This window comes from Rissa tridactyla, chromosome 5 (assembly GCF_028500815.1).
Source record: "Rissa tridactyla isolate bRisTri1 chromosome 5, bRisTri1.patW.cur.20221130, whole genome shotgun sequence".
In the NCBI taxonomy this organism is placed as follows: Eukaryota; Metazoa; Chordata; class Aves; order Charadriiformes; family Laridae; genus Rissa; species Rissa tridactyla.
The window spans coordinates 16,803,403-17,029,240 of NC_071470.1; the positions used below are offsets into that span (position 1 = coordinate 16,803,403).

Below are 225,838 nucleotides of genomic sequence, written 5' to 3' on the forward strand. Positions count from 1 at the left end.
AAGTGGTTCCTGCACATAATGTTTCTCTATCATTATACAAAGAACTTCATAATACCAAATTATAAAAAAACCTGGACTGGTTATGCAGGGATTTCACAACTGCAGGTAAGATAACTTGTGGCATCTCAGTTTGTCTGCACTTGGATGGGCCTTTTAGCTAGTTGCATTTTCTTATGACTTTAGTGCAAAAAGGTTTAATTTTTGAAAGTCCCTTCATTTACTAAACCCAAGTTAGGCCAAAAGACATCAATGAAGGCCAGAACAAGATTTGGATTACTTTATTTGTTTATACTCAAGAGGGAGAATGAATGCTGAGTTCCAGCAATCGCTGATTACGTGAATTTGAATCTAGCGAAATGAATGCTCGTCTGCCAGTTTAAAAATTCACCTCTCTTGAACCTTATAGGCCTAAAACTCTTTCATCATTAATCTCATTTCATATATTAACAAATGCTATAAAAGAAGAACCTTCATTCTTTCTGTTTCTGGAGCTGTTTGGATTTCAAGGCCTCACCACTTCCACACCTGAAACACGCACCCCTTGCCGGTATGTCGGACAACGTCCTCCCGCACATCCTGCCTTTCACACCCCTCTCCCCCGCTATTACTGTGCAACACCAATGTTGAAAGGAATCAGCTGTGCTTTGAATGAAGCAGAAACTCATACCAACTGCTGTGAAGAAACTTAACTCTATCCCAGCCAAAATCGGCACAGGTGTCATATGGTAAAGGAAGCCAGAGTTAATGGGCTTTATTTTATTTATTTATTTATATATATGGGTGGATGAGCACCATCCCTGGAGGTGTTCAAGGCCAGGCTGGATGAGGCTTTGAGCAACCCGGTCTAGTGGGAGTTGTCCCTGCCCATGGCAGGGGGGTAGGAAATAGATGATCTTTAAGGTCCCTTCTAACCCAAACCATTCTGTGATTCTGTAATTCTGTGATTTTCTAAATGAAATAAAATAAACCCTTCAAACATCCCAAAGCTAGCTATGTGAATAGCATTCTCAAAAACGGGTTCAACTGAATAGTCTTGATTTTAAAATAATTGATTTCAACTTTGTTAATCATCTTTCTCTAAGCAGTTTCATTGCACACTACACTACTGTAGTCTGAGTACTGCCAGAATCAGATAATATTGGTATGATATTATTTTAATTGAGCAAGATGGAGAAATAAGAGCCTGGGCAGGATATTGCTGGCATATCTTTCTGATTCAACTTCATCTGGCAAGACTGACGATCAATTAAGAGGCTATTTCTCCGATGACGCGTGGTGTGATTCTCCCTGCTATACGTACTCCTGATGCAGAGCAGTTCCTTGCTGACACTGGGGGCACTGGGGTCCCCGGAGGCTGGAGCATGTCTGCCTGGGTGAAGCATGAACCCCAGCAGCCTGGGGGAGACGAGCAAGGAAGAGGATGGGATACCAGCCCTTTGCTCTCTGGGGCCCTTGGGGAGCTGGGAAAAAACCTGCCAAGGCAAGATCCTGTGCATCCAGGATCACAGAGACCGGCTGTATTTATGTGCTTATCTTAGAAGTACGAGTTTAAAAGAAATTTACACGATGTGTCAATCTACTTAGATGAAAAAAAAAAATGGCAGGGGTGGTGGTGTTTTATTTAAACACTCTCCTTGGTTGCGTTTCACCAGGATTTACATCCTTAAATAAGTCATAGAGGGGTTATTTGAGTGAACCAGCCAGCGGCTGATGGCAGAGCTGAAAAAGAGCAGAGGCCTCCTGCAGCCCTGCATGTTGAGCTGCCACTAGGCCACTGTGACCTCCTGGCTGTCCCAAGGAGAGTACTCTGTATTTCAAAACAAAAGCGAGTTCAATATGGCAAAAGTTAGATAAAGTACAAAGGCTGTGAGCTGTGGTGGAGCAAACACAGGCTAGAAATTAACATCCAAGCAGTTACGGCAGTTAATCATGGAAGGGCTTTAGATGCTGTGAGCTCTCCTTCTCTCATTTCTAAATAAAATTCTCTCCTAAAAATATGTAGCCATTTGCAAAAAAACTCATTCAGGCAAGTGCTCTGACCCATCTTGTTTACAATGTAAAATTAAAACTTTCCTGATATACCATCTATAAATTGAGCTATACATTTCCAAACCCTCTAGTGACAAAGTGACATGGAAACTATTTGATCTCAATTTACTAATTAATCTGATCTTTTATTGACTTGTGGCAGATTTTCTTATAGCGTATTCCCATAATTGAAATTACCATGTTCTGGATTACTATTTGCAATATTCCAGGAAGTGAAATGACTCCATTTCTTGTTCCTTTTTTTTTTTTTAAAGTAAAATATCAGCCCTACCCACTTCTTGTCTCTAATGACCTTCTTAAATTTTCCTATTTTAGACTTCCTATAAGAAAAACAGTAATGAATAAATATGTCAGCTATCAGCACTATGAATCTCAGCCTAAATCAAGTAAGTGTGTAGATAAAGTCCTGACTGATTTGTGGCAATGCAGAAATTTTTCGTAATCCCAAATGAAACCTAGTCTTTCTTCTTAATGCAATTCTTTGTTGTCATATCCTTAAATGACCTGCAGGTAAATAATGATATGTTTGCCTGTATAAACAAGTTCATAGTAGGTAAGATATTAGCAGCAGACATTTATTTCTCCGCTTTGGTCCTTCTACAGGCACATACTGCCTTTAAGAATTTGTGATTTTTGTTGAAAATAATGTTGGTATTCTGATATTTTCCCCCAAAGCCCTAATATGCTAACATATATTTTCTGAAGCAAATAGGTACACTGATGCATCTTGGAAAAAAATTTTTCTCATTTTTGACTGGAGCAGAATACAAGTAAGTGAGAAATGTTGCTTACCACTGTACCACTGGATTGTACGGATATGGGCTGAACAAGTGTGGACTGAATTGAAGGGATGGAAGAGTTTGTGATGAGGTTCAGACCAGGAAGACCATGAGTTAGCTTGGCTGGGTTGAGACCAAGAGAGAAAGGGATGATGATGGATGTGGATGTTGATGGAGGGGAATTGTCTGGGTGGAGAAAGATTCAATTGGGCAATGTCAGCTCAATGGGTAAGAGCTATGGGCCTCCGCCCTCCCAGGCTTAGCTCCAAATTTGTAAAGACTGTTTTGTTTCATCCCCACCATTCTACACATATTTCTGAAAGCCTTTTCTTTGTCATTTGAAGTGGTGAGATATCACACATTTGACTTGCAAAGGAATCAGCCCCTTCTTTATGCCTGCCTTGCAGGGCTCCTCCAAGAACAAGCTCAGCCATATCTCCTGATGCTCCATCTGAGGAAAACCTTTCCCAGTCCCACCCTTCTGGGTATTGATAGCGCAGCAAATTAAAAACTCAAAGCCTCTGGCGTAGGGGTGGCTGTTTCAGATACATCAGAAACTGAAGATATCTCCTCCTCTCTTACTTTGATGTTAATCAGATATCAAGACATTGGCAGGCTCTTCAGCACTGCATCTAAATCAATGATGTAATTTCTACAGGTAGGCTGGAAGCCCCTGGCAAACTGGCCCTGTTTGTTTCCGCAGACCTTGTGAGCTCTGTTATTGCTATTCCTGATTGAAATTCAAGGTCTCCAAAAATTCAGTTGATGTTAGAGCCAAGCTCAGAACTCTGGAGCTCTCCATTCCTGGGCACCTCATGGGGCTCAGGAATACGCATACCTCCTGTGCTTGAGCTGGCATGCCTAAGCACTGCAGGCAGCAGATGGGTGATTGGGTACATTTTCCAAAGGGTCAGTTTGTCTTCAGCTACAGCCGTAACAACCTCTGTAGGAGATTACACAGTAGTCCCAAAGCCCCTTGAACCCACTCCCCATGCCAGCTCATGTATGCACATGAAGACCTTCTCACTTCATGCCCTGTCCAATGCCATATAACTTTTATCAGGTATATGATTTTCTAAATTAACATTTAACAATCAATTTGTCATCTCTATTACGCAGTACCTTATCGTGACTGGAGACACTAAGATGAAGAAAATCGCATCTAATTCATATCTGCTCAGAGACCCAGCCTGCTCTTCAGTGACTCCTTTTATGCAGCTTTTTTTTAATATGTGCTGTCAATTTACACTACGCTCCCTCATAGCTAAAATGGAAATGGATTTTCCATTTTCTTTACAGTCATTTCTTCAGAAGAAATGGCAATTTACTTACAGGCAGATTTGCTGTTGTTAGCTACACAATTCAACTCATTGATAATATAATAGTTTGCAAATAATCACAAACTGTAAACCATACATACTCCAGAAAACCATGATAGAGGCTCTGTAGGGATGCAGCAAGCAATTCAGACTTGTTGGATGAAAGGAAACCGAACAAGATAGCAATTTGTAACCTGTACATCTTTTAAATTCAACAGTAAACAAATGCATGGCTTGCCTCCTTGTCCACATCTGGACATATAGTCTCATTTAAGAGGGTACATGAGACACCCACATAGAATCATAGAATGGTTTGGGTTGGAAGAGAACTTAAGATCATCTAGTTCCAACCCCCCTGCTGTGGGCAGGGACACCTCCCACTAGACCAGGTTGCTCAAAGCCCCATCCAGCCTGGCCTTGAACACCTCCAGGGATGGGGCATCCACAGCTTCTCTGGGCAACCTGGGCCAGTGTCTCACCACTCTCATAGTGAAAAATTTCTTCCTGATATGTAATCTAAGTCTGCCCTCTTCCAGTTTGAAGCCATTGACATGCATCTCACAGATATGACACATGGGAAATCTGTCATGAGATATGGTTATATGAGAAATCTATAGCTGGGAAAGAGGTGGGTACTCTGTAGCATTCTCAGGTAGTACCAGACAACTGTACAGAAACAGTTGAACTGAGACCTCTATGTCTATAACAACGCACATTACCGAGGTTTTTTTCTAGTCGACATGTGTTAGCTCATGGCTTGCATCCCAATGGTCATCATTATATAAAGCAATTCGCATAAAGGTTTGCTAAATGTTAAGTCGGGATCAAAATAAACATTGCTGTTTAGCTGAAGAATTGTTTATTTTTTAATTTATCTTTTCTCTTCTTTATTCATAGTGGTATCATCAATTCTTTTTCTGTGCTCATACGAAACCTGGAAGGTAGCAGGAGAGGTGCTGGCGTTCTTCTCTCAGTGCAGTCACATGAATTCCCAGTGTGCTCATTGCTCAGAAATGGCAGGCACGGCAGAGGCTTACACATAACACCAAGATGGAAATAAATGGAAAACTTAACATAGCTATAAATAGGCAGAGCTATTATTTAAGCTTCCACATATAGGAATTAGTTGCCTTAAGGAGGATCTTCGGTATGAAAATTCTCTAAAGAGGATAACCGGAGAGGCCCCACATAATCTTATTTATGTTTGCCAAGCAACAACAGCCAGTAGTTTTCTGTTTGAAGGGTACTGGAAAGGACCCCAGAAAAGAACCGTAACATCCTTTTGAAGTCTGATAAACACGACAAGTTAAGTCAGTTGAGATTATCAAAGATAATACAAGGAGAGAATGTTTTTCACAGTAGTAGCTACTAAATCTAACAATTAGATCCAGTGATGCAAGACTGAAGCTAGAAAAACTGCTATTGGAAATGAGGTACAAAATTTTAATCGTGAAGTCGATTAACAACTGGAGGACCTCAGTGCAGACTGTGACGGATTGTCCACCACCTGAAGTCAGCTCATCAACACTGAATGTCTCTCTCAAACTATTTTGTTATTTCCTCTTGAGATTACTGGACTTCATACAGAAATCACTGGGAGAAATTCTGTGGTCTGTATTTTGCAGAAGGTGTCAACATGGTCCTTTTTGACCTTAAAACCTATGAAAAAAATCAGGCATTTTCCTGCCATTCCATGACAGGTCAGAGAGTATGAATGATGGAACATGATTAACTTAACCCAAGAAGAAACATATCACTTTACTTACTTACAAAAGGAAATATCAGACGGTCTTGCTCTTGCTGTCAGTCTGTCGCTGAACGGCAGAAGATCAAGCGCTGTGTTTAAAAAGGAGGCTAATCTCTAAAAAGGTGGGTACTCTGATGAATAAAGGAAAACATGCTCCTTGGGGTTACTGCTGGAGCACAGCCACAGAGGAGATTCCTGAGGCCTTCAGTCTCCAAATCGGCACAAAAGGGCAGGCTGGGTTGAGTTTCTCAAAACTATGGATATGCTCCACAAGAACACCAACTGCTGGCTTTTAACATCAAATTCTATATATTTGATATATATGTCACTGATACTTTCAGTACTTGCCATTTTGAAGACCACGGGCAAGTTTAGCCCTTGGTTTCTCTGGAAATAGGATTTGACTCTTCAATTATGTGTAGAAATGGAAAGCTAAGCTTGATCCTATTTTCTTTCCCACTCACTTAAGACCCGGGCTGTGACTTTATGTTCGGTAGAAAGGTTTCCTGGGTAAAACAAGTAAGAATCTGGTCCTGCGCTTTAAGTTCCATTTTGAAACGATCATAACATTAAACATAAAAGCTGTACTATTTTCTAGGAGAAGATTAAGAGAAATCTAGGACAAAGATTAAGAAAACAACCCCCTCCAAAACAAACCATATAATTACAAAGGCAGAAGAAGGCACGTGAATAAAGCAAACCGGATCCACCAAATGAAAACGCGATGACGCCGTAACGCTGCCTTCCTTTACCAAGCTCATCCGGTCCAACGCTCAAATAAACCAGGCAGGGGTGTGCTCCAGAAGGATTAGTTCACTGAAGGCGCCTGACCCCGGGTCAGAAGCCGAACGACAAACTGCATGGCTCCGGGCGCTCGCCTCGGGATTGAGCAGCAACCTGCACGGATTTGCCCCGCTGAAACGCATCCAGATGATCTCGTTCATCAGGTCACAACGATCCCGGCTTCCCACCCCACCCCACCCCACCCCACGTCCCACCTGGCTCGTCCCTGAGCGAGGCCCAGTGTTCCTCCGGGCTCCCGCCGGCCGGCCCTCTGACAGCCACACGCTCCATTTCACGCCAGGCAGCAAAGCAAACACAGACGTGGCATTTTCAGAAAAATCTGCTCTCTAAAGTCAACATGAGAAATCTCCGCTGACGTCAGCGGACGCGGGTTTAGGTCGGTGTGGGAGCGCTTTTAAAACTTGTTCAGCCATCCTGGGAGGTGGCGAAAAGCAGGACGCCCCGGCACGTACGCGTCCAGCAGGCGCTGACACGGGTGCGGAGACTGTGGCACAGAGATCAGCGTGGGGCCACGGGTTTAGCAGGTCTCGGTTCGCCTCCAAACCAAACACGAAGCTGAGGAACAAACCAGTCAGGGATCCGCAGGGCTTGGTACTGGGGGAAGGCGACCTCCTGCAAGGCCCTAACAGCCTGGCCATGCTGCCTCTGACTCTTCCTGGGAGATGCCTGAGGGAGAAAGGCCTCAGGAGAAGCTCAGGACCTGACCACTTAGAAAAATAAGGTGAAGATTCACCCGTCTCACTTCATATCAGGGAATTCCATTTTTACCAATAATTTAAATCCATTTTGATATATTTCCTCACTAAACATAAACAGTGAGCAGAGCCTTTTTCCTGCACAGCATCCCCATACATTTTCTCCGCAATGGGCCGATCCACCTCCATTACATAAAAATATTGATAGCTGGATCCAGCAGTGAGTTTCCATGTGTTTTCTCACAGTGCGCAGATGAAAAGCCAAGTATTATCTCTTCACCAGAGCTACCTCGGGCTGTTCAAGGATGGAAGTGCTTGTCGGGATAAAGATATACACCAGCTCCACCCTGCATTCGCCTCAGGGCAGGCCAGGCTCTCCTGTCCCTCCTTCCTTCACCTTTCTCATGCCCCAGAGAAGCCTCTCTGGCTGCCTCCTCTGCTCCCACACCTGGCCCCAATCCTTGCCCTCCTCCCTTGACGTTATGCCAGATCCCACACCCAGCTGTGGTCCAGCTGCAGCCATCCCAGGCTGGAAGCCTCTCTGCAAAGCAGGCTTAGCTTGAGCTGAACGCCGTAGCAATATCTCCCGTGAAATCTGATCTTCACATGCGATGCTCCTGTGTGGTCCCCTCTGCAAAGGTAGTCCCATGTGTCTGAGAAACGCCTGCCCAGGTGTTTGTGCGGAGGAGAGCCGTCTGCCCTTACCCACACTGAGACGTGGCGCAGGGAGGCAAATGTGGTGTCTCCCCCAGCAGAACTTTCTCATGTGGGTTCAGACCATGACCAGGTGTGAAAACAGGTCCTGAGAGAAGCACTTAATGGAAAAAAACCCATACGCTTAAACCTTTCAGGCTTCACACAAATAAGAGTAGTCACATAAGTTACTGGCATAGGTCAAGTCTGCTGATGGTCCCTGGAAATGCCACATGTCAGTGGAAAACACCCAAAGCAATTTCCCCTGAAATTGCCCCAAGAGCAAAGAGCAAAAATAAGGACAGCGGGGAGGTGTATTAGCGCGTGGATGGGATATAGGGAAGTTACCATAACTGTACGACACTGGAACATGAGGAGGCATCCTTTTACACAATATTACAAAGAAATTTCAACAAGGAATACAATCCGTGCCAACCGGCATTGCCCCAGAAGCTGTCATTACCGCAGCTGGTACTGGCTACCTGGCAAGGAGCTCTGTGAGACATTCAGTTTCTCTAATAATTAAGCACTTGCTCCTGCCAGCGGCTGAGCTTTCCCATCTTCTGTTCCCTTCAGCTGAAGACAAGGAAAGTCATATCTGCATGACAAGAAGCTTTGGCAGGATGAGAGGCTTTGAGGGCCAAAATGTTCCTCATAGATCATGTTAAACGTTTACAGGTTTAAAAAAAAATAAATATCCAGAACTAAAAGACTTTGAAAAATCAACAGCTCTGTGTACTAATATGTAAATCTCCTCATTTTCTTGCCTCTCTCCTGATCCGGGTTTTAAAAAACGTGCTGGATTGTGGAAAACCATTCCAACATTGTGTAATGAAAATGCAGCTTGTGGAAAGGATGTATCCTGGCTGAGCTGTTAAATACAGGACATCCAACCTCTACTGCTGCCACAAATTAACTTTTTGGCTTAAAACAGACAAAGCAAAAAACGTTACCCACAAGTGGAAAGAGGTATCTTGATTAAATGCCTGGAGGAGGAAGCTTATTTATATATCATACATGTTCTGGTCGAAAGTATTTCTGGAGAACCCAAGACAATCACTGGATTCCTAATTTTGAAATTATCATGTCAGACTCAGAATACAAAAATCGTAACAGGACGGTAAGAATGTGTTAGGGCCATCTACTGTACAGAGCATCCTGGGGCACTCAAATCAACACATTCATTTCATAAACCTTGAGAACACATTTTATCTGTGGAGAGGCGGGCCATTCAAAAATTTGTAATTAACCCAGAATTTTCTTACACTGCAATTGAGAAAGCAGCTTTTTCGCAGCCATTCAAAGCAAAGACTACCGTGAGATAAGCAGGTTTTTGAATCCTCTCTTGCTACTTCTTCCATTTATTGGCTGAGGAATACCATTGACAGGGCCATCGGTCGGAATCCTGGCAGACCTAGATTTCACAGATGATATCTGAATCGTTGACCAGACGTGGCAGCGCGTGACTGCGAAGACTGACAACGGGAGGAAACTGAAACAAGCAGCCTTACAGAGCAGGAAGCTGATAAAAGGGCTGAAGACAAAAAGGATACTGAATAATGTAGCAAAACACAGACTGCAAAAGCAGAGCCATTCAGGCTGGAAACTCTGTGAGTCAGTCCTATGGTATACAAGGAGATAATTGGACTGGGGCTGGAGGAAAACCGGTAGCTTTTACTGTTTCAAAGTGGTGTGGAAATTAAGATTAATGGGGAAAAAAATTCTGAACGCAAATGTAAAGGGAATGTTACTGAACAGGTCAGAGACACTGGGGACCACAAAGGAACTGATGAGAATACTTTTAACCGTTGCTATCCTTCCATATTTTAGACATTAATGGATGTTGGATGGATAACAAATGAGAGCACAGTACGGTATGAGAGAGATGCGTCCAAGCTACTGTTAAAGAAAGTGGAAATGGATTAGGCAGTGTCTGAGGAAATCAGATATCAGAGCTAGCAGGCAAGCCCTGGAGTGGAGCCTACAGGGAACACAGAAAAAAGGAAGACCATAAAGGTTTGTGCTAAAGAAGATACATCTGGCTTGGAAAGACATCAAACAGCACTCTAAGACAAAGATGAGTTAAGGATCATCCCAGAGGCCCTAAGTGTCTCCTAGATAAGCAATACTAGAAGGAGACTTGCTCCAGTATGTCTTTACATAGATAAGTCTCTGTGAATTACACCGGAAAATGGAGCTCTGTTAAGCAGGTTTACATGCGTTCTCACAAGGGTGACAACTGTGCATTAATGATACACTGGCTACTTCACCATTATCTGGTTGTAATGTGTGCCATTAAAAAAAGAGGACTTTTCTTTTTTGCTCTGTATGCTTACTCTACTGATGGCTGCTGAAGTCCAAAGGAATCACTGGGACAAAGACACGTTTCAGCTTTTTCTTACTCTGCCACGGCAGTGACCTCACTCTGTTCTCCTCCCTTCTCGCCTCTCCCTGCCTGCAGATCACTCCCATTCCTCCACACCGTCCAAAACAGTTCTTTTTCTCAGCCACTCGTTTTCCCTTCACCTTAGCCACCAGCTTCCCCCACTGCCTTTACATAAATTGTGTTGTGACAAAGACGCAGGGACCACAAGGTTGGCTTGAAGTTGTATGGAGAAGAGGAACAGACCCGAGATGGGAACAGATGCAAGGAGCTGGATCTTCACACAGGCTTTATGAAAAGGATGTGGAAAATAGAAGTCAGTGTCCTTTATGGAGGGATCAAGCTTCTCTCCTAGCAACCTACAGAAGAAATTGCTCTCAGAGGAGAAGCCAGAGAAATATTTTTGTATTCCACATTGGCGCAAAGTTAGCTAGTGATGTTGGGGTGAGTCAACCAAATTCTCAAAAGAAACTATATAGAGCACGCACACAGCTTTCATGTCAAGAACCCTGCACCGTGCCTAATGCTTATCAGTCCAGGAATAAATCATCCATCTAACCAAAACAGTCTTTTGTCATGCAGGCTACTGGAACTAGACAGATTTGGAATTATTGACATTTAGAAACTCATTTTCAGAGACAGGCATCAGCCAACAAATGGGGAGCATCTAAGCCAAAGAGATGACTGTAATGTACAAAATAAATAATGCACGTACTGAATTATTAATTAATTAATGGTGTCATAAACAAACTTTTATTGCCTACTGTTTCAAAAAGTGTAAGCTCATCTGAGTAAAAGTAAAAGTAACAGTCAACTCAACCTAAACTGAAGTGAAAATTATTCTGGATATTGAAAGCAGAGAAGTAAAAAAACCTTAAAGAACATTTTTGCTAAACTTCCCACCTCTGGGTTCACCTGAGACTGGAACTACCAAAACACCAACAAAAAAGATGGTACCTCCAGAGTAATGATGTATCAAAATACTTCACCAAGTTCTTAACATACATGGATAAGAACACAAATTCCTCAATGTTGTCTCCAAATACGGCTCCTAGTTATCCTCATATTCACTCATCTTTAATTGCCAGTGACTTCACTCATGACCTATTGACAGTTCCTGCCTCAAGAAGCTTTGCCAGCAAATTAGTTGCAACAGAGCAGCAGCAACATGAATATTTGTTCATGCAAACTGTTTTGCCTTTAAACACACCATCATTAAAACATGTTTCCATAAGATGTACAGTTATCTTACCTCAAACTCGCATACAGATAGTTAGGCTCTCTATCTCCTTCTGTTCCAAGTTCAAGGTCCCAATGATTCCCAACCCAGGCCAAAAGAGAAATATCCTTCAGCTCAATTTTTGGAATCTTTGTGGCTGAAAATGCTTCAGGGAACTCTCTCTCTATTATAAACTCACACCACAGTAAGGCAGGCATAGCATTAAAAGCCCTGAAGTGATGTAGACCCAACCATTCCTTGACCCTGCTAAAAGCAAGATTGACAGATGAAGACAGCTGTTCTCCCAGTTTCCTTGGCTGCTTCCTAACATATTTTCTGAGGAATAGTGTCCGGTGGAAAATAGTTCCTTCATCCCACAAAACTGCAAAATTTCAAAGTCTTTCCTGTCCTGAGTTGGAAGGAGCCCAAGACCTTAGAAGGACTTTGCAAAAAAAACAGGAGATGCCCCACCAGCCAAGAGCCTGGTTGGAGGCATCTCCAAGAGGTATGTCATGTCCTTCTCACTGGGCTAGCAAGCCAGCCACTTGTTCAACCTGCCCCAAGGTGAGGGGGACCATTAATAAAAAGAAAATAAAACAATTTTTTTATGTAAAATGACCAATTTTCTATAACCAGCGTAGCAGCTTTCACAGAAACCACTGAAAAACACATTCCTTATCACTCCCCAACAGAGAAAACACTCCGGAGGGAAAACAGCAAGTGTTGTTCCTGTGGCCTGGAGCTGGCAGGGGGTGTATCCAGACTCATCCCAGAGGAGGGCTCTAATCACCCCACTGCTGGCCACTTGCGGGAAAGGGACTTAACGGGAGGTTATGACCAAATAGCCTGTTTTGTCCTTACGAGCACTCCTCTTTTCTCTCTCTGTCTTAAACGAAAAAGGAAAGAAAAGGAAAACAAAAAAAAAAAGAAAAGAGAAAAAAATTTGTTCAATACACATCCTAGCAAAAAAGTCTCCAGCCTGATCAGAGCAGGCAATATCTGATGAAAAGCATTTGGTTGCAAAATTCATGACCAACTCCAGTTCGAAACTGCTATTCAGAGGTAGCTGTAACCACCACAGCTCTCGCTGGGCTCCTCCGTGTTTACTTTTCCATATCCCCTGGTAAATTTGCACAAGGGTTCAAGGTCTTCTGCTGCTGTGCTTGATTGCTCCCTTTGCCAGCCTGGTGTCTATGGCATATTCAGGAAGCTACACGGTGACCTTTACAGCCCCATTTCAGTACCTGCCCTCCCCTCGACGGCTGCCTCTCTCCCCTCGCCCTGGCCGTAGGAGAGGACCCGGGAAGGTGCCGCCGCCGCCGCCGTGGGGAGCGGGATGCGGGCTGTTGCCAAGTGACTGCCTATCTCGTGAAGCAATGCAGTGCTGCTGGGGCTGCCCGACCCGCCGGGACAATTTCTGACGCTTGGCCCACGGCGCGCAGCTCCGGGGCGGATGTGATTTCTTGGCTTTGCCCCCAGCACACCCTTCCTGCCAATTTTTCCGCATTTGCATTCTGCTGGTGATCCCAAATGGAAAAGGCGCCGGTCCCACAAACACCAGCCACACCTGCCGGTGGGTCACAGCGGCCCTATTCACCTCCCGAAACTTCAGCCTCCCCTTCTGCGCCTTCTACAGCTGGCTTGGGCTGTCCTGCCTGGTGTGCTCTCCCAGGAGGATAAGAATTGAGCCTTTTCTGCTTCAGCCCCCTCTTCCCTTTGCCCCTCTCCCCGTGGAACCTCACACAAGCCAGCATTTCTAGAGAAAAAAAAACTCCGGAAGAGTAATTTTAAAGGCTGTGTCGGTCACTGCTCAAAACCTAAAGGGGACAGCAGAGGAGGTGGGGGAAAAAAAAGACATTCTACTTAATTAGCAGATTCTTGATAACCAAAAACTTTGTAAAGCATACAACTGAAATATTAGAGAAAGGTCATCAGCAAATAAGATTTATCTGGTTGAGCAGGAAGCTCTGCAGAGAAAAAAAAAAAAGAAATTAGAGTGTGGTGAAATCAGGCAACCAGAGTGAGGTGAAACCCACAGTGGGATCAGGTGGTTGGCAGCGGCTAAAATAAGAAGTCATAGCTGAAGAGACACAATATTTTAGGCTTGATTTTCATTAGTAGGTACAAACAAGCCTGCACGGAAAGTAATCCAAACTCCATTGTGCACCAGCTGCTGTGAGGGAGTGCAGGGAGGACAGCTCAGGCGCTGGGACAAGCTGTACGCAGCCCTAAGACACCCTCTATCCACGAGCCACTTCTGCCTGCACTTTTTCACATGCCAAAGGCAACGCAATTGCATGTGCTCTTGCACTTCTTTCTCTCTTTTTTTTCTTTGTTTGGTTTGTTCTTTTTTTTATTTAATTTCTCCACGTGTAACTTAAAAAAAGGACGACATCACTCAGTAAAATGTAATTAAACTAAAAGAGGGAAACTGAACTTACTAGGAGGAAATCCTGCTTTTGCTCTAATGCTTCCTGCGCGTTTTGGATATTAGGTTCAAAAAGATCAGAGAGAGAGTACCTGTTCCATCACCAGCATATTTTTCCTTAAAATCTCCAGACATCAAATGTACACATTTATTTTCCTGATGAGCGTTGGTATTTACTCATAGCCTTACTGACTGGCAGCTGATGCCGTCAAAATGTCAACTTGCAGCACATCGCATACATGGTTTAGCCACTTCCAGATCTTCTGCAGGAGGTTTGCCCCAACCACCTGTACCAATTTCAGTAGTGCCGTCTTGCCTCGTTAGCCCACTTTTTACCTGTATGAGCTTCCTTCCCTCAGTCCTGCTCACTTTTCACAGCACACAGATGCTACAGGTGAGGTATTCAGCTCATCTTCATCTCTTACCGACCGCATAGGGGTCACCTTGCTGAAGAGGCTCCAATCAGGTGAAGCAAGGATGCACTGGGGACAGGAACTGAGGGAGCAGTTTTTCAGCATCTTTCATAGCAATGGGTTGCACTGGGGTGCAGCTCGCAGCTGGCCAGCTGTGCTGCTCCAGTGGCCCACGGAGGCTTGATATCTATCTATCTATCTGTCTCACACACCAACGATGGGAGCTCAAGTGGACGGCCCCATGCTGGTTTAGGTATGGATAGCAACGCAGAGCAAGAGCACAGAGCTCTGCTCCCGCTGCAAAGTCCTCCAGAAACAGGCAGTTAGCCTGTGGGAAACCAAGCCAGGAGGTTGTTAAGGTCCATGGTTCCTTTTCCAATCCTATGAATAGCCCAAGTGATTTTGTTCATGTCATCCCCTCCTTGGTCTCTGGGTGGTCCCTTGTACAGAAGCAGCCCAGGATCTCGCCACACTTGTTCTCAGCAGAGCAAGCTTAGTGGATTGCCTTTTCCAGGTGTGTTTTCTCCTGCACTCCACCATGGGCTTTGCTCTGCACAGAAAATTATGGACGGGGTGAATCCTGTCACCCATTCATAGAATGGTTTGGGTTGACAGGGACCTTAAAGATCATCTAGTTCTAACCCCCCTCCCAGGGGCAGGGACACCTCCCACTAGACCAGGTTGCTCAAAGCCTCATCCAGCCTGGCCTTGAACACTTCCAGGGAAGGGACATCCACAGCTTCTCTGGGCAACCTGTTCCAGTGTCTCACCACTCTCATAGCAAAAAATTTCTTCCTGATATCTAATCTAAATCCACTCTTTTCCCATTTGAAGCCATTACCCCTCGTCCTATCACTACACTCCCTGATAAAGAGTCCCTCCCCGTCTTTCCTGTAGGCCCCCTTCAGGTACTGGAAAGGGCTATAAGGTCCCTCCGAAGCTTTCTCTTCTCCAGGCTGAACAACCCCAACTGTCTCAGCCTGTATGTGCTGTGCTAGAAGGTGGTGTCCCTTCAGGAATCCTAGGCAGTGACGCAGAATAGTCTAGAAGACTGGACTGTTAAAATCAATTTAAGTCATGTCTCGATGGTACCAGCAGCTCTCACATCGATGGTTTTCCCAAGGCCCACCCCCCGGCATTAGTAGCGTCACTGTCCCCCAGGTCTGCCACCCCTGCGCACGCCAAAGGTGAGGCTGGAGGATTTTGCCGGGCACTGCTCGGCGATGCCGGACTCCTGCCACCCCTCGCCTCAGTCCTGCTTTTCTCACACGTCCCCGACAGGGCCGGTGGCCCCCGCACCAGGCGAGGGGAGTTTGCAGTCCGGGGGCGTCCTGCCCTGCCTCGCTGTACTCCCTGGTGCTGCGTGTATTTCTCTTGTTGCGTGGGAAAAAGCGCTAGCCTCTGGTCCTCAGGGTTGGGGTTTTTTTGTAGATATATATTAATTTGGACAAAGAAAGTTAATCACCTGTTGCTAAAAGTGAGCGATGACTGCAGTGCAGCTCTAGCAGCAATATAGAACTGGGGTCATTTAATTTTAGGGCTCACTCTTGGAAGAACAGTGAAATATTCTAGCTTTCTGAAGGTTAAGATACACGTTTAATTGTGCTCCATTTAGAGAATACAGTTTAGACATCTAATACATAGCCAAAAGCAAAAAGTACTTTTTAAAGACTTCGGTTGCATGCAGATTGCTGCTTATTGATATGTCCCAGTGCCACTCACCCCCCCCCCCCCAAACACAGTGACAACTTTCTGTGCTTTCTGCAGCTGCAGTTCAGCTTCTCGCTCCTGGCTTGTGTGCTGCACTGGGACTAGGGGTTTATACCCAGGACAGGCAGGGCTATTTAGGGGTTAGAGGGGCTGAGCGGGGCTAAGGGCTCTCCGATGACTGTCTCCCTTCTGTCTCTGCTTTTGCCGAGCAGGATGAGCCCAAACAGGAACGTTTAAACTCATTTTGTTTCCACTGCTGTGCTTATAAAGAGAGAGAAAACGGGATGTCCTCTCTAAAGCACTTGAAAATCTGCAGATTAAAAGCTCTATAGCAGAGCAGAGAAATGCAATATTGCTTCCTAACGAGCTCTTTTCTAAGAGAGAGCTGTAAAATTGCCGGGATTTTAATTTGGGATGATAAGTGGAAATTGTGAATTTTTTTCTAGAGAAGATTTTTTTGGATTTGCCAAATTACAACACACAGAATTGAATTAGATTTCATAATATTGAAAGACCACAAGAATAATGAGAGTGCAACACAACACGAACACCTGATAGATTTCAACTTAAACAAAACCAGCAGGATTTTCAGATCTTTTTCTCTGCGTGAGTCTATGAAATCACCGGTGACCAGCAGCAGCGCCATGCGTCAGCGACGTGAAAGAGGTTCTGCCCCTCAAACCTGGCTCAGAAGAAAATTGCAGTCAAGTATTGTCCTCACCTCTGGGATTCTGATGTCCAACACGTTCTGACACCTCAGAACAAGGTACAACAGCAGGTGCAAATTAGGAAAAAAGCAAGAAAGAAGACTTTTCCAGGTCTCCTGTATGTTTTCGCCAATAAAAGCACGTTGAGGTTGCTCTGCCAACAGGCTGGCAGACACTTGCATTGTGTAACGTTGAGTGGGCCTCACGAGGTACCAGGCTGTCACCGAATATGGACAGAAATTTGTTTTGTGTGTAGAAGATGGGCTGCCCAGAGATTTTCCTGAAGGTTTGTTCTGCAAAGAGTGTCAGAGAGGCTGCTGTCTTTCTGTGTTCAGATGATCTGCAACATCATGAAACTACTTCTCCATGTAGCTCATGATGGTCGCAGAGGTCATAATGAAATAATGCGAGTCTTAAATTATGTTGTTAAGTATCAGAGCGGCTGTTTGTGACAGAAGACTCCGGTAAAATCGAAATATATGCTGCGGTCTCCAAGTCTTAGCGTGGCAACAGAAGACTGGACAACCAGGGTGAACTCATCCTTCTTCTCAGGCAAAGCTGGTCTTTAACCTTCAGTCCTGCACTTACTCCTTTCTGAAACCACACTCCAGTGGAAACCAGTGGCAGTTTTGCCTAAGACAGCACCATTTAGCATCTTTAGAATTAACTACACCTTGGCCTTTTTTAACTAAGGTCCTTCTGGCTGGTGTGCCTGCTAGTCAGTTGGGGACTGAAATAGATACAGCCACGAGAAGGTGTCTTTGGTGGGCATTCAGGGTAGCCAGGGCGCTACCCGTGGGACGAGAGCAAGCGTGTCTGACCTTCCTTCAGTTCTGATTTTGCAGCTTCCTTTCTGGACAGTTGAATACAATCTGAGCGCGAAAGGTCATCAGGTGTGTTAGCTCCGATTAAAACTATTACCTCTCATTGTCAATTTTGCCTCTCTAGGTAAGGCAGGACTGCGGCAACTGGCAATGGGCAAGTGCCTGTAGAAGGGTCTGCAAAGATTTCCTTGAGTGTGAGATTCGCCTCACGTCTCTTGAGAGTGGGATAAACCTCAGTTCCTCTGTTTTGAAGCAAAAATGACAGTTATCCATGTTTCCATCAGGGTGAAGTGTGCAAGGATTACAGAAGAGGCAATACTAACCCAAACTTCAAGCAGAAATGTTACTTTTTCCTCTCTCAAAACAAATTGTGCCTTTCCATACCTGTATCTACAGCCATAACCATCCCCGTAGCCAAGGCCTGAATAATCCTTTGACAACAATTAATGGAATCACATTGCAGAACTATCAAAATCAGGAATCGTTACTTTAAATCAAACCTCTATTGAATTTTTCCCGGCGGTATCTTTCTTAGTCTCTTGTTCCAAGTGAAAGGTGAAAAGTCTTTTTTTAAACTTTGCTTTATTACTAAAAATAAAACTAGCACAGATGAACTTTAAAGTATATGTAATTGAGTCTCATGTGACCAGAGGATCCAGTGTTGGCAGGAACTCTCTTACTTGATGTAAGTTAAGTGATGATGTTCTCAGCCAGTGCTCGTGGAGAGCATGTTAGCTTGCAAATAGCATAATTCTGCTTTTAATTGGTAACACCACCTCTTATTAAAAAAAATTGAGCTAATTTTAGGTTAGTATTTGTAATACTGCTGTTTAGATTTGTCAGCACGCTAAGGTAAAATTTAGTATCCACCGAATTTCATGATAAATCCTAGTAGAGGAGCTGGAAACCTTAGGTCAAGATCTAAGCTGGAAACTGTATTTAGCTTTAATGCTAGGTGCTATTTAAAGACTTATTAAAACATTTTCCAGAGCTGCACTTGCCTGAGACCTTGCCCAGGAGCAAGCCTGCAGCTGTTTGCTGGTAGCACACACAGGAACTGTATTTCTCCTTGTGGGGCACGTTGGCATTTTGTCATTTCATAGTGGCTGTGTTTTGCTGAATGCCAATAAAGTAAATTATGTTCCTGTGATAAAGGGCACCCTTGGGTCCCAGCTGCAGCCCACAGTCACTGAGAACAGTAAGGTGCTCGTTCTCTGATCTAATTGTTACCCACCGTGGACTAACATCACTAGAAGCTCCGTGGCAGCGCGGCGCGGCGTGCTCTCCTCTCACCGCCCAGCACCACCAGTGCTGCGGGGAGCCAGCAGAGACCCGCGAGGATGGGCGTGAGTGGATGCAGGGGCTGCCCAGAGCCTCCACGGCAGGTATGTCGTGGTTCATGCTTTATCCGAAAGCCCCAGGAGGCAGGTGAAGAGGAGCACAGTTGCTATTTTACCCCAAGGATCTCACTGAGGCAGCTAGTGAGGCTTTCTAGTACCATGGCAGAAATGGTCTCTTGCTTCTCTGTCTCCATTGCCATAAAAGGAGGAGAAGAGTATTTTTCTACTTCCCAGCAAAACTGTGGCTAGAAACAACTGAAGGATTTTGAGTCACTCAGCAACAACGATGGGTATCAGATAAGAGCATAAAGCAGAGATCGTTCCGCTTGTCTTCTGCATTCTCTGACAATTAATTCATTGTTTTTGGACATTTTCAAAGTTGTTTCATGAACTAAGACTTCTATGATCCTAATAATCACAGTACATACAAAGTTTTAATCAAAACCTTTTCAAACCAAAAATGGTTTTCTAACAAATGGAAACTTTTTTCTTCCCCAAATTATCCAAAGATCATTTCTTGGACAAATCTCATGGCTTCCACTTCCTTTTGGAGTTGTTGGCAGAGAAACTCCTTTCAACACAAATCCTCCGAAACAATATTACCATCTAGTGGAGAATTTGATTCACCACTGGCGTGAATTCCTTAATGCAGAAACACATGCTTGGTGACTCTGCTGCACACATGCAGAATTAGGAAGTCAATTAAATATTCATTCTGAAAATCAATGCCTGAAGTTAGCTGACTTGCTTTAATTGAAGAGTAAGAGAGTCATACTGTAGATCAGTAATATTAAAAACTGAGCCAAACGCAGGAAATCAACACAAGAATCTCTAGACAAGTTTTAATTCCCTAAGATTTTCAGAAGGAAACACTGTTTGATGTTCATTCTGGCAAAGCAACTAAATCTCTCTCTGGAAAAGAGGTAACAAAACCACAATTACTCTCTATATAGAAACTATGTAAAAAATGAAGCCTGAATTTAACCAATACAAATCAAACCCAAACTGTCATCTTTCCAGTTGGTGTAAATGGAAATCTTGAGGCAGACTGGGCCACCTGGCTCCTTCTGGAAACGTCCTCGGGCCCCACCAGCTGTCTCTCACGTGCTCGTCCCCTTGCGTGCGGGAGGGCTGATGTCTCTGGCGCCGAGCGCTGGGCAGCACTTCCATGTGTGCGGGACAGATGCTGAGAAGGACTCGGCCGGCGGCGGCAGGACAGGGCTGCTGGTTACGGGGCTTTCACTTCCTGTGCTTTCTCCACCCTGCCCTTTTTACGGCTTCTCCCTGGCACTCGGGTTGTTTATGGGGTTTCTCTGACATGTCCCACCTGTCGCTTCCCCTGAGTGGCCCGTGGCACAACAGCCAGCGTTTCAGTGGGGCCTCCACGGTCAAGCCCAGCGCTAGGGGGGTGCAGGATGCATAGCAACCCTCTTAAAACTGTCTGGTCTCATGTCTGTCACCGTATTCCTTCCACGCTTCCCCCCCCCCTCCCCCGATTGCCACAGTTACTTCAGCATTGTAGCTGAAAACAGTTTGCAGTTCTGTACTTGGCTAGCTCATCAATCCCCTGTGGCCTAGAAAAAATGTGATTTAGGCAAAAGTCAACTGTTAGGAAAACACACCATCCTCTGGTGACGCTAAATTTATACAGCACTCAAATGCCAAAGCGGAAAGTTTGACAGAAAAATCAAGGTCTTTTAAACCCACTCGTGATTAGGGCCACGTTTTCACCTGTGGAAAGTGTCTGCCTAGGGCAACACGCACCCGTGTGGAAATCCACACCGAGAACTTAGTTGAGCTCCTCTACACTCCTGTTTTTTTTCTGTACAACACCTAGTATTGCTTAGAGGAACTACATATCTCGTGGAAGTTGCTGTCCAGAGGAGACGGAAGCGTTCTGCACAGCACAGCACTCCAGCAGCTTGCACAATACTGAACAGCAGCGTTACAGCACCTCCTTCGCTCAGGGTCACAATCCCTGCTTTGCTTTGGAGATTATAGGCTTAGGTCTTAAACTCTAAGGGTAATAAACACATTAAAAAAAATAACCCAGCAACAACAAAGGAACTCCTTCCCTGGAGGCAGTTTGTTATCTGGGGTAGGAATAATAAGGGTACCATCCTGTTCCTGTTGGAATCAATGATTAAATTCCCCCCCGGGGATAGATTTGAGTCCTTTAATATCAGGCACCAAAAGAAAAGTAAAATGAAACAACAGCAACAGAAGTAGTTTAAATCTCTGCCAAAAGTTTTGTGGGTTGTCTTTTTAAAATCAAATTTCTTCCCTTCCTGATAAGACGCAGCAGGGTAATACTTCACGATGTTGGTGTTTCTTCCCTTACGTAGGCAGAACATGCTAGATCCGAGAGACAGAAAGTCCTTAAAACTCGTAATTAAGAAGATAGTTACCATCTGCCCAGTGTAAGCCTATATTATAATCAGCCTGATTTTTGTGATGGGTCTGGCTATGACAGCTGTTTAATTTTTAAACCTCCTCCTCCAGTAACAGCAATAGCTACAGAACCAGGCTAATTGCCTGAAGCTTTACTGTCCTTTTGCAAAAGACGGCTGGAGATAGCAGGAAAAACCTCTCTCTTTCATTACAGTCAGAAAATAGGATAAATGGCCAAGTGAATTGAGGCAAGGGAATGAGAGTTGGGTTTTTTGTGTGGAATATGCAGCACATCTACTCACAGTTCCATCTGATCTCCAGTGCGACTCGTAACTGCTTTTGCCTCCAAATTAAGCCCGTTTGGTAGCCAGCTGGAACCTTAGCATATGCTGAATATTCAGGGCGTGGTAAACTAACACAGTTGACAACTCTTAGGTTGCTTACACTTCAAAGTTGCTCCTACCTTTAAAAAGTTCAATTAACGATCTGGTCTAAGCCCAGTGCTTTGCTCACCCACGTAGCAGCGGGGGCTGGAAACAGGGGAAGCTGGGTGGCCATGATGCACGTACTTCCAGACTAGAAACTTCAGTGAATCTTGCAAACTTCCATAGGGGAATAAGAAATGCAGTTACAGAAGATTTTCCCCACAGATGATTTAGAAGATACGCGCTTAGGGAGGCTTCTGAGCTGTCTTGATTGTTGTAGTGGTATGCAATCCTAAGGAAATTAAACGTTTTAATGCGGTGAAAAGTTACTCCATTGGGAATGAATAATCTGTGCCATAGGTACAGAATAAACATCTGGATGATGGAAAATGGCCACAACTGAAAAGGCCTTAGAAGCCACGGTCATTGCCAGCAAATTTAACATGAGTTCCCAGGGCATTCTGGGACAAGAAGATTTAATGTCATCTACAAACAGGGAAATGAAGGACTAACCAAGGGCATGCAGAAGACCACCAATGCAGCATCACATACAGTTTCTGTGCCTGTCTTCCAACAAGTATAAAAAATGGAAGGTGGTACAGAAGCCCATGACATAAATGGTCAAAGGCTGGGAAAACACTTCACAGCGCTTGCACACTCATTGTACTTTAGTCAAGAGGAAACCTTGAAGTTCACCTGATAATACTCAAAGTATGTCTCCATGGAATGGTGTAGGCCGACATGAGTGAGCTCCTTCTGTACTCCAAGCTTGTTGGGCACAGACTAAGGGAATCACATAACTGCCGTCAGGACCACACTGAGCCCAAACTAATAAACTTGGCTAGGAAGCAGAGCAATAAGGTGTGGGTTCTGGGTGAAATCAACTACTCCATTTGGCAGGTTCGGTATATCTCACATCACAGACAGCTTTTTTTAAAATCTACTACCACTAGAGAAGTGTGGAGACATGCCTCGAGAAAGCAGCCAAGGATCAGGAACTGAAGGGAGGAACTGGCTTTGAAACCATGTGGCGGGAATGGGACATGGCCTAACATACATCCTTCAGTCGTGGATTGAAAAAGCAAGATCCTGACATGCATAAAAGCTTTCAGACTGCCCACGCCCTTGGTTTCCTTAGTACAGGCGAGAGGGCTGGCAGTACCAACAACTGCTGGGCAGAAACCACACTTGATAACAAAGGCAATGTGGGAGAAAGCAAAATCTTTTAAGAATTTACTCCAATGGTTGATCTGCCTGACCAACAACAGACGTCTGTTGGCTCTGTGGAGTTTTCAGCCTTTCATTCTTGTTTGACCTTCTCTCTAGACCAAACTGTAATGGAAAGTGGAAGAGTCCTCACCTCTTGATGCCTGCTGGATCATATCCTGCTGGTTTTCCAGAAGGTATGCCTCACCAAAATACACAGGATTGGAGTCAGTAGAGAGCAGGTCTTGTGGACCCCACAGGCAAGTACCTTAGTCCCCAGTGACCTAAGTTTTTCCTCTTGGCTGGCTGGCTCATCGTAACATGGTGGTTATGTGACAGACAACAGAGCTTGCAGATGTTTTGCCTTGTATCTGTGTTACATGCAAGATAGAGTAGCTGTTGGGAGGGGAATACAGAAGGGGCTTTTCAAGGGAAAGCGTACTATCACCTTTTCTCTGAGATCATAATGCAGTGACTAAAAATTCCTGAAATTTGCAGGCCACAGCAGTGAGATGTTGCATGTTGTTTGCTGGGATCTCTCTGGAGGTCATACAAAGGTTTGGGTAAATCCCTGCTGTCAGCTCTTTGCTTCTGAAACTCTCATTTCCTCCTCTCACATACACTCATGTTCCTTTAATCATAGAACTTCCTACTTCTTTTTTAAGCAAAAGCTGACAATGGAATTTTTTATCCTTTGTTGAGCCAAGAAGTTTTTAAAAAGGGGAAGCAGGAATTTACTGTACTTGGGGCACACACTCAGCAAATAACGAATAGCACAGATCCACTCAAAAGTCCAAATATATATTTCTTAATTTGTCCACATTTTTAAGCAATTGTTGTCTTAATATGAGCCTATTTAGTAATGTCTTGTAAACATTTGCCCTGGTTAAAATAGTACTCCTTTTTGTAACTGAGATGCTTGCAACAAATTATGAGAGAATTGCTTTTTTTTTTTTTTAACAAATGCTAATAATTTTGGATCTCTAAAGATGCTCTGAGGATAGAACACGCTGTTTATGCATACTTGATTTAGGCTAACACAGACTTATTTTTCCTACCCCATAGAGAGCTTGGCAGCTACCAGCGTATGGCTAACGGCTTGCTATGGCACTTCTCATGCTAGCTGGCGTAATTAAACTAGCACACAGGAACACTGAAGTCAGTAGTTATATACGACTCTGTCACACAATCCCATTAAATCCTGCGGGAGCCAAGTGAGCCAGCTGCAGTTCCTGCAGATATAATTTCTGTGCAGGTAGGGTAAAACACCTCCATGCGTTCTGCCTCACCATCCTTTTTATTGTCCTCCTGCACTCAGTGCATTAAAGCAATCTTTCGACTCTGTTGGTGTAGTTTAGTAGCTTAATGCCAAACAATGAAGTTAAGGTCACAAATTTGACAGTCAAACAATAAAATCCAAATTTTGTGAATTAATCCCTTTTTCTTGTTGTTAAAGGTAAGGTAGGTGGCAGGTGTCACCAACAAAAGTTTCAAGCAGAGGCCTTATGCTGATAGACCAGCATCACGGACTGTTGTCATTTCAGGTCCAGCAAGGTTACCCATCATAAAAGTGTCCATGGCTGGAAGTTGCTATTTAAATTGTTATTTGATTGTTGTCGCTCGGTACTATTGAAACTGAAGATTGTGCTCATCACCATGAAGACATCAGTGCATACCAGAAATATGCCAGAGGCTGCTGGAGGATATTTTTGAATTAAAAAGTCTTCTTTTATTTTCCATTCTAGCAGGAAGCAACCTTTCCTGACCAGATGATCAGGTCTTGTTTAACTTTCTCCACTGTTTGAAAAAAACAGTACATTTTCTTCATCAGAGAAACCTTGCTTTCACTGAGGCCTGCCTCTATGAACTCCATCAGGAACTGCAAAAAACCCTGAAGGTTTTCTGAGACTTACTCACTATGCTCAGATTTGTACTGCCTCTCAGGTCATTGGATATTTGCATTCATACCTCTTCATTTATTCATACCTCGACATCTTGCTGCAGCTCTTGAAAACGTCATGGCTTTATCGTGTCTGGCCCTACATATTCCCATCTTGACAGTTCATCTCTTTCCATTTTTAATAAGCATCTTGGTTTTTCCTTCTCTCAAAATGAGCATAAAGTTTATCAACAACTTTCTTGAGAAGTTTACTGTATAGAATGCACTCCAAAGGCTCTATAATCATTCCTTACTTACATACTGTTAATTATATTGCTACTTTGCCAATTGCAAGGTTCACTGCTCCTCTGTATCCTCTTGCTACCTCAGTCTCTAACCACTGAAACCACCATTTGAGATTCCTTACCAAAAAATACTAGACACAATTGCTGTAGCAGGCCATTAAATGCTAAACAGGAACCACATTTCAGGCTTTGTTTAGTTTGTTTTGGGATCATTTTTTTTTGTGATATGCCCTAGGAGAAAAAGTGCAAATAACAAGTTACACGTACAAATAATCCCATCAAGAATCTATGGTTTCATGAGCTCAACGTCCCAATCGGTGGCCAACTAGTCAAGCTACTCAGCTCATCTTAACTAATACATGGAAGAAACATGCTCTTTGAGTCAACTGTTGCCTTGGCAATTCCAAATCTTTGACATTGCAAGACATTCCACTATCTACAGAGCCAACATCCTAAGCATCAGATGTCGGAAACATGGAAAAAGACTCTATAGAGAAGTGCTATAAGTATTCATCTTATAACATACGTCCATCCTGTAACAGCTTATGAAAAAAAATTCTGAGACAACAGAACTTTGAAACTTCTTAAATAGTAGTTAAACAGTCTAAAACGCCTCGCTTTCAAGAGAAGCTGGGTGAATCAAGCTGCAGCAGGAAGACTTTTTTGTCCTGAGGACCATCTTGATTAGACTGACTTGCAAATAACTAGCGAGAAATGGAAACTCGCCGTCACATTAGTAACAGAAGAACAGACAGATACAAAAGGTAATTATCATATTCCACTTTTAGCTGGAAAATGAAAAATGTATTTATATCTCCTTTGTAGACAAGCAGTCTAGTGTGAAATGTTAACAAAAGGAAAGGTGTACAGAAGAGTGCTAGAAACAGAAAGAAGTGGGCATCCAGTTGAGCTGACGACCAATATGACTGTTGTCAGAACATCTTTGTTGGTCATTTTTACTCCTCATCAAAGGCAGAATCCTGCTTTCATCTCTTTCTGTAGCAGAAACTTCTACTTGTGAAATATAACACTTTAGAAATGTCACAAAAATTTCCTAAAATCTCTTTGGGGTTCTGAAATGTTGCATGAGAAAAGTCGGGGACAGGACCTAGCACAAGCTTCTCCAGAACCCCTGTTTTAATCAACTCTGTTCTCTCTGTAAGAGAAGTTTCATCATCTTTTAGCATCTATCACCCCAAAGCTTTTCTAACACCATAGAAATACATGATACAATTAGAAAGAAGAAAAAAATCCATTTATACAAAGGAATAGGTAGAGTCTTCTACATAATGAAGTACTTACTGATTTGCTTTGGGTTATGCTGAAAAGGCCTACTTTGAGGCACTGAATTCTTGCAGCCTCAGGTCTGTTTAGATGAAAGGAATTCTTTCTGGCAGCTGCGTGAGCAAATGAGTACCTGGTGATCCACCCTAATTTAGGTTATGTAAAACTGAGTGGGTGTGAGCCACACATGTGCCTTCCGAAGGCAGTGCTAGGTTGCACTCCCGACGGTTAGCTCGGCTGTCAGCGTTCTTCTCCCTCCCACGTACCTGTTCTAGTAAAGCTCTGTTAAAGAAAAATCACTTCACCTCACGGGGCGTGACACAGTACAAATACTGTGCAATGATGTAAGGTGCCTCGAGCACCCATGGCATTCATCCAGCTGTAACTGAAATGCATTCATTTTAGGTGCTTTTTTGGTGTCACCAACACAGTAGGCAAATATGGTGCACTGTTTGATGTGGAAAAGAATGTGATCACAGTATTTTGAAACAGATGGGAGACTAGTAAGGGCCCTTTTACACAGTGAGACCATTGTGTTGGAGGTCCCTAAGCAAGCTCTAAGAGAACTGGCTTGCTTGCTCAATAAAGAGCAGTGGCATGTGGAGACACCTAAACAAGCTCTGACCAGCCCAGCGTTGGAATCAGAAGCAACGTAGTCATACAACTTGAGCTATGGGGCTGTGTGCTGGGGAACAGCAAGGGCAGGTGCTGCTCTGAAGGGGAAAGTGAGCCAGGAGCTGAGGGCGACAGGCAGGCCGGCGAGGGGGGCAACTTACTGACGAGGGCCCAAAAAGGACAAGCAAGGCAGGTCGGGAGTCCAGGTCACCAGACAAGGCTGTGGTGGTGGGGCAGGTCTGAGGTCAAGCCAGGAAGCCAAGTCTGTAGTCAGGATCAACACGGGTACACGGCCAGATGCAAGTGTGGCCGCAACACAGCTCAGGCAGGGACCAAGCTCAAGAGCCTCAGCTTAAATGCAGCTCCTAAGAGATGGTGGCAGGGTGGGAAGCACCTCACTTCTTCCAGCTTTTTGTTGAATGGCTGCAAGGCCAGCAGGCATTGAGGCCAGAAGCCGCTGCAGGCCCAAAGTGCCTCAAAGGTAGATGTCTGCATTATCTAAGTAAGCAGCCACACCCCTAGGGGAGAGGGGAACCGCGGGCACTGACACTATCCCAGCTGACTTGGCTAAGAAGTGGTGTTGCGCTCTGCCATGTTGACATACCAAGGCTCTTTTATTGTGGTGGAATTGCAGCAGCTATTGTGGTGGACTTGAAGTCAAAAAACCTGGATTCAGCTCCTTGCTCCATTGAATGGTGGAGGAAGATCCCAAAGGAGAAAAAGCACTAGCTCCGTTGTCCTTTTTGCTCTGTGTAGATTACTGTCCATCATTCAGAGTCCTACTAGCTGCAGTTTTATGACTTTGTCCTAAGTAATGGCAATTCTTACCAAAGATTACTATGTTTGAAAAAAATCCCAAGAATATTGGCTGACTGGTGATGCTATACTACAGTCCTTGCTACTCAGGACTGCTGGCAGCGGCCCTATTCCAGTGTATCAAGCAAGAGCTGGAGGGTGCTGCTAGGTACCTGCAGAGGAGGTACCAGCAGACGAGACAATATGTTTTAGTAGGACTGAGAGAGTTGTTGCTGGGAGGGAGGTATAGCTGTCAGGAAAAGACAAGGTTCCAGTAACTGTGCTTCCTGTTTTACAGTGTTTTGGCAGAGCACTGTATAGTGTACATGTTACAGACCTTCTGGAAGAATCTTTCAGACAACTAGCAAGACAGTTTGACCAGGACTTAGAAGATCTGGATTTCAGTGCCAGCAACCAGTGAGAAACTGAAATATTTGGTGCAACTCATTGAACTTCTTTGTGACTCAATTCTCACTCTGAACAAGGGAAGACCAGTAATACGTGCCTTTATGAAAGTGCTTTGACTTTCCCACATGATAGGCGCTGTATCATCATTCTCAGGTTCTGTATTAAGTAACGATCTCTGGAAATAGACAACAGGGCAAAATATAAAAGTACATCAAACAGCCAGAAGCACAGGGAGTCACAAGTACCTACCACAAACTACCACTTGCACTAGTTGGAAAAAAAACCACCCCAGAACTGGGTGACCGCAGCGCACCACAGCAGGTCCTGCAGCTATGCAGAGCTGTTCACTGCCATGGTTTTAGAGCAGCCGCCTTTTTCTTGTTGCACATGCCAACACTAGTTCTTTCCACGTTTCAGGCTAACCTCTCTCTGGATGACGGCATCAATGTTGTTCACTAGCACACTCACACTTTGCTGCCTAAGTCATGCACCTTTGGAAGCCTCTGCCTAGGTTGTGCATACAAGTGAACTCCTTCCGTCCTTCCTTCTTCACTGTTTTTTCTTTTTTTTCAAAAACTAAACATCACTCCTGGGGATTTGTATCTGCAGATGTGACATGAAGAAAATGTTGATTACTTCAACTTCACTTTTCCAGGGGTGGTTCCTTTGGGATTCCTGCTGAGGGCCAGCGTATGGATTTGCAGGGTTTTTTTTGGAATATTCTCTGAATCAGAAATTACTGTTCATATGGAAGACAATTGTTCATAGGATGACAATTGCTGGTACTCAGACAACAGGAGATCTGATTTCACACATTCTTAAGGATGCTCAGCTACAGAGTATAGCTGGAGAAACATGCAAGTATCTGGGACTAGCTCTGGGCTCTATTACTTCTGTCTCCTACTTCTGAAGAGAAAAGCCCAAATCTTTTCCAAAGTTGGGAACTGCGTAATTGATATTACCTTCTTCCACACTCCTCTACTTTGGCCTCTTGAACCAGAGAGGTCTGGTGACACAAACTAGCACAGGATGGGGAAAGAAATACTGAAGCAACACACCATATATCTGCTTCAGCGTAAGCAGCAGAAAGGCTTAAATCAGCTATTCCATTCATGTTCAGCCCCTCGACCAGTGGATGGCACGATCCCTCACTTTGCCAGGCATTTACATATTTAACAAAATCATACTAATTTGCATATGCACAAATAGAAAATGCATTTGTACCCACAGAAAATTCACCTCCCTTGTTCAGTGAAACAGTTACATCTATAAAGTCACAAAAGCAAAAAATTGCTTGTTATCTATTTACCACATTTGTGCATGTTGAGAACAGTGACTTTGGTTCTCATCTAAGTGCACTTCTGGAATTCTCAATAAAAGGCTTTGGACTGGCAGTCCTCCACTTACCCCAGCAGAGAAGCAAAACATCACAAAAAGGAATGCATCCTTGGAGCCGTGTGGAACATACTTCACCTTAGTCAACATATGCACATGCAGGTCCCAAGACCACAACTGGATCCTTAACACATTTAGAAGAGTCTGAGGACTAAGAGTTTTCATTAATAACCACTGTAGACGGTACTGTTCTTTGTTCTTTCAGGCAAAGTCTCATCTTACACAGTTCTGAACTGCCACCCCACCAACTATGTTTTTGTTTTTAGATGTCAATAAATGTACGAACATGGATGTAGGAATACATTATTATTATTTTTATTGCTCTTGTTAAAAAGTCAGTGTATGAATTATGGCACTATGCTGTAAAAATGCAACATTACTGAGTGCTCTAACAGCATAAGGTCCATTATGACAAAATTTTAAACATGAAGCATGAGCTTCAATATGGATTTCCAAATTAAAAAAAAAAAACAAGCCTAAGAGGTAAATGGATTAATAATAACTGATTTATCTGGCATTTCAATACTAAGTGAATACAGAGTGGATTTGCAAGAATCGGACATATTTAAGACACGACAGAGTCAAACAAAGCTTCTAGAAATTGAAGAGTAAATTCTCTTTTTCTTTTTGACCTACATAGAGGTATCTGTTCTGCACAGTAGATGAATGTTACAGATCTCCTCTTACACTACAACCACAATGTGTCAGGGTGATTTGCATGAGAAAAGGAAAAAGCAAAACAAAACCTTTTCTACATTGCCAGTCAGAGAAAAAACTGTGTGCTTTGAAGTTTTAAAAATAAAAACATCGATTTAAGAAAAAAAATAAAATAAAAATCACATCTCCTGCGTAAATCTCCACCATAACAAAACATCAATGCCTATTAACTCTGTGCTTGGGGACTGAACAAAACTATGGCACTACTGCTAATTCTGAAGCAAACCCAAACAACTGGATATCCATGGATATTATTGCACTTGTAGCAGTGGGGCTTTAACTGGCCTGATAACTATTTTCATTGTATTAAAGCAAGTGAGATTTTTTTTTTTTTTTTAAGGTGTAATCTTGCTCAAAAGATGCGTTGTAAAAAGAATGATGTCCTAATTTAAACTGCCATACCCTTTATAAAACAGTGTAAGCATATCTGGCACAACATGAAGCTGATGATATGCCTCCACGGCTCCAGAAAAAGTCTTAAAGAATAACATTTCCCAGAGGATGGGTGGGCACAAAGTACCAAGTAAGGGGAAAGAAATGACAGTGGGCGTTAGTTTCCCAGCAAAAGGATGTCTTACATCACACAACAGATCAGAAATAAATAAGATGAAACTTGAAGAGCCTGAATATAAATCCTTGGATAATGCTGCAAGAGTCACCAGGCTTCACCAAACCAATGTCAGTGTATTTTGTTAAGCGTAATGCAGTTACTATATACAGTATGTTTATCAGATAATGCCAACTAACAATACACTAAATTAATGATTGTTAAACAAAAGGTGTACTAAAACAACGTACTTATAAAAACAGACGGTATCCCCCCAATTATGCATAGTTACATATGATGAAGTCCAGCTCTCTGGAGTCCAATGGATTGACACCTTCAAGCATCAGGAAGCAGTTTTCTGAAGCGTAAACAACATAATTAACAGAACCCAGTCAAGCTGTAGGGGAATTAGACTGTCAAAAATATCTCAAGTCCAATCACAAAACTCTCCATAAATGTCACCACTGCATATCTGCAATGGGGCAGTCATCCATTCAAAGGTTTTACACTGACATATTTCTTCAAAGGACCTTCTAAAGGATGTGCTATTTAATATGGTGGTGATCTACACACAAACAAAATATGTGATAAGCACAAAGCACTTAGGTTAAGAAGCACTTATGGAAGAATCCATGACATCTTTACAGCGTACTGGGTATGACTGCACGCACTATAAAGTTTCTCCTGCTTAGTATTGTGTGGCATTAAAATGGTTCATAGTATTTCTACATACTAAGAAAGGGCCTTCTCCCCGAGAAACCAGCTTCTCTGATATGGGAAGCCATCATGCCTGTATCTTGCTTTGCTACAGTAAGGCATGTACAACGAAGGTGACAATGTCAAATCCCCATGGATCATGACAAAAAGACCCAGTTCTTCCCTTTGTTTCTTGCTCAGCTTCTCTGCTCCATTACAACTGTCAATGTCAGTCAGCATCCATGTGGTGTTGTCTAGTAAGTAGAGGCTTCCCATCTGTATCTCCAATCTTTTTCTGCATTTCTTCCACTGCTTTCAGCAAAGCTGCTCGCTCCTGCTCAAGAGTGAGAACGGACTGCTTCAATTTGCTTTCATTGGTCAACAAAAGCTCTACTGTGGCTTCAAGGTTCTGGATCTTTCCATTAGCCACCTTTCAAAGTAAGAAGAAAGGAGGAGGGGGAGGAAGAAGGGGAAGAAAAAAAAAAAAAGGAAATTCATTAATAACTGACACCAACTTTAAACTATTTTTGAGATACATTAATACATATAAAATACTTTCCAAATGATGAAAAATTGCAAAGGTAAATGCAAGCATGAATTTTGTTAGATCTGTGTACTTTAGACTACAGCTATGGTTTTGCCTACAACAAGAAACTTCCCTCTCTACTTGATTGCTTTGATTAGTTTACAATTAAACTCAGAATATAATGCAAAGTAATGAAATTAGAAAGTTACTAAGCCTGCAAATTACACACCAAAGAACTGCAGGTTAGGATAAGCTTCTGTATGGGTCAGTTGGGAATCAGTTGGCCAGGCATATTTGTTGAATTCCATGTGCTTTGCAAAGCAAAGACAACGCAGCCTGTTACTGGCATCCTCATTTCATCTCGACATTGGGTCCAACAAATGCCAGATTTGGAGGCAAAAGGGGAGGAGGGGATTTAGTGTAACATGCAAATGGACAACACATCTTGAAAAATTTCAGAATTCTCCTTTGAAAGGTTGCACATATGGGCATTCTACTTCATGGCGAAACAATGTATTATATCATTCAAACTCATCACATGAAGTCTGTTGCTGAGGTACTTTGACAAAAGCAGAGATCTGTTTGGAAGTTTCAGTGCTGGATAACATTTGGAGACAAGAGCACTGGATGGTGTTCGCTTTCAGGGAAGTGTCTGCCTTTCTGATGAGCTCACTGCCCTTAATGTAATTATGCTGGGTTAAAAAGTTCAGCCTTTGGGGGCGAAATATTGAGAAACCATGACCCACATTGTTTGGTGATGCATTTTCCTCCCATCAGCAAAGGGTGACCTTTCACCTTAGGGAACGAATGCTGTGAAGCCCACTTCCAAGACAGTGGGATTGCTCCAACACTACAGACAGTTAAGTTCCCCATTATGATGTTAGGTGCTGACTTGCCAGCACTCAGGTGGAGATAAGCTTTGTAAAAAACTGCTTACGGCTGCCAAGTCTGTAGGGGCAGGAAGAGGTGGAAGATCCCCTGATTTGGGTATCCATGGGACGTCATATCTTAAATCTCATCCCAGAAGCCCCTCTCCCCTATGCTACATTCAAGAATTTCCTTGCCCATGTGCCTGAAGCTTTATGAAAATACCTTGCAGAGGAGTATCTCTTCTTCTGACTTCCCTAAGGCTCATCTTAGAACCTTAAAAAGGTTCAGTTCTCACAGGATCAGAATTTACAGCTTAAGCAAATTTTTGTTAGGAGAGGCAACCTAAGTCTGCACAGTTGGCTAGCTTTCGTCACAATACAGGACCAACAGCTGAGAAACCTGAAATCCTTCCCTCACCTATTGTCTTACAAAATCTATGTCTTGAACAATAATCAAGAGGCTTGAAACATCTGCTTCTTACCCTTGAAGTCCCTTTCTTCATCAAACTAAATTCATGGTCAAAAGTTTTATAACAAGTGTCCTGTTATACAGCAGCCATAAGCTGACCTCTTGAACAGTTAAGCAAAGAATAACCCCTACAGACACCAGGTGTACTCCTTCTGAAAAAGCTGCAGACTGAACAGGCACTGAGCATATGTTAGAAATCATTATTTCACATATTGTCTAAACAGTCTGGATAACAGTTTAAAAAAAAACTTTGTAAGAAAGAATATGTCTTTATAGACAATGTATCCCATGTCTGAGGTATCTCTAAACTGTGACACTGGCATTAGCTTTCCCATTCATGATAGACTAGCATCCCTGCTGTAATAAAGCAGTGACTGAAAATGTAAAAATGAAGTTGAGAATGCACTTTGTGTATTTTTAGTCATCTTCTACAGCTATGATTTTAATTACAAGAGAGGAGACAGTGTGATGAATCAACCTTTCATTTCACTTCACATATGCTCTTATCCATGCCCCCCCTCAGAATTTCTTCTGCATTTAAACTCTAAATGCTAAACTAAACAAAATTGCAAGTAGCTACACTTTAAAGTCACTAGACCGAATGCCAGTGTCTCCTGAACCTTAGTGTGGGATGTTCTCTTCTGAAAAGGTGGATAAATTAGAATGTTAATTAAATATGAAAAATAAATTGTACCTGCAGTTCTTCCAGGAGTTCAAAGTTTTGTTTGCGTAAGCTAGTGTTTGCCTTTTCTAATTTATCCAGTCTCTGATTGTCATTTAAAGATGAATCTATAAGCTCATCCTGAAGCACATGGTATTCCACTTCATAAGCTTGCAACTGCTTGGCAATATCCATTTCAAACACCTGTTGTATATAAAAATATTATTAGGTGATGTGCAGATCAAAACCATAGTTCATTTAATTCTTTAAAATCTATGGAGCTAGACTTAGATATGTAATCACTGCATACAAAAAAGGGACTTAATTTTTGGCATTCACATTTCCTCCTTTGGAAATGGCAAGATTGAAGCAGTAGAGCACAACACATTGGCACTGGATCTACTTAAAACTTTGCTACTGGTTTGCTGCCTGACTTCAGCAAAACCACTTACACTAAAGTTTTCAAGAAGCGTAGACCTTGTAGGGTATTTTTAGATTTCAAATTTAATACATCTCAGTTTGGCATAAACCCTCCTAGACACACTCAGAATTAGATGTCACTTTCAAAAAGTGTGGTCCAAGCCCATGTGCCACATGTACAAGTGTAAGGCTAAGCAGAAGGAAAGCTTTAAAGGAAAAACAGTAAACATTGCTACATTTACTTATGATTCTACAGTATTCCTAGATACTGAAAGAAAATGAAATAATCTATCCTTACAGTAATACACTTAATGGAAACACTATGTAATGTCAAAGCTGATTTCTATTATTGTTAACTATGAATCACTGAAATGAGTGCTCAGTCTTAATCATGAATGTTAAGAAAACCTTTTATTTCAAAAGCAGATAAATAAATTGAGGTGCACAGAGTGACCCAAAGGAAAAAATGGATATTGTGTTTTCCTTTTTCTAGGTTTTGGCAAACAACTGCCTTCAAATTATTCAGGAAACATGACTCAAGTGTCCCTGAGCTAGTTATCTCCTCCAAAAGCAGTGAAGGTGGTAAAATGAAAGGACAAGCGTGCCAGCCACAGAACATAGTAGAAACAAAAGCTGTTTTTAAAATGCATCTGGAAAATAGCCCAAGAATAGAAGTTCAAGGGCTATTCTTTATTTTTAAACCTCTCGTACCTTAATCCTTTTGGAAATTAGTCAAATATCAAATCCTATCTTAAATACCTGTCAAAATAACAATAATTATTTCCTATTTTATTTATCTGCTTTGTCTACAAAAATTTAACTGTTGGTTAAAGAAAACATCAGTTTATGAAATGTTTCTGACAGCTGTTACATGTGCTATGAAAAATTCTCTTATAGTTGTATAGCAGCAGAAACACATACTGAGCATCTAAGTAGAGAAGGCTGAAATGCAATTTTAATTTGAGTTTGGTCACACATACGGAACTCCCATTTTCTGTGGATTTAAGCATCCCTGGAGAAAACACACTGTTGAAATTTCAAGAAAACAAACGCTGCAATTGAGCAGGGCAGAATGCTAGTTCCTCTCATGACCTCTGCCACTTCTAGCCCCTGTGCTCTGGAGAGGGGAGGGAAATCCCTGCTGTCATACCCAGAGTATCAAACCTGAAAGGCGGGAAACATGAGGCAAATCAAAAGCTTGACTTGAAAACTAGCTAACTGAAGGCACGTTAGGGCATGTAAACCAAAGGCCATGCTGCAGAAGGCATGAGGAGGATGGGGATTATCCCCAGAGCTGTGTATGGACTGAAGGGCTGGTCAAACAGCTGCAGTCTTCAAAGGCAGCCCTGATCAAAGCAGGGGAACTGCTCTCCCTTCAACTCACTTCTACCTGCCCTCTTTAAATTTAGAGCAGTCAGAGCTGCCTAAGACGAGTCTCTCTCCCTCCTTCTGCTCAAAGCCAATGGTTTTCTGCAGGTCACCTAAGCACTGTGAGTCTCCGCAGAGCCGTGCGCTCCAGGCTTTCAGCCTGGCAGGTAACATACGATACACTTCGCCCCCTAGAAATCGCTTGCTCTCCTTCCCCTCACACAGGCTTTCCAGCTCTCCCCTCCTTCCTTTGATAGTAAGCACTATATACAGTTTTTCTGGTCCTGATTCCAGCACGTCCCCTGGAAGCTTTGCTGACGGGGATCAGAAGGGAGCCCCTCGCCAGCACCCTGCAGCATCCTGTGCTGCTGCCCACTTTCCTTACCAAGCCACAGGTTTTGCAGATCTCCTGCAGCCCTTGCTGAGTGACAGGCATTTGCAGTTCTGCACAGTACACCCCCCATCTTTTGGGCCATAAAAGGCCTTCAGAAAAACAGGCTAAAACCCGTCTTCTCTTTGCCTGCTGCAAATGAGATGTCAAGTGTAACAGTTAGGGTTTCAAAACAGGCAAGCCTTAACTGAAACATTTTGCGATTTTCTCAGATTCCATAGTTATTGTGTGCAGCCTTCTGCTAGTTTAGCAATATTGCATCATTTTCCTTATCTACCATTTTAAAAAAAATGTATCAAGGGTTCCCATTTTTTGCTGTCTACTGCTGACTGCTCACTGCCAGAGACTGCACTGCCCCATGTTCTCCTGCCAGAAATACAAAGGTGCTGTTGGAACATACTGAACCAGCACCATAAAAGCCAGTATAGGCAAAGTCAACATAGGGAGGCTTCTAATTTCATTAAGTAAGGTCAATGTTTGTGAGGCTCTTGTAAGTCAAATTTTGCTTCTGAAATGAGACTTGGAGAGGAAGATTCTTTGGAGACAGGAAAATTGAGAAGGCTTTTAAGCCCACCTTGCTGCTTTTTTTTGTGGAATGCACCGTGTATGGGCTGCAATATTGCTGCCAGTAACAAAGTGTTGCACACTTCAGAAAAAAAAAAGTAAACTGATTTTCATTAAAGGCTTCATAAAGTGACCATAACAAACATGTAGATGTATGAACGCAGAGGTACCATACAAGTCATACGCTTCCAAAAGTTTTCAACACCTTCAGAAGTGCAATAGCAATTCTCATCTTGAAGTAACACAATACACCATTGTGGTTTTTCTGTCAAGAAGTTGTTAAAAAGAGCATTCCTTTGCATTCTACTCATATGTTCGGATTATTTCATACCTGACTAATGGTCTTTTCCATCTGTACCAAACCCAAGTTGGGGAGAGTGTTTTTAATAAAATCAACAATAGTTTCTAGGTTCTCATGCTGCAGAATCAAGGGTTTGTGGCTTCCCAAAAGACTTAAAGCCACTTTAAATATAGCCTCTGATCCTTGAAGGAAGAGCATGTCTGTGAAAACAAAGAAAAAGCAAAGTACATCAAGCAAGCGCCTCTTTTGACAAGAATATTAAAACAGTAAAATGTCCAAGAACAACAACTTCTCATGGGAGCAATTTGGAGGCTACATATACTGTGCCAGACACGTGCTTTTGTTACTATGGCTATGGCTTTAGAACTTATGTAGGATCAAGATTATTACTGTGAATAGCACACTTGGCTAACACAATCAATTATTAATTTGTTTAGTGAGTTTTCATCAAAAAAATCCAATTCAAATTTGAGCTAAGTACATAATAAACCAGGTAGCCAAGTTTGTCAGTGTTGCCAGGTTTTTGTGCATGTACTGGTTTTGTGGGGCTTTTTCTTTTGAGATGTTCATGTGCATGTGCTTATTTTAAGTATGTGTCTCAACCACTTATGTTAATATTCTAACAGCTACATTAATAAGTACCTTGAAATCTTAGTAATACAGCTTAAGCGTTAATATTGCAGGTGGCCTTGCAATGACAGCACCTGGCATACATTCAAGCACACTGAAACCGCAGTGTATAATGACCTTTCAATGCAACTTCCTTTCTTTTCTTTTCCTTTACAAATTGCCTTTGTCTTTATAGAGGAACGAAATAGAAGACTGCAATGAAAGCATCAGACAAGAAACCCATCTTCCCAAACCCATCTGTACACAGTATAAACAGCATTGCCCTGCATTTGACTTTCCTGCTACTATAAAACTCAGAATCTGCTCCTGCTTTTATTGAGGGACTCGCTACAGGCAAAAACATCTAACATATGAAACAATACTTATGGAGGTGGAAAAGGAAGAGAAGATACTGTGTGTTTATTCCATATTTCCTAAATTTATTTATTTTTAGGGGGCTTCTCTCTTGTTCTTTCCCTTCTTTGTATTCAAAGCTGTGAATGAAGTCATAATCACTTACAAAGAGAGAAAAAACCCACCACACAGTAAGGGAAGTAACTACTAGCAAAACCACAGGTATCTCTGATGTAGTAAAGAACACATGAAAGCACTGGCTAACTGCCTTTCTTAGTAAAAGCAATCTCTCTTTCCAAATTTGTATCAGAATAAAATTCCCCCTTGTGCTCTTTTGCCTGTAACGTTGAAGCCATAACTCATTTCACTTCTCTCTCTTTCTCTCTGAGAAAGAAAAGCACAAATAATAACTAACCATAAACCTTTGCTGTCATTTGTCCTAAAAGTGGTGTACAATTTTTCAGCTCTGATTCACTGTAAAATCCAAAGGCGGGAATGATTGAAAAGTGGTATCAGATCAGGTATCTGACTCAATTCTCTATTGAAACGGAAAACTATGGGAAAATGCTTTATAGGGAAAGGATTTATTAGGACAGGAAATGCTGAAGAACAGCTAGGAAACACAAAGTGAAAAAAACAGAGCTGAAAATAATGCAGATTTATGATTCAGCACCCACCTCATAAAGACACGTAGATTAACTCAAGTATCAACTCAAGTTGTTAACGAACGTCTGTATGAGCTGAGCTGGTAATATACAGCTGAAATCCCTCTCTCATTTAAAACAGCAAGTACTTAACAAAGACCTGTTTGTTATCCAGTCCCCACACTTCCCGTTAAGTGGGCTGCCAGCCAACGACAGTACAGTGAAGGTACCCAAATTAATGTCATCAAGACTGGCAGCCTACAGGATGAAAAAGACCCATCAAGTTATATCTACAATCTTGAACCAAAATAAACACTATTCTACCAAGTCTCCTCCATTCATAAGTAAATAAGAGGTATTAAAGAACACATGTTTATTAATGCTGTACTTTCGTTAAATCCTGCTCAGGAAAATTGTTGAAAGTTTGGGCAGATAATTAAAAAGTTAAAAGGAGTTTTGCTATTTGACCCATAAAACAGTCTTTGGGTTAACCTCTTTCTAGCCCACTTCTTTTACACATTGCTTGTAAGATGCTTGCAAAAAGTACACTCTATGGGAAACTAAAGGAAGTGGCCTGTAACAATTATATTATTAAATAGCAGTGGGCCTTCGAATATCAAGGGTTCAGAGATACCACGTTAGAAAATGTCAGTGCAATCTTATAGGCTTAGTAACCTATAGATGAGTTACTTCAGCATTAAAAGGCAACATTCTTTCATCCCAAGGGTTCTAATTAGCGAGCAATGAAAACATACGTATGTTCTGCAAAAGTGTGTGAACACATAGGTCAGAACTGATCGGATCCTAACCTGCCATGCTATCGACAGCCGCCAGCAAAGTGACAGCTCCAGCCTTTTTTTAGGTTTACAGTTGTGTTTCGGAGTCTTCAGTTTGGGTGAAGATGAGATTTTACTTTCTACTGTTAAAAGAACGTCCAATGTCCTCGACTTACATAGTTCCAGTAAACACTGTTTTAAGAAAATTACTAAATACTTTGAAACATAAAAAACTGCAAGTGTTGGTCATGCTGGACTTCCTCTAAAAAACATCAGAGATTTTTAAGAGGTGACGGTTTCAGTCACGCATGTTTTTCTGTTCTTGACCTAAAATCAGGCCTGTGAAGATCACGTATTTTTGCCTTCTATTCTAAGGTACAATAGTTGCTTTCTAAAGCCCTACAATCCTCCAATGACAGATAAAATACTAATCTGTGTATTAAGGCAGAAATCCAAATATACTGCAGTCAATTGTCCAATTCCAAGATTCTTCTTATCATGTACAATACTATGAATGATTAAGAATAATTGAAAGATGAACTGATTATAAACTCAGTATACGATACTAGCATATAGCACTTCATTTAATTCCTACAGATTATTACTGTCAGCTAGATATTTGTCGATGTACGTTAGCCTACTTTGAACTGTTCTAGGAAAAAAACCCAACATAAATAATGCTGATTTCCCTAGAGCTCAGATGATAGTCACAGGATATATAGTTCTACTTAGCTCTATACCATCCCTTTCACTGTGATTTCTTCTAGCACTACTTGTGGCATGTCCTTAAACAGAAACAGGACAGGATTCTTCTTGGTTCTTCTTGGAATCTCTATTCATTATTTGTTATTGTTGTAGATGAGAGTATAATTTTTTAAGTCAGGAAAGTGTCGATATTAATAGTCTAATACATAATTGCTTCATCACATCTCGTAAGTGAGACTGACTAAGGAAAATGAAAATAGCTTCATTTCCCTTCAAAGATAGGAATCGGGGGGGAAAGCTGCAACGTGCCCTGCCAATCACAGATGTTCCAGTACCACATAATGAAATTGAAAAACAAACAACTGAAAAGGAAATAAAGCATTTTCTTAAACACCAAACAATTAATCTACGAAATATTCATCCATAAATTGGCATCAAGGTAAATTCTTAATAGGAATTTAATTAAAAAAAAGAGAACTTCACTTATGTAGATTGTAAAAACAGGTAACAGAAGTGACTTTAGAGCCTAAACTCCATGCGCTTCCAAACATTTTCGGAAAGTGAGATTATCATTCAGGGTAAAATTGTAAGGATAAGAAACATTAGTTTAAAAGCCTTATGTTTCTGCAGAGCAAATCCATGATAATCCGTCCTAATAACAGGATTCCACGTGTAAGACTTCAAAAAGAACAGATAGAAGTTTTAGGAAGAATTACCAAACACTCTGGCTACAAATCCGAGGGGAAACTGGGAGGCAAACATGGTGAGAAACCAGGGAGCAGCATAGAGGCTGGGGCCAATCTCATGTTCCTCTAGATGGTTATAGAGATCTCGATGGTAGTCATGAAGTAGTCGAGACAGTTGATACATCTGGATCTGCATGAATAAGGATAAAGAGATGAAAGATGAACATGTTTTAACACTCATAGTAGCAAAGTCCATGCTTCACACTCTTACATGAAACAGAGAAAGATATTTATTAATTGATGTTTGGACGGAATTGTGCGAAGAAAAGAAATACTCAGAAGCCATCTAAAAGACAGATGACCAGCACAGATCCCCTGAGAGCCTATGACAGGCTTATTTCAAGGTCATTTGAATCTCATACAACACCCAACAGAATTCTTCCCATTTATGGTTTTCATTATTTCTCTGATGGTCTTTTTATTTGAAACTAGCGCATTTAAGATGATGTATTCTTTTCCCAGATTGTCCTTCCCCACTTTTGAGAACTGAATTTAAGTTCAAGTCCAGATTTTGACAACGCTATCTATATTGCATTATTATGATTTACCACCAGCATCCTTCTATTAGAAAAACTGAAATCATACCTGTAAAATTGTCATGTCCGGACGATATTGTTTTCTCAGGCCCACGTCAAACATGAGAAACTTTAGCATTTTAAAAGCATCTTCTTCACTCATATGAAGTAGTAAAACTCCTGCTACAAAACTAAGGCCCTGGCAATATCCTACTTCCTGGTCCAGAAGAGAATAGGCCTTCAAAATATTGTAGAGTGACAGTTGCCCAGCTCCCAGCTGTGCTGAGAAGTATGGATGTGTTGGAAACGTGCGCCCTGTGAAAACAGTTGAAGTTAGCAACTTAAACTAAAAAAAACCCAACCCTCGCCATGTTATCAAATTAAACAGTCTTTCAAAAAGGTAGATTCTTTTGGAAAGTAGATTCTGAGTCAACCCACAGAAAGACCATTAAAAAGTCAGTAAAAACCAATTGACTCTTATGCTCTGCTACTGTTTTGTTACAGTAGTTGCAAAATTAATTTAGAAATTGTCAGGGGGATGGGGACAAACTGTCAGAACAGCTGAATAACTGGTTCTTAAGTCTGGCCCTTGATCAGTTTGATAAAGGCATTATAGGTTGCCGATAACAACGGGAGACTGGATTCAGTGGATCAATGAGTCACACGGTCCTCTTTTCCTGAGTAAAAAGTGTTAGCTTTTAGACAAATATTAGGATCCAGGCACAGACTTAGAATATCTGAACTCTCTCGATGACAGGGTACCTGTAGCCTTTGTTCTAGCTGATGCCTCATCAGAGAGGGTCATTAATGACCTGGAAAATTGGGCAGAGAGCACCCTCAGCGAGTTTGCAGATGACACAAAGCTGGGAGGAGTGGCTGATAGAACAGAGGGTCATGCTACCCTTCTGAGGGACCTCAACAGGCTAGAGAAACGGGCTGACAAGAACCTCATCAAGTCAACAAAAGGAAGTGAAAAAATCCTGCACCAGGGGAGGAACAACCCCATGTGGTGGTACATGCTGGGGACCACCCATCTGGAAAGCAGCGTTGCAGAAAAGGACCTGGGGGTCCCGGTGTCACCAAGTTGAACATGAAGCAGCAATGTGCCCTTGCAGCAAAGAAGGCTAATAGTATCCTGGGCTGCAGTAGGCAGAGCATTGCCAGAAAGTCTAGGGAGGTGATCCTTCCCCTCTACTCAGCACTGAGAGGCCACACCTGGAGTGCTGTGCCCAGTTCTGGGCTCCCCAGTACAAGAGAGATAAGGACATACTGCATAGTCCAGCAAAGGGCCACTAAAATGATGAAGGGACTGCAGCATCTCCTATGAAGAAAGGCTTAGAGACCTGGGATGTTCAGCTTGGAGAAGAAAAGGCTCAGGGGGCTCTTATCACAACTAAGATTTGTTATGCAAATTTCTGATGCACAAATAGCCAGTGGAAGGGACCGAAGAGGAGGGAGCCAGGCTCTTCTAAGCAGTGCCCACTAACAGGGCAAAAGGCAATGGGCACAAATTGAAATACAGGAAATGGCACCTAACATAAAAAAAAAAATAAATCTTATTGTAAGGGTGGCCAGACATTGGCACTGGCTGCCCAGAGAAGTTGCAGAATCTCCATCTATGGACATATTCAAAATCTGAGCAAACATAGTCCTGGGCAGCCTGCTTTAAATGACCCTGTTTTGAGCAGGGGGGTTGGACTAGATGATCTCAAGATGTCCCTTCCAACCTCAACTACTTTGTGATTCTGTGAACAGAGACATTAAAGGGGTCACTTTTACAAAGTGTTTTTCAAAAACTTTTCCAAAAGGGAATATTTTAATTTCTAGGAAAAAAACCCTCCACCTATCAAGATTTACCCTGTGAAATACCTCAGCTGAGAAGAAATTTGAATACTTCTTTTGTTCTAGTATTAAGTGGAGCTTGTTTTTCAGTTGCCCACTTGTTAAATACCACCCCACCCTTTAGCCCCTGGAATGCCGCTGTGCTGCCAGATAATATCAGAGCTCCTCTTTCAAAAAGACAAAGCCCAGGGCAGAGTCCTTCTGCCATCTGGTAACTGCTCTGGCCTGTCACATGGGACACTGGCATTCAGTTCCTGAGCAGGTTTCCCCCTGCCCAGGATGTCACAGAGTCCAATGTTACAGGAGAAACACTTCCAGCTTCCAAATGAGAAGGAACTTGTGTTCCTTTGCAAAGGAATCCTCTGCCTGAATGGCAAGTTATTACAGCACAGTCCAAAGGCAGACCTGTACTGCCTCACTCACACAGCAAGGCTTCTTTCATGTAAGTCATGAAGAACAGTTACAAGCTGAACAAGAATAAGAACACAAAGAAGTTCTAAAATACAATAAATGGAAGAGGAGCTAAGAACAACTGCTAAACTCACAAGCCGATTTGTTTCTGAGTGCCCTGGTGATGACTTAACTAAGAATTTTAGCTTTTACCTAGAGCAAACAACTCCTGGCCCTGCTGAAAAGAGACTCTAAATGAACTGCGATACCTCAAGAGTGCCAGAATGAGAAACTAAGTACCTACTACTTTATTTTTGAAATGTCATAAAACAAAACATAATTTTCTAATGTGTTCAGCAAACACTCAGTGATGAGTACAGCAGTTTCCTACACTGATAGCATCTGGAAGTGTTTACCCTACCTTATGGAAAGAAGAACTCTTTTACTGAACGTGACTTTGGTGTTGAGGACCTGAAATCCCCAGTGACTGTAGTGGTTGTGCAGGTGGGGCCACAAAAGGAAATACACAGAAAAGCCTTCAGGGAATTGTGGCTTTGTTCTTGTCCGTTTACTAAATAGCACTGTGACATGTAAACTTGGGCAGGAACGTGGCTGCTGTACCTTACCTCTGCACGCAGATGCACACCGCTGTCATTCTCAGGAAGCACTATTTACAGCTGAAGATGCATTGATTCAAATGTGAGCAACACTATTATGGTTTTGGCTTATACAGCATTAGCAGGACCTCTTTAGCTTAATTTGGGAAAGCTTTTTAAATATTATAACCATGTATTGCAAGAACATAGGTTTTTCTCTCAAGGGAAAAGTGCTTGCTTTCAGAAGGATTCTTAAAGATTTAAGAGAAAACGCTTCTGATAGCCTGAAGGAACACAAGTGAGAACATGCAAATTCCTTCTAGATGCCTACCCAGTTACGCTGCCTGATACTCTGCAGCACTACTCTATTGCAATGTGAATCACTAGGAAACCAGGAAGTCTTCAGCTTCCTAGTTTCATCTTACTGAAATAATAGGGCCAAATCCTCCCCTGAGCTAACGGGCTAGCAAATAGCTCCCTGGCAAAAACAACGCTTTGCGTGAAAACTGCCATGAAGTTACCAATTTGCCAACAGGTGCAGTGATTTATTTCTGCAAGCAGAGCAGGCAGCTAAAAGGAGAAAGCATTTGTGTGTAGAACCAGGCAGAAAATACGATCAGCTTGCTGAGCCAGCAAGCCCCAATCCGCCGCGTGAGCCAACCAAGCTCAGGCTGACTGTGCTCCCTACTCTCCAGGAGCTGTCTCACCCCTCTCTCCTCTGATGAAGGTGTTCAATTCACTAACCCAGCACAAAACTATTCATCCCTCACTGAGGCACTTCAGTGCGACAGAATCCCAACGTTCATGGCCGGGGATATCAGCAGCAGGTATGCCGAGTTGACCGGTAGATACTTGCTAGCAAAGACCTTAACAAAACCATCTGGGAGCAGCAACCAGAGACAGTAACAACATTTAATACTGATCGACATCTTACAGACCATACTGACTTTTGGTCTTATTAAATGTTCTTGGCTTTTGTTATCGTCTTCAGTCCAGCAGTGGCAAGAGTTAATCACTGAAAGACAATCTCACACAAGGAAACTAGAAGTGATAAAGGAAGAGGACCAGGAAAAGTAAAAGGAAGGGTTAAGAATGGCACCATTTTTTTTTGAGCTATATGAAGACTACTCTTTTACAATTATCTGGAGCAGTCTCTTCTGCTCCTACCCTAAAACAATCATTTCATTCCATTTAGATTTCCTTTCACATGTTTCCTTCTAGTACTAGAAGAAACTTTTTCATTTCTGAATGATAAATGTGAGGGAAAATGGAAAACTCTACTGAAGAAGATCAAAAGCCTGCCTCAAGCTGACCTACCAGTAATGTCAAATTTAAGATTTTTGGTTCCTAACCTCTCACTACTGAACTCAAATAGTTTATGTGCCTCCACAGAACCAATTCACTGTCCCTAAATCAGGAGCCAGCTACTACTTAAAAGTAGGCAGTGAATTAGATGTGAACAAGCTGCCTTAAAAAAAGCCTTAAAATTATTGTTAAAAAGAGCTTCTTTCATAATTGTTTTAATACAAGTAAAAATAGCAACTACTAGCAACTACCCATTAAAAAAAGCAAAAAAAGTGAAAAAACCGAAAGTTCTGCATCATTTCAAGTAAAAGTGTTTAACAGAGACAGATATCACTGGACATCACGAATGAATAACACATGTTATTCAACAGTTTGAACTTAAATATTGACTTCTTTTCTCGATAATTTGTATTCCACGGGCCTGTGGAGTTCACTGTCAATATCTGAAATACAGATTCATTACAATTACATCTAGCAATCTCTTATTACCACATGTTGCAAAGGATCTCTGTGCTTGAAATGCAGATTTTGCTTTTTTTTTATGGTGTCCAGTAATAGTTCTCACTCGTATCAGCTTAAAAGCAGTTCTTACCAACAACCTATTATTAAATGGTGAGAGGCTTTTTGTGTGTTACCTTCTTTTATTTAATTCTCTTCCTGAGATCATAAACCCCTTATTTTGATTTCAGACCACTACTGTACTTACCTAGGTCAATAAGTATTGCATGTTGCTGGGAAGTTAGTTGTTTTAAGAGCTCTTTATAAGGTGTGTCCTTTGGTTGTTGTTTGCTCGGAAACTGATGTTTAAGATGGTATTGCTCTGCTAGGAACTTCCAGATCTCCCCACGGTGGTGACGTGGTACTCCTGAGAAAAGTCAGTCGTTAAAACAGTAATTTGTACTCATACTGAGGGTTCAGCTATAGTTGAGCTAACAGGATTGAGGAACTGAAGATCCCTATCTGCTAGATATGCAAGCTGATCCCTATCTGCTAGATCTGTATCTGCTATCTCCAATAGACCATAGAAGCAGATCACACTACAGTGCTTATACTTCCTCGACCAATAAAACACATCAGCATCTTAACAGGAGAGATTTAAGGTAGAAAGAGGGTGAGCTGCCCACATCTAAGGCGCCACTCACATTCTGTCAGATGTACTCAGAGAGGCAGCAAAAAATGCAATACTTGTCTCTGAGAAGTTATACGCTTATCTCCCATTTTTCCATGTAAAGTACACAATAAAGCACTGCAATAGAACTAATTAACATTTTTCACTAATAATAGCACTGACATTGTTGTTAGGAGTAAGTTTTAGGAAGGTAGGATGCACATATACCAGAAGTATAAACAAGTACAAATGAGATGAGATCCAGAGACTACAACACAAGGCAGATAATCAGAAAGCAAGTACTGTATTTCTAGTTTTGCTATTAGTTTGCTGAATGACTGACTGGTACTCATAAAAATGTTTTAAAGCTTGAATTTCTTTCTCTATAGAAAGGGATGATGCTACTTGACTATTTCACATAGGTAATGGTAGCCTTCATTTGTATCTATATGCAAAGCTCTAGAAGTAACAGACAGGTTATTGTTACATGCATACTGTATTTAGCACAAGACTGGCACTATTAAATCACCCACACAAGAAATCAATACATCAATATTCTTTGTGAAAGTATTCTATCTAATCCATGAGGTACTGGAACCATATATTACAGTTTGAAGTAACTTATGGCTTAAAGTTTTTTGGCCTGCTTTTTTCTTTTGGTATATATGTAACATATGGATGACAAGAACAATAGGAGAAATCAAAATTAAGTCAAGCATACAATGTACATGGAAAGATAACAAAACACATTAGAGCAATTTCACTGCCTTCTCTCATATAAGCACAAAAGGATATGAATTTATCTCTGTAATACTTACTTTTACTACACTATCGTAATCCAGAGACAACTGCTTGAAAATGAAATGCTAGTAGAACGTACAATATTACTTTAGGGAACTTAAACCCAATTATCGGAAAAGTCTCCAACATGAAACAGTGAGGGAAAGTCCTGTTTCAGACACTGGATGAGCCAGGTTCTCCTCTTCACATACACATCCAAAATCCCATTAGCTTCAGTGAGGTTGAATGTGTCCCATAGGGCAGAACTGGCTTAATAGTGCACATTTACAGCTGCATAATTACTAATTAACTAAAATTCCCTTTGAGGAAGTAGTCCGATATTATCTCTGTATGCTGCATCGTACATGTAAAATAAAGTTTACTACTTCCTAAATGAAAGATGCGCTATATTTAAACATCTACTTCAGAGTAAATTATAGGTCAACACTATGTATTTGTTACCCTAATTTAAGCCCCATGCTTACTGAAACCTGCATTTCTTACCTGTTTGCCTTGCTTACTCAAGTAATTTTTAATGGTTTTGGTTTAAGCTAGAATTTGTTAAACTCATTTTTAATGCAAGTTTCATTTCTACATATGTATGAAATTGGACATCACTCTAAGAACTCTGACACAACTGGGCTCTAGAGAGCAGAGCACAATAATAGCATCAAGAGCTAAGGATAAATTTCCCCATTTACTGGCTACTTGTATGTGCTTCTTATTAGCAATCCACTAAGCAGGGCGGTACTTATTTATTTACTTATTTTGCATCACTCCAACTTTTTAAGTTTTATTTTGAGCTCTAACACAGGCCAGCATCACTGGACTATCAACAGAAACTAAATTTTTCTCATGCTCAAATATCGACTGGACAGAGCCCTTTACCTGCTTGAATGGAAGGAAACCTGGGATAATGAGCTTCCCTTACTGTGCAGAGATTTGTGCTTGGGACATTTGATATTCTTAGAAATCTAGACTTACCTAGTCATCTTAGATGGACAATTTGGTTTCACTTGCTTGAATATAGGCAGGTGCAATATTTAAAATATTAACCTTCTGCTAGTGGTGAATGCTTGACACTTCCTTTACACATTGGAAAGCTTTGTATGGAACTATAAAAAGCTCCTTGGAGTAGCCATCTTCACCACTGGCTACATACAGCACTCAACATAAGACCTTTGGGTCCAACCGTGGCATAAATAACACTGAGTAATAACCCAACTTCTTGGAACATTTAAAAAACATCCTTAGGTTACATTCCTTTTGATGGAGTGGAGAGACGGGCTGGTTGCTCAGCCCTGCAGTTGTGAGGAAGACTGTAAGAGGCGTTCACAGGTACAACGCGTTGTTGAACTCAGAAAAAAGGCAGTTCTACAGAGATATGCACATATACTGTTTGTATACACAGATTTTCCAGATAATAGTGCACACAGTTTCTGCAGTTATTTACACAGTCATTTCTTTGGCATTATCCAGGCTTTTAAGTTATAAAATTAGATTGCAACAATTTTAATACATTGAGGTACTGTACTACTCTCCTGTAAGGACAAATGTTATTCAAAAATGAATACCAAGTACTGTAACTCCAGCTACCGCTGGAAGGGACTGTTACTTGCATATGCATAACCATGAAGATACCGAACATTGGCACATGTTTAGTCAGCAACTGGAGGAACAGCTCTAGTGAGAATCTGGTTATAAGGAGTGGTTGAGGGGTCACCCTATTGCTTTTCTAATACTATTTACATGGATTTCAACAACTCAAAATAACAAACTATGCTTACCTTGCCCAACAGCAGAGTGTATTTTTTCCATATCAAATTTGATCTTTGACCTTCCAGGTGTACTCAACATTTTTTCCCAAATCAAAGTTACTTCTTTCAAGCACGGTGTGATTTCTTCATAGTCAAGTTTCAGACGTCTGTTCTGCAAATTGTTTTCTGAAGCTAGGAAGTGATATATTGAATGCACCAGTTAATATTGTTTACTATTTGTAAAACGGATTAACTTAGAACTTCATCATGCAATCTACATAAAATTAAAACCTATTAATTCTGAAACATTACATATCTATATTTCTGTGACTGTGGTGCGTTTTGGTAGTTTGGTTTTTTATGTGTGCAGTTTTTTGTTTGATTGATTGGTTTTTGGGGCTTTTGTTGTTGTTTTAAGATACCATATGCAATACTAAATGTGTCTGGCCTGTTAAATTACAGCTAGTCAACTCTTAAACGTGAAAAAACATGAGAGATAATGAATAATGAAATAAACACAAGATTTTTCCAAATGATTTTTCAATTTCCCAGTTCTTAAAAAAAAATATTATTGTAGAAGACCTACACCAAACAAAAATACAAAAAACAATATAGTAATCTACTTCTTATAGCATACAACTCCATACCAGAAATGGCAAAGTAAAAAAAATTACTTTAAAGGTGATCATTCACATGTCCATTTTTATAGACCACATAAAAAAGAAAGTTCAAGTATGGAAAATTTCAGAACCCTGAGCACAAATAGGACCATAAACATATGAGGCTTTCTTAAAGCCTCCACTGAAGAAATCAGAACAACAGTCAATGCATAACTCAGTCTTAAATAAGACATTTTAGATCACCAGAGCTCCTGGAGCAAAGATGCACTGTAGTATTGGTGATTTTCTCAGATTACAATTTATAAGAATATTGCACTGTGAAGTCATGTGTTATCTATAAGGGATTTAAAAACAATATATAAATTAATCAATAGCTTGGAAAGCATCAGAAAAACATGGCAAAAATGAAAAATAATTCTGTAGCTGGGTGTTAATTCCAAAGTTTAGAAGTGGGGTGAGAATTTCAAAGGGACTCATGGTAAAGCTTTTAAAGTTTGTTTCTGTTGGGGTTCTTTAGTGCTAGAAAGTACCTGGAAAAAAGGGTTTATTAATGGCATTCATAGAAACTGAATAATAAAGCACCTTTTGGGACAGTGGATGAATTTGTGCAGGTCACAACACTGAAAAAACAGAAGAGGTATTTTAGCTTAGATGGGGAAAAAAGGTGCAGCGCGCGCAGATGCGACAGAAAGATGTCAGACATCTGTTCCTAAAAGGCATGAAATGCTCAAAGAAAATGCTGTGAGGAAACTGAGAAGAAGAGAGCACTATGGAGTGAAATAGACTGTGGTAAGTCTATGGAGAATTTAACAAAATGGGTACTTCAATTTTTTAATTGGGCTGCAATGTGGCTGAGGACTGAATGCACCTTGCTCCAGGACAAGAGGCCAGGGATGTGGTCAGCAGCTCCCTACTTGAAAAAATGAGCACAGCAAAGGTTCAAGAGGCATAAATGACTGAAAAGGTTCCATAGTACTAAACAAAAATTAACAAATACTGTTCCTCAATAACACCCATTGAGCAAATTACAAATAACACGATTTAGAACCAAAGTTTATGAAATACTGTATCATGAAGCGACCATGATTTTTAATTATGTTGACATGATGTATTCACAGTATTTCATTGTTGGGGTGATGCATTACTGCGAACAAGATACTCTCATTTTGAGGACATTCCTCCATACCTCATAAGGCTATTGCTACTTTTGATGATTTCACAGTGTGAACTCACCAAAATCACACTCCTGTAGGTTACAGTCTAGAGACAATCTATGTTAAAAGGATGTTATCTTTTGATAGTTTAACTCTCCATTGTTTGTATGTTCAACTTTTTTATACAAATTTACTAAACAGTTAAAAATAACCTGAAATTTCCATGGCCCATGGTGACACTAAAATAGCCAACACAACTAAGCTCATCTTGTTTTGAGATTTGTAGCTGTAATTAAGGTTTTTTAAATTATCAAATTCTGAGAGTCGCAAAGGGTTAGCTTGTCCTGTACTCCCACTGAGTAAAACAAGATTCTAGATTTTAAAAATGGAAAAAGAGAACCGTTTATATTTGGGAAGTGTCCACCTTACCTCCCTATCCTGTAGTTGCTTTCACATGTGAATGACTTCATTCAGTGCGGTTATTCATGTGAGTTATGATGTTACCTAAGTGTTTGCAAGATCTGGACCTCATAGCATTTCATTTTGACATTTTCTAATTTAGTTTTTGACTTTTCTCTTTGAAGTAGCATATTTCATTTTAAGACGTGACTTTGGCTGCACATGTACTGACACATGCTTTACCCATCCTGATACAGACAGCTGTAGCTTAATTATACTCCTTAGGTTTTATTTTTTTCTTGTTGCTTTTGATTTTTCCCTGTAGATTATATTCAATGTTTAACCATAGACTCGTGTAAATAAAAGCACTGACAGTTTTGTTATAGCTGTGCGTCCATACTGAATGCAATGCTGTGTATGTAAACTCTTTGTCAACTTCTTCATGTTTTCTTCAGGTCAAATACAACATATTTATAAATTAGAATATTAAAAAAACCTTAAACCACAGGAGGCATTGTATGAAGATAACTTTAAATGGCATTTCATTTTCAGCTTATATGAAAACAAACCCAGAGAAATCTTTCAATGTTCCCCCTTTTGCAGATGAATGTTTTCTGGTGCTTGGCAACTTTTCACTCCTTTCAGACTTTTCTGCTTTATTCAATCTTATGCCATGTGCAGAAACATGACAGTGGGAGTGACATGTAAGGACCGAGGAGAGAATATGCCTTTATCAGCAAGCTTATTTAGATACTGACATAACCCAATTCCAAATATCACACTTAAACATTATTAGTAAAGATGCAACACACTGTCCATTTAATGTTAATATTTCGTTCAGTATTAAACAGTAGTACTCTGAGAATTATTACTACATGTAAAATATGTATTTTTACTTCCCAGAGATCAAAGCGTTAGAACATGTGGCATTACATTACAAAGCTGTGCTCACTGCAGCATAGTCATCTGTTTTCTCAAGTACTGTCTCATCATCTCGCCTCTTCCTGCAGCAGCTACCCAGGACAACTTCCTCACTCCACAGCACGTACTGCACAGCCTGGGTCTTCAGTCACGCCAACACCTGTCTCATTCAATCACCAACTAGCTTCAGACATGCTCATCTTAGTGAATTTGTGACAGTTTTGTGACTGTTTCTTTTGGGTAGAAACAAATGGAGCATCTAACTAAACTTGCTAAAATTGTTATTGAAATTAACGTCCTGCAGTTGCCAAAAACTTGACTGCAGGCCGCAGATTCAGGTAACTTGAATACAAGAGAATTTAAAAAAAGAATAACAATCTGAGTATAAATACACAAAAAAGAGAAAATTTATTCCTAAATGCTAGGTCCCATAAAAATTCCAAGTTGCAGAACAACTTGATGGCAGCTCATTTATGATAGCACTGCTCTAAGTTGAAGGTGTTTAATAAATCACTGCTCTTGGTACCTCTTTCTCCAGATGGTCTTACCATAGAATCATAGAATCTTCATGGTTGGAAAGGACCTTTGAGATCATTGAGTCCAACCATACGCACACAAAAAACCCCCTACAATCTCTGCCACTAGAGCATGCCCTGAAGTGCCACATCTAGACGTTTCTTAAACACCTCTAGGGATGGTGACTCAACCACCTCCCTGGGCAGGCTGTTCCAGTGCCTGACCACTCTTGCAGTAAAGTAATTCTTCCTAATATCTAATCTAAACCTCCCCTGCCGCAACTTCAGACCATTTCCTCTGGTCCTGTCATTATTCACCCGGGAGAAGAGGCCAACACCCACCTCTCTACAACCTCCTTTCAGGTAGTTGTAGAGGGCAATGAGGTCTCCCCTCAGCCTCCTCTTCTCCAAGCTAAACATGCCCAGCTCCCTCAGCCTCTCCTCATATGACCTGGTCTCCAGACCCCTCACCAGCCTGGTAGCTCTCCTCTGGACACGCTCCAGCACTTCAATGTCCCTCTTGTACAGAGGGGCCCAGAACTGAACACAGCACTCGAGGTGAGGCCTCACCAGTGCCGAGTACAGAGGCACCATCACTTCCCTACTCCTGCTGGCCACGCTATTCCTGATACAAGCCAGAATGCTGTTGGCCTTCTTGGCCACCTGGGCACACTGCTGGCTCATGTTAAGCTGTCCGTCCACCAGCACCCCCAGGTCCTTTTCTGCCGGGCAGCTTTCCAGCCACTCTTCCCCAAGCCTGTAGCGTTGCTTGGGGTTGTTGTGGCTGAAATGCAGGACCCGGCACTTGGCCTTATTAAACCTCATACAGTTGGCCTTGGCCCATCGATCCAGCCTGTCCAGGTCCCTCTGTAGAGCCCTCCTACCCTCAAGCAGATCAACACTCCCACCTAGTCTGGTGTCATCTGCAAACTTACCGAGGGTGCACTCAATCCCCTCATCCAGATCATTGATAAAGATATCAAACAAAACTGGCCCGAAAACTGGGCCCTGAGGGACACCACTGGTGACCGGCCGCCAAAAGGATTTCACCCCATTAATCACAACTCTCTGGGCACGGCCATCCAGCCAGTTTTTTACCCAGTGAAGAGTACACTTGTCTATGCCAATGTCTTGGTCCATTACTGAAGGGCATTGTACATTTGGTATACATTGCCATATTTTACTTTACTGGATTAGCAAGTACTTTTGCTGGGAACATGCCTGTCACCTGTAGGGTTCTTAGGAAACTCAGGTATCAGGTGTTCTTCAGATATCAGGGTGGAAATAGGAGAGCTATACTAATTAGGAGCAAATAGCCTACAGGTGGGCTAAGTGTTCTGGGAGGCCATATCCAACATCTGAGAGCCATTTTCTCCTTCAGCCAGGAGTCTCAGCTCAAGTTTAAAGAAGGATTTCATGTTTGGTATACTGACCTTTTCACACAGCTGGGCCCTTTCTCTACACAGTTGTTCTTCCTGGAGGTCAATCCTTTCTCAAGTTTACACAAAGGCTAAGAAGAATTGCCATTTTCATGCCAGGTACTTCACCCTTTGAGGATCCAGGTGCCTATTTCCTTCCTGAACATCTAAAGTCAGCCAAATAAACATTTCTGTCCTCATCATTCATATCTTCAAAGAAGCAGCTCTCAAGGGCAATCACTTATAATTCTGTATGCAGCTGCTAAAATGAAACGTGTATTCTTAATCAGCTGTGTTTTATGTGTACAAATTGCCACCACAACAGATTTCTTGCAGCTACACATTCAGCCACAGAAAATTTTTGATTAAGAATAACTGCAACTTCCAGTTTCTCAAGCTCCTTCTCACCCTTCTGACTGATCTAAGTCATTACTACTCCATACAAACCTTCCTTGCATAGTGTGCGTACACAGGCAGGCACCCATAGAAGGCCGCAACCAGCTCCTTAAGAACTTCAATTCAACTTCAAGACTGGCTAAACAGAATGTTGCAATGACCAATAACTAGACAATGACCTATGGATGCGAATGTAGAAAAGAATGCAGTTCATGATAGTGATTGTACTGAATTCCTTGTCAGAGCTTCTAGAAAGGAGACTAAAGAACCCCAGCCATGGTAAAATTAAAGAGTACCAGTTAAGACCAAGGAAACAAATAATAAGGTGAAGTGATTAAAAAAAAAAAAAAAAGGTGTAAATTGTAACCTGTGCTAATGAGAGCTGAGGGAGATGCTGCTAAGCTGATTTACCTGTATGTTGTGAAAATGTTTCATTAAGGCTTGGTCCAATCCACTGCCAAGGCCACAGAGCAAAACAAAGTGAACTTGTATTGCAGTAGGCTGTAATCAAGAACTTCACCAACCTTGTAACTTCTGGTTTTCTTTCTCCATTCTGAGGAGCAGTATCTGCTGAATAATGGCTTTCTTCCACAACTCGCGAAGCTCACGGGGTGTCCGTTTCCTTTCTTCTTTCACTGGCCCAAAGGGGCCATCTTCACACACTGGTTCCAATGGGGATCTCGGTGGAAGTTCTCCCAATTCGGAATAATCTTGAAAAGAGAGAAGCTGTTGTGAACTACTTAGATTTCAGGAATACGTGAATGAAGGGACACATTTTCAAAGATTGCATATATGTACATACGCATCTACATATACACACCCACACACACACCCCCCCACTATGTAGGAGGTAGCAATACCAAGCAAGAGTTCCCAAATGACAGTCTTAAACAGATTTATAAACTGCTTCTGAATAAGAATCATATGGGCCAAAGCCTGAAATATTTTTTTTCTATAAGCTGATAAAAACATTGTACTATGCACCAAGATGGCGACTTGCTAATTACAGCTTTACAAGGACAGAACTAAAAAGGAAAAGGCAAGTTTGAGAAATTGCAAAAATACAACCTACAGTTGAAACCTGGCGTGATTCACATAGCAGACCAAAGCAAATATAGCACCCACATCATTTAAAGAATAATCACTAAACCGTGCTTAACAAAGAAAACACACACACCCTTACCTGCACAAACACACCACCACCTAAGGCCATACAATGGGATGATTACCTGTTCTTAAAGTAAACATGCAGAAAGGGAGACAGGCACCTAAGACATGTTTGCTCTCACTTCTAATTTTTAACCATGTCATAACCTTCTGCACTTTTTCTTTTGGCTTCAGCTGGTCTACAACAAAATGTTACCTCTTTGTCAAGTATGCAAGGTAATTCTAAGAAGACTGAAAACACTACAGAAGAAAGTGAACATTAAACAAATCTCAGGCAAACTGAAAAATCTTCTCTTTTTAGAGAAATTGTGAACAACACTACTTTTAATCGAGTTCTCAACAGAAGAAGCATGAGTTCTTATACTTTGTTTTCTTAACGTCTGCTGCAGTATCACTTAATTTTGTTTTATACAGCTTCTCTGAAGGCTCAATAGCCTTTGATATAACCTGTATCTAGAAGAAAATTTACTCAATTCACCACCTTTAAAATGAATAGTCAAAACCAGCCATCTCTTCCTACCAAATCCCAAATGGAAAGCCATTGCAACAGCATTTCTCCTTAAGCCACACAGAATGGCTGTGAAACATCACCCTGAGGACAAGCTGACCAGTTACGCATGCAAGAAAGTGCTTTAAAAAAAAATAACCAATGCAACAGAAACCATTCCCCGGACTTTCCAGCCAAGGACAAGTACATCTGTGCATGCTACTTGAAACAACTCCTGGAGAAAGCACGCTCCTGAAACAATTATTCAGCAGGGTAGCTCAGTGGTCCATTTCTTCATCACTGGCTAGCACAGCGATAAAGACTTTCAATTAAACACACACACAAATTATCTCATCTCTACAAACTAACAAAATAAGAAGGTTTTCACCCCTTCACAATCTGCTCAGAAAGCTATCATATATTGACTCACACGGTTCATGTGCAGCTATTCTCTTCTTGTGTGTTGAAAGGCACTCTCACCACTAAGCTCAGATGACTACATAAGAATGGAAGCGTTCACAGCTGTTGGCTTCTGCTTTTCTAAGTTTTGCCACTGTCAATCTTCTCCTCTCAAAGAGTCAGAGACAAATAGGGTGGGTCCAAAACCACCTGTTTTCTTATACAACATTTATTTGTTTGTTACGACAGTTAAACACAAGGGCTAAAAAATACACATAAAAAATAAATGCAACATTTTCAGCTAGCAGCACAAATGAAACCTTTACAAACTTGCACTCTGGATATAAGTGTGGATGCCCACACGTTGGGTATCTACAGCATTTCAGAGAAGAACGAACTTCACGAGAATGTGAATTAGGCAAAGGACAAATATTTGACACTTTAATAGCAATCACCATTTGTTGCAAGGAGAAGCAGGAAACAGTGACAGAAGCATTCAAAAATACAGCTGATTATGGAAAATATCAATACAATGAAAAAATTATATTATATCCCTCAAAAGTAAACTCTGAAACATTAATTTAAGTTTTTTCTTTACAGGTAAACGGAAGGACTGCTGTGGGCTAAGATCTGCAATGATAAAAGAGGTTTAGGTAAATGTCATCAGGTAGAGAAGGAAGACACACTTGATAATCCTCAACTTGTGTTGACAATTAAAGGAAAAATTATTTTGATTTGATTGTTGTTTTTGATGCATGCACTATCCTGTCAACAATGTTCTGTATATATAGTAGCTTTCATGCCAATTTTTCTCAGTGCTTATTAAAGAACATTATAAGGGAAATGCTCTTAAGGATAATGCTGGTAGAACCGCCTTGATTTGCTTGAATAAAATAATATACTTTAAAAAATTAAAATACCAACTCAAAGAGAAGTTTTTAATTTTCTCTAAGGCTGCATTACATGCGCAAACTAACATTGCCATAAGAAAGTGGCATTAATGAAAATGGTCACCAAATGTTAATGCAAACATTGAAAGTGATCCAGAGAGGTACACCCTTATCCACTCTATGCTATCTGTAGTCTATTCACTTCTTATTATGTTCTTATAGCATTCAGTATAGAATCCAAGTAAACAAATATCTTCTCACCCTACACATCCTTTCAGTGGTTTATGGATCTCCCTTAGAGTCAGATATGTGTTCTGGTCTTCTGCATGTGTATATGCATGTATGCATTAGAAAATATCTGAGTATCTACAGAGACACTTTATGGTTACCCGCTTACAAAAAAAAACCAACAAAAAACAGTGTGCCAAAACACATGCAAGGAAATGGATTAAACATATTGCATTCCTAAAGCAAGAAAGAACATATCCAAGACCTAAAAATTTTTCTGGTTTTAGTATGCACATTCTACTTTCTCAGTGAAAATTTTGTGGATTGGTCTTCAACTACCAACTTAACAAAATATCACCTTCTGATTTATTGGAGGTGTTACTTACTTCTTGTCCTCCAGTGATCAAACTTACTGTGGCAACACTTGAACCACTCCAAAGCGTTAATTACTCAAGTCCATGGTCCTGCTCCCATTTAGGCTGAAAATTTCTTGTCTATTACTGACTAACCTGATAAGAGCAGTATTCACTAAAAGAAATTTAACTCACAATGCTTAAGGCTATAAAAGAAAACAGAAAAGTTACAAAATTCTATAAGCTGAACAGTTATCATTATCAACCCTACCTCTAAGTCTTCTGTGGAACAGTCCTAGACTTGATTTTGCCTCTCAAATGGCAGTTCCTTTTCTATCCTTTCTTTCTTCTTATCATTTGTAGGCATTTAACAGAAAGTTTAAAGTCTACTCTGATAAAGCGCAACACATTCACAACCTCCTTTCCTTCCCATCTCCACTGGCATGTAGCAGGATGTATAGAAACCAAAATGAACCTGTTTAACTGCTCATGTGGCTTGTCTAAAGTTTACAGAGTTGCATCATCTGTTTGTCTGGTAAAGGAGGCAGGGAGGTGGAATGTGCAGGTAATCCCCTAAAGCAAAGTAACAAACCCAGACATTTGGTAAATCAGCACTAACCCATGTCCATGAATATACAACAAGGTGACCGACAGACATGCCGTCCAGCTTCCAGATCCAGAACAGACAAGAGCAGAAATTCTGTAACTAGAAACTGTGTATTTCATTATTATGCACAAATGATCTGGAGGATGGCAGAGAAAACAAAGATAAATAGCAGAGCAATTCAACTGAACATAACTGGGAGCTCACGTTCCACTGAATTAAACTGCCATGTGTTAAAACCCAAGTAATGAGCAGCCTTCAAAACCTTTATGAGATTAGTAAGTGCACTTAAACAGGATCTGAACACTTCAGCACACACTGAAAGACTGCTTCCCTGTTCCTCTGCCAGCGTCAGCAGCTTTTGTTTACTTGTATTCCACTTTTGACCTGTACTCCTTTCAAATATGTTGCTCCCTTCCCTGCAGCTTCAATACAAAATTCTACTTTCATGCATGTTACTTCTACAAGCCTACCACACTTCTACTCTTTAAGGTTCAGGATTGGACAAGTTGACTCGATATTTGTTATATTTTATCAACACACAGGTTGTTTTCCATTTGAAGTTCATACTTGGACTACCCTTCAAAATTAGTCTTCTGCACATTGCACTTCTACAAGTCTTTGGTCCCAAACTAAGTATTCCTTGAGAAACAGCGTACTTCTCTGTCAAGCCACCACCTTTCCTGTGCTTGTGAGCACTCGTGCAAGGTAATGAACTCCTGATGAAACCGCTCATGAAGCAGATGGAAATGTTGCACAAATGTACTAGTGCATCTATATGTACCTCAAAAGCACTGCTCTGATGCTCTCACCACTTACTTATACAACCCAAGAAAGGACAAAGCCAATAGTAACAATGGACTGAGATGGAATTTGTACAGCAGATCCATTCATTTACACTCAGCTCTTTGGCTTCATGTGGCAGTGCTTCAATCCTGAGAGGCAGAGTATCCTTACAGTCCAAAAGGATCAACATTAGACAGAACTCTCAGGTGCAAAGATGACACACAAAACAAAGTACAAAAGACTATGAAGAAAGTATCATGGTATATTGCTACCAGGGACCACACTAAAGAAAGTTTGCAAATGAAAAGCTGGTGAATGACTACAGTAGTAATTAAAACGGACAACATTTGACTGGTTGTGATATAAACAGGAAATTTCATTACCTACAGAAGGAGCTACAACGCTGGGACCTGTGGAGGATATTGAAGTATTCCAACACTGGGTTATTAAAATGTTGCCTTAAACCTTATTTTTTAGGAAACTTCATTTGTAATTGACTAGAAAAAAATTGATCAATAGTTTCTTATTCAATCAATCTCAGTATTAAACAAGGCTTTCCAAAAACAAGAACAAAAAAAGGAAACCCACTAAGAGAAACCACACACACAAAGTAAAAAACATTAGAAGTGACAAACCCACCTAAAAGCCCAAATTTTAAAAACATTTTTTCAAAAACACTTAGTCTAACCAACCTCAAACACCAAAAACAAGATAACAAGATTCATCTTTGACTAGAAACTGCAACACTTCACATAGAAAAGAAGGGCTTGTTTTATTTTTATAGGAAGCTGAAAGGGAGGAGGCTCAAATATAATGCATTACCGCCATCCTCACTATGTTGCTGTTCACACGTGGCTCTCTAAATGCAGTGTTTACCAGTCACATCTGCTCTCCAGGGTTAAGAAGTCGGGCAAGATATAGTGAGAATGTAGGTGGAAGAATTCCATTAAGCATTTTATTTTCTGCATTACGCTATATTTCTTTGTTGCATTTTAAACATTAGAAAATTCAGCTTAGCAAAGAAACAAGAGAATCTTCACAGTCATGTAAGGTTAAATTGCCCAAAAGAAAGGACTTTCACAAAATCCTTAGAGGGTTCTCTTCAGATCTTCCATTCAGGTAGTGCAACACCTTCCTTCATACACGATACAAAATTAAAGAGGAACTGCAAACTTCTGTAACCAGGAATACAATATTCCTATTATTTTACACAGATATCTGGAATATTTGACTTCCTAACCAAATGTGGTAACATGACTAGGACCCTTCTGTTACCTGAAAGCTTCAGCTATAGAATCACAAGAAGCAACAAGTTCTGCTATCTGACATACAACTTAAGGCAATGCCTGAATGAGGAGCTCTTGAAAATTTGTGTATTTCAATACAGTTGATTAAAATCAGCTCTGAGAGATGCTTTAGAGTTTGATTTTTCTTTTAAAGCCAAGAGCTTCTTAAAAAGTAATCACGACCTCCAAATTCACTCCATTTACTAATATTATCAAGCCCTAAGAAATGAATGCCCGGATATTTCAATGGATACAGAAGCCATCACACATTATATGTGGTACCTCCTGCTTATAGCCAAGCTCCTATGCTGCAAATCAAGATTATGAGCGTATATTCGTTTTGAGAGGGACAGAACTCAGTAATCGCTTCTAACCAACTGGCTTTATTATGGCATTTACGAAGCTAGTAATTAGTTAATTAATAACCATTTTGTTGCTAAAAAAGAACCATTAAAACAGTAGTGGAGGACACATTACAAATAGTTTACACCACATAAACATTTTAACCATAGAATGCTAAAGCAACAGTTTTACAGTATTTGCAACACTATTACAAAATGATTTTAAAAAAATTTTGCTTAAATAATGGAAGAGATATAAACCTAACCACAAAGCAGATAGGCAGGTGCTATCCACAACTGGTTTTAAGAATAACAGCTCTTCATATCCAAACTTCTGCACTTAGGATTTAACATTTTGCTACCTCTGTCTGCCAGAGACTGAAATGCAATTCATTTTAATAAGTGAATCAGTTTTGGTTTTTTTCCCTGTACAAAGATACTCGTACTTTCTAAAAGAATATTTTTCTGTAAGTCAAGTTGTAAAATATTATGTAGTTGTTCTGGCTAAGGTTCCTTTTTTTCATCTGAATCTATTTTCTGAGTACTGCTAAGCAATACCAAGTACCTCATTCCTCCAAATTGCAATTTCTTTCACTGTTCAACGTGTAACTCCACTCCACTGCCCACCTTAAAACAAATCACATATTCTCCAACCTAAAACTGGCACAGCTGTTATAAAAATCTTGCTGTCTGCTGCCAACACACCTCCTGCAGCAAGAAAGCTCATGACAAGCACCATCACTTTCCCACCATTTGCTTCAGAAAACTATTCACACCCCCTTTAAATCTAGCACCTGACTTTACTCCACTGGGAGTTTTCTGACAATCTGCAAAACAGTTCTCCCACTATGACCAATTCTGAACAGTCAATGTATGAAAACTGTAGTGAAAATAGTCCACTGCCCAGAGATTTGCAGATGCTGAATGAAAGTATGCAAGTATCCTGCTGCACTGCAGCGCAAGGTGAAGTTTTGCGATTACTCTGCACTGGTCTAAGTGTGTCCTGGTCCTGAGCACGGTAAGAGCAGCCACATATGTGTCCCTGCCTGCCTCCCTGTGCCTGCTCTGGTGCTCCTCTAACACCACGAGTGAGACTAGAAAACTCATCCAACTGAAAACCAACCATCTTTTTTGAGTAAGCACATACTTCAGCTGGTTTAAAATGATCACCAAGTTGTTCGCTGGTAAAAAGGTGAAGGGAAGTCAGAGAACTAGGAAGTTCTAAACCATTTGCGTGGCCATAGAATGTGGCTCTTGTTAGAAAGGCTCTACGGAAGTATGACGATCTGCAAGTGGGGTGGGCAGGAATAAAGGTAAAAATCAAACAACTGAAGAAATACTTTTATTACTTAAAATGTTTAAGACAGTGAGTGGGAGAGCCAGAGTGAATTTTGTGTACTCATATACAGAAAACAGGCCAAAAAAGCTTTACAAAAAGAGATTAATGAAAACTTTCTTTCAAAAGAAATATAGTATTGTAACAGATCAAAGCATGATCCATTTTTTTAAGTGACCTGTGCTCCTCTTTTCCTATCTCTCCACTTTGCAGGATATAACACCCATTCCACCCCCACAAACAAATAAAAAAGAAAAATACCAGAGAACAAGACACTGAGTGTGTCTCAAAGCGGTGGCAAGAGAAACTCTGCCCCCAATGCTCCACCCCACCCACAGCAGCACAAACACTCCTTGGGAAGTGGCAAACAGCAGGAGATGAGGTTGGACATTTGAACTGTAGGTTGCTACAATAGAACTAGCATAATTCAACCCTCCAAACCTCCAGCTACCATCTGGAAAGCAATAAAAGTCTCTACAGATCATCTCAGCTATGCATAAAATCTTTTCTAGATCCCTAGTCTGGAGACCAGCCTCATCATCTTCAGGCCCACTGGAACTCACCTGGCTGTTCTGCCAGGCACCAAATTGCATAGTGCTTCTCCGATGTACTTCATCATAAAGTTACGTACAGAAGTAGGGGAAAATAGCGTGGGAAAAAGGGAAAGTAGCAGCACCAGAAAGCAGGAGGTGGCTGGAGGAGGGCCTGCATGTGGGACATGGCTCCCATAACAACGGAAAGTAATGGTTTCCTGTACCCGAGGCTTTCTGCTGTCTCCGAGCGCACACCTTGCCTGAGTGTGGCTGGATTGAGTCCAGTCATCAGGCAAGGCTGGAATCTCAACTGGCAAGAAAAAAAAAAATGGCTTTCTGGTGTATCTATTTGCAATTTTTTTTTTTTAACTCTATTGATTTAGGACTGGTTTTCATTTTACTCCTGAACTAGTAAGAAATGAACATCCTCCTTCACGAATAAGGCAAATGGCACTTCTAAATAACGATGTCTGCAAAACAAACAGCATGCTTTCTGCCCGGTAATACACAATGCAACCACCAAAGCACAGCCAGCAGTCACCTCCCTCCAGCTGAGCTACAGGAAATGAAGACTTAGCTCAAACTTCTTATAAGCACCTACTAAAGAAGTAAATGATCCAGAAATGCAAGACAGTGGGACTCAAAGCTCATGTGGGAACTCAGGACACTAGATCTCTCTCAAGTTCAGAACTTCAGAACCTCATAAGATTAAGCTCAAAATTTCTGCAAAAGCTACGTACAAGTTGTCTGGGTTTTCTTTTTCTTTTTGTTAAACTTTTAGTAAATATACCTTCATATCCTGCTGTGTTAACCACACAGAGTGTGGCAATGGACATGATGCATCTTGAGACTCAGCTCACCACTTGCCTATACAAATGGAATCACAAATGTCAGGATCTGGATCTTTCTGTGTGTATAAAGCTTAAAGTTGTCTCTATTTCTTGTGACATCTTACACATGCATATTTACTGATTACAACCCAATAAAGTTACAGCCACAGAGCAGTTTCATTTTGTTGTCAGTGCCTGCCCACACGTGGTCAAAGCAACACATAGTTCAGGCATACTGGTGGATTTTACATTTAATACAAAGTTTAGTAAAGCAGCCTATGCAAAGCTTGAGAAACCTTATCATCTCTGACTCACAGAGATCTGGGTCCCTTAGCTGGCTGACTTACTAACTTTTAAAAAAATCCTTAGCCTTTTTTCTTACTGCTGTCCTGCAGAGAGCCCTGGAGTGGTATGTGGGCTATTGCACCTGAATGGAGAAATTGGTCAGTGGAGATACTGTCTATAACGGGAAACTCATGAATATTGTTTCCCTCTCTTAATGCTTACTTTTGCAGAGCATGAACAAAACGTTATCTTTAAAACCTTCTTTGCCCTCTGTCCAATTTGGCTGAAATTGATCTTTTGGTGATACGTTAGCTGCTTGCATGAATTCTGTTTCCAAAGGAAATCAGTCCAAAAAGAGTGAGAAAGCCTTTAAAAAACAAAACAAACAAACCCAAACAAAAAAAGGAAGTACAGGTAACATCAAATCAATAAACCCCACTGCATGTGCTGCTTGTCCTTGAGAGAAAATGAAACAAAGAGGAACAAGACAATGAATGATAGCTGGTTACATTTACTTTGAAACTACAGAGGTTACACTAACTGTGGTGGTGAGTCCAATGTGAGATCGTCTGTACAGCAGCTCTCTTAAAGGCTGCAGAGACTGGATTATGAGTGAATTTCCTTTACTGCCAGAAATGCTTCAGGAGATGCATGAAAATCCAAATGGTAGAACCCAATACTTGTTATAAATAATAATAATAAAAAAAAACCCTGAGTTTTCTCCCTCTGTTCATAATTTGAATATGTACATTGGAACAAAAACAGAAAAAGAAAACAAGAGTGAAGAAAAAGGCCAGATATTTTAAAATGCTTCTCCTGTTAATAGCCCTTCCTGTTTTCCATTTTGGCCACACTTGTTTCTCCAACTATTCTGCTTATCCAGCTGTAGGTTGTTAAGATTGTATCTTGCTGCTATTATGTCTCAGAGGAAATGCTTGGATAGACAATTTAGGGTTTTTTCCCCCCTATTTAAGGGAAGGTTTTGTGGCTTTCAAAAACAAGACAGAATATTTCCAGTTACAAAAAGATCCATCAAACCTGCAAAAACAGTAGCTCCACAGTACAGCTGAGATTGAACAGCTTCTTCATATGCCTTAAAGTTTAGGAGAGCATTTCACATGTATGTTTACACAACATGGTCTTGAGATCACTTCATTTTGAAGTGCACTGAATTTCAGAGGCATCTATGCCCATATGTAGTTTACCCCATCATCAGTCAAATTACGTTGCAAGCAATGCATTAATGACAAACACTTTTGTTACGTGTGGTGTCCAGTTAACCCGGGTCCCTCTTTAAGATGCAAGCAAAATGTCTCAGTGACATTAGGACCGTCACTTTTTACTACATTTACTATACGGTACTGTTCCCTCCTGTTCCCTTATACTTTTTCTAATTTCTTATACAATGGCCTTAGAGATCGGTCAGAAGGTAAAGCTTGCAGAGCTCAAGCTGTGAAATTCAAACTTTAGTGAGCCAGAGACCATTATCTACAGACACAAGCTTCTCTGAGGCATTCTTGGCCTCAGCATGTGCTGTACTATCTGGGTCACATAAAGTGAGATGCATAAAACGATGCTCCTGCATGCTCACGTGCAGTGATTTTTTCCTAGTCTGTGGTCCTTAGCTCTACAGAATTTCAGGAAATAAATATGAGAACAGGCGGTAACTATGGCTCGAGTGGCAAAGAGTCACAGACTAGAGCAAGATACATAAGGTCAAATTGAGTCTGGTATGAAGTACGCACTACAGAGCTCGACTGAGGTAATAAAAGAAATTTGGTTCCTTCTGTAGACCTGGATTATTCTAGTCCATAGTTCTCTACTCCAGCATGGAAACATGAAATAGAAGTATCACCTTTTCTTCAGAGCAATACTTGGTAACACATTTTTTTCCCAGAACACATTAGAATAATACACATAAAAATATTTTTTTCTCTGGGTAGTTAATTTGACACATTTGAAACTGTGTTACATATGAAGCTGAAAAACAAAAACTCAACAGCTGATGAGCTTGGCATCACCAAAACGCAGGTGAGAAACTGCAAAGACAGTACAAACAGAGCACCACACAAATATGTCCACTCAGTAGACAAAACGATCCACACTTCACAGACTACATCCACCAACAACGTTCATGGGAGCAAATAAATACAGAATTTACCATCGTATCGGCTGGGAGAATCACATGCTTTCTGAGGGGTTGCCACTCGCAGGAATATCTGTTGCCTCCACGAATGCCTTCGAGTCCTTACAGGGCTGTCTGCACCAATGGCCTGCTGGCTGTGTTTGGATTCGTAGTCACTAAAATTGTGGAACACAGAATGACTTATGAGTAGGCTACCTGAATTGGCTAGTAACAGTGACAGAGTCTTCAGTGAATACAATAACATGAACCATCAGCTGAGGACTGCAGCGTGTTCTGCACATGCTGGGTCAAGCTCTCAGTGTTAGGTAGGTGAAGCTTGCTTTGGGGCAGCAGCCTTATACAAGGCTGCAAACATCAATTAGCTTCACCAAAAGGGGCTGGCAGCTCTGTGCAATCTGCTTTCTCCAGTTTCAATTGATTTTCAGCTTTCTTTGCAGCAGTGTATTCAACACATGCATTAAAAACACATAGACTATAATGTATCTTTATCATTCTGCTATTTAAATGCCATCCATGAAATCTAGCAATTATTTGTAGGAGACACAAAGAACTGCTGATGCCTTTTATAAGCACACATCAAGGAGTTTTATAAACACCAACCAAACTTCCAACCTTCTGTGAACTGGGTACGTAATATATTCCTTCTCAGCACAGCCTTGGAAAAAAACTTTTAACTTTTGTGTTCGAAAGTCACCATCTGAAATAAGCAATAAACTTGGGAACAGTGTCCAGGAACTTTGGATGTTACTGCTTTGGTGTAATCCATGAACTACATACAGAGGTTTTTATTCAGAATATTAAATGAAATAATGAACAGCAATGCTGTTTTCCTTTAGAAATCCCACTAATAACTTTCACCCATTACATCTTTAAACTATTCATTGCTTTATTCCAGCCATTGGCTAAATGGTTGCATGAGTCTTTGTTGAAGCTGAAAGGGATAAATGAACTTCAAATAGTTCTGGCAGCAACTGGGAGGAGCATTTGACAGGCAATCCTCTCCTTCCAATTTGAGGACACTGATGTTGCTTAGGATGAACCACGTATATTCTCTTAACTGAAAATCGCTAATACAGTCCTTTGGCAGGAATAATCACAGAAGTACACAGATGGAAGTTGCATGACCATTACAACATCTAAACGGCTAAATTCTGCAATATTAACGTGAGAGGAGTCTGGGACAGCTCCATCCTTTTGACAGCAATCACATGCAGAATACATGCAAGTGAACTGTTGCACAAATCAGGTTTTGCAAGTGCGAGAAGCATTTGAAATATTTCAGACAAAGAAACCTTTGAAAATACAGTTTTACCTCCAGGCTTTAAGAGAGAACCCTACCTTGTTGTGCTCCTAAAGTCAGAGGTGTTATTTTCATCTACAGGAGCCAGAAATTTTAAGAAATTTGGCACAGAAGAAGAAGAATGAAGCTTTTTCCTTAAGGCAGTACGGTAGGAGATGCTGAGAGTGCAGTTGGGAAAAGTATAGTTTAGAACAAAGAAGTATATAAATCCACAGAATAAAAATAATACATATTGCTAAGTTTCAAACAAAAAGCAGCTAAATCCTGAAGGCCTGAATATCAAGGAAACCACAGTCAAAACTGAAACTGCTAACAAAGTGCTACTTTGAAATACATATTTGTTTGGGCAAACTAAAAATGTTCCAATATAAATAAATGTACTTCCAGTAACGTTATTATGCTTTGCTATATCCCAAGATTTTTAGTGCATATTTCACATTAATTTCTTAAACTCATAAGAGCTGACGCCAACTTTATCATTGCACATTTACTTAAATATCAGTTTCAATGATTGACTAAGTTTGGGGAAAAAGGTTAGGAAAAGCTGACACTGATAATCATCATGCTGTCAAAAGAAAAATAAGACTTTGGCAAAAAACATTTTGTAAAGCATTAACAGAGTTTTATTCAGATAAGCTTGTAACTTTTAAGTTAAAAACTGCGTCTTCTGACTGATCATTTAGGATTGTGGCTCTATTTATGCAACAGACAGGAGCACTAATCAAATTTCATCAACAGTCTTCTGGCCAACATAATTCTGCCCTTTGTATTAAAATAACAAGCCCCCAACATACTCAGAAGAAGGTTAATAGAAGGAATTGAGAACAACTCAGATAAAAAAGTTTCATCAAATGAAAATTTAGAAAACTTGTCTGATGATACTAGAAGATCTTTTCTCAGAAGAGTACACAGAAACATCTGAATAGGAGAATTTACTCCTAAAAAAATAAGTTTAAGAAAGAACTGCTTTACATAAACCATAATGATATATCTGGATGGCATTTAGCACTGTCTCCTGAAGATGTGAATGGGCGGGGGATTATCAACCCATTTGATATCCCTACCAATTTCTGTTTTCAGTCTTGTTGCATAGAGGTTCAATATGGTATACCCTTAAATGACAGGGAAAGGGAAGAAGTTGCTACTATGCGTGCAGAATCATTACCAAATCTACTTGGAAAAAATCTACTTTTGAGAATTTAACCATCAGGATTCAAGTGAGCCTTATTAAAATGAAGAGTAAAGAGGACATTGTAGACTCACATTTCCTCCCCTATAATAAGCTATACCATGCTTCTAAGGTGAAGCTAAATGAAGAAAGATGCTAGCTAGTACTTAGCAAACACAACTGATGGAACTGGTGAAACAAGGTTCTCAGTTGAGTATTTTCTCAGGATGAGAAGAATCAGCACCTTGGAGAAACAGGAAACCTTCACCCAAGAGATAAAACCAAACAATAAACAGCAACAGAAATAAAAATTGCTTGCCAATGGCCAGTGACTGTTGACAGCGCTTCCAAGGACATTTGGTCTCATTAGCCTTTTGAGCTAAAATAAGCAGTTTTATCTCAAGGGGTTGAAAAGGGGTTTCGCAGTTAAAATTTTTAGGGAGCTACTTGTTTCAGGTTCTCAGGAAAATCATGGGTTAATGTCTTTCTCTCAATGTTCTCTATATGTAATTTTGTTCTAAGAAAAGAGGCATGGAAAAGTATCATTTGATATTGCTCAAAGTAACCAAGACAAATACATAAGCCAGTAGGTTGGGGTTTTTTTATTTGTTTGCTCTTGGTTTCTGGTTTTGAGGGGAGTGGGGGGTGTGGGTTTCTTTTTTTGTTTGTGGTTTTTGGTTGCTTGTGGGGTTTTTTTTGTATCGGCTCTCCACAGTCCTGCTATTTCTTGCACCATTTAGTTAACTTAGACATTTTGCCTTTAATGTCAGGCACAGAAGAATATGAACATGTTTCGATGTTATGACGAACAAAGCAGAACAGAACTGAATCAGGAGGGACAGAGTGAGCTGGATCACAGGTTCTTGGCAACTTATCCCTCATGCAATTTAAGTGGTGCTGCTGTCTGCTGCATAACAACAAGTTGCTTTGGAGCAACTGGCTCCAAAGAAAGTCATGTGTCCATGTGTCTGAAAGAATCTTATTTATTAACCCCAAAAAATTATGTAAGTAGCAGCTCTACATTCAGTAGCAGAGCAGTTAGAGTTCCCTCTCCCATAAAAATCTACCACCTTTGGTCTATATTAAATTATTTTAATTATTTACACTATGGAGCTTCATATTTATGACATGGTAAAACAAACCCTACCCCAAACTATGTACAGGTGCTAGCTCACCTCTTTTGTGCAAAATGCCCACTTTGTTCTCCACTTGAATTATGCCTTAGATATTTTAAAAAGTTGGGCGAAGAGGCCGAGGGATTAAGACGAGCTAGAGTAGGAGAACGTGCAAGTTGACCAGAAGAACTTTTAGATTCGCCGACAGATGCATTCAAACCGTATAGTTGGATTCCAACCAGAGCGATGGAGTTGAGGTAGCACAAAGACCAAAACACAGTAAGAGAAGAAAGGAGAAGGGGGAAGAAAAAAAAGTGAAATCCCTTCTCTAATCTTTGAAAGGGACCTGGCATACACAAATGAGGCATTTCCTATGTTTTTCACAGTTTAAGCAGTAACTGTAAGAGGCTGAACATTTTAACTCAATCAGCAAAGTCCCAAATACACACTCACAGGCTTTAGCAAGGCATTTCAGTGTATGACTAAATTTAAACTCCCAAAAGCTGTAACTGACACCCCTTTTTTTCTCCTTCATATGTACTTCCCCTTAGTTTCTATGTTAAAGTCAGGCATATGATCAAGAGTTCTAATGGATGAGAAGTGAAATGCTACATGAAGAATTGAATTTATTTAGACTTTGGAAACAATTTATGAATTGAGGTAAGCTGTTCAAAAACACTCATAAAACATACAACACTTGTTAGAAGTCTATCATTCCAGTGATTTTTGACAACTAAGTATACTTTTCTTCTAAGTTTTCAATTTCCCCTGGTTCTGTACATTTGCTATGAAAGGGAAGCAACAGTGATTTCTTTTTGGTTTGAATTACGTGAGGGAGCAGGCACATTCAGGTCTTACTAAAAATTACACGATCAAGCACAAATAGAAACAACCAAGGAAATGAAAAATATACTTAATTTCTAGCTGCATTCCTATAGTAAGATAAGAACCCATTAAACAAGCAGCTACAAGAATCAGGGCAACTCTCATGAAGATAACAAGCCCAAGAACACAAGTCCTAAACTGCACTACAAAAACATTCTAGTATTTTAGAATTAAAAAGGTTCAAAGAAGGGACAAAAAGGCAACCCAGGTTATGTTTTCTTTCAAATACTATAATTCTCCTTTTTTCCACTGTCATCACCTATTTCAGGCATGCTCATTTACTGCCCTGTCTCCTGCAGGGAAAAATGAGCTGGAACACATAAAGATTTCCTACTGTCTAACTTGTGTAAACAAGCAGTTTTGGCAGCAAAACAGAACCCTACAGACAGAAATGTTTCCCTAGTAATTGCGAAAAGCCAGATAGAGGAAGGGAAGAAAATTGCCATGAAGTTAAGAGGAGACTTTAGAGATGTAGAGTCAGGCTTTTGAAGGAGGATAGCTTCAAGAATATTAGCATGAAGGCAAGCATTAGCTTGTTTTTGCAAGTAAAATTTACATAGGCTCATTGAAAAACTAGACAGGAGCCTCACCTCTATCAACAATTAGACAATTAATGTCAGTTTTGTGTGATATTTTAAAGTCACACTTGAATTCACCAACTAGTAAGGTTTTCAGCATCACAAATGCTACTGGATTTTTCTCTATAAATATACAACAAGAAGTATCACTTACTTATACTGCTCGCAGATCAAAACAACAAAAATGGCAAAAATATAATCAAAACCCTTAGGAGCAATCCTACGTTGTGCTTACACTTAGTTTTGGGGAACTACACATCTCGTTTTCTCTCCATTGCGGAGCACACAGGCTAAAAGTGTTTTTAAACAGAATACCTACAAAACGCCCAAAGAGTGACACCCTGCTGCGATACATTTCTTATCCATTAAGAGGACATACTGGGTATGCAGTTATCATCCCCAATATGCCCTCAACAAATGAAATCATAGCCTGCTTTTAATGAGTCTTACTTTCTTTTGTGAGGAGTCTCTGTGCTCACTGAGTGATACCTCATAAGTTTCCTCTGGGGAACAGATGGCGATGTTTGAGCAGGTACCAGAGACTCCTGGCTTTCAGTTGGCAAATGACTCAGTGTGTTTGCTCGCCTCCGAAAGCTTTGCTGAGGTAATGTAACAGACTGCTCAATAGGAGAGTCATCTGCATCGCTGGAGAGATCACCCACTGATCCACTGGTCTTGACGGCGTTTTCCGTAGGAAGTATAGGAAGTCTGTCTTTCTCCTTTTCACACAATGGCGGTTCCTAGCAGTGCAAAAGATAAGGTTATCAATATGTGGGTTTAAAATCAACCTCAAGTTGCAATCCCATGTTATTTTCACATCCCATTGAGACCTGCTTCAAACTTGCACATTTTTATCATGATAGCTCACAGAAAGAATCTTGGATGCTTGATGTCTTTGTTATTAATCATTTGGCTCAACAAATCAGAGTCTCCATTTTAAAGAGAAAAAAGTAATTTTGAAAGTAATTGTATTTTACAGTATGTTGAGTACAACTCAGTAGAAATGGGGTCAGAACAGAACAGATGGGTCAGACTTGGGTGAAAGTGACAGCAATGAGAAGGGTGGCATTTCAGAGTACTGTATATTTAGCACCCCATCTAATAATGTAATGCTCCCCTTGTCTATCTGAAGATTCACACAAAGGACTTTAATCTTGACTAGATGCCTGTTTCGGTCCAAAACCATGCATTCTTCTTCATTCCCCACCTCATGTGTTTCTTGCAGTGTTGGCCATTCTTTCAAAAACATAAGCAGAAAGAGCAGACTCTTGATTACCTGAAGTCAAGAGCCTGTAGGTGACTGGGCGTTACAGCAGAATCAATATCTGTATCCAAGCCTGCAGAGTTATAGGCTGCCTCTAGGGAAGAGGACTTGCTGCTTCTATGCTGTTTGCTTATATTGTTTTATTCAGACTAAAAGCTTTCTAAACATGCAAAAGGGGAAATTACTCCTCTTCTTGTCTCAGTTTTATGTTTCTTATGAATGCAATCCTGCATTCACAGTACGTACTTTCAGGGCTGAAACCACACAGAATCACAGAATGGTCGGGGTTGGAAGGGACCTCTGGAGATCATCTAGTCCGGCCCCCCTGCCAGAGCAGGGTCGTCTTAGAGCAGGTTGCACAGGAACGCGTCCAGGTGGGTCTGGAATGTCTCCAGAGAAGGAGACTCCACCACCTCTCTGGGCAGCCTGTGCCAGGGCTCTGCCACCCTCAGAGTAAAGAAGTTCCTCCTCATGTTTAGGTGGAACTTCCTATGTTCAAGTTTGTGCCCATTACCTCTTTTCCTGTCCCTGGGCACCACTGAAAAGAGCCTGGCCCCATCCTCCTGACACCCACCCTTTAAGTATTTATAAGCATTGATGAGGTCCCCCCTCAGCCGTCTTTTTTCAGGATTTTCAAATCCTTCAGCCTTTCTTCATAAGAGAGGTGTTCCAGTCCCCTAATCATCTTGGTAGCCCTTTGCTGCACCCTCTCCAGCAGCTCCCTGTCCCTCATGAACCAGGGAGCCCAGAACTGGACACAGTACTCCAGGTGCAGCCTCACCAAGGCAGAGTACAGGGGGAGGATGACCTCCCTCGACCTGCTGGCCACACTCTTCTTGATGCACCCCAGGATGCCATTGGCCTTTTTGGCCACGAGGGCCCATTGCTGGCCCATGGTCATCCTGTTGTCCACCAGGACTCCCAGGTCTCTTTCAGCTGAGCTGCTCTCCGGCAGGTCAGCCCCCGACCTGTACTGGTGCGGGGGGTTATTCCTCCCCAGGTGCAGCACCCTACTAGGATCAGCAGCATGGTGATTATTGCATTTGTTTTGCTGCACATTGTTGCAGGATTCAGATGATGTTATATAATACTTTATTTCACATATATAGACTCACACGATAAAATACATACTGTATACAAACATATATTTTGTATGTATAAGTCATTTCTAATTCAAATGGAGCCTCAATTGCACTGCTGTCTATTATAGCACGGGCAACAGAACAGAAGGCCTGAAAGCAACTTGAAACTTCTGGAGAACAGAAACACATATTTACTATGAGTCCCATCTTGTCAAAAAGTATGGAAATCTCCAGTGAAACTCTACATACAACAGCATCTTATGTGTCACCATTGTGTTGACATTTGACTGCTGTTTCTTAGCCTGAATCTCTGTTACCAGAGTAAACTGGGAAATTACTTTGTTCAAGTTGTCCCTCAGAGGGCTTAGGCAATTTCTAACATGTTACATATGTGAAAAATGATTTGGGTAACCAACTTGCAAATTCTAAAAGACTTGAATATTGCTTCAAGGGGCGAGGGGCTGGGGGGGACAGGGGCGAAGAAAAAAAAAAAAGAAAGGCAGTGGGGCTGCCTGCAATGAATGCAGCCCCATCACCCCCAGAGGGACTCAGCACATGAATAAAGACACATCCTATGGATCAGCAAGTGGCAGCAGGACAGGCAGGTTGGAAGAAAAGGACATACTTACTCCCCTACTCTGTGATACTGTTTTTATCATACTGTTTGGCTGTTCTGAGGTTTATTTCTTTTCACACACAATCAGTTAGCTTGTCTACTCCCAAAAAATAATCAGAAAAAAAAGCAAAATGTTTGAACAGAACACTTACATGAACAGTTGGTAACCGTATTTCACTTCTGACTAGTTGTTTCAGGTAATATTATCTAAAGTTTCTAAATATGTATATTCACCCCAGGCTTTACTTACTTTACTTGCGCTGCTTAAGGTGCTGGATGTGCAGTTGTCCAAATCCACAGCACCAGAATTGTCCAGCGGACCTCTGGCTTTACTGCCCTGGAAAGATAAAACATGCCAGCAGTGAAGATTATAATATATAGGGCACACCAAAAAGAGATTTCTGTAGCAGAGTCAGAATCCGTATTTTTCAAAGACAGTATCAAATTTAATTTTCTGAAATGCCTAGGAATAGCCTTTGCCCTTCTGAGAAACAGAGGCTTCATTCAGGACAATCACTGACATTTTAAATGACCCTGTGGAATTAAGGAATTCTCATGGGCAATGGTGTGCTTTCCATGATATGTATATAATCACATATTGCATGCGTGTCCTATAACTACTGTTAAAGTACCTTCTGTATTCCAAACAGGAAATTTTCACACTAGGTACTTCTTCCCAAAATACAAAGAAATGAAAAGGCCACCTATTACACAGGACTTTAAAAGCATATGTGTTTATTACACAGCAAAACATAATTTCTGGAATCATCATTTCAATGGCTAGAAACCAGAAAGCATAAATATTTTTGAATAATCTCTTCAACACTATTTTTGTATAATTTGACTAATGTTTTTATGTAACCAACAGAAATATCAAGAAGCCTACTGATGGATTCTTATGTGCTAACACAACTATGGAACTTCTATCTTCCTAATCTTAAATGGTATCATTTTTTAACGTTCTAAAGTTAAGGCTTATTTTCTCTTTGAACTATTATTCCAGGTAAAATATAAAATGTTATCATTATTCACGGTTGTGACTATTCTCTCCTTGACCCTCAGACAAAATGCTTTGCCTCAGACCTGATCAAAATAAAGAATTCCCATGCAAACAGCCATGACAGTGAAAATGCAACCAATGCATTTTCAATGCATTGCATTCAATTGCATTTCAAATGCAATAAACAGCTGTGCTTACATGAAGACAGCTTACGCTAGTCAGGACAAACTACCAAAACATAGATATAATTAGTGAAACAACACTAACATTATGTTTCATATCCCAAACATCCACAGCAGGATTTTGTGGGGCTGAACTCTAGAAATCCTGTCTGGGAAGTAACAAGAGGGCATATTCAGCTAAAACCCCTCTCTATATGCATAATTATAACAGGGAAAACATGCTTCTGCCATCATTTCTTTCATGGGAACAGGTTAGATAGCATGTCTGAAGTAAGCTTTGAAAGCCTAGTTTTGTCACTACAAGTTGCATGTCTATGAGCCAATAAACTGGACTAGATCTTGCGTCAATTTAGCTGTTTGCTGGTGAGAGATGAGAATGCCCGATTTTCATTCCTTAATATTTGTTGTTTGGCATTCTGTCACTACTCTCTTTTTTTAAAAAAAAAAAAGGGAGGTGGTCTGACTTTTTGTCAGACCTTTGTCAAGCAGAAGTCTTTCCAAGTCTCCTATTATTTTACTCAGACTTTTTCCATGAGATGCAAAACAAAGAATATTTGAATGAGAAGACACTCCGTAGGTTTAAGTATGCTTAAACTTGACATCTGATTTGTTTTCTTAACTGCTGCTGTATACTTTCAGAAGATATTTTCAGCCATCTGTTCATGATAAACATTTTCCCAACAAGTTTTCTTGGGGATCACTGTCACAACGGAGCTCAAGTTTTCCCCACTAATAGGCGTTGCCTGACACTGTTTCCAAAGAACTTTACCCGATCTGATACTGCATAAATGCCTTCATATTCTTAGTGTCTTCTTAAGTTCTTTATGGTCCTCACCTTCAAATAACCTCTAGCATTTAAAAGTTCAGATGCCCCATTATTCATCAGTTCTGTGTCACTAACAAATACTGCCTCATTAGGAACGCTTAGTAAATTTCCTAATCGTTTCCTTCTACATAAAGACAAGTGAACAATTATAATTACTTTTTTAATTGTCTAAATCTGAAAAAGAAAAAAAACCATAGGTCGCTTTTCACAAGTTCTCACATTCAACTTCATATTCATTTTTTTAAATGCCTATATACACTATTTCTCATCTAGCAATTAGTTCACTTCTTCCAGGATTTGGTGTTCTCTCTACCAAAGCCCTGCTTTGTTTTGTCTCCTTCCAACGCATACACTCAAATATTTTTGTCACTGTGCCTTTATTAACCACTTGGCTACAACCTGGAAGGATAAGAAATGTAACTTTTCTATCATTTAAATAAACAAACCAATGAAATTCTGTTCAGAGGCAATAAGCATGAAGACACTTACACGTGATAAAATACTTTCAAATGATTCCGTCAGAGATCTTTTTGCTTTGTTCTTTAACATATCTAATCTGAATCTCGGAGCACTGCTGGGCACCTCATTCACAGCATTCTCAGCAGGGGGTTGTGAAGTCTGCAAGTGTTTAAAAACATAAATGTGAAATACTCAACAACATGGAGCAGAATCTCAGTGAACAGTCACTCCGAAAACTTCTGTAACCCGAATCAATACTTTCTCTGGTCTCCTTGGCTTTTCATGCATTTTTCTCTCCTGATACTTATATGGAAGTTTAACAAACTATCCTAAGACCAGGAAATCTCTTAAAGGAAATACGTTGAGTGTAGTAGCAAGCTTCAGAAGAATTGCCATTTTCATAGGGATTTATGCCTGTGTTGACAGTTTTTCTTTAATGCCAAAATTCTAAATGCTTAAGTGTAACAGATTAGAGATTTCTCACGGATTTACTTTTTTTCAGCCAAGAAATTAATAAAAATTGATGAAGCTCATAATTAACAAGAACTCTCAAGTGTCTCTGTTATATTAAAATGGGGCTTTCTAAGGGCCAGAAAGTTGTATAACAATCTAACTCTTCTATGTATTTCACCAGTAGAAACACTTCCACCTTAAACCTAAAGGTCTATTGAAAGTTTTGCTTTTTAAATAAATATTTCAGTCCATTTTTAGTGCTTGCGAAGACTAGGTAGCGAATACAAAAATGACACTATGATGGAAATATTACCATCCAAACCTAACACCTGCAGTAGAAACCGGAGCACAGTTTTCAGTGTTATTTTGGGGGGTTCCTCTTGAGGCTGGCAGGCACTGTAGCCCTCTCTATCTGGCCCTAATTTCAGAGGTCTGAATGTTTGATCTATGTAACTATTAGTATGTGGGCAGCTGAATAGCACATCATCACCAAATAGTCCTGTCTAGATATAATTTTAAAGCATCCTATTTCCAATATGACAAAGTTACAGGCTTCTGTATTTTCTTTTTACCTTCACTCATCTTACCCTCAAAGGGCAAACCAGATGCTGCCTGCTATTATGCTCTTATGAAAAGACACTTATTTTAAAGGTCATTTTTGTTAAGTAAGATCCATGTACTAGTATCACATTTTATTTTTTTCCTCCACTGATTTAAATATTAAAAAAAGTGATGAAAACAACAAAAGGGAATACCTATGTGGAAAAGAGGGAACATGGACATCAGGATGTCATGGGTTCATGACTGCTGAGACAAATAACACTGACAGAGTATACATTCAAAGGTATCTGCTATTACACAGCTCTGGAGATAAATTAGTATAACTTTTTATATTTACTCTGATAAGACAAATGATGGACTGAGGGCAAATCAACCCTGTTCTTAGAGCACTGGCATCTTTGCAAGTGTCAGATTAACCAATTTTGGTTCCAGCAACTGAGCAAACAGACTGTAGCTGGCCTTAGGAATTTTCAAATCACACTGAAGATGTATTAAGATATGATCTTGCTCAGTATATCGCTATTTCCAAGCCATTCAGGACCGACAACTATTTGATAATCAGTTGGCATTAGACCAAATACAAATATTTCAGGTATGATGATAGAGGACCCCAAGCAATGTTTATTCTTGTCATGCCATAATTACAATGCTTTATTCTTAAAAACGTATTTCTGGTGAGATGCCCAAGACAAGAAATCAGAGAACAAAATATGCAAAGTTCTCTTCCTGCTTTCTCAGGGAGGTCAATAATTAGCCAGTAAGCCATAAAAGGAAAGGAGATTAACAAAGTGAACAAATAGTAAATGAAGACTTCCTGCTATTTCCCTAATTTCTTCAGGGGTCTAACTACTCTCCATATATATTCATTTGCTAGTTTATATCACAAATGGCCAACAGCAGTCATCACAATGGAATCACCAGCCAGCAGTGGTGGGAGAGACAAGATTTTTTAAAGGGTCAAATAATTAGAACTGAAAGTTTGCAGAGAATGGGTGCTGATCCTCTTTTCGATACCGACCTCCAAGGTGCCTCCAGTTAGTTAGTCACAAACCAAGGCATCCAAAATCATTAATCCCTTTTGAAAAATCTTAACTGCGCTGTATAAAAAGCCAGTTAAACAGCACTGGTGCAACCTGATATAGAATGAAAGGGAGCTCAGCTCTTTGGAAACAAATGAGAGTCCCTGCTGCTGTTTCTGCGGCAATCCTCCTCAGCTGCTCCTCCTTGAGGCCACTTCAAAATGTGCTTTGCACACAAGAAATAACTTCCAGCTATGGAGTAAATGTAACAGTCTTTATCAAGGCTCAAATCCAATGTGTTGTCAGGACACTGAGTCACACAGACAGACAGCGGGATGGCAAATGCCACATATCGGCTGACAGCAATTACAAATTCATTCCATATTCTCTCATGTACATTGAATTTTCATTGTACTGAGAAGAAACAAACAACCCGATTAGTGGTCTACCTTCTTCGCATGTCTGTCTCCTAGGCCTCAAATCAGACTGTACCGGGTACCTCAAAATCAGAGATATGCCTATTTTGCTGCATGACAATAGCCTATGAATCACAAGCAAAACCAGTGTTCACCACTGCCTACAGTCTGAAGTTCCAAAATGCCAGTGATGGACATTTGCCTTTGGAAAGATATAAAAATGGAATGGAAGATTTTTTCCTGGATCTTCGTTACATGAACTAAAACTGAATGATTGCTTACCTGTTTTCCTTCTCCAACATGAACATGGTCCTTCTGTTTTTCTTCATACATGTTTCTCAAAACAGAGATAACCAACTCATTCTCTTTTTGATCATTTCTTGGTCTTAATTTCTTTAATTGAAAACACCACAAGCAAAGTAATTATACATTTGTATAACAGTTAGCAAATATCTACTCTTTTCATTTTGCCACTGTCAATACACCGTAAGAGCGAGTTTAACTCAGTTAATGCTACCACTCTTCCACCAGAGGACACCAGCGTCCCAGGCAAAGCGACAACACAGCCAAACGCTTGTCCTCGCTTCAGAATTTACATGAAAGATAAAGGACAACCGTAGAGGTATCAAATTGCCACAAGCAAATAAATACTTTAAAAAGTATTTTTGCCAATTTGCTTTTGATGTAAAGAAAACCAAAACACTGCACTTTTGAGTTTGTAGCACACATGAAGTACTTTCTTGCAGTTATATAATGTACAACCGTTCTCCTACAAATCTTTCTCATTGGATTTTTCATTTTTGGGAAAAGACATAGGTATTTTAAAAATTAGTGCACGAGTTGAACATATTTGTCTCTGCTGCATTCTATTTATATCTGAATTATTGTAGGAGAAAATGTTTTTTAAACAATTTATTATAGAATTTAATCCCAGAAACCGAACTTTTGAAAAGCATATGCATTTTAAGCTTATTGATGTAAAGCAGAAGATACAGTATGAATTAGCTAATGCCAGGGTAGCACATCAGATTAACAAAAATATCCTTAGAAAGTTATCTGAAAATACAAATCATTGTTACAACATATGGAGCTATAAGAACGCAACAACTAAAATTTCAGGCAGCCCAACACAAAAAATCAGCTGAAAAAGATAGGCAGGAGAGATGTACTTTACCCTTGGTTTTCCCAAGTTAATAGTTTGCAGACTCTCACCAGAAGCGATTTACAGTTTCCTGTGACTACTAGAAGCTTTAGGCTGTTAAAATGCGTACAGAATACTAAAATGCCACAGTGCCAGCTAGCTGTTGTATACTAAGAAATTACTTAACTCATGGAACCGCTCCCACAAAGTAACTTTTCAAATTTGGTGCTAGATGATAAACTGCCACATGGAATCACACAAAGAGACTGAAATGACTCAATAGAGGAAGGAAACATTATTTTTAAAAAAGTCTGAAATTTCCTAATCTGCAATAGTGTGCCAAGCCCAATGACGTTTCCTACAATATTCACCATCTGTCTTTAACTGAGCTATGTTTTCCTCTGTGCTAAAATGGATTTCATTCAGGAGACAGAAAGTTAAACCTTTTTAGTTAGTTTGACAAGTATTAAGATCTACGATAAGTTTTAGGCAGGACATTTTCTGATCTGGGAATGTTACAGTAATTTGTTTTGGTCAAAGTAACAGTTGAATGTTCTCACAGTACAAATTCCTGCCTTCACCCACAAAAAACAACCCAAAACCGTGCAGTTTTACTCAGTGAGAAGGCAACATTTTCATGGAAAACAAGTATTGAGGGAACAAAAGTGAGCAAAATAAACCATTTTCATCAAAATACAAGTTTTTAACAGCTTCGGAAAAATAATAATATTGAAATTAAAGCACAAGGTGTTTAACAGTCTATTAAATAAAGATAATGAATAATTCACAAAAAAATGAAAATAACTTCGGTGCTTTCACACTGATGTTAGCAAAAAACATCAATTGCTTTAAAATCTTGCAGGAAACAAAGAGCTTACCTTAACCTCCTCAAAAACAGAGGCCTGCTCCTGGTTATTTAGTGTTGTTAGATGCTTTTGTAGTTCTATTTTAGTCTTAGAAGGGTGTAACCCTACCAAGAGGAACAAAAAAGAACAAATCACAGGATCAAATTTGTCAGAATTAATCAATCACATAAATATGCACACAATTTAAGCCAAAGCTCGTCAGTTATTTGAGCTGACCCGTTGCACTGATTTCATAACAGGGCATTAGAAAGAACTCTGGGTTAATTTAATGCTACTACTGAACTCATGTCTTTAAAATGAGGGACATGAACTCTGCAACGAGGAGATTTACTGAGCACAGACCAGGATTATACTCTTAGCTGAAGATGCCATTATCACACAAGATAAAATAAACCCACAATCTACTGCATTTTAGCAGACTGAATTGTTGGTGTTTTATGCAGTACTGTTTGGATTTTGCTTGTGGTATAAACATAATTTCCATTGCTTTTCTCCAATTTTTATGCCTTGTCCTCTTCTGAACAAGAGTATATTTATTGCATGTTACTGAAGTTCTTGCTTTGCCTGTTGCTGAAAACATTTACTGATAGTCTAAAGCAGGCTACCCTTTCATTCAGATTATTTTTTTCTGCTCTCATCCTGGATTAAATTCCTTTCCTCTATTTTCTGTGGGAAAACAGCAAACCATCGACAGTATTTTGTACTTCAGTTTCTGATCATACCATTTCTCCCTCAGAAGCAGACAGTATGATTAACCAGATGTCACGATTAAAGGCATTAAGAATCATTTGCCTTTAAGAAATTTCTCAAAAACCATAGCTAGCTGAAGACCAAAATAGAGTGAAAAGTAGTTTTGGAAGTTCTCCAGTTTCATCAAATTAATACTAGATAGGTCTTAGTCCAACAAGCTACTGTCATGTGATCTGACAAGCTGCTGTTGCCCTTTATTCATCCCAGACATTGCTTAAATGAACAAAACCTAACTGTGAAATTTGCTGAAATCCAAAAAGGGGTTTTTTTTGTTGTGAACTTGTTTTCTGGGCAACAGCTACAATTCTAACTGCTGCATTTTCATGAAAGACCTTAGATCAATGCCACAAACATGCATATGAAAAGCTCACTGTTTGGTTCATGTTTAGTGGTATCTGAGTGGATTCAATAGGACAGCAGGTCATAGCTATCGCAGCATATTCTTGAGAAGTTCCTTATCTATAATCCTCTGCATATATGTGGCTAATAGATCCAAGCTAGCGATAATTCAGCAATATTTAGAGTCTTAATTAGTTTTCAAAAATTTAACTGAAATACAAGAAAGGAGCTTAACTTTTGATAGAAAATTCTTATTACCTTACAGATAACTTTACATTGCAGTCCTCGAAATAAAAAGACTGCCTTTCAACCCTCCATCCCAAGTCCCAAGCTCTTTTTAAGTGTTAGTTCCCTTTAGAGTTTCACACGTAAGATTGTCCCCCAATAAAATTGTTAGAAAGTAATATTCAACCAGAAAGTTCTTTAAACCTCACCTTCTATCTTTTCACACAGTTTATGCAAGCTTTGCATAGGACATCCTTCACAGAGCTGGGGCTGTGCCTTGGAAGTTTGTTGCACAGCAGCAACGGTGAAAGCCTGTTTCAATGTCATCATGATTTCATCAACCTGAAAAGAAGAGAGTACAAAAGGACAGAATTTCACTCCTCCCGCTGAGCTTCTGTTTTCCTTAACACAAACACAACAGTCTTTTAGAACGATACTACTGCTTGTTTGGGAATGTGCTTATGATTAAGAAGAAAAGCCGTTCCCATGCTGTTTATGCACACAAACACACAAGCAAGACAAAACTCATCGTGAAGTCATATCTCTCTTCCACACCACCCAATTTTATTGCTGTGGTCTAATAAAAGATACTGCCTCTACCTAGAACCTTCTTCTCATCTGTGATACAAAAGCTTACTGCAGTTGTGATGCACGGCTAGTGTGTAGTCCTGATTTTCTTAACAGGTACACTATGAAAAAACCCTCTTCCAAAAGAGAGGCATGCGGTGGATAATTTAGTTTGTGCAATGAAAGGAAGCTTTATTGGATTTTAAAGGGGATTTAAACTTCTGCTTTCAAAACAAATTAAAAGTTCCTTTGCAGACTGCTATGCTAGTTACATTTTTGAAATAATTGTATTTCTGAGTGGAGCAGGATTTGAAGACATTCAGCAAAATACAAAGCATGGAACAATAGAAAACTTTTAGGGCCTAATATTCTATTAGGCTCTTATATTTCACTTACCAGTGCTTCATCTGTACACTGAAACACGTAACAAACAAAGTGGAAGCCTCCATTTTCTGAAGACTCTCTGCAGATGAATCCAAAGTGATCCACATGTCTAATTCCCTAGCACAAAAACAACAGTAATGAAGCAGTTATATTTACTTTCAAAGTTTTCTACCTGTATTTTTCCCAGTAACAGAAGCATAAAAGGCCCAACAGCATTACAGATAGGTCACATATCTCCATTCTGCTACATTAAAGTCGTCTAGCCATTAAAAATCTATTCTGTTATAGAACCTATTACTTCATGAATCTTCTAAATTTCACTTAAGTCATAGGTTGCTTGTTGGGGTTTTGGGTTTTTTTTGGGTTTGCTTTTTTTTTTTGATGACTGAATTATAATAGATCCATTGTAAAACACTTACAGGGATGAAGAAACACTATTCAAGATATATTTTACTCAATATTGGAAATAGCAGAGGAAAAAAGCGCTCTGTTTATCTCTTTTGCTTTACATTTGTAAGAGCAAATCAAAGCAATAACGAAAAATGGATAAACAATTTTTTTTTCATCTAAGAAAAAGCTTGGCTAGTTAAAAAATGAAAATGGTTAAATATATTACTTAAAGATCATTCATGGAAGCATTTATTTCTCCTAAAAGGCATGCAAATTCAGGCACAATCTACTTGCAGCAGCAAATAAACAGTACATCCTGGTAAAATGCTAAGAGGGTTTTTTAATTGCTGTGAATTTTTTTCTTTTATGAAAAGACTTTCAGATGAGTAGAGTTAGGTGATCCCAGTGCACGTCTCCTCGGTGCACCGTTCCTGGTAAAAAAAACCAAACAACCATAAAGATATGATGATGAATTACATGCACAGTGGTAGAGCCTGTTCATAAAAATTCAATTACACTCAGCACCATTTTACTACCTTCTAGCTGTCATGGCACAACAATATTAAAGTCGGGTAAAGAGAGGCAGTAAACTGTTGTCTCAAAAGTCATAATGATGAATCACAGTAAATCAGAAATTTTAAATGAAATTTGAACAATCTGAAGATGTCAAGCAGGACTTTTTTGGGGTTGGGGTTTTGTTTGTTTTTGTTTTTTTTTCTTTTCCTTGTTAACACAGCAAGAATCTCTGAATATTCTCTTTTTTATCATGAAGAAAACATTAAAAAAGCATTTTAAAAGCATAAAAAGCGAATACTTCTATAAACCAGAATGGCCTGGTGTCCCAAAAAAAGAAGATGTTATAGCATCAAATATCCTTAAGCAATCCGACAAATGTCTTATCATTTGAAATAAAACTTCAGAGTATGCCAGCTGAACATCAGGCACTAATATGCCACGAGAACAAAAAGATCAGGACATTCAAATGATGTTAAGCCTGCAGCTTGTCCAAATCTAGCTCCATTGGATATCCAGGCTAAGCATTTTAGGAGGCACCAAGAATAGGCTGATGCAACCCACAGACTCTCTCCCTCCATCATCCCCATCAGAGACGTGTACAGAATGCGCTGAGCTCCCTCTCTAATCCCCCAGCCCATGTTTCTGAAAGCCCAGTTGCCATGGTGGAGGGAGCCCTACCCACAAAACTGCAAGGTACCAGGAGCTGACAAATGCTCTTAGCTGTTTCAGGTTAGCTAATTCCAATACTGCCGCAGGACCACATACTTCTTTCTGCCATCACGGATTGGGCATTTGGGAAATTAAGTACCAATCCTGATCTCCCTAATAATTTAACTCGAGTACTTTCAAGAGATTATTAAAATTCTTGTATGATCAAGATGAGTCCATAAGATCGTTCTGTCAAGTCTTCTGAATTGTACATACTTTGGGGAAAATCCCTCTGTATCCCAATACCAATATTTGCCCAACTGACATAACATTTTCCCAGCAACACATTCTTCAGACAGGAGGGGAGAATTCAATGAGAATCTCACTTCTACTGCTCTGAGGAGCACAACTGTCTGCTGACCTGCAGGGCAAGTCACAAAGTCTACCCAACTAGCTCCTGCCTAAGGAGACAGCCTAAGGGAACATGAGGATAAAGATTTTTCTGTGATCCAGGAGTTCTCTTCAAAGCTCTTGATCTGACAGCATGCAAACTACTTATGTTTACTCTGAAATTTTCAGAATAGGTACCTGTATGTTTAGTGATGAAAGTTATCCTCATCAAATTACAAAGTCATTTATGAAAATCATATTTTGAAAATTATATTTATATTTATGAATAAGCTATCCTCATCAAATTAACAAAGTCATTTATGAAAAAAATAATCCCCAAGAAACTAGAAGCAAATAACAGCAAATCATATTCCCTATATTTGAAAATGTGTAAATAAACCTACTGAAAAAAAAAGTTTTGCCCAATATCATTAAGACCAGAGCCTATGATGCACTGAGTAGACCTTCACTATACAAGTCAGTCAAGTGCAAAACAGTCCCTAGTGCAAGAAAGAGTGGCAAAATTCACATCCTGGTATACTAGGTATTATTCCTACCCAAGCCCCACCATACAAACAAGCATTGCACTGGTTTAATTCAAGGTGAATTTTTAGTTAAACTAGCAGGAACGTCCACTCCTCAATAAATGTAAGTTTATTTATGTAGTTACAGTTCAGTTTAATTTCTCAGAGGCTTAAACTAAAATGATCTAGAACAGGTTTTAAAGGAATTAAGTGTTCCCTAAGGACTCTACCCTAGTTTAATGAATTACATTCAATTTCCCCATTCATTTAAACAGAATCAAATCTGGTACACAGAGAAACTAAATACAAATAATGCCCTGCAGAACAGAAAACGGCTGGGGAAAGCCAAATCCCTGCATCATGACAGTGGTTAGTTATCAAAAGCAATTGGTCTATGAAATGTTTTCATGAAGAGCCTGGTTTCAGTCTGCAGATGGATATTTGAGCAACTCCCAAAGGAGAGTCCTGCGCTCCTGTATGCAGGGCCCGCCAGCAGTTAGTGCAGCTGCTCATACAGGAGTGCTGGAATTGCCCAAGATATCCCATGTCCTTGGCGTGACAGTGACTGTTCTGCCCTCCCACCGCTGAGCCACTGCAGTAGCTGAGTGTGAATCACACGCCCAGGAACCTGCACAACGCCATTACCGCATCTTCACATGCATAAGTTGCATCTCTTTCAAGACATCACCACTCAAAATCAGTCATTAGGTAAATTGCACCTTCACATAATCCACGCACAATCAAAGTCAGAGCCACGAAAATGAGAGGCAGAATGACAGGGAAGCAAACTCTGTGGCATAAGGAACAGGGATTAATAGTGAATGAGGAGGCTTTGAAGCATGCTTGCCCTCGGTGCATCGCACACGCAACCTCTGCATGGCAGAGTACCTCTCCTTTCATTATCACTTCTTGAAAAATACGGCTCAGAGAATCACAGATTTGCACAACTGTGAATCATGCCTGCTGAAATCTCAAACCAGAGCTGGGCGGCCGACCCAGCAAGCCTGACCAAGGTGTTCCTCCTAGCCCGTATTATTCATCCACTGCACACAGAAGTGAGTCTTTATCTCAGAAATTACAGTGCAAAGCATGAGAAAAGAATGAAGGCTTTGCAAAATTACTGATTAACTAGCAACTTGTCAATAGCAATTACTGAAACTGCTGGGGTGAGAATCCATTTGAAATGCTAGGAGAGAGGAGTACATGAGCATTCACAAGTGAACAATATTTAAACAAAAAAAGAGAGGAAGAATACATTGCAGCCTTACCTGAGAACAAAAGGATATTTCTTTAAAGCTTTTTTCAATTGCTACTTTTTTTGTGTCAGGACTGATAAGGTAAACTTCAGACTGGCCAATCTAAAAAGAGCAAAATAAATAGCAAGATGATAACAAGTAATATTACACTTTCTTTTGCCTTGTTACAGAAATGTTTCCTGGACATACATCTCAAATTTTTTTCTACCTATATCTTTAGGCCAATTAGTGTTTTATTACCAGAGAAAGAGAGAATACTGAAACACCATTGTTTTGGCATTCAGAACTCTGCACATTACTGAACTGAGATTTAGTTTCACATTTGAGACAAGAGACTGAGAATAGTGTTTAATTAGAGGAGAGTAATATTATACCACAAGTAACATACTTTGCACTGAGAAAATATACTCACACTCCCTTTTCCTTATTTTCTGCAGCCTTGGCACATACCACATTCCCAAAAGCTACTTAATTAAATTATCCTAAAATTTAAATCAAAGTGTGTGCCTCTTCCTGTATTCCACCTAATTAACTTTTAGAAACTTATTTATTTATTTAAGACACACATAACATTTAATTTAAAGACTTAAACTCTAAAAATCAGCTTACTGTTTAATCTCTAGGTCATTTGTACAGGCATGCCTGTATCCTGATGCTAACTTTTGACGGGCAAAGCATTTTTAAGGTGAAACTATTGTTTTCAATTTTTCAGCTTCTGGCAATGTTTTTGCAACATTTTAACAGCTAAAATTTAAATTCCTCAGTTTCTAGCACATCAGAAAGTCTACTAAGGACATGTTTCTCATCAGATTTTAGGGAAGACGGGTGGAATCTGGATCCATTCATAAGCATGACTTAGACAAACCTGCTGAAGCTTTAACCACTACCAAATCCCAAAAGATGCATGTAAAAACATCAGCAGCACCAATATACCTGGAATTTCTGCAGGGGGGAAGGGGGGAATCCTGTGTGTGAATGGACCAAGTGGGATGTGCCACCTCTGTGTGTCTAAAAATGGTCCTGTGCATTCACATTCCACCTCGTCTGTCACTTCAACCAGTCACAACGATTTTCCCCAACTCCCTGCTGGTTTCCTGGTATTGTCCCCAGGACTGACCTCGCACATGTTCATGGGGTTATTCCTTCCAACACCTACTCAGCAGCCTCCTCCTGCTCACTGCTGCCTTCCCCTCCCTGCAGCAAGAGACTCCTTCTTGCTCAGCCCCACATACTCCTTTCACACTTGGTCCCAGGGCAGCAGGGGATCATCTGAAGCCAACTGAACCAAGGAAAAAACCCCAAACAATACAGCCCTCTCCTCCCAACAAAATACATCCAGGAGAAAAGACTAAAAAAAAAAAAAAAAAAAAAAAAATCAAAGTCCTAAGAAATTGGCTAGGAAAGCAGTTCTTCAGGAAGAGACACCAAAATCCTGACTGTCTGAGCCAGGCGAGGAGAGTCAGTAGATAATTCACCTGAACATTTTTGACACCTCTGCTGCAGTCCTGGGAAAAATCCAAGTAAGGACTTCAGCTGGGAAAATACAATTTTTTTCCCCTGGACATAAAGTTACTTTTAAGTGTTTCATAGGTAGCCAAACACAAATTGATGAGCAAAGGCGAAGACCTGTGCACGCTGCACGCACACCATTACTCCTACCTGCTGAACACGGGGGATGGCTAACCAACAAACTCAGCTCTGCCACGAGCTTGTGGATACCGGAGGCACAAACCACAGTTACTTCACTTCCTTATATTCAGCTGAATTTAGACTGGCTGAATGGCAAAAGAATACAGCTGTGCATACTAAACAATATTTTCCCAGGCAAAAAGCAACCCAAGATGGAAAGCCAGATCAGCAGTGCCCCACAATTTGGAAATGAGCTCGTCAGCAGGTGACTGACGTTATATTCAGGCTGAAGCTGCATGTGTCTTTGAGAACTGTTGCTTCTATTTAATATAAATTAAAAATGTACTCACTGGAATAAGAGAATCTGGACATAAGCAGCCCATCTGTAATCTCCCTATCTCTAAAATATGTGCCATGAATTAACAACGGAGTCAGGTTTTGTTTAAAAGTTAGGCATTGTTATAAAGGGCATCTATATTTTCTGTGTGAAATATGTGCTCAGGGGAAGAAGGTAAACATGGAAATTTTTTACTGGAGCACAAAATTTCTCTCCACCTTCTTCCACTTCTCTCTCTGATGCCAGCCTGCCACGACTAAACAGAAGTTTTAAATCAGGTACACCTAACTACACCTCTTTCTGTGTGTTACTTTTCACAGACATAACGCTTTGGCAATCCTTAAAGCAGCACTTCTCTTGACTCCCACTCATGGTTCAGTCCTTCTGCTCTAGTTACAGGTAACTCATTCACCTGGAAATTTATTTCTGCTATTACTAGCTAGTGTAATTGTATTGTGTAACTCCCTACTAACTTGCTGTAGCTTTCTAAAAGCTGTCTTTAGAAGCCCAGTGTTTCAGGTAGTGCTGTTTTAAACTATTTCATATAAACTTATTTTGACTACATAAAACAATTTACACTGACTGGTAATGCTTTCTAGAGAAATAGGTGCAATCTGGTAATTGCAATTAAGTTATTAAAGAAGTAACTGCCATCTTTCAGAACATCTGCTTTGGTGTTTGCCAGTCCAAACTCCAAGATGTGAAAATGCCACCAAGAGCTGCAAATCTTGCTTTACCGTAAACAACATCGTCCGGTTTTCTGCAATGTCTGTCGGCTGCACAACACTGTGTCCATAGATAAGTTGACTTTTTAGGTTCAGTGAAATTGCATCTTCTTCAAAGGACCTGACAAAGCTGTTACTCCTATGGCTTTCCTCTTGCAAATCCTTCTTAAAAGCAAAGGAACGAAGCCCGGGCTGAGAAAAAGATTTCCTAATTGGCCTTTTCTCTTCCTCTTCACTGACCAAGGGCTGGAAGACAGATCGAAACTTGTTGCTGAAAGAGAAGCCTCCGAAGTTATTGGCAGTTTCATGTTGTTGGGATGATGAGTTGAAATTCGACTTTTTTGTGCAACTTGCACGATTAAATTTCTCAATGCATTCATCTATCAGTGCTGGAGGTGCGTTTTTATGTGCTACTGTCACCCGTCCACAGAACAGCACCTCAAACTTTTTGGCAAAAGGGTCTTCAACATCTGAGAGATTATTCTGAAACTCTTCTTGACGAGCAATTTTTCCAGCTTGTCGAATAGAGCTTATAATCTCAGGCACCTACAGGACAGAAGAAAAAAAAATACACAGCATTAGCATCTAGTGCCTTATGACAAACAATTTGCAATGCTAAGAGGTGCTCCCTGCTGTTATTTTTCTGGAATTGCTGGCTTGGTTTTCTTTTCTGGAAGACGAGTTGAAGTGATCTTATATTTTTCCAACAGACACACTATAAAAGTTAAACACTGACTAGATGAATTGCTCATTTATCTACCTGCCAGGAGTTCACCATCATCAACACTTTGTCAGAAGAACTTTGTCTCTTGTAATGCTACGTGTTTTCAGTAAAACTTTTGCACCTGAAGGACCCAGTATAATGGGGCAAATTCAAACTCAAAATGAAAGATAAAAATACTTCAGAAAGCATAAGAGAAGCCACAGACTAATTAATTGGCAAAGTTATTTAATCTCCGTTATTTTTCCACTCCCTTCTCTTACTCAAGCATTCATGTCATGTAGATTAATGAGTCTCTTGCAAATTTGCTTTCACCTTCATAATAGCATATTACATTGCTATGGCAGTTTGGTGTTCGAGGGTGGTTTTTTTTTTAACTGTAAGTAGCTTTGTTTTTTTAAAGAAACATATTAGTTATTTTAGATGTTTATTTTTATTCTACTATCCTACTTGACACTCTCAAATAGTATTACTTTCACATACAGTATCACTTGCAGGCCATCTGCATGAGAGAGCAGTCTGCTACGGCCCACAGATGTTTTAATTATAAACAAAACCCAAACTGCCATCTGATATATTTTAAGTAACAGGAAACGGTCACAGTTTCTTATATGGTTACAAGGTAGGAACATGCATGTGCCATCTGGTAAACTGCTGCAAGGCCAATGCTCGGCTACATCTCCCTGCTTTGACTGGCCTAGGAGATGAAGGTGCTGCTGCCGTAACAACAAATGTGGGGCCACCATCTATGATTACAACAGATAATTCTGCCAACTTTTTAATTCCTCCAAATTACTTTGAGAAAAATCCATGCTAAGCGTGACAGTTTCCTGACAAAACAAATTTGCTCTGTCAAGCATCAATTGGAGCTTACTCACTTAAAAGTATTTGGTTGCGGACAGTACAGAAGGAAGTCTGGGAGGAGGAGACAAACAGCAGCCCAGAAGAACCATCTCCCCTATGAGAAAAGGCAACCCTAAACCTAAAGAACGCTTCAGAGACATGACCTCTGTCTTTTTCAGACATTTCTATGGTTATCTAATGCCTAATGCAATAACATACGTAAACCAACACAGGAAACAGCAAAGGACTTAGAGGGGGAAAAAAGGCTGAACAGTAAAAATTGAATTTCACTATTCTGGATGCTCAATAGGATTCTTTTTAGACAGGAAAACACAGATAGATAGATACGGGTGGATAGATAGATACACACGCACACAGAGCCCTACTGGATATAAGACAATAAGTAACAGATTACAAAATAAATAAATAAGACGACTCAGGAAGCATTACCTCACCCTTGAGCGCAAGGCATGAGTCATCAGCTAATCACCAGCACAGACAATGGGGCAGAGGTAAGAAAAGCAAGGTCATGACTTCAGAAGTCTGTTCCCGGCTACGTCATGAACCAGCCGGAAAGCCCTGGGCTCGGGCAGTGTTGTGTCTATCTTTTTATTCATATACAAGAAGAACGTAAGGGTATAATGAATCTTTATTACCTCAAATGATATGCATTTGCTCCACAGTGAGCTCAAGGGTCACCTCAGTTTTATTTACCAAATAGTCCTTCAAAGAACCAATTTTTAGCCAGATAACATATCAGGATGACAGTGAAATATAAAACTTTATTCTATCCACATTTCAAACTGCAACTGCTTTAGCATTTTCTAATAAACACATTTTACTCTTATGGGATGGTCTGGACTCACCAGCCATAGGCAATTTTACTTCTGAGTTGCCCAGAATACACGGAGACCTGCGATCCCATCTCTGCTTTTGCTGAGGCTGCAGAGGTGACAGCGAAGGAACGAGGTATTTTCTGGAAAACGCTCATGTCGTCAAAGCCAGGAAGGTCAGCCCTCACCCAGGCAAAGAGTGCCACCATCTCAGTCAGGGTTAAGGTCCCACAGCACCATCCACACTGACAACTACACAGAGAGTTTCCAGCAGTGCAGGCGCTGCAAGGGATACAGCTCAGCTAATGCCCAGACAAGGCATTTGGGATCCATCACAGATGCACGGTTATTGAATTTCATTTCTTCCATGTTTTTTGTTATCAAACGCCTCAGAAATTGACAAAATTGCTCTTCAGCTGTGGCTGGACTTTACATACAGACAGTAGTTAGAGAAAGACACTACATCGCACGGAATGACTTTGCAATAGGTAATAAACCTCATGTTTGAGGAGACCTAGTGGGCCTGCTGATGAAAACCAAAGGGAGTATTTATTTATTTTCACACATGCTAAGGCTTGAATTATGTCATTTATAAGTAACAGCTGGCTTCCGTGCCACACTTATGAAAAACACTGACTCCTTTGTTCCTGCTTATTAACCTAAAAAAATTCACAGCCTGTTAATATCATTTTATTACTTCTGATTAGGCAATCGATGCAATATAGCTCTAGCAGAAGCAGCAAGTCACCAACTCAGTTTCCTGTGACCCTTAATGTATGTTAAACATTAATCTCTTTTCATTAGTAAAGAAAGACAAGATGCCATGACGAATGGGAAAAAAAAGCAAAATACATACTTCCCTGGAACTGTTCCTTGGCCTGATCAAGATTTGTGCTCTTTTCATCTACCTGTACCATTCCAGGCCTTTTATGCAAGTATCTAGAATCAAAGAACCCACGCGGTCCTGCGTGTCCTCTGACCCTGGGTCCCTCACAAAACAGACCAGGATGCTGAATACATGAAGATCAAGTAAACATTAGTTAAAAAAAACACAAAAGAAAGGAAAAAAAAAAATCTGTGAAATGTAAATAAATATATTATAATTATTTCAAATTATTAACATAAACAATGTAGGCTCTATCCTGGCAAATGTTTATTAACCACAGCTGGAATTCTTCCAGTTAGGAAGCATGCCACTGGGCGAACAGTAACCACATCTCTTGCGAACTTCCACAATTAATTAAGATGTAAACTGAATCTACAAATCTTCAATTTGTATCAAAAAGCAGCAAGGACCAAGTTGCTGCTGAATTAAGTTAATGTTGCTTGGAGGTTTTTTAAAGGTTGCGGGGTTCTTTCTGAACATAAGAAAAAGTCTTTTTTATTGTAAGGGTGGCAACATGCTGTCACAGGTTGCCCGGAGAGGCTGCAGAGTCTCCATCCTTGTAGATATGCAAACTCTGCCTGGATACGGCCCTGAGCATCCTGCTCCAGGGGGGGCTGAACTAGATGACCTGCAGAGGTCCCATCCTATCTCAGCTTGATGACTTAGATACCAATATCTCCTGCACATACCTACAGGTAATCGTATCTGCTAATCTGAACTTGCTAAAACAGTGGGGGAGGACTGTTGCATACATGCATTTCTTCCTGCCACATAAATTCTCTTTTCTAGCATAGTTCTATTCTTAAGTGTTTACTGACTTGTTTCTCAGTATAAATATGTAATTAGTGGATAAAGATTATTTCTGTAATGAGAAAAAAAATGACTGCTGATGACCTAAAATTGTTTCCCTAAACCCACAAAACTAAGTATAGAACCACACTGTAAGCAACCATGAAAGTTTGCCAAACACAGAACATTACCTTCTCATCACTCACTCTGGGCCAAACGGGACTGGTGAACAGAAGACACCACTGAAATATATTAGGAAAAATTTTTGCATTTAGAGTGTCTAAATTAGATACAGAGGAAGAACATGTATCTATAACCATTAAAACTAACAGTGGACTGTTGTGATTTTTTTTTGTTTGTTTTTAAGTATGCCATGTTATTCCTGCTATGATGAGAATGTTTATTTTGGAGAGACAAAGCAGGGAATTGAAATGTTGAGTATTCTTGTGAACTGACTCTTGGGTAATCAAGCAAAACACTAACCAACACCTAGAACTTCCTAATGCATGTTAGTCTACTATACAAACAGCTACAGCTTCTACACCAGGCACTAAATCATGACAGAAGGCAATTAATGTTTTAAGCATGCACAAGTTTGCTGCATCTGAGGAAGGAGGAAGAATTCATTACCTTCACAGAAAGAGAAACTGCAGTTGCATTTTTTCCCCATGCAACCAGAAGTCATCCTGTAAGTTTATATATGAGCATGCAGTGAGATGTCAATATCTTTAGCCTGTCAGTGGATTTGAGAAACTATTTTAATGAAAAAAGTCCAGTAACAGCTGAATGCAACAGCTGCCTTTTGCTAAACAAGAGCAGACTAAAAAAAGATTCCCTGTTGCTTTAATACACAGTAGGTAGGAAAGCAAATTGTGCCATGGAAGAGGAACTGTTAACATATCAATTGGCCAGGACTAGGAGGAAAAAGAAAAAAGGTGGGATGATTTATGATTTTAGATGCTACGCAGTGTTTATACTTACAGTATAAACCCATCGGTTTATACCTACCAGTCCCTTCGTAAGGCTTCAGGTCAGTGAAGGGCTCAAGCACAGGCTTACCTATTTCAAGAGAGTAGGTGGTTTTGTTCAATATAAGACAGACCTGTGTTGTCAGGAACTGGTCTTACACAATAGACTCCATAAATTCTTGGAGACTGAAAACCATTAGAGTGAGATCTTGAGTTGAACCTCAGAACGTCTCATACCACCCCAGCTGGAATAGAGCCTTCAAAATCTTTCATAAAGCTCTTGAAACAAGTAGATGTTTTGATTGAGTTTTGCCTGACTACTCAAGTATGAGAGGACATCTGAGTTATTTTTAAGTGTTTTTACTTGCCTTTTTTTCTGACCATAGCAGGCTCAATAAAATATGTCAAGAAGTCTAACACACTGTTTGCTGTTAATACCTTTCCTTCCCTATTTTACTAGAGAGTGCTGCCACAGTAAAAATAGGATCCACAGCTACATACCTTGGGAGAAACCATCTAGTTGCATCAGGACAGATATTTTTTGTAACCCATAAGGTATTTATAATCATGGAATACTTTGTCAAAGCAGTAGAAAAGAAGAAAGGAAAATCATTTTTGAGACATATACAACACATATAAAAAGATGATAGGGCAAAGTTCTTATTTACTTTTTTTAAAAGACTGCATCAAATCTTTGATTTCAGTGGTTTGATAGGTACTAAAAAGCAGTTGTTTTCAGCACATGTCTAGCAAACCAGCTGTAGAGTAATAAAATAGAGATCAATGCTTCCTGTCCTTATCACTTCCTAAACTCACACTAGTGGTCAACTAACTTTTTTGAACAGTTTTCTCCACTCAATGGATTTAAAGTTCGGTATTTTTAGACCCAAAGCACTTTAATTCATAGATTTCACTGGGATTTTTTTTTTTTTTAAAAAATCAAGATACAGCACAATTTCTCCTTTCAGAATCACAGAATAATTTAATTTGGAAGCAACCTCTGACGGTGCAGGCCCTCACATAAAGCAAGGCAAGCTTTCAAGTTAGATTCAACTTCAAACTTAATGAGATGCTGGGGGTCACATCCAGCTGAGTTCCAGGTAATCCCGACCATGGAGACCCCACCGCCTTCTCTTCCCAACAGGAAGCCTACAGCTGCCAGAAAAAGAAGGGCAAGACACAATCAGATGAGATTTCATGAGAAGTCTTGCCCACTAGTTTAACCAAAGAACAAACTAAAAACTTCTATCACAAAACCACAAGCTTTAGTTTTTCAATGAAGTACAAAAAGAAGTTTAAAATGTGACAGAATTTCCTTATTCCTTGCCATTAGTAGAAATTCAAGGTAGAAAAGGGTAACAAATATTTCAAGTTAATTTCCATTTTGGTGAAAGACCTTTTATATTCAGGTCTTATCTCCAGTGTCTTCACAGGGTTTTTTTCTTCTACTATCTTGCTTGGAGGCTGCTCTACAGCCTCTTACACCTTGCTCACTTTTTCCATTCATTAACTTCAATTCTCATTTTCCAATTTTTCACCCCTTGACTCCTAGTCAACAATTCTTTGGAGTACTTTCATTATTGGCTTTTTTCCTTTGCTATTTGTTGACTTTCATTCTTCCTACAAAGCCATTTTCGAAACAAGATTCAATTCAGAAAGAGAGGCCGAAGTTTTATAGTTCCTTCAGTCCCTGGATGACAACCATCTTTTGCAAGCTCCTCTCAGTTTGCTCTGTTTTTCTGTGCATAATGATCTCACCATGGGTAAAGTCAAAGTGAGATTCTTACCACCAGCTCCCTAAGTTCTTAAGATTGCTGGGTGCATGGAGAGACAGTTCACCTTTGCTCCCCAACTTCATGCCTAAATGCATATAATCCAAAACTTTGCTGCTGATAAAAGAACTATGAACTGTGCCCCTCTCAGCAGCTTCATCATCTGCACATGTTGGTGTAGCTCATTTCTCTCTCATGCAGTAGCTATCTAATTTAAATAGGGAACTTGTGGATATCTTTTGAGAAAGAAGAACAAGTCAGAGCAGAAGCAGAGGGCTAGTAGTGGTAGCCAAGCTGGCAGCCAGGGGGGCTAGCCACACCGCAGGTGTGCTGCTCAGGAAGGACTGTGAAACCACACCTACAAAGGTAAGACAGAGATGTTGTTTCAACCATGATAATGGAAAGCTCAATGACTGAGTAATATCACCTCAGACCTATGAAAGGAAAAGCAATCACATGTGTGTCTACTTTCAGGTGCGGTTTGCTTCGTTAGGTTTGAACAGGCATTATACAGAGAATGGGATAAGTGAGGGTGATGGGGCTGAGACTTAAATTTTGCAGGGCTGTATGCAAGAAGCTGATGAGCAAGAGTGCACTGAAATTCAAAGGATATTCTATGCGGGGCTGAAGAGAGTAATCTGTTTAAATCCAGTTCTTTTTGACTTGGAGCATGGTGCGTGAGTGACTAGTGTCCTATGAGATGACTCTGACACAGTTGGCTCCATGTAGCCAACACATACACTTACAGTTTACACATTATCATAAAAAGCCATAAAGGTGACTACACTTCCCATGAGTGCTACCTCCAGAAGGTTGCTAAGTAATGCAGACTGATGCCGCGAGTACTGTATGCCACTTTCACAGTATCACATTCCTTTTCATATTACCAATCTCAGCTCAAGAACCTTCCTCATGACTCCTCAGCTAGATGGAAAAGGTTACACTTTTTGCAAAGTCATGTGAGTTGGAGAGCACTCCATGCAATTTAGAGAGGCACAAAAAGGTTTTCTTTCCTTTCCGAAAGAACAATATTTGCAGAACCTGTTTATAGATTACTGTAAACAAGCTCAGAAATAGAACATAATTGTACTTGGTGTTCTAGTGAAGTTGGACTGCTCTATTTTGTGGTGGTGCTTCCTCCCCAAGAGAGATGCATCATGTTGCTGATAGACTTAAAGATTTTCTTTCACATGCTCTCAAGACATACTTTACTTGAAGGCCAAAATACAATAAAACCTGGCTACTCTCCATAAATAAAACACTATATCCCAGTTTGATGCTTACTTTTGGACCCCTCCCCAAGAAAATACATGATCCAAAACCCAAACTGCAGCTGATGGAAGGCCTCAGCGGGCTTTTAGTGCAGCTCTGAATGCAGTGGCACCCAACTGGCTCTGAAGGGGGTATTCCTACAAAATCTACTTTTGGGAAGCCTATTAGCATACTCTGCTCTATACCTGGAGTGCTTATCATATGGTGTTCATTAATTCATTTTTCCCCAGCCCTCTTCTGTCCTAGCAACACAAACCATTTCTTTTCATCTTGTACTGCTTCATCAGCTGCTCCATTCAGTACGATAAACTTTTAAGCCACAAATGTGAAATAAAGCAAGGCAACAGATATTTCAAAAGTGCATTAACATCTTCATAGTGTTATCTTCTCCATCTTTTGTTTCAAAGTTTTCTTCTCCCACAATTTCACAAATGAAACCAGCACCTGAAGACATAACAGTGGATGCTGGCCCTGCCTGCAGGATTCCAGGCTCACATTTTACACGGTGACTATTGAACAAGGAGACAATACCTGTTGTCAAGTAATACCGAGAAACAACTGTGCTCATTCATTATCAACAGAGATTAAATCCTTTTTTTGGAGGGGGAGGGCGGGACGGCTCCCTTCATAGGGTTGATACAGGCCTGGGACCGAGTTGGAGGCTAAGAGTGGGAAAGGGGATAAATCCTATTTTTAGACAGTTATATATAGAAAAAGACAGCAACAGTATTTGAAAGCTTTCAGGGCAAGTTTTCTTATAGTACTGACAAAGGTTAAATTACAGTTTAATAAATTTAAACTTTAACGCTACTGATTCCTAATGTACCGTGCATTCGATGTAATGGAAGAGAAGGAAGAACAATACAAAGAGTACACCTAAATAGCCTTCAACTTCTAGCAAGACTCTTAGTACATAAGAAGCACGTAGGGAAATTGTTAACAACCTACAGAATTAGACTGTATTTTGAAATGAACGACTCACAGAAAGCTTACTGCACTCCTATGATTCACTGAGGACTATTTACACTAAAACATCTATCATGTAATTTGAATGAAAACTCGTCAGGGTTTTTTTGTGGAGAAATTTAGCTACAATATGATAGGTCATGTTTTAACTCTCTTGGAAATAGTTGTTATCAAGGACAAACCAAAACACATTGCTTTCCTAAGGATATTTTGCATTTACTGGAAGCTATCAATGCGATGTTATTGGGAGCAAAGGGAAGATCAAGCTGTTTACTCAGTATTCCCTCCATTAAGATACAGCCAGATCACATTAGGGAAGTTTGCCAATTTTTCCTCTAAAGAGTCAAGGATCATTCTCCTAAAAAGTCAGTCCTTCCAATTCTTGCTGATGATAAAAGAATTGGATCGTGCTTTCCTGCTGCTAAAAGATAAAGCTGTCTTAAAATTTTACAGTAGGTGAAAAGTTCAACTCTGTATTCTATTCTTCCTCTCAGGTCCAGGTTTGACAAAAATCTTGCAAGAAAAAAGAAAGAGCTTGGAAAAAGATGCTTTTGTAAGTGGCCATTGCATAAATCTTTACATCAGGTGCCTCTGAAAGTCACTGTAAGAGACACAGTATGTCTGCACTAAGTACATAAGCACGTTAGAAAAATCTAGAGAGAAAGGAAAAACAGATGGGACAATAGATATCTGAAAAAGGTTATTTGACAATGTATTCAGAGGAAGATGATCAGTGTGGAAAAATGTGCCATTCACTTACAGACTGCCTACAAGACAGCGTTTCACTGCAAATGCATCATGGATGGCAGGAATGCATCAGGTGCAGAGCAGGGTTAGAGACTAAATATCCTGTGTCTGGCAGTGCTGTAATACCATCCTACACTGCGTACTTGTTCGTGCTTTTAGTCATCTTAATCAGATCTCATTTCTTCATTTAAATGTTGGCATCTTCATTGGCTGTTCTCTCGTCACTTTAACTGCTACAGGGCAGCCAGCATGCTCCTTCTGTTGACAGTCAATAGTGAATCTGTATGTCCCAACACAAAACCCAAGTTGTCACTGTCCTTTCTAGATAAAGCTGCACATTCAGTCCTAAATGAAAAAGAGTTGTCAAAATATAGATAAAAGGTGCCATCAAGACAAATTGAGCTATGGGATCACTCCCGAAAGTCATCCCAGAGCCAAGCCAAGGTGCCTGAAGAGAAATTTTAGCAGTGCCTCCAGATTATGAAAATGCCACCATGAAAATGGCTCTCCTGCTGACAAAAATTCTCATGTTTATGTCCTGTACCAAATTCACTACAGGCTTACAATGGCAGACCTCTAGATCTTCAGCCTGTGCCAAGAACTTTATTTTGGTCATCTCAGTTCAGCACTATTACCTGGCCTATGCAGGCACTGCTAATTGATCTCAGAAGCTGTGCTCATCTAGGAAAACACTAGTAACTGAAGAGTAACAGCTGAAATTCATCCTTTTGTTCCTTCCCTATTAGCTGTACTACAGCATTATCAACAATTCTCTAAAGCTGCAGTCAGATCATTTACCTGCATCATCTGGTTTATTTAAATAAATGCCATAGTAACAGCAACCAGTATCCAAGTTCTACATGATGGCTGACAGGAGTTTGGAAATCCTAATGATGCCACTGATGAACAACACAACAAAAGAAGAAATTCAGGGAACGTCATTAATTTGAGTCTACCTCAGTCTTAAAATTCTCCTTATTCCTATGTAAAAAAGAGATGCAGGAAAATAAAAAAATTACATCATGGAAAAGACACCATGCCAGACTGACTGAAAGTGGAAGATATTTTGAAGATTTTCAAGATATTTGCTAAAATAGTAAGGAAGCTCTTCCACCACTACAGTCAGAGTAAACTAGCTGTACCGACAGGAAACAAAAAATTAGAAATCACCAAACAGACCCAGCCCCAGCACCTTTCCAAACAAAGTGTAAGCATGATGGTGCAATTTATGGTGAAATGTAATAAATAAAAAAGATACTTGTAAAGTATCTTTCAATAATACATATTGGCCCATGATCATTTCTGGAGCTCCAACCATTTATCTGTATTAACACTTAATAAATATCAAATTCGATCCACATCATACTTTATTCAGCTGCAAACTATAACAACACACACACACAAAACCTCAGAATCTGTTCCCTTTTCAGGGTTACAAAATTGCTATTTTAAGCCTACCCTGTTTCTTCCAACAGTACATTTTCCGTTATTCCTTTTTGTTCTTCCATTCTCCCCACAAGTTAAGGCTGGGTTTCTTCAGAAAATGGTAGATCAGACAGACAAGTACCAAACACTGAATTGCAGCGACGCTGGACAGTTCATGCTGCCACACCCCTTTCAGAGCGACTGAATTCTGGCTTTCACAATTATTTCCAAAGTATTCTATATTTAAACACTTTCCCACCGAGAAAATCCAATAGGGAGTGGTGAGTATTCAACATTTCTGAAACACAGACGTCACAGACTTACCAGAGAAGCTGGAGGGGGTTACAAAGATGATGCTCTATAGGACATGCTAACAGACGAGCTAAGGGAAAGCAGTAAGAAGGGAAGGAAAAAGAAAGATTTCAAGGAAAGACTCCTTTTAATGCCAGCTTCTTCCCCCTCAAAATTATGTCACTAGGGAGCACTGGTATTTCAGCCACACAAAATATACAAGTGCACTGGGCCTTTCTGTGTTGATTTTTTAAACACACATGAAAGCATTATCCAATCTTTAGACATACGAGAGAAAAAAACGCTGCCTGAATTATAGCAACCTATAATAAGTAATTTTGTATATGATTCTGCACTTTATAAACAAAACACAGCATCAGCTCCATGAACTGTGTTCATATATAAAAGAAAATTTTTCTTAAGTCTACAAAAGTCATCCTCTGATGACTGTATGTCAAATGGAAACATCAATTGTTTCCCCAGAATGCTAAATCCTACAGGTTATATTCCAGTGGGACTTACCCAAAATCTAAAATTCCAGCATGTATTTTTCGTTCAGGTTCTGGGTAACTACCACGACAGTTTTAAAGACAGGCCTCTTGTACATAATCGTTTAAAACTCCAAAGCACTTCTACAAATCTCCTTTTCCATGGCTTGCATTTGAGGAGATTGGAAGCTATAAAAAGGGCCAATGAAACAATACCAGCATGAAATATTTAGAGTTAACCATCCAAATTTCCATGACAACGGCTTCAGTGAGCTCACCTCATTGGTACTATAGCAGCAGACCAATGGTCCAGTAAATGTAGAGGCAACTTAAGATCTAATAAAAGTAAGATATTTGGTTACAGAGCTCCATGAAATAAACACAAAACCCCCCTAAAATAATTGATTGAAAAAGAAAGGAGCCGTTTAGTTAGCTTAGCTTAGCCATTTTCAGTAGCTGGGAATGTGCCTGTGTAACTATGCACAAGTAGTCTCTTCTCCCCAAACCTGCAATTTCACAGGATATCTGTACCTGAAAATCCTGTTTGGTTACTGCATATCAAAGGTTTCTCCTGGAAAAAACGTATGTTTTTGATTACAGTGATGATGCTGTAAAGGCACAAAGAGAAGCATTCACATGTCCAAAGCCAACAACTTTTCCGATGGGAAGAAGCTTACAGATATTTCAGCCAAGATTCATTTTTGTTTTGTTTTTTAAAACGTGACCATCTACATGTGCGCTTACATGCACACTGCCCTGAGAATGGAAGGCAAAACATGTTTTTACCCTCTCTTCACAGTGCTTCAGCTAGTGACACACCAAAGTCTAGCTCACAGGAACTCCGGACAACGTCAGGCCTGAAATTCTCACAAAGCAGTAGCCAAATGGTCAACATCCCAATGAAACAAAAATTCTCTGATGGTCCCCCATTCCTTGCATCTGGGCCAGCTACTGGGAAGCCATGTGTATACTGTTTGTCCAGCTTCTGTAACTGGATGCTCAATTATTATACGGGTGGGACTATTTCACTATTTTAATGTGGACCAGGAACGTGTTTGAGAGCAGATTACAACAATCCATTTCTTGTGCAACTGACTGCATTGTGGAGCGGTCTCAAGGTGCCTGAACTGACGTCCATTTAAATAGAACTAAACCTTCATTTTATGGTGCACTTCACTGCAAACAGGCATTCGATTCACAGCACCAAATCAGGACTAGTCCAAAGTAAACCCCACTCCCGTGACCCAGGTACACAACCTGTCCTCAGCACCAGCAGCTTCCCTTGAACAATCTCTCGCTGGATGCTACTTACTAATGTAGATGCAACCTATGGGTGATTTCATGCAGGCTAATAACTGCGGCTTTCAGACATCTGGCCAGCTTTCCTTTTGGGAACTTGCAGACACAAGAGAAAAGAGGTAGCAGAAAACCAGTTGTTATGCTCTAGTCCACCTCAACGGCGTAAAGGTGCCTGAACCTCCCTCTTACTTCTCAGTAAGCAAACCATGCTTTTCAGAAAGATTTTGCTTTAAATTTCTCCCATTAAAAAATTATATTCACATCAGGATCTGTTTTTGTAACTTGGTTAAATAAGTAAGAATAACCAAAAACAATTCGGACACAAGTCAGTACAAATAACTCGGCGACAAAACCAATAGGCAGTGGTTAATGTCATTCCTTGCCCCAGCTTTTCCTCTCCAAGTTCCAGCTGCTCTTCCCAGCTCTGCTGCCTCACCTCCCCAAACAAATTAGTAAGCAAGCTCCTATTTGGGCAGGTGTCTTGACATATTTTTTATATCTTTACTGATATTTAAAATACTAACAAAACCGAGGCTGAGAATTTTTTTTCCTCAGTCATTGCCATCCATGGGTATTTCAACTTGAACAGTTAAGCTGTAAAGGCTTCTAATTTTAAAAAAAATAATTTTTATACATATATAGCCAAGCTGTAATTCAATTAACAGTGTTTCTACTGAAGATTTACTTGCTAAGTCACCAGTTAACCTCTGTACACCATACAAACCTCAGCTCCTTCAATTTTAAGAAGTCTTTTAAACCATTTTATTTCAAAATCCTAAGTATTTATTAGTTGGCATGGTAAAAATGTTTCAACATCCCCTTAAAGCAGAGGTTTCTCAGATATGCTGCAGCTTCTCTATTCAGGATGATGGGAAATTATAAATTGGAATTGTTTTGCAGCTCTGTGAGCTGATCTCTGAAGAAAGAGGTGCTCTGCTGACTTTTCTCTTGAAGACATTTCTTCTTGGGGAACCCAGAGCCAAACTGCTGCTTTTGAGTTCTCAGAAACACCTCTAGTGCACTGTTTCATTATAGTAGCCTTCCAAAAAAGCAGGCTGTGATGTGAAACAGTATTTTAGATCATCAAATGTAAAGCAAATGAAGTTAAACTGTGGTGCCCCATATATAGAGAGATACATACGGCAAAAACCCAAACAAACACTTAGTTGTACTGTCCATATCTGATGAGACCTGGAGTTTTCCCTGATCCTGCAGGATTTACTAATATTTTCGCTATTGATTTGGCCCAAAACGTGTTAACCACATGAAGACAGCTAATAGCACCAATTTCCAGATAGCTTTTCAGCAAAGGAAAGCAAACAGGTTTTGACTGGAGCCTAAAAGTTCTGTTTTGAATTGCAGAGGGGAGGATGTGTACAGAACAGCAAGCTCAGCTACCTCGTCAGGCTTGGCTTGTTAAATCTGAAGGTCAAAAAGAAGCCAAAAGTACATACTCATAAGAAATTAATTCAGAAAGGCATAAATGATTCAAGAGAAAAACCTTAGTAAGCTCTAATCTACATGGCCAGGAATTTCACTATGGAAAGCCCTGCTCCTTACTAAGCACCTGTAATGTACCGTACAAAAGCAGAGGACACTGCCCTACCACATCTGCCCAGCCACATAAAAGCCGTGCGAGCCAGGCTGTATTCTGGCCTTTCTCCCATCAAATCAGGGATGTCTAAGCAGAGTGGGTGCAATTCAGGCCTGGTGTGTAGAAAAAGAAATGGAAGGGTGAAGAATAAAAGCAAACAGCTCCAAAGGGAATGTAAGTGCTGAGTAACAGAGGGGTTTCACCACAGGACTGACTTAATTTCAAATGCTGAGCGCATATTCCTCGGTCATCACCCAGACCCCCGCGGGGGAAGGTGGGGAGTGACTGGCATGCAGAAAACAGAGTGTTTCAACCACTCGGCGTGTTGCGATAATCTGCAATTATCTGAAAGCTGTCAATTGGTAACAACATTTCCCCCCCATCCCTGCCCCCAAACAAAAACTAACCTGGAGAAACACACTGATCAGCCACATAGTGTTCTCTGACAGGGGCATTGTGTGAACTCGGGCACCAAACCCCAGCTCTGGCAGAAATCTCAACTTTCTTTTTGCTGCGTTGCCGGCATCCGGCCTGAGAGACAAGTGAGAGTCTGTCCCCCCAGCCCTTCCCGCAGCCTCAGTGGCTTCAAGGAGATTCATCTACAGGCGAAACTGCTGCTGCATTTGAGTCTTCCCTCCCCAGTGATTCTCAGTTCTTCCCTGACACTATTTCTTTATTAACTCCCTGATTCTCGGTACAGTATCCAAGTATTCAACTTCACTTATGAAAAATGTTACTGGGAATAAATGCACTAGCACAAACAAGGGTTGTATACCATAGGATACCACCAGCGTTTACGCACCTCCCCAAATAATTTACTATCTTAGAAGTAAAACGGGCTTAAAAGTAAGACAGGCTTAATGAACTTTGTTTATTGGGCTTTAGTGTTAAAATGCCTGGTTATGAGGGCTCCTTAAGAGATTGATTTGGCTAAAATGCAAGTTATTCACTGAGGGATTAAAGATGTCCAAAGGTGTTCAGCTTTACTGGAAGCTGTGGGGAATAAAGGAAAGAGGCAAGTCAATACAGCTGGAACAAAACATCCTCATAAATGAGTGTGATATACCCTAAAACAGATCGGGAAAAAAGCCAAGATCACCCTTTCAGAACACTCTTAAAAAGGAGAAGGAAAAAAAAAAAAAAAAAAAAGAAAAAGAGGGGGGGATTTCTCTGGGTTCTTGATTTTCAGTCCCTCATTCCTTCTCATTCTCTTCCAGTAGGCAAATTAATTTCATTTGTAGTTTCTGACCTAAACTAAGAAGTAGGTTGTTACTCCCATGCATTCTGCCCTAGAGGTCTACTAGGCACTCTATTACTTAGAAAATAGTAGAAATAATGGCAAAACATCAGCAAGATCAATTCTAACACAGCATATTAAGTTATACTAGGACTCCAAGAAAATAATTGGCATTTCCAATATTATTACTATTATTACTTCAGTAATGTTTCATTGGACAAGCCAAGAAACAAAACCTTGCTGCACTGAATAGCATAGAAACTCTCTTTTTTGATGCCTTGAAAGCTTCCCAAACTGAAGAAAGCTCACAGGCAATTCTGACTCAGCAATTCCTGGAAAAACAACAAACAAACAAGCAAACAAACAACCTACTTCTTGCTTTGCTATTGGGAATTTCAGGGCATCTATTGCATTTATAGCCTAAAATCCAAATGATCACCTTCTTGGTCCAAGAGTAGCCAAGCCAGCTGGGGAAAGCTACACTATAAACGCAGCTGTTTCAGCCAGTGTCGGTGGCCCATTCTTGGAGGTTCTTCGGGCTGCAGCGAGAAACCCCGATGCTCTCAGTTCACCTCAGGAGGGAACTGGGCGCATCCCCTTCCCACCTGCTGTCCTGCAGGTTGGAAGCAGCTGACAAGGATTGATTGGTCAACAAAATCATTATACAAGAAATTTAAATAATGTAACCTTGCTTTGCATTTTACCTTAGTTATTTTCTTTATCGGTTCCTTGTTGGTTTATAATCCTTGAGGTAAAATAAGCTGAAGCTAAACACAGCTTTTCTATTATATATGGTACTCTTTTTTTGTAACTAGAAAGATATACTATGTATAAATTGCTTAACTAGCTGAGAATCTGAGGACATATTTACTCAAATTCTCTGTTTATACAGTTTGTTACACTATGAACTGTTTCTACTTCTTCAGCAATCAATTCTTTAATTCTGGTTTCTGTCAAGCTGCTTCTGAATAGAAATTCGCATTATAAAATGCTGTTGTAGACAGCTAACACTGAACTTTTTTACTTAAACTAAAGCTGTATGAAATACTACAAATAAAATTACTTTTAACAGCTATCACTGTACTATTATCTCCTACTAATGAATTAATGGTGCGCAAGTACACCATAAATCAGTAAAAATCTGCATTTCTATCTATTTTTTTGTTTACAGACTGAAAGCTTTGATGTTTTTCAACTCCAAATGATTTCTTTACTTTTAATAACAGTTATTGAAGTGAACTAAACTGAATATAGATTAAAATATCTCTGTGTATCTACAGAAGTGACTGCACCGTCTACCTACAACAGCGCAAACTTAGTTTACACTTTCAACAAACTGTGTTTTATGGAGCTTAGTCAAAGGTTTCCCTGAAGTCAGTTGTCTGACTTTGTATAAAACCATGCAGGAAAAACAGGTATACCTATTCTTTTTTATTTAAATAATGTCAGGAGACTAAAAGAAGTCAGTACTTAAGAATTCATTAGCCACCCAGTCATCATTCAAGTGGTTTAGCCAGCATCCATATGGCCAACGTGGGCAACCCCAACCCATGTAAGACTCAAGCAGGGCTTTATCCTCCAGCCCAGAACAGGCCCCACAGCCCGGCCTGGCAGCACCGCAAAACTCATCCCCAAGGAGCCTGCACGTAGGTAGCAGACAAGCTGGGAAAAACAGCACTTAAAAAGCTGTAATGAAGACATATTAAAAGGTAAAGTCTACACAAACACTAGGGACCAATTTTATAACATATGGGAATAAATTACTTCACTTGTAAGTATCTGCAGGCCCGGGGACTTACACAGTGACACCAAGCACTCATGTTACTAGATGGAGGGGTTACTTATTTTTAAGTAATAGATGCAGGAGGACAGCTTTGTTTTAAGAGGGGCAGTTTCCTCCCCCACACCCTGGAGTCCTTCCTTGTTCTGAAACAGGCCACCATCTTATAAAAACTGCATTTGTGTTGAAAGCCTACAGCAGTAGTACATTTTACTGATCAGATTTTGGCAGGCAGGAAAGCTTTCTCCGTTAACAAGCCTCGTTTTATATTTCTAAATACACTGCTTTGCTTTCCCTCCCAAATTAGTGCTGATTAACAGCCATAAAAAGAATAAAACTAAACACTTGTGAGGAACTAGCATTGCAATAATTAGTTCTGAAAGCAGAGTTAGAAGTGAGTTTCTGCAAGAGCTTCTGTTACTCTCTCTAGAAACGTGGCCAAGTCTGCACGCTACAAATTCTGCCTTGTAACTCCTCCAAGACTAACTCCTCTCTGACTAGCTGCTTTGTCCAGCTGACAAGTGAACAACTAGGGGGAAAATGGGCCACCCCTTAGTGGCATCCTGAAGTATTTACTCAATAGCATCACTCATTTTTGACAGCAGCCACCTGTATAGGAGATTGGCACATATGTAGGAGTCAGAGTGGAAATCAGCCGGTGCATTCCCTCGGATAACATGGCAAATCAAGCCTTACATCGCTCTCGAGCCAGACACAGTGATGACAGGAGAAGGAACTACTTTAATAAGAACCCCACCTGGTAGCTATTTAAACAGAGGGAAAAAAGCCAGGTGGGAAGAGCAAAGGATAAATTTCTATTTTCCAGGGCATGGCTAAAGTTAAGCAGGCTCCTTCTAAGACAGAATAGAACAAATCCTGAACGAAGGTAACACAGTCAGGCATCAAGCACTTCCCTCTTACCATCTTCCCAGGGTAGGTATTTCACCTGTTATATATTCAGGGACAGAGATGCATAACAATGATTAAGCAACTGAGCATTTACACCTGGCAAAACAGAAGGGAGAACCAGTTTTTTTGTGGTCTGCCTAGTGGACTAGACTGCCTGTTAGTTTATCTTCAAGATACAGTTGTCTTTTTTCCCCCAGCTAATTCTGCCAAGGAACCCCTAATTCTTGCCTGTCGTGCAGCTCTGCTTCACCCACTTGTCCTCTCCTGCACTTTCTACTGTGCCTTATGACAGAATAAAATAGACAGGTCATTTTAAATTCGGAATGACTGTTAGTTTGGAAAAAAAAATATTTTTTTTTTGAAACACTGGCTCACAACTATATTCTGGAATTCTTTAAGCATCAGTACTGCTTTGCATCCATATGTAATTTCACAGTTACAGTGGGAGATCCTACTGAAGCCCTAGACACACAGAGGTAGAAGCCATCACACGACACGCACATTGTCATACTTAAACACGTAAGCCCCCCATTAAAAGCTACTTATTGTTCTTCATAAATTCAGAGTATGACAAAAACCAGGAAAAAAAGTCCAAAAGAAACAGCGGGAGTGCTGTTACACGTTCTCCAGGGCACACAAGTGTTAGAGCAGGCAGCAAGACCCCACCTTCCGTGCAGTTTTAGTTACAGCTCTCCCCTTCTACAGATCCGCATCAAGGTAGGACAGCCGGCCACAACTGCAGCTTCGTTTTTAACCCCCCAACCCAAGCCCTGAGTTAAATCAGTTTTCCCTTCCTGTTCGCTGTGAGTGCTTCTCCTTTTTCCCGGCTGAACAATACAGCGCGGCTCTGCTCCCTTCCCACACAGAGGGTCGACTCGCCTTGAAATTAAACGCGAACATCTGCAAACTCTTCGGCTGGACTTTTATTTCCCGAGAGCGGAGGACGGCGGGCGCGGCACCGCCTACCTTAGCCACCCAGCTGAACAATGGTGACATCCTACGAGCTCCGGCGCGGCGGCCGGCGGCGATCCCCGGCTCCGGCCGCTCCTCTCCGCCGCCTCATGTGCCGGGAAGGGGAGCCAGCCCCCGGCCTCACAAAGTCTCCCCGCGGCCGCCTCCGGGCACCAGCCGGCGGGGGACCGTGAGCTGGCCGAACCGGGGAGGCTCCCGGGGCGGGAAGGGAAAGGAAGGGCCGGGCCGGGGTTCGGGGCCGGGGCCGGGGCCGCCTCCCGCCTCCGCCGCGCTCCGCCTCCGCCGGGAGCCCCGCGCCGGACTGCGGCCGCCCGGCCCCGGGAAGGCGGGAAGGGAGCGGGGCTGGTCCACCGGCAGCTCGCTCGCTACCTCATCGCGTTGCCCTTTTACGTAATTCAGCGCAAACGGCAGGATTCGCAACTATTTTTTTGAAAAAACAAAACAAAACAAAACAAACCACCCAGAAATTCCAGGCGGTCTCTGTAACTTTCTGGGAATCTGCGGGCATGGAAGGCATGCTTAACGTTAAGGGATCGAGTGAAAAATCATCTGTTTGAAACCACTGGGAAGCGTTACGCTTGCAGTCAGGCTCGCCATTCATGTTAGGTAATGGCATTTGATATCGCACACTCGCAGCTCTGCTTCCAGAAATAAGCCGTTGAAGAAGAGAATGAAAAAAACCAGCATGGCAGAAGTCACTAGTATGGGTGTTTCTGGCAGGTCAAGGGATGGTACGTGCCACCCAGACAGGAAAGGTGTTCATTCCTGTTGTCGCTCTGGCTGGACTGCTTGTGAACACACACGCCTACTCTGTAGGGCTGCCTGAAAACAATTCATTTTCCTCAGTTTGGAGGAAGGGCACGGAACTAGTGGGGGAAAAAAAGGCTGGGATTTCACAGAAAATAATCTACTGGTACAAAAACAAAAAGCCCCTTATTTTCCATCATCTCATAAAAACATTATGATTGCAAAATCATAACAGGAAAGCATAGGGGTCTGTCCTGCGCTTCTTCCCAATAAAATTCAACCAAAGTAACATGTTGAAGTGCCAAATTTGGCTCTTCGCTTTGCCCAAACACACTTTCACCAAGACTGTCATCCCACTGGGAGTGTGTCCCGCGTGTGCTTGCACTTAAATGCTCAGAGCTGAAGGAATAATCTCCAGGTTTAGAGCTGACACTGTCCCACTCATCGAAGTTATTGAATGTCCACTGGAGCACAAGAGTGACACCCTCGCACAGGGGCTGGGGAGAAGCAGAGCCAATCTCACAGCTGATTGAAGCAGATAAGGGGTGGTTTCAGCCCCTGCCCCAGATGGCATGATCCTGCAGCCCTGGGTTTTGTTCACAGAAAGCCAAGGAGACAGCTGCCGAGAGAGCTGTGCCACCACCTAACGCTGTGCGGGTGAGTGCTGTAGTGCTGTGTGTGTGGTAATGGGCCACAGTGGTCTGAGGGGGCAACACAAAAGCAGTTCTTCTCAGGTCATACCTGTGGCATCCGCAGTACCTAAGCATGGCACTTCCATCCACTTCCTCCCGAGGAACAGAGAATCACAAAACAACAACCCAGAACAGTAGCACCTACACAGAAAAGGTGGCACGAAACAAAGGATTGTGCCAGTGAAGCGTGATGTCTCTATCATGGCCAATGCATCGCTGATAGTCTGAGAACGGAGGAATCTGACCATGGTGGATGCATGAGCTGGTGCATGGCAGCACCGTGACACAGCTGAGCTGGTGGTGGTTGGGACTGGGGAAATCTGCTGCCACTGGATGTTAGCACTCTCTAGCTAAATACCAGTTTACCCATCTGTAAAGTTAAGTCTTGATGAGTTTCGTTGGCTTTTTCAAAGACACACAGCTAATCAGGGGAAGAAATATGATGTAGGAATTTGAAATCCTTTTCCTGAGCAACACTTGCCATGGAGCCACAAAACAGTAACCAATATGAGCTAATAAACCACCATGCAACTTACTTATGGTGACCTTCTCATGGTTGGAGAGCCCTGTCTGGAGAGTCCGGACAGTTTTTAATCAACTTACAATCAACATTACAGTTATTGGAATTAAAGCCATAACAAATACATTTCCTATCTTCATAAAAAGAGAATAGAGATCCATTTTCAAATAGTTCTACAGATTAAAGTAGAGGTGATTCACAAGGACGGCCAACAGCTCGTTCTGTCATTACGATAGTGGCCATGGACAGTTTGATTGCATGGATGTTCTTAGCCATAAGCCCAATAAATGACTAAATATGACCAACACACTCTGGTGTTGGGCTTTAAAGGTTTAGTGGCATGATAAGAGTTACAAATTGTCACTGCTGCTACGGTTCATGATGTATAGAGCACATACATGAATAAATGGCATCTGTTCTCAGGGCTTTAAATAGGCACCTTAGAAGACCACTAGAAGGACAGAACTGGGTCTGCTTTTATTTCATAGAGCAACTGAGGGCAAGAGCAAGGCAGAATGTTCCTCATTATGTGCTGCTTACAGCTGTACAGCATATCCACTATTTGGTGGTAGCATTAGAGTTGCGTTTCTCTAACACTGTGAACAATATTATTTCTAAATAATTATTTCTTCCCCTTTCTCTGAGGAGATCCTGCCTGCTTAAGAGTTTTTCCAGCTCCTCCTTCCTGACTGGCACCCTTCCACAGTTTTAAACTAACAACACACACACCTCTGAGTCCACATTAAATGCTGATGTGAGGCAGGAGATCTGGCTTCTCGCCCTGACTGCAGCTGGCTCAAAGAGCCATCCCCAGTGTGTCACTTCACACTACTTAGCTTCTAAACCTGTTGCATACAATTGTTATAGTGATGTCTATATGATTTTAAATGCACGCTGAAACCTTCTACATGCTTCTATAGGACTGGGAGGAAGAGTCGTCTTGTGGTGAAGACACTGAACTATGAGACAGAGTAGCAGTGAATGAATTCCAGCTTCTGCTGTTAACATGACTTTCAGGCATGCTACATCACCGCCCTCTCTGCTTTAGTTCAAATTTTAAATGGAGATGCATCTTCCAACCTTGAAGGAAGAAGGAATGGGCACTCTTTAGCATTTGGGCAACAGCTGGCAGCTAGGCTTAAGTGTTCAGATATAAAAACATTTGGTAATGCATGAAATTCTTCAGTGTAAATGAAAAGGTCACTGTGCTGCTCACCTTCCAAAAAAGATAGATTTAGTAATATAGTAGGAACAATAACTGCATTCATTTTTCAGGATGTTCAACTTTCTAAAAACAGAACCTCTGTATTTTTCTATTTTAAGTTTGGCTTGTGCAATAGCTCTCTCTCCAAAACCACCATATATCCATTTTGGGTAAATGGAAAAATTCAGGGCCAGGGAATAACATCTGTATTGCATAAACAGTAAGTAGCACTTGACACCATCTTATCTAAGTGTATGATCTTCTAAAAAACAAAACAAAATCCTCATTCCTATGAACTGTTCCATGTTATCATGGAAAATATTAGCAAGATATTTGTGGCTGTTTTTAAAATAGTAGCAATTAAAATACTTCAAAGCCACAACTTAAAGCTTACATCGTCAGAAAGATGATCTTTCAGTTTTACAGATGTCCTTCATAAATTTACACATCCACAAATACCCCCATTATTTCTCCTGCAACAAAGCTCTCTCCATTAAAAGAAACCATTTGGAGATAAGGGAAGAGATGTGAAATATAAGGAAATACTAAGAAGAAAGGAGGCTGCAGTCAACCTTTTAACTCAAAAGAGGAATATTTTCTGACTCATTCTGCTCTGATTTCAGCTTTCTTTAGGTTTAATGGCTATAAATATTTTTGAGAGTCTTCACAGTATGTCACCGCTGAATGACATCTCAGAAGTTGCATTAGGGGTATAGCCACAACTGTATTACCTGAGAACTGGCCTCTCCTGTTGCTTTTGTGTTAACTCTGGTGGTGGTTTTACAGCAGACCCCATACCCTTTTGAAGCTTTTCCCTCTGAATTGTACTTAAACATGTTTTATCAGCTATACTTCTTGTGATTTCCCTTCTGCCCACATTCACTGTTACAAGTTTAATTTCTCTCTTCTTTCTCTGTACACAAGGTGGTCTTCGTAAATTCAGTTGAAAAAAATGCAAGAAAGGAATATGCCTGCCAGTAATTACCAGTATCCGTATTTGGCCTTTATTTAAAAACACCCACAATTTCTATCTTTTATTACTTAGTTTTAACCATTCATTAGGAGTTCCTTGAGTCTTGTCTCATCCCTTCCCATTCCAGGTAGCAGGCCAGATGGTGTCTACTTTATCAGAGGAGAAAGATAGAAAGAAAGTAACTAGTGTGAGAGTACTGTTTGCCATGTGAATTCAAAATGTAATGATGTTTTGGATTTTAGATAAAGGTGTATTAAAAGATACCAAAACAAAGATGTCTATTTAAGGAAACCCCAGACTTTTATCACACATCCATACGATGCAAGATGCAACAAATGATTCATCTGGATCCACTGAAGGAAGAGAGTAATGAATCCTCTGGATTTCATCCTATCCAAAGACTCAATCAAGCCTGACTAGCTGCCTTCTGAAAAGATACTGTGGTGAAGAAAAGACTGAGCTTTGTTACTTTTTTTGGACAAACTATAACCAAACTCCTTTTTTCTCAATACAAAATAAAATAAAAGATTAATCACAAAACCAAACTACCTTATCAAATAAGATCCGCACCAGCCCCCTGATGAGAGACAAGAGCAAGATCTGACAGGTAACCACTGACTGGCAGTGAAAAAAAACTCTTAACACGAAGCGCAGATGAGACCACTGCCCTGAGCTGCACATCCATGCTAAAGCTGAAATCCAGCTCCTGCCAAAGAAATGGGATGAGCTTCTTGGTGGTTTCCAGATACTCAGTGGAAACAGAAATTATAATGTTTTGGGTAATCTTCTTCATGCTGTTGGTGTGTTAAGAGTGTAGACTGAAGCATTTTGGCTATCTGCCAAAATTGGCTATCTGGGACTGGAGAAAATATTACTTATGGGATACAGAACGCACCATCCTGTAAGGGACCTCTCTTCACGTGAGGATGAGTGTTACAGAAAATCTAAAACCAGAGAAAATTTGCTTTACCTTCAACACCTGAAGCGGGCTACAGGAGAAGCTGATAAGAAGACACTTTTGGATGTACGGTATCTGACTAACATGAGGCATGCCAAAAGTACCCACAAAATTCAGGTAGAGAGGGAATGCAAGACACAAAGAAAGAGAGGTAACCAAAGTTATTCGTAATCAGTGTAACAATAAACACAATCTAGCTTTAGGGTGCTAGTGCCCATTCATAAACATTAAGGCCATCTGACGCAAAACACTCATCTGGACTGAAATCATCCTGCCACTTCAAACACTTCCAAAAAAATTGATGAGTAAACTTTGGATTGGCAAGCTTTATGCTGGGTTGAGTATTTTTTGTCTTCCCACAGACAGAAAAAAAAAATGCTTAAAGCTGTCAGGAACTTTGCCATAGGTTCTGACTAATTCTGCTCAAGCATGATGATATGTCTGCGATTCACCAAGATCAAATGTGCGCTGCTGAGTGATCCAATTGTGATCAACCGATGAGATCTCTATAAATGAGCAAAAAGCTACAGCCTGAATCTGCAGATAAGTCCAGGCAGGCTTGTGAAGAGATCACTTTGATCTGAATAGTTGGATGCAAAAAACCCACAAGGACATTGTGGCAAATGAGCGACGGGGAAAACTCAGCACATAGTGGGGAATTGCCACACTGAGACATCAGAGGTTCCACGCATTTATTCTATTTTGTGACAGAGGGTTTCCTGACAGCTGTGAAACTGGAGCAGGAAGATTAGAGGACAGGCAGAGCAAACTGGCAAACTGCAGAAGCAGGTTACAGAGCTCAAAACAAATGGGGAGGCTCCCAGTGTTCAGTGACAAAGACATAGGTTGAGCCCTTGAGATCACCAACTAGGTCTTGACTGTGGCTGAAACAGTTGGAAACCTCCCGTTTTTCTCCCTGCTGGGCAATATTTTTTGGTGTTCTCAGTGTCACCAAGTTGAGGGACAAGTAGCTGAGCTCCCCAGGCTGCTGAAGTGGCTCTGGGGGAGAGAGCAACAGCCGCCACAGGGATGACACACACCTGCACACACACCCTGACACAACTGCATAAACGGTAAAATATTAATGATGCAGGACTGCTTATTTTAAAAATCCCCCTGACAATTGGACGTGAAGGATGTGAGAATTAAATGGGGATTAAAGTCCCCTGGCACTAGATATATGGCCGTGGAAGGACTTTGCACCCTTTACCTCAAGCTTCCCGCCGCTTCCCTGTGGCAAGCACTGAAAAGTCTTAGGAGAAAACAAACCTCTAAAAGTTTAAGAAGTATTTTCTGAAATGCAATTAATTAAAGGTTATACTTAAAGTGTTCCTTGATCTTGAAACGTATATGGTTAACGCAAGTTACTCAGATAGGAAGAAAGACACTTCATTTGAAAATATGTCTCATTTCCTTTGTGGAGAAGCACCACCCCACAAAGAAAAAAAAATTAAATACTAAGCACTTCTACTTCAAATAATGGATAAGTTACATAGTAAAAAAAAAGCCTAGAAAGTGTGGAGGAAAACCAGACTATGAACAGAAAATGACAACTCTCACTTGACTGGTTAAAATCAAAACATAATTATAAAATGTATCGATTCTCCATGTGCTATGGGAGATACATATATAATGAATGCCTATTTCCATTACATGGGACTTCATGTTAGTTAAGATGTCCATATTCACTTTAGCATATTAGAACACTCTAGTAATGAATAATATAAAATAAGCAATTTTCTATGCACAGTTTTACAGCATTATTGCCTAGCTCTTTGTTCATATGATTAACTATAAACACAAAAAAGTCCCACTTCCTAAGCGTATTATTTTGTGTACTTCAGTTGCAACAGTAGGAGAGTAGGAAAGTGTATTGAGTTCCATGGTATGGAGAGCCAGAAAAAGTAGCCAGTCTTCTCAGTTCTCTGCAATTTACTTAATAACTTAATAAATCTATTTCTAACAGCATTGATTTCTCATAACTGTATTCAGCTGCAATCCCCATAGGCAGTACACAGATTCCACTGGACTTTTACTGTAGTTCAGATACTCTAAAGCAACATCCATTTCAGTAAACTGAAAAAAATCAACAGTTAGAATAAAACTTCAAGTGTTAACCATTCCACCCCCAACCCATAATATTTTTGGTTTTGCTGGAAAGAGCTTAACAATAAAAAAATATCAGTCCAGGTTTATCTTTCAGCAGGTGTAGCATCCAGAACTTACCTACAGTCAATGGAGCTATATTGCAATCTACATATGATAAGCATCTGGGTGTAAAAGCTATTCATCCAAGAAGCATCCAATCCCACCCCCACTAAAATCACAGACCAGTTGCTATCATATCCTCACACATCTTAAATGTAGATAACAAAAAGAGAAAACGTATACCATATTGTCCTGTTCTTTTCCAGAATCAAGCTGAAGAAATTTTAATTTCTGTAATGTTGCCCTCATATCATAAGCCACCCTTCTGGGATGCTCTTGGACAAACTCCTGGTGGGAGAACTACAGCAGCCTGCTGAGAGCTGCAGCAGCCCCTCGCAGCCGATGGAGAAGTGCAGTCAGGAACCAGCCTGGCCCTTGCTGTGCGCTGCTTCTCATCACCAGCCTTCCCTCTGATTACAGCAAAGCTGCAGCACAGTCCTTCCCTAGGTATTTCCTGTGTAATGTGGAATTGCGAATACCACTGGAATCTACTAACATAATAATCTGCATGTACGGTAATTTCGTATGGTGCATATAAACCTACTTTTTTATTAAATTGTCTGCGATTTTTATTTTGCTGTGTTGTGCTGTTGATTGTATTCCTTCTCAGCTGTCTTGAAAGTGGAAAATTTTATCAGCAATGTTCCCTTGCACACACTTTTAACTTACTGTTTCTTATCTCTCCCCTTCCTACCCTCTTCTCAGGGCTTATTAACCCATTGAGTGTATCTTTGGCAATGATGTGGACGCTTTTGCTCTGGTCATTTTATATATTTTTGTCTAAGTCTTCCTGTCTTTCAATTACAGCAAAAGCCACAAAATGGCAATAAACCATCTTTAAAATCAAGATTCAAACACTGCCTCTACCAATCTGAAAAAAACCCACTTCCCCCATGATTCAGTTCGCTTTCCGTTCAGAAGTTTGCAGCTCCTGGTTTCATTACAAACAACATTCCACATCTAGTTATTTTACGCCAATTCCACTTTGACTCCTAAAAACACGCAGGAAAACATTTGTGAAATATGACACATGACACAGAGACTTTTAAAACGTAGCAACAGGATCTGTCCTTACGGCTCTTTTGTGGTTTTGATAAAGCTGCATCGCTTCAAAGGGCTCAGGATATATTACTGTAAGACACCACTGCACATTTCGGCCACATGTGCTGACTGCGCTTCCGCTCCTCTGCCTGAACAATGGAAGCCTTCACACGCCGAGTCAGCTCTCTCACGACCACGACCATGGATCCACACAGACCCAATGCATTCCCTTGCTCAGGTTTCTTTAACCCTGTCTTATCACTGAGAATGCTAGATAGCTGCATCATTTCACGTAAGACTCCTGGAGCAGGTAAAATCTGGGAAAACTGTACATATTTTCAGGAATAAGAAGGAAAAGAAAGTTACAATAAAACAATCATGGGCCAATTCTGCCATTTTCTCCCTCCCGGGTATTCCCAGTACCAGTAGGGAATTATGGCATTCCAGGAGAAACCTGCACACAGCTGGACACACGGACTGGACAGCTGAAGTCTTCACTCAAGCCATCTGATAAATTCAGATACCACTGCAACTTGTGAGTCTGACCTCACATATTTCAATGTGTTCACAGGCACAAAGACGAATTAAGTGAACCTTAAAAGTTAGCTGAGCAGCGTCTCTTACCCCAGAACATAACAAATTCTCCAGTCTCCTGTTGGTTTCAATCATAATTTATGAATAGAATGTAGGCCAGCTTCAATTAACTTTCACATTTTGTTTCTAACATGCAAAAAGCTGTAATATACAACCAAACAGCAAGAGCTTAAAAAAGTAAGAATCAAATATTACATTATCTCATTGTAGATCCATAATGTCATCCCCATACACATGCTTTTATTTCACCCACAACCAGCTGGGACTGAACTCCCATTAAGGCTGCTGCCTGGAAGTCTCATTCAGCTGATGTCTCAAGCTGGCATCAAGACTTCCAGAAGAGACTGGCATACGTGTGAGTATGTGTGTGTATAAACGCCAGGTCACTGACGGTAAGGAAACATTGCCATATACGTAGCTTTTATATGGCTCGCTGGAAGTGCACAGTCTCAACTTGCATGAAGGTATTTCTCCTGAGACCTTGACAGTTTGTATTCTGTAACTTTAACAAGAAATGTACCTATGAATCAGAAACCTGTGGGTTTTTTGTTTGTGGTTCCTGGGAACTTTTCTGACTCTTCCAATCCTAGCTTGCATATGGATAATCTATTAGAATACAAAAACTAAAACACCGGCAAAAAAAAATTTCATTTTAAAGAAAAACTTGAAGCGTGCCTTCTGCAGTACACAACCTACCCACGGAATGCCCACTGCAAACCTCCCAGTAAAAAGGAAGCCTGCACACAAGCAATGCACGCACTCTGAGGTTTGTTGTCCCCTGGATGTACCTAGTTCATTATGGGGTTAATAACATACATGTAAAGAACATTCTGAAGTCCTGCAAGTTTCTAGAAAAGAAACTTCGGTCCTTACCAGATACAAGCATGTTATATCTAAGACCATGACTGAGAGCTGATGTTTTCACATCTATCAGATATTCTGCTGAGCGGAACTGAGACATCCCAGAACATCAGCTGATGCCAAACACTAATCCCACTTAAGCACGTGCCTTGTTTTGTGAATTTTAATACCTAAGAATAAACACCAGGAACACTAGTATTTCAGTTCTAGAGACAGTACCTTTACTTACTGTTGGTTCTTGTGCTAGCTCACTGCATCGTAAAGTATCAACTCATTACAATACTTTTACAGGCATTTATTGCCAAAAAAACCCACTAAAAGAACCCAAACAGAACTTTAAAAGGACAATTTGGAAAAAAAAAAAAGAAAAAATGGGAATGATAGTACTGAAATTCTTATCGAAAGCCCACCAGGGTCCTTTAATTGATTTCAACCAGTTTTAGATTAAGCTTTCAATCTCTCTAAAATAAGGTGAGGAATTCCCCTGCTGGTGGAAAGAAACAGCAGGAGAGGTGTAAACTGTGACAGCTTTCGCAGTGTCTTACATTTGCTCTGGACAGCCACTAAGTGGCACTTAAACACCTCATCTTAAACCAGGGTGAATCTGCAAACTGTTGTGAAGGGAGGAGGGGAGGAAGGAGTTATGCACTCCGGGGACTAATCCCTTTTAAGAACAACGAAGTTCACTTCCTGCAATTAGAGAAACTTTCTAAGGGCCTGACTATGTATGAAAATGTTACTGGCAAACATGCTGTACAGTGCAGTGTGGAAGCAGAAATAGCGCACAGAGCTCCTCAGAAGCAACTGCTTCCTCTCCGAAATCCTGGTCCTGCTTTGGGAATCGGGGTGCCTCGTTCCGGTAGATCATTACCCACTATTGTGCATTTTGAAATATGCACTTAAACCAGGAAAATGAAAGTGTCTCATTGCTGCTGGACTGTAGGTCAAACTAAAGCATCCTGACATCTTAACACAACTTCTAGAAATGCCTCCAAGTTCAGTTCCAATTAGAGATCTCCACAGGGACCAACGCTATTTGTACTTGCACATGCACATTAGAATGGGGTTTTAGTATTCAGCAGAGAATCAAAAGTGATGAATGGCACTTTGCTGTTCTTAAGACTTCAGTACATTATTGCTTTCTAGACATATGTCATACTTCCATTTGCATTTTTAATCAAAGACAGACAATTTTCTTAATAGTGGTGTTGAATCAACTATGGTGGTCACCCTGAATATGCTAATGCATTATAGTTATCATTGTTCTTTTTTAAAAGTGCTTCTGTTTCATCAAAAATTTTTCTAAATTCATTAACTACAGAAATTGGAAACCATTTTTTCCTATATGAACAACATAACTATCACTGGAAAAAAATGAAGATAAAACCAAGCAGAATAATATATTAGGTATTATAGGTGCTAACCAAGCAAGCGTCTACAAGCATGTTCAATATCGTTATTGCAAGTGTTTCCATTGTCTTCAATGGAACTAGTCTGAACTTTAAGTGCATACAGCTTTTCAGCATCAAAGACTCAGAAGTAGGATTTACGTACAATTTGATTTTTAGGCTCTTAAAGAAATATCTCCATTTCAGTTAGCCAAAGGTTTAGATGTAAACTACACTACCAGATATTAGCTGCAAGCTCTGTTTTTTACCTTTGTGCTGAATGTGGCCTCCAGAAATCCCAAATTCAAAGATTTATGAATTTTATCTTTTATTCTCTCTTCCTGTGAAAGTTCTGTATGTTGTGATTAGAAGCACAGCATATAAGCAACAAAGCAACTCAACAAGCCACAGAACATCATGATTACTAAGAATACAATTTTTAAGTACATTCTGCATGTGTGAAACTAGTTTTGGGGGGCTCTTTTAAAGCCTGAAACAAGAAGCTTCCAAATGAAAAGCATTCAATCAGTTATGTAGAAAGATCAAACTTAACCCAATGCAAGAGGAATCACCAGCAGCAAAGCTGTTTTTATGACCAGCATAGATCTCAATTACTGTCACCCTGGGAAAAGTGGGGGGAGGGTGGGAAAGAAAGGAGAAGTCCACATCAACCAGCAGTTTCATACAAAGGACAAACCAAGTATAAACTGGCATTATCCACTCAATCCTTGTATCAGATCCTCGATGATCAACCTTTAGGGCAGACACGCATATCCATTTAAGCCTGTATTTGTCCAGTCACACAAATCATTCTTTAAGAAAATATTTCCCACAGCCCTTCCCATAACTTGATGTCCACAGAGAGGGTAAAAAAACAGAAATATAGAACAACTGTGTCTACACCGGGCAAGGGAAAGCACTGATTTTACGACAGTGATTTGTTAACATTATTCACTTTGACATATAACGAGATGGGAGATTGTGCTGCTAAAGTAAATACAGCGGTTATATATGCCTCCTCTGCTTTGCTTTTCTGCTTCACTACAGCCAAAGAGTCCACATCTGATGACCTTGAGGGCACAGCATAAATATCAGCCGAATGAAGGCAAAACTCAAAATGAAAAGCTGATTGCATGGAAAAGTAAGGAGCTATTCCAGGAAGGTGATTTACTCGGTATCATAATTTATGAATTGGCATCTTCATATTTTAATGTGTATGCCTTGAATTTGTCCATTAGGGCCACTTTATAATCTGAAAAAATGAAAATACAATTGCTTGAACATGAATGTCCATGTTTAAGTAGCTCCAAGTGAGCTAAAGCCCAAGCTTTTCACAGAAACTTGTGAAGCAGAGAAAATAGAAAGGTTTTGTTTTCACTAGTCCTGAAGAAAAAGCACTGGTGTAAGACACAGTCCTACAATCTCATTCCTGACAGAACCACTCTTGAGTCTGTCTGGAGAGATTGTACTAACCTACATGGCAGATATGGCCTTTGTTTATTCATATATTTGGAAAAAAGCTATCTTCCCACTTGTTTAAAAACAGAGTGTACACACTTTGAATGTTCTCTTTCACTGACTAAATTATACTGTCATCAATATGGTATTGTACTGTACACCACAATAAGTAACACTGTATTAGGCAAGACTGATTTTTCTAAAAACTGTTCTTTTTCAAAGCAGGTTTTCTTTTTTCTCTCCAAAATATACTTTCTGGCTTTAAATTGCGTATAATTATCACTGCACCATGTACCCACAAAATTAATTTAAAAACATCACAACTGTGCATACTTTATATTCCTTAAGATCATAAATTAATTAAATGAAAAATAAAACCCATCTACTGAATCTAAATTAGACTTTCTGACTCGTGTTTGGAGGTCAATAAGGCAGCATTCTTCCAAACATCCTCTAGTCTTAAATGAACTTCAGCAAGCCACAGCAGTGGGTAACTGCAGCAAATACTTTGGAGTTCCTTTATAATTCATTATTCCTATGAGTAGTATCATACACTTGGCTTAATATTCAATGTTGCTATAAATCAGTATTTTCTGAACTCTTAGTTCTGTATATGCATCCTGGGTTTCTACACTCATTCTCACCCAGAACTTTTCCACAGGTGCAACTCATACTTCTTTTTTATTTGCCTGGAATTTTCTGCTGACTGTGAGTTGGTTTGAAGGTGTAGGTCCAACCAGGCTGCAAGGCAGCGAGGAGACCCATTCACTTACTTTGTGCGTATTGCATCCAACACCTTTGCGGAAAGCAGACTTTACTACACTACAGTAAGTTGTGCTGAATAACTTTGCTGATACTAATTTTGTTATTGTTATCACTTGTGAAGCTGGAGAACTTAACATGTTTAGTGCTGGGGTAGGGTGTGGATAAACATAGCCTCTCAACTGAAGACCTACATTGTACTTTGAGAACTGTGTGGATTCAACAAATTCTCAAATTTTCACATTCATCTTCCACACTAAGTTATCTTCAAGCTTTTCAATCAAATTTGAAGAGTACAGCATCACCAAACTCTTGCAAAGTTTAGGAAGTTGGTGACAGAGTTAACATATTTCTTGGTGAGGGTATTGCTCAGCAAAGCAGAAAGAAATTATTCCAGCTAAGAAAGTGAAATAAATAGAGCACCGTTTGAGTACCAGAAAGTTAGTGCCAGAGTGAGGCTGAAGCCACAAAAATGAAGAAATTGTCACATGACAGGATTTCACAACACATTCAAACCCTCAGGGGCAGGTTCACTAGTAATTTTAAGACAATTTGATGTAAATCATGTAAATGTACTAAAAGCCTTCCATTCCCATACCATAAAAGGAACAGACACAAGACTGTAAGAAATATTTACCAGCATGCAGACTGTTCTTGTGCTGTTTATGTCTTCTTAGAGCAAGGCTACTCCATCTTTAGACTCACTGGGCAGGTATGCAGTGATTTCTCTTTACACAATGCGTCAGGACAGACTTCAAAGTCTGTGACACTTTGTCTAGGTGGCTCTGTGTACAAAGGCTAAGTAAGCCTGCAAGTCTCCCGGTGCACCTCCATCCTCATAGCCCTACTTTTAGGATCTATGTCACCACACAAAGAAACAACATCCCCTGCCGCATAGCCCAGTCCCTTTGGAGTACCTCTGGTGCTGCACTTTACTTCCACCATCTGCTTGTGAAAGCACCGAGAAAAATTTGTCCCAAAGTACATTATGTTCTCACCTTAGTTTCCAAATTTCTGTCACCTTGGAATTTGACAAAACACCTAAGGTGATCTAGCAAAGTGCACTGAGTTGGTTTGGAGCAGAATGCAATTTTATTTTTTTACTTTAGCCCCTAGAGCAGCTTAACATGAAGCTGGGAAAACATCAATGCCAGCACAAGGGAAAACACTGAGAACGTACATCAAGGGATGGAACAGAAGAGAAAAGAATAACGGAACTGCCTCTTTTGACAGAGGACAGATATTAGATCTCCTCACTAAATAATCAGATATTACATTTGAACTAAAATCCCATGGCAATTTAAGAACTGACTGAATCAGGGATCTGAGGTCCGGCCTTCTCTCTGCTCTAGGAAGTGTAGCCTTGCTTCTCCCTTACTCTCACGTAGGTGCTCATGAAACAGTTCTGTGATCAGGTTAGGATGCTAATTTAATTGAAACTGATAAGTTTTCCTTTTGGAATACTTAAATTGCTTTGAACTGCCTCACTGAGTGATACCACAGCATAATAACGAGAAAGTCAGCAACCACGAGACTGCAAGGCCACCAAAAGCTGGATTCAGACTAGGTTAAGATGTTAAAAGTGAGCTTCTTTTGGGAGATACGTAAGGAAGCTCTTCTCTATGTGAAAAGGAATTTTCTGAAGGAAACTCTACTGTAACTCTGGAGGGTGCTTGGATATTATGGCTCCAATCACCTATACTGGATTTCACAGGCCACAAGCATCAGACCTTGTAAGACAAAAGGAATGGTTAGTAGTCAGATGAGAAGCCATCACAAATCTGCTAAGCCTCAGTTCCACTGTTTTGTATTTCTGCTACAATCCCCAACAGAAAAAGTGAAGGAAGAATAAATAATCTTGGCAGGAACTCTGGCTCTAAAATGAAGTGCCCATGACAGCACAAGTAACACACAGCTACTTTCAATATTAAAGTTGAAAAATATCCTAACATTGTCATCTGATAGGGAATACTATAATGTTGAAGTCACAGTAAGAGATCTTATTAGTCATTCTGTAGCAGAAATTTCTGTATGATTCAGGAGATTGAAGAAATCACAAGAAAATATATTTTTTTTATGTTGCTGCCACTGTAAGAGTGGGAATAGGCATCTTTTTTTACAAACCATGTGATTAATTTCATCTTCCTTGGTAAGGCATTATCTCTGACTTTAAGTCAAGAAATGGCACTGGTATTGCACAAATGACTTCCTCCGTGTGGCAATCATACATGAGGTTGAGGGAAATCACACAATATTTCTTATAAAATGAAGGCAAACACAGGAGCACCTAAATGAGCCAGGATGTCACAGAGTCACTCTAGGGTCTGACTAGAGCCCCATAAAGGCTTGGGATAATGCTGCTAGGGACAGGGTCATTGGCCATTAAAGCCCCCTGAAAGAAGAGTTCGCATACATGAATCCTTTGAACAGATCCCAGGCTAGAGCTGGTGTAGTCACAGTTAAGCTCTAGGCTCAGGATAAGCATAAAGTCTGATAAATTGTGAGAGCGTCCAAAGCACAGCCGGCTGTTTGCACTACATAGGACACTCCACTAAGATTTACACAGCTAAACTTTGACCTACTTTATATACCAGACTAGGTACGTACACAAATATGTATTTGATTTTTCATTTGGTCTGTTGGATTTTTTTACTTCTTTTTTTTACATTAATTCCTCCAGTTAGCATTTGAGAGACAGGAGAGACTTCCTAAACCAAAAAGCAGTGCTAGCAGTTTGCAGTTATGTAGATCCCACGCACCCCAAAGTGCATATGAATAGGAGGCAGAAAACAGACAAATTAAGCTCTCAGTTGCACTGAAATAAGTCCAGTTACCTCATTTTGTTTCAGTGTTTTATGCTTTTTGCAAAAGTAGAACCATGTTTTAATCTCCCTAGACTCATCAAGCAGTAAAATACAGTAGAAAAATATCACCTCTATCTTTAAAATTATCTTGCCTGAATTCTGTTAAGAAAGGGAAATGGTGCTATTAAAAATGAAACACTTAGTGAGGCTGTATCTTACAGTCTAATGTAAAAACAAGTTGTGTAAGAATCCTCAGTAATGAATCTAAGCCTCACAACAACTGCTTTAGAGTTCACTGGGCCTCTGCCATTCCTTTTATAGATGAATAATGTGAAGTTCACTCGCAACATCAGCTCTGTGCAGCCTCACAGAGCTAAGTGTTGATTATCTGAAACCAGCTTCTCCAGCACATAATCAGATCACAAACAACATGTAACAGAGAGTACTGCATTCCAGGTAATACAGCATGATCTACTTAAGTGCATAAGCTATTGTGACTCATAAAAGTAGGTGAAGGTTGTTTAAAAACATAGTAACTGTTAAAGCAATTGGTAGACTAAAAAAATGAAGACCTCTGACAAAAGGCGAGACCACTGTTGTAACCAAACAGCTCAACAGGGCAAGTGCTACATTTTAAAAAGTTCCTCAGTGTAAAGAGAAGGGGCTTATCTATGTCTGCTGGGGGGCAGATTTGGCACAAGGAAAGTCAACGAGCAGGCTCGGGTCTCCAGCAGGTGTCCCAGCCCGCTGCAACCATAAGGACACTGCAACCCTCATGGCAACGTTCCTGGGCCAAAAGCTGTCCCTGATTTATAAGACTACAAAACAAAGATTCAGAAGAAGCAAGCAGACTTGTGCATGTCTTGTGCAGCTCTGATCCTGTTTAAATCACAAGCAATATTTCTCTATAAAATAGAAAAAAACAGTTCTATCCAGTGTTTTGCCATTAGAGCATTAACAGTTCTGGTAAACAGAAGCATATATTACAGGCTGTTATGACAACTTGTGTCCAGACTCTTGGGAAGAAAAAAAAAAGAACTAAACTTAACCCTTTCAAAACCTGAACTGAACTTTTTACATTTCATCATACTCTAGTTCTGCATTGATCATTGATAATGTCACAGAAATATTTCTCCTTACAAGACATCAGGCTCAAGTTTCTAGGCTCTCCCTCAAATCCTCTAAACCTCCAGTTCACATCACAGAAAGAAAAAAGGAGGAACATTCAAGCATTCTGAGCATCTGCTTTTCTAAAAAAAGGTGACAGGGCTGTCTGCTGACCTTTATTCTGCATACAGGAATTTATTTTACCCTATGACCAGGAAGAATGAGGCACTCTACAGACAGCTAGAAGTAGCCTCACTTTTACAGACCATGGTGGGGGGGCACTTCAACCACCCAAGTATCTGCTGGAAGAATAACACAGCAGGGCATAGTCAATTCAGCAAGTTCCTGGAAAGCATCGATGACAACTTGCTAACACAAGTGACAGAGGAGGTGATGAGGATAGGTACTCTGCTGGACCTCATACTTACCAACATGGAAGGGCTTGTTGGGGATATGAAGGTCGAAGGCAGCCTTGGCTGCAGTGACCATGAGATTGTGAAGTTTAGGATCCTGAGAAACAGGGCAAAAAGCAAGATCACAACCCTGCGCTTCAGAAGAGCAGATTTTGGCCTTGAAATGGCCCTGGAGGGAAGAGGGTCTAAGAAAACTGGTTGTTATTCAATGACCACCTCCTTCAAGCTCAAGAGCAGTCCATCCAAATGACCGGGAAGTCAGGTAAAAATGCCCGCATGGATGAGCTTCTAGCAAAACTCAAACAAAAAAAGGGAGAATACAGAGGGTGGAAGCAGGGACAGGTAACCTGAGAGGAATATATAGACACTGTCTGAGCATGCAGAGACATGGTTAGGAAAGCCAAAGCCCACCTGGAGCTGAACCTGGCAGGGGATGTCAAAGACAACAAGAAGGGCTTCTATAGCTACATAAATGACAACAGGAAGACTAAAGAAAATGTGGGCCTGCTGCTGAATAGAGCACAGGACATGGAAAAGGCTGAGGTAATGAATGCCCTCTTTGACTCAGACTCCTGTGAAACTATTTAAACTGTTATTCTTCATTTACAATAAATATAAAAGTATAATAAAGGACAGTATAACCTTAACCTGCCTTAAACCTAAGTTAGCCCAGGGCATCATCAGATAAACTAGTGACCAGTATTCCATTTGCCAGCCAAAACATCCATCAAATAAGATTAAACATACCTATGTAAAACAAATAATTTGATACACCAAAGAAAGATCAACATAATGGCACATGGAATTCCTTTTCTAAACACAAATTATTCTTTCTCTGTAATGTTTTAGCTACATTTTATCTGCTGGAGAGGGATATTCTTGTGACAGTATGCCATTAGCTTCTCATTATCTCTCTCATTCCTCAGAGTGAATGACGCACTAAAGCAAGGTGTCCTACAGGACAGCGGTGCTGTGTTTGTGGAGAATGAGCTCATAAAGGAAGCGGCACACCTCACCTACAGTTCCAAACACTTTCGGACTACCACATCTGAAGTGTAGGACAAAAATGCCAATAATTTTTAATGTATATAGTTTTCAACAACAACAATGATGATAATAGCATCACATTTCTGCAGAACGTAAGCAAATGTCAGACCAGAGGCCACTGGGAAGATATGTAGGCTGGTAACATGTATGTTTTCATTTAAGCCATCACACACTCCTACACTGCCTGCTCACTCTGGCCAAGCTGTTCAACACAGCTGCATTCTTATGATGAAGTTAGCATCCCACAAGCACAGATTTACTGGAGAGTTAATTTTTCCTCATCTTCCATGATCATTACTCAACACAGCATGCATAATCTCTATCTATGACCTATCAGTAGTCTTCATAAGCTCCCTGCAGGCAATATAATTGAATCAAGCTACATTCCCAAGCACCTACAGAGAATACGCATAAATACTTCAGCCTCTCTCAGGCAGAAATTACTCAATCACGAGGCCCCATCAGAATGAGGGTGAAGGTATAAGAAAGTCCAGCATCTATGACTAGTGGAAACTTACTGAGGTTATATACGAAGAAGGAAGGAAGGTTCCACATCCCATATCTGACAGATCTGCTTAGAAAGGGAGATCTAATCCCTAAGGGAAGCTACCCCTAGGCAGCGTAAACCCATCCTTTTAGTACTAAGTGGAGTGAAATAATATCTATATGCACGTGCTTGTTTTCCAGTAATGTGCCAAGGAGCAGTTTGCCAGGAAAGCTTCTTTCTTCCTTCCCTACTTACTGCTATAGCAGCAGGGAAAGTGAGCTGTATGCTGCCATGATGATGCAATGGAAATAATTATACAAGGTCCTACAGAGTGAAGACAAAGACCACAATAGGGCACTGCCTTTTCCTTCACTTCTAAAGAGAAGCAGAACAAGGAATTCCTTGCAAAGAATCCTGACATTATTTACTATTAATTACCCATCTACTGATTTTTCCTCTAAAGTGGGTACATTGGTAATGGAGCAACAATGAACCTAACAGCCCTGTATTCATATCCAGGAAAAACTGCATGCGTTGCCAAACCCACATCAATTCTAGATTTTAGCTAAACATCATCCAGCAAAAAATCATCTCTCATTAACAAAATGCTTTCATATTAAACAGTAAGATAATCCCTCACTAATCAAGTATATGTTCTCAATTTGTGTATATGAAGGAGTACAACTACAGTTAATGGACTGCAGTCTATCTGCAATGCTGGTGCTAATAAGCCTAACCATTCCTGGTTTTCCGCACTTTCTACCACCTCCACTGCTATTCCCTCTGTCCGCATGAAGTTCAAATTTCTTGTCCTTCTCCTCCTGTTTAGCCTTCTACTCACCTGCTTTCGTCTTAACGTACTAATCTTCCTAGGCTACTTGTCCCACAGATATCCTTCTGCCCTCTTTTATTCTACTTATCCTGAGGTCGGGATGTATTCAGAACTTATTTGCAAAGCAACAAGGTACGTTTTACTTCAAATCCTCAGTCAGACCCGACCTAATCTGAGAAGTCTTTGTTGAATATAGCCTTACTACAGATTTATCTAGGCAGATACAAAGAACTTTGGCTCTTGCAGTTTACAATATTATTGTAATTAGTAATCATGGTTGTTGTGTTTTTTTTCCAAATAAAAATAGATGAAGTACAATTATCACAAAAGTTTGGAGAGGTGTTATGAACACATAAATTCTGTGAGTAAACCTATCTGGACTACTGTGTCTCATTTACAGGGCTGAAGTAAATCAAAAGAAAAAGTCCTGAGGAGCAAGAGTGACAGCACAGAAGTCTGCTGAGTCACACAGGCTGCAAAGGTCCAGTTTGACCAACTTGATCTCCTTCTATGATAAGGTGACCCACTTAGTGGATGAGGGAAAGGCTATGGATGTTCCCTACCTAGATTTTAGTAAAGCCTTTGACACCATTTCCCAGAGTATTCTTCTGGAGAAACTGGCTGCTCATGGCTTAGATGGGTGTATGCTTCACTGGGGGAAAAACTGGCTGGAAGGCTGGGCCCAGAGAGAGTTGGTGAATGGAGCTAAATCCAGTTGGTGGTCAGTCACAAGTGGTGTTCCCTAGGGCTTGGTATTGGGGTCAGTTTTATTTAATATCTTTATCAATGATCTGGACGAGGGGATTGAGTGCACCCTCAATAGGTTTGCAGACAATGCCAAGTTGGGTGGGAGTGTTGACCTGCTTGAGGGTAGGAAGGCTCTACGGAGGGATCTGGCCAGGCTGGATGGGTGGGCTGAGGCCAACAGTATGAAGTTCAACAAGGCCAAGTGCCAGGTCCTGCACTTGGGTCACAATAACCCCATGTAACGCTACAGGCTTGGGGAAGAGTGGCTGTTGTGGTTTAGGCTGGATTGGCCAATAACAAGATGACAGATGCTCTCCCACCACCTCTCACTCCAAGGAGAGAAAGGAGAGAGATAGAGATTTATGAGTTTATAAGGAACTAAACTACTTTAATAATATATTAATAATAAAATAAAAAGGAAATAATGAAACAGATAACGTATATACAAAACCATATTAAGTTCCCAGGAAGACATCACTAGCAGACACTGGGGAAGTTCCAGGCTGGACTCAGCAATGGATGGGAACTGGATCCCAGATCTAGATTCAGGAACACACAGATTGGAGTCAAACGCAGATAAACAGAGAGAGTCCTCCTCACACATCAGCCACTGAAGAAGAAAACTCACCTTCTGCTCCCTCAGCTTTTATACTGAGCATGGCAGATGGGATGGAACATCCTATTGGTCAGTTTGGGTCACCTGTCCTGTCCACTCCTCCCCGCAGGTGCGACCCCTCCATGGGGTAAACAACTGAGTCAGCTGTCCCTCATTGCCACAGACACAAATATAAGCAAGAGCCTCTCTCCACTCTCCTGCATTAGCTATAAACATAGGTCCTATCACTCTGAGAATGAGCAGTTTTCTGCACAACATGCCGTCAGTTTCAGAGAGTTAGAAGAGGCTTAGCCAAGAAGCAAAACCATTGAACAGAAAGTTGGCTCTGCTCCACCCCAGACCAGGACAGCGGCTGGAGAGCTGCCTGGCAGAAAAGCACCTGAGGGTGCTGGTAGACTGCTGGCTGAATATGAGACAGCAGTGTGCCCAGGTGGCCAAGAAGGCCAACAGCATCCTGGTCTGTATCAGGAATAGCATGGCCAGCAGGACTGGGGCAGTGATTGTCCGCCTGTACTCGGCACTGGTGAGGCCCCACTGTGAATGCTGTGTCCAGTTTTGGGCCCCTCACTACAGGAAAGACATTTTGGTGCTGGAACATGTCCAGAGAAGGGCAATGAAGGTGGTGAGGCCTTTGGAGCACAAGTCTTATGAGGAGCGGCTGAGGGAGCCGGGGGTGTTCAGCCTCAAGAAAAGGAGGCTGAGGGGAGACCTTATCGCTCTCTACAGCTCCCTGAAAGGAGGGTGTAGCCAGGTGGGTGTCAGTCTCTTCTCCCAAGTGACAGGCAATAGGACAAGAGGAAACGGCCTCAAGTTGTGTCAGGGGAGGTTTAGGATGGATATTAGAAAAAACTTCTTCACTGAAAGGGTTATTAAGCATTGGAACAGGCTGCCCAGGGAAGTGGTGGAGTCACCATCCTTGGAGGTATTTAAAAGATGGGTAGACGTGGTGCTAAGGGGCATGGTTTAGTGGTAAACTTGGCAGTGCTAGGTTAACAGTTGTACTCGGTGATCTTAAAGGTCTTTTCCAACCTAAATGATTCTATGATTCTAGAAGTCTAAAATTAATTTCTTCTAAAGTGGAACATAAGCTGCAGCAGCATAGTGCTAAATTCTTCATCCCAACTTGTTTTTAACAAACAGTTCCTTCAGTCTGTACCAAAAGCAAACAGTACACTTGTATGCTTTCAAGCTGGATGTCTGCAAAACAGGTAACACACACACCAATTAGCTACAAGGCATTGTATGACAATATCCATACCATGAGTAATGACACCCTATAAAGCATCAGGGACTTACTTAAAAGGTGGATTAATCAGCAATCACACTGAATTTCACTAAAACAGGCAGGGCTTCAATTTAGAAGATAAGAACACTTGGCATTTCCATTATCCTTTTGTTAAAACATAGGTCCACAAATGCTGATTAGATGTCTACCTCCTAATTAGGAACCTAGCTTGCAAAAAAGTCAAGAGAAACAACCCTTGCAATCAAAGCAAGTTAAGAGACAAGAATTCCATTTCCTTTTGAGGTGGAGGGCGATTTTTGAAAGGACAGATAGCTGTGTGAACCTGTGAAATAGGCAGCCAGAAATTCTGGGCATTGTCTCCAAAAACAAGTAGACACAGCTGCAAATTTAACTAGAGACTTATTTTGTTCTCTTTCATTTCAAACATGTCTAGGAATTTGATCAAACATGAGGAAAAAATACTTCAATCTTTTGTTGCAAAAGAAAATGTACTGGAGGTGATCAGTGTTGTATACTAACCATAATCCTGTAAAATCACAAGCCACACAAGTAAGTGCATAAGCAAACTGCATTTACCACCTTCTATTCAATGCCAGCTCCTAAAACATCTATTCCTTACTTCTTCTCCCTTACGTATACAAATTTCTACATTTTAACTTGACAGGATTACTCACTTGAATGCTTATGATTTACAACATATTTGCCTTCTAATTTACCGGAACTGGCTTTTTATCTGGGGGGTATTTGAGTAAAACTGTTTCCATATGTTTTGAGCTCTAAGCTTGAGACCATGGATTTGGAACTGTACAATGTTTTTCTATTTATTGGGCAGGTTGGCATAAATCCTACATGCGGTGTATATTCACATAATAACTCCAAGGTGCTTCAGCAGGACATGTCCTATGAGTCAAAGCAAGCAGCACATAGCAAGATGCTGTTTTCCAGCACTGTAACTAGAGTTTACACTCAAGAGTTGAAGGACATGTCACTGTTTTGTCCCCAGTCAATCACAATAGCTTTGTGTCAAATCCTACTCACCTTACTCATTTGTGAGAGTTATTGTCTCACGTTACTTTCAAACAAAAGAAGAGATTGACTATTTTTAATGCTTCCACCTTTTCAGCAAGGACACAACTTGCTGCTAGGAAATGCAGACTGAGCCAGATCTCAGCCACAGTGTGAGACGCCCACATCCCAGTTCCTGCCTCACGCCACCCTCACACCCCAGTTCCTCACACCCTGCCTCCCATGCAGCAGCAAGCCTGCATGTCACAGAGTTGCAAGTGCTGCGCTGTCACCTCTCTCCCATTCTCCGATATCACATGTCGGGCTCTGTGGATCACAGAGCTTGGAAGAGGTTTCCACAGTGTCTTGTGGTTGGAGATATGCTACATATGGAGGCTCCGCCTTACCCCCTCCTTCTTCTGAGAAAGGAGGTATCTCTATTTCCCAGTCACATAGGTCTCAACTCAGGAAAATAGAAATTTGAGAAGTCTGGCCGTAGGATTAGATAAAGTTCACAGTGACTCAACAGTGAAATCCTAGCCCTAGTGACATCAACAGAAAAACTCTCACTGACTTGAGGGCCAAGATTTCACCCCATATCCCAAACTAAAGTGTTTTTTAAGCCAATGAAATTCAGACTCTGATCCCGTAGGAGATTTACACGCCTTTCACTTCACATACTGAACAGTTCAAATTCAACTCAACCGTTAACATCAAGTGTTGGTAAGTTGTAGTGAGATCCAGTCTCTAATTGTAAATACAAACTTCAGATCTTACACTGTAATGAAAAGTTTCAAACAGCACAAAACTCCATTTCAAAAGCAGAAGCATCAACTCTTCCACATTTACATCATACTCTACAAAACACATGATAGTAGAAGAACAAATTCTGCAGTATGATTCTGAGGGCTGCTTGCTTTGGTTGTTGTTTTGTTTTGTTTTGTTTTTACTTACTTTTGTCTGATCATCAGCTTTAAATACGTAGCAGATACTTCGCTGATTTGCTGCTCCATCCTTTATCAGACAAGCAAAGTAGCTTGGATCATGGCTGTTGTGAATCAGTTTGTGGACATGCTGTGGCTTGTATTCAAACAAACTTGAACAAATCAAAGGATCCCACTGCTGGAGTTTCCCTGTGTCTGGTTCACATCGCAAACTCACTGGTGAAACATAAAGTCGTATTTGGCTGGTGTTAGGTTCTTCTTTGGAAGACTTTGCACTGAGTGTCCGGATCTCTGCCACAATCCAAGGCAGCATTGACATGGTGGTTAGAGAATGCACTGGCAGGGAACCAATGAGCTGGAGACTGAAACTTGCTGAGAAATCACTAGGTGTTTGATACTTTTTAACTTTGAATGTTATTGGCTCCATTTTACAGTCCTTAAGGGAACTTGGACTAATTCACCAATATTTCAGTTCCATGGAATGATGGTATCTGAACGGTTCCTTTGATTAAGGAAGAGAAGAGTTCTGAAAGGAAAAGAAATAGTTATGTAAGTGCTGGAACCCTATTAAAAATGAACTGTCAGTAACACAAATATTTAATAGCTTAACATCAGAAGAGATACAGAGATCATCTACTGTGACCTACCTAGCGTGTTCCCTGTACATTGGGCCTTACTATTTCAGGTCCAACAAACACAATAGTACTAAATACATTACTTGGAAAAACATCAGTCCTGATTTAAAAGTTGCTTTACAACCCTTGCTAAACCATCTCATGAGTAACTAAACTCAAAAATGCACATTCTTTCTAGTCTGTTTCATGAGCAGGTGCATGTGGAACACAGGCCTATTTCAATGCTATTACCACAGAAATAACTCAGCTGAGCTATTCTGACCTTCACAACACATGAAGTCAGCACTTGCTGAGGCACCTTCACATTTGAAAAAAACAAACAAAAAAAGGTCATCTTTCTTGTTCATAGGTAGATGATTTTGAATTTGTCTACTAACACAGAGTTGTTTCCTTGGGTATAGTTTGCCAAGTGATCATGGGCTGTTACCAATCAGAATTTTTCATTAAATAACACCCCAGAAATCGTTGTCATCTGAAAAAGCTAGCAGCAGTTGACTGAGTGATTGCTGATAAACCTGTCAGATAGCAGAGATGAGCAGCAATCCTTACAGCTTCTCACTAAAAAACAGATGATGATTCACAATTTATGACTGCATTTTAAGACCTGTCAGCCAGCCAGGAATACTTAATGTTTGCCACATTGATATTGTATCGTTTTCATTTCTTAAAATACCAAATGGAACCAAGTTACACACAACCCTGTTATAAGCCTGTTATACCCACCATCTACTATCACCACTGTTATTATATATTAGTAGTTTTAGTAACAAAATCCAATAATTGCATTTATCTACCAATTTAGTTTTGCAAAATATAGCCTATGAAAACACACAGCTTGGCATTTGTTATACTACCATGTTTTAACTCCTCATTAATTGAATATGGTTTCAGCTGTTACACTATTTTGTGCGAGACTGATGAGAAGCTGACAGGCCTATAATTGCCCATGTTTAAATACCATGACACTAGTTTACCCTCAGCCTTCTGAGAGTTTCCCATGAAAAGACCTATTAAAAACAACATGAGCAGTCCCAAGAACTCCTTAAAAACATTTTTCATTATATTTGAACAAGTATTTAATAAATGGCATCTGTTTACTGTTGCAACAGTATTTCTTGTCTTTATTCATCTACAAAGATGATCAAAAATAGCAGTGTTTTTCTCATGAGTTTTCATTAAACTTTGTCCTTTATTTGTCCTTGTAAAAATATTTTCAAACTGAGTTTCTAACAGTGCTTCACTTTGTGAAAATGAAAGGAAGTTTTAGGATTTAAAAAAAAAAAGCTTTAAAAAAAATTTCAAGATGGAAATTCATTTTGAACTAAACAAGGGTTTAAAATGCAACCAATTTGCACATATCTGAGTGGGGAAAAATGTTTCTGCAGTAACTGGCAAACTATAAAAACAAGAGAACCGCATAAACCACGTGTTTTGGTACATTTACATTTTTGGAACTTTTGCATCTTTTGACAAATGAACTCTGTAGCAATATTACCAGTTCCAAGGATGCCCAATTTAGCAAGAGAATCCAATAGTGCAGGTTTTAAAGACACTATTTGAAGAAATCATCATAAGTAGCATTCTAGATGTGTAGAATAATTTTTTTTAAAAGCTTTTTTATAAACCTCTGTGTGTGTCTGTCCATGGGATATGTCGGAAAAAGGGCCACGAAAACCCAAAATTTGCATTCCTCATTTCAATTATACTACAACTTCTTTTCAATCATTTTTTTATTTCACAAACAAGCAAGAAAACAACCATCTTTTTGATGAACATAAATGCATTATATTGTATCAGATAGCAGCTTCAGGAAGCATTTTTCCACCTTATCAACACAGACTGCTAAACATGATATCATTATAGTTTTGCATCTGTCAGCAATCAAAATGGTCTCTTCTTTGGCAAACTCCTACAATTTTTTTCTCCTTAACTGTAACAAGGAAAAATAGTTCAGCAACTGCAGGGAGGGTTGGATCCGTTTATAACCACAATGGTGTGTAGTCTGAAACACATAAAAATTGAGTTTTTAGCTTTTAGCATTGTCGTCATTTAGTGGCATACATAATAATCTCAGGATAAGAAAGCCTAAGGAAACTCCGTTCTTAGTTGAAAACAGGAGAACTGAGATACTGCATGGATGATGACCTATTAGCCACATACATACTTTTTGTAACCATATTTCTCAATTGTGTTCTCTCAGAACTCTTTTTAAAAAAATGCAATTAAGTAAAATGCATGTAAAAATACAATAAAGTCATCCTCATTTAAATCAAGTTTTCAAGGAGGACAAGTTTCATTTGGATTACCACCATCTACTCTTTTGCCCCAGACCTACAAGGCACTGCAGCCTCTAACAGGAATAAATATCACAGTATAACACATCATTTTGTATGCTTACTCTAAGGACTGAACAGTACTTGAAAAAAAGAATGTATTTAATATAAATGCAAAACTTCTTGGCATTCATCTCTTTTTAACAAAATAAACACCTTGCAAAGTCAACAGCACAAATAGTCCAATATCTGCATTTGTTATTTCTAAAGAAAAACAGTTAATACTAAATCAAAACAGTTAACTAGAAGTCAGAATGCTAGGGTTTTTTTCCTAATGTTAAGAGGGGCTAAAAGTGCGGTTTCTCAGATCCACAAATTTAGCAGCATCAGGTCTCCTTATCTAATCTGTATCGTTCTGTACGTTACTGTTCTGCATGTTTCATCTCCCTTTTCCAGCTAGTCTTTCTTTCCTTCCTCCTCCTGTCATTCGTATCCTAATTTACACACAAATTCCACCAGAAATTATACCAGTTTCATGCTGCTGGCACTAATGTCCTTTAAGTTTACACCAAGGACTAAGTTTTACTTCAAGACCATGAAGCATTTACGTACATGCTTAATATAGACCTAAAAATAGTTCTGTTCATCTCAACAGGCCTATTCCTAGCCATAAAATTAAGCACACGTTATGATCAAAGAGTGTCCGTGCTCCAAGCCTGTCTCTGTCTGCCCTGACTCCACCACTCGGAATTTTGGCACCTTCACCCATCTCTGGTTGCCACCACTCAGTTCATCCACTCCGAAACTTGGTTCTGCAGGCACTGTACTGGTTTACCATCTGCATTAGTACAGTAAGCTTGAACAAGCTTCCTCTTCCTCCCAAAGCGTCTGACTCATTAACTCACAAACAACTTCTTCAGAGCAAATGCTTGTTTTACCTTTTATCCAAGAAAGAATAGAAAAGGTCTAAAAATAAAACAGCCCACTTGTTTCCTTCCACCTAAACTTTGATCTTCCCTTGACAGCTCTAAGAACGATTCAGCTCCATTAACCCAGGCTGGGAGCAGCCTGCCAGGCTTTGCTCCACACACGGGCTGAACACTGCCCGTTGTTCTTCCAGTGCTCATGGACGTAACTGGGAGAACTCCTCTTCCTCCCCTCCATCAGCCTCTTCTGAAGCATCTCTGTTGCCCTTGCCCTCAGAGCTGAGAAGAGCTGGAGTGGCACTCCTCAGCTAACAGCTCTGCTGCAGTCTGAGAAATGTTAATATTCTCCAAACTGTATCTTAACATTGCCACTGTTTAACCTGCTTTGATTTAGCTGCATTTTCTCCGTCAGCATAAAAGCAGCCAGGCAAACTGTAGCACATAGGATATTTACACAAACCACACTAATAAATCTAACCCCACCTTCTATACTAGGAGATGCCATACGGACTCACTAATGCGAAAGACACACATGGGAACATATGTGTGCTCTTTGTCTTCAACTTCTGCTTCACTGTGATCAACTCAGCCACTTCTCACATGCTGGGAGGAGGCTTAGAAAGCATGCAACACTAGTCCTGTTCTAGCAAAAGCTGATACTGTGTTTTAAAAAAACATACACATGTATCAGGCTCTTGTTCTCCCAAACGAAGTTGCATTCTCATCTTTTTATGCAACCAGAAACTAAAAGGGACGCCTTCAGAGAGAAGTCAGAGTGATGGCAGGACAGCCTGAAAGGGACAGCTACAAAGATCAGTACTTCTGCCATTCTGAACCTCAGATTCTCCCTGCATGAAGGTACGTGTCTAAGCAGCTGCGCATCATGCAGGACAGCTCAAAACTCACCTTCTCTCAAGAGAGCAGTTTATCATGAGGACAAGGTACAGGCTCTGGGTGTCATTCTGATGGATGGGGCCAGGTCAGCTTTGAGGTTAGGAAGGAGAATCTTGTGGGGTACAGAGAACAGACTGTGTTATGAACCCAGGGGGATGGGGCACTGGAAATCAGGTTTTGGCAGCTAGGGGAAAACAAGGCAGATTTGGGATGGACTTAAAGTAAACCAGAAAAAAAAGGCAAAGAAAGGAGAGAGATTGCTCTAAACCAAAAGAACACATATAAATAAATAATTAAAAAAAAAAAGCAGAAACTACAACAGTGATGAAGAGTTAAAGAGTTATCCTTCTTCTGTTGTTTCTTCTGGAATGGACTAAATTCAATACAGACATGCATCCAAAAACTTCACTCTTTTCAGAACACATATAACTATTGACTTAAGCAATCCTCCACTCTCCTCCAGCTCTTCCCCTGATTTGGCAGCAATTAAGAGTGCTGGGACCCACAGCAGAACTGACAAGTTCAGAAGATGCTTCAAGCAAGGGAACAGTCAGAGCTTCCACACATCAATAATTAAATGAGGAGTTTGACCTGTGAGCTGTTGAACAGAAAGACCCCAGTTTCCTCAACCTTTGCCATTCATCTGAGAGACAGCTGTGGAGTTACTCCATCCACAACAGGCTGCTGACACAACAGCAGTTTTTTTATGTAAGTTGGTTTTCTTTCTCCCCTCCAAGAAGCCAAGCAAAACTTTGAACCATATAGCAAGGTCTTGTGAAAAACAGCTGGTCTTAAAGAGCATAAATTTGTCCAGCTCTTCTCTGCACAGCATTAGTGCTGAACCCTGCTGACAAACGGAACCAGAGGCACTGGTACGGACTGCACTTCACCACTGATTATTTTAGCAGAAATATCATACTAAAGGATTATGAGGAGCCCTGGCCTGCAGCCAGAGCTCTGGAACACAAGCCAGAACTAAATACCACTCCTCTCCCTCTCTGTCTGATCCTTGACTGAGATTTACATTGTCTTCACTCATGCTGAGAGATTTCTCTATCCACCTAGCAGGTTATATAGAAAAACACAAATGAGAATACATATTAGGTATGTCACGATATGGTCATGGCTGAGAAGAGGTCCTTTTATGTCTCCTTCAACATGGATGAAATGACTCTGGTATCACAACACAGCATCCATTAGATCGTTCTATGGGGCAGTTAGTTGCAAGCTTAATCTTTTTTCTTGAGGCTTCAAACAACATTTTTACTTGTTTTCTATAGCTAAATAAGATTGTTTAGATACCATACCACAGGTTGTTCTCAGTTTTCAAATAGTTCTAATTTAACAAACTGGCACTTGGAATCACGACATGACCTTTATCTCATAGCTACTTACTATCTGCTGTTTCTTTCTGGACCTATGGTTTGCTGTGGGCAACAGCATGTGCAAGTCCAGAAGTCAATTTGCCTCAGAAATTATTTTTAATTTCCATTTTTTTTTTCATATACATGCATTAAATTCTCACTTTTAAAAGACTATTTTCAATGCCGTCAGCAGCTTCAGACATGGCCCTGAATAATGTTCCACCATGTACTCTGAGCAAATAATTTGGTTTTGTGGTAATAATCACACCTAAAATATTTACTGATACAGACAGTGTTTATATCACTCCTCAAATAGGTTAAAAAAATGTTAATAAAAATATTCCAGAAAAATGGTAATAGCAAATGAAGAAAATAGCTCACTGTTCCTGCCCTTGACACCTGTTGCTATTTCCTTAATAGAAACCACAGAAATTAACATGCTGATGATTGAGGCTAGAACTTGGATATTTCCGAGCCAGCCTCATAATGGACCTGAACAAAATATTGGGCTGTTCTACCACTGCAATGCACTGAAAAATCTTTGTAAAAGAAAGCTTGCTAGGTAAATTACATTTTTATTCAATTGCATATCCACAGCCAAAATACTTGGATCCAACTTCTCAGTTAACAAAATTATAAAGTGAAAAAAGTGTCAAGTCATCCATGTATCATTGAACGTGTTCCACGTTCCTTCCAGCCTGTCATTTTTCTCACCTGCAGGCATTTCTACTTTTGCATATTACCTATTACTTTCAGCATTTCTATAAAACAAGCTGTGACGAATTTCTATTTTGGCACTTACAAGCGTTAGAAGTGTAATCATATCCATCAGCTCAGGGGTATTTGCCATTCAGGAGATGTATATTTTTATTAATTTTGACCCACAATATTCCATTCAATCTCTGGGCTTAGCGGCAGGCACAAATCCCACCATCTGCACTAGGAAAGGTCCCTACAGCCATATTAGCCTCTCTCCCAAACACAGCATACAAAGGTCTCAATCTTTTCAAACCGCACTATAAATAACCACATTTGTCCCATACCTCTCATGAAGGCGGCTTCAAGAGATCGTTCCCTTGTTAGTTTAGTACGCGAATTTAAAGGGACATAGAAATACTGCGCCGGTTTTTGGGGAGGGACAGGGGGGGATTTTAAGTTTGAACTTAAGCAAGTGTGGTGCTGTAGGAAAGGGCTGTTTTGCCCCGATGGGAAGGGGGTCTGTGTTGCTCTTAAGGAGGTTCTGGGAGGAGTCACACCGAGCGATTTCGCAGTGATGGATGCGGAAGGTGCCGGCAAGAGTGAGGAAAAGCACTGAGAGCAGCCCGCGGCACATCGCGTCAACCTCGGCTTAAATCCGAGCAGGTATTTCGGTTATTCCGACGGGGATCCCTCTCTCCCAGCACCCTGCCAGCCAAGAAGCGCCCCACCGGCCCCGTCCCGTCCCGCCGAAATACCGCCCCCGGAGCAAGCGCTGCGACTTCACCGGGGGCTCCCTCAGCGACCGACGGGGCGATCGGGACGGCGGGCAGAAGGCAGGCGGCGGCAGCTCGTCCGCCCCAGGCCGCGGGCCCGGACCGTCCCCCAGCCCCACAGCCCCGTCCCCTCCCGGCTTGTGCCGCCTCAGAACCCGGGGGCGGCCCTCCGCGGCGGGGCGCCTCGTTTCTCACCTCAACCCTTCCACTTCCTCACAGCTAAAACCGCCCTTCCTCCCTCCTTCCTTCCCTCCCTCCAAAAGGCAGCTCAGCGCCGCCCCCCTCCCCTCAGCGGGGGCACGGCATCCCCCCCCCCCCGCCGCGACCCGCCAGGCCCGGAGCTGGGGCCGGGGGCTGAGGGGCCGCCGCTTACCGTCGCCTCGCCGCCGCCGGCTGCGCCTGCTGCAAGGAAGTGCCTTCGGCGAGCAGCGGCCGCGGGCTGTCAGGCGCCGCCCGCCCGCCTCCCGCTGAGGGGAGCGGGGCAGGGAGCCTCTAACGGACGCCGGGACGGGGGAGGGGAGGCCACACCAGCGCCTCCGGGCCCCGGCCGGGCGAGGGGGGGCTGCCGGCCGCCTCCTGTTGCCGGCCGCCTCCTGTTGCCGGCCGCCTCCTGTTGCCGGCCGCCCCGTTCGGGACGGGGCCGCCCCACGTCGGGCTGACCGCACCGCCCCTACCTGCCCGGCGGCCCGGGAGGGGGGAGGCCGGGCCGCGCACCCCGCGGCTGCCGTTCGCCGCCTCCCTCCTCCCGCCGCAGCCGGCGAAAATAGCAACAGGCAGCGGGTCCCCGGCCCGGCGCGGGCGGAGAGGGACAGGCGGCCGCCAGAGGCGGCGGGCAGCCGGTGACAGGCGGGCGCCCATGTCGCGACAGAGGGCCCCTCCGGCGGCGCCGCCCCGTGTGTCTGTCACAACCTGTCACAACCTGTCGTCTACCGCTGGAAACGTGTAGGTTGCCGCCTCGCCGTCGTGAGCCGCGGGGGAGGTTGCGAGGTAAGGCGGGAACCGCTTCCCGAGGGAATTTTCCTCACAAAACTGTCACTCGCCCGGCAGCTGGAGTCTGGAAGTCCACGAGCCTCCCCGCGGGTCTGGGCCAGCCTTCTGCGGGCTGGCCTTCTGCTCCAAATCACCTATATATATATATAAATAAACACTGTAAGAGTTGGCACTAGTTGGTCTTTCAGTTGCCAGAGAGGATAAGGAATGAATGGATCCGGAGACTTAATTACACTCCTCTGCAAGTGCTCTTTCCAGATGATCAAGGCACCCTGCAAACCGCTTTTGCACTCAATTAATTTTGAGTCTTCTTGGCACTTAGGCCACTGATTTAAGTCTGTGCACATTGGTAGAAATCAGAGTTTTCTCAAGGAAAACTGTTGTGCTGCTGTGGCACTGTGCTATGCTATGTGGGAAACAGTTGAATGTTGACAGAGAAAGCTGTCAAATGCAAACACAATGTTGCCGCAGACTATGAAAAACAAGTCACATTTTAGTATGTAAGCACATCCCCTACTCACAAAGTGTAAGGTGGTTGTATCTAACATGGCTTTTTCTTGCTAGGTGTTCTTTTATAGGATCATTGACATGAGAAACAAAGTATGAAAGCGGCAGTTCCCTCAGCACTTGTTCCCAATCTGTACTTGGTTCATGGTTTGCTGCTTCCCCTCTAGACATGAGAATATGAGTGCCTCGGGTTTTCAGTGATATCCTTTGCATTCCTTGGGAACAGGAATGCCACCTCTCTGCAAACTGTGCCTGACTTAGTTATAAGTATGAAATAATTATATTTTATATAATATTGCTATTATATAAAACAGTCCAAGTCTTTAAACCATCGCTGCTGAGGACAATGCTCTTACTCCAGTCATCACCTGCCAACCTCGGTATCTGAGACAAGTGTGTCCTTTTGCTCATTTTAAGCCTGCTGTGGAGCACTGCATGCCTCTAGTAATCACCTTACAGAAGACGGTGAGCTGCAGACTCCAGACAGATCCATCACTTCAGCCAAGGCTCGTGCATTCCCAGATTACCAACCAATGATTTTAGGAAGACTTTTTTTACTGCCTCACTGTTGCCTTTCAAAAGGTGGTAATGAAACAGGTAAGGATCCTACCAGACTATTTCTTGCTGCTTGGAAAATCCTGGAACAACAGAAGTCAATACTAGAGCATCACAAATACAGATCCTTTCTTCCTTCTCCTCTTTGATAGCCCAAAGAAGTTGGGCTGTGCTTGAACTCGTTCATGGGGCCCTCTGTTTTGTTTTTTTTTTTCCTGTTTTCTCTGGCTCATGTATTTTAATTCTTTGCTGAGCAGAGTTTTTGTCAAATTACTTGTGTTCTGATACAAAATTTTATAAGCAAAGTGAAATGCCTTGGTTAAGAACTACACTTATATTGGTTTAATAGTTTGATTTTCTCTAATGTTGAAAAAAGTCCTCTTTTTTCACTCAAGTAGACATAAAATATTTCCTTACAGTTAATAGGAGACAAAACAAACCCTGAAGTGTTTATAACCTGACTTAAACACCTTGAAAAACTATTCAGGAACACTACTCATTATCTGTTTAATCCAGTGCTTCTGAATAGGCATGTGGTAAAGCCGCAATTGTTCTTTATGGTCTGTCCTTGCAGTAGGAGGATATTTTAATGTTATGTAACTCATGAGCTACATAAGGTGATATGGAAATGCAGAAGATGGGATTCTGCATAAAATCACCTTCTCTTTCTGGTTTTAGCACCTATCGGGTCTGCAAGATGTGTTCCCCCCATTCTCATGATTCGACATCCACACTTTCCTGAAGTTAAGTATTTAGGTGCTTTATTTGAAGAACAAAAAGGTCAACTCTTTGATGCCTGTTTATCCAAGATGCAGGAAGACCATTTTTTTTTCTACTCGGCCTGAGAGCATTCAGCCTGCCTCCCATTAAAGTTTCCTACACATCAGCCTCCCGGCCACCCTGGACAACATTCCTTCTCTCTGCTTCCTGATGAAACTGTTGCTTATGTAGGGGGGAAAAATAGGTTTCACTTGTGGAAACAAGAAGAAAACCAGAATGGGGGTCGTATGTTCCAGTCCCTAAAAAGTAAACCCATCCATGTATTCCAGGGACTGCAATCCCTGTATTCAGGTGAAAGCCCTGAGCACCAGACTTCCCAATAACATCTGATTTTCTGAAACAGTATATCTCTATTCTTTTTCCCTTCACATGCTAATTTTTCTTTATGGTAGCCTATTAACTAAAACTACCATCACATTAACTTCTTCAGACTGAGAAGGAAAATCAGCCTGGGCTTTCCACATCCTGCAAACATGACCTATAAAAGAACAGCAGTTTAAGCCTCTCTCATAGGCTAAGGAGGAGAAGCATCTACTCACTTGATTCCAGCTGGGGTAGGCTTGTAAATTAGTACAAATTTAGGCTGAATGTGCCTAGGCATGGCTGAAGGCAGAACTTGGGGCTGCTGTGACTGTGGATTCGCTCTTTGAAGTACTACAAGGCAAACAGGAAGTTTTAAGTTTCCACCCAAGATGCTTTCAGAGCTCAAGTTGCTCCACAGTTGGGCAGCAGTTGAGCAGTAACATTCTGGATTATAAATTTGAATGCATTGTGCTTCAGTTGCGTTATAAGCCTCTGCGCTTTTCCCTCTAGATTACCCATAACGATGACTTTCTATTGCTATTATATAAAACAGTCTAAGTCTTCATTTGCGATTTGTTTCATTTAAATCTCTTTAGTGCCTTATTAAGGTCACGATATTAACTGTTTTGCAGTCCTTTGACTTAAATGAGCTCTGGATGAAGTACTACATTCTTAGCCAATGATATTGTATCAGAAGCTATTTATATATAGTTCCAGACATTCCATAAACAAAATTTGAATTATAATTGTTATTACAGCACGTTTGCTTATTTCATACACTGTAGGAATGCATGCCAGCGACATTAGTTAGTGATTATCTTCATAGACAAGGGGCTTTCCATTATCACTGATCATGATTAAAGTCAAGAAAGAGTTGAGCTACTGTTACAGATGCTGCCTGCCGCCTCTGTGTTTTTGCGCATTTCAGATGTCATGATTAATCCTCTCTCCCCTTCTTTCCCATAAATACATTTGAAAATTACTTACCAGTGATTGTGCGAGTATTTTAAGCTTTTCCTTTTGTTTGGAAGCTGCTGTTGCTATGCCATCATTTATCTTACATTTTATTTGGTTGGGTGTTAGGACATGATTGGACAGTTTAATAGGCTCATCCCATTATGCACAGTGTGCTGGTGGTGCGTGACCTCATTTCAGTTACCTGGCAATCACTACCCAAAAGAGAAATGTTGGCTTCCACTTGGTCGAGCAGAAATACTATCCTTGATGAATCTGTGTGCTTGCACAGTGCAAAGAAATATTTTGAAGGAAAGCAATTCAGCACAGTTTAATTACCTTTGATTACTTTCATACTTAGGGGCAGAGAACAGTTTTGTTGGTCATTATTTTTATTTACAATTAATTTTTAGATTTTACTTATGTATGGCATCCAGGTGCCTTCAGCCATGGAATGCTAAATGTCCCCAATCTTGTAAAGACTTATGCTTAGGTAACAAATGTTAATTTAATATCATTTTAATGTTGCTATTCATAGTGACGGTTAAACAGGGATATAAGGTTTGCTTATAGTTGGTGTGTCAAAATAAAACCCACAACCACTAGAATTTTGAAAAGCAATAGTAAGCAGGAAACTTCATTCATAGAAACTTTGTAGGTGAATTAGTTACATATTTAAACACATACTTGTACAATCTGAAAATAATTGATTATATATTAAATATTCTTTTATAGTGAATTCCAGTTATCCTCGTATGATTTCTTGTTATATGGCAAAAGTCTCAAATAAATCCTCTACAACTCAAGTAAGGTACTTGTATTTTTTGTAATATGCTGTGGACTAAGTTCACAGCCTGTAAGGAAGATGAAATGTATTTATTTCCTTCCAGCCAAACTGTTTCATTAAGTTTACTGAAAAAAAATAATATTCAGGAATGGACTTAAGTTACAACTGGTAAACAAACTAATAACCTTAAATATTAGTTTGGATAAAATATTAGTGCCTCTGCTCCCAGTTCAAGGCTGGTTACTCACAAATTACAGTTGTCTGTTTTTTATTTTTTAATGGTGATCCTGGGACTAATCATCTCTAAATTGGCTTCATTGTCTTACACAACACTCTGATGGAGGAATGAGACCAGCTGTGAAGAAGCAGTAGCTTGGCACCCATTCCAACTGGCAATACTAACTTCTCTCCAATTTGCAATACCACTGCCTTTGTTTCAGTTCTTTATTTCAGTTATAGGTCCTCTTTCTCTGATGCAAGACAAGGTTAGTAAAGACTGTAGCAACAACAAGTTTCATCTTGTAATTCTGTAGTTTGTCGTAATTGTTCAATAAGCTTGATAAACCAGTGTGGTTTTTTTTTTTTGTTCCCCCCACCCAAGTTTGTGAACTTCTCTTTTGAACAGAGCAGAAAATGGAGAAAGTAAAATCCTTGTTTGTGGGAAGGCAGAATGATACAGATTTGGCCATATTCTTGACCGTACATGTACTGTTTCTCAGGATGCTCTAAAGCCATCTTAAGGTGGTCTCAGTATACATCAGTTCATTGCTGGCCCCGCTGCCAGACTTCTAAAACACTTGCAGTTCTCCAGGTGCATCCACACAGCAGACAGCACACAACCTCTCATAAGCCTTTGTGGGATGGCTACAAAGGCACTTCTGTCTTGCCTTATACCATATTCACCAGCTCCATAAGACCTTCTGTATAACCTAAAAAAAGGGGTTCTCAGCCTGATGACAATAAATCACAGTCTCACTGTACCAGTAGCTGTTAGAGGTAACCAGTTTAGGGGATCAGTTAGGTGAAAGATGAGAAAAGGATGAGAAGGTTCCCTCTAAAGATGTAAACAAGGAGAATGGTGAAGACAGTGACAACAGGGGCAGCAACATCACCATGGCCCTACTATCAGCCTGTTAGCAGAACCAGCAAGGCAGCCAACAATCCACCCTGGTATTACCAGGGCCTGCCTGTTCCTAGGAGAGATGACAGCCCTACGAGATCTCCAGGCAGGACAGAAGTAGTAATTAATGCATGTAGATGATCCACAAATAACAGCAACAGCTTGGCAGAAACCCAGGCTGTCACACAAACCTGAGGGATAGACTAAGCCATCTGGTTCTCCTTAGCATCCCTCAAGAGTGAAGGACCTTGACAGACTCTGGCCAAGGCTGAACACAGATGGCTTTCCTAGAGAGAGGAAACATTAGCAAAATCCAGAGCCAGGCTTGGTATGCAGAAGCAGATATAAAATAAACATGCCTCTCTAGCCTGTGGAGGTGTTCAGATAAATAAAGAAAGCAATAAAAAAAATCAGGACCTGTAAACCTACTGCCTTCAGATCTTCCTCATGAAGGCAGTAAAGCATCCTTTACCACATTCTGTAAGAGAAGAAATGCAAGACCTCCCACACTACAAGTGAAAATAAAAAGAATTATGGAATGGTTTGGGTTGGAAGGGAACTTAAAAAATCAACTAGCCCAACTCCCCTGCTGTAGGCTGGGACGTCTTTCACCAGACCAGGTTGCTCAAAGCCCCATCCAATCTGACCTTGAACACTTGCAAGGATGGTGCATCCACAACTTCTTTGGGCAATCTGTTCCAGTGCCTCGCCACCCTCATCATAAAAAAAATTCCTTACATCTCATCTAAATCTACCCTCTTTCAGTTTAAAACTGCCACTCCTTGTTCTGTCACTACAGGCCGTGGTAAAAAGCGTCTTTCTGTCTTTCTTATGATCCCCCTTTATATATTGAAAGGCTGCAACGACGTCTTCCCAGAGCCTTCACTTTTCCAGCCTGAACAACTCCAAATCTTTCAGCCTTTCTTCACAGGAGAGGTGTTCCAGCCCTCTGACCATTGCTCATGGCCCTCCTCTGGACCTGCTTGAATAGGTCCATGTCTGTCTTGTGCTGTAGACCCCAGAGCTGGATGCAGTACTCCAGGTGGGACCTCACCAGAGTGGAGTAGAGGGGTAGAATCACCTCCCTCAATGAAGCCCAGGGCTGCAGGCTTGTACAGATCCAGAAAGCTTCCCCTGCCCCGGGTATAGCTCATCAGTGCCCAAATTGAAGGCGCTGCCCCCACCTCCCTCCGCTAGAACCATTCTTCTGTCCGTGCTCTCCAGCATGGGACCCTGCACATCTGGGGATCTCACCAGCCCAGTAACACAGCTGGCCCAGCCAGCTGCAGTGCATCTATCCGCAACGCACTTTAAGGTCAAACACAACCAGGGCCGCAGGTGGAGGCTGCACAGTCCACCCCACATGCCATAGGTTTGTAGCACCACTTGTTCTCTGCCTGCTTAGGCTGCTGGGGGAGTGTTTTACATTCATCACATGTGTACTACAGCTCTTGCTTCAGCATTTTTCTGTGAAGAAGCTTTTGTTTTTAGCAGGCAGGAAGATGACACGCACCCCAGTGTGGTATGCTCCCTACTGCTGTATCTTCTGGCAAAGGTGCTGCTGCTGGGTGGCCTGTCATAATCTTGACCCTCAGCCCACAGTGGTCACGCAGAGGCTGGATAACACAAGCAAGTCAGTCTCGGAAGCACCAACCAACATCACCTAACCAGGCAGCGAGCAGTCTGGGTTGGGAGCTTGTGAAAAGCCATTTGCTTTGAAGCTCAGGCTGCAATGCAGTGCAGGAAACCATGTTTTGCAAGGGTGGCCTGTGGTTAAGTCACAAGCCACACGTTCAACTCTAACAAGAGTGAAATTCAGGTATAGGCCAAACATTCACCCTTCTGCTTCTCACCTAGCCAGTACCTTGAAATAAGGCCCCTTACTCTCCTCTAGGGACCATGTGCCTGTGTCTCCCCCTCCTCCCACCGACCTGACACTGGCCTAGAGACAGGCACAGACATTCAGTAACGTATGCGCCAGGCTGGTAGTAACAGACTGGTACCAGGTTGCAGTGGATGACTACAGAAGCCAAAAAGCCCAGTGCCACCAGATAAAAAGTGCTGCTCCTTGAAGAACCGATCACATCTGCATGCAGGGTGAAACAAGTCATAGCTGAATACGAATGGCACATTCACCCCTCATCATGATGCTGAGACATTTCTTGAGCTTACCAAGAGGTTCTTTCCCCACACCCAACTGCACAACTGATGCAGTCTTCAAGTTGTATTGAAAATTATGATAGAGAACTTGACTTCTGTAAGGATAACAAAGCTTTAAAGTTTTGCATTTATAAAAAGTATGTACCTACGGTTGCGAATGTATGCAAGTCATAATTTACAGTTACCACAACAGATTCCATTTCACCCACAAGCTTCATCCTTCTACCTGTTCTGCCAGAACTGATGATGCAGCTGAACATGAGACTCTACATCAACCATTAACCCCCAACACCCTTCAGTGCGCCTTCAAGGGAGGATGTTCCACACAGAAGGGCTCTTACTGGGAATGGCAGGGTAAACGAATTAAGGACAAGTTAGGAGAATCAGGTGCCCCAGTCGTCCATTCTGTTTCTCATCCTCCTGCCTTTTAATCAATGTGTAAAATTAATCAATTTCCTTTTAATCAATGTGTAAAGGACAGAGCAATAGCACACGGGAGCTCTTTCCTTTCAGCTTTGTTCTCCTACTTGAGTACAGGAGTACACAGTCTCCAGACACTATCTCAATTTAATCTTCCCCCTTACCTTCTTCTCTTCACGTCTCCCTGTTGCCTCTTCATAAATGAAAGAAAGCAGGACCTCACGCGCTGAGAGGCATGGAAAGGAAGCGGAACCTTTGCAATAGCAGGGTTAGGGAGCAGTGAGTAAGGTTCCTGCTTGATGTCTCTTCTCAGATCTTGCCGCATTGTTTTAGCACACTTTAACATGCATGAAAAAAGTCTAAAATACTATGTATTTATTTTAAGCCTTTAATTTGTCCTTAGCTTTTATTTTCAGAAGGAAAGAACAGTGGGAGTTGATACGTATGGAATTTTCATGCAGTGTGTCAGAGCTGATTGCACTGAAGTGAATGTTGAGATTCCCTTTATAGTTACTACTACATTCAGTAGCACCTAAGGTCCTATTCAGGAGTATGGATTGCATTATTCAAGTAATTATTCTAAATAAACATGTATCAATAAAAACTTGTCTCATCTTTGGTTAATATAAGAGAAACGGAAACAGAAAAGTAGAAGGTGTGAACAAGCACTTTCTGCACAAACTACTAACCTATATTTTTAGCTTTCTACTCTGAAGGACTAGGATTTGATTAACAGCATACTGTGTTTCCATAGTATCCTTATTACTTTATTTTCAAATTAATTTTCTATGCCACACAGATTGACCTCAATATAAATGATTGTGCATAGCCAAGAAAAACTGATGTGACAGCCTCAGAATGCAGGGACTACTTCTTTCCTTGTGTCCTCCGATGACAACTCTAAAGGTAAGCCTGTAAGTTAAAAGCAGGTATACAGTGTTCTTTGCTTACCATCTTGGCTAACAAGGTAAGCTAATATTTACTGGGGATGGAATAGGAAATTTGTTCCTTTGTGATTAGTTTGCTAAATTTGATCTGTGCTTGGTCTGGCAACTAGGCATTCTCCATGGGATACCAGAAGTAATTCTGGGAAAGAAGTTTCTTTACCCAAGAAGTACTGAGGCTGTTAGAGCTACACTGATACCCAAGACAAGCACTGAAAATGCGGAAAACCCTTGTATTAAAGTCATCTGGTAACCTCCAAATAACCCGCTCGGCCTCTGCAAGTGCAGACAACAGCATGCAATAAAACGGAAACTTTTGCTCTAAATTAGACATGCAGAGTTATGCATCAAGTCATGGTAGCATACAGTATGACAGACTGGGGTACACATTGAACTAATTATGCTTAGTTCAATGAGGAAACAGAAAGGTGCTGTATGTAGATATATTATCTTAATATGTTCATGGTATTCAAAGCAGTTTAGTACACTTAGTATCTCTAACCTGGAATATGATGTATAGTCTCTCCAGCAAATTCACTGGGATTTTCCTGTTTATTTATGCCAAAATCCCCAAGAATCACCATTTCTGAAACACTTGCCCCAAGTTTGTCAAAGTCTCACCACAGGCTTTCAGTATTTCTTGTTAACAGAAGAACTTGCTTTGCAAATCTAAACCTATATAAAGTTGCATAGTACTATGAGATTACACACACCCAAAGAAATAAAAGTTCCCACAAAACAGGCTACTTTTTCCGAAAACAGGATATTACTTACAATATTTAATTAAAACAAGTTTTGATTGAAATACATTAGCAGTCAACATTTAGTTCATAAAGCTCTTACTTCAACTGATTGGGGTTTTTTGGTCCTTTACGGGTAAAGGTACTTTCCTTCCAAGATACATGATACTAGATCCAGGAGTCTCCAGAATAACTCTTAATAAAAGCAGAAGTCTTTTTAGTCTGAGTTCTCCGATGTTTGGTCCTAAAAATCCTTACTTATTAAATAATGCACTTCTAATGCTGCAAAAACCAATTAAGGTAGTAATTTTCCTATTTTACTCAGTCTTTCGTTGAAGATTATTTTTTTCTGGTTGAAAGAAGTGTTTTTCAAGAGCGTTGACCAATTCATCTAGTTCCTTCTTCAGCTGCTCAACGTCACTGAGAAACAAAATCCATAAAAATATAGAAAACAGTGTCACAGTGGAGAAGCTAAAAAGCATATTTTCAGCCTGAGGAATTTTTAAGTCTGTTGCATTGTTTGAGAGAAACATTTTCTATTAATGCTAAAAGTATATACACTTGATTTCTTAGGGTAATGCACTGATGTTCACCTCCAGCTGATGTGCATGAATGCACTTAGGACTATGGAGAAGCATAAACCCACAATATAATCTAAAATAGAACAGCCAGAGTTCAGAAGATCTTCTCTTACTAAATTTATGTGATTAGAAATGTAACTTCTGTACTTGTAATAGTATTTTCAGATGAATTTTCATCTGTGAGAAAGCATTATTTTCATTACATAAGTTAATAATTGCTTATCTTTAAGACTGTATGACTTCCAAGGCTATCAGTCAAGGATATAATTACCAAACATAAAAGCGTTTAAAATATATTAGAACACTTTATATATTGTTATATAAGTTTACAGCAACTGTGTATGTAAAAAGAGAGTGAACATACCTACTTTCATTTAAGGGAGAATGTTTTTCTTGATATTGTTTTTACTGAATGTGAAACCAAGTTCAAAGGAATTTCAGAGACAACAAGAATGCGTCAACAAATTTTGCAGAACTGAAGCTTTATGCAAATACATTCACTGAAGTAATGACTGTAGTAATATTATTTGATAATGGAGAACCCCTTCCTCACCAAAACGATACCAGAAAGCCCCACAGCCCCTATTACACAGCATTTATTGCTGTAAGTGACAATACCTGTTTCCAGGAGGTGCACAAAGTTCAGAATAGTATTTGATCTTTGGTTCCGTCCCACTGGTTCTCATTGTGGCCACTCCTCCATTAGCAAAAGTGAATGTTATCATTTGGCTACTTTTACTAGTGGGAAGTATCTAGAAATAGTAAGAATAATTTTTTAGAAGCTTAGAAAGCGACTATATATAATGAATTCAAGACAAAACCCGTGACTTGATGTCATGTAACTAAAGGATCAGTTAAAATTAAGCTTCGTTCTGTTTTCTTCATTATTGTGGTTTTGATACCACAGCAGGCAAATGAAAGCCTTACCCTCAACCTAGAATGTGGTAGCAGCACATTACTGCTAGGTAGCTCTTTTCAAGTCTAGTCAACATTTTTACTGCAAACAGAAATTGCTCTGTGATAGCATTTCCCAGGAGGAAAAGAAACATGGATTGTGGAAAACTAAAGAATCCAAAGCCACATCTCAGTAAACAGTTTACTTACACTAACAATAAGATAATGCAGATTGCTGTAGCAAGACAGCGAGATCCTCCTAACCTCCCTTTACAGACTGTCATCTTGGAGAGAAAAAACACCACAAAACCAAACAAAAAAACCCCAACCTTCCTCCCCGCCCCCAACCTTCATTTCCTTCCACCAAGGCAAAACAATCATCCCCAATCTAACTTATTTTAAAACTCAAGACGTGTTTGTCCACAGAATTTATATATATGTATATGTATATATATACACACACATATATATATACACACACATTCTGATCTGATCTATATATAATTTAAAAAAATATACTTACAGCCTTTTTATCTGGCTGGCTGCTGTCATACCCAGTAGTTAGATCCCTTATTCCAGAAACTTTAAATCTACCACAAGATTTTGGATACGTGTTTTTTCCATCAAAATTTCTAAGGTTGTCAAAAAGCTGTTGAATAACTTTAGGATCATGGCAGATGAAATATGAAGCTTTAGTAATATGGAAGCCATATCTGTGAAGACACAATATTAATGAATTGAGGAAGCAATGTTTTTCTTAGAGTTGTACACCATACACATTACACAACCTTCTATAAAGCGAGAATCTATGCCCGTGGTCACCCAACTGTAGCATCAGTTCACCTTACAATTTTAAAAAGGCCTCAACAGTTAATTGTCCTATTTTACATACTTTAAAGAAACTTCTGTGCAGACACCTTTTCCTCTTAATGATTAAAAATGAGGAAGTTTACTGCTAAACCAGAAGAAAAAAAAAAAAGATGCTGTTATTGCCTTGAAGAGATCTAACCACCATAGGAAGAGAACAGACTGCATCTAAATAGCTTCCTTGACTGGATTTCAGCTGACCTTTTCTGAGTAAAATAAATTCCAGACTGTTTTTTTCCAATCACACTTCAGAAGCCGCTCTCCCATTAAGGTGTTTCTACTAAACCAAACTGTTCTGAACATTATCTCTTTACCTCATCAGTTTGCTGCCAGGTAATATCATGCAGAATTTGCATCAAAGAAAAATGACCTCCTGACACTGACTTTTCAAAACAGCACATTGTTGAAAAGCATGCAAGCCTGGACCGGTTGTTTACGTGAGCTCTTGCTAAAGTTCAACACTTGATGAGTATCCTTGATGCCAGGGAAATCTGAAGGGCAGAATCTTTTGTCAGTACTAGGATGTTCATGCTAGAAACCCGAAAGGTTCCTTAAATAGAGTCACGTTTATACCAAAATGGACATCTTGAAGGTCAATAGTTGTTAAATCAGTCTTAAGAATACAGCAAGGGAATTTGAAAAACCTATCCTACATTTGAAAGGAGGACTGTGTCCTTTCCTGATGTGCATTTATTTCTTTGAGAACAGACCCCGCTTCTATATTTCCAAAACAGAGTAGAGTTTCTTCTCCTTCAACAACTCACAAGAAAAATCTGACAAAGAATAAAGTAGTAAGAAGTAGAAAACTGCAACTCTATACTAGCGACAAGCACAAACAAAACACACACACACACAAAATGACCCCCCAAAACAAGAACCTCCTCCCTCCAGTTCTAGTTATCAAGCATCAACTTAATAAGGCAGATTCGTATCCTTCCCTGTATCTGTAGCTTTTGCACACACAGTGATTACGTGTGGTGACATCTTACTTTGGGGTGCATCTACAGGCTGCGTTTATGCTAGATAAGCTCTGCCTTTTAGAGTCCTCTTCAGTGGCTATGTACACTGTAGCCCTGTGGCATAGCTAAGTTCCACTCAGTTAAATATTCTGTTTCTGAGGGCAACCTGAAGCAGGTGTTCACTGAATGAATATTAAAAAAAAAAAAAAAAGCATAAGACAGAAGGATAATTCTTTGAATATACACTTCTAGCTACTAGTAACTAAGGGAATATTCACATCAAATACTATATTTGCAGCTCTAGGCATAGATTCCTCCTCCATACATTTATATTACTGTTTCTTGAACCCACCTAAACTGCCATGTACAATAGCTGATAAATTCCACAATTTATTTATGCAGTGTGTTAGCAAGTCTTTGCCACTTGATTCCTTCTTAAACAGTGGATGAAACAAGCACAGCTAGTGCTGCACACAAATGAGAGATCTGAGGACTGGAAAACAAAAAGCATCAAGGCTGGAGTTTTCCATGAGTCTCTCTGCAGGTTCCACCACTCCTTTGTTAGTGTCTATGCGACATGAAGAGGTGGAGAGTATCTGCCAGCCTGTGATGCTCCCTTCCTTTATAACAAACAACTCAACCCCCCCGCCCCCACCAAAACCACTCCCTGACCCCCCCAAACACCACTCCCTGCCTCATGAAATCCAATAGCCATCTTTGCTATTGATTTCTGTAGGTCTTTGAACATATTAAACAAAAACAAAAGAAAAGTAGTGCCTCATATTAAAAGCTCTCAGAGGGATACCCAGCTGTATATAGCCAATAGTTATGGCCAAACAGTCACAGCACTTCTGCATAATCAGCTCAAATCTCAGTATTCAAGAGCCGAAAGAACAATCAACACATCCATCAAAAAAAGACAGAATAATAAAATAAAAAGCCTGACTTTAGAGCCAACTAGAATTAATTTCATCACAAGTAGCCCTGCAAGCGGGACAGAAGGAAGCTGGCTCCTATGAGTAGCATAAATATGCCAGAGTTACTTAGACCCATTCTGCCATCAAAGTTTTTGTGCATCTGGCACATTTAAGCAGCAAGAGGCACCACAATCTCTCCAACACAGCAATACTGCTGCACAAAACGCAGGCCAATCTCCTGTAAAAGGACCAAAGTGCAGAACTTCCCAAAAGGGAGAAACCTTGCAGACAAGCAAACAAAAATGCCTCAAAAATCTCATTAACTAATAGGGAATTAATAAGGTAATATTCTTAAAATACCTTTAAATGACACAAAACAAAGTCATAAATATATTCATGCCAATGAGGCAGGAGCACTTTCTATAAGATTACTATTAACACAGAATTGTGTCAATAGTACAATAACACAATTTTCATTTCTTCATATACTATAGGTTGCTATTGAGTCCCTATTAACCCTGGTATGTGGAATGGAGAATATCTAAAAATGAAACAATTATAATTGAACTCACTCATCATAGACGGCTTTCAGCTGCTGAGACAAAGACAAATTCCTGGCTGCCAAAAAGCTGGCCATCTCCGCAGTTATAACAGCAGCGCTGACACCATCTTTGTCCAGAACAGCAGGACAGCACATATATCCTACACAAAGAAAAATATTTTTATGAGGAAATAAGATAAAATGAGGAGGAAGTTAATCAAACCAACATCTTTTAAAGGAGAAATGCACACTACCATAGTACAGACATTTTAAAGTTAAACCAAAAGTGGAAAAATTCTATCTTATAATCAGTTTTATTTTAGATAAGCAATGTATTTAATGGAATTTCAAGATAGAGACAGATTTGTGTTGTATCGGTGACAGATGCTCCCAAGTACTTTTGGAGCTCTCATGAAAGAGAAATGCCACACTGCAGGAGCAATGCAAGTATAGCATTTTGTCTCAAATGTGATTAGCCTGACATGGGAGCATAAGGTAACACTGATAATTATCTGTGAAATCAGTCACATTTTCTCTGGTTTTCAAGAAACAGCATTATCACTTCACAATTTCCTTCTCAGGAATTCATAGCTTTTATTCATGGCTTTCCAGTTTACAAATATAATTTGGGGGAGTTTTTCCTTTACTTTATTCACATTTAAACTTAGCTTAAAACTGTCAGCTAAACATACTCAACTTGAAGTCTCGAGAACGTGTTCTTTTGGGTTTTTTTAAATAGCTTGTGCAGAATTTGCAGTCCAAGTCTACGCAGCCATGCTACTGAAGATATGTAACCTAGCTTACACCATCATGCGCTGCAGTAAGCAGAGATACAAAGGATTAAAACTAGTAATATTGGTCATCCAAATGGATTATACTGATTACTCACTGCAAATACATGCATTGTGTTGAGGGCACCTTTACATTGCTATGTTTTACCATAGTACTACTTTCAGTGTTTTACAGGAATATTCTGTTTCTTACCTATAGCCTCCTCAAATGCAAAAAGCACAGCTTTTCCCTGGTCCATGAGCTGCTTGGCACGGTTGCCCATCCACTTGAAACCTGTCAGTGTTTCCTACAGCAGTAAGGAGGGAAAAAAGGCATTAAAAATAAAAGCAGTGTTTTACAAAGCTATGACATTGTGTAGGTAAGCAAATAAAAGAACATGGAATAACATACAACAGCTTACCTCAAAGTGAAAACCTTCCTTTAGCGCAATTGCTCTCAGGATTTTGGAAGAAACGGTACTGGATAACATGTAGACATCTTTAATAGCACAAGTACCCCTATTGTTATTTTTCCAGCAAGTGAAGATCCACCAGCCTAAAAGAGCTCCCAGCTCATTTCCAGAAAACACCTTCCACTCACCACTGGATGGGGGGAAAAAAATAAAACAGAGAAAAACAACAAAAAAAGAAAGTATAGGAATCCAAAGGATAATACCGGAAAAAAATAATCTACTGGTTCTTTCATACGTGAATACTAGCAAATAAAACCACTGCATCTAAGATCCAAGTAACAGTAACAAGATACCATGTGTTCTTTAAGAACAAACAAAAAAATTCCTCCCGCAAAGAATTCTGAAGCAGTTACTTCCTCCTCCATCATACGTACCAGCTTTTAAGTTTATCCAAAGACAAAACAGTGATATTTCCAACATATTTTAAGTAAAACAAAAATATTCAGCAGACAAATTATAAAATCAATTATTAAGACAAGCACAGAGACATGAAAATACAGCTCTCAGATGATCAGTATTTTTAGTGGACTTGGTGACAAATACCTTTGCTTTAATCACAAATACACCAATCTGTCCTTGAGGGAGATTGGAAAAAATCTCAAACAAGTAAAAAAAAAAAGATTGACATGTTGCTAGAACAAGAAAAATTGAAGGAAAAAGGAACAGACATGTCAAAATTGCCCCGAAATTCCCAGTCACAAAAGGGGACAAAGACACGGCCAAACTGACAAAAATCAAGACCTACAGAAACAGTACCTGTTGTGAAAGAGAAGCAGACTCAGTCTCCTGCATTTATTGATGCCAACAGGCACAAAGCAATGCACAGCGACAGCTTAGCGTAAGAGCGCTGAGAGAGTGTGCTCTAGCAGGAGTTTCTGTCAAAGAAGAAGTACAGATACTGTAGAAGCCCATATTAATATTTGATTAGTGTATGAACAGCTACAGCAGAAGTCTGAGAGGAGGATGCAGGACTGAAAATTAGGAGGCAACTAAGACTGGCTAAACAATTAACAAAGAGGTAACAGAACAAGAGCACCATGCTCTTGATCACGATAAACTAACACTCCCCTCTTCAAGCCTCTGATAGCTAAGTTTTTAGACAAAAAACATGAGTGATTTTGCATTCTTGTTTTAACCCATCATAACTAGCACGAACTAAAACTTTTTATGCTTCTTCCTCAACGCTGAATTGCCAAGCGAGGCTGGCACAGGCCAAAAATGTTAAAATAAGGACATTCCAGCAAACACTGCCAAAGATACATCAGAGTGCCAATTAGCCCATCCTTCTTCTAAAGGCAGAGAAGCCTCCTTAAGTTCACGCTGTGAGGATAACGAGTTAAAAAAAGAGCCCAAAAGACCAAATAAAACAATCGCACCTTTGAAGCTGCTACAAGACCAAAAGAGGTTATCAGGTAAGCAAAATGGATATTTGCCCTGTCTCCTTTTACTGGGTTTGTGGAATTTGCATAACTAATTCAGGTTCAAATACTTGCATCATCCACAATCACTGAGGACATCTAGCAGGTTCCCACCTCATCCCTTAAGTACCACGGACTGTTGCCATGACTTTATATCCCTCTTCTGGCTCTCAGGCACAGGGAATTCATTTACGCTATTTCTGCGCCTTCAGCAGATTTTTGTTCTGCTCCTCTGAGCTGAAAACCTTGTAGTTTACTTTTATGGTTTCAAACTGCTCAGATTAGTTCCCGCTTTATCAAGGTAGGTAAAACAGAAACACCACTATTTGTAGATACGAAACCAAGTGCAGTACTTCAGCTTATTTTCATCCATCAAATATAACCACAATACATAAATGCAAACAATTGTAGAAGTACAGGATATCAGGGGGCATGAAGTAAGAGGATGGCAATATTGGGTCAGAACTGCAGGTTACATGTTCCATAAATATGAAAAATTTATGAAAAGCCCCTGTTTGAGGACGTTTACCTTTTACGTTCCCATTCTTTGGCAGGATATACATAGATAAATAATGCATGTGTAGCTGGTCCTTAAAGAGGCTACAAATGACTATTTTGAGAAGCACCAAACACTGACAAATCTTAAGGTGAAACAGAAGTGGGGAACTGAGCAAGAGAGGCCCAAATCATCTAATGATTAGTAAAATGTCTGTTCTAACAGTATTTGAGAATGAAGGAACTCGTATTAAAGAACAGGGATGTTCCCTATTCCTGAGATATCAGGGAACTATAAAAGCTCTCCTGAATATTCAAGTTATTATTTAATAGACACAGTATGAAAGAATGTTTATCAGTCTTCTGTGAAAAATTTCTAACTGAAAACCTACCTTTAAAAAAGTATAGCACAATCACAACAATTCACATGCTTCTTTGCATGCCTCGAATACAGCAAGTGTCAAGTATTTATTCAGCCTTCTGTACAGTGTCTAATGTTAATCATTATTTCATTTATTGCCCCCACTGTGGTCTGCTTCACCGAATCCTCTCACATGTCTATGTGTTTTCAGTCCAAAAGAGACTACTCTGACTATTCAATCTTCCTCTGCAACATAAGGATGCAGAATCCCCCAAATAAGCCTAGCCTTTAAGTAAAAAATGTAAACGATTTGCATTTCTTTATTACCATACCTCTCTTGTTTCTCTGCCACTGCAAGTCGATCAGCATCAGGATCATTTGCTAAAATGATTTTTGCCCCATCTTTTTCAGCCAAAGCAAAAGACAGTGTCTGCAAAAGTGGTAAGCAAGACCAGATGAGTGTTAATACTTCCAAATAATATTTTCACTTTCTTCGCAGGTTTAAATAATTTTCCCAATTTATTTAATCTCAAACACCCAAAATCATGATGTGTCTCTACAAAAAATAAACTTCAAGCCTGGCAGCAGTAGAGCACGGTCAGAATATTTAACTTCACCTGTATCATTCTCCTTCTGCAGCCCCAGTCAAAAGCTACTTAGATTCAACAGGATCCTGCAATAACAAAGTGTAGCAGAAATACTTGTAGCATAAATTCTAACCACCTGTCAGGACTTCCCCTTTAATTATTATTTTATTTTTTAAAAGAAACTGTATCACTTTGTTGTACGTGGAGATGTGGCACATTCTGTTAGAGCGCTGAACAAAGTAGTTTAAACTCAGAGCTAATCGCTATCTGACGGGTTCAAAATGAGTTACAAATGTCAATGAAAGGATACTAAGTCTTCACTAAATGTAAGGCTATGAAAACAGAAATAAAAATAGACCTTCAACCAATATTTATAGCCATGACTACTGGCAGAAAGGAAACACTGTTTGAAAGACATTGCAACTATTAAAAAAAGATATCTGTTTACCAGAACACCTTTGCCTTCTTCAGGATTTGGATACTTCACTGTGGGAAATTCTGGATCAGGATCCTTCTGCTCCGGAACGGCAAAAGGAGGGCTAAGGTCAAATGCCTTGAAGGCCAACTGCACAAATTTATGACCTACGCCATGCACAGAAGTATGAACAAATTTCAAGTTTGTTTCCTTGTTTATATTCCTGAAATAAAACAGATTAACAGTAAACTTGGATATGGAAGAATATTCTGCACAAAATTGACTACGTTCAGAAACAGATATGACTCAGTACTCTACACCACTGTTAAAATTACAAATTAAAGGAGATCAGTTTTTAAACGTAATGGCTTGAAAATTGTCATAGCCTCATTTTCTAGCAATATGAGTCACTCTTTAGTGTCTTGGTACATGCAAATCACTGGAATAAGAAAGATAGTACACTCTATGCACCCCGAAGGAGATGAGTGGAAAACAAACAGAACTGACTAATAAGACTCTTCATCCCCAATTCTGTCATTTAAACCAACTCCACAGACTGTGAACACAGTGATCCGACAGCAGCATGCCTCATTTGAGCACACACATTTTTATGAAGTACATTATTGAAAGTGTAGAACATACCTAAAGGCACGCAAACTCCTAAGGAGACATTTAACTCCTATTCTGAAAAAGCAGCACAATTTCTCACATAGCCCAAACTTTCTAGAAATTCTCACTTTGTTTTTAGCAAGAGGAAGAACGTAGTTACTGGTGGTTAAAATTTTGATGTAAATAAGCAGATCTAACAGATTGCTGCTCATCTACTCCATAAACCGATTCCACTTGTTAATCACAAAGAGAAACATCCACTTGATTTTGTTGAGTGAATTTTTTTCACTGAGCAAGTGACAGGAATAGGCTCACGCAAGGTGCCCAAGGCCACCAGGAACACAGGCAAGGCTACAACAACAGAGCAAGACCTCCTTCTTCCAGAACTGGCTCAACAGCTTGCTTCACCTTCTCTCTTAGAAGCCCATTTTAAGGCTGTTGGACCATCAGTTTCAGCTCACCCCCAGCAACACAAGATAGCCCCACTTGGCTGATGTGTGGTTATGCGAATACAGAGAGATGATATAATCAGAAACTGATCGCTCACTTTGCTGGGTTAGTCTTGTGGCAGACCAGCTTTACAAACTAGCTTACTGCCTCACCACAGAGCTGCAAGAGCTACCACAAAAGATGTCAAGAAGGCACAGACAGAATTGGATCACGGCAGGATCATGGCTGCCCTGACTCCCGTAAATCTAAACTGCCCCGCTGACGTACTAGATAGGAAAATCCCGTATTCTTAACGGAGTTAACACCAGTTACCTGTGAAAACACTGTTTCTGTATGTCTTTGAAATATTCCTTATTGACCATGGCGTATGGATCATGAAGCAGCAGGCTGCTGTCAATCAGTTTGTCATCCCAAGCCTGAGGCCACGGCTCTTGGTTCTCCTCAATAGCCTGAGAAATTCCTTTGTCATGAGGGGAAATGATCTGAGCACCATTTTCCCAGTAAACCTAAATAATAAATTGAGTGAGTACTTGGTCATTGATATTGTAGGATAGCTTTGTTGGTTTTTTTTTGGTTTTTTTTTTTTTTTGTTGGATAAGGTGCACTGCATTCAGTAGAGTATTACAGTATATTAGGCTTAAGTATACCCAGAGTATTCCCCTGTTCATATTCTCAGTGTTTCCTCTCACATACCATTTTTTGTGCTATAAAAAAAAGCTGGCTCATTTATCAAAAGATACCAAAATCCGTAATGAAACACAACACAAGACCCAGCTCATTTATTGAGAAGATTCAAGTATCAGCCTGTCTGCCAGCCTTGGAATTGATAATTTCCCCATGCTATTTCATATACTTTCTTCCAGATTTTTAGGTATAATCCTTATATATAGGAAATCGTTAAGAAGAAAAAAGTGCAAAAGTGAAACACATTTACCGCAAAAAAATTAAGGAGAAAGGCACAAAAACACTGCAGCTGCCTACAACAGCAGTGTTGCCACAACAATAAGCACAAATTCAACTAAGTTTCAAGGTGTTCATCACTTGTAGTCTTCTCCTTTTTTGTTGATTGTTTACACATCCAGAAAGACGTGTACTTATTATGTCTTATTTTTTGACAGTTGTTTGCACACTTCCTTCTACTGACGGTTTACAGACAACAAGTATAGGGAAAGATACTGACAGTGTTTGAGCCACATAAATATGTAACCCAAATAACAAAACATTAAGAAAAAATTAAGTAGGTTAAAAAAGTAATTGATAAAACATCTAAACAAGCTATCAAGATCAATATATGAAATATTTAAAAAAGCAATTTTGAACAGACATGAATTTCTGGAGGGCAAGACAGCAAGAAATCATCCCTGCTAATGCGTTGTTTTTCTACTAAGAAGACAAAAAAGATCTCCCAACTTCCGTTTTTGTGTATTAGAAACAGTCTCTATATGAGTAGTCCAGCTATGGGATGACTGGCAGACAGGCAGCTCAGCCATGTTTTTTTCAATGGAAAGCAGATTTCCGTCATAGAAAAAAAAGCACAGTGATAACTGTGTCACTTAGCAAAAGAAAAATATACTACAAGAAATTAATGGAATTTATTCAAAACGTTTTGTACAAGCAACTCATTAGTTTCACATATTTTTAATTCTCTGGGTTTGTAAAACTAAAGAGATCTTTTTAAATCATGAATTGGAGAAATGATTAATACCTTTGAAAAGAGGTCCCTTAATATTTTACAGTGTTCCAAAGTATGTAATGGTATTACTTATCTTCCTAATTTCTAGAGCTAAGATTTTAATTATGTTATTAGTATAACACACTACTAGCTTTAAATACATACATCTAGAAGAGATCAAACTATCAATTAATTTGGTCTATAACATGATAGGAACTATACACAATAGTATCAGTGTTTCTACATAGAAAAAAATGCTTGAAAAAAGACAGAAAATAGACTGTAGAGAAATACCTTGTAACCATTATCTTGTTTTGGATTATGGGAAGCAGTAATCATAATTCCAGCACAAAGTTTCAGATGAGTCACTGTGTATGGCTGTAAAAAGAGAAAGTTATCTGTAGTGGAATGTGCGAAATATTATATATTATTAATTCTCATGCATACACAATACTTCCATACCGCTGAACGAAATGAAAGCCAGGATGTGATTCCTACAGACTGATTCTCTAACACAGAAGCTAAGCAGTACTTGCTCCACTAGACCCCATGTGGCATAACTTTACCCCTTGCTTTTTCTTGTGCATTTTCCCATTTATATATTCTTAGTGCTGTTTCAGGCACTTTGTGGATCTCTAGAGTAGCGTTTTTATAGAAAGAAAACAAACCATGTGTTGCCTGCTGTAGAATGACTTGAGATACCTGAGGTCTGTAAGGGTGCAAAGTCTGTTGGGGTAATGGCAGAAGTCTGCATAGGGTAGAGAATTGCAACTGGAGCAGTCTCCTCCATACTATCTTTTGAGAGCAGCCCATGGGGCAACTACTCCATTGTGGCTCAGAAGAGAATTGTTTTGGGGAGAGCTCTTATGAATTAGTCCAAAACAGATGGAATGAATTAAAAATAAAGCATCATTTGTGACCACAGGTCCAGTTCGAGTTTAATCCTGGCTCTTTATTTAACAGTGAATGCAATCAACTGCAGTTCTTGTAACACCGTTTTAAACTGCACTATGAAGCATTTGACCCTAAATCTACCAAAATTTGTATCAGTACGTGAATGCAACATCTAAAGTCTTCATCCCGCCGTGTTCTTTTCGCTGCCTTCACAAGAGCTACTGGTATCAGGAGTGACTGTTGCTTTTGGTGCAGATAGGGGTTTTCTTTATCGCTCTAGAGTACTGACACCTAGTGATCGGATGGTGAAAATGCGGACGCATTGAACAACCCTGCTGGCATAACATCGCCGCACTCCAACAACCTGCTATTTAAAAAGGCTACTTCGGATTCCATACCCCAAAAAGAAAAAAAGAAATTAAAAAAAAAAACAACAAACCAACCCAAAATCACAAAACTAAATGTGTGTGCATGTTTCAGACTTCAGACTCCACAGCAATCTAGAAACCATGAGATGTCTTCTACAAGAAATCTGCCGGAAAGCAGGAACGAACAGAAACACATCCCACTGTCACTGGTGTTCCACTAAGCTTCTTCCTTTTCTTGCTGTGGATGTTGTAAACTAAACATAGCTAAATAAGCCTAAGCCTAACTGCAGGGAGAGCTTAAAAAGTTAGAAGTCATTTGTCTAGTTATCCTTCACATAAGTAATGCAAGATATCTGACAGGATCTTTGTGCGTATAGAAATACATACTAGAGAAACCTACCACAAAAGGAGTTGGTGTTATATCAGAGAACAGATAAACTGGAACTCCTTGACTGATGAAGGTATTAGCAGCAAGTCTTGCAAACCTAAACAGGAAGAAAAGATACCTTGGAAATATATTCAAATATATTCATTTTCTCACGAATTAGCCCACACTCCAATTTAAAAAAAATAAACCAAACCCCATATAAATAAACCCCGAATTATTACACAGAGCCAATTTAAATGTGTTCCCTTACTATTCCCAACAGACAAAGCACAACTCTAAGAACTGCTTTGGGATAACAGCACATAAAAATACTGTAAATCCCTCACCTTAATTCACTCTACAGAAAGATAAGATACTGTTGAAGCAGATACAAACCCATAATGGATCACACAAGACATGTACAAAATACTTAAAGCCTAAAAAGTACCTTTTGCTACTACCTCCGCTGGAAAGATGGGCACGAGCATCAAAACCAATCACAACTCCTCTTTTTTTCAGGTCACTGAAATTCTTCTCAAGGTACCTGCAAAATCCCTGAAGACAACAACAAATCCACCTCATTAACCAAATCTTAATATTTTATTTATCATTGTATTAAGATGACTGCTAAGATGCTGACGTCTTCGAAGGGCGAGCGCACATAACATCTCACTGAACTGGATTGGGATTCAGTTTGTCTAGGACTAATAAACACTAAGAAATATCAGAAACCTTCAAATCAACATAGTGAAAGTGGACAGCATTTAAGTACTTCTCCAAAAATCAGAACCAACTCCAGAAAGACACAATTAATGTGATTAGTCTGAATTGCAGATGTTGAGATATGATTTAGCTGTGTTAGGTCTCAGATGAGGAAGAGAACAACTGGCCAATATTTATTTTTTTTAACTGAAATTTCTCTGTTTTTTTACTGAATCTCACCCTTAATAGTGACACCTGGTTAGAACATGATACACTACCACTCCAGGCTGCAGTAATTTAAGGTTCTGGGTGTTTTCGAATTCTCCCCAAGTAGATCTACTTTAGGACCTATATGAGTATTTGTGGCTTCACTGCATTCATGTAAATTTAAGTCCAACATACACAAAGCTTAGCCAAATGCTGGGTATTTTTTGTAGTTGTTATATCAGGACTAACTGATCCCCTGGAGCTTAACTGTACTGTGTATAAATTCCATTGCAAATCAAATATGGAAAATAACTAATTTTAATGGCTTAATAACTTCTCTCTGCTTGTTTTCAGAGATCAGCAGTCAGCTAATTATCACTTAAATTACTTCTGAGAACTGGAGGAATAGTAAAAAACTTGTACTTCCATAGAATACCCATTTGCTTGTCATAAATGATGCTCTTCTGTTCATATATACAACCAGTTAAGTGAGATAAAGTGCTGAACACAATACCTGGGTCGTCTGGATAATAGTCAAGTCATTCATGTGGGAAATCCCTGGTCCCATGGCAGCCCTGAGCCCGGCTGTGCCAAACTCCATCCGCGAGCCAAAGTATTTCTGCAGTTCTCCGGCATTTCCATCAGCAACCAGTTGCTTCACTGTTGCAGAAGTTTTTGGGTTCTGTAGATACAAAATTCAGATATCCTAGAAAAGGGTTTGTTTGTTTGTTTTTAATACCCTTAAGCTTCTTAACAAAACTGACTTTCTTTCCCATTCTCTGTACCGGGTTATTTCAGTATCAAAACATAGCACATCGCTTCCAGAACACCAGAACTCCTGCTACATCGTCCTAATTTTAAGTCAGTGCAATCTCAAGTATTACTTATTTTAGATTTATCTCCTTAAGTTAGCATGCTGCATTGACAGCAGTGTATACATATAGCACATTTTGGGAAGTGAAAACATTTCCGAGATGTCTATTTTAATATTTTCTTGTTTTAAAACCAAAACAAAAACAAATAAAAAAGCACCTTTACAGTTCAGAGAATTTTTGTCATCACGACACAAGAACTACACTAAACATACAAGAAAGTAAATTAAGTGGATAATTAAGAAATATTTGTTACTTCCATAGTGCTACAAGTAGAGTTTAAAAAAAATTAAAATCATAACCTTGTCCCAAGACTGGCTAAAACCAGAGGCAGCAGCAAAACCAAGCAGACTGCTCAGAAGATAAAGATGACAATTCGCAGGGAGTGCTTGTAAAAATAAGCACAATCCTCAGGATGAAAGCTTAGCAACTCCAGCTGAATTCTTAAATAAAATGACTGTGTGGAGTGGGATGGAAAGGCCACATCAGGCTGCTTGTGAACAGTGACAAGTTTCTAAGTCTCACTGCTTTTCTTGGTATATTACTTACATTGACTCTTTATTGTTATCAACTCTCGTTTCCAGACTTAGGAACTAGTAAAGTCCCTGTAATACCCTGACATCTCAATCCTAGTAACATGGGATTTGTGAAGTTCAATATTTGATTTCCTGAAAACTGATGAGCCAAGAGGACAGATGGCACACTCCAGCCACTAGGCAACAGGGTTATGTGGAGAGGCGGCATACTCCACAGGTTAGTCACCGCATGATTACACACACTTTACACTGGAGTACAAAGATTATAATTTCCAAATGGACATAAGCTTTGATTTCTGGTCAACTAAATGACCTCATAAAAGTCAAAGACTTCATTATTGCTTTGATGACCTAGGTATGCTTACAGCAAGGGACAGCATCTCATCCTAGGCAAAAAAAAAAAAATATTTAAAAAAAAATGTATTTTCTGCAGCTCCAGAACACACACAGTAGTAGGCACGTGAGTGAGCACGCGTACAAAGGTATAAGCATTCTGGAAACCAAACTGAGATCAGGGCCTGGATGCCCTAATCATTGATCTGTGCACCTGCTGCTGCAGGACAACCACCATAGTTTAAATAAACACTCAAAAAGCTAGAGAGCCTTTGGTGCTAATGAGCAAACTATATAATGCAGAATAAGCCGGACTCATTAAAGAAAACAAAATCAGGTTTCCTGGGTGCAGCAAGCAATTAGGTACCCTTGAATTACTGATTTCCAGTTTAAGAATTACCAATTTACCAGTCCAAGAACGCTGTAACTGACACTTCCTTGCAGGAGGCTCATCAGAATTCTGTATGATTACAGAATAAATATAATTCTGTGTTATTATAGAATAATATAGGTCAGCATAACTATTTTGAGTTTAGGCTGTTTAAAAACTGACGTGAACTTTTTGCTGCAGTATCAGGCCTATGTCTCGTAGGTAAAGCCTGAATGTCACCTTTTGCATCAGGCTTTGTACACTGCCTAGTCACCTTTTGGGGTTTTTTCCTGCATGAGCTTCGTGGAGCTTTTTCTCTCTTACCATTGCAACCAGCATCTCTTTAGATAGATGCTGCACACATTTGTAGAGATGTTGGACAGACTAGAAGCTGTAATGCCAACACAGAAGGGCAGCCTAGGGTCATACTGGAGCTCTCACAACCAAGGAGATTTGTATTTGTTATTGCTGTTAGAGGAATTTCCTAGGTTTGGTATCTACTGTGAAACTACAGGGATCCTCCTATTTTTCAGGTGTGGTTAAATGATCGTACTTATCCAGGTGGCTGCCTGAGTCCTGGAGTCCTGTGCCTGAGTCCACATCAGATGCTAGAGAAAACTTGACTGTGTGAATTTAGTTGTTTGAGTTGTTCCCCCCCGGCTACCACACAGTCTAAAAAGTAATGGTAAAAGCCAGGCCCGGGTCTATTTAACATAGCAGAAGGATCTTTACAGAATTACCCTTATAATTGTTTATGGCTATATTCTCATAAGAATCTGCATTTTATGGGTATTTTTACTGTACAGACAACTGTTACCGTTTTGTTTCAATTTTAGGAATGTTACGATGCCATTGTATACAGCCAAGGAAAAAAAACTAAGCTTTTTTTAAGCAGAAGAAAAAGCCAAAACCAAATCCTCATAGCACCTCTATTAAAGAAGGACCCAATTGCATCTGAAGGATGAAGTGCTGCTTTTTTCCTTCCTCCCTGGTTCTCCCAGGTTACGCTTTTTCTACTCTCCAACAAAACTGGATGTGAGCATGAGAATACCGATTTCTGTGAATACAGTGGCAGGTATTTTAATACAGGGTTAATATGCAGTAGTGCAGTTTGTTTTAACATCACCTGTAATATGAGTTATTTACCTTAATCTAAAGGAAGGCCCCATCAGTGCAGGAGTCCCCAGAAGGTTTTAAAGTTGAGGGACAGCTACTGACTAAACAGGTTTTATTTTTAAGAAAAACAGAAGCTGCCTTCTATCCATAATTTTATGATCGATAATAGAAAGAATGAAAAATATGGTACTTCTGTAATGAATACAATGACAAAAATAGCCTGGTAACGAGCTCAGTAATTGTCATCTAGGTAGAAATTTCCTTTTAAGTCAGCAGAACCATCTTCAGGCATACGGGCTCACTCTTGCAAACTATTATGTTGTAAGAAACATGCAGCTTATCATCATTAAATATTAACCTATCTGTACACATCCATTTTTTTTCTTTTTAATATCAGAGTAAATGGACAGGGGTTATATCGGATTCTTCTGTTACTCAATACAAATACGTAAGAGCTCCCTGAGAAACGAAAATACCTCATAATTTTTGAGCAATCAGCAATGGGTATTGCACACCGGTGAATTATTACTGAATGAAAGATGCAATTGTTATCAAAAGGGTAACTTTTCAAAAGTAAAGATACTATAAGGGATGCTGCATTATATTTCCAGAGGGTTTCACAAAATAATTGGAATAACCAGTTGAAAGTGAAATGATTACACAGAAGACAGGAATATAACTAATGTTAGTCAGTGAACTTATGGAAATAAGAGGCCCTTTAAAACCAGACTGGTTTCTTAAAATCAGTTAAACTGAGAAAAAAAAAAAGACACAAAAGCTTATTGTCATTTGATGTGATAAACTAGCATTTCTGAAAGAAGGGCTGGTTTGGCACTGCATTATTATTAATAAAACCAGAGCTGGCTAACTGATCAGTTAACCAGTTGAATGATCTTTAATGAAGAATCGCAACAAACTTGAGGTACTTCTCATGATGTCCTTTAGAACCTAAAAAGAATACTAAAAAAAGAATTATTCTGTGTTTTCACTGATAATCTTGAAATACGCAGAAGACCCCTTACCAAAACAATATGTAGGCTACACAAAACCCAGAGAGGATTGTACTGAGCTGTACTGTGCTGAGCCCAGGGCAGTCATTAAAGTGACCGAATCAGGGCAATGGCCAGTGTGTTCCAATACAGCAAAACGAACAAATTTCACGTATAGGGACCAAAAAAAAACCCATGCAAACCACATATATAGAATATGGGCCTGCATCTCAGTGGAGAGTGCAGCAACAAGGAGCTATGAACTATGTGAGCGTTTCCAGGACACCGCTATGGCAAGACATTTCTTTAGACACATGGAATACAGAAATACTCAGAAAATTTTATTTCTGTGTGTAGTGCTGTCAAGACCAAAACGAAAGGACACAAAGATAAGTCTTAAGATGTTTAAGCACCTTAACAGGAAGGGAAATAACGCATGCTAAAGTGTTCCTAAGCAACAGCAGAAAAAGTGAGGAAACCCACAAAACCAGGCAATATTGAAGATTCAGGAGTTATTTTATGAACAGTGGGAGTCACTAAGCACTGGGTGACAATAGCAGGGGAAAAAAAGGATGGCTTCTGCATTTCCTAGTGATTCTGAAGCAAGCCCATATGTCTTCCAGAAACCCTATTTTACTAAACAAAAATACGGAGGTAGCTGAAGGTCTTTACCACCGGGAGGGAGGCCTTGCCTTTCATAATTTAAAGCCTATCAGCCGCCCCGACAACAGAAGCGGTCAGGAATGACACAGGCCCTTTCAAAAAGTAAATTCAGCGGAGCTGCAAGCGACGGTAGCGGCAGAGCACCCGGGGGTGTTTCTGAGCGGGAGAGGGGCTGCCATGACAGCACGCCCCCGCCGCGGTGCCCCAGGGGGCCGGACCCGCCGCCCGCCCGCGTCCCCTCGCTGCCAGGGGTCGGACCCCCCTGCGCCGGGGGCTTCGAGAGCGGAGGGAGAGGAGCCCGCGGGCGCCTTCACCGCCCCAAGCACGGGCAGGGCTTAAAAACCGCCCCGACTCTCCACAAGCCTGCGTCCCCCATCGTCCCCCTCCCTGACCCGGCCCCGCCGCCCCTCACCTTATCCCACAGCAACCACTGCTCGGCCGCCCGCCGCAGCGCGGCATCCCCGGCCGAGCCCCGCGCTGCCATCCCGCCGCCGCCACCACTCCTTCCCTTCCCTCTCCTCTTCCGCAGGGCGCCGGCTCGGCTCCGCTCGGCCCAGCTCCGCCCGCCGAGGCCGGCCCGGGCCGGGCCGCCCCACCTCCGCCCCGCCCGCCTGCCTGGGCCTGGGGTCAGGGCCGGGGCCTGGGCCTGTGCCGGGCCGCCCCACCTCCGCTCCGCCCGCCGGGGCCGGCCCGCGTCACCGCCCCTCCCGGGCCCAGGGCCAGGGCCCGGCAGAGCCGCCAACCCGCTCGCCGGGGATGGGCCGCGGAGCTGGGGGGGGGGTCTCGGGAAAAGTGGGGTGTTTTGAATGATTTTATCTGATGAGCCGCGTCCCTGCTTTGGCACTGGAGTACGGCTACTTAGATGTCTTTTTTAAGTCGGTAGAAATGAGGGATAGTGTCCGAGGAACCTGGGTCTGTTTAGCCTGGAGAAGACTGAGAGGGGATTTCATCAATGCTTACAATATCTAAAGGGCCGTTTTCAAGAGGATGGGGCCAGACTCTTTTCCGTGGTGCCCGGGGACAGGACAAGGGGCAACGGGCACAAATTGGAACACAGGAAATTCCAGCTCAACACGAGGAAAAACTTCTTTACTTTGAGGGTGGCAGAGCCCTGGAACAGGCTGCCCAGAGAGGTGGTGGAGTCTCCGTCTCTGGAGACATTCAAAACCCGCCTGGACACGTTCCTGTGCAACTTGCTCTAGGTGACCCTGCCCTGGCAGGGGGGTTGGACTAGATGATCTCCAGAGGTCCCTTCCAACCCTACAATTCTGTGATTCTAATTTATAAGCAACATGAAGTCACCTACTTAAAGGATTAGATGCACATGTGGTATCTTTACGTACTTTTTTATTGGCTTTCTTATGGGCTGTAATGTGATAGCGTGGAAGGGACAAAGGACCAAAGGAAAAGTTTTTAGCTGTGTCTGGGTTTTGGACATCCTAACAAGAGTGTAGGCAATCCTTCCCATAATAAAAATATGCACAAATTGGATTCACCTGAAGGCAAAGAGGGAAACAGCCAGAGAAATTCAGTTCCCAGCTTTTCTCCCCTGTTGCTGTGTCCCACACACTCCGGAAGAAGCTGGAATTCTGCATGAGACAAGGAGCATGCAAGGGGGAATATTTCAGTGAATTGACCTACAACTGGGTGTTTTTTTCAGTATTTGGTCTCAAACTTCAGGACTTAATATGACTTCTGTTTCTCTTTTAATTGCCAACCCGTTAAGCATAGGAAGTTCTTTATGGAAGTCACAGTGACAGTGTTCTGCCAAATCTGAGTGAGTGCGCAGCAGCCTGGCCTCACAGCACAGCCCCTTCCCAGAGATTACCCAGATGGATCCTGGATGATTCCTAATCAGTGCTGTGAGAAGCTGGCTAGCTCCATTCCCACTATCGGGGGCTAAAAATCCCATTCATAACACGGAATTCACTATTGTGAATACATAATTCGTGTTGAAGAATGCTTTTTGTTTATTTGTGAATACATTTCCTGTATATCACACCCTTTCAAGATGGAGCTGCTTGTTGTTATCAGCTGAAATGTATTATTTCTATGTGTTGTAATTTATACACTAAACCACATATTAATGGCATGTATTGCTGATTAGAATAATGAGTACTAATTGGGTAAATTTTCTTAGAAATAATGACTTGTACAGATATTTGGAAACCTTTCAAAGTTCATTAGTATGTTACAAGAATGCACGTGAACAAGAGAAATGCTACACACCACTTGCAAAGATGTTAATGAATATCCTTCTGCACTACTGATCATTAAAAATAAGAGTTAAGATGCCCTTCTGGAAAAACTCTGAGATGAAAGGTCAGTGGAACCAAACAGTAAGGAAAGCAAACAAAAATATGTTTTTTGGCTGCTTTTGGAATCATCTGTCTTCTCTCTTCTAGTGCTTTGGCAATGATCCTTCAGCAGCAGCTCCTCAGGCCCCTGCATCTCTCTGTCTGGAGACCGATCTGCCATCAGCTGCAAAATTGGAGAAAAAGAAAGGTAACAGAATTTCACTCAGGAAGATTGATTGTGTTCCTCTTGCCAGAATTAAAGACTAGTTAATACTGCATTGATTAAATAATTATTATAGCTTATAGCATAGTGTCTTCAAGAGAAGCCTGAGTTGCCATGCTGTTGCTCTGCCTAAGCAGTTCCTATAACTTAGTCGCGTTTTGGCTGGAATCCCCTGAAGTTGCTGTGATAAGCCCCGTCAGCCAGTTTGATTTCTTCCAGCTTTTGGGGCAGAGGTATAGTCCAGAGAACACTGAACTCTCTTTTTTGCATAACAAGGTACCTGGCATCAGCCTCCCAAAGTACAAAGGGAAAGAGCAGTCTGATTGCTCTAGAGTTTCAGGGATAAGGCACTCGCTGTTCAGGATCTTTTACCTACATTTTGTCAACCTCTGTCTAAAGCTGAGCCAAAGCAGGTGCTGCATAACTGCAGGGAGAGCTATAAGGAGTGATTGGGATTTCCCTGCTCAACTCTGCAGGACAGGTGAGGTAGAGGGGAAATCCTTGGGCATGGCATACAGGCAGAGCACGTATCGCAGACGTACTCAGGCTGCTGAGCCATGCGAGGTCACTGTGAAGGTGCTGTGCAGGAGGACGCACCCTGGAGGCAGCAGAGTAACTTCCAGTGTTGCCAAGTCCTCAACCTGAATTCCCGCAAGGGATATAGCTAGCCAGGCACTTTCCAACAGTGTTTCAATGGGAGCAATCTGAGCATCCCTTTTGTCCCATGTTTAAAGGATGAGGCAAATGAGGAAGGGGCTGCCCTTGAAGAAATGTCACTGAACTTCTGCCATGCTTCTCAAAGGCAGGAGAGAAGTAACCACAGAAGAAAACACAGCATTTCATATCATAGAATCATAGAATGTGTTGGGTTGGAAGGGACCTTTAAAGGTCATCTAGTCCAACCCCCCTGCAGTAAGCTGGGACATCTTTAATTAGATCAGATTGCTTAGAGCCTCATCGAGCCCGGCCTTGAATGTCTCCAGGGATGGGGCCTCCACCATCTCTCTGTGTAAGTGACGAATGATATAGCCACTACACTGTTGACTTTGCAAAGCACCCTGAGAAAGTTTCACCTTTGACTCAACTAAAGGAGCTGTAGCAGGCAGGAACAGGTCCATGGAGCACCTACTCTTTCTCCTGAGTGCCTCAGGTTGACTATAAATCAAACAGATTTTCTTCAAGATGGAGGAAAATGGTCATCAGCATCCATCACATAGCATAGGCTCAGCTGTGTCACTGAAAACCTGTTGAAAGTCCTCATCTAATACCTTCTGGGACTGCTCTAAACAGAGTGGCCTGAATCACATAACTTGCAAAATGCCACAATCCTAAAAATTTCATGACCTAATGGGACTAAAAGAGGCTGAAAAAGGAAGAACAGCCAACTGCTGCCTGCGGTTGCTCCTGTGATTAATCTAATTTTCATGCAAACAGTGCAATGCAAATGATTTCAAAATACCAGATAATTTAACACTTAGTTTCTTCCTAGTGACTCTTACAGAAAGCAAATTCCCAAGAAAGAATTAGAAAACCAATGGTATTTCATGAGAAGGCTGAGATACTGGGTTATTGGAGAAAAGGTATACTTGTTTGACCACAGATAAACAGAAGCAGATAAAACTGAGTCATAAAGGATGGAGTCCTTTTCCTTTCTTTCTCCAGCTGTTACCTAAACCAACTGAAGTTATCAAAATAAAAAACAAAACAAAACAAACAAACAAAAAAACAAACCTGCCAATAAAACAAGTTAATTTGCTGACTTTATACTCTTTCTGGGAACTTCAAATACTGTAGCTAATTTTACTTGAATCTTCTTCAAACATGTGGAACCATTACTAAGTTCAAATTGATGCTAGAATTTCCGAGAGTGGTACTCTGCACTTATACTTAGTGAAGCCAAAAGCTTTAAATGACTAATGAATGTTGTGACTCGGGCTCAGTATTTTTGCAACTGCACAGGTTTGTCACACCATGTATGAACTAAATGGCATTTCTGCGTTAACTGTGTTATTTCTTTAGCTAGAACACCACAGCAGTAGACTGCTTTAACTTGTAGACAGGAAGAAAAGTAAGATCATCACAGCTAGCAGAAAGTGAATATCACAACCGGTGATATTTTCCTGTTATATATGCAAATATTGCGTTTAAACTCTTATACCCAGTTCCCTCATTTTCAGTGTGCTTTTAGTGCACGACCATTTCTCCATTTACAGCCAATTGGGACACAGCAATTGATCTTTGTGGTACCTACAGAAAAAAAGAAGAGGACTAAGGGTTATAGGATATTACTGCTAACATGTTACAGTTAGCTGTAGGTTCTCAGAATTTAAAGTGCAGAAAAGTCTTAGCTGTACTACTTTGTGCAGTCTGAAAATTTCAAGGTATTTTATTAGTTTTCACTTTCATCACTAGCTTGAAAGACCGGTGGGAAGCAAAAGAGAAGAAAGCTTTGATTCTATAGTACAAATTGACTGGTAAATTGTGGCACATGTTGCACATTTCAAAAAGCACATATAGCACTGGCAAGAGGATGCTGTCTTAAATAAAGAACTCTTCTTGTAACCCAATGAAACGGGTGGGGGAAGCAGGGGAAGAGAACAAAGGATGTAGCAGAGGTTGTATTCCTGGCTTGAATTTTAGTATTTGTTCTCCAGTTCTGTCATCTACCAGATAACCCAAGGATGTGTCAGGTTCTTTTACATTTCCTCTTGGAAATTTTTTCTCCATTGTTTATTGTAAGCTTCTTGTTCCCAACCGAAAGTCTTTTCAAATTTCCACTGTTTGGCATAAACTCCTGACCCCTGGCAAGCAGGCAGATCTCAGATCCTGTGGCAGCCGAACTACTAAAACGTGCTTTTTCTGCCTTGTTCTAGACAGCACCCAGTTTCCAGGATCAAGGACGAATTAGCTTACGTTTGTTCAACAGACAGGACAAAGCTAGAGCTAATGCCAGTTCTTTTCAAGTATATTTTGGATTGCTGCCCTTCTCTTAGATGTTGCTTCACTTTTAAAGCCCCAAAATGCAAGTTTAAGTTAAAAAATAAAATGGGTCTGTCTAATGAATACATGATCTTGAACTCACCCCTTATGCAAATGATTCAGATTATGCTGTGACAAAAATTAAGTATTTAACATTTTGGTTTCACAGAATTAAAGAGTAATATGCACAGATTATTTTGGCCCAATTTCTTTATGAAAGAAGTGAGCGGGGTACACAATTTTTATATATGTTCTTCAGTTCTGTTATAACTATAATTAAAGCTTCGTCCCTCGTTAGGTAAATTTCTGGATACCTAGGTAGACTTACTAAGCCTGCAACTTGACTTGGACAACACGGTGCTGTCTGTTACAGAAATGGGGCTGAGAGTGATTCTGACAGTTCTCTCGCCCGAAGTTACAGAAAACTTTCCTTAACCAGTATCAGTTATCCAGAGTAGAAGTAAAAAAATCTGAAGTGGTCGCAGCATTAATATACTGGGTAGATATTTGCATTAACAACAATAAGTTGTAAGGATTATAGACAAGTTTCCCAAAAATGTTAAGCTTCTAAATCCAACTTTAGACTTCTAAGTAAGCTCTTTCTCAAAAGTGCTGAACCTGCAGCAGTTCCCATTGAATGCTCAGGCTTGTAAATGCATGGCCGAGAGGCACGATGGCAATATCAAAGGGGAAAGGCGGTTGCTTTAAAAAAACTGGCACAGTATGCTTTTGTAACATACAGCTACACTCCACGGTTTACACCACCAAAGTTGAAATATTTGGTTTACAGCCAGCAAAGCTGAGCTCGCACGCAAAAGATGTAGCTGATGTCCCACTGATGGAGGAAATAGTACCTAAAATACAGAAAGTTAGTAGCTTCACATTTGTGCTAGAAAGCTGCTCGAAGAAGGAGGTAACACTAAATGCCCTACCTTGCTTTTCCTAAATAAATAAAAAATCCCTGCCATTAAGGAACTGATTTAAAAGAGGTAGACTCTTACTAGTCCAGATTATTTACCCTTGATAGAGGCGATAAAGCATATCTTATCGAAACCATACGAGCACTAAATGAAAGGCTATACTGAGAAGTGTGTATAGCAGGTCTTAAAATGGCTTCAAACAACTTGGAGATTGAACTGTGGTCTGCTTTTTAAAAAGCAGGATTTTTAAACTTCAAGAAGTTTTAGTTAAAATGTAACAGAATAGTTAAAAAAATTAACTATGTTCTTCAAAAGCTTTTCTTATTGAACAAGGATGCCCTCTCTCGGTCATAGCAGAAATAATTACAGAGACAATCTATTCCTATAAAAGTTGAGATAGAACTGCATTCCCAGTGTCCTGCCTTATCAAAAATCCCCGCGTTTCTGCCAGATAGCAATTGTTTGACAATTTAGTGCTAGTCTTCCTGTAATTTGAGGGCAGGAATTTCCTCTGCTTGTCATTAGAATTGCGCAACAGAAAACAAATGTCAGTGAATAAAAAATGCTACAACACTTCTGTTTCCATGATATTCTATTACAAAGAAAAGAAAAGAAAAGAAAAGAAAAGAAAAGAAAAGAAAAGAAAAGAAAAGAAAAGAAAAGAAAAGAAAAGAAAAGAAAAGAAAAGAAAAGAAAAGAAAAGAAAAGAAAAGATCACAGGAGCTCTCTGCATTTGGAAAACTACCATCTTTCCCACATCTCATTTTGCATAAAACTTTAAGTTGAAGCTGTATTTAACTACATTTTACTTTCTGAAGGCCTATTGTTAATATATAGAAAACTTGAGTAAATTATCATAGTAATATGCTTTAGTAAAGGCTCTGAAACTTCACTATGGGCCTAAGGGGTTTGTTTTGCTTTCTACCTTCCGTGACCAAATTGTTAAAAGGAATTAATGTCAATGTCACCACCTCTGAGAACAATTTGCTTCTGTAACCATTCCTGTATTAATACATTTTTCTGGGGTCATGTGCTTTCTCAGAAAATGCAAATATCTCACTAGGCATTTGGCTCGATGCCTTCACTGCTTGAAGAATTGTTTGGAGATTGCCTTTCTGATTAGCATAATTATGATCGTTTTTATTCTTGGTTTACTTGCCAAATGCTGAGACTCAAAGCTACTTCCTGCTTGTTCATATTTTGTAGGCAATAGGTTAGCCATAGTCTGCTGGTTTTTCATGGCAAGGTTGGGATGATACATGATCAAAAGAAGTGGCAGTATAATGTCTTGTGATTCTACCCCATGTCCTGGCATGGGAATGCACTGAAAAGGTTTGATTTAAACTATAGTTTCTTTCTTATATAACAAGAACAGCTTCATAAGATCACAAACAATAATTAAGTCTTCACAACAATGCTATAAGTGAATCATAATATTTGCCTCCTCCAGTACAATTATCTGATACCAGTAAGAGACATTTCATAGAATCATAGAATCATTTAGGTTGGAAAAGACCCTTGGGATCATTGAGTCCAACCATCAACTTCACTCTACAAAGTTCTCCCTTACACCATATCCCTTAACACCACATCTAAACGAGTCTTAAACACATCCAGGGATGGTGACTCCACCACCTCCCTGGGCAGCCTATTCCAGTGTCTGACCACTCTTTCTGTGAAGAATTTTTTCCTAATGTCCTGCTACAGCTCGAACCCATTCCCTCTTGTTCTATTGCTAATTACCTGTGAGAAGAGACCAGCACCAACCTCTCTACAATGGCCTTTCAAGTAGTTGTAGAGAGCGATGAGGTCTCCCCTCAGCCTCCTCTTCCTCAAACTAAACTGTCCCAGCTCCTTCAATTGCTCCTTATAAGATTTATTCTCCAGGCCCTTCACCAGCTTCGTTGCCCTCCTCTGCACTTGCTCCAGCACCTCGATATCTCTCTCATATTGAGGTGCCCAAAACCGGACACAATACTCAAGGTGTGGCCTCACCAGTGCTGAGTACAGGGGGACAATCACCTCCCTCCTTCTGCTGGTCACACTGTTTCTAATACAAGCCAGGATGCCATTGGCCCTCTTGGCCACCTGGGCACACTGCTGGCTCATGTTCAGCCGCTTGTCAATTAGAACCCCCAGGTCCTTTTCTGCCAGGCAGCTCTCCAGCCACATTTCCCCAAGCCTGTAGCGATGCATGGGGTTGTTGTGGCCCAAGTGCAGGACCCGGCACTTGGCCTTGTTGAAGCACATTCCATTAGCATTGGCCCATCGGTCCAATCTATCCAAGTCTCTCTGTAGAGCCTCCCTATCCTCATGTAGATCAACACTCGCGCCTAGCTTTGTGTCATCTGCAAACTTGCTGATGATACACTCTATGTCATTATCAAGGTCATCAATAAAGATGTTAAACAGAAATGGTCCCAGCACCGAGCCCTGAGGGACACCACTTGTGACCGGCCGCCAGCTGGATTTAACTCCATTGACCACCACTCTTTGGGACCGTCCATCCAGCCAGTGCTTGATCCAGCAGATCGTATGCTCATCCAGGCCATGAGCCACCAGTTTTTCCATGAGAATTCTATGGGGGACAGTGTCAAATGCTTTTCGAAAGTCTAGGTAGACAATGTCCACAGCCTTTCCCTTATCCAATAATCAGGTCATCTTGTCATAGAAGGACATCAGGTTCGTCAGGCAGGACTTGCCTTTCATAAACCCATGCTGACTAGGCCTGATCCCCTGCTTGTCCGTTATATGACATGTAATGGCACTCAAGATGATCTGCTCCATGACCTTCCCTGCTACCGAGGTCAGACTGACAGGTCTATAGTTTCCTGGATCCTCCTTTCTGCCTTTTTTGTAGATGGGTGCTACATTTGCTACCCTCCAGTCCATTGGGACCTCCCCAGTTAGCCATGACTTCCAGTAGATCATGGAAAGTCGCTTGGCGAGCACGTCTGCCAACTCTTTCAGCTCTCTTGGATGTAACCCATCCGGTCCCATAGACTTGTGCACATCCAAGTGGTGTAGCAGGTCACTGATCACTTCCTCTTTAATTGCGATGACCTTGTTCAGCTTCCCCTCCCTGTCCCCTAGCTCGTGAGGCTGGGTGCCCAGGGAACAGCTAGTTCCACTGCTAAAGACTGAGGCAAAGTAGGCATTGAGCACCTCAGCCTTTTCCTCATCCTTTGTGACTATGTTTCCCTCTGCATCCAATAAGGGAGGGAGATTTTCCCTAATCCTCCTTTTGTTGTTAATGAATTTATAGAAACATTTTGTCAGCAGGAGTAACCTTGTCCCATGGTCTGTTCGGTCTGGCTAAACACCTATGAGCCTCAGCTGTGGATCGTCTTGTAGATAGAAACGTATTTAAGGGAAAACCTTGTTTTCATTCCCTCTATTCATATAGAAGCAAAGCTTCCCCCCTCCAAAAAGTAACGAAATTATGTGCTGGATAGCAGCAGCTGGTGTAACTAGACCATGACTAACCCATTGCTTTTCTTGACAACCACTTCTTCCTTCCCTAGAGATCTGCATACTCTCATTTATTTTGCTGCCTGTTATCGCTTAAAGTCAATACATTTAAAAAATAGTTACTGTCTGAAATACAGCACTTCAAAGCAGATCCTGATTCTGAGGTAAATCTCTCCCTCGTATTGCTCATTTTCATTCAGGAGTGTAAATATTAGCAGCTCTGATGTACCTGTTTCTGTTTGTTGTGTCTCAGGAGGCTTCTCATGGAGAATTTTCTCTGTTATACTCAGCCAGAAGCAGACATTTACACCTGTGCACTCTTCAGGGCACAGTTTTAGCAAAACCATCTTGTAATTACTAGTATTACTACTTCCTAACTCCTTTCCACTTTTTTAATCTTTATTTTAAAAAGCAGACTGACCCTGCTTCTCCCCTTTCCCACGACATTTTGGTACAGTGGTACTATGAAGGGCCTACCTCATTGCCAACAGTAAAGACAACACACCATGAGGTTGTAGACAGGACAACACGGTACTGAAGAGGTAAAAAATAATCACGGAACCCACTGTTGAGGATAAAGGTGTAGTGCTTTCTCCTAAGGTGCTGCAGGACAGGACGGAGAAGGAGCATAAAGCAGCACAGTAAGTTTGCAGCACAGCTGACACCTTGTAATAACTGAAAGGGTCATCACTATATACAAGTTTCATCAACATTACTCCAGGCCAACATTAGAGTTTTGACTCGCAGGACTTCCGAGCAATTTTAAATTCTAGTATAATATTGCAGGTTATCGTATTTCTCATTTCATGAAACTTGTATCATCGCAGCTATTATAAAAGTCTTTTATAACCGGTCTTAATATCAGTAGCGTCACTGAAAAAAATATAAATAGGACAAGCAGCATTTTTCTGTGGGAACCAATCTCTGGGAAAAATTGCAGAAGTTACCAAACCCTTTTTTTTTAAAAGGTAAAGCCCCCCCTCCTCACTATTTCACAAAACACGTTCATCTAATTCTGAGCATTTGGTTATGGGAGTGCTAGACTACCATGGAGTGACTTAAGAAAGTTCCTTAAATTACTATCAATTTCATGAAAAAATGGCAATTTTTTTAATCTTAGAGCCATAGAGAATAGGCTAGCAACCACTGTCAAGTAAAAAAATTCAATCCCAATGCAGTTACTCAGATTTACTTCCTATGCCACAGAAAAAAAAATGGCTCTCTCCATTCTCAAAAGCAAAAGATATCTTATATAAAAAATAATAGAATAATGTGAAGAGTATCAGCCGTCCCACTTCTCCCATTAATGCTTTTGTGTACTGAAAAAAAGGAGCAGTGTAACATTTTTTGGATTATATGTTTCTGACATAAAGGTGGAGATTTTTCTTGATTGGTCCCTTTTCTAGGTAAGGCAACAATTTACATCCAAGACAAAATTCAGTTTTACTTTAGGTGACAGCCACCACGCTTCTGAAGATACCTGAAATATCTTCATTTTGTTGTCTACTCATTACAGTAAAATTTTAATTGAGGCTCTAGATGAGCTAATTTGATGCAGCACCTCTGATTCTCTTGGCTTAGAAGTTTATTCTGATGTGAACCTGATGCCAATATTGAAGAGAGCAAAGCACGTGTATTTGAGGTGCTGTGAGAATTACAATGACAATTAACTAAGTTTGCAGGGTGGTGGTGGATAAAAGAAGCTTTCAAACATCAAATGGCTTTTTTCCTCCCTGACTCAGAAATGACTTGTTAGAGATTAAATTTTGCCTTTTGTTGCCTGCACCTCTAGGACCTAAAGTTTACCAGCTAAGTTCTAATGAAATGACTTATTTTTAGCTGACGTGAGCCATGATTTCCATTTCACATTTACTATAAGACTTATGACCTATTTAGGATCCTTCTGTGTTGCTGTGATGGCTTAGAGGTTTCTGGCAGGTTTCACTGAGGCACCAAATACAATGTCAACATCGCTGTTAAACACATGGAGAAATTTTAATTGTCAAAGAAAGGAAGATGCATTGACCACAGCACAAACAAGCAAACAAAAAACCCCCTCTCTTATCATTATTTGAGATATTCACAGGTATACCCATTTGACCAGACAGACTAATATAAACGTACAAAAGTCAGAAAATAGAAAAATGGGTTGGAAGAAAGAGAGAAGGACTAAGTGAGACAAAATCCCAGGTGTGTATAGGGCACTTCGCCACAGAATTATTTACTACAGGTGGATTTCCTATTATCAACTGGGAGTATTGCAGCCCCTTGAACACAGAAACAGTCAGCAAAATAGCTTTACTTATCTGGACAACAGGGGGAAAAAACCCCATAGAATGCACAAAGGAGCAAAAGTCATCCCTTTCCCCACCATATTCACCACCCTGAAAACACTAATATCCCCCAACTTGAAACGGCTGGTAAGCAGCCATCTGCGTGACAGGCCAGGATCACACGCCAACGTTTCCTCAGCTGATTAAACCCCAAGCTCTTGGCACGGCTATATTGGAGCTGGTAACATTTTCGGCTGCTAAAATAGATCTGTGTTCCTATTTTAAGGTGCAGAGCTCCTTGCTCTGCAATGCCCAGCTGAACCCAGCTTGACGCCTACCCTTATTTATGTGCTGCTTGCCTGAGGAAGCAGCTGTGGATTTTGTGACTAGGAAGTGCAGCAGTGCGATGTCCTCTGCAAGAGTCAGAGCTTTGTCGGGCTCCTTCAAAAGTCACAGCCTGAACCTGTTTGTGATTTTGCAAAGAGACAAACGTGCAGTCGGCATCTCCCCTCCATTGCTGAAGCGGAATGTCCTGCTTCAGAAAACACCTGATTTCACTCAATCGCTCCCAAGTTTTGTTTTCATCCATTCTCATGGGTTCCCTCAAACGCTGTAATGTTGTTTCCACACCAGCTTTAGCAATGATGACCACTGACAGTGTGCCGATTAATCAGCTCTCGCTCCCCTTCCTGTTACTCTGATCACATCTCTATTTTTCTTCTAGCTTTGATACTATCAGTGGCCCCACAAGAAACAGCAAAATTTATCTGTATGATTTGTCTCCTAACAGCAAAGCGTAATTCGAACTCTTGCTTACTCTTCTGCTCCATTTCAGCTGCTTTTCAACTATAAATTGCATGAAAGGCAGAGTAAAAAGCTGTGTTGCTTTTAACCACAAATCTGAATCTATAGCAAACACCAACTTCACTAGCATCTCCTACCCGCTGATGCTCCAGTTACTCTGAGCTGCCCAAGGGGCCGGTCCTCCCCCTGCATCCAAGCCCTCCTGCCACCCACGGCGAGCAGTCTGGTGAAAAGGCAGGAGGAAGAGCCGGGAGGGAAGCACCATAAAGTACTACCACTAAGTAGTTACAGGCTGTTACTACCTGATGGTATTTTCTCTCGACAGAACTTACCCCACTGTTGGAGGTTGTTTTTTCTTTTGAAAAAGGGTATTTCATATTTTAAAGGGGAAAAAAATTTCCTCTTGTCAGAGTTCCTTGCAGTGGAGAATTCAGAGAAGGAGCTGACCTTACCCAGCAGCACTGTTTTGGTTTGGCTCGCACTTTGTTGTTACTGTGGTGCAAGGACCAACACCATTGGCAAAAAATGCCTTTGCTTTTTTTCAGTCAAAATATTTTGAACTGAAGGAATGTGAAAATATTCAGCAGGACCTCTTTACCTTTACCATAGGACCTCAGTAGCCGAGACAAGATTACGTTTTATAAACATCAGGTGGAAATCCTGATTATGGCTTCTATTTGTAGTGTGCTATCACCAGAAGCAAATATTGAGAGATACAAAGGCCTTTTGTTGACTTAATACTCTCCAGGGATTCTATGGAATAATTTGGGTGTTTACTTTAGGAGGCTGAATAAAGGTCAAATGAATCCTTAGAAAAAAATCTCTAGTACCATATACTACTTATATGTTCCCTGCGAAGTGATATAAGAATCTAGGATTTTTACCTAATGTAATTCAAGGTGGTAATATTCCTCTATAATATATTATACATTATACATAGAGAGAAATATATCATATATCATACAGATATTATAGAGAGATCTATTATATCTATCTAGGCACTGATATAACTCTAGGCAATGGCTTTCCTGAGGAAGGCTGGGTTAAGTATTGTTCCTGCAATAATGACAGTTAAGGATATTATTATTGCAGATTAGTGTTTGGTTTACATAGTGACTCATACAAAAAAATATCCTTTATAAGTCTGTCCTCATCTTAATGTATTAATACTATTTGGAGTATTCTGAGATAATGCTTCACAAGTCTAGGCTGGTTATAAAGCAATTTTGCTTGTACGTTTTCGTTCCCGTCATTTCTAATATCCATTAGAAAATATTCTGTCAGGAAGAAACTGATTTGTGTTATACCAAAGCTTGGGTTTTCCTGAAAATAAAAAAGCAAAACCACTTTAGTAGAAACATTTGACTTAACGGAAAGTTAAGTTTTTTTAAGTAATATTTTAAGTAATAAATTATTAAGTAATAATTTAAGTAAAATTACTTTTTAAAAGTAATTTTTCCTCAAAACTGTTAGTAAGGAAAAATGAATGATAAGCTATGTACGAGTTTCTTTTCTTCTTTCCCGGTAGTCCAGCATTTGCTACATTACACAGAATCACCGAATGGTTTGGGTTAGAAGGGACCTTAAAGATCATCTAGTTCCAACCCCCCTGCCATGGGCAGGGACACCTCCCACTAGACCAGGCTGCTCAAAGCCCCATCCAGCCTGGCCTTGAACACCTCCAGGGATGGGGCATCCACAGCTTCTCTGGGCAACCTGTTCTGGTGCCTCACCACCCTGACAGTAAAGAATTTCTTCCCAGAATGCTCAAACTACATATTCTGTCAGTGTGTTAAATCATCAAACTATGCAATGTTTTGAGACTTAGACACTGTTTTAAGTATAAAAAAAACTTTAAATAATCATTGAGGTAGCAGGAAAGAAAGACAATCACTCTATATCCTTGTCACTAGGACACAAGATACTGCTGTGTAGCTTCTGCTGCTCTGAAGATTTAGCTGGTTGTGCGAAGCAGAACGGCCTCCACAATTGAGAAAAAAGAAAAAAGCCAACCTCAGCTTCCACAAGCTTTTGATTAAGGCTCTGATTAACAAAGCAGGATCTATGGATTTAAGTCATTTCAGATCCAGAAGGAAATCAAACAACTTGTCCACATCCAGAAGGAAGGCTAACGCACCGGGCTTTCTGATTTAAAAGTGACTCCTCCCTCTGCAAATGTTTGAACCTGATCCCACCTTTTGTAGTATGTTTTCTCTGTCATCATACTTCAACAAGTTTGACTGCATTTAACAAACAGTTTGGGAATATCTGAAATCATACATTTTAATGAATATACTGCTCAGCCCTGCCCTCCCCGCCCCCATCACCCTCGCCAAAAGGAACGAACTTGCTAAGACTTGATATGGATGGGCATGTCCTAACCAAAAAAAAATAAATTCAACTGCAAGTTGTTTTTCATATTAATTTAATTACCACACACCTATTAAAATCCGTAAAAGTTACTTATCTCGAATCCTGTGGCAAGGGTAGGTGAGACAGCAAAGTAACCGGGACAATTAACAAGACCCTGTGCTCCGCACAAAGCACAGAAGATGAGCAGCTCCTTTATCTACTGCCGTTCGAGAACACGACATACTTGTTTCTTCAAAAAAAAAAAAAGCACGCTGCCTTCTGGTAACAAAATGATTGTTTAAGCGGAATCTGTATCGAAGTTCACCACCACAGTTTTTGAAAGTATGACACTAAAGATAGGTGAGCTCTACAAGGGTCTTAATTGAACCAGGGCAGGCCCAGGTTTGTGACATTCAGCGAAAGGCACCAGATCTTTCCTAACGCCACAAGATCCTCTTCAGAAAACAGCACCAGAGTCCGTTTTGTTTGTGAGCCCTCTTTTCCCCCAGAGTGACTCTCAGCATTCCTGCCGGCCTTTGGCACTAGTTGTTTTCTGATTACACTTTTTTTTCTATCCTCACTGAAAATTCTAATTAATGGAAAGCAAAGAAAATAGAAGATTAGTCTATAGATAATACATTTTTTTTTGAAAAAAATGGGACTTCTCAGAATTGCATGTTTTACCTTTATAAAGCTGTCAGAAACAGTGACTGTTCATGAGCTGTTAAACCAAATAATGTTCTGACTTAATCACACTTCAGATCTCAGCTTTGTCCTGATGTGAAAGAGAAAAATCTGTCAAAAGCTCATTAAGTCCTCATAGTCAGGGGACATTATTTTCTGACCAGCTCTAGGAATCTGTTCCTTCCATTGAGCAGCTTTCCCTAGACTCTCAGCCACCTGCCTCTCCCTACCCCTACCCATCCCTTGATTCCTCTCAATCTTCAAAACCGAATAACTCCTGAATCAACTGTGCTTCAGATCCACATTCCCAGGCAGTTGATCCAACAAGGTCTTGTCAGTGCAGTGAAAACTTTGGGCATCAGAAATCAGCCAGGATTTCAGCAGCCCTTCTCATTGCAGTCCTTGTCAATAAACTATTCTGCCTCTTCCAGAGAAAAAGAGTTACTGCAAGATGCTGCCTTGGTCTGAAGATTACTGCACAGCTGGGCTTCCAGAAGGCACGACATGGAAATTCCCATGCAGAAATTCCCAATACTCATATTATTTTAGGAAATCCCAAATGTTTTCTGCCAGAAAAGAACCAAAATAACACCTAGCATGTTACATTTAATAAGCATCCACACAAGCACGTCCACTGTATATCTTACTGTATTCCAGCTTTTACATCTTTCTAACTGTTTTTGTGTACAACTGCTTTTAAGTGTTCTCTGGCTCTAAATGATTGGTGACCTACCAGGGATTATACATATAAACAGAAATGCTGTTGTGAATACAATGGACTGGAATTCAAATCAAATCTTTTCCCTCTCCCTACAGCTTTTCAGTCTGTGTGTGGCTTCTTATCTGAAGAGTTTCGTATAAAAAGTGGTGGAAATAAACAGGTCTAACAAGATTTGAAGTTTATCTCCACAGATCTGTTCTTGACTGAGTTTTAAACTGAACTCCTTGCATGCAAACCGGGCGAGTCATATTTACATAAAGCAGAGTGTGCTTCTGAAATCTTGGAGGAAATAACGGCCATCCTTTACATACTCAGATTTAAATTGTAATTTAGTAGTTACTCACTTGGGTCTGGGCTTTTACCCGCATTATGTATTCATGCTTAAGGATATTAAATGTGGTAGCTAATAGTTGGATCGACCGCCATGAGAAGCTTAACCCTGTAAGGCTAATACATCACTTCCCAGATTTTTATCCTATGAAAATGTATGAGGAACTGTTACCACAGTAGTGTGACTTATATTTTTCTTTAATCGTTCCAGTCACGGTATTATTTTGAAGGATGTGCTATTCTACTTGCATGCTGAAATTAAAACAGGACTTTTCCTGAGTAACTGAGCCTCTAAGCTAATAACTGAAGCACTTCAGCCCATTGCTAGAGGTCTCTTGGAGGTCTACATCCTTTTTTCTTCCAGGAAATTAAGTTCATAATTCCTAGAACTAGATCCTAAATTTTCTGGAAAATATTACTTATGAGTGATTAAGAACTGAGAAAGCAGCTTCTGAGTTGAGGATTGAGAAATCCTCTGAAGTGGCTAGGCAGCATACAGCTACGGGTAAATATTGCTGACAGGCCAGGATCATAAATCTTGAGATGTGAATGCCAAACAGATATGTTTATGCTGCATCTCCTTACTAGTTTACTGGCATTGTATTCCATAACTTAGTTTTTGTTATTAATACAATCTTCATCAGGTTTTTTTTTTTTGTGTGTTCCACAATAAACCCACATGTGGCATAATTGCACAAATTACTGCTATTTGGCTACGTTTTTTACTCTCATGTCAGACCAGTGTGGGAAAAAAAATAATGAAAATGCACTTGGTTTTACATTGGCTCTTTATACATTTTACAAAAACAGAAAAAAACCCCAAACTTTCATGAAATCATAAGGGAGCAAACACATTACTTTTTGAAGAGTCCATGGTAGCAATTTGCCAGTACTAATCACTTATAGGGATTTAACTGCTGTCTCTCATACGGCTCTGGAGGCAGAGGACTGCTTTAGAAGGATTGGTCTATAAAAAAGCCAGAAAATGGGGAGAGCCAAACAGCCCATTTCTACTGAAAAGCAAATCTCTTTGTCACATTTAGGCAAAGTCATTCCTGAATTATCTATTATATGGAAACGATTAATATTTATACTTTACAAAATACTTTGTTACTCTACTTTTTGAATAAATGTAGTACTATCATATTACAGAACAGGCAGTTTGTTATTTATGATCAAATCCCAGAAGCTAGGGAGACTTACTTCAAATCTTATCTGAAGTTTTGAACATTAAAAGTCATTTAAATTGAAAGAAGTCCAGCTTTCCGTTATTCTGTTTTCCTAATAGGAACAGGGATAGAGAAGATGCAGATAACAAGTATCTTCAAACTGGCTAGATAAAACAAATAAATAGAATTTGATAAATTAGAATATCCAGGCTTTTTAATTTGTACTGATCTTCTTACCAGCGCTGGGAACTGGGAAACATCTGTATGTACATATATAGCTTTGGGCGTGCAGAGTTGGGAAAGCGCTATTTGTAACAAGGCCATTAATGAAGCCAATTCTTTCATACTTTGTGACTTCACATGATGCTACTGGGCTTTCTTAGTTGTCCACCCACCAGTACTATTGTTGAATTCCCCAATGAGTACTTGCCCAGCTGTGACAAGTTCAAACTCCATCAGATTAATTCATAATAACTTATGAATGGGGAATGGGCATCAGTGGATTTTGGTTTCATTACTGTAGACCTTTGCTTCACTTTTAATTTACCTAAAATAAGCATTATAATATAAAATCTTAATATAGTATTTACACACTGATTTTTACTTACTAATTATTGTGTGAAAAATTCCTTAACAACCGTGCCAGCATAAAACCCAGGAAAAAGCTGCCATCTGTAGGAACTTAGTTTACTTTGTGCTACTTCAGTTTCTGCCTCTACCACGCTCCAAGCAAGCCACCCTATACACTGTACATTCATAATACTGTTCTCCACAACATTCAAAACCACTAGTCTTCTTTCACAACTCCTTTCAGCGTAGGATGGACTTTGCTGTTTCCCTGTAGTCCTCTTGTCAAGCTGCTTTGGTACTTGCTCAAGATCCTCTCTTTTTCCCTACGTTCCAAGAAGCTGATCTAATAACATGCAACTCCTTATATTCCAACGAAACTGAAAGCTGTTGATTAACTTAGGAGGCACCTGAGCTTCCTAGGAGCCATAGCACAGCCTTTAAAGTTTCTCAGGCCTTGAAGGCACATCTCTTTTGACGCTTAGGACCCAGCTAATACCAATCATGCCTAAACCCAACCAGAATCCAGAACATCAACATTCCTCTCCTTCAGTCCCCTGAGGAGACCTCTATCTTCCAGGCATTCTCAGGGAACACTTACTGAGCATCACCAGGATCTGGCGTCTCAGAAAACGTAATGGCAGGCACAGCAGTTTTCAGAATTAAAGCTTCTTGTGTCAAAATTAGACACTTCATTTATTTTGAAGCTTAAGACCATGCTGCTTAAGATGTGAAAGTGATGGGTTCTCTGTCTTCTATTTACTGCTGCCAATGTTTTTTCTTTCCGTAACTTTTACAAATGAGGATGGCTAGTTGTCTGGCCTGTTCTGATATTCCTGCCAATAAAAAATTAAATACTGAAAAAGTCTTCCAATAAAATCAACAGTGAAACAACAAAGGAAAAATTAGATAAATTAACTAATGGGACATCCTATGAAGTTAATGTGTGACTGAAATTAAAATAACAGAAAAATACCAAGCAAAATCTACTTGCCTCTTAGTTATAAAGGTTAAGAAAAGATTTCCAGTAAGAGTAGTGAGGACTTCCAAGGGAAATGCAGAAATATATAATAGCACACAGAAAAAGAGTCAAAACCTAAACTCTTCAAAATGCATGCACAAATTAAGTACAAAATAACATAATTAAATGTGGTTTTGAGATGAAGTGTCGAGAATTAGTAGTGGTTAAAGCCAAAGGCAACTTAAAGAAGAAACTTCCTCAACTGCTTTGCATTAGAAAAACTACTTAAAAGTTTTCTAACTCACTGCATTCTCTAGTCATAGGAACAAACTGGAGATACATTTTAGAAATCTTGAGGAAACAACTGACACAGATTGGGTCAATTAAACCTTATTGCAACTTAGTTTTTGAGTCTGTTAAGGAAACTTCACTGTTTCTAGTGTTCTGAATGAGGTTTATTCTCCATAAAAGCTGGCAGGTGGTTTCACAGACCTTCTAGTGGCAAAGCTGGTTTAAGAATTCCCCTGTGCCCAGGGGTGTTTGCTCCAGCAGGTGAAGAAGGGCAGGAAGTTACTGCCTCAGAAATTGTGCCGATTCACTACCTGTGGGCTGTGTTGTAAACCCAGATTGGTTATCTAATATTAAAAAAAAAAAAAGTTACAATCTTTCTGAAGTTAGAGGGACAACCTGAGATAAAGGGTGCCATAAACAAGCTCTGGAGAGCTTGTTTCACGGAGTCAGATTTCGTTCAGAAATCCTGCTGAATTTTGCAGTTACCTGTAGGTTGGGAATGGCAGTGCTACACTTAACCTAAGAGAAAAGGAAGATTCCCCCTCTTCCTTGAGTCTATTTTCTTTATGACACTAAGTGCAGTTAACACAGAACCTCACTCTCAAAAAAAGAATAAACCGAAATGTCAGAGACAGAGCAGAGGCAACTCAGGTGAGCAGCGGTACTTTCTGTAGGAAACCTGAGAGGAAGAAAGACTTGCTTCTGTCAAGTGCAAAGAACCCTGTCTCCTCCTGCTTGACTTCCTCCTCTGTTGAAAGGGACAGTTCTGCTCATTCCTTCTTAGTTTTCTTCGTTAATAAATACACAAGTCTCCCACCAATTCTTCAAATAAGAAGAAATCTGAGATTTCATGTTCTTGGTTATCTACTTGACCGAAGGAGGCATTTACAATTACAAACATTACATTCATTTAATTCCTGAACTCCTTCAGGCCGAGCATTTGATTTGATACACAAGTTAAACTTGCAAAAAAAAAAAAAAATCAGCAATCCATACTTATTCTCATTATGTACTCTATTCTGTAGCTTTTGTTTGGTTTTATTCGGCTTAAACATTGTATTTTTATTATCTATGTCATAACTGTTTCTGATGGCTTACATCATCTGTTCTCAGGACTGACGTAGTGCCTTTTGTATTTGGACACTGCTGATGAGCAAATAGCAGACAAATCAACTAAAGTATTTCAGAATTTGCTTCTATCAGGACTCAACTTTAAAAGGAATTGTAAAATCATGGTACTAATAGATGCTAAAAATGGAGATGTAAATAAGTATTTAAACAATCAATAGTGCTCTGTCACTAGACTCAGAAAATGCTTATTCTCTGGAAAGGCCTTTTTTCCTTGTGCCCCAAAGGATAAGAGACAGCTTTTTTACTTTTTGCTTGTCAACAAGTTTATCTCAGATACCAAATCATCCTGATCTTTTCCTACATGTATCTCTGAAAAGAAGAATGTTATAAAAAATAGTGCTTACAGTTGGTACCATAGAGCTGACTGTCAAGCACAGACGAAAAGGGTTAAAACTTTGGTTACCTCCAGAGCTGCAGTTTCAAGAGTGCTTTATCTTTTCCAAGTGCACAAAATGGTACCGATACACTATTTTTAAGGACATAATTTTCTGCATATTTTCTTTACCAGAAAAGAAGATTAGGGGGACACATCAGCTGGGCTGATTGTCCCAAATGGGAAGGTGGCAGTCTGGTATACTGAACCTAGCTGCAGATAGCTCTAGTCAGTGGCTGATAAGGATATTTCTGCACGCATTGTTGGTACTAGATGAAAAAATCATTCAAGAGTATGTCTGCCTTTATAATTATTGCAATATTGTTTCTTAAATGAATGGTGTTTTTTGCTTGGATATTTAAATTGAGTAAAAGCAAGTAAATAATTTAGATTAGAATAATTTAGAGTAATATATTTGGAACTACAGGGAAGCTATAATTGCCTCTGGCTTGATACAAGAATATGATGTAATTTCATGCCACGTCAGTAGAAAAGCCAGTTGCAGATGCTGGAATATAGTGGGCCAAGATCTAAGCACCAGAGTTAGTTTACCAGAGTGTCAATCTAAGCTGGAGTTTAGCTGCGAAGAATTAAGGAATAAAGCATGAATTTAAAGCCTTGTGGCTGGGAAGAAGTAACAGGGTCCCTGTGAGCAATGTCCCCATGTGCTGACAGCTAATGCAGTGTCATAATTAAGTTTCCAAACACTTGCGAGTCTCCTGTGAGGACAGGCTGACAGGGCTGGGCTTGTTCAGCCTGGAGAAGGCCCTGGAGAGATGTTACAGCCCCTTCCAGTAACGAATAAAGGGCCTAGAGGAAAGATGGGGAGGGACTCTTTATCAGGGAATGAAGTGATAGGACGAGGGGTAACAGTTTTAAACTGAAAGAGGGGAGATTTAGGTTAGGAAGAAATTCTTTACTGCGGGGGTGGTGATGCACTGGCACAGGTTGCCCTGAGCAGCTGTGGATACCCCATCCCTGAAGTATTCAAGACCAGGCCGGACGGCGCTTTGAGCAACCTGGTCTAGTGGGAGGCTGGAATAAGACGATCTTTCCAGCCCCTCCGAACCCACTCTATGTTTCCACGAACGCTGCAGCGGTGGCGGCAGCTTCCACAAGGCCCTGCGGCCGCTCGGCAGCGGGGCGCGGAGTCAGCTCAGCCCGCCCCGTCTCCATCTTGCCCCCCGGCTGCCCGGGCCGAGTGGCCGGGGGCGGGCCGGCCTCAGGACACCAGGTCCAGGAGCTGCGACATCAAACTGCTCCCCAGGCTTCCCCGCCGCGGCACGCGCCCGGTTTCCCCACACGGCGGTTCCCGACATGGGTCACCGCCCCCCGCCTCAGGGAGGGCGGGACGCCCGGCCCTGGCACCGCCCCGCGCCAGCTGCTCCGCGCAGGCGCCTTGCGGGCAGGGCGCGCCCCGCCGCCGGTGGGCTGGGCCGGGCCGGGCGGCAGCGCGGCTGCCGAGGCGGAGGCGGCGGGTATGGCTCCGCCGGCGACGGGCGGGATCCCGCCGACTGCTCCCTCGCTGGGCCCCACGGCTGCCGGGCTGGGCAACCGCTCCGCTCTCGGTGGGTCGCTGCGGCCTCGGTACCTTCCCTGCGGGCGGGAACTCCGCCGGAGGGGAAGCTTCAAGCCGGGAAGCCCCTGGGCTCCCGCCGTCGGCTGTGACCTCGGCGAGGGGTGCGAGCTGCCGGGCCCCGCCGGCCTCTCCCCCCAGTTCGGGTGCCTCGCTGCTTCTCCCCCGGGAGCTCCGCGGGGGTGGCTCGGGGGTACCCGGCGTTTGAGCCCCTGCGCCGCGGCCCGAAGGAGAGAAGCAGGAGAGGGGCACGACCCTCCTCCGCCCTGTCCCTGCCCTACTGCGGGGGGAGCCAGCGGGGGCGAGGAGGAGGGGGGTCGGGGCTTCACGGTGGCAGCGGGAGAAGGTTCGGCAGCCCGTCAGGCGGGAGGGCGGCTCCGGCAGCGCTGAGGGGGCGGGAGCGGCCCGTCCCGCTCCGGCGGGCAGGGGGGGACGGTGCCGCCCGTGTTTTCCCCCCCCGCCCCCCATGGCTTCCAGCGATAAAACGGTTCTGAATGTCGCGACAGCCCCCCGCCCCGGACTGTTAACGTAATCAGGTATGGGAGTGGGAAAAAGAAAGAAAAAGACCCCTAATGAAGCGTACAGACTCGGGTCTGGCAGCTCCTCCGTAGCAGATTTTGCTTCAGGCTGCGATCGGGTGGCTCCCGGGGTAGAAACGCATCAAGGAATTGCTTCTGCTTCACTGTCTGTTGTGAGACTTAACTTGGTTTTTGGGAACTCACTTGACTGTAACCCTTGAGATCTCTGAAGAACGCTCGCACGTGTACAAGTGCCAGAGGAAGTTAGTTTTAAATGACATTTTCTTTGTTTATCTCTAACCCCAAATGTTATGGTACTAATAATCTCAAAGTAAAACTGATTTTGTTGCCTGTGTTGTATGAAGTGCTTTTTCGTGTGCTGTCTGCACTTCTCAAACCCTTGTGTTCAGGCTGATGCTCGTTCTTACCTGGTGTGAGTTTCAGCTTGATCAGCGGTATTACTTCTGGCTGGTATATACCTGATAAGAGTGTACCGGCTTGTTTAGATAAACCTACGCTTAGCAGAAACAGTTGGCATGACCATACTTATTAGCATAAAATTAGGCACAAAATGTTTCTAGTCTTTCTGTACTTTTGTACATCTTTTGTATGTTATTACTTGGTGCAGGCCAGCTTGGTGAGAAAGGATTGAGATTATTTACCGCCTGCTATTTGTTTTCCAAAAGCAAGAGGAATGGAGGGCTTATCAGCCAATCCATCCTTCCCTTCAGGTGAGCAAAAGGAAATAAGTACCACTAGGCACAACTGGGTACAGTAGAATGGTGCTAAAGATACGAGCATTATCAGACTTTTTTTTTCCCCCAGCTAATCAATTTCAATGAAAGAGTTTAAGCGTCTTGAATTTCAAAAATTTGTGTTGAGTGGTAGTTGATGCTCTCCAAGGCCCTAGTTCTTATTTGTTTCAGGTTTTGTATGCAGAGTTAAGAGGAGGACTCCTCCCCTCTTCCCCCCCGGTTTCTTAGTTTAAAACATTTTTTTAATAGACAAAAAAATGAATTTGCTCTTTGATGGTTGTTGCTTTGGCATCTTACTGCATGTTTCTGCATGTGGAGATTATTATACAGTTGGCATCTTGAAGACAGTGTAACAGATGTTTTAGTAAACCAAGGGATGTGTATACATAGTTTTATACTAACTTTTTACAAATGTTTATACTCGGGATTGCTTTATTGAGCTTGAAGGCAGTGCAGGGCTGTTAGTATGCCATGTGCATTGGGAGGATTTAATAACGATAGCAGTAATTTAGTCTGGTGTATCTAGATGAATAGAATTGTACTTACCTAAAAGTTAGCAAGTCTAGCTGGAAATGGGAAGGCTATGAAAGAATTTTCTCCTTCCTCCGAGTTTGCTAAATGCTTTCTGTTGGTTTATCTGCTGTATCTTCACACGGGAGATACACTGCTTTTGATTAAAATTGATTTTTGACTCATCTAAACTAGTGTGGATGTTAGTTTGCATAAATGCATTGCTATGATGTGTTTGGTAGCATTGTTTTAATGTTGCTTGCTAGACGCTGCTTGCACGTGTAAATTCCGTGGTATGGAGTACTCTTAAGTATCTGGGGTGTCCAGGACGGATTTTTTTTTTTCTTTAAACAGCCAGACTGGTGAAGTGTGCTTATTAAATGTGCATGGTAGCTGCATGCAGTGCATATTTTACTTGAAAACTGAAATTTGAGAAAAAGTTTTCCAACAGAAATGCAAAGCGTCAGTTCTGTGTATTTTTGCAGTAGGAGTTATGTGCAGCACAAGTAGCGACCAAAGCAATTATGCCGTAAGCACTGCAATTTTGACACTGCCAAACAGTGAAACATGAGCTTTTTGTCTCCGTATATGTTTCCACAGCATTATCAACCGCACACAAGGAATGGACTTGAGTCTCTGTTACTGCCCTTCATATTGCTGTTTTTCCCTTTTTCATGTTTGGACTGACTGGGTGATGGGACAAGATGATTTACTAGGTTTGGTCTTCCTTTTTGGTTCCTAAAAAGCTCTATCTGGGAGAGTAGAGATTGCAATGTTTTAGTATTGTTGAGGGTTACGTGCATTATATGGTAATGCTTTTAGCTATAGTTTGTTGTTAATAGGATCTGTCCTTAGGTAGGATGCATCCCCTCTCTGAATCCCCATCCCCAGACTTTCAGGGAAGCCCGACTAAAACTTACTGCAGACAACATACTGAAAGTGTTGATAGGGAACATAATTCAGAAATAAATGTGGATTGGGAAAGAACTCATCGGGGCTCAGACTTATCTCTCAGGGGTCAGAGTAGAAAGCTGTCTTTGCAGACCTACTGCAAAATTTGCCCACGGTCACAATTTTTGTGGTGACTTCAGTGAACCAAATACTTGATCTCTAGTTTAAGGACTCTTAGCAGGCTCCAGCTTGAGGTACTATGAAAGACTGGTGGTTTTATGGTTTTGAACACAATGTTGGGTAGCAAGGGTGCCGTTAGCTACTATGTTCAGGTAGGTCATCCCTGAGTGTTCTTAAAGTAGGTGCAGTTGGAACCATCTCAAAAGAAACGTGGTTGATCCTTCTGCTTGCTTTTCTGAGATGCTGCTTTTGACAAATCTAATAAAAGTGTTGAGGTTTGTTCTTAACGGGAAACCTTAAACAACATTGCTTACCCTCTAAGGGAATTGGCACTACTGTTACTAGTTGTCGGTATGATCTTTCATCATGTGGCTTCCTTTCTCTCATCAGACTTCCTGCTTGCTTCACTTCTGGTCCTATGTTCTGATTACGCTAGAAGTTAAGCGGAATTCACAAACTTGTTGAATGTTCCTCTTTGATGATAGGTGTTTTTCCTCTGTTATTCAGTTTATGCATATTCCCTAAAGTACAATTTCCTTGAACAATAGACAAGCAAATGGTAGGCAATAGGTTTTCTTCATTTAAGATTTTTTTCCTCTGGAAAATAAACTTTTCTTTTAACCTGTTCTTTGCTGCCTTTTCTAGTTTGCCTGGTCTCTTCTGTAGCTACCACCTTACTAGTAAGGCAGAGAAGCCCAAACATTTCTGAAATACCTTCTGTGTGTCTGTTTTTTGGCAGTGATATATTTTGACTTGTGATTGAAATTGCTTGTTATTTCATCTGCTTAGTTACGCAAAGGCAATTTGACTGCAGTGTCCAGAAGAGATAAGTACTATTTAAATCAGATAACTCTTAAAAAGTATATTTAATTTGAAGTTGCAGCAAACTGTTCTGGCTAAATTTACTATCATTAAAATAAATAAAACTTGTATTAAATCAGTACATAATTACCATCAGAGTTCTAAACAAATTCACTGCTAAGCATTTGAATTAAGAATCTAGAAAATGAAATTAGACTTTGATAAAAGAAAGCTCTACTGCAGCTCTAGTAGAATGCTTTATTTTATACCTAAGTAAGTTGAATGTATTGAATGAAAGTAAATAGCTGATTTAGAGCTTCTTTCTTTTAAGGAAATATCCACCACTTCAGAAATGCCAAGGGACGTAAGGTAGCCATTTTTTGCATTTAATTAATTTCACTAAAACTCCGTTACCTTAGTAAGTTTTTCTAAAAATAAGTTAGTTTTGTTAAATTCTTGAGTGAGGTATTTAGCGTGTATTTAGGAAATTGAGCTAATAAACAAGGGTTTTTTCTATTTTTATGCCTGAATTTAGAAGTGTGTAATTTGAAATCAAAAAAGTTTGACTTTAAACGATACTTAAAATGAATGCTTTAAATCAAAGCGTGCATCCATCCACCTTAGATGTTCATCCTGGAGGTAGGAAGTGTCATTATAGTTTAATGCAGTTCAGAATCTCCTTCCCCTGGAGCCGGGGGGATGAAGCACTAGGTATGATCATCAGGTGAATGGAGGTTGCTGCTGCCTGACCATTCCTCCTGGTGCCGTTGCCAATTTAAGCAGTCCTTTGATGATGCCCTTTAAACAGATTGTAGATCCACACAGTGTGTTGAATTAGAAGTGATACGGGTATGAAAGAAAGAAAAAGGAAAAAAACCCAAACAACAAACCCTGAACCAAAAAAACACTCAAGCAAACCATATTCTGCCTAAATTATTTTGAACCGTGGTTGCCCTTTTTCCACAGATGGGTGAACTGGCACATTAATGGTGAGGAGGAGGAGAAATATATAAGCTGATGTTGTTCCATCTATGCTTAGCTGAGATGTTTGAGCAGATCATAAACCATATCTGAATATTTCATTTCTCTTGTACTTAAATAGGTTGTATATTGATCGTATTTATAAATATGAATTACCATTAAGGCCAACAATAGTTTGGCCTTACGATATCTTCATTTTTGTTCCTGAAAGCAGGAAAGACGATCATGTAACTCATTAAACGTTATGGAGAAGAAGATAGTGAATTTGTATGTACTTATTTTTAGCAGGTAGATTGCTGGAACAATCAAATTCATAAGATGTGAGCAAAGTTCTTTAAAAGGCATGCCATAAGAAATAAATGGTGTGGGCGTAATAGGCTAAATCCAGAGTAACCAAATAGGATTCTTTATCAGTAGAGCAGAGAGAAGATAACATCATTGTTTATGGGCTACTTTCTGTGAATTAAACAATACAAAAAACAACTGGAATGTGCTTGAAGTAAACAGCTAGATGTAAACTATGCTCAAGTTTAGTATAGGAGATTTAGAAAAATTAATGTAATGCATTACTTTAATGATGAGTTTTATATTGCTTATATAACAAACGGGTTTGATCTTTGTTACAAAAAGGGTTTATTTTTCAAGAATCTGAGTTGTTCTTTAAGCGATATTAAATATTTCTAGAGATTTCTCCTGTGCTTTATGAAAAGTTTGAGAATTGTCTATTTAGACCAATGCTAAAAGCAAAGCTTTGAGATAACTGGGGCTCATATCGGGGAGGTCCTAGCGATCGTGCCAAGCATGAAAACTTTTCAAGTACATGCAGCTAAAACTAAGGAAAGAGTAATTCTGTAACTCAGTGCAAAGCAGAGTCTGATATTGTGATAGTAGATACTAAAGGAGGAATTGTTCTGACTCTCTATTTGCAGTGAGAAAGAAAATAGGTGTGGAGGGCAAGTTTGCAGGATCTCTAGCCCTGCTTGGCAGACAGTTGTCTAGGTACAGTTAATCCTGCTTTTTGACAGTGGGATGAAGTGCGATGACCTCTCTAAGGTGCTCTCATCTCACTTTTCTGAGTTTATGAAACCGCCAGAGGAAAGGAAGTTCGTTACAAAGCACTACCTTTGCTTACATGGTCTGCTCCGGCTTCATTCTTATCCCAGCCTTCAAGATACTGTAGTCTTGGAATATTTTTGTGGTCAAATGTTATTTTACTAATACAGAGGGCACAAAGTGTTTAACTAGAATGTTAATAGATATGTCTAGGCCATGTAAAAATTGCAATTTAATGAAGGATGAAATATTTTTTCATTAACGTGCTAACTTTTTTCTTCCTGTATTCTGTTTCCTAAAGGTGCTGTAAAATTTTCTTGAGCCATTGCTGAGATGGAAGAACATTATCTTTGTGTCAGGGTAGTAATGATCAGAAACAGTGTAAAAGACTTGTCTGAGGTTGACTGTCCTTATATTTTACTTCTTAGGTAAGGATTAAGTAAGGGCAGACAATATTGAAGTTCAATACCTAACATATTCCTTTTTAAGCAAACGAGTACACAGGATCTGTATTAGTAGCACGAATGCAATCTGTGATCCGCAGCTTATGCATCACTTTAAGTGTGCTGAATATTGCTTCATAAATCTTTTTAGATCACATGTTCAAGTAATTTTGATATGTAGGTATATGATGACAGGTATATAAATATGCCAGGACAGCAAAACACTGAAGGAAATGAATTTCTGTATGAATTGACTTGAGTCAAAGAATATTGCTATGGCCCGAACTTGTTATAAAAAAACATTGTGAAGCAACATCCTGCATCACGAGAATGAGGTAGAGACTATCAACAGTCTGTTAATCAGCATAATATGCCTCTGGGGAAGAGGAATAGGGAACATACAATGAATGATGTAGCTATGATTTGGGGACATGAAATATATTGCTCATTAGCTAGGTGAGCTTTTTTTTTTTGCATTATGTCAACTGCTGTGGTTTTTGAGGGCAGGCTTCTTGCTATGTGTAGGGTGTTTGATAATGAAAGCCGAGTGCTTTGCTCTACTTGTGTGGTTACATGGCAGCAAGTATTCGATCCGGGTGATTTCTTCTGGGATATTTTTGGTTTGCTTTTGGTGAATTTTTACATCTCTGAACATAAAATGAACGGCATCAAGCAGTTTATGGATTTTTTTATCTATTTATATTAAAAGTTATCTATTTATATAGAAATATTATTGATTTAATTTTTTACTAGTAAGAAGCAAAATACCTTGCAAAGTTGTTTGCATCTTGTTGAATTTTAATGGGAGAAATGGATTTTTAGATACCTAAGGACAACTGAAGAAAAAGTCACGTAAGCTTATCTATATAGGCTGGTATGTTGGAGTATCTGTTTGTTAATGAATATTTAAATGGGAAAAAATATTCAAGTATGTTTTCCTGACTAGTTCAAAAGCTCTCTAAATCTCAATCCAACTAGTTGACTAATCTGTGCTACAGAGTGTTCAGCTGATAAATCATGAGTTTTTCAACATCCTTTTGTGAGGGGGGAAAAAAGGTGCCAAGAGGGGCACAGTTCTGGCATTTTTTAAGTTTTATTTTACCTTGTGTAGGTTGCATCTATCCTTTGAGAATTTGTCTAGATTGTCATGACCTTTTGACTGCAGATTAGATTGTAGCTGATGAGGTTTTCTCATTGGCGTTTCAGGTGGCAGTCTATGAGCAGAAGTACTAAACTAAATCACAGAACAGATTATGTAGGTAGAAAAAGAAACAGAAAACAAAGAAACCCAAAACATGGTTCTTACTATGCAAGCATTTACAGGCTGGAAATATCAACCTGAGTTTGGTTTGCTTTTTTTGGAGGGTGGAGATGGTATTTAGTGACTGCTCAGCAATGATCTGTCCTTGAAAATGCGATGTCACTGGAATTGCTTGTGAACTTCCCATTGGCTCATTTACATAGATTTTTTTTTTTCATGTTTGCTGTCAACATTTAGTAGTACTTGGGATGCATTTTCCTGTATCCTTTGTGCAATTGTTCTCTTTTGTTGATTGTATGCAGCTTTGTGAATCACTTTTGTATTTTAAATTGTATGTATGTTTTCAGGGGCTGTGTCAAATCAACAGTATTTCAAGTTGATGATTTAAAAAAAAAATAAAAATGTAGGACATTATACTTTTTTTACATGTAATTAATTCTCCTGCCCATATTTTTGGAGCATACTCTGAGAGTATGGCTCCATGTTATTACAGTAACTTGAGGGAAGCTTGTTCTAGATGTATTGCTCCTTGTTCATGGTTGCTTGTTCCCTCACTTCAGCTTACTCAGTGTTTTGATAGATCAGTTTCCCAAAATGCTGGTTATACTGATTCAGTAAAATGAGTGCTTAAAAGATGAAAACTTTTTGAGGCGTTTTTCTTAAACCTTGGTCATCTGGATAATCCAGTTTAAAACTGTTCTTAGGGCTATGGTCTGTCAGGAGCACAGCCAGTGGGGCAGCAGAGGACTGAAGGGGAAGGGACCTCTTAAAGCCGCTTTGCATTTGGAGAAACTGTAATGAACTGCAACTTGGCAAGTCTGAAGCACGGGCCATCAGCCATGCGATAATGTCCACTCGCTGTCTAGGTTTGAAGTGGGAATTACCTACCATGGTTATAGAGAAATGTCAAGAGATGTTCCTTGTTGGGGCAATGTGTGTCACTCTTGCCACAAAGAGATGTAGAAAACCTGAAAAGTTGATTTGGAGTTTCTTTTTTTGATCCTCCTTCTTCCACTCAGTAGCTCGACTAGTAAGTGGCTGTTGATATCTTCGAAATAGCGTCATAGGTCTTTCCCATTCATTCTTAAAATGGATAATGTGCAGCAAAAGCCAAAACATCTGCCTATTTTTGTCGTATACTTGAACATGAAGGATGTTTATTTATTAGACCTTTCTGAGCTTGTGATGTATGCTATTTAAGTTGGATTTCTTAGATCTGGAGGTGTTATAGTTATCAAAATAACACTCCTCTGGTTTGATGGCTTTTCTCCTGCCTGGGAAGTAAATGAAGCTGTTTTGTGTGATTAAGTAGGGGGCTTTGTACCTCTTGCTACCTGATGATTTGGAAGAAAAAAAAAAAAAAAGAACCATGGTATATTTAAACATGAATTATAAATTCTTAGAAAGCAAATAAACTGTATGTAAGATGAACCTTCTCAGTTACATGATTGTGTTGGTTAATCTTTCCTGTCTTTTGTTTCCTTGTAGTGTAAAGCAATTACAGTCTTAAAGTGTTAAATTGTATATATTGTTCAGTTGTCCTACTCAGGCATAAGTTAAAGCTTCTAAAGGTTACTTATGTAGTAACATCTATATACAATTATCAGTAGGATTGCTGGCCTTTCTTAAAAGTGCATAGCTTTCTCTTTTGGTTTTGGGAGCAATCTACAACATCCGGCTTTGTGCAAAGCAAACATCCTGAGATTTTATTTTAGCATTTAGCCTTGTGATCTATTCAGTAGTTTGTTTGCATTTCTTTCTATTTTTCCGTGTTTCTAATATTGTCTAGAAAATCAGTTTAGAGAAATGTTTAATGCTTCTTTTTGCTAATGGGAATTTTATCAATTGCGATTTCAAAGAAGTGCCATTATTTTTTCACTTGTGCATTAGTTACTACTGAACTGACAGCTCAGGACTGTCCTGAAAAATTCAGAAATACTTTAAGAAGAAAAGGTTTAGTGTTTCATATAAAGAAAACTAAGGTAAATGTCTAACTGCAGTTTTAGAAATCTTTTCTTAGTTATCTGTTACCTTACTAGTATTTTTCAAATACAACTCAGTTGCACAGCCAGTGCAGTAGAATGTTTGTGAAATAAGTCTTTTGGCAATTTTTTGGAGGCTTACATTAATTATTTTTTTTTGAAGGGAGGGATTTGATTGCTCCAGACATTTCCATTGTGAAAGTGTCACTGTCACATAAATGGCTTTCTGATGAGTCTTCATTCCTTCAACCAGTTTGATTAATGGAAAGATTGTGAGTTGTCTTGTCCGTTTTAATACAAGTAGGTGGAAAATATTTTGAAATCATGTTAGATTTTTTTATTAGTCTTTTTTGTTGTCATTCTTTCATACTCCAAAAAATTTTGTTCAGCTGAAGTGGAGAAGAATAGAGGGTAGAAATGCAGGAATATTCTTGCATGTTGGAAGACTAATAATTAAATCTTTATTATATGGGGTGGGGAGTGTGTACAAACTCTAGAGGCTCAGAAGGAATTCTGTGTATGCAAACATGCAATTTTGGATTTAGCGGAACAGTTGAACTGGTATACTTTTACTGAGATTTTATTTTAACTGTGTATATTGGCGATAAAAGTGGGCAGATATTGGAAGAGGTTGCCCAGAAATGTTGTGGAATGTCCATTCTTCAGATGGAGTTTACCTGAGCAACCTGATCTAATCAGAGCCACTTTTAGCAGCTTTTGGACTAATGAACTTCAGAAGTTCATTCGTAGTTCAGAAGGACAGTCTGTAAGGTGGAATATAGATCTGTTAAATTCAGAGTTTAATTGAAGCAAAAATGCTTAATTGTGGGTATTAAGTTAGTGTGTGCCTATGCTGCAACTTAAATTCTTTGCAAACAAAAAAAGCCTCCTTCCCATCCTGTTTCAAGTTTAAATACAAAATGGGATTATTCTTCACTTGTTTAAGATTTGTAAACCACCTGATGCTGATAAGTAGAGGGAAAATATTAATTCTTTTGTGCTGTGAAATCCCACTGCTAAGAAAAATCAAGGCTGTTTCTCTCAAACCTGATACTTTTTCTTTGCAAGAGTCAATAATAAAAATCCTGTACTTCCCTGTTCATTCTCTGCATGAATTTAGGACCAGAGGAATTGTATGGCATTTTCCTCACTGATGGGAACAAGGAGCAATGGTGCTCTCGTTCTTCAGTGAAATATGTGAGCCCTCTCGTTGAGATTACGAGCTGATCAGGCTACAATATCATTTGTTCTTCACTGTTGTATTGAAGAAATAGAAATATCATATGGGTTTTTTGTATGTTAGATGTTTTGTAATCATTTCATGAAGAGGGTATATCTACTGTTATGGGTGTGAGTTCTCAGCCAGTAGAGTATGTGTTGCCCATTCAGGTCGTCACAGAAGGTACATGACACTGATGCTAGGGGGATTTGGTCATGCTTGTAATTTTCTAAATGCTTTCAGGGGATTTGCAGTGTATAGTAATAACTATGTTTATTTGTTTACGTAGGTAATGGAGAGCTTCTCCAGGTTTTATCAAGCTATGGCTTACAGACAACTACTTTGACAACTAAAACTGATGGCAATGATGGCAAGGCTGAACACCTAGAGTATATTGCCTTTGCATTGGTTCCTGTCTTCTTCATCATGGGTCTCTTGGGGATCCTCATCTGTCATGTCCTTAAGAAAAAGGGATATCGTTGTACAACAGAGGCTGAAGAAGTAGAAGAAGAAGAAAAAGTTGATGAAAAAATAGGTAATCAACAAGTATAGTAAGCAACTTCTTATTTCTGTACATTGCAACTACTATGGAGTAATTTATTGTGAGACTTCTGTAATTTCTCTGTCTATATTTGACATCAAAGCAGTATTAAGAAAAATATTTTTATTACCATCATATGTCTGTTGGGTTTTGATCTTTGCCAGTCAAAACTAGGAGTGTTCCAATTTCCCACGCAAGTCCTCTAACATCAATTAAGAGCTTACAGAGGGATCAAAGTACCCAGTGTATTTGTTTGCAACTATACACTGCAATTGGAGTCACCAGATTACTTTTCTGCATTCCACATGCTGTTAGTAACAAAGTATTATTATACATAGCTCTATCTGAGGAGTGACAAAAAACTGCCTTTTAAAGCCTAAAATCTTAGTTTTATGTTTAGCAATCTTAATTTGTTCCTGTTGTGCTATCATTCTCATCTCCCCTCTCATAAAAATGAGCCTTTGGACTGACTGTCTCTGTTCTGGTTTATGTAATGTGTGTGCTTATAACTTTTTCTTAAAGGTATCTTTGGTTTTGTTCAAACATTTGTTTGTTTGTGCTCTTGTCTTTATGGTTCCTTATTCCTGTCTTCTCTTACTTGGGGGAAAAAAAAAACCCCAAACAAACCAAGAAAGTGTGTTATCACTTGGGAAGAGCTGTAGTAACCCAGTATATCATTTGGCTAAGTAAATACAAGGGCCAAGTCACTTGTAAATATTTGGGCCTCTTCCTTTCTCCCAATTAATTACCATCAGTAGGTTCATAACAAGTGCAAATTACAGTGGCTCTGCAGTAAGGGTAGAGCCATGTGGGGCAGTAATAAATGATGTGTCAGCATGCTCTTAAGCAATTCCCACCTGGGGCATGTATGCATGAGTGGGACTGTCTGATCTGTTAGTTCACCTGAGTTGTGACAGCAAGGCGAGCGGAAATGAAAGGGGGACAACTCTTAGGTCTTAGTTTGGGTTAGCAGCTGTGTCGAAGTTGCATTGTGAGGTTGCAGGTATGAGGATGAAGAGTGGGTACAGAGATGGGTAAGCCCCTAAATTACTACTAAGAGACAAATTTAGGGTCTTGCCTATCAAACTTGCCTCAATCCTGTGTATTGATTTTATTTTTTTTTGGTAAAGATAGTCATAACAATTATTAGGGAAGGGCAGAGCTGTGCCTTTTAGTTGTTCTGCTTCTCTTCCTGATCTTTCTCTGCCTTCTGAGGTTATTCTGGGGAGGCTTCCAGTATTGTTAATGGGTGCAATCGATTCCAAAAGTGTTTAAGTATGGTCATGAGGTTTCTTTTCTTAAATCCCTTGCTCCTGTAGTCATAGGAGATTTTTTTAATTAAAAAAAATCAAATATTATGTCCTTGTAGCTGTAGTGAAAGGCTTAAATTGAATCCCTCTTATACTAGAAGATGATAATACCTATTTTAGAATAGTGACTTGAGACAGTTTAATGATTTTTGTTTGTTTCCTCCCTGTAGTTAGGATTAGAAATGCTGCTCTCTTGTTTGTCTCCGTATGAACTAGAGAAGGAATTTTGATGTATGCTTGTGAAAATATTGAGTTTATTCAGCTCTTGGATAAATATGTTAGAGCCGATATGTAGATTCCATAAACTTGTGTTTATATTTTTTTCTGCATAAGGATTAAAAAGTCTTATATAAGCTTTCTCTCTAAAGTGACAATAGACCTTGTCTTTATGTAACTTTTTCTGGTGTGTGTGGTTTGTTGTTTTTTTTGCTTTGGCTTGGGGTTTTCTTTTGTTTTTACTTTGTTTTAAAATAAATAAATTCTTGATTTATAAGGCCAAGATATTGACAACAGTTTTATCTCCTTGCACAGAAATGAATGAAACTATACATGAAAATAGCGACACTGTGGGACAAATTGTTAACTACATTATGAAAAATGAAGGTATAGTATTGCAATATTGAAGTTATGAGCCTTTGTGATGGTGTTCTATAACAAATATGTTTTTTCAGATATTCTGAAGTATGGTATGTTCATGTGTTTTCATTTAATAACCATTTTGTACATGCTTAACTCTTTGAGATTGCCATCAGAAGGCAATAACTTCAAAAAAAATAGGGAAGTTTTTTGCTTACCTGAAAATTCATTTGTATGGTAAGTTTGGTTCATGCATTTCTTGATATTTTAACTATTTGGGTGTTTGTTTTTTTTTTTTGGTTCATGTTTTTGTTTTGTTAGTGGAGTAAAAACTAAAAGTTGCTTTCTTAATGGCAATGTTTAAAGCATGTGAAATGTTTATGGTTTGACCAGATTAAACTTGTTGTCTTGAAATGATTCCTGCAGCTGTGGTCTGATGAAAGGCTTGTGCATAATTGAGACAATAGGGTAGACTAGTGCTAATGCTGAATTTTGAACATGGTATCTTCATGCGTTGTGTGTGCAAAGTAAAGGATAAAGAAGATATGACTGAAAAAATAAGATTACACTGAAGTAGCCTATGGAAAGGCTGGTTAGTTCAGAACATATTTGCCCAGTTGAAGAAACATTTAGGAGACTGCGTGTTTTTATAGTACAAGAACCTGTAGCCTTTTAATATTACATTTGTATAAATAGAAGTTCTCCTAAGCATTGAACTTGCTTTGAGTTGCTTCTGAATGAAGACTAATCCTTTGGAAAACCTGTTCTTGGGTCGGGTTTGTGTGGTTGTGTTTTTGTTTTTCCCCGCCCTTAACTGTTAGGGCTTTGAGCTTGTGTATGTTTGCTCGAGGTTGGGATTAGGTCCCCATGTTTTTTGTGGGTGTGTTTTTTTTGTTTTTTTGCATTGCTTTATACATGCGAGGTGGTGATATTCCTGTGGTCAAATGCATGTTTCAAAGTTTTTAGAGATCTTGCTTGGGAGTGTTGTGCATATGGCTATGTTATATGGCTTGTATTGGGGCAGAGCTTTGACTGCAATATGAATTGTAATTTTAGTAGCTCAAGAAAATTTCATAGAATTATATTAACACTTCTTTGCATAATTTGCTCTCATGCCCTTTTGGAGATATACGTAATGCAGTCATCTTTCTTTTAGAAGAAATTTCTTTGAGGACCTTTAATTTTGCTGTTTGTTTTTTCTAAAGTTAGAGCTGTGCAATTTTGAAGAATTCTATTTATTCTCATTGCAGCAAATGCTGATGTGTTAAAGGCCATGGTAGCAGATAGCAGTGTCTTTGAACCTGAAAGGTAATTACTCATCTTTTTAATGTATGTTTCCTGAGGCAACTAAAACTGTACCCTTTCAAAGGGTTTTATTTCCTGAATTATCAGCTAAGAAGATGATACGTTGATTCCTTGTGGTGTCTCTGAGTCACTAAATTTTAATATATGCTCTGGGTTAGCAACTGGCTCTTCTGGATATGTGTTCCAGGTGTGTAACACTGATTTATTGCTTTTAGGGCTGAAGATTTCCAGAGGCTGCAAATACTTGTTTGCTTTAGGGTGAAGTTACTTACAAGTTGCCTTAGTCCAAAGCTACTCTGACTTGAAAGAATATATGCAGCACTCATTTCATTTGTGTATGGATGCTAACTTAAGAGACATCTCTTTCTGTGTCTCCTTCTGGCTTACTTTTTTCTTTATAGTTGTGGTAATAATATACGTTGGCTGACTTACCTCTTTTTTTTTACTGCATGCCTATTCAGAGAATTATGTAAAATAGTTCAGCCCTTCAGCTGCAGACGCATTATTTGTGTGAAAGTACTTGTATCTGTGCATAAGTACCTTTAAACTGTATCTTTAGTACTCTAAATACTCTTCATATGTAGTCCCGTGTTCATATTCAAGGCAGAGAAGACGAAGGTTCAAGTAGTACTGTGTCGCTAATAAAAGAAGTGGGAGTGTATAGTTTTAGCAAAACAAATAGTTGAGTATGCAACCACTTACCTCGTGGTTTAACAGTGTGAGACTTGGTTATTGAACTCCTCTTGTAAGTTCAGGTTTTTTCTTATTAAGTATAGGAATTATTTTTAAACTTTATGGTGCAGCAGAAATATTTGTTTGAATTTTAACTCAGTCTTTTTGTGTAGGTATAGGTATGCTTGCTGTTATTTTGGGAGTCTTAGACTATTGTTTCAGTGATGAATTAAAATACAAAGAGTAGGGGAAGGAAAAAATGATTGTTTGCTCTTAGATAATTTCTGACAGATACTGCTAAAGCTTTAATTACTCAAGTGCAAATCCACTGTATTTCACAGTACGTTCAATGGGCTCTGAAACTCTTCTTAACTATAGGAATAGTAATGGCTAAGTAAGATCTGCACTTCTGCCACTTAAAGCCATCAGTTCCTATCTTTGCGTCGGATGTCGAACAGATTTTATTTCCCTTATAGCATTTTCTTATTTATTTGAAGACCACTGAATGTCTTCTGTCAATATTTTTTTTTTTAAAAATAAGCATCCAAGTAACGCCAGTCTCTTAATGGCACATTTTATTTCTGTAATTTGTTCTTTCTGTTCTCCTCTGGAGTCTCTTCAGTCTCTTAGTATTTTTCTTAAAATAAAATTTTTAAAGCTGGATGAAATGTTCAGTTGAGGCGTGATTAATGCTGAGTAATGTAACTTCAGGTTCACAGGTTATATTCCTGTTATCTCCACTGTGAAATTTGTCCGTTTTAAGCACCAACATCATAATGATTCATGTTGAGCTTCTGATCTTCACCTTCTGTTTCTTAAGAATGATTATCTGGCTAGTTGCTTTTTAATCTGTGTTTGTAAATTTTTTCTACTAAAGCACTGAAATTTGTGTTTTTTCTTACTGCAGTAGATCCAGTATTTTTAATAAGATTTATGTATGTGTGAATGTGCCTTTAACACACATGCTCTGTTCTGATCGTCCGAACTACTCATCTTGTCATCTACAAGTCACTATGGATGACAGAAATTAGACCCAAATTAATGGGTACTTTAGCCATTCTTTTCCATTACCCAAGGAACTATTTAAAACACTTAGTATCATCAGGACCAAAGTAGCCACATTTAGTATGTCTTTCCAGTTTCATAGTAGGCTGCTGATACACAACTTTCTGGTATGTCTTGTTCTTTTTTTTTTTTTCTTAACAAGTTGTGCTATCTTACACTACAGTAATTTGGCCTTTAATGCACTGAGCTCTAGCTTGCTTTAGGAGAATGCATTGCAAGACAGTGTCAAAACTGATGCTGAAGTCCAAAAATGTACATACTCTGCTTTCTATCTATGCTATCTGCTTTTCTGTTTTAGAATATAATTAGATTGATTTGATTAGATATTCTCAATAAATGCCTTTTGGAGGTTGTACTGCTTTTTCTTTCTTTCTTTTAAAAAAACGATTTTCTGAAGCTTAAGCTGAATGATCTGTTGATTCCTTTTCATGGCAGAAGTTTTAGTTTTGCCTCTGCAGTATTGTGCGACTGTGCTCTTCTGTGAGTTCTTAAAGATACTGTAACAATTCTGAAATACTTTCTGTAGTTTTCCAAGTGTGAATTTAATCAGCTAATTAGATGTCTTCATCAGTATAAGTCCATGTGATCTGTTCTCTTCTATTTTAGCCTCTTTTTTTTTTTTCCTCCTCATTTCCTTTCCCTTTGTGTTAGTTACCTTAACCACGTGGCTGCAGCTGAATTAATTTTTGGAAGTGATTTTTAACTGCAAAAATATGATATTGGAGGGAACCTTAAATCAAACATCCTCACAAATAAATGGTCCCTGAAAAAACTAGCTATTTACTAGACATAACTGAAGGTTATATTTTGTCCTTTTTTCCTTTTTAAGAAACAGGATTTTATAGTAAACACCAAATTTCCTTTACACTTTTTCCTACAGCCCTTTATCACCTACCTCTCCTGGGAGTCCAGTGAGTCCAGGGTCTCCTTTGTCACCGGGTGCTGTTCCATTTAAACACAGCTGCAAAGGCCATCACTTCCATACTGTTGGAGGAGTAATAGAAAAGGATGTTTGTACTCGTTGTAGCCACAAACGATGGCATCTTATAAAGCCAGCGCACAAATCTAAAGAGCACAGAAGAAGTCGTCTTGGAGAAGTTACAGTCCTTTCTGTGGGAAGGTAAGACTTCCGTCATTGTATACTTTTCTTAGGGATGCTACATGTTGCATCAGATTTCTGTTGAATCTACTCTGTTTAAAGCATCAGTGATTGTTTTTTGTAAGCCTGTTACTATTTGTCTGAAGTTATTTCTGGTAGAAGTAAATGTGATTTATTTTTATTTTAGATCTGTGTAAATAGATGGGGATTTACCACAGATATAAATCCAAAGCTATTGCGCTATTGATACTGGCTAAAAAGAAACAAGGAGTGCACACTAATAAATTCCTCTGTTTCTGAATTTGATTTTTCTCAAGTAAGTGTTAGCTATAGAAACCATTCTGTTTTGTTATTTTCTAATTCCTAGCTTATGTTGTAGTTGTCTTAGAAAATTATTGTTCTATGAAGTAGTATGCAATCTGTGAATTCTACTTTAAATCACAATTCCCTAAGAAAGTGTGATTCGGCAGTAGTATTAAAAGTACATGTAGGTAATAGGAAGGAAGATTGCTCCAAAGTGAAGCTGGGTCCCTGTTGGGTGTCTGTCTAGGTCTTGGGACCTGAAAACGTGTCCCTGTCCCTGCACTGGGTACTGAGAAGGATCTAACTAATCTCTAGAAAAATATAACTGAATCTTTCTTTTGCTTACCTCAGATTTAGAGTCACGAAAGTGGAGCACAAATCGAATTCCAAGGAACGGAAGAGCCTGATGTCTGTTACTGGTGTGGAGAGTGTCAATGGTGATATGCCGGTCACACCTACGAAACAGGAAGACAGCGAAACACCCGCCACGCTTGGGAAACCGGAGGCACAAGAGAGGAGAAGCTCAGAATAAACTGCAGGTATCAAACACTGGGAACTAATATTGGAAGTGGTATGTTGTGAAATAAGTGAAGGTCATCAGTAAAGAGAAGTGAAGTCAAAAAATGTATCAGTTCTGTGTGAAAACTCCTCTTTCAATTTCAAAAGTTTCTACAGAAGTCTGCAAAAATTACATTTGATCACTGAGTTAATGATAAATTGGTAAAGGTTAAATTATCCACCCAATTCTTATTTAATTGTTCATTTAGACTTTGTAATTAGAGTAGGTGTTGAAATAAAAACTACTGAGCAGAGGTGGCATCACTGGTCCAAGAAATAAAATATCTGCATATTACTTTTTGGCAATAATGGTTCAGACAGTTCAGATTTAGTGGTAATGTGCTTGTTACCCACAAGAGACAAACGCTGCTGACAGCTGCGTCTCTGGAATAACTACAGTGCTGCTTCCTTATGCTTGCTGCCCTGTGCCGTGTGCCTGTATAAGGTGACTGCTTACTAAGTACTTCTCTGATAGATGAGTGGAGCTTTGGCTAAAAAGAGTGGAGACACACGAAAAGGCTCATGTCGCAGGGATCTATGGTAGGTTACTAAACCAGGGATTTTCTTGTGAGTCATTAAACTTAATGGGGTACCTCAAGCAGTTCACTTGAGCGTGTCAATAAATGTGTCTGGCATAGTTTTGGAATGCACCCCTGACTATTTTTTTTTTTTAACAGTTAAGAATGGCGGGGGGGCAGGGGGGGAAATACCCCGTTAAGATAATATGGTTTGCTTCTAACTGAGGACACACTGATTGATAATCTGAAGGGGAAAGGTGATATTACACAAATGGGATTCAAAATACAGAGCTTGACCCTTGGGGAAAGAAAGGATTCTGGGGTGACAAAATAAAGGCACTGGATTTGATGAAAGCGAACAAAGTGCACAGAGCTGAACTCTATGTATGCTGAGAGAGAGGATAAAGTCATGTTGTGTCAGCTTGGTCCAGTTTCAAACACTCAGTAACTTCAAACATAAGAGGGAAATACACAAGTGGAAATCGGGTATGTTTAAAAATGTAACAGCACCCGAACCCACTCAAGTGTCTTGAGGTTAAATTCTGAAAGGCCAAAGAACAAGATGTGGCCTCTTCTTTATATCCCACTGCTTATTCGTTAAGAAAACATTCTGTAATTGTATCAATTTAGAAAGGAAGACAAAGTAGACAGCTGGTATGCAATGGGATACTTCCCCCCCTACCTTGACTGGCAGCACAGGTATAACTGTTGAACCAAGCAGATGTGTTTGTCTGGACTCTGCCTCATCATGAAATTATACCAATTTTTTGGAACCATTGCCATAGAGGAATAAAGACTTGGAGATGTGCTGTGCTTCCAAATGTTTAAAAAGGTGTGGAGGGTAATGAAGTAAATTGTTTTGCTCAGTGGGTAAGGTGGTAAGTAGTAGGCTAATTTGCAAGGAGGTGGAGTTCAGGTTTCAAAAATTAAGAAGTTGGAATAAGATGTTGTGTCTTTATTGCTGGACATTTGGAAGACCAGACAGGAAAATGCTTGTCAAAGCCAGTGTAAGTACAGCTCGCCCTGCCTTGGAGGTAGGTAACAGGCTGTAAGGATAGGTGGGGTTTTTGTTTTGCTTTTTGTTCTGTGGCAAATTTTGGCAAATCACAGCTTTCTATTGGCCGCTGTCTCACTGCTGCTCTGTAATCTGTGAAGGATCTACAGATGTCAGTGAAAGACAAACTTTAGTCTTATTTTCTGATTCAGAATTATCTTTTTGTGGTCAGGGTTTTTTGCTGTTGCTTCTTTTTCCTTTCTTCCCTTTTTAAAAATCAATATCAGCTAAAGGCCGTAGGAGATAACCTCTTCTTCACTGGCTGTATTGGCATTTTCATGCCCAGCTAACTGTTTTGTTACTCCTGTGACTATTTTTTCTTTTCTGTATCTCTAATGGTAGCATGATCAGACTGTTCGTAATACGATTTTTGACTTAAAGGCAGACTAGTTATTTCTTCTTTAAACATTAGAAAGAAAAAGGCGTATATAAAAATGAAGTTAATTCCAGTGCACTTTGATTAAAAAAAAAAAAAAGAAAAAAGGCATCTTTTGAAATCAATCTAAAAATGTTTTGTAGTCCCGTTTTCTTTCTAATTTGTTTTTCCTCTCCTAAATAAGAAAGCTGTTCCCTGTAATTACCTAAAAGTTGTTCTCTAAATTTAAACCATTACTACTTTAATCTAAAAATAAGCTGTTCTCTAGAGGGATATGATAGTATAGCTATAAAAAATTTAAATGTCCATCTATGGCAGCTTTTTATTGTAAAACTTCCCTTGGGATGAAAGTATTGCCCTTTCTGTAAACAAATGTTCTAATAGCAGAGAAATGGCTCCGTGGAATCTCTTGTAAAGGTCTCTTCAGTCCAACAGAACTGTTTTGTAAATCATCTGGGAAACTAGCCAGGCCTGTTTGATGTGCACTACAAAAAATAAACAGATCTTGCTTGAAAGACTGTGATACTGTTCCCTAGTGTGGCTCTAGATCAGGTTTTGTCCAATGTGATGAAAAGCTGTTCACATATGAACAGGTAGTAATTAGACCTTAACTTCAATTACTTATTTCAGACATCTAATAAATTATTACTGTTTAATTTACTGAAACTGAACAGATAAGCAGCACTTAAGACTTGTGTGTCTCCAGCCAATAAATTTATGACAAATAGCATATAGTTTTGGAGAACTTGGCTCAGATCTTCAGATGCAGAGGAAGAGGGTAGACACGAATGTGTGTTTAGCTGCTGTCAGAAAAGGTTTGTTCCGGCATTTGGAGGCAGTAGATTTGTGCTGTGTGGCCTGACTTCAACCTGTGTTACTGAGAGTTCCTGTATGAGATGGAATTCCTGAGTTGGGCAGTCCCCGAATGACATAATATTGCTGGTTGCTTGTGTTCACTGCTACTCTAGAGTTCAGGGATTTTTTTCCCCATAAACTGACATGCTCTTAGTATTTCCTTGAAGCAACCTCAACAGTGTTTCAGCTTATCCTAGTGTCTTGCTGGCTGCATCATTTGAAGTTGTAGCATGTCTTCTCCATGTCTCCAAGGTCCATGTTCTCAGCAGCCTCCATTTCATCAGTTGAGTTTTATTTAAAATATGCTTAGTGGCACATAAAAAAGTAGTAGATATACAGCTGATAGTCAAAGTCAAAATTTTGAGTTGAGCTCTTGCACATCCATTGTAAGCTATCAGGTAAACAAAAACGTAAGGTACTGGTGCGCTGAAGCTACGTGACACTTTCCATTCCTAGGATCCTTCTCAAAGTTTGTGTGCTTTGTGCTGTGATGTGATTTGTCAGTTTGTCCATGTGTTTGTCCATCCTTTTCATGGCTACCAGCTGAATTTTTAGTTCCTCCTGTTTCGGATTTCACGTGCTAAACTTGAAATGCATGGCAACCATTTCATGCAGTTGTGGCATTTTTGTTCCATTTCAAAGCATCTGCTAACTTTTCAATTGGCGTATTCATCCTAACACTAATTTTGCTATTTAGGTTATTTTTCAATTGTTTTCTTCTCTTGCAGGTGGAGCTTTTAGAAGAAACTTGTCTGCTAGCACTTTGGAGAAAACTGAAAACTCCCAGGAGACGCATACTATTTAAGGAAATATATTTATGGCACTGTAGCATTTTACAAGTTCTGTGATGGCGTCCATGCAAGGTTAAACATTTAACAGGCTTTCTCCAGTAAAGTCAGTAAGATTTAGACACTTAAGTGCTGTTGAGCTGTGTGGACCTCGTACCAAATGTTGGGCTTCATCTTGGAAAGAAAAATTACATATCAGGTTTTGCACAGGAAAAGTTAAAAGCCTTATCAAATAATCTTAATTTTTTTTGTACTTAATCAAGCATTTTTAATGAGCACAATATTATGAGTAATGTGATTACTCTGTGGGTAAACTGTGTTCACCCCTCTGGTCCATCTGGATTTTTCTCCTCTGTTCTTCCCCTTCAGAATTGACAAGTGTTTGCTGAAGATAAAAGCCAGCCTTTGGAAGATTAAAATATTCTTTTAATCTAACTGCTAGTGGCCAAGCAAACAAGGAAATAATTATGTCAGCCAAAAGCTGCATGTGTGCCTTTAGTAGTACGTAAGCCCTCGGACTCTGTGAAGAGCATTTCACAGGACAGAGCGGTTCAGCTATATGCAGACGTTAAATTAAATTGTCTTTCTCCTTACTACTTAACAGAGGCTGAAGAGCATCTTTTTCTATGCAATTGGGTGAGCTCTTGGGAAGGTTCCTTTCCTCAAGGACACTCGTTCTCCTGCTTCCTTGTTACTACTCGCTCATATTTGAAGAATGCCTAAAAGTTTTGCCTTTCTCTTTTATTTTTACCCACAGGTTCCTTATTAAGCTAAGGCAACATATTTCTACCATTAGATAAGGATATGGAATATTTGGCATTAAAAATCCATGGAGTATATACTAAAGTACTTCAGAGTGGCTTTATTGGACTGAGGGTAGCTGTTTTCATTAGCACCAAATCTTAAGCCAGTGTCACTCCCTTCATGTTTTAAGAGTGACTTAACTGCTAAAAATACCAGTGATGGTTTTGTGATGTTAATTCTTTGTGTCTACTTATCATGATCTCTGCTTTGTCCTGTTACTTGTTTTTGGGAGGGAAATCTTTGCAACACTTCAGCAAATTTTGCTGTGTAATAGAAACTGAAAAATAACATTTGTTCTTAGTGCCTAAGAATATAAGCTCTAATGTAATGCATTTTAGTAGACATTGCACTATATTCTGAGAATGAACTCAATGAAAATCAATGTTGGTTTTGGAATTGATTTGTTTTTAATTAATACTTTCAATACTTTTAATTGAAGTGCTCTAAACTGTGTTTCTCCTTCATATCTGAGAATCAAGTTTCTTCATCAGTTTATGCAATGTTAACAATCAGTGTGTACAAAGATAAAAATTAATCTTCTTGCTTATGTATTAGATACTCCCACATCTTGTCAGGAAACATTAAGTTAATTTCACTCTTGCTGAAAGTATGTGCTGCTGATGGTCTTCCTTCTACTTGGGTCCATGAGATACTGACTGGACCTATCAATATGTACTTTTCACTGATGCCATATTTGCCAAAAAAAACCACCAAACCCACCACCCACCAAAGCTCTGAAAAGAATAAATGGTTTACTGTTGCTTTTAAAATTGATATTTTAGACATAACTGTTCATTCTTGAGGACCCAAAATAACTGTTTTGCTAGGACTGGAACTTTTGTGTTTAGCATCCCTGCTTCTATTAATTTATACCTGGCTTATGGAATTGCTTCAATAATTAAGTATAACATAAACACCAAGCTCACATTACAGGCATATATTTAATAGTCTTGAATTGTTTTTCTTCTTCAAGCTTCACTTGATTATTTGAATGAAAAGCTAATGTTTCTGGAAGAATTGGTTATAGTAGTTAGCTTTCAATTTGCAAGAGATTGAGAGCTATGAGTAATAAATGTTAGTGGGAAAAGGGAGTATTAGGCAAAACCTAGCAGTTCCAAATAATTTTCAGAAAGGAGATACACAGTTACAGACTGTCCCAAAAGCTTAAAAAAAAAAAAAACCAAACCAAAAAAAAGGGTTTTCTTTTGATAATACTGTGTTTTGATACATGATGGGTTAGTACTGCAAGTAAATTTGCTAAAAGGGTGGAAGAAAGTTTAAACAGAAATATGTATTTTTTTACTTAATTTAAAAGTAGTTTCTATTTTGATTCCATTGGGAAAATGTAGAATAAAATAAATTAAAATGTCTTGGATATGTAAAACATTGTTTACCTGTATAAAATACATACATAAGGTATTATAATACCTGATATGTGCAAGAATGTAACTTGTGAACTGCTACTTCAATAAGAGGATTTAGAAACTGTGCCTATTTCATTGCATTTAACACTACACCCTGCTAATTTGTAGGGGTATGGATATTGCCATATTAGTCAGCCTTTCTTAAATTTGCGTATCAGATGTATTTTAACAAAATAGTTTATATAAGACTTTTGTACTACCAAGCAGTAAATAAAAAATAATTGATTCTTGAGTTTGCTTGTGAATTCCTTAAGCTTGCATCCATGTGTGAAATTTAGTGTTTGCACAGTCTTAATGTGTAATGCAATCTCTTTGCATCTTAAGTTTTCTTTATGGAGGTAGTGAGAAGATTAGGTGGTTGTGCGATGTACTTCAGGGCAGTTTTATTTTGAGAAAGAACAGTTGCAAATGTTACTTTAGTTCCATAGTTTATATGGGAAAGAAGAAAATCTATGCTGTAACCCAGGCTGGTATCTGGTTAGATTAAGGACCTTTTACCTTTAAAGTATCAAGACTTTTGACTTTTTATTGTATTTGAGCTTTTAAAAAATACAAAACATTCTCTTTATTCTCAATTGTTTTCATAAGGTGTGGAACAAAGAATTACAAATGACAGGAAGCTCTTTGCTGTTGTTTCCTCTGAGCCTCTGTCCCTCTGTGATACTACAATGCTTAATTTGTTACATTACACTCTCACAGGTGACTATGATCTGTAAATGGCATTAAAAATGAGTTTTGCTGCATGAGTAGTGTGAAGGAGGCTCAAAGCAAGTTGTGGCTAGCTGAGATGTAATTATCGGTGTACCGTCCTGTTTGCAGTTTTGTGTTCTTTATTTCAGTGTTCCTAGCTGCATCACGCAAGGTCTGTTTTGAGCTCTGTGTTTGAATTTTAGAGGTTTACATACAGCTGTGGCTTCCATTCAGAATTTAAAAAAAATAAAAAATAAAAGAAAGAAAATTCCTCAGGCCTTAATTTTTAAAGAGAATCAAGACTGCTGATAGTGAAACTTCTAGAAACGGAGCACACTTTCGTATCCTCATTTTCAGGGATGTTTTTTGTTCCTTTTTTCTTATGCATAACAAAATAACCTGAGTAATATATCGTACTACTTCTTCCCTTAGCATGTTTTCCCCCTGCCCCCTTTTTCTTTACTTGTAATGCTTTCAGTAACAATTTCAGGTTATATTGAAGCTAAAACTGAATGCAAATATAACCATATCAACAGACTTTGACAGAAAAGATAAGGATAGAAGATCGCAATTTTATGTAAAACATAGTTTTCATTAGATTTGTGCATATATTGAAATACAAGAGGATTGCTGTATTAAAGTTTAAGAAATTCTATTATAACTGGACTAACATAGAAAAGTCCTCAAAAGAGAAGTGAAGAAGTTTTTCCAGATGGATTTTTTTTTTTTCATGGATAATACTGTTGTTATTTTTCCCCAATCCAGACACTTTATTCCAAAATCTAGGATCCTACCTCATGCTGCTGGAGCAAAGCAGATGAGGGAGCTACTTCTGCCGTAAATAAAATCTGCTTTTACTTGCAAGGAGCACAGAGCACATGTGCAATGTATTTTTGAAATGTGCTAAGGAAACATGCTGCTGCTAATGAATAAACAAGAAAACAGCCTGGTTAAGCCTGGCCTATCTAATACGAATAAACAACATGTAAGACTTGGCCAGGTAAAGGTAGATTTAGATTTAATTTTTTTCCTCAGCATTTTGTGGAGTCCTGCATTTGGGACTTTTGTTTGAGGGGAGTTTCCGCTTAGGCTCAAAGTACTAGCAGACGCTGGATGCGGTTTCCACTTCTCGCTTGTTTTCTGTATCCTGCTTGATTTTTAAATAATTTTTTTCTTCCTCTCCAGTTGTAGGGGGTGTGCAATAAAGTGCTGCTGGTCTGTTTACTCGTGCCATAATTTGATTGTGTCTCTTGCTGTGGGCACGTTGTTTCTTCTCCTCTGCACCACCTGTGACAGATGGGGGATTTTTATTTTTTTTTTCGAACTACCCCTCCACAGAGCTGCAAGGCCCCCAGTCGGCCTTCAGCTGTGCTCCTGGCCGGTTAAGATCATCTGGTGAGGCGAAACTAGTAAAAAGATAAGTAAGCCTGGATTGAGATGAGGAAAAGGAAGCTGAGCAGTTTGGGAAATTGGGAGTCTGTTCCTCTCACTCTCGGAGCAAAGAAGGTAGGAGAGAGCCAGGCCCACAGTGCTGGAGGCATGAAGGAGGCAGAGGCCTGTGGAGAGATGCACCGGCAATGTCCGAAAGCTGTCTGTGCTCTTAAAGTAAGTGACCCCTGAATTATCTGCGGCCAGGGTTGGGGGGGAGTGATGAGTGGGTTGGTGGTATAATTTACTGATAGGTTTAGGTAAGAAGAGATACCAGGTCACTTGTGACCTGGATGGGCCTTAGTCCAGAGCCTGTTACGTGGGTAATGCTCGGCCATCTGTTCCTGGCCATGCAGTCAGGCGTGCTTTGTCTAGGTCTGTGTGGAATCTTTGCAGAGCAGCCCTGTTGTATCTGAACTGGAACACCTCTTAAATTGTATCTCTGCAGCCCCTAGTGCTGTGGAGATGCAGTGGCATCAAGTTTAGCTGCAGCATAGCTGTCTTGTACAAAGGAGGATATATTGGCAAGTGCATTCTGTCAGTGTAACCCCTTGCTTTTATATGTGTAAACCTGAGGTTTTTCCCCCTCTTGCTTCCCCTATTAGCTGTCATTTCCTTGCCTATTTTCAGTCAATCATCCCAGTCATGTTTCTCGTGGGCGGCAGGGGTGTTAAGCGTGCAGCTGTGGCGGACGGGAGGCGCTTGTGCGTGTACTGTGCGATGGTGGTCTCAAAATGGCGGTTGCGGGGGGCAGAGGGGACTTGCTTCAGTAAACTTTTCATAGCTGTCAGCATGCAGCAAAACAGCAAAAAAAAAAAAACCAAAAAAAAACCAACCAATGAACCAACCCAGCTGATACCTTCTGGCACTCATGGCAGAGCAGCAGGTGTGGAGAGGAGGCAGCATTTGGGAGTACGAAAGACTTGGGAAGATGGAGGAAGACTGAAAAATAGTAGTGATGGTCAAGGTAGCAGCAGTTTGAGAGAAACTCTTGTCTCTTACAGTCCTAAAAAGTTAGCCATTGCTCCACGGGTGTCACTGTATATCCAGCTAGATACCCTGGCAATATGGTGTGATTTTTGCATTGAATAAAATTAGTATTTTGAAATTATCGTATGAAAACAGTGAATACTTAACTGCTGGCCTTCAGTATTTCAAATCAAAATAATTATCCTTTAAAGTCTGAGGAGAGCATTAAATTAAAATACCCCTGGTATTTCCCGAATCTTATTTTTCAAGGTTTCTATATACCTCCGCGTATGTATACATATGCACACAAGTATATGCATAGAGAGCAATGTGATGCTGCCAGCTGCAAGCAGGTTTTGCATAGAGCAGCTGAAATATACGTTTGCTGGCAGCAGAGGGAGCTATTGAAGCTTTTATTGATCATTCGAAAACCTTTTGCAGTGTGTCAATGTACAAAAAATCCAATTTAAATTTAATTTAATTGAAGATCTGAGGTGCCTCACTGTTTCTCTGCAATAGCGTTTTGCTGTCCTGGGGGTGAGTGGCCAGGTCTCCTGTGCCCCAGCAAAGGAAAGGGTGAGGTGGGCACAAAGGCAGCCGCCTGGAAGTAGCTGCTGCAGTTATTAAAAGGAACAATGTAAACTTCTCCCTAAGCCAAATTTGTAATCAAAGCAATGAGGAAGAACAGGATCTGTGTGGCGTATGTCAAAACAATAGCGGTGTGCGTCGGCTGGTAATTAATGCTCACGCATGACTCTGGAAAAGTAATTCCCAGTCAGGGTATATTATGTGTGTTATTTTGTAGGGCTTTTGATAATTCGTCTTGATTTTGATTAATGTTGAATCTTTAGTACATTTCTTTTTTGCAGATGTTAACTGGATGAGTTTCGTATGCAAGTCTGCATAAACAGGAGATTCATCATTAACAATAACCAAAATCAGACAGCAGCATTGTTCTGGCAAAGTATGCTGTATACTTATTAGACTAACCCCTGTGTTGCTTTTATCTACCAAACTGAAATTTGTGGGGTTAAAAATCTGTAATATTTCCTCAGTTGTGGAGGTGGGTTCTGGAGAAAATTGTACTGCTTTTGGCCACAGCGAAGTCTCTTAATATACCACATGTTGTATTGGCAATGGGGAAATTTGCATGGGTCTTACTTTTTTCTGAAGATTATATGGAAAACTTAATCTGATGAATGTCCCTAAGTTCATTTGGTACCATCTTGCTCCTGGAAGATGTTCTCAAATAAGAACTAAAGAAAAGTAAAGCTGTATTTAGATACCAACCTTTAGATGTGAGATGGAAACAACTTAGGTTATTCATTCTTGGCCAGATCCCTACAGTTTGTCCTCAAATACTTAAACAGTATTTTAATCTTGTTCATGCATTCATTTTGCTCTGTAGTTATCTTGCCTTTGTCACTTACCTTCCTTTCCTTTTGCATAAATCTAGTTAAGTTACTTGCTATCACTTGGTACAGCTCCAAGTTTTAAGAGCAGGGGGATACCATGTGTGAACACAAATGATTGAAAATCTGGCCATGCTTGAGGTTGAAGTGAATAGCTGAGGGTGTTGCCTTTCTCCTTTCTGCTTCTGCACCCTCATAAAAATCAAGGTAATCTCTAGCTCAGAGTAAATAGAAGAGAGCTTAACGAGCAAGCAAATTAAACTGTAGTCCTCATGTGACATGGTTTTATTGTGGGGTTGGTTCAGTACTTAAGTCCTCTGCAACCTGACACAATATTGGGATGCTGTATTTCCTGAAAGATTTGGGTTTTTTGTGTTTTGCTACGGAAGAAAATGTTTTTCAGTTGGTAATGTACAGTAATTGAATTATGAAGTACAGCAAAAACTTGTTAAATCCTTTTTAATCTATAATAATTTCAATCACATTTCAGAGCAGGGGATCCCCATAGTAACCTCCATAGTTTTGTTCATGATGATTGTGAGATGACTGCTTGGGATCTGTACTTCAGCAATTGGGTTAAAACCAAAATCAAGACAGCCATTGTCTGTCCTGCTTCATTTAGAGAATCCTGTTCTCCGAATTAAGTTGTTTAAGGAAATGTTGCTTTTCTCTGACTAAAGGAGAAAGAGGTGGTGACTGGGGGAGTAAGTCTGTTTAATAAAGTTGTGTTGTGAAGTTGGATTAAGCCATGTTAACGAACTTGAAAATTATTTAACAAAAATTTTAAAGCAGTGTTAAGGCATTTAATTGTTATAATCCATTTCAATTTCTTATAGAACCCAGGATGAACACTTAGTTTCTTCCAGAATATCAACAGGTCGTTGTTTGACACAGAAAAATTCCCAAAGCAGGTGGGACAGAGTTTGTAGAAGTGGTCAGTCAGTAGTAGTATCAGTTGTAGGTGCAGGCAGTATTTCCTGTTTTCTGTTTATCCAACTAGTTCAGTTCAAGGATTGCCTGATCTAAAGTTTAGAAAATGAGTGTGAAGGTTCAAACTGAAGGGAAGTTTAAAAACAAACCTCCCTGAGATGCGAAGTGAAATTGTTAATGGAGAGGGGAGTCCTGAGACTGAGGTCTCTTGCTGTTTATGTGAACGCATGAAACTTGGAAAGCCTGGCCAGGGAAGGAGCTGAGGAGTTTCTGTTTTGATTTCATGATTGTAGGAAAATAAATTGCCTTTACCAAGGGCAGTTCATGTTAAAGATCAATGAAAAAGTCTTACTTAATCTGCTTCTAACAATTACTCTTAAACATTGTATGATATAGGTGTTATAAAACCTAGAAGGACACAATGTCTGCAAAAATTCTGTTGATAAAGCTTCCTTTAAAAATAAATTAGCTTTTAATGTAGAACGACGTTGATAAACTTACTTGTGTATTCAGCCTGTTAAAGAAGTTCGAATACGTTTAATTTTGAAGTGATGTTCTTGCATGATTTAGATGGATTCCATCTACATGGAAGGAGAGATGTCACAATTCAAGATAAATAATCTATTGAGATTCATTGTTTCAGTGTAATTAAGCTATATGATATAGGTATTTGAATAAACGTATCAAATACCATAAAAACAGGCCTTAATAAATGTTGAGATATTCTATGCTCATTTAGAAAAATGTGATACATCAGCAAGAATTAATCTTTTGGAAAATTAAATCACATTTAGGAAATTGAAACTACAAATACAGCGTAAGGTCAAGTTTTTTTTTATTTTTAAGGCAGTATTTCTTGTTTCATGATTTAAATGATAAAAATCAGTATTTCTAGATTACTTTAAAGCAATCAAATCCGAAGTGTCTTTTAAAAAATAGACTTTCTATTTCTAGATTTTAATTTTTAATGGGAAGTCTCCATAGCAACACTTGCCTAGCCAATTGCCTTTGTTCTTTAAAAGGGAAAAAAAATAATCTGTGTGGAATTTATCTATTTCCAGGTTCCTGCTTTCTTGTTAGGGTTTTGTTTGCTGAACTGAAGAATTCTACAGTATCAAATTCCAGGTTCTTCTGTTGCTCTGTAAACAAACTTCCCCCATAACATTTTTATCTAGGAAATAATTAACTTTCTTGAGTAGGGTGGACTGGGCTGTCTTCTGCTCGTGTTGTCATATCTGGAATCACTGCAGCAAGCTGATATTTTTTTCATAATCCAGTGGTGACCCACTGCTAAATGAGAAGTTGCTAAGCTTCCTCTTGGTCAATGACTCTTTGCTTATAAACAGAAAGATTATAATTTCCCTTTAAGCCATATTACTAGCTTTGGAGAATAACAAGTAAAATGTGAGCTTCCAAGATGCAAAATTTTCATAGAAATACCCACTCTTATAATAGTTTTCCATGCTGTTGCCTGTTCTTTGTTGTTACACTCAACTATAAAGTAGCACATCAAATACAGAAACAAAAATAGATATTGGCCAACGAGGTCCCTCATTAAGTCCTTTTGTATCAAGG

At 40.2% G+C, this 225,838-nt stretch overlaps 3 protein-coding genes across 14 annotated transcripts; 1 reads left to right on the forward strand and 2 right to left on the reverse strand.

The window, feature by feature from the left end:
• Nucleotides 1-27,544: 27,544 nt before the first annotated feature.
• TBC1D1 (TBC1 domain family member 1) lies at nucleotides 27,545-143,126 on the reverse strand. 8 transcript variants are annotated; one of them, XM_054204354.1, is made up of 22 exons: nucleotides 143,104-143,126; nucleotides 134,631-135,146; nucleotides 90,187-90,720; nucleotides 87,496-87,585; nucleotides 83,772-83,876; nucleotides 83,018-83,150; nucleotides 81,507-81,598; nucleotides 79,770-79,880; nucleotides 77,069-77,197; nucleotides 74,822-74,908; nucleotides 72,060-72,349; nucleotides 70,207-70,335; nucleotides 67,902-68,021; nucleotides 66,579-66,718; nucleotides 55,417-55,602; nucleotides 49,500-49,661; nucleotides 46,531-46,689; nucleotides 41,762-42,006; nucleotides 41,147-41,306; nucleotides 37,373-37,542; nucleotides 34,332-34,502; nucleotides 27,550-32,203 (listed from the first exon to the last, which is right to left on the reverse strand). In XM_054204354.1, the coding sequence occupies exons 2-22, from the start codon at nucleotides 135,045-135,047 to the stop codon at nucleotides 32,003-32,005; spliced, it is 3,831 nt and encodes a 1,276-aa protein (XP_054060329.1). In that variant the 5' UTR covers nucleotides 135,048-135,146; nucleotides 143,104-143,126; the 3' UTR covers nucleotides 27,550-32,002. The 8 variants fall into 8 exon arrangements, with proteins under 8 accessions (XP_054060334.1, XP_054060329.1, XP_054060330.1 ...); XM_054204355.1 differs by lacking the exon at nucleotides 143,104-143,126 and adding an exon at nucleotides 142,380-142,406; XM_054204353.1 differs by lacking the exon at nucleotides 143,104-143,126 and adding an exon at nucleotides 141,756-142,112.
• Nucleotides 143,033-219,066, forward strand: RELL1 (RELT like 1). 5 transcript variants are annotated; one of them, XM_054204361.1, is made up of 10 exons: nucleotides 143,033-143,171; nucleotides 144,099-144,278; nucleotides 151,560-151,666; nucleotides 174,276-174,375; nucleotides 205,876-206,121; nucleotides 207,969-208,040; nucleotides 209,264-209,321; nucleotides 211,936-212,175; nucleotides 212,809-212,996; nucleotides 216,547-219,066. In XM_054204361.1, exons 3-9 carry the CDS (start codon nucleotides 151,619-151,621, stop codon nucleotides 212,987-212,989), a joined length of 945 nt encoding a protein of 314 aa, XP_054060336.1. In that variant the 5' UTR covers nucleotides 143,033-143,171; nucleotides 144,099-144,278; nucleotides 151,560-151,618; the 3' UTR covers nucleotides 212,990-212,996; nucleotides 216,547-219,066. The 5 variants fall into 5 exon arrangements, with proteins under 5 accessions (XP_054060336.1, XP_054060338.1, XP_054060339.1 ...); XM_054204363.1 differs by lacking the exon at nucleotides 144,099-144,278; XM_054204364.1 differs by lacking the exons at nucleotides 143,033-143,171; nucleotides 144,099-144,278 and having other exon boundaries at nucleotides 151,142-151,666.
• PGM2 (phosphoglucomutase 2) lies at nucleotides 152,449-172,440 on the reverse strand. Its single transcript, XM_054204360.1, has 14 exons — nucleotides 172,283-172,440; nucleotides 167,506-167,673; nucleotides 166,531-166,637; nucleotides 166,116-166,200; nucleotides 164,748-164,831; nucleotides 163,094-163,287; nucleotides 161,756-161,945; nucleotides 161,053-161,150; nucleotides 158,396-158,576; nucleotides 158,188-158,281; nucleotides 157,235-157,364; nucleotides 154,443-154,632; nucleotides 153,644-153,777; nucleotides 152,449-152,864 (listed from the first exon to the last, which is right to left on the reverse strand). Exons 1-14 carry the CDS (start codon nucleotides 172,352-172,354, stop codon nucleotides 152,762-152,764), a joined length of 1,830 nt encoding a protein of 609 aa, XP_054060335.1. The 5' UTR covers nucleotides 172,355-172,440; the 3' UTR covers nucleotides 152,449-152,761.
• Nucleotides 219,067-225,838: the final 6,772 nt, after the last annotated feature.

What these genes read in the sequence shown, in the direction of transcription:
- TBC1D1 (XM_054204354.1), bottom strand. Translation starts at nt 135,047, where the DNA reads ATGGAGCCAATAACATTCAAAGTTAAAAAGTATCAAACACCTAGTGAT. An exon ending in AGTGTACAGATGAAGCACTG is followed by an intron (nt 83,151 to 83,771) that starts GTAAGTGAAATA and finishes TCTTCTTTTCAG; the next exon opens with GTTGATGAAATCATGATGAC. An exon ending in CTGTTTTTGAGGAGGTTAAG is followed by an intron (nt 79,881 to 81,506) that starts GTAAGCTCTTTG and finishes TTTCAATTAAAG; the next exon opens with AAATTAAGACCAAGAAATGA.
- RELL1 (XM_054204361.1), top strand. Translation starts at nt 151,619, where the DNA reads ATGCAGGGACTACTTCTTTCCTTGTGTCCTCCGATGACAACTCTAAAG. An exon ending in CTACATTATGAAAAATGAAG is followed by an intron (nt 208,041 to 209,263) that starts GTATAGTATTGC and finishes TTCTCATTGCAG; the next exon opens with CAAATGCTGATGTGTTAAAG. An exon ending in ACAGTCCTTTCTGTGGGAAG is followed by an intron (nt 212,176 to 212,808) that starts GTAAGACTTCCG and finishes TGCTTACCTCAG; the next exon opens with ATTTAGAGTCACGAAAGTGG.
- PGM2 (XM_054204360.1), bottom strand. Translation starts at nt 172,354, where the DNA reads ATGGCAGCGCGGGGCTCGGCCGGGGATGCCGCGCTGCGGCGGGCGGCC. An exon ending in AGTGGTTGCTGTGGGATAAG is followed by an intron (nt 167,674 to 172,282) that starts GTGAGGGGCGGC and finishes TTGTATCTACAG; the next exon opens with AACCCAAAAACTTCTGCAAC. An exon ending in CTATTATCCAGACGACCCAG is followed by an intron (nt 166,638 to 167,505) that starts GTATTGTGTTCA and finishes TGTTGTCTTCAG; the next exon opens with GGATTTTGCAGGTACCTTGA.